Genomic DNA, 242,478 nt, shown 5'->3' on the forward strand with positions numbered 1-242,478 from the left:
GCAGTGCCATGTGGGGTCTTTCTCAGCCACTGTCACCCACCGAGCGTGGCAGGAGAGCCAGCCCAGACACAGTGCGCTGTGTGTTCAATTCCATACGATTGCCAGCTTCTTTCTCACTTGTTTACTGTAATATCAGGCGTGTTTTTATTTATCTAATTTTATATTCAGTTATAACCATAGTAGGTTAGCTAATATATGACAGGTGTCATCCCTGGTGCTGCAGTGGAACTTCTCCTTTCTCTTGGATAACATAATGCTGTGAGTCTGTCTCCCCTCTCCTTGCAGATGCACAGTCTTCTTCCTCTTTTTTTAGGACTGTTACAGATTTCTCTAATTCACAATTGAAATCAGGTGTTTGTTCAGCCTAGGGGAGACTTTTAAAATATTGAAACAAAGAGTAACTTTCTCACACTGTCTGGCTGTGAGCGTGTTGGGATGGAACTTGTCACCCCGCAGTTGGGTGTCTGTATACTGTATAAAATAGGTGTAAACTTCACTTGGCTTAGCCCTGGAGGTGCAGCCTCCCCTTTCGTGCTCTGAGCAGCACGGGGCAGGCGGGCTCTGCCCTGCCAGGTGGCGGGAGGGGGCCAGGGGGGCCCTGTCCAGAGGCTTCAGCACCTTTGGGCGCAACAGGGGGGCAGGAGGGAGGGACCCTGGAAAGCTCTAGGAAAGGTGGGGGCTGTAGCTTCTTACTCTAGTGGAGTTTTTACACCATGCTGTAACATTTGAACTTTCACAAGAGATGTAATAATTTTGATAATAAAAATACTTAACTTGAAAACTAGTATTGTGGAATTTCTTACCACCTTGAGTGCTGGTGCCCAGGACATAAGGTGAGGGGGTGAGGGCCAAATCCTTGCAGGAGCAGCCTTGCAAATCTGCCTTTTGCCACGTGAAGCTAGGAGCTGCTGTGGGAGCTTGTGTTCCTGAGGAAATTCCCTGAGCTTCTGGCTGGGGTTGTGAAATTTTTCACTCTGCTGCTGCTGTTCTTCTTGCTCAAGTTCATCTGGGGAGGAGATGGATGTGGAGGATGTCCTCTGCACCACTGCACCTGCTTTAAAACCTGTTTTCTGGTGTGCCAGAACCTGGTATCTAGGGTTTTCATACTGCTTGCCTTTTCCTTAGGAAGCCTGACATGGGCTGATCCTGGCGTGGGGCTGCTAGGTGTGTCTGCAAGTGCTGGTTTGAGGTGCCCATGGCTTCTGGTCTTCAACCGCCCTCACTGTGAGAATGTTCCCCCTGACACTGTGGGACAGCATCTGTCATGGTTCATTCTGTCCGTTTGCATCCCCACAAAGAGTGGCTCCATCTCCACGGCTCTTTCCCTGAAAGCAACTGTGGGTAGCAGCAACCCGGCTCTTCTTAGCGTCTTCTGCCATCTGCAGGGCTCACCTGGGCTGTGAGCATGCCCCACCCTGGGGGAGCAGACCTGGCCAAAGCTCTCTGCAAGTCCCAGAGCTCCCCATGCTGCCCTCAGAGACTGGAATGCTCTCCCCACTCCCCTACTAAAGCATGCCACTAGACTGACCAGCCATGTAGTTTTTTTCCATCAAGACACTGGAATTTGATGAATTTCAGGAGGTTCCTGTCAGTCTGTTGTTAGTGAGCTGACAGACCACTTGTGCAGTGTGGACAGGCAGAAGGGACTGGTTCAAAGGCTCCTAGGGATGGATAGGATCCCTGCCCCACCCCCTGCTTTGACCCTTTCCAGAGCCCCTCTTTGTGTGCCAGCCCATGTGGATGGAGGCTCAGCTCCACAGGCTGCAGGGTGGGATCCCCACCACAGTTCAAGGAACTCATAGGGGCTTCTTTGGTCTTCTTGCAGATCACCTTCTTTGGTGATGGTCAGGAAGAACCCATCCCAACCCTCCCCACAACACAGGGCTCCGAGCTGGTCTGGTTTGAATTATATTTTTCAATAAGGTTTTGTGAAACACTGTATCAAACTTTGTACTAAAATACAGATATATTACAGCTACTGTATTCCTTTCTCCACTGATTTTCTTGGTTTGTTTTTCCAATTCAGCTGGCAACAGCACTCGCAAGCTGGCAAGACCCGGGTGCTGCAGGTTCCTGTTGACCTCATTTTGGGGGGCAGCTGTCAGAGGGATGTGGGCACCGCTGGGCTCATGGCTGGCAGGGGGCACTGGCAGGAGTGCTGGCACCCACTCCATCCCGGGTGGCTTTGGCTCCCAAATGGTGTTTCAGCACAGCTCCACCCTCACCGCCACCCCGCAGGGCCTCAGGGCACCACTTACCTGCTCTAGCCAGCCCCTCGTGCCTGGTGAGGTGCTGAGTCCTGCAGAGCCATTCACTGCCATCCCCCAGCAGCCTCCATGCTCCGTGGCCCCATCCCAGCACCGTGGTCCCACCCTGCTCCCTGCTCCCACTCGCCCTGCTCCCTGGCCTTGCCCAGTGCCTGGGGCCAGCCCTGCCAGGGCCCCCACAAGCCTCTGGAGGCCCTGCCCTGGGCCCTGCCAGCTGCTCGCACTGAGACACAGCCAGTGCTGAGGACTTTATTGCATTGCGAGGGCTATGGTGACCCAAACCCCTGTGGCCAGGGGAGGCCCACACACACACGCTGGTCTGGCCGGCAGAGCCACAGCCAGGTTGAAGCCACCTGTGCCGGAGTGTCGGCTCTCAGGTGCTGTGTGTGGGCCTTGAAGGTCGCCGGACTCAGCGCTGCGCCGGGCAGCGGCCACCGGCTCCCCACACGCCATCACCGCGGGCCAGCGAGCTACAGCCAGGAGGCCGGGTGGGTACAGGAGTGCTCGGGTACACCCGGCCATGCCGTGTGGCAGGGAAAGCCTTGCTGTCACCAGTGGAGATAAAGCACCGTATGGGGATGGGGAGGGAAGGCGTTTGGCAACAGCCCGCGGCCGGCTCGGGGAGGGGTCTTGGCGGGGGGAGTCGTCCTGTGCCCGCCCGGGGGTTTTGCATGTTCAGCTGCTCCCACTTACCAGGGCTTACATTCAACGGCGGCGCGAGTCGGGTGTCCCACGGCCGGCAGCAGCAAGGCCCCTGCGGTCCCCGTGCTGAGGGGAGCGAACAGCAGCCTGCGGCCCTGGCCACGCACCAGGAACCACCGTGTCCTGGGCTGGACTCCCAGGGCGGGGGGAGAGGGGGCTCGAGTCACTTTACCCTGTTTAGAGAATATGAATTTACATGTAAAAGTAGGGGTTGGGCCCCATCCCGGCCACCGGGTCCCCTGGCTGTGGAGACAGGTTCACGGAGCTGTACAAAATGGGAGTGGGGAGGGGTCCGGGACCCGGAGCAGCCGGCACGGGGTGTCACTGGGTGCGCGTTCGGGTGGGAGGCAGCAGGTCAGGAGTCCTGGGGATGTAGAAATCTGTTAAAAACTCCAAGACTGTTTCTTCCTTGAAACAAAACCGCAGCTGGATTCTGTTCTCGGACAAAGCGGGTTTGAGGCATCCTCCCCCAGCGGCGGCCCGCAGGCAGCGGTGGGTACGGAGCTGGCAGGGTGCGTGGGATGGTGGTGCCGGCGTGGACATGGAGGTGGCCGTGGATGCGGCGGGCGGCTGGCGCATCCCTGGCACGGGCGCCGGGGCCCGGAGGGCGGCGCGGGACGCTGTGTGGCCGCTGGCAGCAAATGAAGGGCAGGACAGGGAGGGAGCGCCCAGGCTGCTGGCCATGGGAAGAGGGTCCTGCTGCGGATGGTCAGCCTTATATCCTCTGTGGGGAAAGCACAGCAGTTTGGGGATGGTCTTGGGCAGGTCTTAGTGCACAATCGTGTTACTTGCATGTGCCAGGCATATGCCTGTCCCCATCACTGCCACCCTGTCTCTGCTGCCTCCCTGCCCCATTGCCTCCAACCCTGCTGCCTGCACAGCCAGGGTCATCCCATCCCAATCCCATCCCATCCCAATCCCATCCCATCCCAATCCCATCCCAATCCCATCCCATCCCCACAGACACCCAGCACAGTCACACCCAGAGACACCACAAAGGGACAGGGGACAGGACAGTGACATTCAAGGCTTACCGCAGTGCCAACAAAGTCTGTGGAAACAGAAGAGAAAGAGGTCAGGCAGGGCAGAGGCTCAGCAGCTCCTTCCCACCCTGCCCAGCCTGGTTTGCTTGTAGGTGGCAGTTAAGTCCATGGGACCTTTGCCAGGCTGCCAAAGGGGCCAAGCCCTGCAGGCTGTTCCCACCCAGGATCCCCCCTGTAGCATGGTGCTCACCTTTGCTCTCTGTCTTGAGCTCCTCGTGCAGTAGGTCATTCTGCCGGTTGCCAAGAACAAAGGCCAGGAAGGAAAGGATAAGGGCGTTGAGGATGCCGATGATGGCCAGGATATAAGCCCAGCGTACGGAGCAGTCGCCCAGGGAGTATTTCCCTGTCTTCTCCCCGCACATGTCCCGTATGGTCTCTGCATCCCAGCCATCAGGAAAGATCATGCAGCCCAGCACCAGGCAGAGCGCTGCAAGAAGGAGAGAAGGGGGAAGAATCAGAGACAATGGAGTGGCAATGCTTGGCACTGGGCCCCCCAGTCAGTACATGAGTGCAGCCTGTGTCTGGCGGGGAGCCCACCTTGGCCCCGTGACAGCCGGGCAACATGGCAGGTGACAGCCACCACTGCCTCAGGAGTCCCAGGCACTGCATTTTTGGCTGTCCCAAACCTGGCCCACACACAAATAGGGACTTCAGGCGCTTGGTTTCTACCAGCATTGGCCACAGGATCTGTGGTTGCCTATGGGCTTCCCTCATCACTGCAAGCTCCCTGCATTTGGGCAGGAGCTACCGGTGCACTGTGCGCAGAGATGCTGCCTGTGGAGAGGACTGGAATCCCCAGGAGCTCCCACACCTGACCACCACACAGCCTGCAAGCATCACTCCCAGAGGGGTCACCTTCCCTGCAGGCCTCCACCCAGCACACTCTATGCTGAGCAAGGAGACATCAGAGAACACAGGGATGGAAATGTCAAGACAAAGCCTGTGACTGTCAAGTAAGGAGGTGACTTTTTCTGACTACAACAAGTACAAAAGCTCCTCACCCCCTATCAGCTGGAAAGGCTAAAAATAGTAATGAAAATGGCTGCTGTGCCCTGCAGGTACTTTTGCCCTGAGTTAAGGAAGCACCAAGAGGCATGTGCCCACATCAGTAAGAAGTTCTCTCTCCATCCTTTATAGCAAACACCCTGCAGACAGGTAGCTGGCAGTCTGGCATGAGCTTTCTGCCTGCTGGCATGTGTTTTGAACTGCTCTCCATGGGAAAGAGAAATCCCAGAAGGCAGGGAAGTGCCTGCAGGGCATCACACCAAGAGTAGGTACAGCCCTCACATCACAAATAGCTGCACCCAGGAAAGGACAGGGACTCTGTCGGGACACTGGCACATAATGTCACGCTGCAGCTGCTGCCTGGTCTCTGACTCCTCCACCCACATAGCAAACCCTCTTGGTGAAAGTGTCTTTGTGGACAGTGGCAAGCCCTGCATGCTGATTTACTGCAATGCACAGCCCAGGTACCACCCCAGCACCTCATGGCTGCACAGAGCCAAGCTGGTGTCTCCAGCACATCGTCACCAGGGACTTCCAACCAAGCACAGCCTGTCTGGGGGAGCTCCCTGCTCGCTGGGACTGGGCCAACCCAAAACCATCCCTCTGCAAGGAAACAACCAGCACCAATGGTAATGGTAAATGTGAAGAGCATGGCCTGCTGCTGATCTGGGCGCCTTGGAATAGGATGGCATTAATTCAGCTGAGGGCCTGAATTAAAGGGGATCAGGTGCAGCAGACCTGTGCCAGGGACTGCTCCTGTGAAAGCAGAAATGCTAAGAGGATTTTAGGATTCTCTGAGCTCCCAGTGCAGTGCAGCTGTGAAACAAGCTAAGGTGCTCTGTGGCAATCCCCAGCAAGGGGGTGGGTTTACCCCCATGGCACGGCTCAGGCTGGCACAACCCAGCCTGGAAATGGGCACAGTTTTAAGAGATCTGCTGAAATCACTGAGGGGGAGAAAAGAACCACAGGTATGCAGTGAGGCTGGGAGAAGGCATAGAAAGCAGCAGCTCCAGCTACCTGGGTGAGCAGTAGGCCTCAGCAACAGCCACTCTGGGCCCAAAGAACAGGGCTGTTCCCAAGGTGGTAGGCAAATATGAGTTAAAAAATCAGGTACCAATTTTACCTGCACCAGCAAGTGTTTGGGCAGGCTCCCAGCCTTTGTGCACAGCCCTCAGTCAGTCCTTCACAGGAGCAGAAGAGCAGCCCCTGGGTCTGTCCTTGGACTCTGCAGGCATTGGCATGTCCTCTGCATTTCTGAGCTATTATTCAGGATCCAGGTGGGTCCAGCTGCCCAGGTAACACAGAAGCCTGCCAAGAGCTCACTGCTCTGAAAACACCACAAGTGTGAGAGTCTCCCAGGATATCTGCAGGACCCACCTGCTACCAAACATGGCAGAACAGGCAGCAATGCATGAGACAGTGGATTAACATGCTGGAGAGCCACAGCACTCATGGAGGACATGAGGGATGGGGTTTAAGGCAAAAGTAAGGTGGCTCAAAAAGGTATGAGACGCACTCACGCAGTGGGTTGTCACAGCACAGTCACAGTGGACAGGCAGTGATGGCCACTGCCAAGACACTGCCTGGCTTCAGCCTGTGTCTTCTTGTTGTGATCCCACATGTCACCGTGTGCCTACTCTGTACTGCACCAGGGCAAAGGGAGTCTTTGTCCTGTCCCACCGAGCAGCTGCAGGATCACTGCCCAAGCACTCACAGCCCATTTGACAGAATTAAACAACAAATTTACTGCCAGGCAGAGGCATGTGCCCAAGTCACCACATGTACCCAAATCCCTGTTCCTGAGGGTGACTGGCCTCTTCCCAAAAACCCCTCACTACTCCACAGCTCCCTGGGAAGTGGCTGAGGTGGTGCTGTGCTACTGAAGGCCAGTCCTTTCCTGGTGAAGAGCAGCTCAGTGCCCTCCTCTTCCCATCTGTCCTATGTGTTCCCAGAAGCAAGCCGAGTCTTCTGCTCTGTCACAAGCAATTCCCTTTTCTGCACGTTCCTAGGCCGCCCAATGTCCTGGAAACACCTTCCTGTGCCTGCAGCAAGAAGTGACTTTGAAGAGCAGAGCAAGAAGAAGGAGGGGATCCCCACACAGTCCACAGGCCTCAGCACTGCCCTCTCCAACAGCTCTGAGGGATGTGGGGTCAGGGCTCTGCCTGCCTGTCCTTCTGCCCATAGCACCGTTCTGCCAGCACCTACCTCCAAATGCCCCAAGACCCCTTGCAGACCTGCAAGAAAAGCTTGGGTTTTGTTTAAAGAACAGCCTATTTCTATGCCTTGCAACCACAAGAAAAGCACCAGTGATGACTAGTATGAAGAGCCACTGTAAAAGAGGAAAAAAACCCTAACTCCTGTCCATTTTGCTTTTAATTCCTGTTCTTCTGAGGGTGTGGTGCCAGTCCTCACTGTCAGTGGCTGGCTGGTCTGTCACACCCCACAGCTGCCATCCTTCCTGTAGGCCCTGGGTTCCATCTCCCTCTTCTAGAATTTTCCCAGTTGTAAAGACTGTTTTGAGTGCAGGCATTTCAGTGATCACTGGGACAGGGTGTATGCAGAGGGAAGATGATCCTGCTGGGGCTGGGGCTCTGGCCCCATAGAGCTGGCTTTTCTTGGCTTGGTTTTACAGCTGGTTCATGGATTCTCACTCCTCAGTGCTCCCTTGTCAAGGTTCATTAGAAACAACATGGGCATCTCAAGGGCTTTTGATATCCTCACAAAAGAAATTAATCAAAGGGAATGCAATGTTATGACTCAGGCTGCAACACTGGAGCAAGATTTGAGCAGAAAGAGGAGGCTCCTCCTGGCAGGATAACATCTCCTGGTACAAGGTGCATTTAGCTAATTTGAACTGTCTGAGTAACCTCTATGTTTGCTGAGTATCACTGCCCCAGTCCTGAGCAGCTGTGCCTGCAGAATTAAAATCTGATTTTTAAAATTACTTTTTCCATCTAGTTTAGTCTGCAGGTATAAGTGAAAACTGGCTTTTACTGCTTCTGCCCGCCATGGGTAAAAGGAGCTCATGCCCTGCAGCTAAGATGTGACCTCCCTCAGATCATTACACTTCCACAGAACACACAAATGGGAAGATGTGGGGTAATGGGGGAAAAACCAGCAATCACTGGGTCCAAAAAGGGCTTTTTAAACCTGGCATGGGCACAGCACATCCAAAAACCCTGGGGAACATGGGTTGGGCTGTGCTGTTGGAGACTAGAGTGGCTGCTTCTCACCAGAAAACCTCCTGACAGCTGAGCACCAAAAGGAAAGGAAACAAACACAGTCCCCCTTCTTCCCCCTAAAAACTAAAATCCTTCAAAAATAAATCAACACTAAGGGCAGCATGCTCAGGACGGCGAGCACCAGCCATTTATACAGACACGAGCTCCCTTACGGCGTTTTGCTCCACAGGCTGTTTCTGTGCCAAAAAATCAGCAGGATTCAGAATAGAGTTATGAGTTTGTATGAATCAGAACTGACAGTTACTTTATCTGGAACAACAGTTAAGGGATGTAAGCTCCAGGACACGAGGGCTCCGAGACGCCCGGCTCAGCCTCTCCCTGCGAGTACACAGGCACATTAACAGCCACGACGGGAGAGCTGCGCTGCCGCGCAAACCCCGCGGCTGCTGCTGCTGCGGAGCACACGGCGCTGCACGCATGCAAGGGATGGGCTGCAGCCTGGCTCCTGTCCCCTTTGCAAGACCTGAGTGGTAGGGGAAGAAGAGGGAAATCTTCAGGAAAGCTTTTTTGGGGGTCCAGAAGACAGTAATTCAGCAAATGCTGAGGGTTTTTGCAGTCTTGTCATTTTTGCTGCAAGGTCAGCAGGTGGAAGTGGTTCATATACGGGCAATATTTCTCCCTTTGACAGAGAAAGGGCTTGAGGACAAACTGCAGAGTCACGGGATAGTTAAGGTTGGAAGGGTCCTCTGGAGATCATTTAGTTCAACCCTCTTGCCAAGGGTCATCTAGAGCAGGTGATACAGGAACATGTCTAGATGGGTTTTGAATGACTCCAGAGACAAGAGACTCCACAACCTCCCTGGGCAGTCTCATGCTCAGCAGCTGTCCCAGTTACACCCTAAGCCAGTTTGCAGCAGTGGTATCTACCTCATATTTTATCATTAAGAATGTCAATGAATGACTTTTATATCCATGAAAACAATATTTTGAAACCTCAAAGTCTCTGAAAGGACTTGGATCTCCAGCAAGTCACAGTCAGGAAGATGAGCCTGTCCTGATGTGGTTCAGCAGAGCCACTTATTGCTGCCGAACCAGGGAGAGTTTTGGGGCTGTAGCACTCACTCAGGCCAGATCCTGCTTTCCCTTGGGACTAAGGCCACACCATCACACAGCTCCACCATGCTCAGCCCAGCAGCTGGGAACAATTCCTTCGCTACTCCTCTCCACGGATATACTAAAACCATTCAATGCAAGGGGTCCCCACTCAGATGGTGGCAAACACAGCTGAGGGTGATGAAGCCCTGCTCAGGGATCTGCCCCTGTTCTCAGGCCTTGGAAGGGCCCTCCAAGAGGAGAGTGTAGCTCTGAAGAGAGTCTCCCAAAGGAGGAAAGAGCTCAGATGGATATGTATTACCACATTCTCCATCAGACAAGGTGGCTGGACGTGGCACAATCAATGCCAAAATGCCACTGATAAGGACAAAGCTCAGCACAAAGGCCAAGAGCACAGCCCCAGGTGGGAAGATACCCCATGTGTTGTGTATCCCTAAGGGAGGGAGTGTGAAGGTCTCACCACACTGACTGCTGGACCTGGAGCACAGGGAAACACCTTAAAATGTGGCCAGTCAGTTCCTCCATGCAAGCAGGATAATGTGCTCAGCTGGTTTCCTCTTTTGCCACTCAACAGACTCTAAGTACAGAATCAAAGACAACTCTGGCTGCTCTGGAAACAGCCCTGGATCCGCTTGGGGTAATCATCCTGATGGGAGGCACATGGATGCAGTGTCACACAGAGGTGGCTGGGCTGTCTTGCAAGGGCATTAATGCTGGGCACCAGGACAACTTTGCTCAAAGCTCTGACTTAACTCACAGGGTGACTGTGTCTTATGCTACAGCAGAGTACTGGGGAATCAAAGGAAATCCTGAGGCTCCTGGGCAGCCTGGTGCTTGTATTCCTATGCTCTAATTTCCTGCAGACAAATCCCAAGGGGGATCGCCCTCACAGCCCATTTCTCTTCAAGTAAGCATCATCCCATGGAACTTTCTGAAGGTGCTCCTCCACTAATTTGGAGTATTGGGGTGGCATCAGGTGCTGTCAGTCATACAGTTGTTGACATGCTCATGTTAAGGGCCCATCTCTGGTTTTATAATAGAAGGATTTAGCAAAATCTCCAGTTTTGCGTTACTGGGATTTTGAACAGGGCAGATGGCCACGTTTCTATTTGTGATAAAGCAGAGTCTTTCCTCTTAATTAGACCCAGTTTCCTCCTAGGGGGGCAGTGGCTTTTGAGCTGGAGCTTTCTGTCAAGCTCTAATTAAACCCTGCCTTGATTGTTGTCCACTAATTAGACATTGATGATTTAAAGTTGGTTGGTTTTTTGGGTTTTTTTGAAAGAGATTCTGAATTCTGCATCCTCCTCCCCCACATTCCTGCACTTGTCTTTTATCCTCTGAAGAGTCCATCCATGCCCACAATCAGCAGCCCTTTACTCTGCACCAGCCATACCACAGGGATGGGGTGGGGACACCTCTGCCCCATCTCTCTGCCCATCACCTGCCTCACCTGGTTTTCACCAGTGAGACCAAGAGACTTTGGGCCTCACAGTTGCTTCTGCTGTAGTAGTGCAAGTCCTTCTTTAGCTAAACCCTCACTGAGTAAGGATCAATGTCCTTTCCTTCCCTGCTACTCCAAGCATTTCTTGGAGTATTCTCTCTGCTCTGGCAGAATCCGCCAACTTCCCAGACTGGTCGAATCTCTGAAGTTTGCCATCATGATGTACCAGAGCCTGCATCAGGCTATGTCCCTGCCCTACCCATAAGATATGGCCTGTGGTGTTCTCTCCATAGGTCATGGCAGCTCCTTCTCCATGCACAAGGTAACACATCCACCTGTGGCTGCCTCAGCTGTGCCCAGGGAAGTTCAGCCCTGCCTGACCCCTGCCAGACAAGACTCTTGCTGGGACACACCACACCACCACGTCTGCACCCAGGCCCTCTCTGACAGGAACATCAGCCTGTACTGTAGGACAGCAGCTCTCTCACGCTGTCCTCTCTCAGGGCAGGGTGGAGAGCCAGTCTCTATTAATGCTGCCTTGGACTTTCCCCAACAGAGAAGCCATGGAGCCCTGCTGCTCTGGGAGAGCTCCAAGCCAACCTGGGCTGGCTGGGGCCAGAAGAGCCAGCCCATGGCCCCACTGAGCTGAGCACCCAGGGTTCTTGCAAGTGCAGTTGTAAGCAACATGTGTAATTACAAGGTGCAAAGTGTGACCAAGGACAAGCCCCAAGGCAAGGCAAAGGGTACCCAGAGGTGACAACATCAAAGTGCCGTCATGGCCACCCAAACCTGAGCCAGTACAGGACAGGAGGCACTAGGGAGAAGACCCAGGGCTGCCTCCAGTGCAGTGCTCTCTGCCACACAGCTCCCTGTGCAGCAGTAGCAGCTGGGCACTCCAAGCCACTTGATTAAGCTGCTGACAATCAGTAGGATTTGGGCTCTGAGCTTGCTTTAAACTGATAAATCTTCAGGACAGGGAAAATTAAAGATGAGGGAATTTCCTGATAAGCCAAGGCAGCTCCAGGTCTGACTGTGGTCCTGATCTGGGTGAGGGGAGGTCAGGCTCTCCAGCCCAAGCCAGCTGCAAGAGAAAGAGCTGGGCTAGCTGAAAGGTCCTCACACAGAGAAGCTGTATCCTTCCACATCAAGGATTGGGGCCCTTCTAACAGAGGGGATGAATGGGGTCCTTTCATTAGGAGTAAGAGTCATTGTAGGTCCTTCCAGTGGAAGTTTTAGGTATGCAGTAGAGGGTAAGTATTTGTCCATACTTGTCCACACCTGGTAAAACTGAGCAGAGAAGGAAGCAAAGAGTCTTGCTACCAATGGAAGTTCAACATCATTCCTCGGGATCTTTGTCCCAAAAGGACAGACTCTGTGTGAGGACACCTTGGAAGTCTGAGCATAATGGGATACTTGGAATCCTTATCAATATAGGCATCAGGTCCCCTTTTGGGGAAAGATTTGGGTTATTGTACAGTGTCACTTTGAGGAGTGAGTCTGTGAGGGTTTTGGGGTACATCTACAGTGGGGTTTCATTTGTGGAGGGAGCTAAGGAGAATCTATAGGCAGGGTCACTTTTGGAGGGGGTTAATTACTAGGCTTGAGTGGTCATGTCTGGGGAGACATCACGGTAAATGTATGGTATTCCTTTGTGTGAAGCACTGGAGAGAGGTGGGAGAGGCCTGTCCTCACAGCCCTTTCATGATGCAGGAGAAAGGGGGCCTGGATACAATTTGTCTTTAAGGGGCAGCTGAAGGGTGCTTTTACAGGGATGGGGGATCCATCCATGGGCTTCTTCCAGTGGTGGGGTCCCTTTGGGGGCTGAGTGTTCTCCTAAAGTGCGTATCTCTTGGAGACAACCCCATGTCTCTGGGGTTGACAAGGAGACTAGTCCCTGATGTGGAGTGTGCTGGGGTGTCTGAATCCCCAGGGATTCAGGGAGCTGATCCAGTGTGTCCTAGGCCAACTTGCACTTAGTCCTTGCCTCTGTGCAACAGTCCCAATTGAAGGGCATCCCAATGCTGGTCCTCGACTGGGGTGCACTGAGGTACCCCAAGACTGGTCCCTAGCCCAGGATGTCCTGAAGTGCTCCAGACTATCCAGGCATCCCAGGGTCAGTGCCTGCTCTGGGGTCGCTTGAGGTGGGTCCCTGATCCAGCTCTCCCTCCAGCTGTGTCCCAGGGAGCCTCATGTTTCCCTGGCGTCAGGCCTTGCCTGGGGAATCCCAGGTTCCAGTGCCCCAAGCAGATGCCACCATTCCTAGTGCCAATGCCTGGTCTGGATGTCCCAGGAAGCACTGGAGTGTCCTGAGGACATTTCTTAGCTGAGAAGACCCATGGCCCTACAGTGCTTGTACCTGTCCAGCTTCCTTGAGCAATCTCAATGTTCCCTATGGCCAACCTCTGCCTGGGGAGACCCAGGTGCCAGTGCCTAGAGCCAGCACCTGTTTGTGGTGCTCTGTCAGTGCCAGTGCCTGACCCGTTTGTCCTAGCAAGTCCTGGGACGTCCTAGGGCCAGCTCCTGGCTGGGATGCCCTATGAATGCACGGCACCTGTACCCAGCGCAGCTTTCCTGAGCAGCCCTTGTGTTCCTTGTGGCCAGGGCATACCAGGGAGCCCTCGGAGCCAGTGTCCCCAGCTGGTGCCCATTCCTGCACATCTATCAGTGCTAGCACCTGGCCTGGGTGTCCCAAGAAACTGTAGGGCTGGATCCTGGCCCTGCAGTGCTTGGACTCACCCCAGCTTCCTTGAGCAGCCTTGGTGTTCCCTGTAGCCAGGGATCCCACTACCACTGCCGGGGGCTCCCGGAGTGCCGCACGCTCAGCGCTGCCCACATTCTCCCCACCCGCCTCCCGCCGCCAGGCCCGGGGCAGGCCGGTGTTCCCGGTGCCGGTGGCTCCCGGTGCCGGTGTGTACCTGCCAGCAGCTGCATCCAGGCGCAGATCTTGTAGACGGTGGCGGTGTTGCAGAAGAAGAACAGGGCGAAGCAGGTGATGCAGCCCAGCGTCAGCACCATGGAGAGCAGCACGAAGAACGCGGCCGCCTGAAAGGCGCCTGAGGGGATGGTGCTGAAGTCGGTGAAGGAGCCGCGGCACGACAGCTCCCGGCCCGCCAGCCCGCTGCCCACGCAGTAGTGGAACAGCCCGAAGTACCCGGGCTTGGGCGTGTTAACGCTGTCGCCGACCCAGTAGGGCTGGATGAAGACCACCACGTTGATGATGGCGAAGCAGATGGTGAAGATGGCCCAGAGCACGCCGATGGCGCGCGAGTTCCGCACGTAGTTGTCATGGTACAGCTTGGAGGCTTCCTGCGAGGGCAGCATCCTGCCGGCCGCCGCTGCCGGAGGGCGGGAGGGGCCGGGGCGGCGGGGAGCCCGCCCGGGGTCGGCGGGGCGGGGGGGCCGCGGCCTAAGAGCGCCCGCGGGCTGCCGGGCCCTGCGACACCCGCGCCGCCATCTTGGCTGCCGCCTCTGCGCCCCGCGCGCTCCCGCCGCGCGCGCGCGGCCGTGCGCCCCCCCGCCACTGCGGAGCCGAGCCCGGCCGAGCCCAGTCCAGTCCCGTCCAGCCTAGCCCAGCCGAGCCCGAGCCGAACCGAGACCCTCCAAGCGCGCCCTCCGGGGATCGGACCACTCCGCCTTCGGCTCGGCCGGGCTCGGGTCGCCTTGCGACGGACTCGTCTCGGTTCGGCTCGGATCCACTCGGCTTGGCTCGGGTCGGATCCCCGGGCCCATTCCTCCCCCCTGATCCGGCAGGACCGTTCCCCGGGACCGACCCCGCCCGGGGCAGCCCCAGGGCATGGCTACAATAAATGCTGGAAGGTCCCCGCGTGGGTGCCTTTGGCCGGAGTGCGCCCGCAGGGAGAGCGTCCGTCCTGCCGCACTCTTCAGGAGTCCGGGGAAGGCCCGCGGGTCGCCGGCGTAGCCCCCCAGACGGGCAGGAGACCTTCCCCACCCTCTTGGCGGGGATGGAGCAAGTACGTTGTGGCTGCTCCCGCTCTGGGGGAACAGTAGACACAAAACCTCTGACTGACCGAGGCCAGGTACACGGCTGTGCCAGGTCAGATGTGGTGACAGGGCTGGGGTACACAACGTGCGTCAGGCTGGGTGTGGTGGATGACTGGGCTGGGGTGAACGGCTATGCCAGTAGTGTCACACAAGCTATCAGCACTTGGATGCCAGCAGGTGCCCTTGTGAAATCCTGTCACCGCCTCGTCAGGCCCGCACCGGTCCCAAACTCAGCAGAGACCGACCGTGTCGGGCCAGTTTCATTCTCAGGCAGCGAGATGCACTGCGTTAGCTGCAGCCGAACTCGGCTGTCATTAAATGCTTATACAGATTCACAGCTGATTTGAAAAGTAGACAAATGCAAACAAAAAACACATTGTGTTCCCCTGCAAGAGCCAAGGAGCCGCCCTTCTCCGGCTGGGCACGGGCAGTGCCCGTCACCCTCAGCACGCACAGCCCGAGCTGGCTCCGTGACACTGCCCGGGCACACGAGCCAGTGCCGCCTTCAGCCGTATTCCGGGCAGCTACACCGCTCACCCCGCAGCTCCTCTGCCACAGGCTCAGTGCATGCGACCACACTCCGAGAGAGGCTTCTTTAATTAAAACCCGCCTCGGGATTCTTTCTTTAGGGCAGCGCCCTGGGCACGCTGGCCAGCGCCACGGTCGGACCCACTCGGCGAGGCCTGACAGCGTTTGCCGCGTCCCTCTGCGGGTCTTAACGCGAGGCCGGAGCAGAGCCCGGTTCCCCCGGAGCGGGGCTGGGTACCCCGGGGCGGAGCGCGGCGCGCCCCGATGACGCCGGGAGCTGGCGGAAGGGGCGCGTCGCGGACGGGCGGAAGCGGCGGGCGGGACGATGGGCCCGAGGCGGCGGTGAGCGGCGCGGGCATGGCGACGGCGGCGGCCCGCGGCTGCCCCCCGGCGGGCTCCGGGGACCGCGCCCTGGCCGAGCTGCTGCTGGAGTTCTCCCGGGTACAGTACCGCGCCAAGGACGGCGGCGGTGCCGCCGCTGCCAAGGTGAGGGCACCGGGGCTCGGGGGGCTCGGGGGACGCGGGGAGCGGCGCGGCGGGCATTGAGCGATGGCTCTGCGCAGGTGGAGCGGATCGAGCGGCGGTGCCTGGAGCTCTTCGGCCGCGATTATCGCTACAGCGTGATCCCCAACGTGCACGGCGAGATCTGCGCCCACTACCCGCGGCACATCGTCCTTCTGGAGCGCGACGCCGGTGCCAGCCGTGACTCGTAAGGCCCCCGGTTCCCGTGTCTCGTCCCGTGCAGCTGACGCCCAGCGGAGTTGCTGTCTCGGGAGCTTCCGCGCCCGGCGCTCCGAGGCTCCCGCCGGCCGGGGAAGCCCTGCGGGCTGCGCTGCTCTAATTATAGCCGGTGGTGTCAGCCGCTGCCGGGACTCCCCTCGCTGCCTGCCGGGGCTGCCGAGCTCCCGTGGGGCTCCTCCCAGGGTGCTTGGGCCGCCTTGGTGAAAGCTGCCAAGCTGAGCCTGTTACTCGAAGGGTGTGAAGGAAACGGGGTGGGTGCTCCGGGGCAGCGCCAGCTCCGCTGCATGTGACCCTGGAGTAAACCTGAACACAGCCTTGGTTCCTGGTGATTGTTGTGTTGCAACTCGCCCGAAGGCTCAAGGTTGGGAGCAAGCCTGTGTGATGCTTTCACTGTCTTGATGAAGCACATGTGTTCTTGCAGCAAGGCCTCTGATGTGGGAAATTTTGGTCTGCAAATCTTGTGGCAGGGGATCTGATGGGGCTAGGCAGACAAGACAGTCTAGACAAATACTTCTGTCATTCCAGACAAGGTTCCAGGTTATTTTGTCTCTCCCCACCATGTTGAACAGGTCAATGGGCGCTGAGGTTTAGTGAGCTAACGGGAAATGCGTGTTCAGTTTGGTGCACGTCTGAGCCAACACATCTCTGGACTTTGACCCACAGGCTCAGGATCACATTGATCTCATTTCTGGCTGAGTATGAGCTGCTCCTTCCAGCTCCAACCACAGCCTCTCACTTTTACTTTTATCTTTCAACAAAACGTAATGCAGTTTTGCAGTCTTGACTGTGTGTCCATGACAAGAGTAATGTGTTCAAAAGGAGAGTCAACAAGTCCTTCTCACATGTCCAGCTGCTTTGCCTGAGGAAGGAAAACCATCAGCTGCCGTGCTTGGCATGTAGGCTGGGTGCTGTAGGAGGGGGTCTTTGGAAACCAGCCACAACTGACTACCAGGTGGTAGAATTTCTGACTAACAGTTGGATGAGATTAGAAAAGATTAAACTCCTTGCTGCAAAAAACAGGAAACTGAAGTTTGAAGCTGTTAAATGTAACTAGACAAGCTTTAGGGAAGGGAAACCAAATACTTCTGCTTTTCCTGCTCTTGCAAGAGGAAAGTATGCTTAATTTTTCTGACAAGTATTCAAAATGAGTACTTACACTTGGTGCCCCATTTTCTTCTGTGACATTTGCAAGCCAGCAGTGGCAATTAACTGTATTTATACTGATTCTTGGCAAGTTTTGATTTACTGTCCCAAAGAGAGTCACAAAAAGAGACCGCATTTCATCATCACTCTCCTGATTTCAGGGTGTTGATTTTTGTAAAAGCCTCCAAGTGATTTTTAGACAAATGAAGGTTTTAGTTTAATCATTTTACTCCTGTGGAATAATTACGAAATAGAGACATTTGCATGTCTTGTGTTATGGAAGGCAAGAACCTCTTCAGTGAGCAGGACACTCCATCTAGGATCGAGTCTCTGCCTCTTGTGGAACCACAGAATGGCTTGAGAGTTGGAAGGGGCTTTAAAGATCGTCCAATTCCAATTTGACCTTGAACACTTCTGGTTTTATCTTTGTAATGTTTGTAATCAGCTGGTAAGATCTACTTGAAGCTTCACACCTCCGAGAATACTGAGGTGCTTTGGAAGCAGTTTTCACATCTACAAACTCTCTTCTGCACCATCATTTCTGCCAGCTGCTTCTGGAGCCTTGTGGGAAAACAGCAAAAAATGGGTATTTTTAACCTAAGTCAGTTAATTCTGTAGCTGGGCAGCTGGGGGAAGAAAGGACATTGCTTGATCAAAGTTTGCTAACAGTACTTTCAAAACCGGGCAGGTGCAGGAGGAATTCTGTGTATTTTGAACCTTTTTCTGTAGATTTTACTTCTATTTATGCTGCATTTAATCACTAGTTCCTGTAAAAGCATTACACCTGTTCTTTAGAGTATCTTTCCCCTTGATGGCTTAATCCATCCATGTCCCCAGTGGGGTGCTGGGCTTCCTGCTCACTCCATGTCCTGCTCACTCCATGTCCTGGGTTCCTGCCAAGCTGCTCAGTCTCATTCCCAAGTGCTACAGAAACCTCTCCAGGGATGTGCAGTGAGTGCAACCTGTTGCCTTGTCTCAGCTCCCAGAGAGGTGTTTCTCTTAAAATTTCTGATCTTTCAGGTATTTCATTTTTGCCGACTCTCATCTTCTGGACTTGGAAACAGTGCCGTGGAGCTATTTTGGTAACACCGTATTTAAGTTCTTGTTCCCTCCGTATTTGCTTTTGCAAAGGAAATGTAAAGGGAGCTGGAGCAGAGTGCAGGGTATGATATATCTCTTAATTGCATGCATTTGTTTAAAAAGAGCCTCACAACCAAATCTATGTATCAGAATCTTTTGAGTTTCAAAGTAGTTTGGTGTTTGGAATTACACACAGAGGCATCTCTTCTCACACTTGCCCACATTTTCCTGCCTTTCCAATTAGCACCCTCACGTTCATGTTGTTTAAAGAAGATTAGCTTGGGTTTTTGTTCTTTAAATTCTGATATATGTCAAAGGTCTTTGGAGCTGGACAGCAGAATATTGTATATGCAGGAAAACATGAAAAAAATTTAAACCACCACTATGAATTCTTGAATTCTGAGAACTAAATCATTCTTTAAAAAAAATAAAAATGATTTGAAAGTCTTGTTTTCTGTTTCACTACTTCCACTGGCACTACCTTGTATAATATTTTCCATAAACAGATCTATTTGCATTTTTATAATAGATTTTTTTTTTAATCCTTCCCAGAATGTCAGCTGCTAGTGCATTGCTCCACACTCTCAGTGATTCTGAAGTTTAGCAACTTTCATTACCTTCCATCGTAATGATATTAGTTTGTTCTTAGGCCAGGGTTGTTCTTTGCATTTGAGTTCTCCTCCTCCTCCTTTGCACTCTTCTTCACCCTGATGCACATATTGCTGTGCATCTGCTCATCTTCATCTGCCCTTCCCATCAGACCCTGGTGGTTTCACTTGCAGTATAGACTGTCCCTTGGCCATCCTACTCATCTTCCTGTGCCTTTTTGGGCAGGGGTGGGTCACTAGAATCAGGTGCTTTATCTCAGCTGAGAGCCTATGCTCTGCACTGTAATGCTGGTACTTCTACATCTCTCTAGAGAATTTCCCTTGATCTTATTTTTCCCGTTTTTCAGATTTACCATGTTGAGAATGTATTAACATCCAGAGATCAGGCAGTTCATCTGGCTCTTCTACTGTGCTCCACTATTGGAAAGGGCTGACTGGAAGTTCTTGTTAATCACACCCAAGTGCATAGCCATGCAGTTTTGTATGTCCAGACTTCACCTGGTTTCTAATATATCACTCTGGATGCTTCTCCAATTCCAACTCTAGTTCTTTCTGCATTGACAGTTCCTCGTGGAGGTCTGTGTAGTTCAGAAGTGATTTGGATTCCTGTCAGATGTGGGCTGATACTTGGACAAACTGGAGTAATTTTAACAGGTTTCCAAAATGTCTCCTGTATGAAGCACAATTCTATTTTAACTTCAACAAGAAAACCAAACAAAATGTAGTTCTGCAGATGCAGCTGACAGTAATCTAAGTACCCTGCTCAACCCACTAGCTGATTTAGTTGTTTAATTACCTGACAACACAAATGCTTGAGGATCATGGAGTGTTCAAGATTTGATTTTCTATTATATTTCTTTTTTGTCGTGCAAAACTATCACTGATAGCTAATTCACTGTGATGGTAGTGCTCAGCTGCTTATGAATGGAAAGGTGATAGGGAGGAAAACAGAACATGTATTTTTGTAGAGACTGGCTGTCCTTCCTTAGTAATCCACGTGTTAAGTCTGTGGCAGACTCTACTGATGGTGCACATATTGCCAGTTCCTGATGGTGCTGTTATGTACTGTGCATTGGTCTTTCAAAATAAAGAAAAGGAGTCAGAAAAGTGTCCAAATGTGTCTTACAGTAGCAGAAGCAATTCTCAAAGAAGTGCTTTCATGCTTACTAACTTCAGAGCTGACTTCTAGGGAAAGGGATGGGATTGCAGCCCACGGTGTCTGTGGTGGCTTTGCTGAAAGATGTGTGAGAAGACGCTCTATGTACTGACCTGAATCTCTGCCCACTAGGTATGAGAGCACTGTGCAGGTTGGCAAACTGCAGGACCTCATCAACCGGAGTAAGATGGCCAGGTGTAGAGGACGCTTTGTTTGCCCAGTCATTCTGTACAAGGGAAAGGTAAAGCTTCATGGGTTACTTGTCTTTACTGAGAAAATTACCTTTCTCTCTGCCATTTGAACTGTGCAGACATATTTTCAGTCATTTGTCACTTTTCCAAGTGGTATAAAAATCTGTGTGTAGCTACAAGCAGACAGCCTGTAGTAGCAGGTAGCATTTGCTGTCTACGCTGCATAAGTTGTCTCCGGGCACGTCAGGCTGTTCTCCCCCACCAAGTCATGAGCCTTGCATCAAAGATCTAACCTTTTTTTTCCCTCCTGTAGATGTCTCTTCTGAAATCCTTAAGATATTTGGCATTTCAGAGGGGAAAGATAATTATTGTCCCTGTTTGTCCCTTGCTCTTCCCAGCAGCTCCCTTTGAGTAACTTTCCTCTCTCCAGAGAAGTTTCCTTTGTCTGTTCCCTTGGGAGGCAAGATTGCATAAATGGTCTTATGAATGTGTAGGCTTGTCTGCAAGGGGATCTGTAAGAAAGTGAAATTAGATTCATTTTTATGTGAATTACTTAAACTGTGTTGAAGCCCTGTAGGAATAGTCTCATTTAGAATTTAAGTAGCTTAATTCAGTTTTCTTAGTTGAATTTAGAAACACTGTATGAATAGCAAAATCATACCTGTGACAATTTTAATCTAGCTTGACTGAAGCCATCATGGACTGCATCTGCTGACCTTTTTCTGCAGAAGTGAACTGCCCAGAGTTGTCTTGGGGCCATCCATAATCTCATCCAGAGGAATGTGGAAATAAGGCTCAAGCAGGGCATTAACAGAGCATGTGTTGCTAACTTGGCAGGAACTGTCTACCTTAATGCATTGAAATGGAAATGGAAATGAAAATATGATTTAAAAACCAGCTACAGATAAAAGCACTTGGGAGTTTTCCTTGTTTAGAGAGCTCAATCCAGGGACCAGGGTTGCAGGGCAGACAGCTGAGAGATGATAACTGTAGGTGCCAACCCTTTCTATGTAACCTGACAGCAAATAGGCATGATAAGGGAAGGACTCCTGCAGCCTGTGTGATTAATGCAAAAATCTTCCTCCAGCATATTTGCAGATCAGCCACACTGGCCGGCTGGGGTGAGCTCTATGGGCGCACTGGCTACAACTATATCTTCTCTGGTGAGTGAGGAGCTATTTATCACTGTCTGCATGGTAAGGCTGGTCAGTGCTGGGACAGGGACCTGCACATGAGGCCAAGCTCTTCCCAAGACCAGCAAGAGCTCTAGCATGGGCTGCTGATATCAGGCTTAGCATAACAGAGCAAAGACTGAAGCCTCGTGTCTGGTTTCCAAGCACTGTGCTACAGGACAGTGCCACAGCTCAGTGACGAAAGAACTTGAGGCTGAAGAGTGAGCTACAGGAAACATGTAGGCAAATAAAAGCATCACAAAGGATTCAGGGTACCAATTCCCAGACACTGGGGATGGGAATAGTGGAGGAAAAAGGATTAGAACTTGCTGTTGCTTGACTAATCATTGGGAATCAATGCTGCTAATAGTGAGATATACGGGACTCCAGGGAAAGCACTTCAAGGGAGTAGTGAGTGTCTGTAGTGTAGGAGCTGAAGCTTGGCTTAAAAAACCACTGCATACCATTTTTGAGGTGTCCTCTGTCAGTCATGGGTTTGACCTGCCCAGGTACTTTGCAATGACAAGGAAAGAGTGGGCTACATTAGAAAACAAGATTTTCAGGAAGAGGAAATGTGGGGAACCACATTTAGGTGTGAAGAGAAGGCACCAAACCATGGCCTTTTTGTTTGTGTACATACCTTGTCAGATTGGGGATCAAGTTGGTTTACAAAAGCTTCAATTCTTAATGCCTTTCTTGTAGGAGGTTCTGATGATGCTTGGGCAGATACAGAAGACATTTCCGAGGAAGACTCTGCATTTAGGTTTGTATGCATCATTGGGATGAGGAAAAGGGAGTTTGGACATAAGCTGTCTGGCTCAGCCACTCAGTTCTGCTCTTTTCTAGTTTGGATTTTGGACCTAGGCTTAAGACTCATCACCAGGCTCAGGGGCTTACTTTCCTTGCTTTTGGAAAAGAGTCTTGAGTATTAATGGCTGGCTGAACCTAGTGTAGCTGAAGCCTGATAATCTGTTGCCAGAGGGAAAGGCTGGAGAAAGGAATATGTAGAGCCATTAAAAAAGGTATTTGAAGGGCATAGCTGTGTTTACTTCATCAAAAAGTACATCTCCAGGCTGTAGAAGTTGTATTGTATATTATGTATTTGTTGCAGAAAGGAATTAGATGTGGGAAGAGACCATGAGCACAGAGCTTGCAGAGTCTGACTCAGACCTGTAGAGTGCTGCTTATGGCTAGAAGTGGTTCAGGGAGGAACTGTGGCTTAGCTGGGAAGAATCAGACTCAACTTGGTCAGTCTTCCATGCTCACCTTGCTTGTCTCGTTCTGTCTTGCAGAAATGCAGATTCCCAGCTGTTTGACAAGGTCAGAGGACACGACATCAAGCTGCTTCGATACCTATCTGTCCGATACATCTGTGACCTGATGGTGGAAAACAAGAAGGTGAAATTTGGCTTGAAGTGAGTCTGGGTTCATTTGTTTCTGTGCAGGCTTTGGTTTGCAGCTAGTGTAGCCCTTACATGTGAATTGCTGTCAGGCGTGCACTCAGCATCCTGGAGGCAATCCCTGGAAGAATTCCGCAGCAGGATAGGTTACTTGATGCAGTAAAGAAAACCCCAAGGTTTTAGGCCACAGAAAACTGTATCAATGGGCAACATAGCTGCTTGCATCTGTCTTCTGCAGTCTAAATGGCTTTTCCCCTGTAGAGCTTATAATAAGGAGACAGTCACCCCTTCAGAAGGGAGACAGCAAAGGAGCCCTCTGTGCATAGGAACCGAGGGAGATGTTTCTTGTATTTATCTCAGAGAAAAGCTTTAGTGATTTTGGGCTGTACCTATTTATGTGGATGTGTTGAGTAAGTTCTGCCTCTGCTCACAACTGAGTCAAGTGCAGGGAGATGCAGCAGGTAGGCTTTTGGGTGCTGATGTCTGTGTGAAAAACACTCTGTAAATATCTGCTGTTCATCTCTTGTCCTGTGCAGTGTGACGTCTTCTGAGAAGGTGGACAAAGCTCAACGTTACGCTGATTTCACACTTCTCTCCATCCCATATCCAGGTACAGGAATGATGTCCAAAGGGATTCACAAGGGACAGGTGACAATCCATTTCTGGGGACTGGGAAATAACTCTGTGTGTGTTTATGTAAATGACTGTGACTTGCTGATTGCTTCCTGTGTTCCTGCTGGAGAAAAACTTCTTTAAAGTGAGAACAGTGCAATGAACCTGGATGCTCTGGCAGTGTGAGTTAGCATTAGGCATTCTTTGAGGTGGCAAAATAATTTCTCAGCAGTCCTTATTAATTCAAGCACGTAGGAAAAGTCCCAGAGATGGAGCTGATTAAGATGGCCTTTGACATCTCTGCAACTCCAAACTACTACTTGATGCAAATTATATATCTTGTTCTCTGTTATGTAAAAACCCAATTCTTAAGGGTAATTTCTAGTCTAGTGTTTCAGAGCTCCACTGTAAGAAATCCTCAGTGCTTGCAGAATAGTTCACCTGAGCCTGCAGTGTACGACAGAGGCAGCCCTTTGCAGCCTGTCTCCCTGGCTATATCCATCCCTGTGCCTAGCAACCGCTGCTGGGTCACTTGCACTCTTACAGATGAACTGAATATTCCTGCCTGCCTGCTGATGTCAGGCTTGGCGACAGGATCAGATGCGAGGCTGCTGTGCTTGAGGTCTGTCTGCAGACTCTTCTTTCTCCCTATTGCACAAAGAAAGGAAGAGGAGAAAAAAACAAAACCCAGCAAAACTCTGGTGGATGATCCATACCCAGACTTTTTGACTGCTAGTTGTTACTCTTAAACATTTTTTTTAAAGGTGTATTTCCTTTTATACAGAAATTAGTGACAATTCAGAGAAGCTGTATGAAGATTTCTATCGAGTTTGCCATGCAGGTTGCTAAAGTGTACAGAAATAAGAGTATTACTGGTTTCTGTAGTACATAGCACAGGTATATGTTGCTGCTACATGCATCACCAGACTTGGAACATGAGAAAGACTGTGTACATAGGTCTTCTGTAGGGCTGTAAGGAATGAGGAAGTGACTCTATAGAGTTAAGCTGTAGAGTTGTTTCTCCATGGGGATCTGCATATGGTAAGCAATCTTATTCAGTGATGGTCCTTCCTCTTCTGCCCTCTGGGACAGCTGCTTTCTTTTAGCAGCTCTTCATTGCCACGCTAGAGATAAACCTTATGAAACTGCAAATACTCCCTGCAGATGTTGCCTGATTTCAGCAGTGCTGTTCCATGGGGGAATGTTGTCATTCTGTTAAATCTAAGGCATACACATCTAAGGATCAGCAACCTCTCTAGTGACTGGCCAAATACCATGATACATTCTTATTGATGTTTCCAGGGTTGCACTGAAAGAATTTCTGTTTCATAATTTGTTTCTGAAGTTATTCTGAGATCCTGTCGCCTTAGGTGAGCAAGGCAGTGTCCAAACAGTCATAGAATTGTTTTGGTCGGAAAATACCTTTAAGATCATTGAGTCCAACTGTCAACTCAGCACTGCCCAGTCCCCCACTAAACCATGTCCTTAAGTGCCACATCTACCTGTCCTTTAAATACCTCCAGGGCTGGTGACTCTACTCCTTGCTGAGGGTGCAGTTGTTCCCCTCATCCAGATCATCAGTAAAGGTATTAAATAGGCCTGGCCCCAGTACAGACACCAGCTGGATGTAACTCCATTCACCTCCACTCTTTGGGCTCAGCCATCGAGACAGATTTTACCAAGGAAAGAGTAAGAACTGCCTGGAGTGAAAGACTTGAGTTAAAATGGGGTATCTGTAGAAGCTTTTAGTGTTTGTGGATGACAACACTTATGCCATAATCCCCCATTCTTTGCATGAAGTCGTTGTTTAATTGGAGTTAAATCTCAACTGACAGACTGTGTCCTGACTGTATATTTGAGGATTAGTCCTATCCTTGCACAAAGATTCTTCACTTGTTTTTTTTTTTTTCCATTGAAGTTGCTTGTGACTTGTGGGGTGGGAATCTCTCTCCATGTCCTGTGCCTGGCCCAGGGGTGTCTGGGTGGTGTGGGCACTGTGGCACTGCTGAGGTGTACACAGCACACTGGGAGAGGTGCTTTGTGTAGCCTGCAGGCAGCCGCAGTGCTAATGGGGCTGCTCAGCTGTGACTAAGTGACTGCAGCTTGCAGCTGAGACTTCAAATAGTTGTTTGAGAAGACCTGAGCCAAAGGACGCACTTCAGGAGGGGAAGCCTTGGGGGACAGCTTTAAAGTGGTTACATGGTTACTCCTTCCTTCAGATGGGGTAAATCCTATGTTTGAAAGAGCAGACTTAAATGTAAGAGAAATCACAGCCACCTCTGACAGCCCTTTCTTGTTACCTGCAGCAGATGCCCTGTGAAAGTTGGCTTTCCCTGGGGCTCTGCCAACACCTTTTGGTGGTTCCTTCTCACTCAGCATGTCAAGCTGATGCCTTAGATCTGTGCAAAAGTCCATGGCCCTGCAAAACATAGCTCTTTGGTGAAACCTTTTGTTCGGGAAAAAATTAAATCAGTCCCTCAAGCTCCCCATTTGCTGTATTTGGAGTTTGCCCTTTGCTGTGTGAGTGTCTGTACTGCTAAGTGCCCTGGGCTGTTGTTGCTGGAGGCCGTGCTGCACAGTGTACTGAGGATTGCTGCTCTTCTCTTCCCACAGGCAGCAGTTTTGATTGGTTTGGATTTCTGAAGCCTGGGGCTGCCAGCACTCCCAGTCCCACAGGGCACTTCACTTGTTAGATACCAGTTAGCTGAATCCTTGTTCATTATCTCCTTTTCTTTCAGGCTGTGAATTTTTTAAGGACTACAAAGACCGGGATTATACAGCTGAAGGTCTCATATTTAACTGGAAACAGGTACATAGATGTTACAAAATGGAGAGCCATGTGTTTTAGTGGGCTTAAGTCTTGCCTCCCAGTTCCTCAGTGATGGTGTGTGTGTCATGTGCCTATTTCTGATCACAAGGAGGAAATCAACAGGACAAACAAAACAGATAGGGAAGGTACTAAATTATTGATTATAAAATTCATATGTGAAATAGATGAATCATTGTCCTGAAGTGTAGGATGCTTGACCTCTCATGGAAAGTATGGATTGCTTCCAGTGTTGAATTCTGACCTCATTGATAGCCTTGGTTCTCAGTTCTTTCTTCATATTCTGTCTCCAGCTGAGGGGTGGTTGGGTGGGGCAGTCTTACAGATATTCAGAGACTAACATGCCCAATTACTTTAACTGTTGGGAACACATAAGAACTCCTCTTGTCCATTAGTCCTTCCAAGAGTCTGAGTTTATTCTTACATCGTCATGATTTTGCATCCAAAGATGCTTTGCTGAGATGTTTTCTTCTCATGCACCATTTGGCATTTTTTGTTTTGTTTTTTTTTCTGGAACTCACTCTCTTCAAGTCATGGCTTTTCTCTGACCAACTGTGTTTGGTTTTTTTACAGGACTATGTAGATGCTCCATTAAGTATCCCAGTCTCTCTGACCCAACCTCTGAATATTGATTGGAGCGAGTACCAGGTGAGCAAAGTGGATGTCTCTGTGGGATGTATTCAGGGATGTATTCAGGAAGGATCAGGAGAGATTTGAAGTCTTACTTTCTCCTACTGCTGTAATCTGGCTCATTTCATAGCATCCCAGTGGGGGCGAGGCTGCTTGGCAGTTCAGAACAGCAGTGGAAATCCTGTACCCAAAAGCTCCATGGCTTGCTGTGCCCTCAGGCAGCTGCCTGTAAACTCAAACCTTATTCTGTAGCTTTTGAAAATTTGCAATCCATCAGGGAGATAGGTTGCTAACAAAGGGAAGGAACAAGACAGGAAACAGAAAGTAGTATTACCTGTTCACAGTCTGGGCCTGCCCTGGGCAGACTGCCTTGGCTGTGGGAAATCTTGACAAAGGTCAACCTTCTCCTCTGTGAGCAGAGCCAAGGGACTGGGCATCTTCTTCATGGGTGTGGAAGGTGCCTTCTTATGGGAGAGGAGTGGAGAATCATAACTGACCATGGCAGGTTTCCACTCCTTATTATGGACAGCCTGGCAAACAGTAATTGAACTCTTCTGTTTGCTCCAGCTTCAAAGTCTACCTTTGCTCACACCAGGGAGTATCACCTTATACTACTGATTAGTATGTTCCATTTCACACATCAGTGGGTCTACCAGGTTTTGGTGGGACTGACTGTGCTGAAGCATGTCATGTTACTGTGCCCTGTGGCTGGAAGCACCACAGAATGAGTAGAGCTCCCTGTTTGTTGTCAGTGATGTAAGTACTGTTTAAGTGCCAGCATATGCAGAATCACAGAAAAGTTGAAGCAGAACTAATAGAACTACAGCTTGTGTATGGCTAGAAACTCGTTCACTAGAATACTGAGCAGTCAGTATTTTAAAAAGGATATTAAAAATTGAAAAGAGTGTAATAAATAGATGCAGAAATTATTTGAGGTCCAGAGAACATGTTTCACTCAAAACTGAAGTTCTCAGTCTGTTTAGCTAATCACTAACATGATGGAGGGTTGACTTGATTAATGTGTAAGTACATTTGTAGGGAGAAAATAGTAATTCTAAAGCACTCTTCGATCTGGGGAAGAAGAAGAGCTGCATAGGAAGCAATATCTGCATCTGAAATCAGACCTTCAGATAAGGAAAATCAGTCTTGCATGTTATTTTTGAGGATAATCTGCTGGAACATGCTGCCAAAGGAGTAATGAGCTGTCACCCCTATTTGAGATACTTCTCTGGGCAAAGATGTTGCCAAGTGCAAGCTTCAGGCTGTACGTGGGGCAACTGAAGAAAACTTGCTTGTTTGTGATACAGAGAGATCAGACTGGATAATTGGATGATGCCTTCTAAAATAAGCAGAAGATGGATTGAATTGGGCAGATAAAAGGTTTTGTAATTATGTGTTTTTCTGCTGCAGGCTGACTGTGTTCCCCGTTTTCCTACTGTTTTGTGTCTCGGCAGGCTTCATGGCTGAGCAATATGTTCTTTGTCTGACACTAGGCTTCAGTGTGGTTACACACAGATGTGCACACATGCAAGCACACGGCGAGGGTTCTGTTGTTTGTGGTCACATGTCACTTGTATCACTAACACTTCTGCGTGAAATGTGTCCCACTCTGCTTTTTCCTTGCCAGTGCTATCTTATTTCCCTTGAGCTAGTTCTGATTCTGATCAAACCACTGAAATTCTCTGAACCTGCTTGTGACACGATGGTCAAGTGACAAGCTTGGGCTTGTTCTGATGTCCTGTAGTACTGGAGTTCTCTGAGTTCAGAGCCCTTCTGTAGTTCTACTGCTACTTGGGAGTTACTGAAGAAGTCCAGTGCCTGTCTGGAGGCTGGTTGAGGGTCAGCCCTCTGCCAGCAGCCTGCTGGGGACATTTTCAAGGACCACAGAGTTTGAGCAAAGTGCTTGGGTTGTGGGAACAGGCTGCTGGCCTTGGCCTGCACATCCCATCGTGCTGCTGGCGTTGCACACATGGCTGGAATGTGGCTCAACCACTTGGAAAAGTGCACATGTGCAGAACTGGGTCAGTGCCCTGCAGGTGTTTGCTGCCTCTCTGAGCTGCCTTTCTTGGAGCTTTGGAGCTGCAAGCCAGGAGGACAGTAGAGATGGCCTTTTATTGTTTTATTTGCCTACCTGGTACCTTGTCCTAGAGTGCCTTTTGCAGAGGATGGGGAGATTGATACAAAGGGAAAGTCTGTCACTTTGAGGAATGGCCATGTGGTTATTTCTGCTTTGCTGCTGTTCTGGATAGAGCAACTCTGAACTGCAGAGCAGCCTTTTGCTGTGGGCAGACCCTTACCATCAACATTCCTCTTTCTGCAGAGCTGGGACCTCGTACAACAGACACAGAACTACCTGAAGCTACTGATCTCCATTATCAATAGTGATGGTAAGGCAAACTCCTTGCTCCCAGCAGTGTAACTGGAGCAGTCCGTCCCTGTCCCTGGAAGAACAGCTGATGGTGTTAGTGTGACTGTGGATCAACTCTCAATACAGAAGTCACTTTTAATTCTCTCCCTTCAAAACAGGGTGATGGTCCTACCATCTCAGAAATCCAGCTGTCCTCTTAGAGAGGGACTTACTAATTCTGTGAAAACCCTTTCTTCCTGAACACGAAGGGATATCTGAAAACTTAGCCTATTGTTTTACTACTTTAAACCTGAAGAGAAGGAACATTGTGTCTTTGCTTTTTGACTCATGCTCTTGTTTTGCTGGTTACCTGTGTTTTGTCTCCTCAACAGAGGTACCTGTTTAAGAGCCCCTTCCACCCTCTTTCATCAAGAACACCCCAACTCTTTGAAGAGTGTCTGTTGCCCTGTGTGGTCTCATTCCCTCTGGGCACTGTGACCTAGTACTGATGGATGGAGCCATGGCTGGCTCTGACAGCATGGCCAACTATACTCTTCTGCAGTACCTGTGGGTTTTCTGTAGGGTGTAGGATTTGTGCCTTTTGTGTGCTCATTGTGCAGCAGGAAAGTTAGTGAGACTGAAAAAATGTTCAGTTGGTGCTGTTTTCTCACCATTGTAGGAATAGATTGTGATAGTGGGTTACAGCTGGGTAGGTGTATGTTCAGGGTAGTAAAGTGATGTTCATATCTAATCACTATATGTCCTGAGCAGCTGTCAGGACCAGGACAGCACATCAGCTGGTGCTGCTGACAACCCAGGACACTCTGAGCAATTTGTTGGCTGCTGTATTTAAGACAGAATGTTCTGGCTGAGTTCTGCTCTTGAGCCTGGGCTGTGGGTACAGAGAGTAGCTTGTCTCTACAGATTTGCCATAAAAAAAAGTCATTGCTCTCATTGCAATATCCCTTTTTTTCCTTCTCCTTCCTACCTCTGGAACAGATGACAGCGGGCTCCTGGTGCACTGTATATCCGGCTGGGATCGAACGCCTCTCTTCATCTCCTTATTGCGCCTCTCCTTATGGGCTGTGAGTACCTGGCTGACCTCCTCTGTTTCTGGGGCTGATTGCTTGGAGGGTGACTGACTATCACCCAGAAGTGGTGGTGGAGCTGTTAATGTTCCTAACATTCCTTTGGAGGTGCTGTCACAGGCACGTAGAGGAAGATGGGCACAGAGGAAGACTGTGACGGTTTTCAGCAGATCATGAATTCCCAAGTTTTAGTCCCCAGGGCTGCTGCCTGAAGGTTGTGTCATTTGCTTTGCAGGATGGGCTGATCCACACATCCCTGGAGCCATCTGAGATTCTCTACCTGACAGTGGCCTATGACTGGTTTCTCTTTGGGTAGGCATGATAAGTTTTACTTGCATGTGCATCCCTGTGCAACAGGGGAGAAGCCTTGAGGGGTCATCTTTGATGTTTGTTCACAGCCAAGGGCTGATGTTTGAGCAGCTCCCAGTGAGCTGGGACAAGAAGGGTTGGTACCTTTTTCTTACCTAAGGGCTCAGGTATCTGGCTGTTCTTGACAGCTTGTACTCTTCTGCTGATTCTGGCATGTGACTGAGCTTCATTTGCTCTCTTTCCAGGCACATGTTAGTCGATCGACTCAGTAAAGGAGAAGAGGTGAGTGTTGAGTCTGGGGCACTGGCTGAACACTGCTTTGTGTTCTCAGGATATCTGTTTATGGTTGTAGCAGCATTCACTGCCTACTCCTGGTAGTATCAGTGGTGTGGCTGGGCTCTAAAAAGATTGTTCAGGTGCTGGAAATACGAGGTAAGAGCCTTGCCCTGTCACTTTGTGATGCATAAGTTGTGGAGTTACTTCTCTCTCAGGCTGCAGTTTTGTTGGGGGGTGTCACTCCTGCCAGTTTCTCTCCTGTGCCATTAGTGTTCAGACCCCACATCAAAGGGTGCTAGGACTTGCTGTTCAGCTCAGCAGTGAAAAGGATGCTTAAGGTGTGTGACTCCTTGAAAATAAAGCTGGATAGTCTTGTGTGCTTGTCCTGAGTGCCAGCCCTCCTGCCTGGGTGCTGCAGCTGCATGTGGCTTGCATGTGAACACAGGCTCATGGAGCAGCTTGTGCTGGTTCCAGTGTGTGAATTTGGTGGGATGTGCTTTTGGGTGCACATATGGGTCTGGGATGCACTTAAAATTAGTGGAAGTAATTATCTTCAAAATCTTTCATTGTTTAACAGCAAAAGATTGCTCTGACTATAGTTGCAGTATAGTGCAGTATAATTTCTGAATAGAAAAGAGGTGGGGTGTGTTGCTAACCCTGTTGCTATTCCCCTGCTCCTCAAACTCTCACCTTACTAAGGAATCTTCTGCCTTCAAACAGCAGAGACAGGACCCTGGCCTATTTTTCATCTTTCAGGGGAACAGAATCCCCTGAAAGATTTAGTGTCATTCCTCCTATTCATACGTTTCCTGGAGTAGTACTGGCTCAAGCCTGAAAGCTTTGCTCTGGTGCTTGCTTGGTCATGGGTGGAGTCAGTAGCTGCAGCAGGAGAAGGGGTGCCTGGCTGCTTCTGGCACTCCCTGCTCCCCAGTTCTCCTAGGAGAAGGGCACAGCTCTGCATAGGGTGGGTGAGGTGGCAGAAGCACAGTGGGGTGAGTGATGCAGAGCAGACTGGGGTGTGGCAGGGCACAATTTTGGGGCCACAAAATGTAGATACCTCATACTTCCAGATGTGGTACTGGTCTGCTGCTGAGGTGGAGCATGTGGCTCTAACCATGCAAGTCCTGCTGGGTTTGCTGCTTACCTGGGTGTATTAGCAGCTGCTGCCATCTCTGTTCCATTCTGCACCAATGGCATAAGTACCTGCTGTGGGCTTGCAGCGTGTGTACATGAAAAGGAGACTTCTCTTTCCCCTTCCTTTCTGGGCCTCCCTTTGGTAGGGAGCAGGGGGGAAGTTTATATGGAAGAGAAGGCCCAGGATGGGATGGTGGCAGCCCATGGCACACTGGAGGCTGGTAGCTGCAGATTTTTTGTTATCTCCTTCCTGCCAGCACCTCTTCACCAAGATAAGAGGCTGCATGGAGCCTCGGGTTCATTCCTGAACCGCTCTTCTCTTTCCCTTTGCTCAGATTTTCTTTTTCTGCTTCAATTTTCTGAAGCACATCACCTCTGAGGAGTTCTCTGCTCTGAAGTCACAGAGGTAAGGAGCCTGTGCTTGCTGCTGCATGGGCTACAGAGCCAGGGAGCTTGTTAGTGCTGCTTCTTTGGGGAGATGGAAGCCCTGGTGTCCTGGCCCAGTTTTCTTTAATTTATTCTGCACTCTGAAGGCTGCAAAACGGGGCCGAGGCTGGTGAGGTGCTACGTTGTGCTCTGAAAAACTGTCCATGCTGAAATGTGCTCTCTGCTTAACAACCGTCCGTGGCTGCTTTAGCACGGATAAACCCAGAGATGTGTGCCCTGGCTCAAGCAGGCTGCACAGCAAGCTCCATCAGGCACTGGTGGGGACAGAGGGGTGGCTGGTTTTTAATGGACTGCCCAGCATAAACCCTTCTTAATTCAGGAGGGACAGGAAGAAGCAAAGCCCACTGTAGATACCCTGAATAAGCACATCATGTGCAGTGTTGGCTGTTACCACCTTCTCAAAGCACAGGGAGTTTGGGTTGGGACTGTTAGGATGTGCACACTGGCCCATCCTCTCCCCTCTGCCTGTGCATAGTTAATTCCCCGCTACTCTGATCTGCTGTGTGTTACAGGGACCTGGCTATGGCCAGCCTCCACACTGCCTTGAAGTGTGCCTGAGGTAACTTTGTCTTTCCTTCCCCAGAAGGAAGAGTTTGCCACCTGGCTTCACCCTGGAAGAGATCTGCATGCTCAGTGAGTGCTGCTGTCAAGCATCAGTGCCCCTGGGTGCTGCTAATGGTTCATTGCTTGTGAGCTCGGGTTCCCAGCTTCAGGATGACCCCCAAATGGATGTGCTGCCTGTGGGGCCTTGCAAGAGCCCAGGGCACAGGGAAGTGTATTGCTTAAAGGGAGAGAAAGAAATCGAGCTGGTCTTCAGGTAGCTCTGTTTTCTTCTCTCTAGAGCAGAAAGACCGAGGCAGTACCACAAGCCTGAGCAGTGACTTTTCCCTGGGTATGGAAAGTTCCCCTGGAGCAGCTGGGAGCTTTACCTATGAAGCAGTGGAGCTGATGCCAGCAGGAGCACAGGCTCAAGCAGCATGGTGAGGAGATAACCACTTAGTGGGCTGAACAAAAGGGGCTGGCTCTGGGCCTGATAGAAAAAATATTTCTGAAGTGTCTTGCCCTCCAGCTCTGCTCTCTGTAGCATGGATTCCTTACACTGGGGGGAGGAATTTGGTTGTCAGAAGCTTTGCTGCAGCTTGTACTCCAGAGCTTCTGCACCAAAAATTTGAGGCCACCCCCTGTGAAAAGGCTGTCAGGCTTCTGCAGGGATGCTCTTAAGTTTGTTCATAGATGAGAGTAAAGCACATTTGTTTCATTTTCACCAGTTTCACTGTTAAACTTCATCCACAAAGGATTTCATTACTTTTAAAAGATAGTTCCAAGCTACCAGAAAAATTACATTTGACAGCAGCCTCCCCAGGGAAAAGTGGAGATGGTTTAGCTGCCCTAAAATGAAGCTTAATCAGAGTTCAGGAAAGGCACTATACACGGGGAGTGTCTGCAGTTAGTGGGAGTTGGGCTGGGTGGCCAAGAATTCCCTGTAAATTTTAGGCCCTCTACCAGCATGGGGCATGTGAACTGAAAGCAGGTTCCTGCCCGCAACACTGCTCAGAGACATTTCCAGGGGAGAATACAGAGTTTTCAGACTGCCTCTTAGTAGAGGGTCACACAGGACTTGCCTGGGGATGCAGGTGGCTGTCTGGAAGTAGGGAAGGTGTCTGGCAACTCCGCTGCTCTGGGACAGGTGTTGGACTTACTTGTGGAGTTTCTGGTGCTGTTTGGGGATTTCAGAGTCTTGCTGTAGGGTTGCCCCTCTCAGTTTAATTTTTCTCTCCTCTCCCTCAGCACATATGAAGAAGCTATTTTATATTGCAATTATTTTAAATTAAATCTGGGTTGTGCTGGAGGCATTTTAAATCCTCTGGGATGGAGCTTGCAGCCATGCTAGTGGCAGCAGCCTTTCTAAAGCACATTGTATATTCAATTTAAAGTGCTGAGAAGGGAAAGGAGAATATCCCTGCAGAATCACAAAATGGAGATGGAGAGTCCCAAACTCTTAGCCAATTGAGCAACACAGAGTCCTCTAACATACAGAGCCTACCTATCCACATCAAAGCAACTGCATCAAATAGAGAACAACTTCTCACTTGAAGGGCTGCAGGATAGTAAAATTGAAGCATTTATGTTGCTCTGAGTGCTCAGGACACACAGACTGCTGCACAGAACCTATGTGTGCTTTTTACAAGATGTGAAATGACCAGAGCATGCTGGAGAAGATAGCTGCACTTGTGTGGATCAGGGCTTGATTTTGCAGTGTGTTTCCAAGCTCTGGGTTGCTTTTGTTTCTGTGGGAGACATCAGGCTGTGTTGGGGCTAGCAGCTGCTGCACAGGGATGGGTTGGGCCATGCTGGGGGACATGAGCCTGGGAAAGGGGAAGGTTGTGAGCCTTGCCATGAGTGCTCAGTGAGGAGACTGGTCACGGATGTTTTACTGCAGGCTGTTGTGGCTCTGTAGTCTGGAGAATACATAGGACTTGCTAGCTGAACTGGGCTGTGCATAGCATGAGCGGATGTACTTTGTTGTGTAGCCCTGAAAACAGGTGACCTCACAGTCTCTGTGCAGGGAGAGGCATTTGATTTTTAGCTATTCAGACCTGTTTCTGCAGGCTGTACTTGGAGATGTTGGCAGCTATGATAACATGAGATGAATAAAGCTTAAGAGAGGCTGTGGTGTGATGTTTGAGGGTGGACACCCTTCAAGAAATGAAGAGAGGATATCGCACTATACAATGAGCCTGTCTTTAGCTGCACTTGCTGACAGTGCTTGAGATCTCAAAGCTGAGATGCTTTTCCATGTTTTAGGAGGAATAACATCTTTTCCCCTTGAGTTTGTTTGCTTCATAATTTTTCTTTTTTACTTTTATACATAGGGAGGTCTGTCCAATTCAGTGGGGTTTCGGAAGGGGAGAAATTCTTGGGACTCTTCCAGGGAAAAAACAAAACCAAACAACATAAGAAGGAAAATCTTCTGAACATGGAGCAGCAGTGATGTGAATTAGTCCCAAATGCATACTTGTTTGGCATGTAGTTCGATGGTACCATGAGCTAAGGCCTGATGCAGCAATGGACAGTGAATCATGACTGAGTCTGAATGTGCTAGCTAGGAAAGAAGCCAGAGCAGTTTGAGCTGTCAGCACAGACAGAGAGAGAACTGAAGTGTACGTACACCGGGAGTGGCTGTCAGCTGTAAGCACATGGTCAGAAGTGTGGTCAGTGGTGCCCAAAGGGAACTGCTAAAAGGGAAAATAACATTGGTGGTGTGTCTCCGTCGCCCTCGGTGCGCACGAACGCCCACCTGGGCTGATAAGCGCTGTGGAGTTGGAGCAGATTGAAATGGTCTTTCCCCGCTGGGAGGCCCCTTGCTCAAGGCATTTTTGCTGCTAGACTAAACAAAGCAATCGCTGTGTGTGTGTGGGCTGATGCATTCTCCCGTCTCTGATTTCCAGGTCACGTGGATGGTGATCTATAAAAGAATGGGCTAAGATGGGTTGAGCTCAGTGTACCCCCTCCCTGAGCATTTACCCGTGACTCATGGTTCCTTGGGAAGGAGGAGGGCGGGTTCAGTGGAAACAAGAGCTTGTAGCTGCTGGGCTAAACTCCAGGCTGTGGTGGAAAGGCTTCCTAGTTGGAGTACATAGAAAAGTCAGCTTTCTCACCCACGTCCTTTACCCCTCAGGAGGAAGAGCTGTGCATCGTCACCACAAGCCGTGCTCTGGAGCAGAGCACAGCAGTCTGAAGACAGGCTGCCTTCCACGGGGATGGTTGAAGTCAAGTCCTCCAGCTCCTCCTCATCAACCCATTCTGATAACTTCCTGAGGATTGGAAGCAGCCCACTAGAAGTGCCCAGATCCAGGTGAGATGGGGCAGAGCAGGGCATTTCTCAGCAAAATGAGTGTCTGGTAAAGGGAGTGCAGGGCTGCACTTGCGTGGCTTTGGAAACACTGGAGCACCTGTGCTTGTATCTACGAACAAACCTTGGGAGGCCTGTTCTGCTCTAGTCTGACCTTGTCTGAAGTGCTGGCCATTAAACACAGGCTCTCCTGACTGAGCCCCTAGAGGAGCGAGGAACTGTGCTGATAACAGCCAGCTGTCTTATGCCTGTCCTCAGCGCATGCCTCAACTCTGAGCTCTGGTATCTCTGCATCCTGCATGCTCACAGCTCACAGCACTTTCTCTGTCTAACGCATCCAGCAGGGTTTGAAATAGCTGTGGTGTTTGGGGAAGGAAGTTTTTCAAACCAAGCAGACCTCACTCTACATCTATCCTGTCCCCCTTTTCACCTGATGACCCTCCTGATAACGCAGGTTGGAAAAAACTGGGTGCTGCTGGCAAGCAGAGGTAGGAATCTGCTGGGGGCAAGCTGCAAGCACCGTGCCAGCACAAAGGATTCTGCCGAGAAGGCTGTGTGTTCCTGCTGGGGAATGGGGACCCTGGACCTGAGCCTAACCTCACACCATAACAAAGGCACCCTTCTGGAGTCTGACGCGGCGATAGGGCAGAGTCTAGCACTGAGCTGGCCTAGGGAAGAAAGAACAGAGCCTGTGGAGCAAACACCATGTGTTTAGGCCAACATGGAATAAAGAGACTCTGAGATAAGAGGTTGCTATTAACAGTGTCAAATGCTTGTGTAGCCTCTGCAGGTTTTCTGATGAGTCTTTTTCTAGTGATTCTGAGTCAGCCACCAGCCAAATCTGAGTACTCTCTCATCATATGGAAAATAAAATAACAAACAAGTAAAGCATTGAAAATTTATAAGACTTTCTTAACAAGTGTCTCTCAGTTCCAGAGAAAAATCCCAGTGTCTGACAGTTTTCATAAATGATGCTAACTGTTCTCCCCAGGGAAAGACATCAATAGGAGGGGTTTGAATTGTTGCTGGGGCCCACCTCTGAATTTTCTGTAAGATGAAAAGAATCTCCCAAGAAGAGAAGAAAATACTGGAAAGAAAACAGCTTGTCTTGGGAGCTGCTTTGTTCACAATGGTAGTGCCGCAATTCCTGTGTGTGGTCCTGTGCCATTCCCAAGACCTGACAGGCTGTTCAGTGCTTGCTGGTAGCAGCCTTGCAGCAGTGCTCAGGAAGAAGCAGCTTGTAATGCTTCAGCCAGAGTGCCCTGGAAAGAGGAGAAACACGAGTGTAGGGAGAAGAGTACCATAGTGAGGGTTAGGGTTGCCTTATCAGACACTGTCATGGGTTGCAGTTTCTGGGTTCTAAGCATGGTATGTTTTCTCCTGGAAGAAGTTCTGTCATTCCACTTGGCCTTTAGTCTCTCTGCTTCAACTGTGATAGTCTGAATTGGTCTGGTAAATAACACAGTACCTTCAGCCACCATTTTCTACCCTGAAGGAAACAATGGGTCCCATTTTGGCGGAGGACTGTGATGGAAGGAAGAGGTAAATTCTGTCTCTTTGCCTCCTGAAAAATTGTACTGAGATGGAAAAGCAGGAGCACAGAGACTGATCAGGATGCCAAAAATACCTTTATTCCTGCAGTGATGCTGGCAGGTCAACATCCAAGGCTCTTGAGATGAAGAAACCACTGTACTTGATTTTCCAGTCCTCTGTTCGTGTGGCCATAGCAACAAAACACTTTCCTCAACTGCTGCTGCAGTGGTTAAAATGGTTGCTTGTAAAATGCCAGCAGGTATCCTTCAGGTAGTTCAGGCCAACAGCCCAGTCCAGGTGCTGGTATGCAGGGGAGCTCTGGAGAGAGCAGAAAGGCAAAGACTGGGCCTGGGAGGGGGGAACTGGGCTGTCCTAAAAGAAGGGGTCACAAATGCCCAGTCAGACATTAGAAGCCAAGCCCCTATCCTGGCCAGGCAATGTCAACAGGCTGCTGCTGTCACATTAGCAGCCCATCTTGTGAATCTTGCTCTGATCCAGGGGTCCTGGGTACCTGTAAATCCCAGAATAGTTCTTGTTAGGCAAAACACTACAAAGGCAATTCCTGTCAGTCTTTCTAGCTTATTCCAATATGATGGTAAGATCACATCTGCGGAGGACAAACACACAGGAGGATATTGCATAGACTATTTGCAGAGTAGGACAAGGTGCTGCTTGTTCTACAGAGAGCTCTGAATATGGCAGTGTGCCTCAAATTGAACCCCTTACACGTGACGGGGTTGCAGTTTGCAAACCTTTTCCTGTATTTGCATTTGACACTAGCAGTCTTAAGCATCCCATGACACTGCAAAAAAATTCTGTGTCTGTGTCAGGGATTTAGTGTGTGTCTACATAGCACTAATGTGGATTAGCAGCTGGATAATCTTTGGTTGAATGTGCTTTTACTAAGTCAATTAAGCAAAACCCAAAGTACTGTGATCTAGAGAGCTGAGATCTGGAGGAGTTAAAATGCAGAGGATCTGCTTTGACCAGCGGTCACAGATGGCTCAGCTGTGGGTCAGGAGGGAGCACAGTGAGAGCAGAATGGGACAGAGAAGCTGCTGCCCCATTGCTTTGGGTGTTTTGTTGGTAGTGAAAAGACAATGTGTGCACTGTGTCTTGTTCCTTCTCGCTCGGAAGGTGTATGTGCAACGTGACAGCTTGGGGTAGTAACCACAGCAGGAGAGGAATTGTTTACAGGAATTGTTTTCTGTAATTATTGCACGACCATGCCACAAAATGGGCTTGCTGGCTGGCACATGACTATGTGCTGCAATCAGAAATGGTGCTCACAGAGAACAGGCTGCTCGGGCACTATCCCAGCCTGTAGATAACTGTCTGGGATTCAGCCAGGGCTCACCGTTCTTGGCAGGGTGCCATACTCCTTGCCAACATTTCCCACGCAAAGGTGGGAAGGGCTGCCCTTTACTCCAGGTGGCCACCAGTCTGTCTGTACATACAGAACCTACTTAATGCTTCGGTTTGAGGCAAGAGCATATGCTGGCAAATGAGCTGCTTCCCAAATAGTTCTAGGTGTGTGGAAATACGTCAGGTGAGCGGGGGCAGCACGGGGCAGGATGGGAGCCTAGCTGTTGGCACTTGGCACTCATCTCAGTTACGTATTAAGAAAGGGAAGGATCCCTGACTGTTGCTCTGCCTCCAGTATTGACTCTTCTCTGGCAGGCAAGTGAGTGTCCATGTGCTCTGAAATATTCTGTCTTGTACAGCATGTTGCATGAGAAGCATTGACCTAATTAAAAGGAACCATTCCAGGTTAGGAGCTGCCAGTTTATGGGCTGCAAGAGGTCCCTTCTTGTGTGAAGGAACAGCTTGCAGCTCATCTCTGTTTTGCTAATCTAATTTAGTTAATCTTGCACTTTTGAGGGAGTTTCTTCCCACTCGTGGACCCGAAGAGGTGGGTGTGTGAAGCTCACTTGGATTCTTTTTCTGTCTGCCATTAGATGTCTGTGGCAGAGACAGCGACTTGAAGACTGGCTGTATTTCATCTCCTCTAACCATGTCAGCTTTGCTGTTGTTGTCCGGCTGCTTCCCAAGACTCGGTGCTGCCCTCACTCCTAGCCAGCCTCTGGCATAGCTGTCATATACTGCAGGCATGCTGTTCTTACAGACTTGGGAACTTGTTCTGGTGCCCCAGCAGTTCCAGCTCATTCCAAGGGCCTCACTGAAGCTCTTTTGCGGCCTCTGCAATAAGACTTTACAAGAAGTATTCAGGGTAGAAATTACAGGAAGACTTTCACCTCTAGCACTGACTGGATTGCATTGGGTTGCAGTCACCCCAGACATCTAGTCTTGGTCTCAAGCCAGGCTCAACTTTTGAGACACTCTGCTGCCGTTGCAGTGCGAACACAAAATTTCCCATGCTGTGTCTTCCCAGGCTTGGCCCCTGCTGTCTCTTGGGGCTGTTCAAGATACTTATTGATTGTGGCATTTCCTCAGGACCCTCCCTTGAGAAGGCCTTGGGGATAGAGGGGAAGGTCTGCCACAATATCTTAGCTCTGCTGACTAGGCTCACATCTTTGGGCCAGGAAAGAAATTACCTAGACTTATTGCAGAGTCAGTCTTTATTCAATTAATCAACAAGTGTTCTGGTGCCTGGAGGCAAGACACAGAATTGACTGCCTTGAACTCCTAGACCCCAGTGTTGTTCATTAGATGAAATCTTACTAAGTTTGCACAGCTGCTTGACAGGGTTGGAGACCCCAGGAAGGGCTGCAGGACTAGAGAGTCACCAAGTCAGTCTTGCAGGAGATACACAGTGCTGTTATCAGCCTGTCCATGGCAGAATTCAAGAGATGACTTGATCTGCCTCCAAGAGGTGGTGTAAGATCAGTCTAATCTTAGCTGACAGCCATGGAAGGTGACCAGCAGCTGGAAGCTGGGGCCACACACCCAAAGCAAAAAACAGTTTTATGTTCATCTTCTTTAGCACAGACTTATCTGATTAGTGTGGTTGATGATACTGGGCAGAGGGACATTTTTGCTGTCCTTGGTGCCCTGGATCATGGCTTGCCATGTGGGCAGAGTCTCCTGACCAGGTTTCAGATACTACTCTCCCTTTGCAAGAGCTGCAGAACTCTGCTCTCAGAACTCTTAACCTGGAGATCCTGCTGTAGTCTAAGCCCTCCTCTGCCATTCATGCTTGCCCTCTCCAAGGGCACAAACCTGTCCTCTGTTCAGCAACTCATTACTTTTTCTGGCAGAATCCTGTCTCTGCCTACTTTCAGCCCAAGCCTATTGCCTACAGATCTCTTTACTCCTTTAGCTCCGTTTCTTGTCACCATGTGTGACACTTGTTTTTCCTGTCTGGCTGTGCTGTGCCCTCAGGGAGGTGACATCTTCTTCTTCACTCTGCACTGAAGCAGCATTCCTCCATGCTTCTCCCTGGTATCCTGCACTATTCCCACTGTGCTTCCATCATGGCACTGTGCTGTGGGCCCAAACACTCTGCCTGCTCTCCTTCACACTGACTCCCTCTACTTTATCTTCCAAAGTCATGGAGAGGAGATGTCACTGAACAGCTGCTCCCCTTCCCTTACAAATTCCCTGGAAGGTTATCCCTGTCTGATCTCCTGGAGATCTTTCTAACAGTATATGCTTTGCTTTTGCTTTCAGTGAAGTGCCCTAATTCTTACTTTGGCATTACGTACCCCAGGAAAAGCAGCATTTTGCAAGAGAGGGTTCTCCCAATATTCTGACCCTCACTCCTCAGTTCATTAAGCAGCCAAAGAGCAAGATCTGTGTGAGACAGTGAAGCTCTGCTCTTCCTGATTTCTGCTGTCATGTCCTTTCAGAGCCTGAGTATTACCTCCAAACTGTAGCTGTGATGGGAAGCTGATATACAGGGAATTGTGTGACTCCCTTTTTGCACAGCCAGCTCAGGACCACATTTCACACTGCTCAAACTTGGCTGTATCGATCAGATTAATCAAATGGCAGGCCTGGAATTAGATTGAGATTGCAAATAGGTTTCCTGCTGTGCATCTCTTCCCACCCTTGCCTTCCAGTCTAGCTGAGGTCCTTCTTGCTGTGGGAGAGCCTGTCTTTCTGGCTGTTCTCTTGGTCCCTTGGGGAGCAGCTGCAGTGCGCCACTGCTATTCTTAGCTGTGAAGACAGCGTGCAAGTACCTGGCCCAGCAGAGCTGGAGCTGAGGCATTGCTCTCTGCCCAGCAGAACTCAGATAAATTATCCAGATCTTGGTAGTGTGTAATTGAGCAGCTCTGCCACAGGCTGTGCTTCCAGCTATGTAGACTCTGCTGTGCAGCAAGGCTTAATAATTGCTTGCTCCCTTGGAAGCCAACAGCTCTGGGTTTGTCTCAAGTGATTGTGTCCTCTTCTCTGAGATTTTGGAGGGACTCCTCCAGTTCCCTTACCATGTTTCATGCTTCTTTCCTGGTGGGAGATTGTGTACATCAAACAATTATCCTTCCTTGGCTATTTAGCCTGTCCTAAAGATGTTTTGTCACCTCATTTCTGGCACAGCCCTTTCTTTACCAGAGAAATGAAGAGATGTTCAGGTGCTGGGGGTAGGTGTCCTGGGTACATCTTGAGCATTGGCTCTGTTCAGATCTGGTGGTAACGGCTCAGGAGTGATCTGCTTTCTAACTGCTGCCAGGACAATGATCTGTAAGTCTTTCCCAGCACTAACCAAGTCACAGCCTTGACTTGCCCTGCTGCCCTGGGATGTGCTAACAGCTACAACAAGCAACAGGGGAATGTCCCTTGTACAGCACAGCTTTCACGGTGAAGGATTCAGGGCAGGATATGCTGTTCCATCTCACTAATGGGTTTCTCAGTTCTGCATGGCCATCTGCTTCATGCTGGCTCTCTCCTGTCCAGCTCCTGGTGTGCTCCTGCTGCTTTGTTGGCCTCAGACAGCTTGGCTCTCCCTTCACTTTCAAAGGAAAGACTTGGTCTGGAGCCCAGCCCGAGCTGCATGTTGCACCCTGGTCCCTGAGTGTCAACAGTGCTGGCACAGGCGCTGCTGGCCGTCAGCCCGGCAGGTCCCTGGCAGTAGCGCCAGCAGAAAGCGTGTGCTGAATGATCTGACTGATCGCACCGTCTCCCTCTCTCTCTGCCCCAGATCGGCGGACCATTCTCTGCCCGGATCTTCCGTTTCCACAGACTTTGGCAGCTGGCAGATGGTGACAGGGTGTGGCAGTATTCGGGAGCAGGCAATCCTGAGCGCAGACGCCTCACTCCCTTGCAGCTTCCCGGATGAGTTCTCTAGCACTTGCCTGTAAGTGTCTCAAATGCAGGATCTCTCCTTGGGTCTCTTGGCTGCCTGCAAGCACTGCAACTTTATCACTCTGGCATTTTTGGAGAAGCCTGGGAGCCTATAACAAACTGTTCCATCTTCTCTGCCTCGATGTTTTCTATCCACAAACTCAGTTCTTTGCTTATGGTGAACGTGGAAAGAAAATGGCACTTTCTCCGCCTAATGACAGGGAGCTCTTTACTTTCTGTAGGAAGAAGAGGTTTTTCTCTCTTCCTCAAAGATGCTGAATTTGAGCATGATTGAGTGCAGTTGAGGATTCATGTTTGTCAGGACAGGACTGGTAACCCAGTTTTCTTGCTTTTTGATTTTGCTCATCTTCATCTCACCACTGGGGTCAGATCCTTGCTGGAGTAAGAGAAGGATTTTCCTTCTGTAACCCAAATTTTGTCTGGCCTTGTGCAGCATCATTTGTAGGTGCTGTGCCTGGCCAGTGTAGAGCCACAGAAACCTTGTGTCCTGCCACATCCTGCCATGTGAAATGGCTGGGAGGCAAATGTTCCTCCCCAAATAGAAATCCACCTCTGGAAGCTTGAAAGACTGGAGATGTGCTTTAATTGCTGTTAGAGGAGAACCTTGGTTTGTGCCTTCAGGCTGCAAACTACCATCAAGAAACTGAAATGGCAGATCAGGGCTGCTGCTGCCAGATGCTTGGTCCCTTACTGAGATCTGAGTACGTGCTTTGGAGGCAGAGGGCAAACAACATGAAAACCTGTGTGTCCTGTGAGACAGGCTGCCTGCCCTGGCTCTGTATCTCGTGTGGGTGCATGCTGTGCTGCTGAACAGAGCAGAGCAGCTGCCTTCAAGTTACAGTGAAGCTACAAGATCCATGAATTGACAGATCAAAACATTGCAAGAGATGTCGGACATGGCCTGGCCAGGATTTGTTCTTCTCCTTTCCTGAGGACACACTGACCTGCTCCTGCAGTAGTTTGGAGATGGGCAAGGGAGAAGGGATGAAGGATGGGCATCTGAATAGTGACTGCTTTACTGTGTCCTGTGTCCTGAGCCTGGCTGTGCTTGGTCACTGCTAATCACCAGCAAGTTGTTGCTGCCCTTGGAGTTGGATCCAATGTCAGAATAGGGAATTCAGTAGAGAAACATGAATCGAAGTTGATAGGCTTATGCCGTTTGGAGAGTGACTGCTTGGGGCAGTGGATTCAAAAAGAAGAGAACAGTGGTGGTGCTTCTCCTGTGGGTGCTCTGCCCTGTTCAGCTATTCACTAAAGCTGTGTTGCTTGAGGGCTGGGGACTGCACAACTGAAGGTGCTGGGACCAGGCACTGCATTGAAAGGATGAAGAGTTCCCAGCGGTGTTGCGTTGAGCTTAACCCAGAACCTCCACCCTCTCTCTGCTCTGCATCAGCCCTGTTTGCTCAGGACTCCATTGTGGTTTTATCCCAGTTTTTGCAGCCCGAGACAGTATGATTTTTTTTTTTCTTTTAATTCCATTTACGTTCCCACTTTGCATCTTCACTGGCAGCAGCTCGATGAAGGTATGCTTTTCACAGCCTACTTCTTGTGCTTGTGTGGGGCTTGTCAGGGCTTACTTTGAGCTGGGGCTTTGACAGCCTCCTCTCATCCCGCACCCCAAGCTGCAGGCAAGCGGGCAGGCTGTAGGAAGTGTAGCGGGGCAGAGTGCCGTGGATTTGGCAAGGAAGCACGACCTGCCTCCGCGGTGAGCAGTTCAGGGTGAAATGCTGCAGCCAGTCTGCAGGGCTTGGTGTGGAGCAGTGGCTGGCTGCTTGACCCTGTGCCTTGGAGTGTCTCACTCCATGAAACAAACTGAAAAACCCAAATACAAAATCTGCCCTGTAAAGAGGTGTGAGAGCCACAAGACATGGGACCTAACTGCTGCACGCCCTCGCTTACCTCTGCGCGTGACATCTGAGATCGCTGAACTTGGGTGCAAGTAAGTCCTGCCTTCATGGAGTTTATTTTAAATTCTAACAGGTTTGCGAGTTCCATGTCCTAATTAGGTTGCCAAAAAGCATCACTAATGTGTTTAGATATGTTGTTGCCTTTTTTTGCCCTCTGGCTTCTCTTTATTATCAGACACAGTAAACAGCGGCCTGGTTGGCTGCCTCGGCATCGCTTGCTGTTTATAGGCCTCCCACCATATCCTCTTGCTGCTGTTTCCGGACCGAAGCTGTTGGCTGTGGGTGGTTAACACTTCCATTCAGATGAGCTGTGCCAATTTATAGCCAGCCCAGGCGCTGGAAGATTAAAGAGAATTTTTTATGGGGAAGGTTTGCACTGTGCCCTTGGAGTGACCTTTGAGGAATGTCTTAATCTCTCTGGGAACCACTGGCATGTCGCAGAGGCACCACAGCAAGGATCATTTTAGGCTGGAGAGCTTGGAACAGCTGCCTCTGGGCCCCAGTTTTGCTTTCCCCTTGCTCCCTCAGCTGAAGTCTCGCCTTCCTTCTGCTGTTTTCCCCCTGCCCCTAACCAGGTGCGTGGATCAGCAGGAGAGGAGAGCAGGTCCCATGGGACGTCATGGCCTACTCTGCTCCTGTTTGCTGAGAACAGCCATGCTGGGGAACAGAAGTAAAGCGCTGCTCAGCTCTCTTCTTCCTGTGGCTGGAGTGTTCCTTGGGGCTTTTGTCACCTTGTCTGCTCCCTCTCATCCCCCCTTCCACAGAGCTGTCTGTGCTGGCACAAACACAAGAGGCTGGGTCTGGTGGAAGTGAGGGATGGTTGCAAATAGGTTGGAAGCAGCTGTCTGGGCACAGCACATGTGGACAGGCATCATCTGTGTGAGGAGGGGAGGGAGCTGGCACAGGGACTGATGTCAGCACCCACTTGGCCAAAGCACCACCTTGTTTATGAACTGAAGCGTTATGAGCACCATGGTGGTGGGAGAAACAGGGGACAGTGGGATGGATGTATGAAGGAAGAAACCCTGTGGGGAGCAGGAGACTGAGGCTGCAAGTGTCTCCGTGGGTTGGGTTGGATGAGGAGGCAGTGGCACCAGCTGCCACCAGCTCTGTGGACAGCCCTTTTGGGGCTTGCACTGCCTTATCCACTGCAGCCTATTGAGCACCACAGAACCTGTGTTAGGAGTGAGAACTGGGGTGTGAAGAGGGATGGCTGCAGTCACTGACCTCCCCTTCTCTCTCCTAGACTGGTGTCAGCGAGTGACCGTGAGTCCCGTCTGGAGGAAGTGCGTTCTGCCTTTCTGGCAAGCTACAGCCGGACCATTGGCCTAAAGGCCGTGCCCCCCAGCCCCTCAGGGGCCATCGGTGGCCTCCTCGAGCAGTTCGTGCGGGGCGTGGGACTGAGAGGCAGCAGCACCCTCTGAACACGGCGTTCCCAGACCACTGCCTGGAAAACGGGCTGGCGCATCCCCCAGCAGTCCTGGGACCCTCTTGGTGCGGGCACCTGCTGCACCCAGCGCCTGCCGCCAGCCCCCTCTGCTGGGGCTGGGGGGTGCGGGGTCTTCGGCGAGTCTCTGCAGTAAATGACCCGAGCTGTGCCCTCTCCTGCCTCCTCTCTGGGCTGCGTGCGGGGGGCGGCGCGGGGGAGCCGCTCACTATAAATAGCCCGGCCCACTCTTCGCGAGCGTCGGCACCGAAAATAACACCGAGCCGAACCCGGGAGGAAGCCCCCGGCGGGGCGGGATTGGGACTGAGCCCCCTCTTTCCCTGACTGGGAATCGCGGGCGGGACGTTCCTGGTGGAGCTGAGCCACAAGAGCCGAACCCCCTGGTGCCCGGGTTGGTGCCCCCGCTGCCGGCAGGGAAGGGCCGTCGTGCTCGAGATGTGCTGAGCCGTGCCTGTGCCGAGCCGAGCCGCGCCGTGCCCGTGCCGTACCCGCCCCCGGGCGCGCCTCCTCGGCGGCGCGGGAGGAGGCGGCGCGGAGCATCGGCGGCGCCCGGGCGGGGATGGCGGCTCCGGGAGCTCTGGAGCCGGCGGCCGGCAGCGTGCCGGGCACCAAGGTGGAGCTCACCGTGTCCTGCCGGTGAGCCGGGAGCTGGGCGAGGGAGCCGGGAGGGCGGCGGCTAGTCCGTGGACACGGGTGGGTGCGAAACGCACCGGGATGCGCTGCGGGGCTGCTCGCCGCGTCCCGCTGCCCGCCGCTCAGCCCCTCGCTCGAGGCGTTGTGAGCTGCGCGTCCTCCTCTCTCCCCGGGTAGCTCTCGGTGCCAGGGCGTATGCCCAGCGTCCCTCTGCCCTGCTGCTACCCGTCCCGTCCCCTTCCTGGGGTCCCATGGGATGCTGTCACTGGGCACGGCTGCGTGAAGCGACCCGATGCTCTCACCCGGGGCTGGGGCGCGGGACGGCCGCTCGCGGGGCGATGTTGGTGGGAGGTGGGTGATGCCGGCGGGGCGCGGGGTGCCGGCGCTGATGCGAGCGGCTGCCCGGCTCGGCGAGCTCGGTGCAAGGCGACGGGACCGGGAACGTGGCAGCTGGATGGGGACTGCGGGAGAGGGGCTGCTCTGTGCCCCAGCTTCTGGCCAGGGTCCGCCGGTCAAGCGGCGGCGGATGAGCCGGTCTGCCGGCTGCTAAATATAGCTCATTGGAGGCACCGCTGCTCGCGGCCGGGGGTCCCGCTCCCAGGGACAGGCACCAGCGTCCTGCTGGAGGGTGGCATCCCCCTGCCGTGGGTCCTGTGGCACGGAGCGCCCCGACCGGGATGGGTACCTCCAGCACATCCCTGAGCTATGCAAACTCTGGGCCGGGCCGGGGGCTGTCGTGCCCTCTCCCCGCGGCTGAGCCCTGGCCCCCGCTGCCGGCTTGCCGGACACCCGGCAGAGGGACTATGGGGCCGCGGGACCGGGCAGCTCCAGGCAGGAACCGAGGGTCACACCTGGAGATAACCCAGGACAGGGGCAGCCTTCGGCTTCGCAGCCCCAGGACCCAGACCAGGGAGGGATCTCTCCTCTGCGTGCTGAAGCCAGGGGAGCTGGCTTAGCCCCGCAGCCCCCGGCCCTGCCCCAGCCCACCCTGTGCTGCCACCCCGGGGGTGCGGGAAGTATCCCAGCAGAGCCGGTAACATCCCCCGGCACTTTCCGGTGTCACACCGCGCACAGGACGACGATCAATCGCTCTGCCGGTAGGTGTGTCGGGGGATGCCCACTGGCTGCTCAGCCCCTGCTCCAAGTGTCTCCTTTCTTCTCACTTCTACACCCTGCCATTAGCCAAGCTCCTGCTGCCGGGGCCCGGTGGGCACTCAGCCGGAGCCGGCGGCATCGGGGAAGGTTTCATCCTGTAAATGGGTTCCCTGTCATGTTCAATCATCATCAGCGCTGGAGACGCTGCTCACCGCTCGCCCTGCTGCCCCACCGAGCCTTGCAGAGGGAGCCAGCCTGTCTCCTTGGGAGTGCAGATGCTCTTATCCATGGGTGCCGGCAATGGTCTTCTGGCATGGTGCTGGCCTGAGATCAGGGGGATGGACATGGGGACCCGTTGCTGGGCAGGTGGGTGGCACTCAGGGTGGCTCACGGCTGGCTCTTCCCCTAGGAACCTGCTGGACATGGACACTTTCTCCAAATCCGACCCAGGTGGGTGGCAGAGCCGGGCAGGGGGCATGGCATGGCATGGCACAGACATGGTACGGCACGGCAGCCTGGCTCTGCTCCTCTCTCCGCAGTGGTGGTCCTCTATGTGCAGGTCTCAGGGAGCAGCGAGTGGAAGGAGGTGAGCGTGGCCCCCTCTCCTGGCTAATCCCCGGCTCGGTTAAACGGGCCCATATGGCCACCCGTGTCCACGCTAATGATCCCTCCCCGTCCACGCTAATGATCCGGCCCCGCCAGCAGCGCTAATCCCCCACCGGGATTAGCGCCGAGGCCGCTGCGATGGGGACGGGTCCTGGGGGGGGCCACCCTCACCCCTCTCCCTCCAGTTCGGACGCACCGAGGTGATCGACAACACCCTGAACCCCGACTTTGTCCGCAAGTTTGTCCTCGACTACTACTTCGAGGAGAAGCAAAACCTCCGCTTCGATGTGTGAGTAGGGTGGCCAGGGAAGGGCTTGGCCCCGCTGAGGGTGGAACAAAGCACCGAGTCACTAATAAATAAGGATAATAAATAAGAATAGGTGTTGAATAGCCCAGATGGGTGGGGAAGTGGGGCTGTGTGCTGGAGCATCCCTGCAGGCACCAGCTCAGGGCTCTGCTCTCCCACACCAGCTACAACGTGGACTCCAAGAGCTGCTCCGCTTTAAAGCAGGTGAGCACAGCCTGTGCCGGGGGGACTCGGTGTGACACCATGGTGGGACACCCCGAGGCTGTGCCCTGTGTGGGTGCTGTCTGGGGGGGATAAGTGCCCCTTGGAAGGCTCTAACCTGCTCTTCATCTCTCTGTGCCCCATGGGGACTGGCAGAAGGTAGGTGCCTGCCACACAACAGCCCCTGCTCTGCCCTGGGAACCCAGCCCTCATGGGAGTGCCTGGTGGGGCAGGATGGGGCCAGGACACTCTATAAGGTTGGATTTTGAGGAGTAGGATGGGTCTAGGGTGGCCCAAGGGGTCCAGGACAGGTCAGGGTATGTAGGGCAGTTTGAGGGGGGACACAGGATGTGTCCAGGGATGTGGGCTGGCCCTGGGGGCACAGTATGAGTGTAAGGCACATGGAGTGGGTACCTGGGGTAGTCCTAGGGATGCACAATGGGTCCTGGACTGCGAGGTAGCTCTTGGGTCACAGTGTAGGTTCAGGAAACTTGGGGTGACCCAGAGCCAAGTTTGTGGCAGGTCGGATTGCATGGTGCATTGGGAGAGAAAGTGGTGGGTGGGGGTGGTGGGGGACTGGAGCAACAGCCCTCCAGAGTCTCACAATGCTTTGTTTGGGGGACAGGACTTCCTGGGTCAGGCATTTGTGGCACTGGGAGAAGTGATTGGGTCCCAGCGGGGACGCCTGGAGAGACCCCTAACGTGAGTAACACCGTGTGGTGAGGTGAGGTGGGAGGGTCCCACACTGTGTCTCCACCACTGCCCCACTGGATCTCTCCCTGCATGTCCTATATTGGGCATACTGCCAAGCACCACCAGCTGTGGGACAGAAGCCCCAAATCACCTTCTTGCCCCTGAACTGTCCTCCTTGTCCCCAAGCTGACCATGTGCCTCTGGTTCCAGGGGTGTCCCAGGGAAGCGGTGTGGGACCATCCTGCTGCTGGCTGAGGAGCTGAGCAACTGCCGGGTGAGTACCTGTGTACCGGCTGCAGTGTGGAGAGGGCTGCATGGTCCCTCAGTACAGAAGCTGTTGGTGCCAGGGGTGAGGAAGTGGCTGGCAGTGACAGTCCCTGTCCCCAGGACATCGTCACGATGCAGCTGTGCGCCAACAAGCTGGATAAGAAGGACTTTTTTGGAAAATCCGATCCTTTCCTCGTCTTCTATCGTAGCAATGAGGATGGCACGTGAGCACAGGGACCCAGTGGGGCAGAACGGGGTGCCAGCGTCACCAGATGGCATGGCCCAACCCTGGCCTGTCCCCTCAGCTTTACAATCTGCCATAAGACAGAGGTGGTGAAGAACACACTCAACCCGGTGTGGCAGCCCTTCACCATCCCCGTGCGCGCCCTCTGCAACGGCGACTATGACCGGTAAGGAATGGGGACAGGGACAGGGGCAGCCATGGGGCTAGAGCAGGGTATGAGGAGTTCTTTGTGGACTTGGCCCTGCAGTGTCAGGCAGCTCAGAATTGGGTCCTGATTGGGTTTTTTCTCTTTTGCAACCCAAATTACATAAAGGCATCCCCCCTCCTTTCCAGGGCCCCCACCGTGACCCAAATTTCCCGCTCCCTCCTGGCAGAGCCACAGGCTGGGCAGGCAGGGCGGTTCTGCTGGAAGCTGGTGGGCAGGGTGCTCACTGTGGGTTGGGCTGCGAGTCTGGGTGTCCCCAAATCAGGGGCTGGAGGGGCTGTGCCAGCCTGGCTGGTGGCTCACCCACTATGTGCTTTCACTTTCAGGACGGTGAAGATAGATGTGTACGACTGGGACCGGGATGGGAGGTAAGGCAAGGGACATCAGGGTGCTGCTGAAGATTCTCATGGCACCTCTCACCCAGGTGCCTGGCCATACTGACCCTGTGTTCCTGCAGCCACGACTTCATTGGGGAATTTGCCACCAGCTACCGGGAGCTCTCTCGAGCACAGAGTCAGTTCACAGTGTATGAGGTAGGGTGGTGGGTCAGGGTGAGGGCAGGGTGCACTCCATGCTGAGACTGACCCACCGCTTTGCCTTCAGGTGCTGAATCCCAGAAAGAAATGCAAGAAGAAGAAATATGTGAATTCTGGCACTGTGAGTGGAGCTGGGGAGTTCCTGGGCCTCCTGCCTTCCAAGGGCTGGTGCTGCTCCACCTGCTGTGTGTGCCAGGTTGGGGGGGCTCCAGACCTGATCCCCTGCACCCACAGGTGACACTGCTCTCCTTCTCCGTTGAGTCTGAGTTCACCTTTGTTGACTACATACGGGGCGGGTGAGTGGGGGGCCGGGAGCCCCCCGGCTCCTCAAGATCCCACATGGCTGGGGGTCTTGGGGCAAGGACAGTGGTGACAATGAAGGTTCAGCCAAGAAGTGACAAGGGGGCAGTGGGGCTGGGAAGTAGATGCAGAGCGGTGGCATGGGGCTGTGGGGTGCTGGCTGGGGAAGGGGCACCCAGGCAATGAGTCTGGGCAGGGAAACACCGGCACTTGGGGATCTGGAAGATGGTATCCCTGTGCCATGGGGCCGGCAGCCTCCTTCACTCTCCCCCTAAAGGACACAGCTGAATTTCACTGTTGCCATTGACTTCACGGCCTCCAATGGTGAGTGAACCTGGTGTCTGGGGGGTCCCCATCACCGTGGGGCTGGCCATGGGTGGGTGCGATGGGCACTGTGCTGCAGGGTTGCCATCACAGCCCACCTCGCTGCACTACGTGAGCCCCTACCAGCTGAGCGCCTATGCCCTGGCACTGAAGGCAGTGGGGGAAATCATCCAGGACTACGACAGTGACAAGCTCTTCCCTGCCTACGGCTTTGGTGCCAAAGTCCCACCTGACGGCAAGATCTCTCACCAGTTTCCTCTGGTGCGCCCTCCCTGTGGGACAAGGCTAAGAGTGAACCCAGACCTCCTGGCTGTGGGGCAGAGCTGGTCTTGGGGTGCCCACGGCAGCTTGGTGGCAGCTTGGTGGGGAGGGGAAGCACCCTGGCCACATTCTGCCCCAGCATCCTACAGCCTGGGGGACACCAGGAGCTGTAGTCCCCCTCCAAGTGTTCATCTCTGTCCCCCAGAACAACAATGTGGAGAACCCCAGCTGTGCTGGCATTGAAGGCGTGCTGGAGTCCTACCTCCAAAGCCTGCGCACCGTCCAGCTCTATGGTCCTACCAACTTTGCTCCTGTCATCAACCAGGTGGCTGGGTGAGCACTGGGGCACTGTCCCCTTTGCCATCCCCAAATGCCATCTGTCCTACAGCAGGGTTGACTGGCCCACACCAGTGGGGTGTTTGAGGGACCCCATCCCTTTTCCCCATAGGACAGCCGCCCAGGTGACTGATGGCTCACAGTACCACGTCCTCCTCATCATCACTGACGGTGTCATCTCTGACATGCTGCAAACCAAGGAAGCCATTGTCACCGTGAGTGCACCCTTGTTGCTCTGAGTTCACCTCACATGGGCACTATCCTGGCTGACACCCTGCCTCTGCTCCACAGGCTTCCTCCCTGCCCATGTCCATCATCATCGTGGGAGTAGGTCCAGCTGAGTTTGAGGGTGAGTTGGGACTTGGGGACACCAGGGAAGAGGGATGGAAACATCGTCCCTTTCTCTGGGACGCCAAAGGCATCCAAAGGGCTGGTGTTTCCATCCCCGGTGTTCACCCCACCGAGGCTTGGTGACACCAGCTGTCACCCTCAGCCATGGAGGAGCTGGATGGCGATGAGGTACGGTTGTCTTCCCGGGGACGGTATGCTGAGAGGGACATTGTACAGGTAACTCTGGCATTGAATCCAGACCTGCCATGGGTGGGAGATGCTCAGTCCCCCTTGCTGAACCCCACAGCAATAGAGTTGTTTCCAACCTGACTGCAAACTTCTTGCCCTCAAAGTTTGTGCCATTTCGGGATTACGTGGATGACTCAGGCAACCAGGTGCTGAGCATGGCCCGCCTGGCCAAGGATGTGCTGGCTGAGATCCCTGAGCAGCTTCTTTCTTACATGAAGACCCGTGACATCAAGCCTCGCCGGGCAGGTCCCGAGTAGCTCTTCCATGAGCCATGGGACTGGCTGGTGAGGCAAGGATATATCACCTTTTTTCTGCCAGTGGCCAGGGCTTAACTATGGAGATGTGGCCCCATTAGGGAGATAATCAGCTGCTATGGTTGGTCAAAACAGGGCTGACACCCGCTTCTGGCAGTGAGACCACAGGGCTGGACATCCTCGGCTGCCTCTTCCTCCTGCCAGATGTCCTGCAGCAAGGCGGGACTGTCCCTCGGCAGTGGCAGTGCGGGCAGGGCCAGCGCCGGGGAGGACACGGTGTGTGCGTGTGTGTGTCCCGGGAGAGCAGCCTGGCGTCTGCCCCAGGGGAAGGCTGACCCTGAGTGCCTGCCGGGGGTCTCAGCCCCGCTGCTCCTTGGGGCAGCGGCCTCGCCCTGCTCCTGCCTGCGCCCCATTCCTGCCTGTACCCCGCTCCTGCCTGTGCCGTCTCCTCCGGCTCTGCTAACCCGGGCTGGCCGGCCTGCCTCATGCCTGCCCCACGGCCGGGGCTCCCAACACCGCGGGGTGCCGGGGCGGAGGGCAGGCGGGTCTCTACTGCGTTACCGACTGTAAATAAACTACTCAACCGGGTCTGCTGCCGTGCTGGGGCAGGGGGAGCGGGGAGACCGAGGAGGACGGGAGGACCGCTGGGGCGGGGGAGGTCAGGGGGCCGAAGGTACCGGGGGGGTGGGTGTAGCCGGGAGGGGGGGAACCTGGAGGACCTTGGAAATTGGGGTGACCTGGGGGATCGAGGGGTCCAGAGGGAGCGGGAGGACCGAAGGGGTGAGGGGGGCGAGGGGGGCCGGCTTGGGGCGGGGCGGGCGGTGGCAGCGGGGTCTGTGATTCGAGGCGGCAGATTCGCCACCGCCATCGCCGCGCGACCCGGCCCGGCCCCGCCGCTCCCACGTGGCCTCCCCGCCCCGTCGTCGCCGCCGCCGCCGCGTTTCCCGTCCCGTCCGTCCTTGCTGCCGCCGCCGCCGCCCGGTGCTGCTGCCCGGGGTGCCGTGGCGAAAGTGCGGTTGCTAAGGGCGGCGCGGCGCTTTACCCAGCGGCCGCCCCGCGCCAGGCGCCGCCGCAGCTCCATTGTTGGGGCCGGCCCGGGCCCGCCGCCGCCGCCGCCGCCGCCCATGGAGCCGCCCGCCCGTTGAGCGCGGCCCCGCGCCGGGGAGCGCCGCCGCAGGGAGGGAGCGGGCAGCGGGGAGCCAGGGCAGGGCGGCCGGGGCCCGGGGAGGGGGCGGCGGGGCGGGGGGCCCGGCCCGGCCCGGCCTGGGCCCCCGCGGCCCCGCCATGGGTGTAGACTTCGACGTGAAGACCTTCTGCCACAACCTGCGGGCCACCAAGCCGCCCTACGAGTGCCCGGTGGGCACCTGCCGCAAGATCTACAAGAGCTACAGCGGGATCGAGTACCACCTGTACCACTATGACCACGACAACCCGCCCCTGCCCCAGCACACCCCCCTGCGCAAGCACAAGAAGAAGGGGCGCCAGGCCCGTGCCGCCAACAAGCAGTCGCCCAGCCCCTCCGAGACCTCCCAGTCGCCCGGCCGAGAGGTGATGACCTACGCCCAGGCCCAGCGCATGGTGGAGGTGGACCTGCATGGCCGCGTCCACCGCATCAGCATCTTCGATAATCTCGACGTGGTGTCCGAGGACGAGGATGTTCCCGAGGAGGTGCCCGAGAATGGGAGCAATAAGGAGAACACGGAGACGCAGAGCGTCCCGCCCAAATCTGGGAAGCACAAGAACAAGGAGAAGCGCAAGGACTCCAACCACCATCACCACAACGCCTCGGCCAGCACTACCCCCAAGCTGCCCGAGGTGGTGTACCGAGAGCTGGAGCAGGACACCCCTGACGCCCCGCCTCGTCCCACCTCGTACTACAGGTATTGTCCGTGGCTGGGTGCAAGGAGACTCCTAGGCTCATGCCCTGGGTTTGGAGGTGGAATTGGCCCCACTCTGTTCAAGCGGCTTTGCCAGTGGCTCCTGGAAATGGTCTCTGTCTGCCTCTCCCAGGTCTCATAGAACTGGCTATTCCGTGGCTTCAGGCTCCTGGGGCTCTGCCTGGTGTCACATCACAGTTCTGAGGGGGTCTGTGCATCAGCAGAGCTCTAAGTTGCTGCTTAGGTCATTGCCATCAGTTTGATTGCTGCATTCTTTCTATGCTGTAAAAGCACATAAAATGAAAACAAAACCCAAATGTGGCCTTTTGCCTCTCATTCTGCTCTTTGGAGGTGTGCTAGGATATTTTCATATATCCTTCAGCACCAAGGTGTACTGTAGGATCTGTCTGTTTGTGGGCACAATTCTCAAGTGTTATCCTACAGTACTCTGTGGGAGATTTGGTGGATGCAGTGGCCCCAGTTAATACCTGAGGCAGGAGTTAACAGAGCCCCCTAACCAGAATTAACGAAACATGATGCCTCTGTGCATGGTTATCGTGTCTTGATCATGAGGCTGCTGCCTCCAGAGCACTGGCACTTGCTGGGTGGCACATGCAGGCCCCCTCCTTGCACTGATGAGTCTCCAAGGCCTAACCTTGCTCCTTAGACCTTGTTTTGTCTCCAAGCTGCTGTGCCGCTGTGCTAGTCAGGGTGCAGCAGCACCTCCTGCTTCTACACATTCCTGCCTTGTTCTTGTTTCTTTATTTTGACTTATGGCTCAGCTGGAGCATTTGAGCATTCCCTCAGTCACAGACAAATCTTGGAGTTGGGGCTCAGCAGCTCCAGCTGTGTCAGACATGCCCTTACTTTCCCATGCTGTCTTTCCAGGTACATTGAGAAGTCGGCAGAGGAGCTGGATGAGGAAGTGGAGTACGACATGGATGAGGAGGATTACATCTGGCTGGACATCATGAATGAGAGGCGGAAGAATGAAGGTGTGAGTCCTATTCCCCAGGAGATCTTTGAGTACCTGATGGACCGGCTAGAGAAGGAGTCCTACTTCGAGAGCCACAACAAGGGGGACCCAAACGCCTTGGTGGATGAGGATGCAGTCTGCTGCATCTGCAACGACGGGGAGTGTCAGAACAGCAATGTCATCCTCTTCTGCGACATGTGCAACCTGGCTGTGCACCAGGAGTGCTATGGGGTGCCCTACATCCCTGAGGGACAGTGGCTCTGCAGACGGTGCCTGCAGTCACCTTCACGCGCTGTGGACTGCGCCCTCTGCCCAAACAAGGGGGGGGCCTTCAAGCAGACGGACGATGGGCGCTGGGCGCATGTGGTCTGTGCCCTCTGGATCCCGGAGGTGTGCTTTGCCAACACCGTCTTCCTGGAGCCCATCGACAGCATTGAGCACATCCCACCTGCACGCTGGAAGCTGACCTGTTACATTTGCAAGCAGCGTGGCTCTGGGGCTTGCATCCAGTGTCACAAAGCCAATTGCTACACTGCCTTCCATGTCACCTGTGCCCAGCAGGCCGGGCTGTACATGAAGATGGAGCCCGTCCGAGAGACGGGTGCTAACGGTACCTCCTTCAGTGTGCGCAAAACTGCCTACTGCGACATCCACACGCCACCAGGTTCTGTGCGCAGGCTTCCTGCCCTCTCCCACAGTGAGGGGGAAGAGGAGGATGAGGAGGAAGAGGAGGAGGGGAAGGGCTGGAGTTCTGAGAAAGTCAAAAAAGCAAAGGCCAAGTCTAGGATCAAGATGAAGAAGGCACGGAAGATCCTGGCGGAGAAACGAGCTGCAGCACCTGTGGTTTCCGTGCCCTGCATCCCTCCCCACAGGTACAACCTGCCACTGTCCCTGGAGTGGGGAGAAATTTCTCCTTTCCTCCGTGCTTTGTGTCCTGCTTTCCATATGGGCATTGTCCTAGTCTCCTTAGCTTTTTGCACAGTTACTTCTCACTTTGTTGCCACAGAGGGCTGTGGTGGTTTCCTCTGGGAATCCTGCAGAGAGGCAGGGCCATGCACTGCCCTGCAAAGGTGTCTGGGCCTTCAGCAGGGCAGGAAATAGCTGCTGTTAGTTTAACAGTAGAGAATGAACTTGGCCGGATGCATCAGGAAGCAGCTGGAGGTTCCCAGCACTCCTTTCCTGTTGTGCTGACCTCAGGCACCCGGAGTAAACAAAGCGGGGAGGAGGGAGCTGCTCTTCTTTCTGCCGAGGTCTGTTTTCTCCTGAGGCTGTGTCAGGCAAAAGACAGAAGTATGGGAGTGATTCAGGGCTGGGAAACAGGCTTATCCCAGAGTTATTTTGGCTCTGGAGCAGAGAGGTCTGGGATCCCTATGCTCTGCTGAGCAGAGCTCATCCATCCCAGCCGCCATGTACTCCTTGCTGGGCTTCCTCAGTGCTCTCTGCCAGGCACAGCAGCAGCTGCTCCTTCTCAGCACTGCGTGTTGGATCAGGGCCTGCAGCCACGGGTGCTGAGAGCTGTCTTTCAGCTTCAGAGGAGGGGTGGCTGGAGAGCACCAGGACTCCTGCCTGCCGAGGTGTTGTGGTCCTAAGGCTGATTCTCCAGCACGAGGCCTCCCTAGGGGTTGTGTTTCTGTCACATTCCAAACCTGTGGTTTCATGGGAAGGTGCAAACACCCTGTAGTTACAGTTGAAACTGCATTGTTCCTTGCTCTTGCTAGATTGTTGTGCTAGTGTGCACATCCCAAAACAAGAGCATCTAAGAGCCTTGCCAGAATTTGTCAGTGTAATTTATAACTCTGGGTGTCCTCAGCAGCATGTAAAAGCACATAAAGGCATCCTAGAATGTTTTTGGATCTCATTGTCACTCTAGTGCAGCAGGCACTAGAAGCACAGGTTGGGCATGGAACCGTTTGCCTTTGTGGTGGTAAACCACCAATCCTGAGCTGCTGAGCTGTCCTCCTTCCTGTGGCATGAGCTGTGCTGGGGTTGTGATCACAGGACTGAGGGTCTGTCAATACCCTCAGACCCTCAAGGCTTATCTCCTGTGCAGTTGGAAAGGAGCACACGGAAGCCGTGGGCTATGCTCTCTGGGCAGCATTCTGGTGACTTGGGGAGGCAGGTCTGCCACAAGGCTGCTGGCCTTTTGCCACGGTCTGCTTGTGTTCCAAACTTATGTTTTTGCTCACTCAGGGCTTGTTCCATCACAAGAGTGTCTTTTCTTATGTGTGGACATGTTGGCAGGCAGTTTGTAGGGTCTTGCTGCTATTGCACTCACAGCAAAAGCCACTGAGCTAGAAGCTGTTAACCTCTCCCCAGGCCTTCCTGTTGGGATTAATTCTTCTTCAGGTGCTGTTGCCAGAATGCCACGTCTTCCTGTGGGAGCTATGCTTGGCCAGTGATGGCATATGAGGCTGCTGTTCCCAGTCTCTTCAGCTGAGGCTGATGCAGGTTGGGTCATCCCCTGAGAAGAGCTGTCCCCAGGAGATGGGGAGATGCTGAGGGTTCATCCCTTTGTCTCTCTACTAGCAGGGCATCTCTGTCCAACTCTGCTGAACAAGGCTGTCCCAACTGCTCCAGACTATCTGCTGTTGTAGGAAGTAAGCAATCCCTTTTGTGGTGTTTTGGGCTGTTTAGGATAGTCTTGGATGGCACCTCTGTTTTACTCATGCCTCCTGCTCCTTTGTCATGCTTTGCCAGAGTTAGAGTTTCTCTGGTAACATTTGGCCAGACCCTGTGTCACAGCAAGTGGCCCTCAGCCAGGTAAATAATGGTTTTGGGGTAATAGCACCATAACACTTTTGTCTCAGGGACCGTGGGAGCTGTTACAGGTCCAGCCCCCAGTGTGGCTGTCTTGCACCCCAACTCGCCCCAGGCTTTGCCCAAAAGTTGACAGGAAGTAGAAAGGAAAAGTGTGTTACAGAGAGGCAAGGCTGCACATTTCCTGGCATCCTCTGTTGTGCCAACCCTGTGTGCCTTGGTGTTACACAAACTCCTGCCACAGAAAAGGATGTTCTCTGCCTGAGGAGCTTCTCAGCTGCTCTCGGGTGGCCTTGCTGCTACATGTCCCTAGCCAGGGCTTCTGCAGCAGCCAGGCTTGTCTCATTGATGGACTCTGTGGTTCCTCTCCTTTCCTCAGGCTCAGTAAGATTACAAACCGTTTAACCATCCAGAGGAAGAGCCAGTTCATGCAGAGGCTGCATAGCTACTGGACTCTGAAGAGACAGTCCCGCAATGGTGTCCCCCTGCTCCGCCGCCTTCAGACACACTTGCAGTCACAGAGAAATTGCGACCAGGTAAGGGCTGCTTCTTGGGGGGCTGCAGGGAACCCTGGCTGTGTGCGTGCTTCCTGCGCCTTTGTAGCTGTGGGCTCAGAACCTTTGCTGCATGTGATGCCTGCAGGTGCAGAATGGGGGTCAGGGGTATGAGCTTTCAGATGAGGAAAGGGCAGTCCCAGCTGCTTTTGCTGTTTCACCTTCTCCTCCGCTCTCAGTGTTCAGAGAATTGCCAGGCAGTGACGCCACTGGCAGCCTGCCACAAGAAGGGAATCCTGCCCTCTCGGGCTGCCACACTGAAGGATAGTTTCTCTCTTGTGCCTACATTTAGCCAGTAGTGGTGGCAAACCTGTCAGAAATGGCCCTAATATGAGGCTGCTGTGTCAGGCAGTGTTGAGAGAGATGGGCAGGGATCTCCAGAAACAGTCTGGAATGAACCAAGGCCTCGCTTCCAGTTTCTGATAGTGCTCCAGGAGTGCTCCCTCTGGGTGCTGCTTCCAGCCCACAGTCACCATTTTACAGATGTGAAGTCTGGTGCCAGAGAGGAAATTTCTTCTTCTGGCTCCCCATCTGAGCTGTAAATCTTTCTTTCTGAGCCATTTGATGACTATGACTGGGCAGGGATTTCTCCTGCCTCTGTCCGCTCCTACTATTTTTGCTGGAGAAGAGTTGAGACTGCTTCTGCTCAGTTTTGGCTATGGCAGGATAAAAGCCTGCCAAATTTTTTTGGTGCTCCAGAAATGAAAGCAACCAGAGCTATGTTCCCTTCTTGACTTGCTGCACTTTGTCAGAGCTGTGAGCAGCAGCATAGACATCTTGGGCAACTGCAGGCAGTCAGTTGGGTCATGTTAGGAGGAATATTTCCAGAGGCTCAGGATGTGCGCCTTCTGACATCCTAAGAGCTTGGTGACCAAGGTGCAGGTATTTAGCTCTCACCAGAGGAGAGACTGATCCTGAATCACCTGCCTAGGTTACAAGAAAGGAGCTGTGACCTTTGCTGCACCAGCAGGTCTGGCATGCTGGTTCCCTTTGCCAGGGAAGAGCACCAGCACAAAGTCAGGAAGGTGGAGATAGGAGCACATCTTCTATCAGCTCATGGTCTCTGATGTTCCCACAGAGAGACACTGAGGATAAGAACTGGGCCCTGAAGGAACAGCTGAAGTCATGGCAGCGCCTGCGCCATGACCTCGAGCGTGCGCGCTTGCTGGTGGAGCTGATACGCAAGCGGGAGAAGCTCAAGAGAGAGACGGTAACAATTGTCCCTCCTTGGGGACCTGCTGGGGTGGGCATCAGCAGGGGCTCCTTAGAGTGCTGTAGGTGTGCCGGGGTCCCCTCGGCTGTGCTGCGTCCTGCTCCAATGGCTCCGAGCAAATGTGGCTGCTCTGCAAGGCACAGGTGGGACACACAGGTGCTGGAGCCAGTGTTACACCTCTCCTCCCCAGAAACAGGGGTGAGGAGTGGTCCCTGTCCCTCAGCAAGGAGAGAGAGGAGTTGCTGTCCTGCAGAACTACACTGCTGCTCCCTGGGGACAGTCCCTACTGCCTGGCTGGGGACAGGGGCTCAGCCCTCCTCTGTTCCTTTGTTTCAGATCAAAGTGCAGCAGGTGGCATTGGAAATGCAACTGACCCCCTTCCTCATCCTCCTCCGCAAGACACTTGAGCAGCTGCAGGAGAAAGACACGGGAAACATCTTCAGTGAGCCGGTCCCTCTGTCTGAGGTAACAGAAATCTACGAAGTAAGAACCCCCTCCCCAGATTTCTACTTCACTCAAACTTGTCCCTTGCTTGTGCCAAGGGCTGCCCAGGGTGTACTCTGGACCAAAAGATCCCTGAGTATCCTAGTCCTGGCTCATGCATCCCAGCACCACTCACTCACCTGAGGGGGGTGTGCAGCAGTGCCCCTCCTGAGTGAGCCAAATGCAGAACAGCTGAGCTGGTGACAGTTGGGGCACAGCACTTGGCTCTTCCTCTACATGTGTTACTGGTGACACCCCAGGATCTGTGAGCAGTTGGGGATTCCCACTGGGAAAGGCAAAGTGCCAGCCCTTAGCAGTTGGCATGCTCTTACCTGTCCTTTTGTGAAGGCCTCGCTAGATGACTGAGCACAGCACAGGGATGGATTTGACCCTTAGACTGTCACTGCTACCAGGCAGGGGAGATAATTCCTGAGACTATCACTGAGTCCCTGCCTGGGAACATGGCGAAAGTCCACATGGTCTCTGCAAGGTTCTGGCAGCAGGTCAGCATGGAGGCATCTTAGCAGATGGGGAGGAAGGCTGAACCATCTCACCTGCAGCCAGTGCTGCCACCTGGACGGCTCTGTTTTACCTTTCCGTGCTCACACTCACCCCTGAGGCTGCACTTGCAGCTCCCTCTCCAGGGAATAACATGTAGCATACTGGATCCCAGCTGCCTGCAGGCAGGAGTTGAGGACAGGATGCTGGCATGTGTGCTGGAGCCGTAAAAATGCTTCGGAGTGCATTTCCGCTCTAACAGGTTGAGCACAGCACATGGGCTTCCTAGTCCGGAGGCGTTGCTGTTCCTCAAGCTGCAAAAGCAGACGGCATTCCCCGATGTGCATTTGGGCAGAGCACAGGGAGTGATACCTGATTCCTCTAACAACTGTTTTCTTGGAGCAGGTACTGCTAACTGTGGCTCCTGGGCTCTTAACTCTAGCTCTTTCCTCATGCAGGTCCCAGACTACCTGGATCACATCAAGAAGCCAATGGATTTTCAGACAATGAAACAAAATCTAGAAGCCTATCGCTATCTGAATTTTGATGACTTTGAGGAGGATTTCAACCTGATTATTAACAACTGTTTGAAATACAATGCCAAAGACACAATCTTCTACCGGGCAGCCATCCGTCTGCGGGAGCAGGGAGGTGCTGTGCTCCGGCAGGCTCGCCGGCAGGCAGAGAAGATGGGCATTGACTTTGAGACAGGCATGCACTTCCCCCACTGTGTAACAGTGGAAGAGGCTCAGATCCAAGACATTGAGGATGGTGGGTACTTGTTCCCTGTCCTGGGGTATGAGGGCTACTCAGAGGTAAAGCCTGGGCAGAATGAAGGCACCAGAGAGTCTGATCTGCTTCCTCTGGGAAGTTAAGTTGAATGCTGGGCTGTGTGTCCCCCCTCCCTGGAGAGCTGGTGGTTTTGCTGGCCAGGTACTTATCAGCCCCGTTAGGTTGGTTCTAGGCAGTGGTTTGTCTGTGTGTCTTTTCTTCCCTGTTGCATCCTTGTTCCAGACAATGCGAACCCTGGTATTTTCCACACTGCTGATCAGCCTCCAGTAGTTTTCTCCAGTAGTCCCAGTTGGCCAACTTCCCACAGGGCTACTTCTCTTGGTCTTTTAGGGTAACTTCTCTAAAGGGTTCACAGGTGTTTGGTGCCATGTCATCTTCTCCCCTGCAGGGAACCTTGATTGCCTCATGCCCTTTCAGGTAGAGGAGCTCCAATGAGTTCCCGATTTCTTTCATCCATCTGCTCCTCTTTGTTTCCCCAGAAGACGTGCGGCTGCTGCTCTCGGAGAATCAGAAGCACCTGCCCTTGGAGGAGCAGCTAAAGATCCTGCTGGAGCGGCTGGATGAGGTCAATGCTGGCAAGCAGAGCATAGGACGGTCCCGTCGGGCCAAGATGATCAAGAAGGAGATCACAGTCCTACGGCGGAAGCTCGCACACCCGCGGGACCTGGGCCGGGATGGTCTGGAGCGTCACAGCTCTTCTGCCAGGGGAGTCCTGCAGTCCCACAACCCCTGTGAGAAGGACCTGCAGACAGACAGTGCTGCAGAGGAGAGCAGCAGCCAGGAGACTGGCAAAGGTAATGCTCCCTCCAGAACTGCCAGTCTGGCGAGCCATGGAGAGCTGCTTCTGGACAGGCATGGATGCTGACAGTTCTAATTGTGTGATACCGGGCATGAGGTAGATTGTTTCCTCCTGATGGGACCTGTCAGCTTGGCCATTTGTCTGGATTCTAGGGGCATTACAGAGCAGGCTGCCTTCAGTGTCCTTTCCTGACAGAGGGCATGGGAGGAAGTTGCAGCAGCAGTGACTACTGAGCTCCAAATGCTCTCCCAGGGCTGAGAGTCAAAACAGGCCAGCTGCCAGCTCCCTAGATGGAGATGCTGAGCTGGGCTCTGTGGGGAGCACAGCAAAAGCTCCAGGCAGAGCTACCGTGGGTCACCTCTGCATCCCAGTCCTGTCCCCTAATCACTGGGGAAAGCAGGTTCTTCCTGCATTGAGGGAAGATCTTCTGAGATAATGTTCCCCAGAAACAAAGGTGTTTTGTGACATCACTGCCATGCAGTCCCTGCCATCAGGGCTGCAGCTGACACTTTCTCCCTCTTCCAGGTTTGGGTCCTAATTCTTCTTCTACTCCAGCACATGAAGTTGGCAGGAGGACCTCTGTGCTCTTCTCCAAGAAGAACCCTAAAACTGCAGGCCCTCCAAAACGTCCAGGACGCCCCCCGAAGAATCGAGACAGCCAGATCACTCCTGGGCATGGGAGCAGCCCCATTGGGCCCCCTCAGCTGCCAATAATGGGGTCCTCCCAGCGACAGAGGAAGAGAGGGCGAAGCCCACGCCCCAGCTCCAGCTCGGATAGTGACAGTGACAAGTCCACAGAGGACGCTACCATGGGTGAGTGCAGCTGGGCAGCTGTGGTCCCACTGGCAGCACGTGGCAAGCTCTCTGCAGTGGTAATGCTCTTTGTTGGGGTGTTTTTCAGACCTGCCAGCCAACGGTTTCAGCAGTGGGAATCAGCCTGTGAAGAAGAGCTTCCTGGTGTACCGCAATGATTGCAATCTTCCCCGGAGCAGCTCCGACTCGGAGTCCAGCAGCAGCAGCAGCAGCAGCGCTGCTTCAGACCGCACGAGGTACTGCCTGTGGCCCAGCTCTGCTGACAGCTGTGCTGCCCAGGGTGGCAGTGGGCAGCTCTCAGCCTTGAGTTTCTGGTCGAGCACCCCGTTTGGTGGTCCCCATCTTGTTCATCGTGCAGCTCAGCTGCTAATCCCTAGAAGTCTGTGGGCTTTGTGCCTTTTTTAATGCAAAATCTAAAGGTGTAAGTGTTCAGCAAAGGGCTAATAGGAAGCATGAGCTAGAGAACTTCGAATTGGTACAATGGCTGCTCTGTCATTGACCCTTCCAGCAGCCAGCACCAGCAGGTTCCTGCCTGCGTGTCTAATTTGGACCAGGGAATTTCTTCTGGTTCTCCCAAGTGGAACTGAGTGAGAGTCTGCACCCTGGCAGAAGCACCATCCCGCCTTTCTGCTTGGTACCCCTGCCAAGTCCTTCCTGGTGCTAAGGCCAGCAGTTGTAGGCCACAAGCCCTGGTGTCCAAACAGCCTAGCCCTCTGGAAAACAGTTTCTGGAAGCTTAACGTGACTCTTACTGATGGCTTTGCTCCCTGTCTCCACAGCACAACGCCCTCCAAGCAGGGCAGAGGGAAACCCTCCTTCTCCCGAGTGAACTTCCCAGAGGACAGCAGTGAGGACACATCAGGGACGGAGAACGAGTCCTACTCCGTGGGCACGGGACGAGGTGTGGGGCACGGCAGTAAGTACTATGGCTGTGCAGCCGTGTGCCTGGCTGGCACCATCACCTGGGGGGACACAGCTGACTCCCCTCTCCTCCTGTACAGTGGTGCGTAAGGGCATGGGGCGTGGCACAGGGTGGCTGTCTGAGGATGAGGATTCTTCCCTGGATGCCCTGGACCTGGTGTGGGCTAAGTGCCGGGGTTACCCCTCCTACCCGGCGTTGGTGAGTACTGCCTGTCATCGGGGTCTCCTGAAATCCATGTCCCCTCCCTGCAGACTGCCTCTTGCGGTCCCTGTTCTCTCAGCCCTCCCCTGCTCTTTCTGCAGATCATTGATCCCAAGATGCCGCGGGAAGGCATGTTCCACCATGGTGTCCCCATCCCCGTGCCCCCCTTGGAGGTGCTGAAGCTGGGGGAGCAGATGACTCAGGAAGCACGCGAGCACCTCTACCTTGTCCTCTTCTTTGACAACAAGCGCACTTGGTAAGCCAGGGCGCCGAGGGTTTTGGGGGGGGGTCCCCAGAGACGATTGTAACCCTCAAACGAGGTGGCCCCCCGCTCTCCGCAGGCAGTGGTTGCCCCGGACAAAGCTGGTGCCTCTGGGAGTGAACCAGGACCTGGACAAAGAGAAGATGCTGGAGGGCCGCAAGTCCAACATCCGCAAGTCGGTGCAGATCGCCTACCACCGCGCCATGCAGCACCGCAACAAGGTGCAGGGCGAGCAGAGCAGCGACTCCAGCGAGAGCGACTGAGCCGGTGCCGCCGGCCGCTCCCCCGCCGAATCTCAGGGCAAACGGGGCTCGGTGACCCCCACGCCGTGCAGCTGGCCTGCACCCACGGGGGGCCGGGGGACCGGGAGGGGTGGGGCCGGTCCCCCGTTCCCCCCCCACTCTCCCATTCCCGGTGCCCGCTCCCCCCAGCCCGCCGCTCCCCGGGATGCCGTTCTGGCCGCCGCAGTGCCCCAGAGCGGCCCCCGCGCCCCGCACCCCCGTGCTGCCCCCCACTCCTGGGCCCAGCCCCTGGCCGGCCCCGCGCTCGGACGTTGTTTGTATTTATTTTGAAGGAAGAAAAATCTATTGATTCTTAGAAAATAAACCTCCGCTGCGGAGCCGCGGCCGCTGCGGGCGGGGAGGGAGCGGGAGCGGGAGCGGGGTGGAAATGTGCGGCGGCGCGGGCCCGCTTCCGGCTGCGAGCGGAAGCTGGGGCGGGGAGCGGCGGGCGCTCCGCCCGCCCGGGTTTTTCTATGGTGGGGAGTGTGGGGCCGGGCGAGGAGGTGCGGGGCTGGGGGCACGGGCTGGGGGGCTGGGGGGAGGTGTGGGGCCGGGCCGGGGCTGGGGGGCAGCGCTGGGCGCTGCCTTGACCCCGCGGGCAGGGGCGCGCAGTTGTCTCCCGACCCCCATGAAGCTGCGGGACGCCCCGTCCGCCTGCCCGTCCCTGTGGCGCTGCCTGCCGTGTCCCCCGGCCGAACTGCGCCTGGACCTGGTGCTCTCCTCGGGACAGAGCTTTCGGTGAGCCAGCTCGGGAGTCCCCCGGCCCAGTCCGGCGCGTTCGAGCCGGCCCCGACGCCCCCGTGTGCGGCAGGTGGTGGGAGAGCAGCCCGGGGGCCTGGACGGGTGTGCTGGGGGGCCGCGTCTGGACGCTACGGCAGGACGGGGATCGGCTCTGGTACACGGTGTACGGCCAGGAGGATGAGCAGGAGGAGGAGCGGGATGGGTGCCCCGCCAAAGCAGGGAGGCTGGACGCCGCAGAGACGGACCGGATCCTGCGCGACTACTTCCAGCTGGACGTGGAGCTGTCAGCCCTGTACCGTGGCTGGGGGGCGGCCGACCCCCTGTTCCGCAAGGTGGCCAGTGACTTCCCAGGTGAGGCGGCCCCAGGGGGCCGTAAGGGATGGCCATAGCACCTGTCCGGCGTCCCCTCACCGCATCCTGCCTGCAGGGGTGCGTGTGTTGCGGCAGGACCCCGTCGAGTGCCTCTTCTCCTTCATCTGCACGTCCAACAACCACATTTCCCGCATTACTGCCATGATCGAGCGCCTCTGCCAGGCCTTCGGCCGCCGCCTCTGCTGCCTCGATTCCCGGCCCTTCCATGCCTTCCCATCCCTCTCGGCACTCACAGGTCCACCACCACCACCCCGCTGCTGTCGCTCCAGCTCATCTTGCCGTGCACCCACTCACGTCCCTCTGCTGTGCCCCCACAGGCGCTGATGCCGAGGCCCGGCTTAGGGCGCTGGGCTTTGGGTACCGGGCCAAGTTTGTCAGTGGGAGTGCTCGAGCCATCGCTGAGGGGCTCGGCCCCGAGGGGCTGTGCCAGCTCCGCACCGCGCCCTATGCCGAGGCCAGGAGGGTGCTGTGTGCCCTGCCTGGTGTAGGTGCCAAGGTGGGTGGCGGGATGGGGGTGGGACAGGGAGCAGTGAGCAGCACTGGGGACTGACTGTGTGCTGCTGGTGGCAGGTGGCCGACTGTGTGTGCCTGTTGTCCCTGGACAAGGCAGAGGCGGTGCCGGTGGACACCCATGTCTGGCACATCGCACGGCAGCGCTACGGCGTGGCGCTGGGCGGCAAGAGCCTCACCCCCCGGGCCTACCAAGAGATCGGTGAGAGCAGGGCTGCATCCTGCCGTGGGACCCTTGGGGATGGTGGATGGTGGATGGAAGTGTACCCCCACACTGGCGTTCACCCTCTCTCCACAGGCGACTTCTTCCGGGGGCTGTGGGGCCCTCGTGCCGGCTGGGCACAGGCAGTGAGTACCCCAGTTCCTGGCACCCTTACCCCCCCACCCCAGCCATACCCACCCCATTATCTCCCCACTCCAGGTCCTGTTCTGTGCCGACCTCCGCAAAGGCCAGAAGTCAGCCGGCAGCCAGCGTCAGCCTTGGGAGAGCTGAGGCTGGGACAGCCATGGGGGTGGGCCCCTCTAGGGACACCCCAAAAGGGAACAGTGACTTGAGTGGGACACTGCACCTGCTGCCAGCCTGGCATGGAGGGGTGTGGGCAGCTGCCTGTCACCTTTCCACTGTGTGCCTGGGGGAAGCCGCTGCCCTGGGCAGTGAAGCTGGGGCGGGGTCAGGGCTGTGTCCAGCTCCCTCAGTGCAGAGCTGAGCCAAGCACCTTTGGCCTCTTGCCTTTATTACAAGCAATAAAATAGAAACATCCATTTGGAAAATTGTTCTTGAACATGCTGGGGTTTGGGGGTGTGGGACAGTGCCAGGCCAGGTGTGGAGGGAGGGAAGGGGTATGGGAAGGGGCCCGGGACAAAGCCCCAAGCTGGGGGGGCTCTGTGGTGTGCTTCTGCCCTGATGCAGAACTCTGCCGTGAGGCTGCACTGGGGGCATATCCTCACATATCCAGGACAAGCTGAGCAGGGTGCCTCCACACTATCTCCCCTGCTCCTGCACTGCAGAGCCCCCCCACCCTACACGGTGCCCACGGAGGGCTGGTCCCCCCTGGAGGCAGTTCTTTGGGGCCATGCTCAGTCTGGTGGGAGACGCTGAGCTCTGCTTGTGGGTGGGCGCCCACACTCTGACCCTGCAGGGAGGAACAGGGTGAGATCCTGGTGGCAGCCCTGAGGGGTGTGGGATAGGGACAGGGGGTTTGGGGCTCACCATTGCTGGTCCCCCCAAGCAACCGTTCACCGGGGCTGGTGGGAGTCGTCTGCCCAGGGACATCCTGGCTGGTTCCCAGCTGCAGTTTTCTCATGTGTCTCACCACCGCCGTGGCATTGAAAGCTTGCTACTGACCCCACAGTGTCCGTCAGCTGGTATGGAGTGCCTGAGGGGCTGCTGCACCCCCTAACACCCACCAGCACCCACACTCACCTTCCACTTGCTCTTTGCAAAATTCTTCTTGATCTGCTCACTCACTGACTGGTGGATGTTCTTGTCCAGGGCTGTGTCCCCAGCGATCCTAGAGCAATGCAGAATTCAGCAGGGGCCCCCCTACCCCACGGCTGCTATGGGGTGAGCTGGAGAGGGGGGCAGACAGCAAAAGTCTCCCCATTACCAGGGATGCTGCAGGGCTTGCTCGCAGGTGAATCGCTTGCCAGGGTCCTTCTCCATCAGGTGCTGGATAAAGTCCTTGGCTGGGACAGAGCATGGAGCAGCTCTGAGCGCCTTTGTCCACCATTCCTCTGGGTACTATGAAGCTACACCAGGCTCAAAGGCCCCACTGCCCTGGTGCTCCCAGCTCACCTGAGTCCGAGATATCATCCCAGTAGGGTGAGTCAAACTCGTACTCGGCCCGCAGGATCTGCTCGAAGAGCTTGGCATCGTTTTCATCATAGAAAGGGGGGTAACCACAGAGCCTAGGGGGGCAGTGGGGAGGGGGCTGCTGGTCCCAGGCAGCCCCAAGGTGCCAGGCCCCCAGGAGGGGAAAGGAGTGGGAAGGGGGATACATACAGGATGTAGGCAATGACTCCGATGGACCAGCAATCCACTGCTTTGCTGTAGGGTTTCTGTGCCAGCACCTCAGGGGCTGGGGGGAGGGCAGCGGTGAGGTGGAAGCCCAACGTGTGGGGGAATCCCAACCCCATACCTAGGGTGGTGGCAGGCGCTCACCCACATAGCCAGGAGTGCCACAGGCTGTGGACATGACACTGCCACAGCCCTCAATCTTTGACAGCCCAAAGTCGCTGATCATGATCTTGGAGTCCTCATCCATGCTGTAATAGAGCAGGTTCTCGGGCTGCGAGGAAGGTAGAGGGAGGAGTGACACTGGGGTCTCCTCCCGCCACCGCCATGACAGTGCTGTGTGTGTCCCCCCTCAACTGCTCACCTTCAGGTCACGGTGGACGATACCCATGTCATGCAGGTATTTGACGGCATCGAGGATCTGTCGGATCAGGGCACTGGCATCCCGCTCAGTGTAGAAGCCCTTCTCCACAATGCGGTCAAAGAGTTCTCCCCCTGAGACCCTGCAGGGATGGGCAGCACCCGTCAGCATGGCCCCCCCACCCCTCTGGAGCCCCCCAACGTCACTCACAGCTGCATGATGAGGTAGAGGTGGGTGCCACTCTCGTAGATGTCGTCCAAGGCCACGATGTTGGGGTGCTTGATTCTGCAGGGGGAGGCACAGACAGGTGGTGAGAGGGCACCAGGCTGCCCCCACAGCAGCCCCCAGGGGACAGGGAGCAGCCAGGCTCCATGCCACATGTCATCACGTGCTGCTGGCTATTTTGGGCACTGGCAATAACATGCAGTAAGGAGCGCTGGCAGTGGGGGGCTGTGCTGGGTGTGTGGGGGGGCCTAGAGTGAAACCACCACCCTGGCGCTGGGACAGCCCCTACTTGTGGAGGACGGCAATCTCGTTCTCAATGCTGGTCTCCTTTCCCTCCAGTGCCTTCTTGGCAATGCACTTGATGGCCACGAGCTTCCGCGTCGCCTTCTCCTCTGCCAGGACCACCTCGGAGAAGGCCCCCCTGGGGGGGGTGAGGGATAAGCAGGGCACGGGGGCCACCAGCCGGAGCTGCCGATGCCGCCATGCCATGATTGTCATGGCGACAGGCAGAAAGTCCAGCTATTTATAGGAGAAAAGCAAGCAGGAGTGGCCTGCTGGGATGGCCAGACAGGGACCCTGCCAGCGATAGGATGCCTGGCACCGTCCGCCCTCCCAGTGTGGCTGCACCATCCCCATATCAGGCAGGATAAGGCTGTGGTGCTGCCGAGGTTCGAGCTGAGTTTGGGCTGAGCCCCCATGTGGGTTGCAGTAGCCCTCTGCTGTGCCACCCTGTAGCAGCCAGGGCCACCCAGGAGCCAACCAGAACCCTTGGCAGTGCCCAGGTGGGGAAGAGACAGGAGTGACAGGCAGTGTGTTTCGCTGCACTGGGCCCTAAGCCTTGACGTAATTAACCTGCTAATCCAGCCTAAGAGCCTTACGGTGCCGTGGGCACCACCAGGAACCCCTCTGCCAGCCAGGGGACCACCCTCAGGTACCCACAGCACAGGGAACCAGCCAGTGCCAGAGGGAGGTAGCACCTGCGCCCCATAGCATGTCCCTTCATATGCAAGTCCCACCTTGGGCCAGGATTTGAGCTGGTTCCACATGACAGGTCACTGCCACATGGCAAAGCCTGAGGGGCCAGACCCGTCACTAGGAGTGGGCTGTCACTGGCGTGTCACCCCAGTCCGCAACTCACGTGCCCAGGACATCTCGGAAATCATAGATCCGCTGAATATCCTCGATCCTCTTCTTCCAGCTGGGTCCATCCTGCCCCAGCGGCATGGTGCCCTGTGGGGCCACGCACTCCCACCTGTGACACGAGTGGGGGACAGGTTGTCAGCGTGCTGGGATGGCACGGGGACACACGGGGGACAGGATGCTACGGGGAGGTGGTTGTCATCGTGGGGTGATGGGAACAAGCTGTGTCGACGCAGGAGTTTTGGCAGGAGATTGCCCCAGTGGGGAAACATGCTGGGACCCTCCCGATGCCCGCCCATGGGGCGGGTGCGGGGCGGGCAGGCAGCAGGAGGGCTCCAGACACACGCGTAGGTGCATGGGGGGGTCCCCACCGCCATTCCCCACGCTCCCCAGCCGGCACAGCCGCACCGGGCGGGACACGCGTGGGAACAGAGCTGCGTGGCGCAGGTGATGCGCAGCTCCACCGCCGCTACTCAGTGTCACGCCTGGGCACGACCTCCGCGCGTGGGCACACCGCCCCCGCCCCGCCCCGCCCTTACCGACGGCCCCGGCCCCGGGCCCCGCGGCGGAGCAGCGGCGACTCCTCCCGGCGCGGCGCCGCCGGACAGCGCTGACGTCACGGTGAGGGGCGGGCAAGCGCGCGGCAGCTGCCAATGGGAGGGGGCGGTTTGGCCGCGGTGGGAAGGGGGGGACACGCGTGACCGCGGGCGCGCGTGGACACGCGGGAAAGGCGCGGGGAGAGCGCCAGGAGCGGCGCGGCATCACCCGCACGCTACCCCGTGCATCTGTTGGGAGGATGCGAGGGCGTTCCTTGGGTAGACGCGAGTGGGGGACACGCGTGGAGCTGCAGGACAGCCCCAGCCCCGCCACTCCTCGTACCTCTCTCCAGACTGAGCCCAGCACCGGCAGAACCCACCCCCACAGCCGGGCAGCGCTGTCCCCCGTGACGTCCCCAACTGTCACCACACCATCACCTGCACACGGCTGCCTTTATTGCCCGTGCTCACGGCAATAGAAACCACCGGTACACGGACAGCTCGGCCACCCACCCACCGGGCCCGCCACCCCTCCAGCCCCTTCCCCTCCCCACCCCCTCAAATCCACCCGTGGGGGCTGGGTCTCCCCCTGCCCCGCATCACAGAGAAGGATAGGGGACCGTGAGAACCGCACCATAACATGTGGCCCCTGCAGCGACCTGGCTGATGTCACCCGAATAACAGGGGAGCGCAGGGAGGACACGGGAGTGGAAGCCACCACCCGGGGTGGGGGTGTTGAAGGGAGGGCCCTCCACAACTCCACGCGGTGCCCAGCTTCGGTCAGTGAAAGCCCCAGACAGGGAGGGGACAGCAGCTGGGCTCCTTTATCAGAGCAGGGAGGCTGAGCAGACTCAAGGCATGGGGGAGGTCGTGCCGGTTCCATCCCGTGGTGGTAGGGCTCAGGCAGAGCAGCACCCTGCAGGTGAGGTCCACACAGAGTGGGGGTCCTTGGTCCCTGCTACCCATCCAGCAGCTTGAGGATGCTCTCCCGCTCCTTCAGGGTCTTCCAGGCCTGGTCCTTCTCCTTTTTGGTGGGTGTGCGCTTCTTCTGCCGGGCAGCCATGATCTTGCGGAATGCATCCATCACCTCATTGTCAGCCATGCGGACACGCTGCCGCAGCTCCTGCCGGTGCAGTTCCTCCTTGGCCAGCCTGGGGGGCACAGGAGGGTGTCAGGTCCTGCTGGGCAGCCCCCTGCCCGCACCCATCCCTGCCCGCTCGCTCTCACCGCAGCAGCTCATGCTTCTTGGTGCGGTTGTGTGCACTGAGTGCCTTCAGCTCTGCCTGCCTCTTGCGTAACTCAGCCAACACCTCGTCCTCTGAGTCCTCAGCTGGACGGTCCTCTGACTCCAGCAGGCCCTGGGCCACCAGCTCCTCCTTGATGCGCCCCTCCAGTGACTTGGTGTGGGGGACACTGCCAGGGTGGAGAGTGGCTGCTGTCCACCACACACTCTTTGCTCCCTGGGACTCACAGTGGCAGGGAGCCAGCAGCGTGTTCGGTGCACGCAGGGGCAGCGCTGAGCTCTGGGCCCACCTCAGCTGCTCACCTGAAGGGCTTGTTCTGGCTGCGGGGAGATGTGCCAGCACCGTCAGCTCCTGAGTCCTTGCCAGTGATCTCGGGGATTGGGGAGTCCTCAACAGGGGAGATGATGTTCTCCTAGCAAAGGGAGCACGAGGGAAGGGTTACGGTGCTGGGTCTTGGCAGCAATGCCCCATAGTGACAGGCCACCATGGCATGGGGTCATTGGAGCCCCTCACCTCCACAAGGGCCTGCAGGAGACGTTGTGTCAGGGGACCAAAGGGACACCCATCCTCCGGCTGCTCATGCTGGGCTTCGGACTTCTTCAGGAGAGCATCAACATCTAGGAGGAAGCAGAAAATGGGACAAAGCACCCCCAAAGGCAGAGACATGAGCAGTGGGGCGGGGCAACTTCAACCTTTCTTGGGCGTGGCTGCACTGGGCACAAGCACCCCCAGCCCTTCTGGGCAAAGGCAGGGGTGGGATTAAGGTACCTTTAGTGTCCAGCTCAGTCAGTGGCCCCAGAACACCTTTCTTCTTGTCAGCAGCAGCTGCTGCCCGGGCCCCATCCTTCTGCTCCTCCAGCAGGTCCTCTTGTGCCCAGCGCTGGGAGTAATGCTTCCCCAGAGGTGGAATCTGCAAGAGTAAGGCTCAGCACAGCTCCTGGAGCCTCTGCCTTGCCTCTCACCTCCCCGGTGCCACAGCAGCATCCCAGGCAGGAACAGTCACTGTGAAGTGCCAGAGGGGATGGGGAGAGAGGGCAGAAGAAGGGCTTAGGAGCTTTTCACCTTGTAATGCTCAGCCTCATCCTCCGGTGGCTTGAGCAGCTCTTCCAGGACTCTGACCTCCTCGTTGGTGAGATCAGCACAGTACGGCTCCACCGATGCCCAGAACCTGCAAGGATGTACAAACTGTGAGAGGGAGCTGCAGGGGAACATGTGGAAGGTGACACATGTCCCCTTTCCCCCTGTGGCCCCTCTTCTCTCACGCTAGAGGCAGCCCTTGTGCCACGTGCTCCAAGGAAGGAGAAGGATGATCCCAATACTTCCCAACACCCACACACCTATTTGGAGCATCATTTTTGGGGATGCGGGGCACATCAATGGGATCATCCTGGAACTCATATTCCTGGATCTTGGGCTGCAGGTTCTTGGACTTGGGCCGGCCAGGCCCAGGCCCAGTCCCATGGCCCCCTTTGCCCTCCAGCTTCTGCTTCTTGGGCTTCCCATGTTTTACAGATGTGCCCACATCATGGTCCTTGTTCAGCTTCAGGAACCGCCGGTCACCCTTCTTATCCTGCCAGTCTGTCAGAATCTGGAAGAGAGTGATGTACCATAAGGTCCTGTGCCCAGTGCTGGGCAGGGGCAGATCAGAGGCAGCCCCTGGTAGGAAGGAGCCAGACAGAGAGTCTGTCCCTGACCCAATGTGGCCCCAGCACCTGTGTCTCAGCCTCCAGGACGCGAAGGCGGCGGCTGGCAGAGGACAGCAGCGTTTCCAGCTCCAGCTGCAGCGTGTCCAGCTCCTCGATGCCGATGCCATCGTCCTCCGAGCGGGCCAGCACGGCCGTGTACCGGGGGCACACTTTCACATGGTCCACCGACTTGAAGTCATGGAACTGCAGCGGGCAGTCCTTCAGCTCGCTCATGGCGGTGGGGACCGGGCACCAAGTGGACTCTGGGGGACCGACGGGCGCACGGGGGAGCCGGGGACAGGGGAAGCCGGGAGGGAAGGGAGTGGAGTGGGGGGCTACGGAGGGTCGGGGGGCATCGGGGCTCTGTGGAACCCGGGGTGGGGGATCACCGGGCCGCTGAGGGAACAAGGCGGGGGGGATCACCGAGGCGGCGAGGAAGCCGGTGGGGGGATCACCGAGGGGAACCGGGGGGAGATCACCGGGTGGCTGCGGGGACAAGGCGGGGGCGGCCCCGGGGCGCAGCGGAGGCCGCGGGGCCGGGCCTGGGCCGGGCGCCCCTTCCGGCCCCGCGGGCGCCCCGCCCCGCGCTCCCCATTGGCTGCGCCGCGCCCCGCGCCGCCGCTCATTGGCCCAGCCCGCCCTCCATCTCCCTGCCCTAATATGGAAGCGCTGACAGGCCCGTACCAAGCGCCGCAAGGCGCGGGGGGAGCCGCGCGAAGTCTCGCCGCCGCCACCCGGCTCCGTGCCGCGGGGGGGCCAGGCCGCAGGGCGGGAGCTTCCCGCCGCCTCCCCTCCCTCCCGCCGCAGTGGGAGGTGCCGCGCATCCCGGAAGAGGTGATCAGCCACTTCCGCCTGCCCAGACCGGAGCGCCGCTGCCACCATGGTAGGGCGGGGGGCTCGCTGTGAGGGGCGGTGGCAGCGGGGAGGCTGGGGAGGGTCGGAACCGGGGCCGGCGGAGTGAGCGGGGCTGAGGGGACGGCGGGTTGCTGGTCGGGGGCTGGGGCAAAGGGCGAGACCCGACCCCCGGGCGCCGTTCGGGGGTCTGACGCCGCCGCCGTGTCCCCGCAGACTGCCACGCTGCGCCCGTACCTGAACGCGGTGCGCGCCACGCTGCAGGCCGCGCTGTGCCTGGAGAACTTCTCCTCGCAAGTGGTGGAGCGGCACAACAAGCCCGAGGTGGAAGTCAGGTATGGAGGCGGGAGGAGACACCACGGGAGCCCTGCGGAGCCCTGGTTGCCCGCCCTGGGGGCTGCTGGCCCGTTCTTGCCGTGCATTGAGCACCCCGCAGCCCTTAGGCACGGGGCCGGTGGCGGCAGGGAGCCGGGGAGCTGCGGGGAGGAGGAAGGGGATCTAGCTTGAGACTGAGGGAGTATCTGCTCTGAGGAGGAACATCTTCGGAACGCAGGAGCGTGCTGTAGCAAAGCCCCCACATCCCCATGATCCCTGCGGCTCCCCTGCCCTGTTTTCCACCAGTAAATGCTTCCTTTTGAGTCACTCCTGCCCTCCCTCTGCTCGCAGGAGCAGCAAAGAGCTGCTGTTACAGCCGGTGATCATCAGCAGGAATGAGAAGGAGAAGGTCCTCATCGAGGGCTCCATTAACTCTGTGCGCGTCAGCATCGCGGTGAAGCAGGTGAGGGGGGGTTTGGGCAGGGGGCTGGCAGCTCAGCCTGTGGGGAAGCCTCACTTCCCTTTTCTCTCTCCAGGCTGATGAGATCGAGAAGATCTTATGCCACAAATTCATGCGCTTTATGATGATGAGGGCTGAGAACTTCTTTATCCTGCGCAGGAAGCCCGTGGAGGTGAGGAGACAGGGAGAGGACAAAGCAACTCCTGGCTGCACTCCTGGCACTGGGAGGGTGTCCAGTGCAGAACTGGGATGTGAGTTTGCATGGCCAGCAGTTTGGGTGCTAAACCCTCTGGTGCTTCTCTCTTGTGCAGGGTTATGACATCAGCTTCTTGATTACAAACTTCCACACGGAGCAGATGTACAAGCACAAGTTGGTGGACTTTGTCATTCACTTCATGGAAGAGATTGACAAGGAAATCAGTGAGATGAAACTCTCTGTCAATGCGAGGGCCCGCATCGTGGCAGAGGAGTTCCTTAAGAATGTGAGACTCTGAAATGGGAGGAGGGGTCTCTGATTTGGGGAGCGGGGTGTGAGGTCAAAGCCAGTGTGGTCCTTGTGGCCAGAGCCCCCCTGTCCCATTAGTAAGGACTGGCTGACATCCTGCCCGAGGAACTTCTTGGAGACAGGGAGAAGAGGACGCCAAAGGCACTTGCATCCCATTTGCTCATGAAGTGCCAGCTTTTGAGACCCCCAGAGCTTGCTCAGTGGCAGCAGCAGCCTTGGGTGGATGAGACACTTTTGGTGGGTGCTGAGATGGATGTGCAGTGCCTGGGGAGGCAGAGTATGGATCCCTGTGAGCAGTGGCCACACTCAGCCTCCATCCCAGGTGCCAGGAGGGTGGTGAGTGTTCTCAGACTGCTCAAGCAGGGACTAACAGCAGTGTGTTTTCTCTCCAGTTTTAGGCCGTGGTGCAGGACCCCGTGGCTCCCCTGTGCTTGTGCCCACCGGGCACTGTGCCTGTGCCTGCTCCCGTTTCTCGAGGACCGCTGGGTGGGGCCGGGCCCTGCCTGCCCCTCTCTGGGCTGGGCGGGAGCAGCCCCCGCTTGCGGCAGCGCGGCCCCAGCCGCTGCCCCTGTCTCGTCTTGTTTTTTAAACAGTCTTGTTTGCTGTATCCGCCGCCTCCGTCTCCTCCCTCCCGCCGCTCTGGGCCACACCAGGGGATGGGGGGGAGGGCATTGTGGCCCTGGGGGGCAGATGATGGAATGGGAGTAGGACATGGAACTGTATGGGCACAGTGTGGCAACAGCAAACAGTGGTGTCAGCCCTGATGGTGAGGAGCTGCGGAGGGTGTCAGGAGAGTATTAAAGGACTTGAAGACAGCCTGGGAGCAGCAAGAGGCTTGGGGTGTGGGGCACAAAAGGATTTTGGGCAGGGTGTGAGGTTTGGCTGGCTGTGGGCATGTTTGTGTCCCCCCTTCTGTGCGGTGGAGCCCTTGTGGTGGCTGGAGCTGGGGGCTGTGACATCACAGTGGTGCTGGGGTTGGCAGAGCCACATCCTGCATTCTGACATTTGTGCTACTGGGGTTTAGAGCCCGTGTCCTGTGCTGGACTCCGACTTTAGTCCCCAGCAGGACAGGGGAATAGAACAACCAGATTGGCACAGAGAGGAAGAGCCACCCACAGCTCCCCTCGCTCTCAATCTACCATGGGACAATGTGACACTGAGAGCAGCACTCCAGGCACACCCCGCCCCAGACAGGGATGGCACTTGAGCAGGGTACACTCCAGCCACCCCACGGCCCAGCAGGCTGGGGACAAGGGCACAGTGTGGCATCCTGGGACTGTGAGATGCAGCTGGGACATTGGCACAAGGCTCAGCAGGTCAGAGACTGCCCTTTCAAGGGCCCGAGGTTTGGTCAGTCAGAGGAAGGCAGGTCAGTGTTTTCTACCTCTCCAGGGCCGTGGCAGTCCCTGTGGGACTGGGGACAGTGGGCTCAGACAAGGCTGTCCTCACAGGGCACTCAGCAGCCACCACCAGACACCAGGTTGGCCACCAGCACTTGCTTAACCTTGAGCAGCTCAAAAAGGCCAAGCTGCATGTGGAGATGGCCATTAAGGTGAGGGACCTGATTTTACACCCTTCAAATGCCACTTGTTCCATTTATGGCATTTCTGGCTCAGGAGGGCTGAGCCAGAGGAACCAGGACTGTGACAGGCCGAGCCCACTGGTCTCTGCACAGGAGAAGAAGATCTTCACAGTACAGGGCCCCTACCCCATCATCCGGCGCCTGATGCGAGCCCGGGGCTGGGTGGAGAGGAAGGTCCCCAGCACGGGCAGACGGATGGTGAAGCATCGTGGTGACCAAGACAAGCAGCGGCAGGAGACAGGGCCAAGTAATGGTGGTGGTGGGCAGGAAGAGGCACTGCTGAACCCAGGTGGGGGGGCACAGCCTTTTGTGGGGACCAAACACCCCCTGCACTACCCATGGCGACCCACTGAGGAGGAGGAAGAGAAGGAGGAAGAGCAGTGTGATGAGGACCCCAACGGCATCCATGACCTCATGGTTAGCAGAGGGCTGGGGCTGAGCTCTGCCACTGCCCCCAGCACCCTTCCCCTGGGACCCCAAGCATGTGTGCACAGCCTTGGACATAGGGTGAGGGTGGGATGGGGGCTCTGTGTCCCACCTGGGTTTACTTCCTCCACCAGTCCTACCTGGTGCGGGACCAGTTGCCAAACTTCATCTGGACCAACTACCTTGAGGCCACTGACCATCAGCTGCTGCAGCACGACAACGTGGTGAACCACTATGCCCGGGTGGACGCATTCACCACCAAGGTGGGAGGCTGGAGTCCCTGGGGAGGGGGATAAGGTCCAGTAGGAACTGACAACCTCCTCTAAACAGGAGGGGCTGTGCCTCAGCCTACAAAACTTGCCGTGGATTGAGCAAGCTGACCCCAACACCTTCTTCCCCCGGTGCTACCGGCTGGGGAACGTGGATGAACTGGAAACTTTCATTGGTGAGCTGAAGGCTGTTGCCCTCCTGTCCCTCCTTGTGCTCCCACTGCTCCAATGTCCTGTGCAGGACTGGCTAGGGATGATGCCTCCCTCTTGCAGAGGATTTCCGCCTGACAGCAGCACGAAGCCTGCTCAAATTGGCCCTGGAGGAGGCTGGGGACAGGCCAGTGGGGACCGAGCAGGTCCCAAACAATGCCAAGGGGGCAGGTGAGTACATGGAGGGGACATCACCTGGGGGTGATGGCAGAGAGTAGCTAGAGACAACTGATGCCTGAGCTTGGAAGCACAGCCACTGCTCATGGTTGTGGCCTGGGATCCCCCACTCCCTCCTACTTGCCCACCTTATGGGTGCTCTGTGCCCCACCCCATCCTCATGCACCCAAAGCTACCCATGTCACAGAGAGGCTCTGGCCCCAAGGCTGGCATATGAGTCATGTCTCTCACCCCAAGCATTCCACAGCATGGCCAGCCTCCCCCCTGTACCCTGAGCTGGTGGAGGAAGCCCTGGAGATCTGTAGGCAGCACCTGGGCGTTCTGCAGCACCAGGACATCGACAGGAACACCCCGTCCCCCTGCAGGACATGCATTGACTGGGACCGCTTCCTGCAGGAATACTACCACGTGGCACAGTGAGTGCTGAGTGGGATGGGGGGCACCATGGCAGGGCTGATGCCGACGTCCTCTTCCTCCCCACAGCAAGGGGGCAGGGCTGGTACTGACCCAGCAGCAGCGGAAGCAATGCCAGAACCTGCTGTGGCACCTGGCACAGCAGCTGCCCCAGCTTGACATGGAGGGCAAGCTTAACGTCTGGATCCTCAAGCCTGGTGCTGAATCCCAAGGCAGGGGTAAGGCTGGGGGAAGCAGGGAGCACACAGAAGCTTCCCATTTAGGAGGGATCCCACAATCACTGTGTTCCCCAGGCATCGTCTGCACAACGCAGCTGGAGGAGGTGCTGCAGCTGGCACGGAGCTGCATGGCACCCTCGGTTCAGGTGGGCAGATGGGTGGTGCAGAAGTATGTGGAGCGGCTGTTGACCATCTTTGGCACCAAATTCGACATCCGTCAATGGTTTGTTGTGACTGACTGGAAGCCACTGACTGTCTGGTTCTACCGAGACTGCTACCTGCGCTTCTGCTCCCAGCCCTTCTCCCTGTGTCACCTGGAGCGGTGAGTGCCCCCCACCCCAGCTCCCCACACCCCAGCACCCTGGCACCCTCTGACCCAGCCACACTTTCCCTGCCCCAGTGCCAGGCACCTCTGCAACGTCTCTGTCCAGAAGTGGTACAAGACATCACCAGACCAGGACCCCCGTGTGCCCCCTGACAGGATCTGGTCCAACGAGCAGTTCCAGAAATACCTGGCACAGCTGGGGCAGGCAGATGCTTGGCACCAGATGCTGGTGCCTGGCATGAAGGCAGCGATCCTGAACACGCTGCGCAGCGCCCAGCACCAGGTGCGCTTCCGCAAGGGCAGCTTCGAGCTCTATGGGGCTGACTTTATTGTCGGGGAGGACTTCCAGCCCTGGCTGCTGGAGATCAACTCCTCCCCTACCATGAGCCCCTCCTCGGCGGTGACCCGACGGCTCTGTGCCAACGTCCAGCGGGACACGCTGCGCCTCGTGCTTGACCGCAAGGACAACCCCACCTGTCCCATTGGAGCGTTTGAGCTCATCTACAAGGAGGTAGGCTGAGGGTATGGGGGGCAGACACCCCCCAGGCACCCTGAGCCCCCCACTCCCTGCTGTCTCCCTGCAGGCAGCTGTGCCCAAGCCTCTGTCAACATGTGTGAAGCTGATGGTCAAAGGCTGTTCCCTGAAGAAGCTCCAGCCAGCACAGCAGCAGGACCAGAACAAGCCCCCCACCACTGTGGCCACTGCCCTCCATCACCCTGTGTCCCCAGGGGCCAGTGCCACCCATGTACCCAAGAAAGCACAGCATCAATTCCTCACCATGGTGCCTTGTGTCCCCAAGCTCCTCCTGTCACCAGGGGTCAGAACCACCAAGGCTCCCCAGAGAACATGGCATCGCTCTCCTACTATGATGCCCACTGCCTCCAAGCGGTCTGTGTTGCCAGGGGGCAGAACCACCGAGGTGACCCAGTCCAGAGCAGCAACAAAGAAGCTGCCGCCTCTGGAGCAACGGAACCACTGCTCTTCCTCCAGCTCTGACCCCCCAGCACCACCAAAGCCTCAGGTCTCCTCTGCTGAGAGCCAGGGTCTGCCATGGCTCAGTTGCTTGCCTGGGCAGCCCCAGGCTGCACAGCCCCGGATCAATGGCTGTCCCATTAATTGGGTGCCTGTGCCACCACCCCGGGGAACCCCCAGCAACCCCTGGCCATCCCAGGGTTGTGCACGCTCCTTCCGTCCTGCCAAGCCCCAGCAACAACCTCCGTCTGCACAGAGCACCAAGACCCTGTGCCTGGAGCAGAAGCACACGGCAACTCCCACTGGGATGCGGAAGACTTGGAACACTAAGACACCCCCAGGAGTGGACAGAGCTCCACCTGTCCTTTGTTAGGCCAAAACTGCAGCACTTCTCATCCCAAAGAGTTCCCACTGCTGTGTCGTGGTACCCACCTCCTCCCTCATGTGTGCTTTAAAATAATTCTGTGATAAGGAGTCTGTCTCAGACCTTCCATGCATGAGAGCTGTGGGGAGAGCTAGGACTGCCCCTGGAATGGGGCTGTGGGTGGGAACTGGGGCTGCCAGGACAGAGAGCAGGCAGGAAAAGCTGCCTCTGCTTCTGCCTGTGGTTGCCCCTGCCAGACAGCTGCGGTGGGTGATGACAGTGCTGCATTCTAGCACTTGGAACCAGGGCAGACAGAGAGTGGTGGCAGGGCTGGTGCCCCCACCAATGCCAGACGGACAGCCCGGAAAAACGCATCCTCTGTGTGCCAAGAAAAGAACTGAGTGTTGAGCCACCCAGGCAGCAGGGGGGGATTTTAATGGGGTGGAAGAGAGCAGAAGGGTGGAGTGGGTGTCCCCCTGCAGCATTAGGGCTCCTAGTGTTCAGGCAGCCCCAGGCAACGCAGAGTGTGCAGAAAGTAGGGTGGAGGGGGGGCACAGACGGGGCCCTCAGGCAGCACTAGCTCCTGTAGGTGGATGTGGAGTGGGAGGTGATAGAGCTGCTGTGGAGAAAGCCCCAGCTGGGACACCAACTCCTCATCCAGCACCTGCAATGTGAGTGGGCAGCTCAGTGGGATTGCTGAGGGCTGTGCTGAATGCCCCAGCCAGCATCCACCCTGGCCATGTACCTGTGTGCGGGTCGGGGCAGTCTCGGGGGTCAGAAAGAAGGGCATTCCCAGCACCCTGCCCACGTGGGAAGAGTACTTATGGTCACCCAGGGCCGGGCACAGCAGCAGCGTCAGGTGCACCTGGAGCTGTTCTGGGAAGGCTGGGGAGGAACAGGGAGAAGGTGAGATTGCAGGGGTCAGGAAGCATGGCTGGGGTGATGGAGATGTTGGGGGGCCACTCACCTGTCCTGGGCTGGAGCTGGAGGAGAGCACAGCCCCCCACAGCGCTCAGCACACGGTAGCGTGTCAGGGTGTTCTTCACATCCTTCCTGGCCAGGCTGCGGCGTCCTGGGGCTGGCACTGGCACCACCTGCAGAGCACAGTCCTCAGCACTCCCTGGGGTATCATCCCCCATGCCCCCAGCCCAACGGCACCCCCTTACCATGGCTTTGTCCCCCTGCTGCTGCCAGCACAGCCCAGTGCAGATCTCACCCTCCACCTCCGCCGGGACTCCCACGGTGACGGCACTGCAGGGTAAGGTGGTGAGAAGGGGACAGGACCCCCGTGCCAGCATGGCAGTGTCCCAAGGACTCACCGATATGTGGCAGGGTACTGGCCTCTCAAGCGAGCATTGGTGAAGAACTGTTGCAGCTTCTTAGTGGTGTGGTAGCAGCTGGACAGGAGGACAAGGCCAGAATACTCCCTGTAGGACACGGGTGCTTGAGACCTGGTGGGCGAAAGGCAGTCCCAGCTCCACCCTAGGACCACCAGCCTGGACCCTCCTACCATACCTGGCAGGAGCCTTCACCACATGGAGCTCAGCAGCGAGGCCCAGGTGTCGTCTCAGTGCCGGCAGCAGCGCATCCAGGCTCAGGTCCCCAGGGCGCCCTGAGGAGATGCTGGTGGGTCAGCACCCACTGAGCCCCCCATGCAGCTACCCCTGCAGACCCCCCATTGCTGTCCTGTACTCACCCAGAATGGGGAGGCCCGGGGGCTTGTTCAGCGCCAGCAGGGCTCCTAATGAGGGGAAGTCTGGTCAGCGGGTACCTCCTTTACTGTCTCCCTTGCCCCCATTCTCCCCCGTCACAGGTACCTTCCCGGTGCACCACGGAGCCCTCCAACAGCCTCAGCGTCTCCTTGGGGCCCAGCAGCCGCCTCCACCTGCAGGGGATGGGGTGAGCAGGCAGACACAGGGGGGACTTCCCTCAGCCACCTACCCTGCACGCCACTCCGCGTGTCCATAAATCTCACCCACCACTGCCTGCCCTCCTCCCCACGCGTCTCTGCACCCTCATGCTTCCCCAGCCCCTCTGTGCTCACACACCTGCAACCGCACAGGTATGTCCCCATTCCCACAGCCCCAATCTCATAACCTCTCTGTACCCCCGGGTACAATGGGCTGCCACCAGCCCCCACGCGTGTGCATCTCCAGGTGCCACCACACCCCTGGGCGGGCACCCCACGTACGCCCACCCTCTCCGCACACATAAACGCACCCCATGTTTTCACCCCTCCGCCCCCGCGCGCCCCCGCGCCCCGCTGACCCCGCGGCGCGCGCTCCCGGTCCCGGGCGCGCCAGCGCTCGCGCGGCGGCGGCGGCGCTCCCGATGGCCGCCATGGCGGCAGCGCCGCGCCTGCGCCGAGCGGTTCCCCCCGGCATCCGGAGCCGGCGGCCGCGGCCATAGAGCAGCGGAAGCGCGGGCAGAGGGTCCCGCCCGCAGGTGCGGCACGGCGGGGAGCGGCGGGCCGGGGGTGTCACCCGCGGAGGGGGTCACCCCGCGGATGTCCCGGAGGGCCGGGCGGTCACGGGGAGGGAGCCCCGGGGCTGTCGCTGTGGGAGGGAGGCCCGGGGGGCTTGTGCCGGGGCGCTTGTGCCGGGGCTGCGCTGGGGAGGCGGGCAGGGAGGGCGGCCCCGTGTGACGCTGTGTATCCCCAGGACAGCACCATGGCCTCCCGCGGGGGTCCCCGCGCCGCCGGCACCGACGGCAGCGACTTCCAGCACCGGGAGCGCGTGGCCTCGCACTACCAGATGAGGTAGGTGTCCCCTTTCCCGGGGTTCCGGGGGGGACACGCGACCCCAGCAGGCCCTGATGGCCCCACACTCTCTCCCCAGCGTGACCCTCAAGTCGGAGATCAAGAAGCTGATCTACACGCATGTGGTCATCTGGCTGCTGCTCCTGGCCCAGATGGTCGTGGGGCACCTCAAGCTGCTGCCCCACGACCAGGTGGCCATGCCCTACCAGTGGGAGTATCCCTACCTGCTCAGCATCCTGCCCTCCCTCCTGGGCCTTCTGTCCTTCCCCCGCAACAACATCAGCTACCTGGTACTCTCCATGATCAGCACCGGCCTCTTCTCCATGGCTCCCCTCATCTACGGGGCCATGGAGATGTTCCCCATGGCACAGCAGCTGTACCGCCACGGCAAAGCTTACCGCTTCATCTTCGGCTTCTCAGCCGTCTCTGTCATGTACCTGGTGGTGGTGGTGGCCGCGCAGGTGCATGGCTGGCAACTCTACTACAGCAAGAAGCTGCTGGACTCCTGGTTCACTAGCACGCAGGAGAAGAAGAAGAAATGAGTGGGGATAGGTGGGCTCCGTGAGGTGCTGAAGCTCTGCAGTTCAGTCCTGTGGGGCAGCGCTGGCGCGGCTCCGGTGGGTGGGGATCCTCGGGGACCACGGGGTGGGTGTCTGAGACACGCCACGGCCCCGGGCTCTCACGCAAGGGGGAGATCCCCCGAGGGCTGGGGCCGTGGAGGGTCCCTGGGGTGCGTGCCCTTTTCCTCCGCGTGTTGTTCTATGGAAATAAAGCACCGTCCGCTCTCCCACGCGAGTCTGCGCCCAGGAAGCGCCGCCTGGCAGCGGGGGGCGGGGGGCGGCGGGGCCGCACGTGCCGGTGGAGGAATGCGGCGGGGCCGGCCCGGGGCGGGGCGGGGAGTGGCGGCGCTCGGCCATGGGGCGCCCGGTGCTGCTCGCCGCTGCCGCCGCGCTGCTGCTGCTGCTGCTGCTGCTACCGCTACCGCCCGGGACCGGGGCCGCCGTGACCCGCCTCCGGGTCTCCGCCAACTTCGTGAGCGCTGGGGAAGGGAGGTGGCCGGGGAAGGTGGGGGGCGGGCGGCGCCGCGCTCATCCCCGTCTCTTTGCTTGCAGGAATGCCGGGCCACCGGTGAGTAGCGGCGGGGCAGGGCTGTCAGTGCGGGGCTGCTCCTGCCCGGCTCCAGAGCGCGGCGGCACGGTGGGGCTTCCCTTGCCCGCGGCTACTGGGTCCTGGAGTATGGGGGCCGGGGGGAGGGAGGGTGCTCCCGGTTTCCGGGGTACGGGGTTCCCCGCTTCCGAGGGCTCCCGATCCCCGAAACTTCCTGACTTCCTGGCCTCTGGGGCTCCCCGCTTCCAAAGAGTCCGGATCCCCGGGGTTCCCTGTTTCCGAAGACTCCTGATCCCCAGAGATTCCCACTTCCGAGGGCTCCGAATCACGGAGGCTCCCGGTTTGCCAGGACTCCCCGGGGCACCTCCTTTCGGAATACACTTCCCCGGGGTTCTCCCCCTTCCAAGCACTCCCAGTCTCCGGGGCTCCTGCTGCCTGTGGGACCCCCGGCGCACGGCCGTCTCCCGTCTGCTCTCCCCCTGCAGCCGACAGGACGCTGAACCGCCCCCGCTGCCGCCGCCCTTCCCGCCCAGGGCGGCCGCTGGAGCCGCCCGCCCTGTCGCTGAGCCGTGCCCGGCTGTGCCTGCCCGCGCAGCCCTGCCAGCCCTGCCTGCGGGTGCGCCTGGCCCTCCCCACCTCAGGTACGGGCGTGGGTGGCGGGGCCGGGCCTCCCCGCGGCAGGGGACACACACCCCGTCCCCCCACCCATGTCAGCACCCCACGTCGGTTTCTCGCAGAGCTCGGCGGTGTCCGGGGACTGCAGCTCACCTTCCTGGAGCTGAGCTCCAACCGGGCTGGCTGGCTGCAGGTTTGGCAGCGACGCCGGGTGTTGGGCAGCTCAGCGGTGAGTCTGCGGTGGGCGGTGGAGCCGGGGGACACCGAGGCCCGGAGTACCCCCACTGACCCCCTGTTTCCTGCAGTGGCAGGTGCAGTTCGACTGCTTCCCGGCAGAGAGCGGGCAGCAAGTCCTCGTCTCCCTTCGCACCATCCCAGATCGGGGTTTCGCCCTAAGCTGCAGCCATCTGGTCACCGAGGAGCCACCTGGTGAGACTGAAGGGGTTGGGAGGTGTCCTGGGGGGACGCCGGTACCAGCTGTAACCCCCTGCCTGCTCAGCAGGGCCTGTCTTTACCCATGCTTGGGTCCCTGAGGTGCAGGCCATTGAGGTATGGGTGCCCGCGGGTCCCGCCCTCATGGTGCGGCTGTGCCACCAGCTGGCCCTGGAGTGTGAGGAGCTGCCCCGGCCCTTCCACCAGCAGGTAACGGCTCTGCCCCCCGACACCCCCGTCCCAGACTGGGGGACACAATCACTAACAGCTGATGCTTCCTCCATGTTGTAGGTGCTGGTGCCAGGAGGCCACCATATCTCACTGCGGTATGAATTCCTGGTGCCCTGCCTGTGCATTGAGGTGGGTTGCCCTCCCTTACGGCCACCAGAACCCATTCGTCTGCCCTCATATGAGGGGTGGGGGCATATCCTGCCCTGACCATCCTGCTGTGCTGCCCTAGGCCTCCTACTCCCACCATGACAGCCTAAGGAGCAAACAGTGCCCGTTCCATGACCGACCAGATGCCTGTGAGTGCCTGGTGCCTGTGGGGAGGGGAGATGAGTTCCAGGGGTGTCCCTTGGTGTCTCACCATCCCACTGATGTGGTGCCCCACAGATGGTCCTGAGCTGTGGTCCTCAGTGCGCTTCCACGACTACAGCACCAGCAGCAAGGACCAGATGGCGATGGAGCTGAATGCCACCTGCCCCCTGCACCCACAGGCCACCCTCTGCTGGAGGGAGGCACCAGATGAGGCTGCACCCTGTCATGACATCCCCAATTCCACAGCCAGTAAGGATGGGCAGGTGAGGCCTCCTGATCTTGAGGTGTCACAGGATGTGGGACCGTGCCACTGGCTGGGGCATCCACTGGATCTCAGGGTCCCTATAGGGCAGTGGGTGGGCACCAGGGTGCCTGTGGGCTGTGTGGGTCAGAGATGGTAACTGTGGTACACTCTCCATTTGTTCCAGGTGTACATATTGGACAAGGTGGACGTGCACCCCCAGCTCTGCTTCCGAGTAAGCCCCTGTGGGTGGGTGGGTGGGCACCATCTTGGAAGCGGCTGGGGGGCTGTGGTGGGTGAGTGCAGCTCACCCTGCCTTTTCTTGATCCCACCTCCCCTCAGTTCTCCTACAAGAATAGCAGCCATGTGGAGTGTCCCCACCAGCCAGGTGAGATCTATGGGCAAGGGCAGCCCTGGGCTAAGCACAGTCCTGCCCTGGGGCCTCTTGCACCCCTCACCCCATTGGGCATCCTGCAACGTCGCTTCTCTTTCTGGTGGCCGCAGAGACTGCCTGGAATGTTTCAGTGAGTGTGTGGGGGCTCCAGCTACGCCTGCACCTTACCTCCCGCATCCCTGCAGCCTTCAGCGCAGCCCTGTGCCAGCGCCGGGGTGGGCAGTGTGAACCTGAGGCCCCACTCTACACTGTCACACAGGTGAGTGGTGCAGGGCTGGGGGGGACGCGGTAGGGACAGACCCACACAGACCCTGCTCTTGTGCTTTGCAGCCAGAGGGCTCTGCTCCAGGGGAGTTGGCGCTGCTGCTGCCAGTGCAGATCCTGGGCAGCTGCGTGCTGGTAAGGTGACTCTTGTGCTGTCATCTGTGCTATGGGAGACCCAACACGGTCCCCCTCTTACCCAACCCCTTCCCCAGGTGTGGCGCTCGGATGTGCATTTTGCTCGGAAGCAGCTGCTCTGTCCCGATGGTGAGAGGGGGTCCCGGAGGGGAATCGGGGGGGAGTGGAAATGGGCAGACATCCCCTTTACTGCCCCTCTCCCAGTCTCCCGCAGGCACTTTGGGCTGCTGGGGCTGGTACTGGCACTGGGACTGGTGGTGACTGTGCTACTCCTCAACTGCCGTGGTGCCTGGAGGCCAGATGATGGTGAGGAGCACCCAAGGGGGCTGCAGGAGGGACGGCAAAAGGGGCTGGAGTGCCAGGGGGTGCCAGTTCCTGGGCTGCAGGGGGTCCCAGGGTGGTGGATGGCAGATGCTGTTGGATGCCGGGGTGTCCCCAGGGGATGCCAGTAGGACACAGAGCTGAGTTGTCACTGCTGTCCTCTCCATCCTGCAGGTGTCCCTGGCGGGCGCCCTGTACTGCTGCTGTACTCGCCAGACTCAGAGGAGCACCTGGGGCTGGTGTGTGCCCTGGCCGAGCGGCTGCGTGCAGGGCTGGGCTGCGATGTGCGCCTGGACCTGTGGGAAACGGGTGGCTTGGGTCAGGCGGGCGCCCTGCCCTGGCTCTACGCCCAGCGGGGCCGCGTGGGCCGCCAGCGTGGCACCGTCCTCCTCCTCTGGAGCCAGGGCAGTGCCCGGCTCTTTCATCGGTGGCAGGTCGGGATGGCCGACGGGACGCCTGGGGATGCCCATGACATTTTTGGGGCAGCCATGGCATGCCTGCATGGGGAGCTGGGGGCGGCGGGCCGGGGCGGCGGGTGGGTCCTGGCATACTTCAGCCGGCTCTGCAGCCCCCACGATGTCCCCCGACCCCTTCGGCCCCTGCCCACCTACCGCCTGCCCCGACAGCTGCCCGGTCTGCTGGGTGCCCTGCGGGGCAGCCCCCCGGCCCCTCGCCGCTGCCGTCGGGACAGGGTGGGGGGCCTCTTGCATCGGCTGCTGGAGGTGGGGACTGGGGAGGGCAGCCCCCCGCCCCGGCCTCCCGGGGCAGCTTCTGGCACCTGAGTGTCCAGGCTGGGCGTGGCTGCAGGGAGAGCAGGGCTGGGCCCGGCTCCTTGGTGAACGCAGGGCTTCTGCCAGGAAAAAGCAGGGCTCAGGTGAGCCCGGGTGTGCCCACTGCGGCGGCAGGAGGGGTACCCATGGGTGCCCCGGGAAGCGGCTGTGGGGGTCCAAGCAGGACTGGCCTCAGTCATGGAGTGTGCTGCTGAGGCCGAAGCGAGCGATCCAGCTGGTCATGTGTGGCCGGGAGTGGAGATGCTGTCCTGAGCAGGGGCAGCTTTATTCCCATACCTGCTCCAGAGGAGAGCCCATAAAAGCCCCTTTGGATGCCACAGCCAAGCGAGGGGTTCGGATGGTGCAGGAAGAAGCTGAGAGATGGGGACGCTCCCTGCCCTGCCCAGGCACAGGTGGCTGGAGGGGCAGGTGCTGGGCACAGCCTAGCCCTGCTCTTTGCCTTGCCATTGCCAGCAGGACTTGGTCCGGGATGGAAGCAATAAAGGTGTCATTCCACCTTGCCCTGTTGTCTCTCTGCTGTACCGGGGGGATTGGTTGGTGCCCTGCAGGGTCGGGGGCTGCCCAGTGCTCCTCTGCAGCACGGAGGGGCAAGAGGACGCACCCGGCTGCGCACAGCCTGCACCGGCACGGCTGCCACACCATGTCCCACAGCCGCAGCGGCTGTCCGGGGCAGCCTGGCACCGTGCCCGTGCCATGGAGCCAGCTCGTCTCTGTGGGGCCCCAAGCCCTCCAAGGGTGCCGGGGCACTGAGCCCTGCGTGTTCGGTGCGGGAACAGGAGGCCCCACCCCAGGGCGGTTGCTGACGCCACGCCAGGACCCGGGTGTCCGGGATCAGAGCAGGAAGCGGGAGCCGGCGGCGGCGGCGGGGCCCGTGGAGCCAGGAGAGAGGCTGTTGGGAAGTAGCCAGCGTGGGGCCGGGGCACCCCAAAGTCCCGGCCCCACCATGAACGCCCTGGGACAGCTCCTGCTGGTGCTGGTGGTGGGATCGGCGGGTGGCCGTGGGGACCCTCGCGACACCCTGGCCTGCTCCCAGGTGGGTTGGTGTCAGCAGCGCACAGGCCTGGGGCACCTGGCACCACCACCGGCCTCACCCCTGCCTCCCCCAGGGCCTCACCTGCCGCCTCTTGGGTAAGTGCCATCACCGTGCCATGGCCCCCACCCCATCCAGTCCCATGGGGACTTCACCCCCATGCTGTCCTCTCTGTCTCCCCAGACACCGATGTGCTGTGCGGGACAGAGCCCCCGGGGCCCAGGCACGGGCTGGCCCTGGCTCGTCTGCGGCTGGAGCCGGCACTGCGCTGCACCGAGCCCATGGCCTGTGTGCCCTGCCTGGAGGCACGAGTGCGCCTGGCCTTGCCACCTGCCACCAGCACCGCCACCGAGTCGCGCCTCTCCGTGCAGCCAGGCACCTCTGGGACAGAGGATAGCGGTGATGGGGGACAGTGGTCACCAGTGACTGGGGTCGCCTCGTCCCAGCCCAACGTTACTGGGCTGCTGCTCCTCTCTGGGCACGCATACACCTCATCCCGCTGCGTGGCCGTGGAGGTCTGGGCATCCTCGGGCCCCACGCTGCGCGGCCAAACCGTGGTACGTAGATGTGGGGCACTGGGGCTGGGTATCCCAACAGTGTCAGTCCCTGGCCACTGGGGATGTGGGCACTGGCATCAGCACATCTCTGTGGCATGGGGGTCCCGTTCCTGTGCCCTAGAGAGGTGGGTGCTGGCAGTGCCGGTGCCTCACCGCAGTCGGGTGGTGGTTTTCCTGCCCAGGGTTGGGTGATCTTCCGGTGCTTCGAGGCGCCGCTGGGCTCCAAACTCCACATCTCAGCATACATGAACTCATGGGGCCGGCAGAGGCTGAGCCAGCAGCAGCAGGTGCCAGGTGAGCCCCGGTAGGTCCCCTGCAGTGGACCCAGCCCCCCTGCCAACTAATTCACTGTTCCCACAGACTGTTCGTGGCCTGCAGCACAGGCTGCTGTCCCCCAGTGCCAAGGTAAGTGCTGGTGTCACCCTGCCTCGGTTTGCATCCCCTGGGGAGAGCTGGGCACTGGATAACAGGGGTGAGAGTGACCCTGGGGGTGCCGTGCTCTGTGCCATGGTGCTGAGTGGGCAGTGCCAGGAGCTGGGTGACCTGAGCTGCCTCTGATACAGTGCCCAGGCTGCGGGTCTCCCCGGGGCAGAAGGAGGTGGTTGTGGAGGTGCAGGGGGCTGCAGTAGGGCACAGCTACACACTCCGGCTCTACCACAACCGTAGCCATGGCAGCAGTGGGCCGGGGCGTGCAGTGACCACGGTGAGTATGCACCCTGTTCCCTGATCCCCCACTCTGTCTGTTCTCCAGTCACTGCCCTCCTCCCCATTCCCGAGAAGCCGTGTCTGTGTTATAGGCAGTGTGCTGAGAGAGGGTCCCCTGGGGGCTCATCTCCCTGGGTGACCCTGCTGATGGCGATTTGCCATGGGGTGACCCACATCTGGTTGCTGGTAGCGGAGCAGTCCCATGAACTTTGTCCTGCCTGCCGATGAGGTGCTGCCCTGCCTCTGCCTGCAGGTGGGCATCCGATCAGGCACCACGGGGGTGACAGGATGACACTAAAGAGGGGCTCCAAGCTCCATGTATCTTCCTCTGGCATTCCAAGGGCGACAGCCAGGTCACAGTCACAGCATGGATATTTTTCTTGTCTCTCTCCCCACTCCCAGGTCTGGCTGGAAACCCAGGACCCACTACGGGCCACCCTGTGCCCCTTCTCTCATGGTACCTTCACTCTGAGGCTGGGGGGGCTGGGACACCGTGGGACCTGAGGGGACAGCACAGAGAATGACGCCCCCGTTCTGGTGCTGCTTCAGATGCCGAGGCCTGGGAGCGACTGTGGGCGCAGAGCCGGCTGGTCCTGCACGTTGAGGGGCAGGTGCTGACCTGCTCCCTCTCAGCCCCCTGCGACCTCCTGGCTGAGCTGGTGCCCTGCTGGCAGCCAGTGCCCTCCGGGCCCTGCCAACCCCTCCCTGGCCTGCAGCAGCCTGCTGGGGGGCAGGTGAGTGGGGCTTTGTGGGGCACTGGGGGCTTTGTGAAGGATGGTGGTGACAGTTACGGAGCATCCCTTCCACTCATAGGGACCCCAGGAGTTTGGAGGGCTGCGGCCACACCCCAACCTCTGCGTGCAGGTAGGACAGCGCTCTGCCCCACGGGTGCCCCACGGGCAGCTCTACATCACCCCCAGGCACTATTAATCCACTCTCTGGGGCAGGTGTGGAGCAGTGGGCAGGTCCGGCTGACCCAGTGCCTGCGGGACCGTGAGTACTGCTGGTGTGGGAGGGTAGAGGCAGCCTGTGGGTCCAGCTGGGGGGGGAGCCCTCCTTGGCTTCCCCTCACCACCTACCCAGCCCCCTGGCACATTCCTAGGAGCGCTGCCCGGCCGCCCTGATGACCTCCTGCTGCTGGAACATGGGAATACCTCACTGTGTGCCGTAGAGCGGGGTGCCTGCACACCCCTTGCCAGCTTCACCAGCACGGTAAAGAGGAAAGGACCCCCATGTCCTGGCAGCAGTGGCCCTGGTGGCACAGGGACCCCTGTGTCCAGCAGTGCTGTCTGATGTGCTGTGTTGTTGCAGGGAGCAGGGCACCCTGGGCTGCTGGAGCAGGAGCTGCAGCAGGATGTGGCAGTAGGACAGTGCCAGCAGGTCAGTGTGAGCAGCCAGCGGGCAGTGGGCAGGGACTGGGCAGTGTCTGACATGTCCCTGTGTCTCCCACAGCTGTGGCACCCACTGAACAGCACTGGGGTTGCACTCTGGGCCTGTCCCCTGCAGAAGTGTGAGTATTGACAGCCACAGTGGGGAAGAGGAGGGATAATAGAGGGTTGAGGGAGGGGACCCCCTGTGGAACCACAGGAAACCTCTGCTGGGTGCTGGGGGCCCTTGGTGGATGCAGATTCTGCCCTGCAGATCTGCGTACCCACTGGGCACTGGTGTGGATGGGGGTGCTGTTGGGGGCCACCTGTCTCCTGCTGCTGCTCTTGGTGAAGAAGGAGGACATGAAAGGTGAGTGGTGCACTTCTGGGGGCTGTGCCTGGCCTGGGACCCCTTCTGGGACCTCACTGCCTCTCCTCCCCGCAGGATGGCTGAAATCCCTGAGGGCTGGCTATGGCTCCAGGGGTGAGTGTGGGCAGCCTGTGCCTATCCCAGAGTGGGGCCTCAGGGCGAGTGGCCAGCCTATGGCTATCCCAGAGGGGTCTGATGACAGAGTGAGGGGGTCTCCCACCTGGATTAGTTCATGTTTGCCTGCCTGACAGGTGTGTAGGGGTTTAGGGAACTGAGAAGAGGGATTGCAACCTGCCTCCCACTGTGTCTGTCCCTTAGGGTAGGTAAAGGGTTCAGGAAGGGGACTGGGTGACTCACGTCAGTGAGGTCTCAGCTGCTTCCCATTGTGGCTGTTCTTTAGCTTGGGTCCAGGGGGTGCTGCAAAGCTTGGGCAACAGAGGCAGGAGATGGTCTCCCCCATCATGGGTGCTTCCCAACATGCCTCCCACCATAGGGTGGGTACAGGGTGCATAGAGGGATACAGACACTAATGATTGCCTCCTTCAGGTCCACTGCACGGCCGGCGGGCACTGCTGGTGCACGCAGCAGAGCCGGTGGCAGAGCGGGCAGCATGTGCCTTGATGGCAGCTCTGCACTCACTGGGGCTGACAGTGGTGGCAGCGCCGGGGGGTGGCAGCGGGGTAGCGGCTTTGGGGCCACTGCCCTGGCTGCACGCCCAGCACCACCGGGCACTGCGTGACAGTAACACCATCATCCTGCTCCTCTCTCCGGCAGCCGTGGCTGCTGCACACCAGTGGGACACCGGGGCCAGGGTTGTGCCAGAGTCCGGGGCCGCTGAGAGCAGCCTTGGGCCCCGGCACAACCCTGGCCCTGATGATGTCCCCACTGTGGCGCCCTGCGAGGTGTTTGCGGCGGCTCTGTCCTGTGCCATGCCAGTGCTGGCGGCGGCCAGTGCTGGTGGGCACTATGTGGTGGCCCGGCTGGAGACCTCGGTGCCAGCAGTGCCCCCAGCACTGCGGGCAGCCCCTGCCTTCGCACTGCCCAGCGAGATGGAGGCGTTCTTGCAGGCACTGGCAGGACCAGCTCGGCAGAGGGGCCGGTGGCTAGAGCCATATGTGGCGGTGGTGGCTGAGGCTCTGCAGCGAGCAGTAGGGGAATAAAGGGGTGACAGTACTTTTGCTGAGTGTGAGTCCAGCTCTGAGTCCAGCAGGGACTGGGATGGGTTGGGAAGGAGTGATGGGGTGGACTGGGATGGTGTGGAGGGGGATGATGGGGAGGTATAGGGGGGGACAGGAAGGGGGCTGGGCTGTTTGGGGTGTGAAGGGGAAGGGGGTTTGGTTGGTTGGAGGGTGGATGTGGAACTGAACCAGTTTAGGGGTATGAATGGGAACTGGGCAAATTTGGGTGGTAATGGGGAACTGGACAAGCTCACTGGGGGATGATTGCCAACTGGGACAATTCGGGGGAAAGTGTGAAAAGAAATTGGACCAGTTTAGGGTGAGATGAGGGGGAACTGGGCAAATTTGGGTACAGTGAGAGGGAACTGGACCAGGTTGGCGGGGGGGGAAGGAAGGTGAACCGGCCTGGTTTGGCCGGGGGTGGGGGTGGATGTTTGAGGGCCCCGCCCAGACCAGGCGGGGACCGGGCCGGTGCGCTCCGGACCACCGGCCTCGTTGCGTGCGGGGTCATCGACTGCAGCCCATCGGCGCTACCCCCGCCCGGGCTTTTGCCCGCGGCCCCTTTAAGGCGCGGGTGGGCGGGCCCAGGGCGCGGCGCGGATTGGCTGGGAGCGGGGGGCCGGCGGCGGCGGCGCGCGGCCATTGGCGGGGGCGGCGGGCGCTGAGTCAGCGGGCGTGGCCCACGTGGTGCGGGCGGGGCGGGCGGACGATGGGGCCGCTGCCGCTGCTGCCGCGGTCGCCCCGGCGCAGGGGGCCCGGGCTGGGGGGAGCCCTCCTGGGGGCCGCCCTCCTCGGGGGGGTCCTGCTGGCGGCTCACGCCGACCCCGACCCCCACCGAGACGGGGCTGAGCCGTGCCGAGCCTGCCGCGGCCTCACCGACAGCTTCATCAGGGTGCGGGGCGGGGGGGCACAGGAATGATGGAGGCCGCGGCGAGGGGGCGCGCGGGGGGTAATGGCATCGAGGGGTGTGGGGTGACACAGCCGCTGCTTCGGGGGGGAGCTGGGGGCAGTGACGGGAGGGGCCCGCGGGTGGCACACAGGGGGCACACGGCCTGGAGGTGACAGTGAGCAGGGACGAAGGGGGTCCTGGGTGGGGTGATGCGGTTGGGGGGCCCAGAGGCATCACAGGCCGGGGGGTAAGGGTGGTGACCGGGCCCAGTAGAGGGGTGTCTTGGGCGGGACAGTGGTGAAGTGGAGGCACTCCTGCAGCATTCCCAGGGGCGCAGTGATTGGGCTCTGGGGAGGGAAGAGGGTGGCAAGTCCCTGGAAGTGATGTGTTTCATGGAACCCTACGGATAGAGGGGTTATTGGGGGGGTCCTATGCCTGCACTGCCACTCCCCCATGCACCCAGGGCCTGGAGCGGACAGAGCATGAGGGCTTTGGTGGGGGTAACACAGCCTGGGAGGAGGAGAAGCTGTCCAAGTACCAGCACAGGTAAGTGTGTGAGGGGCTGGGGGGGCCCAGCTGCTCCAGAAGTAATATCCCACACTGACTTGGGTCTCTGCAGTGAGACCCGTCTGCTGGAGGTGCTGGAGGGTGTCTGTGCCCCCTCGGACTTCACCTGCCACCAACTGCTGGAGCGGAGTGAGGAGCACGTGGAGCAGTGGTGGTTCCATGAGTGAGTCTGGGGACAGGCACAGGGGGATGACAGGGGATGGCAGGGGGCTGAATGCTCTATCTCCCCTTCCCCAGGCGGCAGCAGCACCCTGACTTTTTCCAATGGCTGTGTGTGGACAGACTGATGCTTTGCTGTCCACCCGGCACCTACGGCCCGGACTGCCGGTGTGAGTAACTGTGGGATGAGCAGGGTGCTGGTAGGGCTGGAGGGGCCCCCCTGGCTGCTGCCCACTGCCCCAGCTGCCAGCTGGCTGGTCTCTCCTCATGCAGCCTGTGCCGGTGGGCCCCGACAGCCCTGCAGCGGCAACGGGCGATGCGACGGTGACGGCACACGCCGCGGCACCGGCCTCTGCGTCTGCAGCCCGGGCTACGGTGGCCCCTTCTGTGCCGAGTGTGGTGACGGCTACTATGAGGCCTCGCGGAACAAGAGCCACCTCGTGTGTGCTGGTAGGTGGGGGCTCTACCAGTGCTGCCCAGGCAGTAGGTACAGGCAGCTGCCCCCTGCCTGTGTCCACGTTGCCCTCCCTGCCCACAGAGTGCTACCAGGCATGCGGGCGCTGCACAGGGCCCGAGGACTCCAGCTGCCTTCGCTGCAAGAGGGGCTGGGTGCTGCATGAGCACCGCTGCATCGGTGAGTGAAGGCCAGGGATGAGCTCAGGGCTGTGGGGGCTGCGTCCCCAGAGCAAAGGCTCAGCGGGGCCGTTCCCATCTCTCCTGCAGACATAGATGAGTGTGGCACGGAGATGGCGCATTGCCGAGCCAACCAGTACTGCGTCAACACAGAGGGCTCCTACGAGTGCCGAGGTCAGGGGGAGGTGGGGAGTTTTTGTGCAGGTGGCTCTTCCCTACTTGGGGCCAACCCTGGCTAGGCTGGGAAGGAGCTCCAGCAGCAACCCTGTCTCCTTTCCCTGAGGCAGACTGCTCCACGGCTTGCATTGGCTGCATGGGTGCCGGGCCGGCTCGCTGCAAGAAATGCAACAAGGGCTACTGGCGGGATGGAGCCAAGTGCCTGGGTGAGTGCCTCCCATGGACTGGGGGGGCCATACTTCCCCCTCTTCACTGCCCAAGCCCTGCCTGAGCCCTGCTTCCCCTCCAGACGTGGATGAGTGTGCCAGTGCCGAGGAGCCAGTGTGCACAGGGGTGCAGGAGGTGTGTGAGAACACAGAGGGCAGCTACCGCTGTGTCTGTGCCCAAGGCCACATCCGCCGTGACGGGCAGTGCGTTGAGGACAAGCCCCCTGGTATGGCTTAATGCAGCACAGGGGGACATGGGCATTGGGCAGGGGGTGTGCGACATAGTGGGGGGTTCTTGTTGGTCACCTGTGCCCTCCCACGAGTATTGTCCGTGCAGATGCCCCAGAGAAGGGCTTCTTTGATGACGTGACTGATGACGAGGTGGTGGTGCTGCAGCAGATGTTCTTTGGTGTGATGATCTGTGCCCTTGCCACTCTGGCTGCCAAGGGTGACATGGTCTTCACCGCCATCTTCATCGGCGCCGTGGCCGCCATGGCCGGCTACTGGCTCTCTGACCGCAGTGACCGTGTCCTCGATGGCTTCATGAAGGGCAGATAGCTCTGGAACTGCTGGGTGCAAGTGGAGGGGCAGGCTCAGCTTGGGGTGCAGGGCCTCCCCCAAGCAGGACTGGCTGCCAAGGCCACATCCTGCACATGATGCTGTGCCCTGCATGCGTCCCCCAGCCCCCCTTTAGCATAGGATCTTGTTTTCCCTGTCCCTGCAGAATGAGCCAGGAGTACCTGATCCTGGGGGCTCCCACACAGCCTCCTCTGGCTGGGAGGGGTGATATCAGGCAGTGCAGCATCCTGTGGGGGGCACAGCATGCTGCCCCCAGTTCCTCGTGCTCTGGAGGAGAGGCCTGGCATTGTGACAGGTGAGGGGGTGGAGGGGCAGGTGAGGGAGGGAACCTGCTATCTGCCCCAAGGCTGGGGCTCCTGGCCCTGTAAGACTCCCCTCCCATGAGGCCATTCCCTGTGGGAGAGTGGGGGGCTGGGTCCCCCCATGCCCTGAGCTGTGTGGCTGGGAGAGCTCCCCCCCATCCCTGGGCAGAGCCCATCTCCCCTCCCAGGCTGGGGTGCCAGGGGCCCCTAGCCACTGGCAGGGTGCTGTGCCAGTGAGGAGGCCCTGCGGGATGCATGAGTGTGGCTGTTGCATTTGTCCGTGGTTTGTTTGTCGGGGTGTGCCCATCTGTCTGTGTGTCCATATCTCAGGAAATAAAGCTCTGCACACCCAGCTTGGCTGCTCAGGGTGGGAACTGGCGGGGATTGGGGGTGCTGCTGCCCACCACCGCTTTCACATGCCAAAAGGACTGTCTCCTCCCAGCATAAACTCTTTATTTCTCTCGTTTGGCACAAATGGAACCACCCCTGCCCGGCCCTACAGGGGTGTAGGATCAGACCCCTGCACCCTCACACTGGGCTCATTGTCCTCCTGCACCCCAGTCTCTGCCTGTCCCGGGCTCAGAGCTCAATGGTGTCACTGGAGAGGCTGCGGGAGTCCACCGCCTTGCCAAGGGCTGGGGAGGCGTGGGGACCCTCGCGCTCCCAGCCGGGTGCTCCAGCGGGCACCAGGAGAGGGGCACGGCTGGGCGCCTCGTCCAGGGGCAGGCTGTCGGGTGAGGACAGCCCATGACGCCAGGGGTTCCAGCTGATCTTCAGTGAGCTGCTCTCCAGCGAGCTGGCTGAGGCGGTGACGGTGACAGTGACGGTGCCGGGGGGCTGGCGGGGGCCGGGCAGCTCCGTGAGCGAGCTGCAGCGCACCATGCGCCCCAAACTGGGGGTCTTGTCAGGGGCTGGAGAGCCGTGCAGTGAGGAGCCGGAACCGCGTCGGGGCCGGCTGAAGAGGCCGTCGTGCAGGAGGTGGCGGCGGCAGAGCGCTTGGTCGATGCTGCGGCGCAGGTCGATGGGGGACGGCGGGCGGAAGATCAACTCTCCCAGGGAGGGGGACGAGCCCTGCTCAAATGCAGCGCAGGAGCGGGCGGCCAACATGTTGGGGCACTTGGGGCTGAGCCCCGGCATCCCGGTACCAGCTGCCCAGACCTCGTTGCTGTCCTTCAGAGCCCGCAGGGGCAGCTGCTCCGCCGGGTTGCGGATGAGGTTCTTGGAGATGTCGTTGGCGGGTGTTCGCTCCACACCGGTGCCACCGGTGCTGCTACCGGCCCAGTCGTAGCAGTTGTTGGGGTATTCGGGTGCTTCAGCTTTGCGGCCGGCGCAGAAGTACCGCAGTGCCTTGGCCCAGCAAGAGTGGCCGGCGGGGCTCCGGCGGCGGCACCGGCGGCACACAGGCTCGGCGGCGGCCGCCAGCAGCGCCACGGCCGTGCCCACCTCGCCGATCCGCAGCCAGAGCTGTGCCGCCCAGCCGGGCCGGGAGAAGCGCCCGTGGGGCCCCAGGACCCCTCGCAGCCACGCAGCGCTATAGAGCTGCAGCCCGCAGAGCGGCAGCCCCGCCACCGCTGCCGCCAGGAGCGCCCGCGCCCCCGGCTGCGGCCCCGGCCCCTCGCAGGGCGCCCGCAGCACCCGCCAGCACCCCCAGAGCCCCCCCAGCAGCAGCAGAGGCCCGGCCAGGCAGCAGCCCAGCGCCTGCAGCCCCAGCGCGGCGGTGAGGCCCAGCCGAGGCGGCAGCAGGTCGGCGGCCCCCATCACCGCACTCTGCAGGGCAGCAAGAGTCCCCAGCGCCGGCAGCCCCCGCAGCCGGGATGGCAGCAGCTGGAGCTGGGCCAGGCGCTGCAGCCGCTGGAGCAGGAGGGCAAAGGCGGCGAGCAGCAGGGGGAAAGGGGCTGTGTTGAGCAGCAGCAGGGCTGGAGTGTGCAGACGGCCCCGTGCCCCATAGGGATCCAGCAGCAGGAAGGTGGCCCGCAGCAGGCAGGCGGCCAACAGCAGCCCCTGGGCTCCCACAACGTGGGGAAGGTGTGCGGGCCGCAGGATGGCTGTCCCCGCCAACACGGCCAGGCAGCCCAGCGCCAGCAGCAGGAAGACGGCAGCCAATCCATAGACATGGGCCTCCCAGGAGAAGCCCAGCTGCTGCTGCAGCTCGGCCCAGCGCAGCCCGGTCGCGTTGGCACCCGGCGCCGGGGGGGCACGGCTGGACTGTGGCTGCGGCGATGATGGATCTCGGGGGACTGGCTGAGGCGTTATCCCTGCCCGTCGCCACGTGGCGGAGGGGGTCGCAGTGCTGGTCGCTGGGGTCTGCGTCCCTGGCGTGTCTGCAGGTAGGAAGGAGGAAGGAGGTCAGGGGGAAGTGGGGGGCTTAGTGGCACTCGGCCCACACCTGCACTCCACCCTGGGGTGCATCAGCTGTGGCACCCCAGCACTGACCGGGGGTATGGCCTGTGCTGGCTCGGGCTATGCCCACCGGCGCATCCCGGGGCTCTCTGTCAGGACGCGCAGTGCAAGGGGTGGCACATCCTCGGTCACGTCCCCCGCCCCCTTGGGGAAACCCCCACCCACCGAGCATTTAGTGCTAATCCCGGCTGGCAGGAGTAGATTAGGGCCGTTGTCAGGTGGCAATCCTGATTGAAGGTGTCACTGTGTCCCGGATGGGCAGCCCAAGATAGCTGCCATCCCCCCGCAGCCCCGACGCCCCAGGGATGGGCTCCCGCAGCATCTGCAGAACGGATGAGCTTGGACGCCGCCCTGTATCACCTGGATGCCTTGTCCCGAGCGTCCCCGTGGTGGGATGTGCCGTTGGCTGTGGGGTCGTCTTGGTGTCATTCGGGACGCTCACAGGGCCCACGGCGCCCCGGACCTGCTGCGGGGAGCCGACGTCCTCCTCGGGCAGCAACCCTGCAAGAGAGAGCAGAGCAGGGCGCTGATACCTGCGGGGGCTTGGACCCCGCCGAGGGATCCCCCCGCACTGCGCTGGCTCCTACCTCTGCTCGGGGTACTGGGGGTGGCCGTGCTGGAGACGGGGGATGGCGCAGGGCCGGTGCTGAGGACAGGCCCTGCGGCGGGCTGGGGTCCCCGCTGCCCCGTAGTCCCAGGGTCCGTGCGTGGGGCTGCATCCCCAGGGGTGGTGGTGGCGGCGCTGAGTGGGGCCCTCCGGGTGCTGCGCTGGTGGGGCGGGAGCACTCGAGTCCAGGGCTCGGCAAGCCCCCAGGACGGGGCTGTGTGGCGCAGCCGTGGGGCAGAGCTGGACAGGGCCGGGGAGGGGCTGGGGGGCCCTCCCGTGTCCCCCCAGCTGCCCACCGGCTGCGCAGAGCCAGGGCTGGCATGGGGACCCCAGGTTGGCCCCGCGTCTGTAGAATTGGACACAGGGGCTGTGCCCAGTGGGACCGACTGGCTGCTGGCTGAAGTGAGTTGTGCATCCTGAGAAAGGCCCGGGGCGGCTGTGTGGCCCTCCATCGCTGTGTGGGCATCTGCTGTCCTCATCCCCGCTGCCAGCCTGGCGTCCGGGTCAATGGCAGATACGGTTGGCTGAGGGTTGGGTCTGCCGACTCTCTTGGAGACACCTTGCCTGGACAAGGACAGGTCCTGCCCTGCCCAGGGTGACTCTGGAGAGTCTGCCTCTCTGTCCGTGGACACCTCAGAGCCTGCTGTCCCCAGTGCAGAGCTGTGGGGCAGGGAGCTGTCCTGGCCTTCAGCCTCGTGCCCTGGCCAGGCAGCAAATGGCTCGTCTGCCACAGCCGGGACTGTGCTGCCATCCCTCCAGACCTTGGTATCAGCTTCTGTCACAGTGGTTTCCATCTCCAGGGGTGCCCTAGTGCCATCCCCCGCCTGCAGCGGTGGGGACCAGTGCACGGGGTGCTTGACCCCCCAGCGCTCACTCCTTGGGGCCCCGGCACCGCTCGGCTCCCCCGATGCCTCCCAGGTGGGGGATGGGCCTGGCCATTGCTGTCCCCAGGCAGGGCTGTGCAAGGGGTCCCCACCTAAGGACAGCCCTGCCGGCAGCACCCCCTGGGTCTTGGCAGGGACTCCGGTGGCCAGGAGCATCCCCCAGGTGACAAGCTGTGCTGCAGTCATGGTGAGGACCGAGTCGACCCTGTGGGGGTGGGAGTCTGGTGAGCTAGGATCCACTGCAGCTACTCAGGTAAGTCGTGCAACTGGCCACGAGGCTGCTGTGCCACTGGCCAGGGAGAGAGACAGTGGCTTGGCTGTCCCTTCCCGGCTAGCCCTGGGCTCTGTTCCCAGCCGTACCCACCCCCAGAGGCCCCATTCCCAGTCTTCTCTTTCCCGGTGTCTCCTGGTGTTCCTCATCTCGGTATCTCCGGTGTGGGTGGTCCTTGGCGCTTAGTGGTCCCGACCCCCAGTATCCACGCTGTCCCTGTCCTAGTGCTCCATCCCCAGTGCCCTCTCCTCGGTGCTCAATCCCGGCGTCCCGCCCGGTGTCACCTCCCCGGTTCTCCATCCCCAGTGTCCTCGCCCCATGTCCCCGCTGCCGGCGGCCCCGCTCCGCCGCGCACCGTTCACCTTGGCGCGTCCCGGCCGCATCCCGGCGGGGATGCTCGGCCCGGTGCCCCGCGCTGCCGCCGCACACACGGCTCAGACCCGCCGGGCCGGGAACGGGGCCGGGACCGCCAGGGTGCTGCGGCGGTGGCCCCGCGGCGCGGTGCGGGTTACCGGCGGGGCTGCGCAGCGGAGTCGGGCCGCGACTGGTGCGGGGCCACAGCGGGGACAGTGCGGCCGCCGCATCCCGCCGACCCCGCCCGCAGCGCGCCGGGCCGGCTCCGCCGCTCGGTGCCCGGTGCGCGGTGCGCGGGCCGCGGTGCCCCCTCCCGCCGCCCGCCGCAGCAGTGGCGGCCCCAGTACTGGTGCCCCGGGAGCCGCAGTCCCCCGCGCTGACCTGCCGGTGCCGGTGCCGGTGCAGGCGGGCCGGGCTCTGCGGCGGAGCGGGCGGCGGCGGCGGCGGCAGCCGGTCACGCGCCGCCCCGAGCCGCGGGCACCCGCGCGGGAGCCCGCCCGCACCGGGAGGGGGGGCGCGGGGCACGGCCGAGGCCGCCGCCGGGACGGGATCCGCGGGGCCGGGCACGGGGGCGGGCGGGTCCGGGGGGCTCAGCTGGGGTAGACTCCCGGGGACGGGATCCCCGTGGCGCAGATCCTCCGGGACGTGGACTCCGGAGGGGCGCCAGGGCAGGTTCTCGGGGGCCAGGACACGGCGGGGCGGCGGAGGGGGGATGCCGCTCGCGGGGCAGTCAGGACTGCCCGGAGCGAGCAGCGCGGTACCAGCGGGCTGTGTCCGAGGCTGGTCCCGCGGCCCCCAGGGGTAGGAGGGGGGAGGGGGCAGTCGGACCCACTAACAGGGTCCCGAGGAAGGTCTGGGGGGCCTCTACCCCACACCTGCCCCACGCTTGTCTCCCAGCTGCCCGACACGGATATGCAGCACCCTGGTAGCCAGTGGGCTGTGGGACCCTGCCAAGGTTCAGGTAATCAGTTAATCTACTTAATTGTCCGGCTGGAGAACTGCCCACCCTGCCAGGGCTTGAGCTGGCAATGGTACGGCCATGGCGTCAAAAAGTCACATCAGCTTAGGACCATGTCTTGCATGGTGACACCTGCACTCCAGCTCCCTGCCTGCACCTCAGCAGTGCTTGAGCCGCCGAAGCCTCGGTGAAGTCCTGCCACACCATCGCTCTTCTCTCGTCAGGCCAGCAGGGACATGTGACACCTCAGGTCCCCATGGCAGCACCTGTGTGCTGGCAGTAGCACACAGTGCCCCATGCCTGCTCCCTGCCACCTCTCCATTCTCGGGGCAATGTGTTCACCACCAGTGCATGAGGCATTTCTGGTCCCTAATCCACACTCTTCTGTGGGGTCAGGGGGCTGTGGCAGCCAGTTGAGCACAGGGTCCAAGAATCTGGGCAATGCCGGCACCCTGGGCCCCAGAAAGCAGGCGGGGCAGGCAGCTAGTCTGAGGATTAGTGCTGGGGAGGCCGCACAAGGGGAGAGTGCAAAGTGATCCTGCACCACACCACGCACTGCCAGCACTGGGCACCACCACGGCTGGATGGTCTCATGCTGAGGAAGGTGCAGCTGCAGTGCTGAGTGTGCAGTGGGATTATGGGAAGAGAGCAGGATCTAAAGCACCTTTAGCACAAGGCAGGAGCACAGCAGCCACCTCCACATCCTCGGTGCTGTCAGAGGTTTCCTCCTCTGCCAAGTGACTCACTGGCAGATGAAATGCTGAGCCCTCTACTCTGTGCTGCTGCAGCAGCCACCTGCCTGCCGCTGCTCAGCTGGGGATGCTGGGTGGAGGATACAGCCAGTTCTCTCAACCCCTGTGCCTGTGGCCACCTGGGTGTCACAGGCTTTTGATCACTGTTTTCCTCATTCTCCTGGGTTCTCCCCCAAGAAAGCTCCAAAACTCCAGGTTCAGAGTTTCAGAGAAAGTTGCCCTGATTAAATGCCCTGACAGACTGGAACGCAACTTATCTTTTTTTCCTGACCACTGTATGTGTTTTATGGTTCTGCCCTGTGCCCTCCACACTTCTTCTTGGCTGTGCTTGCAACCACTCCCTGGTTGAAAGGTGGGGCAAGACCCCTACAAACATCGGTACTGGTAGCTCCATGGAGGCAAAGGCCAGGAGAAACCACGCTTACCTGGGGTATGGCTGATCCAGCAAGGAGCCAGTGACAGTGAGCTGGGAGTACAGGCTGGGAGGCAGGACCAGCTCCACCAGGGTGCAAGCAGAGTGTCTGGGAAATCTGCTGCCATACAGCATGCATGCTTCCATTTTTATCCAGCAAGGCTGGGAGAGGAGCTGCCATCGTCACAGCCATATTGGGTCAAATGCTCTTGTTGGCAGCTAAAACCCTGGAGGACCCTGAGTGGAAATAGGCAGGGGGACTGTGGGGACCAGGGTGGCACCCTGGGGCTTCATCCCATTCACCAGGGAAGTTTTCCTATGCAGGGGGAGGCATTGCCGGCTGCTCTTGCTGTTACACCTCCATCTCCAGGGATTTTGTTTTGCACTGTGTTCCAATGTGTGCGTGTGGCAAGGAGCTGCAGGGATCCCCAGGGTGGCCCTGCATTGCACCCCACGGCACTGAGGCTCCATCTCGGCTTGCCAAGGAGCCAGTCCCTGCTCTGCCTCTGCACAGGGGCTTGCAGCAGACACCTCCAGAGGTCCCTCCAAGCTCAGCCATGTGCTGCCAAGCTCTCTGCATCCAGACCAGGGGCTGCACAGAGACCTGCACCCGTCCTTGCCAATCCCAAAGTGCACAGGGTGGCAAGCCCACCAAGCAGGTTTTGCCCAGTGAAGGCCGTGCTGGGGCTGCTGGGGAGGCAGGTACACAAGGGCAATGTGAAACAAAACAAACAGCCATTGCTGCTGGCAGCCATCACCAATCACCTCTGCTGACAGGGGTGTCCCGAGGCTCTGGAGGCTCCCCATCTCTGACTACCACCCTCCACTTTCTCCTTGTTGATTAACATCACTGGACCAATGTTAAATCAGAAGGGTGAAGGTTTCCGTCTTTAAACACTAGAGAGGAGCTAAAAAAAGGATCCTCCCAGTTCCACAATCCAGGGAAGTTAAACAGCTAAAGAGCAGCTGCCTGTTCTCCTGCTGGAATAGAGAGGACTCTGTCTCTCCCCACCAAAAAAACCAACAACATAGAGACACTGGGCTTTGGTGAACGTGAGTTTATTAAAGCCAGAAAAAGGGATCCCAGCAATTTTCCTTGGAATGACAAAGCTGGATAATTCGATTTGTGGCAATACGGTTTCGTCAACACCAAAATGTTTCTTTTGCTGGTAATATTTCAGATCAAAAATCAAACGTGACACAAATGCCCGAAGCAGTGGGAGCTGCCCACAGTCACAGCTGGGTACCCTGAAAAGAGTTACTCTGTGAGAATTGGGACTGTCTAACATCTTATCTGCTGGATCTACCTGTCCTATCTTTGGTCTCTCAGAACCACTGCCCTTGAAAAGGGTATGTTGGAGAATTACTTAATCAGCCAAGAGATACAAAAGACAAATAAAGTAGAAACAAAATAATGTCCTGGAATCTCTGAAACCGAGGAATTTAAGCCTGTAAGGAGAAGAGATACAATAGTGGATGATCCTGAGATTCTGGGGTTTGGTTTTCCTCAGTTAAACCTGTCCCTGCCCAAAGTTCACAAACAACTTCTGAGACAAATCTGAACCTGACGGAAATCAACTAGAACAACACTACTCTACTAAAATCCTGAACTTTCACAGAACAAACCAACACAAATACTACAAGTAAGAAGCAGAGTGAAGCCTCTGGCCACAGAGATAGCATTATATAGACCTAGCTGAAGAGTTTCCAATAGATCTCAAATCTGACTGAGCTGACCCTCTGCTCTGCCAGCCCTCTCCTCCGTGGGAATGTCAGGTACTTCATTGCTGTGTAAATGCTAAGGTAACTCAAGCCCATGGCATCTCTGCTGGGAGCAGGGAAGTAAAGCAATACAAATCCTTCAGCTTTCCAAGCCAGGGAAGAGCCCTGCTTAGACCCCACATAGTCCCTTACAATACCTCAAACTGGGCAATAGCATTTTCAAGCATCCAGTCAGAGTCTTGCCTCTGACTAAGCAGGTAACACACTTAGAGGAATAAACTGCAACTGAAATGTTCATCCTGCACTAAGGGCTCCAAGCATGAAACAAACCCCTTCAATCAGAAGAATCACAATCAAACAGTAAAGAGCAACAGTCTGTGTTCTGCTGAGCCAGTGGATTGACAGGATGCGGTTTCTTGGAGCTTGAGGGGCTTTGGAGGCTGAAGCAGCTCATTTGCTTTACACCCTTTGTGCTACACAGGGAAACTACATCATCCTCAGGAGAGGAATTCAAGAGATACCTTTTTACACTGGAAACATTAATTGTATTTTTAGTTTCAGGACTTCTCTTTCTTCTGCTTGCAAGTTGTTGCAGGCTTTTATCAGAGCGTGGCACTGGTGAGAAACTCTTTGTAAGCCCCAGCTGAGCACTATTGAGGATCTGCTGATGAGGAGCTGCAAAAACCAGGTCAGAGTTTTCTGAATTGAGATCAACCAAGTATCTGGGAAGGGATTTTTTTCTGCAGCTTTCCAAGTCAATAATCCCATTTGCCTTCCTCTGCTTCAGCCCACCGTCAGCACATCCAGAGTGTTCGCCTTTCCTCTTAGTGGAGCAGGTTTTCTTTCTCCCTATTTCTTTTTTCCAGGACATCCTTCCTGGACTCTGTTTTGTTTTGTTCCCTACAGCTGCCTTCTCCACCTTGTGGTCTGTGAACCAGTTGCCGTGTCTTTGCCTAGGTGTAGCTTTCTGTGCAGAATGGTGGCAAACTTGTGGCTGCTGCTGCTGTGATGGTCTCAGGGGTTTAAACCCCCGAGTGTCTCTCCTGAATGCCTTCCTCAGTGGGGTTGGTAGAGGCACTTCCAGTGGTACAGCATTTTGTTTCTTCTGACTATTCCCCAAAAAGTGTCTGCCAGCCCAGCACATGCAAGGATGGTCAGCACAGCTCTGTGTCTCCAAACTACATTTCACCTCCTGATGAAAGGTGTTATCTCTGCCACAGGCTGCTGTAGCAATGGGGCTGGCTTTGTCTCCTGAGGCTGAGTTTAGGTTAGATGTGCTATCTCCAGTGACCTGGTTCCTTCCAGGAGAGTCTTCCTGTTGCTGCCCCGCTGTCACACAGGGGAAATGAGACCAGCCTGAGCAGCTGCAAACTCCCCTGCCTGGGCAGCATGGCATGTGTGTGTGCTCCTTACTTAGGACACAGTGCTGGCACAGCTCAGGGTAGGTCTGGAAAGACTTATCTATCATTTGAGGGGGCAGGCTGGCACTAGACACAAGTGTATGCTGCTCAGCTGAGCTATTACATAGCTTTGGGAAGCCAAGGTCTTTATACACTTCCAGGAGCTGGTTTTTCAGCTGGGCTGGCAGTGACTCCACACTTTCCTTCAGCAGTTGGATACTGGATTTCATATCCAAAATCTCCATATCTTTCTGGGGAAGCAGAAGGCAAAGCAGAAACAGTAAAAAACACACAAAAAAGCACAATAGTAAGAAAGTTTTAGGTATCATGTGTCAGTTTGTTATTGACCCAAAGATTAGCAATTGTATCTTCCTGTGTAATAGATATCCTCAAAGTATCCCACAAAGGTGAGAGGTTTGGGACTGGAGATCCCCCTAACCCACTGTGTGCCCCCTCTCCTAGGAACACTGCCTTGTCACATGCTGGTGTGATACATCCTTGTCAAAAGCAATTCCTGCAGCAGGGCCTTTGGAGAAATCAGACCTGATCAGGAGGCCTTTGACAGTTCATTCTTGTATCTCTCACATCCACTTGTTTTCTTTTCATGTCTTTTTTCCTCTCCCTGGCAGAAGGGACAAGGTGCTGTGCTTCTGCGAGGTGCTTTCCCCTCACAGACATGCACTGCACCATCACCTCCAGCAAAGGCATGTGTCAGGTGAGGAAGCAGTGAGTGCTCCATCACAGCCTGCCACAACAAGGCACTGTTGGCTTCTTCTCTTACTGGTGGGGGTTTCATCAGAGCTTACAGCACTGTTAGCCAGTGCTTGGGTAAGCCTCTGTCAGTGTCTGGCCTAGAATTAGCATTTTAATATATCTTTCCTCTTTCATTATAACAGGAGCAGTCTGCTTTATAATCCACCATTCAAAGGGAATTTAATATTCGGTCAGTATTTTGAAGAAGCAGGAGAGATTCAGAATGAGGATTCAGAATAAAAGATTAATTTCTTCACTTACGGCTGCAAGTCTCCTCTCCATCTCCAGCAGTGCCTGCTCCATTTGACTTTTATCTGTCAAAGCTTTCAGCATCAAGCTAGAGTGACTTTGAAGAGCATCTTCCACTAAACAGGGAAATCAATAAAAAACACATTTGGTCTTTCATTTGTAAATGTGAATAAACTGCCATCAGTACTATTGCTAATTTCTGCATGGCTTGGCATGAATCACCATATGAATTCTCCTGCTGTGATCTCCCCAAACCCTGAGCAATGAGCAATGGGGTGGATTTTTAATGCGAGACACTTGAAATTTATAAGATGCTGCACATAGGCCAAACCTCATTTACTGCCCTCTGGTAATGTGGCAGCTGGAGAAGAGAGGCTGTGCAAAGCTGCAGAATTTTGTAGGCTGAATGCAGGGAAGGCTGAGGCTTGGTTGTCTGCCAGGTGCACAACAGGCATAGCCAAGGCAGGGGGACCCCAGTATAGCTGATCCACCCCTGCATAAACAACAGTCTCATGCAACCAGGTGATGGTAAATGGGGCTTGAGCAGGATAGAGGTGTAAGAGGTTAATGGCTAAAAAGGGCAACCAGAGAAACTGTGTCAAAAATGCACAGAAGGCTGAAAACTGAAGGAAAATTGCTGGAAGGAATAGATGGAAGTTATGAAGGAGTGTGCAAAGAATTGGAATTTCCATTTTCTGGTCATGGGAAAAGATGGGGTCAGAAACCACCTGAATCAGGCAACCGTGCACAGCACTTGGTAGTGGGAGCCCCAGCAGAGTCTTGTGGAGGCACAGGCTCCCTGGGAGGGTTTCAAATTGGAGCAAGTTGCTCTTGGGTTCAGTCAGCCTTGTTGAAAAACTGATAAAACAGGGTTTGTGTTATATGATTGGATAAGAATATAACTCCCCCATACAGCTTCAATTACTCTAATAGGAACCACTGCTGCGCCTAATACACTACAGGATGGGAACACAGTTTGCAGTGTGTGTGGAGATTGGAGATGAAAAATCTTTAGCAGTCTTGTGGAAGTCTACTTTAAAATTGTAAATTAGGACAGAGAGAAAGAGCTGAGAAAGAGCAGAGGGAAAGAGCTAAACATGTCTGGTCTTTCCTATGAAGGGTGCAGGAAGGTGTGTACAGATGGTGTGGAATGTTGGCTGGTCGTCATAAAGCAGGATCCAAAGCACTCTTGCTAAAGTAAAGCACTGCCAAACCAATGGGCCAGGATAACTGAAAGCCTGGAGTGCTGGAGCACTGCATTCCTGATAAAAATCAGAATAAAGCCTACATTTCAACAAGTTGCTACAAGAGCTCTGCAATTAATGAATCTTCTTTTGATACAGGTCCAAGGTGTTTGATTGACTTTGAGGTCAGAGGAGCCATCTGCAGCTGTTCCTGCTCACCAGTGTTTATCTCAGCTCCTCAGTGAGCACCTCTTGCCCCACAGTGCTGTGCTCACAGGCTGCAGAACTGCAGGGCACTGGGGATCCCTTCTCCTCCTGCTCAGCTATTTTCATTAAGCTTCCAGGGACTTAATTATCTCAGTGAGCTGTGCCCTTCTGTCAAACTGTCAATGGAATTTGTTAGAGCTAAAAACTATTAGCAGCAGGCAGAAAGTGATTGTACAGGCTTTGTTTCTGTGAAAAAAAAAAACCAGGGATGTTTTAAAATTTTGAGAAGGAAGAAAGGAAAAAAATCTGAGCAGTTATGGGCTTAGTAATTTGTTCTCATATGGTGGAAGGTTTTAGAGCAGACTTTGAGGAGAAAAGTACTCAAAGATATGGAGAGAAATTGAATAAGAACAAGATTTTATAAAAGGTGGATTGTGATTTAATGCACTAAGGCAAGGCAGGTGACTTCTTTGACAAAGACAACACAGTGGCCATTCTGTAGATTCAAACAAAGCTTTTCAGTAGAAGTTGTCATGTAATACAAAAAGGAAAAAAAATAAGGGTAAACTTAAAAAGCAAGCTTCAATTAAAGGGAAAACATCAGCTCTTGAGCTGAGTGGCATGAGGGGACAAGGCAGCCCAGAAAGAAGCTCACCAAGGCCTTCTCATGAGCCAAACAGGCTTAAAATCTGCTTTAGTCACCTTGGTACAAAAGCCAAAGGGCATTCAGTTAATTAGCAAGTAACATAAGGATGCAAATGCCAGCAGCAGAAGCTACAGGTGAGACAGGGCAGTGTGGTGCATGGTAGTGCACCAGCTCTGGATGACAGAACTGCTATGCACCCCAGGGTGTCTGGAAGCCCACACACCTTCCCAGCTGTCTATGTGCAAGGAAAGAAAGAGACTGAAGTAAGACATGGGCAGAGAAAAGCTACAAGTTAATTAAGTGCTTACATGGTAATCTCCTCTTATGAAAGGAGATTGAAAGTGTTTGTCTCATTCAGCCACGCAAAGCAGAGGTGTGGGGTGGCACGGGGCTGGAGGTGCCGCTCAGGGATGAACACAAGGAATGGCACCTCCTCGCACCAGGAATTCCCTATGCCCAGATGTGTTTTTAACTTTGCCTCCTCTGAAGGAGTCCTGCTTGGGCACAGTACACACAGCTGTCATCTGGGAGAAGGAACCCTGCAGTTCCCTCATCCATGCATCATCTTCACATACATTGAATTAAAACCACCTCCTGGACTTGAACTCAAGGAGAATTTCTCCATTATTTCAGGATGCACATCACCACATGGCTTTGCCTTGTTCTCTGTTGTAGCTTGGCTGATTTCTGAGAATTATTTGCACATATTTCAAAAAATATGCTGTTGCAGACAATTTGGTTGTTGTTTTTAATCTTCTAGTGTTTTGCTCTGACAGATTTAGACTGTTTTAGAAACCTGGAAATCTATAACTTGAAGAATGGGTTTGTAACGGGGGAGTGAATATTTGAGTGGGCCTTCTAGACTTTTCATCTCCCTGGTTAGACACAAAGGCTACCTGAAATCTGAGAGCAGGTTTTGGGGAGTCTGCCAACCTACAAAAAGAAGGAAAGCAGCAGTGACTAAAGGAAGAAACTCCTTTCATGTCACTTTATCATCTTCCATGTCTACATAGTGAAGATACAGAAAGGGCAGCATCTCCAAACTTACCTTATCTTGCTGCTCTTCCCCATACGTTTAATTTTAGCTCAGAATTATTTTTAAAACTTTCTGGTTACCCTAGTCTGTCTATTCTTCTTCAACATAGTATCCTCAGTCTAAAAATAGTCCTGCATCCACTGGGCTTGTGATCTGCACATACATTTGACTCAGCACAGCATGCTGCCGGCAAGCAACCAGCAGCCAGCCTTTTGAAAGCGTTTCATTTGTACGTGTGGGAGTGTTCTGCAGAAAAAACCCTCAGTACAGAGGAGGGGCACTCTCCTTCCCTCCCTGCTTCCATACCCAGAGGAGTGTTCAGACTTGTCAAACACTAATAAACAAGGTAAAAATAAGTGTTAATAAAGGCTTACCAAAAAAAACAGGCCTTGAGATGGCCAAATTAGATCAGATCAAGGCCCCTGTTAAGTCAAGTCTCTTGTCTTTGAATATGATCAAGAAAGGCTGCATCAGAGGTTTTCTTCAAAAAAATCCTGCAGCAGATAGTTATTGAATAACTTGATCACAGACAGAAAACCTTTACTCAGTTAATGGGTGACTTATGCACAGACTTGTGCCTCTCTTGAGGTAATTTTAACAAAGCAGTTTTTTTACAATCTGAGTCGCTGTGTTTTGATTTGCTGTACCCTTGTCTTCGGATGCTACTGTTTACAATAATAACATTTGGAATATGAAATCTGGCATGAGATAAAAGGCTGAAGGATCTCAGGGTAGGGCTGCCACCCTGTGCTGCAGAGAGTTCCCTGCAAATCAGCCTGTACCTAGGTGCAGCTGCACTCCAGCAGCTGAAAACTAAAGCCTAAGCAGTCAAGGGAGAGAGCACCAGCCTCTCAGCCTAGGAATATTAAACAGCAACTGCTTCTGATGTCTCTCTATCATCATCTATGCAGCTCATCCTGAGATTGGCACTAACAGCACAGAAGCTTTAAATAACACTTTGGAAGGAAGTTGGTTCCCCCACATCCAGATTCAGTAGGGGAAATTGGAGGTGCTATAAACCTGGTGAGGCATGGGCAGGGAAGACAGCTCTGGAGCTCAGCAGAGCACTGCATGTTCTCCCTGGGCAGCCATGGAGCTGTGCCAGAGGGTGAGACAGTTGGGCTGTCATGGCTGCATCATGCTCAGATATTCTCCAAGCAGTCAGATGGCAGGTTTGTGCTAGCTTAGCCTGGGTTCCGTTCCACAAGACATCAGATAGCACTTGCACCAGGGGACGGTGGGATGTGCTGTCCCTGACCTCAACCTGTGCTACAGCACACGGTGCTCCAAGCCCTGAATTGTGACAATGAGGGGTTTCAGTATCTACTGGAACATCCACACTTCCTCTAACCATCCATACTGAGGTGTTTTGGAGTCTGGTTAAGTATCTCAACCTCAATAGCTTTGTTAGTCACTGCGTGGCTACTTAGCAGCTACATGGAAAAACATTTTTAAAATAAGTTTCAAAGTTTTTGACTTTTCAATCCATACAGGACATAAAGGAGTCTGTATTGGGTGTCCCAGTCTGGACCATACAGTTCAAGGTAAACAAGCTCAAATCCCATCATATTAAACACAGCCATTTCCCCTGCAAACTTTGCCAGCAGCTGCTGGGCCTGGGGAGTCTGGAAGCAAGTCATGTTTGCAAACCGCTCACCGGGCACCAGATCTTGTCAGAGAACTGCATCACTTCATACCTCTGTAAGTGACATATTGCACATTACTTTGTCACCCTTTGTCAGAGGATTGCTGTGGCATGATGGCTGGGAGGATGCTGCTCATGTGCACTGCAGACAAGGTGTTGTGGAGGATTCGGCTGTTCTGAGCTGTCACAGCTGGATCTACCAGATGCTTGAACAGCAAAGCAGTGCAGAGAGGGCTGACTGGTGAGAATTGGTATTTGTATAAAAAATAGAAGGCTTTGATAGAAATGTGGGTATATAAATTAAAATGTGAAAAATATGGAAAGAAATGAGCTACGGGAGTAGAAACCAGAAGGAAAGAGCAAATAATGAATGGGCAAGTCAACCGGAGAAATTGTATGTATATAAGGTGGAAGAACTGAAACCACAGGGTCTGTCTGCCTCTTTACATCCCTGTGCACTGCACATCGAAATGTGAGCAAGGCACAGAGCACCTGTGCCACTGTGGAAGCTGCTCAGCCAAACCTTGTCTCATCTCCAGTGCCAGACACAGCTCTATCCAATGTGTGCAAGCACATATGGACACTCAAAAGAGAACATTTAAAAAAATCTTGCTGCACAGACCATGCCAGCCCAACAGCATTTGGAAATGCTTTGGAAATACATTTTGAAAAATATTTTCTGTTTTGCTCTTGCCTGGTGGCTATGCAGACTATGCCAAATGTGCTTCCTCCCCACTGCTAAAAATGCAGCCTGTGATACTCGTTATAAGCTTTTAATGAAGACAGACTTGATTTCAAGTTCCACCTTCCTTTGCTTTTCAGAACTGTTGGAATGTCCTGGTGCACTAGTTCTCTTCATCTTCTGCACTTCTCTCCTACCTGTGAAATCCTCCACTGCCAATGATTTAACATGTCTCTGCCATGTCACCCACATCCCAAGGTACTATATAATCATTCACTGGCATTCAGAATTTTATTAGCTCTGAATTTAGCTCTTCATCACCTGTGTTTTGGAATTTTATACCAGTTTTTCAAGGGAATTGCCTCTTTTCAAGGCACTAGCATAGGTATCTATTTAGTGGGAACTTAATTATCCATCACTGTGATATCAGTCAAATGACAGTGTTTATCTGCAATTAACCAGTGATAGATGAACCTCCCAGAAGTATAAAAAGAACAACATTGTGCAGCATGTGATGATTTTCATTATATATTCAACATTCTGCAGCATGATGCATTACAGAAAGTGCCAATTTTTCTTTTCAATTGCTTTGAAAATCTAGCAGCATGCACCTCTGGGAGGCTTCTCATTTCATTCAAGGCACATTTATTTAAAATGGATATGGAAAGGAGACAGGACAGCTGAGTAAATGGTATGGAATGAAGAGGGAGAGTCATGAACAATAGATTTGATTTTCAGTGCCATGACAACAATTTCTGTACATGAGGTATGCGAAATTAGGCAAAGTCCTGCTGCAGAGTGGACAAGTTGAGGCACTGAAGTAATTAGGAGATGGGAAAATGTGTAATAGGGAATTTGCTGTGCTGGCCAAAGCAGACAGATTCTTGTTTACATTAGGGTCCCACTAAGAGCACTTGCCAAGCACAGCAAAGGAGTGTTCTTAGTAGAATGAGATTGGTATTTCAAATGTACAGTCTATCATGGCCTCCAGTACAATGCATCATCTCTTTTTGCCTGAGAGGGCTCTGTTGATTTAAAACTATCTGTCAAGGATGTGCTTTGTGGAAGCCACATTTTGCCACACAGTGAATTCTATTATGCTTTTGTGAAGGTCTGCTGCCTTCATCTCACAAGATACAACTCACTTCACATTTCTTGTGTATATTGAAAATGGCCTCTTGTTCTTGTACAGAGCAGAGCAAGCTCTGCGCAGTTCTGACAGGGTGTTGATAAAGCATCACACCAGCATTAAAAATTAATGTACTCTCAAAGGCTCAGATCTAAGCTAAATTAGAAACAATTTCTTGAAGCACTTTCCCTCAGTAAAGAGTCCTGTGATTAGCCACTTCAGAGACAGAGTTATTCAAAAGTATTTTACATTATTAGCTTTTCTGGAGGTCACCCCTTTATCATGGCAATAGTGTGCTTCACTATGTGCTTCTCATTCAAGAAATGAGCAATACTCCTTTTGTTTACATACAAAACTTAATCACCTGAAGCACAGGGAAGCAATGGAAGACTTCAAACTAACATGAAAATCTGAGAAAGCCCTAAAAACTGAAACTGGATACTCAGGGTATAAATATCTAAATAATTTTTACCATGTATTCCATTAGTACTCCAGATAGTCTAAAAATGATTGCACTCCAGGCAAAACACAAAAACAGAGGTGTGTTTACCTATTTGAGCGCAGTGTCTAACCGTGCAACACCTAAGTGCAAGAGAGCAGAGAAAGGGAAAAAATTAGAGAGTAGGAACGGAAAACCTGAGAAGTCCATACCATGGATAAGTCTTATTTTTTCTCCTCCCTTAGGGAGAACAGCTGTGAGTGGCATGACTTTCCCCTTTCACCTCAGCCTCCAGACAGCACACTGATATTTGGCAGTTTGACTGTGCCCTCTGCTGTTAACAGGAACACAGGAAGGACTTACATGACTTGGAAAGGGTTTCTTGGCAAACCAAACTGGATTTGAGTTTGGAATCAAGCATTTCTTCAAACTTTTCAAAGCACACTTTCAGCTGCAAAAACAAAGGCAAATGGGAAAATTAAAACATTGCCTTTTCTTTGTTTGCAAAATCACAGCCCCAGATACCACAGAACAATGACTGCAACTCATGAAATGGAACAGCCTGAAAATGGTTGTTTATCTGTCACTTGAAACAATTTGTACAGCTGGCTGCTGGTTGCAACCCCAAAGAAGATCTGGGATGGCTCGAAAGGCTCATGAAATCTGAACAGATTTTTAAAAAGAGATACTGATCTGTAAAATAAGATAAGTAATAACTAATAAAATTAATTATTGAAGTGCTGGGGGAGAGACCTTCACCTTCCGACCACAATGACTAATCCTGATGAGACTGCTTTCTTCAGGCAGAAGGGAAAAAGAACTGGTATTTGCAAGCTGTCACTACAGCTTGTTTTGCTCCAGAGACCCAGAGAAATTCCACCACTGGCTCTGAGGCAAGTCTCTAAAGACCTTGACCCTAAGGTCACAAATGTAATGGTATATAGAAAAAACTTGTAATTGTTGGTTCAAAGTATTTGAGTGCTTAAGACACATAATGTAATATTTTAGATATCAGCATGGTAAAGGAGAGAAAGTGAACACTGAATGATCTGCAGTCTTTCTAACTCTTCATTATTTTACATTCTGAATTTTAAGTAACTTACCTCTTGAAGCCTGTCTTTGATGCTGGAAATAAAGGAGCTTAGGGTTTCACTAAAATGGAAAAAAACCAACAAGTATGAACCAGAAATGTAATTTACCAAAGTGTTCAAAAATTGAAAAGATCACTGTAAAAATAAGACAGGAAACACTGCAAGGCATGCTGTAGTATGAAATGTTAGCATGGAAACATGATTACTTCAGGAGGCATAACCCTTTGAAGTCACCTCAGTTGTTTTAGGAAAACATTGACTCTGTAACATAAAATAGAAAAATATACATATACCCTCATGTCCATATATGTCATACATATGAAGTTATGGGGTTTTTACTCTCAGATTTTTGGCTTCTCTCTCAGATTTTTAGTTGGCATTTGCACAACTGGCCATTAGCTGCTGGGGTGTGATCACCATGTTATTGCTTCAGAAGGACCCAGCCTGTGTAGTGACCTGCCAGTTGCTGCAATACATGGGTATTGTGTTTGGACTAAAATAACTGGGAAAAACATGGGAAAAGCTTCAGCATCAACAAAGCCCAGGCCACGAAGAACAAACACTGCAAATCCTTTTCTCCTGAGATTATGCCTGTGGTTTCTGTTATCTATCCTTTTAAATTGAGCCAGAGTATCAGGAACTAGGCTACATTCATGATTAACCTGCCACACCAAAATGCATGGATGGTTGCTAAGCAAAGTGGCAATCTTTTCCTCTCTGAAGATTTGGGTCATTTTAAGTCAATCATTAGAGTGATCTAAATTACAACAGCCAAAAATACAGAGAGGCCAGGGAGAATCTAGTTATGAGAATTAGGGAGTGCTTCTGAAATCTCTCTAGCCTTATGGAAAGGAAGATACTAATTTTCTTAGTCAAACTTGTGGGGGATACAAATGGATAAATTATACACTTGTCTTTGCAAAGATAATATAGTTATTTCTAAAAACAGGCTTCTAACCTGGGAGGAAGTCTGGAGTACAGGAAGTAGCATATAGAAAAGCATTTAAAGAAAAAATAAATAATAATTATAAGTGATGCCTAAATATTTAAAACTACTTTCTCATTTCATTACAAAAATCTTCCTGTAATAGGCAATAGAGAATAAAATTTTGTCTTATCAGAAACATAGTGCCCATTGAAAAGGCAAGAGAGATACATAGCCAGATTTGATCAAAGGCTTTTAATAAAAACACACTTCACTTTGGATGTTACATTACAAGATGTACAGTGCTAAGAATTATTTATAGGTGCACTGAGGAGTTTGCCATATTTCATTTTTGAGCTTCAAATTGCTGGCTTGTTCCTTAAAGTCCTTCATGACCTACAGGTACATGTAATTCTTGACATCTGACAAAGAGTAAATTACATTAGCAAATAACACTTGTCTGTTACAAAAAAAACCCAAAACATAAAAATCTTGTATGGAAATAAAATTCTAGAGATGTGTGCAGGTTTATAAAGATGTAATCTGCACACAAGTGTGTTTGGCAATCCCCTCATCTGGCCCAAATGTGAAGGCCATCCTCAGAGTCCCTTTTATCAGTCCCCACATAGCCTATAAAATTTTGAGAAATAAGGGTTTTAGCAGAGAATCGATACAGAAAAAAGAAACAATGCTGATTAGATAAAGAACGACAGAAGTAAATTCAGGTTAGAGTTTTGCTGTTCCATGGGTCTTAAAACTGAATATGTTACATAAATTGCAAATAAACCCTATTCTCTTACCTTGCGACTCTTCCCAATTAGAAATTATTCAAAATCTTAAAAATACTTTTCTTGGAGAAAAGATTTGTAAGAGGGGAAGAAGGAGCTTCAGGGAGTGATAACCACCAGAAGAGAAAGAATTTACTGTGGATGTCTACATACCGGTCATATTTATCCTTTATTTTGTTCTTATTCACTTCAAAATTTTCCAAGACATTTTTCACTCTTCCTGTACCAAAATTAAGAGAACCTTTTTCTCTTGTTTCTTCATCAAATAACTGTGGTTTTGTCTGATATTTGGTAAAAATACTGGGCTCGCTCTGTGACACAAACCAAAGAAAAATGTTGAAGTACAAAAATAATCAGAACATTGATTAGAAGAAACAATTTGTTTATCCAGTGCTTTGCAGACTGACATCACAGTGATTTGACATGTCAGATTAGATTGGATGAGGAGATTAAGAATTTTTTGAGATTATGCCTCATTTAGTGTGCCTAGTTAGATCAACTTCCTGTGGAACTGGGATCCAGCTCAAATTCCTCCAGACACAGGCTTTTCTCTCATCTTGAAGATTTTCAGTTTGCTACAATTATAAGGCATGCAGGTTTTTTTTTCCCTTCTATGTCCAAGACAGAGACTATAAATGAATTTCAGTGTTCCTGGAGTTGTGGAAAAGTTCAAGTTGTCAGTAGAATCTCTCTGTGCAGGGATCTAAAAAAAATCCTATTGAATTTCCTGATGGATGACATCATTTTGCTGCCAACTAGCAACATTGACAGACTGTAGATGAGTTTTTCACATGCTTCAATACACATTTTAGAACAAGAAATTTAATATTAATATGAAAGCATCATTCTACAAAATTTCCAGACACTGTGTGACCAAAATGGAAATGCCTTTTCCTTAAGACATAAGAAAATGTAAACTCCATTTATTTTTTTTCATTGTGAAAAGTGCATTTCCTGTTTTGTGTCTGATGAAAACAGCTCCTAGGCAAAACGCATAGGACAGCAGATAGCATCTGGAACTGAAGGACAGCCCAGGGCCCCCAAGCTGGCACCACTGCTCTTTCCTAATCTTTGCTCCAGGTGTCTTTATTCAGATCTGGTTCTCTCTGTTAGCAATGCAGGAAGTATTTTAGTGGTGGCTGGTAACATCAGAAACCATGAGCTGTAGGAGGAACATTGTGAGCATAGAAATTCATCATCCCTATCCAAAAACATCCAAGCATCTACCATAACAACAATGCAGCAAGGTCATTGTCAGTGCAGGGAAACAAACACCGAGTAGCTCTGTCATTCTTGCGGAAAGCTAAGGAAGTGAAATACATAGTTTTTGAAAGAAAATAGATGCAATATTCTAACTTGGTTAGGTAGGTGGTCTAAAGACATTACATTGAGAATAATTTCATATTATCTTAGTAAATTTAAAAAATGTGATTGAAGAAAATAATACCCATCTCAATAATAATTTATAGCAATCTGTTATAAATACCACATTTGTCTGACCAGGCTGCTACTTTGTCTTGTCACAGTAAATACATGTATGTAGGAAGAAGATAACTTGATTTCAGCAGTTACTGACATTTGCAAATGTTACCACATGATTTCAGCATTTTCCATTAACTTTGAATGGTGGCTGTGTGCCTGCACAGCACTGACTGAGAGCAAGACTCACATCCTGGGAGTTCTGCTGTCCCAGCTGCGTGCCCAGCTCCAGTGGTGCTGCTGCCGACTGCACATTCTCCGGGCAGAACTGGGAGCCAAAGAGGAGCTGAGAATCACTCAGACTCGAGTAGTCACTGGCAGTGCTGCTCCGCATGGAAAACTTATTAGGCCTGAAATGGTGCAGAGAGGGATGTGAATAAGTCTGGAGCAATTAAAAACACAAACAAAATTCCCTACATGGCCTGCTTGAACTGCTTGGTCATGGCCCACACCAACATGTTAATTTTTACTCTCTGCTTGGAAGGTGCTGTTCCTATAATGCCATAAGGTAGAATTATAAGATAAACTAGACAGGTTATCTTAAACTAGCACATCCACACAAACAGAGTGTGGTAGTTTCACATTCACCTTATAGGAGCGAAGGTTTTTCTCCAGCATGTCCTGCAGACAGAAGACCAAACCCAAAACAGCTCATCCTACCTGCCTTGTCAATCAGTCTTAGTTAAAGAGACACCTTGGGCTCCTAGCAAGTGCTGGGTCTCTCCCTTTCAGCTACTCTGAGTAACAATTTCTGTTGTAGCTCAGGTGTTGATTCAGTGAATTGGAAGGCAGTTCCAAGAGAATAAAGCTTTCTGACTAATAGTTGACATTTCTTGGGCATTTGTTCCCCAGATGCCTTAAGTCTGACACAGTAGAACAACAAATAAATAGAGATAGCATATGGCTGGATGAACTGATACAAATTGTTGGAAGTATTTCAAACATATTAATATGCTTCTTCAAAAAAAAACATGCTTCTTTCCCTTGAGTGTTACTCAGATAAATATTTTCTAGATACCCTTGATTTTCTGCTGTGTTGCTCTGATTCTACTCCTCTTCAGAAACACTCTTATACTCTTCTCCTGCTTTATGGACTAGGATTGTGGCACAGGACCAGCTTCCCTCAGACAAGGGTTTCCCTGCACAGCTGCATTGCTTCTCATTGTGTTGGAGGTTGGCTTCAGTATTTGGTTAGCAAAAATACATACAAAAGACTTCTTTCATTTTTCACAAAGAATTGCAGAATGGTTTGGGTTAAAAGGGACCTTAAAGATCACCTTGTTCCAACCCTCTTGCCATGGGCAGGGACACCTTCCACTGTACCACATTACACAAAGTGCCATCCCTTCCAGCCTTGAACATTTTCAGAGATGAGGCATCTACAGCTTCTCTTGGCAACCTGTGCCAGTGCCTTATCACCCTCACAGGAAAGTATTTTGTCATAACAATCAATCTAAATCTACTCTCTTTCAGTCTAAATGATCACTATTCCATTGCTCCACATCCACAGGGTCTGGCAGAGTGTTTAGCCTAGGATCAAACACAAAAAAAGCTGTGCTGGGTTTATATTCTCAGTTCTTGTTTTTTTTGACCTACCAAGATGGAGAGATGTGTTGCTGCCTTTGAAGCTGAAAACTAGAGACCAAAATAAATGAAAATAACTAATGAAAATTTTGTGCAAGGTTTTTCTTCCATATCAAATGATACAAGTAAAGGAGAAAGAATTGGAGAATAACTCATGTGTATAACAAGAGATAATCACCCCAACATTTATTAGCTGTGACGTGTTTGGTTAATCCTTAGTTTTGGAAAGAGCCCAAACATCATAGACACAACAGGGAAAGGATTTAGCAACAGTACTTCAACTGCTCAGTTTCCATTATATAGTAGTGTCACTGACAGTATCATATTAATACTTTTGGCTTTAAGCTCACTGAGTACACCAAGCTGCAGGCAAAAATAGATCAGGTATGGGTTTCTGGATTCTCAAAAAGCCTGATAAGTCTGTCTGAATTCAAACCTTCTCCCTTAATCCCTCTCTGGACCCCAAATCTGCTAAGAAAAAAATCTGAATACAATTTTACTTGCACAGCTTCTTGTTTCCATCTTAGCTAGGCTTTGTAAAAAAAAATAAAATAAAATTTCTTAATCTACATGCAGTATGTGGGGGAGATGTGAGCACATGGGCTGCCATGACCACACACACAGGCACAGCCCCTGCCTGCAATGTGAGTAGCACATCTCCTGCACCAGTTTTCTAAATCCTCCTGTCTTCCAGACAAAAAAAAGCTCCCTCTTAGTTTGAGGAAGGGTTTTTATAATCTATAGATGCTTTACAGTCTTGACGAACCCCCTTTGAAAGTGTCCAGTACAATTGGTGAATATCACACCCCACAATATGCTCGTTTTCTCAGATGCTTCATGTTATTTAATTCCTGAAGCCCAAGATTCTTATAACAAAGATTTTATGAGGAGTATTGAGCTGAGAGGACTTTATGAGCCAAGGGACTTCCTAGGCTTACTCTGCACTACAACCAAAGACAGCTGTTGGCTGCTCTGGAGCCCAGTTTTTCTGTCTTAAGTCCACTACCTCAGCAGTTGGTTTAGGAATGATAGCACTTTGGAAAATTAGAGGGGGAGGTGAAACAGATGTGTCTTTTGAATACACTCATTCCCCCGAGCAATGGATTTCTTTCTCCCTTGCTTAACACTGCTGGCAATTAATTTACTAAGAAGACCATCTGGGCTAGCCATCAGCCTGGCCATGCTTGGCCCAGGCCTGTCCCTGACAGAGAGATCAGACAACCTTGATCACATGTGGGATTAGATCCGTGATCAGGCAACTCCAGCTCTTCTAACCACCTGACAATTCCCTTCAGAATGCCTGAGGTGCAGGGATGCATGTTCTGTCCTAAATATAAACCCTTTCCCATAAACATCGAGGAAACATCCCAGGTATGCAATCCCATTTAGCAGTCCCTCCTAAGTGAGGAGTGCAATAGTTTACCTCAGGAGAACTTCTGGCTTTCTGCTAACATGAGCCATGCCCCAAATCGTCAGTGTGTGTTGGTGCCCATAACATTCCGTTGGTACTGGCATTAGCATATGCATCCAAAGTGAAACCAACTTTAGATATGTAAAACAAGCTCTTGACAGCTCCAAAAAAATGGTTAATCATCCTCTGCTGACTGATGGTGAAATGATTTAATTTTCCTACCTAACTTACTGCAAGGTATTGCAATATTGGCATCTCCAACCCTTTCTCGTGATATGAGCGTGATCTATGCAGTGTTCTGCATATCTGAGGGGTCATCTAGATCTTCCCAGTATCTGTTTCCTTGTTGTCAGTGGAAATTCCCCCTTTAGAGGAGGAGTTAGAACTTTCAGGAACTTCTTTCATTTTCCTAATTTTTCTGATTTCCACTCCAGATACTTTAGCACAATCACATGCAAACATTCACCTGTCATTCAAAGGTTCTGCCTTACCTCAAAACAAATATGGCATGCAATAAATACCCTCTTCTTATGTTTCCTAGATGTTCTAGGGACATTGACAAACTAAAGTTTCATAACTGTAAATTGCCATAGGCCTCATCAATCTTTTTTTAAAAACTGATAGTCGTATTCTGTTGTTTTGATCCATCCTAATGTGCCAACACCAAGGTTTAAGAGTTATTTGAAAAAGCAAACTGAAACTTCTACAATTTGCAACGTAACATTTATCTGCAGTGCTGCTATAAGTGATTTTCTCTCATTCTGTCATCCCCACTGAACCTGTGCCAACATCCCTCTTCTTCTCAAGCACTGTGGGTGAAGCTCACTTACACCTTTCTGACACATTTCTTCAAAGTGCAGTAAAGCCCCTTTCCCAAAGAAGAGATCTTTCTCTCCTAGTAGCAGTGTCTTGAGTAGGATCAGTGCCATAGTCTCTCTTCTCCTGGTTCCCCTCCAGAAAATCTCACAGCCCTTTCTGCTTCTCCTCATTTAGGGACCAGGGGTGAATCACAACAAATCCAATTTAAATTCTGGGAGCTGCCATTCACCTGCTCTTCCTCCTGGCTATAGCCTGTATCTATAGGAACTGTCTCTAGCTCTGCTATACTGCTCTCATCCTCACTGTCAGCTGCCTGCCAATGTGCTCAGCAAATGAGCAAGGATCAGCCTTGGCTTTGGGTGCAGGGGAGCTGGAGGAGTTTAAATCAAGGAGTTTAAGCTGCTATTGCAGCCTCCAGCCATTTGCCACATCTTCACTGGAAACAGTCACAGCAGAAAATTATTCTTCTGCTTCCTGGCCTCTGGAATGGCGTGACCTGCTTGCTGCAAATAATTTGCACCACATCCTAAAAGGAATTTCTACAAACAGATTCTGGCACCAGCCCTAATGCATTAACCACAATGAAATCCCTCTCAGTTATTCAGCTCAAACACTGCCTCCAGTTTCCAGATTTCAGGTTTGAAACCCTTCTGGTCTTATTTTAATTTCTCAAGGTCATTTTTACTTTCTATTACTTTTTCCATTATTCATTCAGCTGTGATTCAATGCTACCCAGATATCCTTACCTTGGAATCTATGGTAGTATTTTGTCCTGAGCTGGTTGCCAGTTACAACAGAGCCTTTGCTTTAAGAAGAGATTGGGATTTCTGCAGAGTACTCCTGTTTGCTCCCACAAAATGCATCCCCAACCATATTAAAAGTTATGCGTCTGGAGACAGGGATCTTTTTTGCCACACCCCTCTCTAGCCTGAAGCTATGTTCCAGCCTGCACTCATAGCCCCGGTTTCTCATTCCTGTGAGGCTCTGGAAATTTACAGCTGCTCTCCTGGTCTTTGTCCTGGCTGTCTCCTTCATTTTCTGCTTATTCTCGAACCTTAATACAACTTTCAAACTACGTGACCTTGTGATGTGGGATGGAATTTCATGGGATAATGGATTGAATTAGTTTTTTAAACTTGGAAGTTATTCTCAACAGCAGAAATAAACCACAGAGAGTAGTGGCCCAAGCAGGCCTTTACTTCAAGCATCCATTTGGAATGCCTCTTTAATATTTTCATAATTTCTTGGCCTTACTCTCTGACAGGCTTTCTGCTTCTGATATCTTTGGAAGCCAGTATATGAGTAGCTTTTATGCATTTAGCAAGTTATCTCCTTTGTCATGGTACAAGCAATTTCTTATAACTTCAATTTCAAATCTAAATAATCAAGTCCAAATAATCTTTCTGCCTCAGGCAAACATTTAACCCTTTGGGCTGTACAGTTTAATTTATTTTTTAATGAGGTTTCTTATTACTATTCCAGAGTATTTTTTCTTTCAATTAACAGTAGTGGATTTTTTGGCTTCTGCTGCTCCTGCAGAGATACTGACTTCATTTCCCTACTGCCACTCTCATGGTAGCACTACAAGAGTAAATAGCCTGAACAGGGATCTTGTGCTCAGTTCAGGACCAAGGAAAAATGTGTCTCTTCCCCTGGGAGCTCCCTGGCCAAGGCAGGTATTGATGGTGTCTGAAAATGTACTTTCAGCATTACACCCCTGTGATGCTTATCCAGTCAATCAAAGGCCGATTGAAGCATCACTGCTTTTGTGTCTGCTGTTCTTGCATCCTCTGTGATCTCCCTCTGCCAGCCCTCCTGGCTGGGCAGGAGGCAGCACCACTCTAATGTGGCACTTTCTCTAATGAAGGCTGGCATTTCAATCCATAAAAACCGTGTCCTTTGTCAATACACTTCAACTGAGCCTATGTTTTCCCAGTATAGCTGTCATGTGCCCCCCTTCCACCCTCCAAAATAGCTGGCACCTTGATATTATTGTCCAACCTGATAATCTTCCCTCTGCTTCATTTCTAGTATCTCTATTATGTCAATATTCATATATAAAACCAGGTGGAACAGGGGTTCTGGTTCCCCACACCCTATTTCTCAGAGAAATTTCTCAGAGAATACTTCTGCAGAGAAGTGCTGTTGTGTCTGACAATTAACAAATAAAACCCTGAGCATTTCTGGGCTTGTGCAGAGCTGTGGCTGTGAGGGTAATGCATCACTGGAGCTCTGCATTTCCTGGGGACCTGGTGGCAGCTGCTCTCAGAAGTAACACCCTGACTCAAACTTGCAAAGAACTCACAGAGTGAGTCATACACTGCCTAGATTATACGCTGATTTTATGTTTCATTTTTAAAGCTCCCTGAAAGAGTTTTCTGGGGATTAAACAGCATACCCTGCTGTGGTGGGAAAGGTTTCTAGTAATAGAAGTGAGCCAGGGAAAAGTAATCAACACTTTTTCCCCCTGTTTCAAATACACACACACATGTTCCTGTGGGAAAATTTTCTTTCCTTTAGAAAAAGTTAATTGTCCACAGAAAATTTTCTCCCCCTTCTTACCTCCACCAAAAACCCAGCTGCATTTCCAGTAACATTTTATGCCCTATTTGACCCTTTTGAACTCACTTGTAAAAAATGTGGAATGCTGAGGAGTGGGTGTTAAAATCTTGCCTATATTTTCTTCCTGCATTAGTAAATGAGTTAAAAGGGAAGATGTTGTAGGTGATAGACTACTTTGGAGGAGGAAGAAATTCAAGTGACCCCTTTCCAAACAGGCATCTGTACTTCTTCCACTCATTTCCCTTCCTATGGCACAACTCCACATAATTATTTATTTAAAAAATAAAATAATAATATTACATATCTTGTATGTAATATAAAAATGCAATTATCTATTTTATATATAATTTTATGTCTTTTTCATATATTCTCTAAATTTCCCCTTCTCAGTCTCTGACCGGAAGGAAAGTCACAGGTTTTCAAACTCAGAAAACTAAAAGATCCTTCAAAAAACAAATAAAATAAATCCACAAGTACCAAGAAGACAATAGAGTTAAGCAATGCTCAATTATAAAGACAAAACTGTGACAGTTACAAATATGTTTTTCCCTGAATTGGCTCCCCTTTGCCCCCTGCATCTGTGCAAAATTCAGTTAATTCATATCTATATGACAAGCATTTTTATAATGGGCAAGAAAATGACTACTATGTTTTCATTATCATCCATCATTGTGGTAACATCTGGCCAAAGAGATAGTATGACTAAAACTGTGAATTTGAACAAGTTAGTTATGTAAGTGGGTTATTTAACTAACAGAAGATCAGAATACCAAATTCATCAATTTGCTTTTCTGGAGTCAAACAGGGGATGAGTCCCACTGCCTTTTTTAGCCATGTGATACAAAGGATGCTCTGAAATACAAACTGCAGCTTGTCTTACATATTTGCCCTCCAGATGTTTACATCTGAATATTTGTTGTTTCACTGTAGATTGTAGATGTGGGGGTTTCTAGCTGCTCTTTGGCTTCTGCTGGGAAAAAACAAGCCATGTGTATAAATGCAGGATATGGAATAATTTTTGAGTTACATAATGTGCAGTAATATTGCACATCACGATTCATTCTATCTGCCCTCTGAACAGGCAAGAGGAGCACTTCACTTATCTAATGAGATGAGGACAGCTCACAGGGCTTCCCCAAATACACCCTGAATGGACAAGGGTACAGATTCCAGCCTATGCTGATTTTTAGATTCCCACCAATGGTAGTTCTATGGCAGTGCTGGAAGGCTGGGAGCATAAGCAGGATCCCAGGGGAGGCTAATGAATTCCCATTAGATTTCCCTAATTAGCCACAGAGGAGTTCTGGACAATGTTTCATCTCACTGCCATCACCCTTGCCAGGTGTTTGGTTTTATACCCCATCCCCTCTCCATCTCCCCACACTCATGCTCACCCGAGGGCTGTCGGTGTGCTCAGCATCTCCTTGATGTTCCAGACGTTGAAGTTCATGTTGTTGTCAGGGCTGACACCCTGGCAGGGAGCCCCCAAACCACACCATGGCCCTGCCCCTCATGGCCTCTCCCCACCAGCAGCAGCCATGGTGACACAGTGCCCTGCAGGGAGGAGGGAGATGGAAGGAGATGACCAGCCCCACTCAGGGCAGAGTCACCTGTGTCCTGTGGCTGTGGGGGCAGCCCAGGGGCACACGGCCTTGCAGGCCCAGGGCAGGCCTGGGATGCAGCCGCCCACCAGGCCTGCCCACCTGTGGGGCCTGAGGGGCCTCAGTGCCCTGGGGCAGCCCCTGGGTCTCACCCCAGGGCTGGGGATTCCTGGGTCTCACCCCAGGGCTGGGGATTCCTGGGTCTCACCCCAGGGCTGGGGGTCCCTGGGATCAATCTAGGCCTGAGGGTCCTTGGGGTCACCCCAAACTGGGAGTTCCTGGATCACACTCTGAGGCTTGAGAGGCCTGGGCGCCCTATGAGGGTTCCTGGGTCTCACCCCAGGGCTGGGGGTTCCTGGGATCAGTTTGGGGTTGAGGGTCCCTGGATTTCACCTCAAGGCCAGAGGCCCCTGGACCTTAGCCTGAGGCTTGAGATACCTCGAGGTCCTATGGGGGTCCCTGGGGTCACCCTAGGACTGAGTGTCCCAGGCTCCTTCCCTGGAGCTGAGAGTCCCTGTGGTCACTCAGTGCTGAGAGTCCCAGTGATCACCTCAGTGCTGAGAGTCCCAGTGGTCACCTCAGTGCTGAGAGTCCCAGTGGTCACCTCAGTGCTGAGAGTCCCAGTGGTCACCTCAGTGCTGAGAGTCCCAGTGGTCACTCAGTGCTGAGAGTCCCAGTGGTCACCTCAGTGCTGAGGGTCCCTGGATCTCACCCTGAGGCTGGGGGATCTCTGGATCTCATCCCATGGCCATGAAGACAGGATCAGCCCCAGCTCCAGTCACTCTGCAAGCCAGCCACTGCCCCCCACCTGGAAGCACAGCCCCGGGCACAGGGGCTCATCACAGGACACTGGGAGGAAGAAAAAGCTGAAAGCTTGGAACCTGGCACACTGAGGGATACTCCCATGGGAGCATATCACCCATTTCCTTCATTTCCAGAGGCTGTGTGGTCTCTCATGTAAATACCTCTGGCAGAAATGCAGAAGGATTTAATTTCATCCATCAGAAGTATGACAAAAATAACTACCATCTAAACATTCCCCAGAGAAACATTCTCAAATATGGTTTTACTGGATTTTTTGCCTTGTGGTTCTGTAACCCCCATGTTTAGGAATGTAAAACAGGCATGCCTGCTTGCCTATTTTTTCCTCCTTTAATTCAAAACTATTTCAGTACTAGTTAAAATGTTTGTTTCCTGGCTCTGAAGATACTCCTTAAGCACTAAACCACTGCAGAAATAAGGTTGACATAAATTCATGGATAGATCAGGGGAGTTACTTACATTCCCCTTTATTCTCTTTTGCCTTTAGTATTAAAGGCAGCCCAGAGCTCAGGGATGTCAAAATAATGGCTTTTTTGATGTATATATCTGGTTTCCTAATCAAATCCTATGTAGATAAAGCTTTCACTTTAGATAAAAAGATAAAATTCTGGCCTTTTACCCGTAAAAAACTTATTGGAGTGATTTCACTGCATTGCGTTGCTTGACATTACATCACTAGAGTTGGTTTAAATAGCTTGGATTAATCAAGGCAGCTTGATACATCCCAGCTAAATGAGAAGACTCTGATGGGTTCATTTTCTAGGACCAGAGCAGAGAGTTGCAGCCTGGACTTCAGGGATGGGGTAGTGGCTGGGCTGTCCAAGGCAGCCGTGGGCTGGAAGGCAAACCTTCCTCCAGAGTGCCTAGCTGATGGAAATGTTGATGTTTATCGTGATTTTTAAGTAAATAAAAGCCTTGTTCTGCTCCTGAACTGCCTACAGCTCTGTTGTACAGGCCAGTATGTGGCACTGCTGCCAAGAGCCTTGCTGTGCATCCAGACCCTATATGGCCCTGCATCATAAACAGTGATTTTCCACTATTTTATTGCTCACGATTGAGAAGTTGGCCCAGATCTCCCTGCAGAAGAGACTGTAGAGTCCTGTACCCATTTGCAGTACTTCCACTGCCATTAGAAAAGGAATTGCTGGTGCTGTGTGCACTGGTGATAAGGCTCGACATGTTATTTTAGGTACTTAGAAAGAGCTGTTCCTATTTCTGATGTGGCTGGAGCCTTCTGGTATCAGCGTCTAGCAAGTTTGTGGAATATGATAAATGAGATTTTTGTATTTCCATCTCTCCTGACAACGGAAAGAAATTTCTATACGGAAACACATTTTTTTAATTATAGGTCTGACAGCTACCTCCATTTCCATCTCCCCCGTCCATAACAAGCTCTGGGGAGATTAACTACGTTGCCAGGCGCTGGCTCAATAGCTCTCCTTATATCTGAAATAACATTCTGGGCTTCTAGCATTAGGGAGGGTAGCCAGATACCTGTAGTCTTTCCTTTAGTAAAAATTAGCAGAAACTTCCAGGAGATAGACAGCAGTATACTTGGTACATACCTCAACTTTTTTAACTTCACAGCACATTTCATTAGAAATTCATAGGAGCTCTTCAGTTAATAACATGTCAGTCTGCAAAAGTGGTCAGGACCCTCATCTCTCCATTCCTGAGATGTCCTCTAACATTTTCCTGGTAACTTTTCTCCCCTCATTCAAATGGAATTCTGGTCTTGTGCTCAAAAGCAGAGATAGAAAAGAGTGAGAAATCCACACTTAATGAGAGGTCACAGATTCCCGTTCCACTCAGGTGGAGAAGCCAAGCCAAAAGGCACTCTTGTGAGTCAGTGAGCCAGGAAAGTGTATACAAGAGGCAAAGTGCTGCTGATAGAGGGGCAAACCCCTCTGGGGCAGGGATCATCAGCCTCACTGCTGGAAACACCTCCCGAGCTCCAGCTTCCCCCTCCAGCATCCTCCAGCTCTTGCAGCTGCCACCACCTTGAATTTGGAAAAGTAGCCTTGGGCACCCCATCAGCAGCAGGGAGCTTGTGAAGTTGGCACATAGGGATGTCAATTTGCCAGTGACTCAGCATCTTGATTTATCCCATTCATGCGATGCTCCTGCGGGAAAAGCTTATTAATCAGGCTTCTGTTTTCAATGCAGCTCCGTGATTTAGAGTCCCCCATGACTAAAGTTTTAGCAGGAGTGGAATTATTACCTGCATTGGTGGCTTCTGGAAAGAGCTGTCAGGGTGGGGAGATGTACCAAAGTGGCAGCAAGGGGTCTATCACTTTCCAGGACCCTGAGAAGGACAAGCCCACCAGGGTTTGAGCACAGGCCAGGGAGTACTGTGAAATACTCACAGAAAGCTGGAGCACATTGTGCTCAGAGGAGGTGTCCCTCTGTCCAGCCCCCAACAACAGCACAAACCACTGACCTCCCTGGCTGCCAGCGCATCCTTCCAGCTCTAATTTGGGGCTCACTGTTGATGCTGGCTCTGGCACAACGGTGGTTTCTATGGAAACTTCAGAGGCAGATGCAGGAATGCTTCCAGCTGAGGTACCACCAGCCTAGGTATCCCAAGTTGTTCCTCCCAAATCACAGGCAAACACTCATGCAGCACATCAGGATGGACCCTGCAGTTACTGTACCAGGTGGGCACCAGAGGCAATGGAGCAGCAGCAACAAAAAGTCTTCTTTTATTAATTTTTTAATGTTCTTTTATTAATAATTTCCAACTTTTCCCATGCTGTGATGCCCCCAGGACATGGCACAGCCTGCCCCAGCAGTGTGTCAGATGTTGCCGCACTCTGATGGGATTCGGGCTCCTGTCTCTGCAGCCTTGCAGCCCACCCAAGGCTCAAGCTGGCTGTCTTCTCTGAAAGGTCAGGCATCTGTATGTGATATTTACCTGGACTTGTGAGATCTTTCTAATGTACCAATGAAAGATCAAATCCCACACCTGCTTTCTGCTTTGGGTGTGGGACTGTGTGGAGCCAAGAGCAGCAAGGCTCAGGTGAGCCCATAGCAGTGGGTAATTCAAGTGTCATCTCCCCTTGATCTTGCAGTGCACCCCTAAACACCACCCACAGACACCACCAGTACAAAGCTTGCATTCCCTTCCTTGTTGCCAGTAAGCAGGACTGCAGTGCTCCTGCCTACAGAAGCTGGACCCAGCTGGACTCAGCTCTCCCCCACACCAGCTATGGTCCATCCTTTGAGATGCGGCTGTGGTGCTGGATAGGTCCCACAAGCCCTGACATTAGGCATCTCTTATTTCTTCTCAGCATCTTGGCAGCCCTCAACATTCCCTTCCTCTCTCAAATTTTGGGTCCCTTCAAAAAAGTCCCTCTCCTGCTGCTGCCTTCACCCCTCACAGCCTCTTCACCCACATGAGGCCAAGCAGGAACAAGGCTGTGCCAAGACAGGACAGCCACTGCTTAGCTCCACCTCTCCAAACAGGGACTGGATCTCTACATTACATTGCTCTGCTCACCCTGAAGGTGGGGAGAACTAGAGTTACCCCTGCTCCACAGTATGGGGTCACTGAATTCTGCCTTGGGAGGGATTTTCCTGACAGGCTGCAGCATGTGTCTGCCTGGAGTAGGATAACCAGAGAAGACATGACTCCAGTGGGATAAAATTCCACATGATTCATTTATTTGAGGCGCTACATCACCTCCCAGGCACTGAGCTACAGGGCACCTCTGTGCTACATGAGACATCGACTGGGTCTACGACGACACAGCACTCACTGCTACACACACGGCACGGATACGCCGTGGCACAGATGGGGCCGGACAGGGCAGTGAGGCCAGCGGCAGTCCTGCCACCGCTGCTCCCTCCACACTGCTGGCGATGGCCATCCCACCAGGCAGGAGCTTGCCCTGGGCTTCATTGCCACAGCGCTGCAGGAGTTGGGAGTTCCCAAAACCTCAGCTGCTCTGGTGCCTGGCATCATGGAACAGAGGTTTTTTGGAGCCAGGTCACCCTGGGTGAACACATGGGTGCTCACACACCCTGTCCCTGTCTTCAGGCACTTGGTGCTTGGCCAGGGCTGGTCCGTGGGGTCCCACTCAGGGCACATCACGCAGGCACAGAGCCTCGACAGCGCCACTGGGACCCTGGGCCACACCGCCGATGATGAAGAGCAGGCTGGGCGCTGGACAGCTGGAGCAGGAGCAGCGGCCAGTGGGCATGGGGGGCAGCAGCTCCCACTTCTTCTGCGAGAGGCTGAACCCTTCCACTGAGTCCAGTGGGCAGGACTGGTTCCCTGTGGAAGACACAACAACATCAGTCACTCCAGGCTTTGCCTTTCCCCCTCCACAACCCTTTGATGCCTCAACAGGAGCCCTGAGCTGCACAGGCTTTGAGAGCCCAGAGGCAGTTAGTGGGGGCACAAAAGGATTAGCAGAGTCCCCATAGGGATGGCTGCTGGCACTAATGCCACACCTGCGGGCTCTGCCCCCTCAAACACTCCTCACTCTCCCCATGCCAGGATTCTGCAGGGATAAGGGAGGGCAGCTCCAGCTGCGGCAGGACTCAGGAGCAATACCATGCTGCAGGGAAGCAGCCAACAACATTCCCTATTCCCACAGCAATCCTGGGGGTCTGGCAGCCCTCACTGCAGGGCTGAAGGTGCTGTGGCTGGCACCAGGCTCCCCAGGCAGCCTTTCCCGCTGTATCCCCTCTGCTGAGTGACGGCACTAACCTTTCCCCAGATCTCTCGGGAGAGGGACGCAGCACTGCAACCCTGCACAGCGGAGCTGAGCCACCATTGGCTGTGTGAGCCCAGCATGCTGCACATGAGCTGGGAAAAGCCTGACTGGGGGGTGAAAGGGGCAAGGGGCACAGTGGGTCAGCCAGTGGGACAGGGCAGTAGGGTCTCCCCAGCACTTGTGAGGGCAGGGAGAGATGTTGCTGCAGACAGTGTTGCAGTTACCCCCTGGCTTTGCACAGCCGACCTCCCTGCTGCCCTGCAGATCACTGGTGTGCCACAATGAATGGGGATGGGAACATGGCCACACGCCTACCCCGAGCATTACCAAGGCCACCCACGGCCACCACTCTTCCTCCCAAGCACCCAGCCACGAAGTCGGCTCTCTTCTCTTTCATACGGATGGTGCGGCTTGGCTTTCTCCACACACCTGGGTATAAGAGAGTGAGCATCACTCACTGAGGTTTCCCCTTCTACCAAGGCCAGAACATCCCCAGGTTAATCACTCCCTGGGACCAGGGAGCACAGGGCAGGATTTACCATGGGTGCAAGGGGCTGATGTTCAGAGCCCAGATAATCATGTCCCTCAGGCACAGACACCCATTCCCAACCCACAGAGTCATCCTGGACCCACAGAAGATGCTCCCACCTCACCCAGAGACATGGAGCTCACCCTGCGCAGGATCAAACATCTCCACGGTGTTGACAAAATGGGGACGGGAATAGAAGTTGTGGGGCCCTGGCTGCTGCAGCCCACCCAGGCTGAAGACAACCCCATCAGCCATGGCACAGGCAGCGAAGGCGCGGCGGCTGGGCACACTGGGGTAGCGTGTCCAGCTCCTTGTCTCCAGGTCAAAGGCCTCGAAAGCGGTGACAGGCAGCTTGCCTTGCCGGCCTCCTATGCACAGAGGAGACGTAGCTGCCAGTGTCCCAACCTGGCACTACTGGTGTGCTCAGCAAGCAGGATGGGGCCCACTGGCTGCAGTGCTGGGCAGCATGGAGCCACCCTGGGGTGCACCAGGTCATTCTCTGGCCTGGGAACAGAGGAAGGAGAGGGCAGAGGCACAGGGGATGCTTGGTTTGCCCCAGCAGCACCTACCCAGGACGAAGATCTTGTTTCCCTGCAGGAAGGCAGAGGCCCCATAACACGGGGTGGGCATGGAGGGTAGGGGCTGCCAATGGTCCTTTGCTGGCTCATAGACACGGACCAGTGCCTGGGGGGAGGTGTCCGCACCCATTCCCCCCAGCGCGTAGACAGCCCCATCTGGAAAAGAGGCAGCAGTGAGGCAGGGGGATCTGTGGGCAGCACTGAAGGGCTGGGAGTCCCCCCATGCCCTCCAGGGCAGGCAGCATGGGTATTGCTGAGCCCTACAGCCAGACACTGCTCCAAGGCAGCCAGGGGACAATTAGTACAGTCAGGCCTGAGCCTGGCAATGCCCTGACCGCACTGGGACCCTCTCACCCCCCTCTCCATCCCATCCATCAGGCACAGAGAAGAGCACAAGGCCATCCTCTCTAATTATTCTCGGCAGTATCATCTCCCTGGAGACACCATGGCAACACAGCCATACTGCCAAATCCTGCTCTTGCCTCCAGTGCGGCCGGCACCCCTGCCCGCTCCCACTGCTGTCCTGACATCTCCTCTGCCCTGCCCACCACACTGCAGCCTGGTCCATGCCACAGCATCCCTGTGCAGGGTGCAGACATGGGTACTACATACAGGGACCAATCCTGGCTCCTGGCATCCTGCGTTGTGCCAAGACTCCAAGGATACTCAGCAAACTTTGGGCAAGAGTCACAACGTGTTCCTATCCCTCACCTCTCTGCACAGCTGAGATGCCCATGGAGGGCTGAGCCAATGCAGCCTTCTTCTCCCACTTGCCCTCATCCACGTGGTAGACCTCAACAGAGGCAAGTGGGCTCTGTGCCGCATCCACACCGCCCACCACCAAGATCTGCTTGCCCAGGGCAAGGGCGGCAGCGCCAGCCCGCGGCGTCGGCAGTGGTGGGAGCGTGGTCCAGCGCTGGGCTGGGACGTCGAGCACCTCAGCAGTTCCCAGGGCTCGCCCGCCGCCCCCGCAGCCGCCCAGCACGAAGAGCTGCCCGTCGCGGTGCGCGGCGCTGCAGTACACGCGCCGCGTGGGCATAGCGGGGAAGGTGGCCCACGCGAAGGCGCCCGCGCCCGCCGCCATGGGCCAGCTCAGCCGCCCCGGGGGTCTCCGGGCTCTGGCCCTGCCGTGCCGCCCATCCGGCCCGGCTCGCCACTGGTCCGGCCCACGGCCTCCTGCAGGGAGAGCATCCGAGTCAGCGCCCAGGCACCCACCGCACCCCCAGTCCCAGCTAGCCAGCTCCCCTTGGCGGTGCGACAGCTCCGCACTGCATTCCAGGGCTGCCTGCCGACCCCCTCTGGGCTCCCGATTGCGCCCCACGGCTCCCTGTCCGCCCCCTCCGGGCTCCCACTCCTTCGGGCTCTCTGCCCGCACGTACCGGTGCTCTTGCTTCCCGAGGTTCCCGCACCCCGGGCTCCCGCTACCCGGTGCTGCTGGTACACAGCCCCACTCACTGGGACTCTCGCCCGCCCGAGGCTCCCTTATCCGCATCCCCGGGGTCCGTACCCCGCAGAGGCTTCCCCTTCACAATCCAGACCCCGCCAGGTTCCTGCTCAGCGCACCGACCTTACCCCCGGCGCTGCCCGCACTCCCGCCCGCAGCCGGCGCACTGCCCCGCAGCCCGCACCCACAGGGCTCCCGCCCACAGCTCGCAGGCACCGGAGTCCCCCGGGCTCCCGCCGCAACGCCCGCGCCCCCAGCGCTCCCCGGACTCCCGCCCGCAACCCCGGACAGCCGCTCCGCCGTGCCCGGACTGCCCGCTCCGCTCCGCACCACCGCCGGGAGCGGGACAGGGGCAGGGACCGGGACCAGAACCGCGCTCACCTCTTCGCCTGCTCCGCCGTTCTCCCCGCCGCTCCGCGCCTCCGCCCGCCCCGGGCCCGCCCGCTGCCGGTGGGGGCGGCGCCGCGTCCTCCCCGGCCCCCCTGCCGTGCCCCGCTCCCCTCCGGCCGGCCCTCCCGGTGCCACCGGCCCGCCGTGCCCCTGCCGCGTTCACCTGGCCGGGAAGGAACCGTCGCAGAGAGAGGGGCTGGAGAGACCCTGGCTCTGCCCTCCCTTGCTGCACACTGCCGGTGCCAGAGCCACACAGTGCTGGGCTCAAGGAGTCGGGAACCCACCGTCCTATCCTGGAGAGAACCCCTATGCCGTCACCACTGCAGGGACAGAACATGAGCTCAGCCCTATTCTGAGTACGACCTTGCTGGGGTCTCTCAGCAGCGTCAGGAAAGGTGCACATGGGTCTAAAACCCTCCACCAACACTTTTGTCCCCACTTGGCTGAGCCAGGCAAATGAACACGCTGGGAAAGGCGCTTCCCACCCACCAGCACAGGCAGAGCCAAGGGCAGGCAGGAAACTCACACAGAAACGATGGAAAAAGATTTGCTTTAAAAACAGACAGAAGTGACAAGGCATCCGCCGAGAACACCGCACCACAAATGCCACCTGGGGATGCTGCTGATAACACTGCACTCATCCTGGCACCTGCTTTGCACCAGCCATCACTGCAGGAGCGGGAAGCGAGATGCAAACACTGCGAGGCTGCCTGCATCACAGTGTGGTGGAAGGGACCTGCCTGGCAACTGCTGGGGTATGGTGAGCCCCAGCCCTCAGGCAGAAACGGGCACCACGGGCAATGCTGCCAAAGAATGGAAAACCATTTCCTCCAAGAATCCCATCACATAAGCTCCCAGGACACTTGTGTTTGCTCATGGAAGCTCCTGATAGGACTGAACACCCACATTGCACATTGGAGAGGTAACAGCTTGAAGCAGGAGCCCGCCTGGGACTTTGCCTGCATGCAGCAGGAAGCGGGTGGTGTCACAGTCTGGAGCCACTCTGCCCCATGAGGTGGTATCACTGTCCATCCCACTGCTGGCTTGGGGTGTCCTTCTTCATGCAGGCCAGGTAGCGGTCGTAGTTCTCCTCACACCTCCTCACGCAGTGCAGGAAATAGTCCTCATCAGCAATGGCCTCCAGCAGATTGGTTTGCACCAGACAAATGTTGTACAGCTCCGAGGTGGGCACGCTCCTGGGACTGCTGCTGCCCTGCTCCGAGAACACCTGCAGAGAGAGCAGAGCCTGGCAGCAATGTACATGCCCCATGGTGTGCCCTGCCCTCCCCTCGGCCAGGTGCCTCCATGCTGGCTGTGTGCTGGGGACAGAGGGCAGGGTGATCCTATCTCCACTGCAACAGCAGAAGGTGAAGTTTCTTGAGATTTTCCCCTTTCCCAGAAAGTGCCTTTGACTCTGAACCAGCATGTCACACATGTGCCTGGTGTTTCCTTAAGGAAACAGGCCACACCATGCATCTGGAAGAAAACAACTCTGTGGAGCAGCTGAGTCCAGGCAAACATCTGCCGATAGCTTTTCCTTTAGCTACCACAGGACAGAACACGGCCTTCACCTTCTGATCTTCACCATGGCCTGCTTAAAGCCACCTGGCAATCTGTTTCACTCCTAGTGCTGCTCTGTCACCATCACTTACATGGGGACAGCCCTGCAGAGCTGGTGGTGCAAGAGGAGGGAAGAATGGCATTCCACCTACTGATCCTGGCTGCAGGACAGCAAGGTCCCAGCAGTGACGATGAGCCCTGCCGGGAAGATGCTTGGCTGCTGCCCAGACTCCCATGATGTCTGCTGCTACTATAACTAGATCCTACCTGTATGATCCAGCGTGGGAGCAGCCCCAGGGCTGGCTGCATGGCTGCCATGAGATTAGCAGAGCAGCCTGACCGACCAGCTGCACAGGCTACCAATGCCAAAGGAGGAACTCCTTGATCAGACAGATAGCCTGAGGCTGAAACGCAGCAAGTGGAGCTGTGTGAGCCACGCTCCAGCTGCTGCAAATCTGTATGCAGCAGCCATTGCAGAGGCTCCTCTCAACCAGGCATGGCACAGACCAAAGCCACCTATTCCTGACAAGTCTGTCCAGGCAGTAACAATTCCTGCAACCAGCTACAAAGGTGCAAGTTGTGAGAGCTTGTATGGAAGGGAATATCCAATGAGCATCCCACCCCTTGCCATCCCCAGGCAAACACTGCAGACAATTCACTGGCTGCTGCGTTTTCCCCCTGCACTGTCTCCATATGGATGGAAACAGGCAGGGGTTGAGGCTTGCTCACGGACTTGCAGCTCTTGTTTGAGCACTGACAGCTGTCCAATGGCCAGTCACAGTTCTGTCTGCATAAACATTCTGTTGGCCAAGTGTGTTCCCCACAAACACTGCCCTTTCATTCAGATGGGTGACAGGGCTGGCAGCCCTGATACCATTGCTGCTGCCTCCAGGCATGGGGCTGACTCAGTGGGGAGCAGAGGCAGCCAGCACCTGCTGTGCATTGCTGATAGCTGATCTCACCCTCCCTGTGCATCGCTGCCACTGACACTGGTGGCACAGGATGTAGTGATACCAGGGCTATGCCTTGACCTCCCTTTGCAGCCTCATGCAAAGGGGACAAAATACATCTGGGCTTGCAGGGACACCCTTAGTGCAGGCTGCTGGGCCTTCAGCCACCTACCTGGGGGTGAACAATGGTGTCTCCATCATCCAGCCGGATGTTGTCATCAATGAAGATGTGGTGAATGTCAGGATCATGAGGGTCTATCCACAGGGGCTTCCCACCCTGGGAAGAGAACTGATTTCTGGCCCACCTGAAACAGTAAGCAGGAGAAGAAACAGTCAGGGGAGGGAGACGGTAACAGCTCCTGGATAATGGCAGACTACTGCAGGCCCAGGGCACCCTCTGAGCCAGGGATGCAGGACAGAGGATGTCCTGTCCTGCTGCCCAAGGCCTCCTGGGAATGAGGCATTTTGCATCAACGTGACAAATCAGGGAGTCTTTGGAGAAAAGCAGGAGGTACACCAGGGGATGGGGACCTCAGGTAAAGCGTGAGAGTCCCATCAGGCTGCCCACAGGCAATATGGGGACTGCCTAACTGATAGGGACCCCAACAACAAGGCTTCAAAACTACGAGCTATCCCACAAACTAAGAGAATCGCAGGAAAGAAGATAATGCCCAATCTACTTCCTTGATGACCTCTTTTCTCACCAGTCAAAGTGGTCTTGGAAGCCTCCAATTCCCTCAAAGGAGCTGAAATAGTTGTAAAGCTTTCTTCTGTCTTCCCGTGTGGCCAGACGTTCTGCACCCCGTGTTAGCACCACCTCTCGCTTGCTGCAGCGTATCTGGCCAGGGGTAAGGTCCACAGGGAGCTGCAGGACCACAGAAAATGGGGAAGGAAAAGTTTCCAAAGCAGACAGGTTATTTCACACACTGGCAGAACAAACAGCAGGGTGGAGACTCCCCACCACCACAGTGTGGGAAGATGGTGCTGGGAAGATGACAAGAGGAGGCATGGATTCAAACAAAAATCATTCCCTCCCCAGGGATGGAAAGGAATGACCTCCTAGCTGCACATTGCCCCCATTTCAATCTCTGTTATCTGGAAACACTCCAAAGAATAACTAAAGCATCTTCTAAAGCTCATTCAGAGTGCTCCTGCCCAGTGTGCTGCCAGTGGGAGGAAACTGCAGCTTCGATCGGCTCTGGGCAGGGAGCCCTGCTCTGCTGCAGCAGCCCCTCCTTGGGAGAAGACATGCTCTGTCCAACACGGGATCCTCCAAGAGGAGACCATTCCACATAGGATCTGCACACACATGCTTCCCCACAGCTAACAGCTCCATCCAGAGAACTCGATGCTTTTAAAAGCAGTCTGGCCAAGCAGTTGGAGAGCAGTTTGACGTGGGGGGGGCTCCGTGAGACCATCTGGCTGCCCTTCCCCATCACGACGGACCCTCAGGGCGCCACTCACCGCCACGTCCCGCAGGGCGGGGAACTGGGGGTGCTGCCCGTCCAGAGCGCTGCTGACGGCCTGCAGGACGCGGGGCAGGTCGGTGCCGAAGGTCCTGAAGACAATGGCGAAGGCCCTGCCATCGCGGTGCAGCGTGTCCAGGAGGTGGAAGAAGGAGGGCAGGATCAGGTGGTAGCGTTTGCCAGGCTCCCCTGGCACTGACAAGGCGTCCTGCGGCCGGCCCGGCCACTCCAGCAGCCGCAGGTGGCGGGCGTGGAGGTCGCGGAAGTGCCGGCCCGGGCCGGCCTCGGTGAACGCGGGGTCCCGGCCGTGGCGGCTGTAGTAGCTGAGGGCGCCGGGGCACGGGGGCCGCAGGGACGGGCGGTCGCTCACCCACTCCCACTCGCCTAGAAGAGAGGAACGTGCTCAGCCCCCGCCACCGCCACACCGCGTCCCCCGCACCCCGGCCCCGGCGCTCACCGGCGGCCCCTGCGCGGCCCCAGGTGACGGTGCTGAGAAAGGTGTTGAGCGCCGCTCGCGGAGCCTGCCCCGTCACCGTGTCCGCCACCACCACCGTGTTGTTGAGGTCCACGTGCAGAACCAGGCGCCGCCGTCGCCCGGCCCCGCCGCTCATCGCCCCGACACCGACCCCGTTACCTGGTGACGGCGCCGCTTCCGCCCGCTCCGCTTCCGCCGGCGGCGCCCCCTGCCGGCCCGGGGACGACCCGCGCCGCCGTTGCCACGGACACGGCGGGGGCGGGGCGGGGCGGGGCGGGAGGCGTGACCGAATCCGCTCCGTGACTGTGGGCGTGGCCGTGGCCCGCGGAAAGGGACCGGAAGGGGAAGCGGGCGGCGCTTCCGGCGCCCCGCGGGCGGCCATGTTGGAGCGGCGGGCGCGGCGCAGCGGCGGGCGCGGGTCTGGCGGCAGCCGGTAGGTTGGGGCCGGCGGGCCCGGGTCCCACGCCGGCTCCCGGGCGAGGGCGCTGCCGAGCCGCCCGCTGCGGCGGCCTTGGTGCGCTGGAGGCGGAGCCGTGGCGCTGAGGGCCCCGCCCCGGCCCCCGCCCCCCCGGTCTCGGGAGCCGGCGCGGGCCAAGCGCGGGTGCCGCACCCCCTGTCTGCACCAATCACCTCCCGTAGCCCCGCAGGGAGAGCCCAGGCGGCCTATCCAGCCCGGGGTCCCTCCGTCCGGCGGGCCGAGCCTTGGGGAGGGTGCAGCGGGAGCGAGGGACGGGCGCTCGGGAAGGGCCATCGCCTGCGCCGAGGGACGGGCCAAAAGGAAAGGCTGAGCGAGGACCTGGCGGCCACGTCGAGCCCTCCTTGGGACTGCGCACCGGCCTCCAGCTCTACAGGCTGCTCCAGCCCCGCATCTCGGCCCTGTCGGCAGCCGCTTCTCTCTGCGGTGCACTCGGAGAGCCCTTTCCGTGCTCGGACAGCCGGGCCTCTAAACCGTGCCAGCATCGCCCTTCCGGTGCTGTGCTTGCACCGTGCCGGGAGTGCTGTGCTCCCGTAGCCCCCCGGCCCCCCAGTAGTGTGTCACTTGAGGGAACCTGCTGTCGGGAGGACAGGCTGTCCGGGGGTGCGTCTGCTCGTGGCTGCCTTTCCTCCAATACAGCTGGTACTGCACCAAACAGGACCAAGTGGATGGATGCCGGAAAGTCCTGTCCCCATGAAATTACACAGCCAGAACATCCACCATTTCAGATGTCCCAGCTGCTCCTGGGCTTGCTGCAGCCTGAAGATGATCCATTTTGCAGCCTGTTGAGCACATGCCGTTACTTGTGCTTCTTCGTTGGTCTCTGCCTCACTACTAGACCAGAATTAACATTACACCCTCTCTGGTGTTCCTGTGCCTGGCACTGCTTGGTCACTTTGCAGGTGGTTACTCTCACTGCTGGCTGGTGACGCTGGCTGGGGCTCTTGTGGGAATCGCTTCCCTGCCTGCCTCCCCTCCTTCGTGGGAGATCCCCCGCCTGCCTCTGAACAACTGCATTATCCTCCTCCAAATCCCTCTTTGGCCATGACGTCTGCAGAGCACTTGACTGAGATTAGTCTGTCATGTGGAGGTTCTTAGTCCCCCACTGACCTGTGCTTTCTCTTCTGTGGCTGCTCTTGGCTTGTGTCTCTTCCCTGCTTGTGCAGCTGGTGGCAGCACGGGCTCTGCTCCTAGGCTGTGGTGAGACCAGAGTTCTGGGGGGAACATGGGACATGAGTAGTTCCTTGTTCTGTCTGCTCAGGCGCTAACTTCTCCATCACAGCTTCCTTGTGTGTGCACTGCCCTCTCCAAAACTCTGACACCTCTGGCATTTCCCTGAGCGGGCAAAATGAATCTTTGTTATTACTTTGAGAAGTATCAATAAAACTAAAGATTTTATGCCATGTTGGTCTAGCACCCAGCTGTGGAGCTGTGAGGCCACCAGGATCAGAGTTTTCCTGGGTGCATCCTAAATTCCTGCCTGGACTGCCTATTTTTTTGTTGAAAGCAATAATTGATGCTTTTATGCTGGGCAGGCAGCTGCGCAGTGTCCTGAGCGTGATCCCAGTGTTGTCCCTCAGGCCTTTGTACACTTGGCCCTGGTGATGTGTGTTTCCTTCATACCGCCCTGCTTGAATTTCCTGCTTCCTCCTCACTTGGCAGCAAGTGTCCTTGGATCAACACCAGTTTGCTGTGACAGCAAGTTGTGGACCGTTGTTCAAACAAGGGAACAGCAAGGAGCAGTGCTGCCTTGCCACAGCATTCAGCATCAATGAAGCACAACTGGAACGGCCTCCTGCCCTGCTGCCAGGTCTCCAGGAGGAAGCTGTGGCTTTGGCAGGGACTCAGAATCAATTTTTGAGCAGCATCAGTTAAGCTGAGAAATTGAAGGTGGTGCTGGGATGCCGTTGAAGTGCTAGGCATTTCGTGGTGTTGAGATGGCTCGATGGTGTGTACAGGGGAAGGGTTCAATTTTTCCCAGGGAAAATGAGATCTGGTTATCCAAAGCTAGGGTGGGTCAAGCTCAAACTGAAAATGAGCTGCAGATTTTGCTGATTTAGTTGTTGGAGTCCTTCATCCTGGGGTGGATTGGATGGGATTTCCTGAAATCTTTGTTTAGGTTGGAGGATATTTTTGTGAGACATGTTTTAGTTTTATTTCAGAGATAAATGAGTGACAGGATTTTCTTGATGATGCTTCTATCTTGGCTTGACCCAATGCGACCATCCATGCCTGGGCTTAATGGTTTCAGGTCCCATACTAGAAACTTGGGTAATTTCAGTTGCTGTAAGCTAACTGTCTTCTTTCTCCTTTTGAGGTGTCAAGGGTTGTTTTTCCAGTAATTTGGACCTTTTTGAAGCACCTGCTTGCCTAATGCCATGAATATTGCAGTGAACAATGAGGAAGAAAAAGCTGTCCATTCCTGGTCAAGAATTTCCTCTGCAGGACAGAAAGTGCTGGAGGAAGCCCTCCGAGTCTTCAACCCGATGTCCAAGGACCTTTCAGACACAGAGACCCAGCTGGTAGCCTTCATCCAAGGCCTGAAGGAGGAGGGCTACCAGCCCACAATTCTGAGGAGTAAGGATGTGTACGGGTATAGCTCGTGCACGGCAGTCACACCGAGTCAGACAGAAGACACACAGTGCAACTGTGCCAGCACCACTGAGCCCGCTCAGAGTCCAGCCAGGAACTCAGTGGCAAAAGTGGCCCCTTTGCCCACCAGCATTCCAGTGAGGTCTTTGAAAGTCTCCAGTCAACCAGTGTCCAAAGGGGATTCCACAAATCTCCTCTTGAGCTCCTTGAAGCAGACAGGATCTGGCACATCCAAGGCAGCGGCAGTGGGCTTCCCTACAAGCATGTATCCTGACGTGTATCCAGCTATGAGACTCTCGGTGGTCCTGGAAGCCCTGGTGCCACTGAAAACCGCAACATCCTGTTTGGAGTCCAAGTACACACAAGGGCGTCTTGGGATCTCTCCCTCAGACCTTAAACTCCTTAAGACTTCAAGTCCACCCAGGCAGTTTTCTTCAGGCAAGAGCACTAAAATAACCGAAGGCAAGGGGTACAAGCATTTGGTAAAGAAAGCACCAGATTCTGCCACGTGTGCTTTAAACCTTCTGAAGGGACCAAAGGGTGGAGTGCTGCAGGAGAGCAATGCCTGCAAAGCCTCTGGAGTTCTCAACGGGAGAGTCACAGGCAGCTCATCCCAGGACTGCACCACAGCACCACAGCCCAAGACCTTGAAAATCAAAAATAAGGAAGCTCTGGTGGGAAAAACATGGAAGGACCGCAGCACTTACCAGGAGAGCACTGGGCAGAAGAAGAGAAGAGCTACAGAGGCAAAAGAAGCACCACAGAGGAAAAAAGCAAATACCATTCCTGTCCGAAAGAAAAGTCGACAGGCTCAGAGCACTTTGAACCTGCTGAAATTCCGGACCATCAAGGTGGGCAACTCTTCCTCCGATGATGAAGTGAGGAGGAGAGCACAGAAGATTCTTAGGGTCAACCTGTCCCCTGTGATCCAAATTCAGCCCTTGTCCCATTCTCATAGTGTCCCCTGAGTTTCTTCACTTTATCACGTTTTTTTGTAAGTAAGTAAATATAAGCCTGGCACCAGAGCACAGAGAGGTTTAGGAGTGACTCTGTGTCTCTGATGCCAATATGCCAACTAACCTGCAGACAGAGCCGCCCACTCTTGTGCTGTTCCTGCCTGTCTGCCACTGCTGTGCAGAACTGGCTGCAGAAATCCAGAACCCTGTTTGGGAATGTGGGACCATCACTCCAGCCAGCATCAAGCTAAGCAGGCCAGAGAGCTCACTTCCCACCACGCTCCCCTGAACGTGGCAGGCTGTGCTCTTGTGCAGGGGAGGACACAGGACTTTCTCATTACATTGATGCACTGTGATATTGCTCTTTTTCAAGCTGTACATTTACTGGTTTTATTTTGATCAAATTTTATAACTTTATTATCTCTATATCTATATATCCATATATGTGCATATGGCCCAGGAACTGTGGGAAGATGCACTTCCTCCATCCCTTTGGGACTGGGTTTGATAGCTTTTGTTCCTCCTTCCCTTCAGCTAGTCTTTTGTTGAAAGGTGCCAGGATTCCTTTGTGGTTCAGTGTTGTGACAGTCTGTCCTGGGCTCCCTTGAGCAGCTCAGAGGCAGCAGTGTTGTAGCCACTTGTTTGTCTCCGGAATGCCAAACAATTTGGAGAATTACCAGCTGGTAGTTTTAATCCTGTTTTCGGTATTACCTCTGCATAACAGTGGGGGAGTGTCACAGGGCTGCAAGTCTGTCTGACGTCTTTAGGGGCCTCCTCCCTTTGTGGGTAGCAGAAGTTTTGAACTCATGGTAGGGATTTGCCTCCAAAGAGGATTCCTCCTCAGCACCTAGCATTACTCTGTTCTCCTATACCCCAGGTGCAGCTATGGATCATGAACTGTGACTGTTAGAGCCAAAGGGCTGGAATTGTTATCAGGAACTGTGTAGTGTCCTGCCCACCACGTAACTGCTTTGCTGTTGCTGAGTGTTCCAGGAGCAGATTCCAGGTGCTGGTAGAGAAGACTGTTGGTTTTGGCTGGAGTTAAACCATAACAGAGACACAGGCTGTGTTTGAATGTATTTGCTACATCCTGCCAGTCCCAGAGCTCAGTGGGACACTTGAGCTTGAGTTAAAGTAGAAAAGTGAAAAATTTGGGAGGACATATACCAGTACTTAAACAGAGAGTCACTTTCTATGGTTTGTGGAGATGAAGCAGTAGAAGGGAAGATGGGCACTATATTGTGGTGGGTAGCAGCCTTGCTGTGCTATCAGGGATGTGTGAGAAGGTGTGTGGCAGGTGTGAGAGTTCTGTGTGGAGGGAGTGCAGGCTCTGCCATCCCCAGGAGGCACTGCAGAACTGCTGCAGATAGCTGCTGTCACCTCCCTGCACCATGGGCATGCTGTGGGATGGGAACACGGCTCTGTGCTCTCTGCGCTCCACAGAGAGGGATCTACTAAACCCAAGAGAAACACCTCGTAGGAGCAGTTAGTGCTGCTACTGTCACCTGGAAGGGACAACCTGGTGTCCTGGGGAAAGGAAGAGGCATTGTGCTGGGCACGGGCCTGGCTCCGTATACTGCTGTATGCTCAGATCTCTGCAGCAGTAGTGTAATCCACTCATTCTCTCACCAGCTCAAAATGCCAGTTGTCTGACCTAGTAATCTCTGTGGACTTTGGCTGAAGGGATGGGTTCCCCAGCTGGGAGTCCCAGATCCTTACATTTAAGCCCCACCCCCCAAGTACCTGGTTGGATTTCAGTGGTTTATGGAAGGGGTCAATGTCTGATCCCCAGGGCAGAAAGGAAAACTGTGGTATGGAGAGAAGAGAGGAGGTTCATGACAGGGTGAGAGGGCAGGGAAGTTGAGCATTCTGAGGTGCATCTGGGTTCTCTTCTCACTCACATAGGGCAGGGTGGAGGTTCTCTTTCACTGAGTAACCTAGTTTAGTGGAAAGTGTCCCTGCCCATGGCAGGTTGGTTGGAACAAGATGATTATTAAGGTCCCTTCCAATCCAAACCTTTCTGTGATTTTATGATTCAGGGTATGATTGCAAGCTCTGAACCCCACACTTGGGTTCTGAGTTGCTGTCAGAGATCATAACTTGCAGCGTTTAAGACTGACCTGTGAATGCCGCTGCTTGGCTGCCAAGGAGGAAGAAATATTTTCTTCTGCTTCTGTGTTTTAAAATGCCCTGGCAGAGGGTTCCCTGTCCTGACCTGATGCTGGATGAGCAGGGACTCTCCATCACTGTCAGCTGGCCAAAAATTGCTTTGTTCCTTTTGTTCCCACTCCTTCAGACCTTTCTCATTCCCACGCTCTCAAATGCCAGGTCTTGAAGTCCTGCACTGGTGTTTCTCTTTTGGGCTGTTTCCCAATGAGGGCTCTGAACTCCTGCCTGTGGTATTGCTGTCAGGCTGCTCAGCAGCTTCCCCTGTTCCCAAACCCTTATAAGGGCACTGAGAGCTGTCTTTGGAGCCTCCTAATGCAGCACAGACATCCCAGCTGAACACTTGGCCTCCGCTGGGAAAAACAACGTGCATTGACAAGGCTGAATCCAGGTCAAGGTCGCTTTTCCACCAGCCTGAGTGGGAAGCTGAGCACCTGAGGCCAACTTACCAGGCCACATCCCTCCTCATCGCTGTGTGTCATCCCCCAGCTGCACTGCTGTCTGCCTCCCCACTCTTTTCCATTACCTCTTTTCTTTCACAGCTTGGGTCTCTGCCAGTCAAGGACTTGACTTGTACTGTTGCTTAACACATCCAGCACAGCATCCAGCCTTAGTGCTGCCATGCATTTCCCAGCACTGAGCTAAGTTCTGTGCATGCTTGGTGATGACAGCTTGCCCTGTGTCCTTCCCAGGCCACCAGCAAAAGGTTTTCTGCTCTCCACTGGGAGAGACAAGCTTTGGAAATGCCTCTGTGTCACTGAGACTCCTGCCAGGAAAGTGAGCATAGCTGTATGCTCAGGGACTTGCTCATCACCAGTCCTATCTCTGTCGGCTCTCCTGTGCATCTCTAACAGACCACAGGGCCCTGAGCAACAGGGCAGTGCTGGACCTCTATTCTCTGCCCTCCAGTTGACTCTTCTTCCTCTTGCAGGTGCTATGGGAGCTTGACTGAAAGGGTTGCAGGTAACAACAGAGGGGCTTTACAGCCTCTGTGCCAATGCCAGCAACTGCTGCCCATCAGCCAATACTGGCAGAGGGGGTGCCTCAGTCTGGCACAGGTTGGCTCCACTGTCCTTTGACTCATGCCCAGGTGTGGCTGCTCCTGGTGTCCTGGGCATGTAACACTGATGTGCACGAGGCTGCAGAGGGGCTCTGTGTGGATGCTGCTCTCTGCTGTTAGGGAAGATGAACAGTTTGATCAAACCAGAGCTACCTAAGACCTGATCTAAGCAAAGGTCTCCCCCATATGTCCCTTCCATCCTGTGTTATTCTCTGGCATCTGAGTAACACTTCCAGGGATCTGTGCAACGGTAACTGGCAGAGCCCATAGAAATGCATTGCCCAGAGCACTGTGGTCTCTGCTGAGCATGTGGTATGCACCTTGTTCAGACCTGTTTCTGTATTAGTCACTTTGAATTCATCCAAGTGCCTAACCTGGCCTGTGTTGTTCTGGGCACTGTGACAGCCGAGAGCTTTGGAGACTCTCCTAGGAATGCTTTTAACGCATGGATTCGTGCCACTGTCACTTCTAGAAACAATTCAACTAGTGGTCAAAGGGCTGTTCTTCCCACTGATTTTTTGGAAATAATTTCTCCTTTTATTCAGCTGCCAAGAAGCAGTTTATGCTTCCCCTCCACCAGACAAGGTTCTTGAGCTTCCTGCATGCTTCAGATGTCCGTCAGCAAGGTCCATGGGGAGAGTAGTTTGTCCAGCAGGCAGCTGAAGGGGAAGCTGACATCAGATACCAGTTGAAATCACAATGTTAATTGGTAGAAATGTTCTGAAGTTCATGTCCACTGTGATCACATTTCACCATCTGCCACTGCTTATGGCTGTAGAAGTTTCTCCTCAGCCTCTTCCCTGCAAGCCGTGTAGTGTGTTGCTGCTGCTGCTGCTTCTAAATTATTTGCATCCCTCCTGAGCCAGCTGCTGTAGCAATCCTTGTACAGAATTTCTTAAGCACTTTTTTGCAAAATAAGAAGGATTATTTTGTTACTCCTGCTTGGCAGCCCACAAGTGGTATTTCAGTGTGTGGAGATGTGCTCCCTGGAGTGCTCACCTCACTGGACAGCTCTCAGACCAGTTCATACTAACAGTGCTGGGGTTCCCCCCATTGCCTGGTGCTTCCTTGCATGGAGTTCAGCCAGTTGCCCACTGAGAGCATGGCAGGGGAATCTGCAGCAGGACAGCACAGATTGGTGATGGCTGCTCATGTGGCTCCATGGTCCTGCTCCCCACCTGCCCATGTTTTGCAGCCTGTCCTCCAGGTCCCCCTGGTGTACCAGGAGCACTTCACCCCAGCTCCGGCTGTGGCAAGAGGGGCTGGGAGGCTCTGGGTTTTGGAATTGAGCACAGAGTTTGTGCCCTTTTAATTGTGACTTGTACTGTGTTCATGGCCAGAACTTGCCAGCATGTTCAGCCATCCCAGCAGTTCTTCCCCTTTGGATCCAAGTTCCCTGCCCTGTCTAGGAGCTGGGCCTTTGGCCATGGCTCAAGGGATCCCTGGGTAGGGAGAGCAGGTTTGTCTTTCAGCTCCAGCTGGGCAGTGTGACTTGAGCTGGGCAGCTTCCCAGGCAAGAAGGCAGGTTTCGGTGGGAGAATCCTTTTTTTGGCCACGGTTGACAGGGTTGGTGCCGAGCTGTGGAGCACCGGCTGCTCAGCCAGGATGGCTGGTTTGTGTGGAAGTGACAGTTTCTTTTTCACCCCTCAAAATGGCACTGGCCTCTTTGCTCCTATGCTCAGATGGGGATGGCCTTCCAGGAGCTGAGATGGCCCATGGAGATGACAGCCATTTTGGGGTATCTGGCACCTTCCTGATGATGCTGCAGCCCTCAGCTTTGCCATCTGGGTGGGCTGGTGCAGTCTGTGGTGGGCACAGCAGGGCAGGATGCTCCTGAGCCATCACATTTGGGACTCCACTAGAGAGCACCATGCTAGGGTTTCCCTCTCCTTGCAGCCTGTTTTGCCTGGAGCTGGGTGTTATTAGGAGGGTACCAGGTGCTTCAGAGGAATCTTGTCGCAGAAGACATGAGAGGCCAGGATGACCTTTGTCACCAGGTCATCCCTGAGTGTGGAATGAAGCTTGTCTGTAGGTGTGACACTGCTGGATCTTGCAGGTTGGCCAGCAGCTGTTTGTTCCAAAGCCGTGGTGCTGAGGCCAGACCCCTCCCTTTGCTTAGGAACACCAAGGAAGTCTGGTGAAAAAGTGAGAAGCTGGGAGTAGGGAAAGATAAAGATGCCAGCAGCATCTGGACAGCCAGCAGCCTGCAGCTTCTGTGTCTGCTGCAGATGTGCAAACAGAGGAGCTGAGGCTCTGGCATTCCGCAGCACTGTCTTCCCTCCATCCCTGCCTGGCCACAGAGCTTCCTCTGCCCTGCCTGGCAGCAGTACACAGGCACTGGTGGTGCAGGTGAGCGGGAGTCTTTTTGGAGGGGGCACCCCCCCAACCCTTCATTTCCATCCTTCATCAGTCTCACAATCTGGCGCTGCTCACATGGCCTCCAAAATACCTTCCCCAGGGAGTCCCTTAAAGGCCTTATTACCCTCTGGGGCTCTCTCCTTATTGTCTTAATTAGCCCTTTCTGTTCCTGTGTTCCTGTGGCTACAGGCAGCCCCTGTGAGTGTCTGGTGATTCCCACAGACACAGTCAGGCACATGCTGCTGTTTTAAAAGAGGTGCTGCAAAGCTACCCCCAGAAGTACCTCCCCTCCTGCCCCTGCTCTGCTGCACTGCCCAGGCCTAGGTTGGGACAAAATAAGCATGGGTGGGTGTTTATGGTGGGGAAGGCACCATATGATGCCCTCCCTCCTCCTGGGTCCTGGTGCAGCACTTTTGAAGAGTAGCATTTCCTGAGCAGAGGCATGGCAGCTGCTCTGAGTGACACAGGGGCTCTGGGTGGGCACTGCCCGGCCGCTTGTGCTACTCTCTGCCAACCAGCATCTCCATGAGAGCCGTCTCCACGCCACGGCATGACCAACCTGCTCCGGCTGAGACCAGAGCCACGGGCTCCGCTGTGGCATTCCCTGGTGTTTGGGCATCCCAAGCAACTTCTGGGGAGCAGCAACTGCAATTCGTAGGAGGGCGAGTAACAAACTTTGTATGATGATTTTACAAATGACCATCTTGTTCTTGAGTGAACTTTTTACCATTTCATTTGTTTGTGTAGAATGTTTCTGAAGTTCTAATAATATTTAATGTTAATATGAAGCTGGGCTGTTCCACACTTCACGTTGTATATTTTGGAATGGCATTGTTTAGTGAAAAGACAGCGTTAGTATTATTCCACTCTTTGGAAGGGAATGGGACAAAAAACAGACTGTCTTTTTTCTTAAATGAAGTGAACTTTTTGTTATGAAGTCCTAGCAGGTGTCCAGCCCTTCAGTAAAATGGTGCTCAGAACCACCCAATGTGTCCAGCTTTTCTTTGGGCTATGACAGACTGCTCCTCCCTGGGCTCCTGCTCCCAGCTCTGTGTCAGCTCCATGGAATGGTGTCTCCCGTGTGCCCAGCGGCTGCATGCTGCATAGGGCACGCTCAGCTGCAGACCACACCCCCAGCTCTTCTCCCCAGTTCTCCCAGGGAAGTTTTGCATTACTCAAACTCCATTAAGGATTGCCTGGTTTGGGGTAGGAAATACCCCGGATGTGTGTCAGTGGTGCTGAACCGGGATAAATCCGCATTCCTGGTTAGTTCCTAGAAACATGCACACTGGGCTGGCAGGTGCTGTGCCAGCCCCAGCCTGCCTGCCCACCCTCCGGCTTCTCTCGGAATCTGCCCACTCTGCATCCGGGACCCTCTGGCCGGCTAATTCAACAGAAGCACCATTGTTCCACGGTTTGTGATCTGGATCCAGTTTGTGCCACAGGGCTGTCAGTGCGCTGACCCAGCACTAATGGTGGTGGGACCGTGGCCCTGGGCAGACAGCAGCTCCGCTGCCGTGCTGGAGCTCATTCCTCGAGAAGGGATGTGGTTAAGTAATTCTTTGCTCACTAAGGATGTTCGGGCTGCCTGCTGTGCACACGGAAGTCGGTCCAAGCAGGGCTGGCCAGGAGTGAGAGGCTGCCCCTGCAGCTCAGGGGCTCTGCCGAGCATGGGAGGGGGGGCCTCTGTGCTGCTGCAGGAGTGCCCCAATCGCTGCTGAAAGGTGCTGGGGGAGCAAGGCTGTGGGCGCCCGAGGAAGCGGGGGATGCTCAGCAGCATTGAAACGCTGGTGACAGAGGGGAGAGCTGCTGGCAGATCTTCAGCCAATGGAGCTGCCCCCGGACAGGCCATCTCTCCAGGCAAGCCCAGACCACCCCCACGCTTTCAGCTCTGGGACAGACAAGGGGATTGCAGCTTGGCATGGGAAGTCAGAGCAGCCTTCAGGGAGGTGCCTGGACATGGGCTCTCTCGTTCCTCACATCCCACTGAGGATCCCTTCCTCCCACTTTGCTTTTCAAGGCCAGAGATCCTGTTACAGTTGCCTTTATCAGGCCTCTTTGGATCTCCTTGGAGCAGATAAGGTTTGCTTGGCAAGATCCCTTGACATAGACACCCTGGCCAGTGCTAATAGCACTTTGTCAGCTCATCTCGTGTCAGCTCTCCCGGCTCAGAAGGTGGTGGTGGTGCCTGACCACCAGCCTGCACTGCTGGAGCCTTGCCGGGCACAGCCTGGCCCCTCCTTCAGGCTTCCAAGTGCCTTGCGTGGCTATGGGGAGCTGGTAGGGCACTGCCCACAGCATCTCTTGTCCTGCTGAGGTGCCTGGCTGTCTCAGGGTGTCCCTGGGGGTGTGGGTTTTGGCATCCCTATGGCCGAGAGCTGCTTCTTTGTCTGCCTGTGACCTTGCTTGGCGGCGGGCAGCCAGAGCATGGCCTTGGTGTGGAGAGCACATGGTTCCTCTTCCTTCCTTCAGCCTCGGCTAATAAAAGGCACTATCCCTGCGTGACAGTGAGGTCTCTGTGGAACCTGGCCCTGGTGCACAGCCGTGCTCCCTGCAGGGCTCCAGAGCTGCTGGCTGAGCACCTAGCCCAGCCAGTCCAGAGGATCCCAGGCAGCACCGACCAGCACAGGGTGAGTGGTGCATGGTGGTGTCCACAGTGCCAGCACTGGCCTTAACAGGATCCATCTGGCATGGGCACTGGGGTAGTGCAGTGCAGGGCTCTCGGTACCGCTGCTAGAGATGTGCCCTGAGGAGGCACAGACGGGCCTGTGCAGTGCAGGGCGAGTCCCAGCCAGGCTGCCTGTCTCAGCGGCCCCACGTGCTGCACAACCGGGCACAGCAGCCGTGTGGGAATGCTGTGCCTTCTCCCGACTAGCCTAGACACAGGACACTGCTGTGTCACACGTGGGCCACCGCCAGCGTGTACCTTCCTCTGCCTCACCTTGGCTGAAGCTCGGTGCGGGCAGGTCCCTCCCCTCGCCTGGCACGGCTGCCGGAGGAGGAGACAGGCACCGGCCGCCCTCCTCCAGGAACAGCAGCTGAGCCCAGCCCGAGCCCAGCCCGAGCCCAGCGGGCCTCCGACTCCGCAGCCCACCCGGGCCACCAGACACCTGCCCAGCACCCGAGGCTCCCACGGGCACAGGTAGGAGCCGGTGTGCCGTAGGGGAGACCCTGGGCACGGCACAGCTCTGAGGCATGGCACAGCTCTTGGCACACGGCACAGCCCCATGGCACGGGCTGGGTGCTGGCAACTGGCATGAGGCAGAACACAAGGAAGGGGCTGCGGGGTGCCTTAGCAGTGACAGGCTGGGTACCCCCACCCCTGCCGTGCGTTTCCTATCGCTGACGTGTGCCGGACTTTGCCCAGGGAGCTGTGGCAGTGGGGAGGTACAGGTACCTTGGGAGGGACGTTCCCATCCGGCAGCATTGTGGCCGTACCCGGGTGAGCTCCTGGTGGAGCAGATGCCCTGCACGGCTCCACCCTGCAGCGGAGCCGTGCTGGTGCCTTCGCCGTGGGACATCGCCAGATGGGGCAAAGAATGGTGCAGTGACCCCTGTGTGGCTGCACCCGCCGGTTCCTGGAGCATCAGCACCCATCGCACCATGCCGCCCCCACGCCTCACTGCCAGTGGCAGCAGGCACGTTCCTGCCGCGCCGTGTCGGGAGCCCAGGGAACGCGGTGCCTCTGGCTCGCCAGCCCACGAGGCGCCCTTTTGTTTGCCGGCGGGGCCCACCGTGCCGCCCGGGGGCCGGGGCGTGCCCGGGCTGCCGACGCCTGGCCGGCCTGGCCTCCGCGGGCGGGCGGGCGGCGGGGGCCTCCAGGCAGAAGGAATCGGCAGTGACATTCCCGTAGCCTGGAGACCGCCGTCCCTTTCAGCGGGCAGCCCATTTGAATAAGAATCGTACACGGGGAAGGGGGGCCACCGGCCGCCATCCCATCGCTGCCCTTGCCCCAGCTCATTTCTGCGCGCCCAGCCCAGGGGCAGCGGGTCCCACGCCGCCCTCGCCCCTGGCCTTGGTCCCGCCGGACGCCGCAGGACGCCAGGTACAGGGGGTTCGCGGGGCTCGGGGACCCTCGTGCCAGCACGTGGCTCTGCACCACCTTGCCTATCGTCCTGGCAAGGCTTCGAGCCGGGCGGGTGCCAGGACAGAGTCGCGGCTCCCCCCGCCGCCCCCGAGCCCCCCTGCCCTAGGCTGGCTCCGTGCGGGGGACAGGAGAGATGTGTTTGGGTAGAGCCAGGACCAGGCTTTGATCCAGCACTTTCGAGGCTGGGAGCGGGAAGTACCGAGAGAGAAGGAAACACAAAAGGCTCCTCCAACCTAAATTTAACAGCGGGACCCCGGCCAGAGTCAGGGACGCCCTTGCCCAGCCGGCTCCGGCATTCCTGGCTCCCTTCCCATGCTGGCCCTGGCCCGGTGCTGGTACCCCCCAGGGGCACTAGCGACCCCCAAAAGGATAGATCCCTTCTGAGCCAGGCAGGATGGGGCATGGCACAGTTTGTACCAGCTCTGGTGGGGCGTAGCATGGCTGTGTGCCTGGGTGTGTGTGTGACAGTCCCCCAGAGCTGCTCAGGTGGGCACTGCATGTCATCTCAGAGGACTTTCAGACCCAACTGCCCCTGATTCCTCGTGTTGTCCCGGAAAGCACCATCATGCCAGTGCTGGGGGGTGCATCCTGGACTGCACGGTCATGCTAGAGGCAGGAGAGGACACCAGCTGCCCTGCACCCCATGCCATACCCTGCACCCTACTGCAGTACCATCTCCGTGTTCCACCAGGCAGATCCCGTGGTTGCCCATGGACCTCTTGGCACTTGTTCTCCTCCTGGGTAAGCGTTGGCCTTGGGGGCACGCTGCATACCCACAGTGCTGGGAGCTGTGGTGGTTCAGGGACCCCAGTCTGGGTGGAGGGTGCTGGGCAGCAGAGGTGGTGGCAATGGCGGCGTTCCCTGCCTGGCAGCAACAAAACCCAGCAGGGAATCCAGGCTGCACTAAGCCCTGTCGGGATTAGCAAGCGCCTGACCTGGCTCCTGACTCCCCCCCCGGCACTTGTCGGCACCCTGGGGCTGCCCGGGCCCCCAGGAGCACAGGCAGCCCAGCCCCCCATTCACCCTGCTCCCTGCCCCTGGTCACGCGGCCGCTGCGCTGCTGCCAGCACCTTTCCGGATCATGGAGCTTCGTGCTGCATCAGTGGGTCGGGATGCAGGGATGGGACGGGATGGGACAGCTGGGGGTGGGGTAGGTGCGTGGGGGAGTAGGGGTGGCCAGGTGCCCGAGCGCAGCCCCCAGCCCATGCCCTCATGCTCTCTGCAGTGGGGGGACTGGTGGCAGGAGGTGCCCAGGCACCTGACCTGAACCATGGCTGCGCCCGCGGCAGCTGCTACCCAGCCACTGGGAACCTGCTGGTGGGGCGAGCCACCCGCCTGAGTGCCACCTCCACCTGTGGGCTGGATGGGCCCCAAGAGTACTGCATCGTCAGCCACCTCCAGGTGAGCCCACCCAGCCCCAGAATGGCTCCTGCATAGACCCACAGAGCCAGGCACTGGTGCAGCCTCTAGTCACCTATTCCTGATGATGCCACTCCCTGGCACAGGACTCGGAGAAATGTTTCACCTGTGACTCACGTGACCCATCCCTGCCTGAGAGCCACCGCATAGAGAATGTCATCTACCTAAGCAGCCCCCATGACCAACGGACCTGGTGGCAGTCAGAGAATGGTGAGGTGGCAGTGGGGTTGCCCCATGTGCATGTGCTGTAGGGTTGCGTGGCCATGGGGGTCTCCCCTAGCCTTTGGCATCTCTGTCTCTGTCTCCCAGGTGTGGAGCATGTCAGCATCCGCCTGGATCTGGAGGGCGAGTTCCACTTCACCCACCTCATCATGAAGTTTAAAGTGGGTCCTGGCACATGGATGCCTAGGATGGGATGGAATGGGATGGGACAGGATGGATCCAGAGGGGCTGTGGGTCTGGCCACCATCCCATCTGGGTGTCCTGCAGACCTTCCGCCCTGCGGCCATGCTGGTGGAGCGCTCAGCCGACTTTGGGCGCACCTGGAAGGTGTACCGCTACTTTGCCTACAACTGCTCCAAGCTCTTCCCTGGAATCCCCAACCACCCTTCAGGGCTCGTGGATGAAGTGCTGTGTGACCAGCGCTACTCTGAGATCGAGCCCTCCAGCCATGGGGAGGTGCGTGGGGATAGGGCAGTGCAGAGTGGGGCCAGGGGTCTGGGTGGAATGGGATCACCCATTCCTTCCTTCTCACAGGTCATCTTCAAAGTGCTGGACCCCTCCATCCCTGTGGCAGATCCCTATAGCCCAGACATCCAGAGTATGTGGCTGGGGTGTGGGGGATGCGGGGCTGGCTGATGTCGGGGCAGGTGCTAACAGTGACACACCCCCAGACCTGCTTCGTGTCACCAACCTGCGGGTGAACCTCACCAAGCTGCACACGCTGGGGGACAACCTGCTGGACTCACGGCGGGAGGTGCTGCACAAGTACTACTACGCTGTGGATGAGCTGGTGCTGCGCGGGAGCTGCTTCTGCCACGGCCACGCTGCCCACTGTGCCCCAGCACCGGGTGCCCCGACACCCTCTGTCCCCGGCATGGTGAGACACACACACACCAGCACAGCACGGTGCCCAGTGGGACCCAGCAGCCACACTGAGCTGGTTGCTCCCCCAGGTCCATGGGCGCTGTGTCTGCGAGCACCACACGCAGGGGCTGAACTGCGAGCGCTGTGAGGACTTCTACCACGACCTGCCCTGGCGCCCGGCCGAGGGCTCCAGCACCAACGCCTGTCGCCGTGAGTGCCAGGGCTGTCAGGCTGTCCTGTGCCAGGGGTTTTGGGGTGCTGCAGGCTGTACTTTGGGGAGGTTTGGGGTTGTGGTGCTGCATATCAGAGTAAGGGGAATCCAGGCAGGGGAGGTTCGGCACTGGGGCTGCTGCCTGCCAGATGTGGGCTGTGGTGCCACATGCCGTGCCATGGTGCTGTCCCTGCAGGCTGTGACTGCAACGAGCACTCACGGCGGTGCCACTTTGACATGGCCGTGTTCCTGGCCACGGGGAACACCAGTGGGGCTGTGTGTGATGGCTGCCAGCACAACACCATGGGCCGCCACTGCCACCTCTGCAAGCCTTTCTACTACCGGCACCCTCGCTCTGACATCCGGTCCCCCACTGCCTGTGCCCGTGAGTGTCCTGGGACCCCAGCCTCATGGCTTGTCTCAACCCTATGGCTCCCAGTGCCACCTTCCCCAGCCTCACAGCTCCTGGTGCCAGCAGCCAGAACTCCTCATGATCCCTTCTCTTGGCAGCGTGTGATTGTGACCCGGCAGGCTCACTGGATGGAGGTGCCTGCGACGGGCACACGGACGTGGCGCTGGGCATGATTGCGGGGCAGTGCCGCTGCAAGGAGAATGTGGCCGGTCCCCGCTGTGACCGCTGCCGGCACGGCGCCTATGGCCTCAGTCACGGCGACCCACAGGGCTGCCAGCGTGAGCTGGGAGCCAGGGATGGCATGGGAGAAGGGATGGGGATGGGAATGGGGGGATGATGGAGGGGTAGGGATGAAGGGATGAACTTAGAGGGATGGGGAATGAAGGGATGTTGATGGAGGAATGGGGATGGGATGGACGAGGATGGAGGTAGAGGTATGGTGATGGAGGGATGAGGATGGAAAGATCTGGGATAGAGGGATGGAGATGGAAGGATGTAGGATAGAGGGATGTGGCATGGTTGTATGGAAATGGATGGAGGGACGGGAAAGGAAGGGATGAAGATGGATGGATATGGAATGGGGAAGAAGGGCCATGAAGCATGTAGGCTGTGGTCCCACTGGCACCCTCTCACATGTGCATGTGTGGGGGCAGCATGCAGGTGTGACCCACGGGGTACGGTGGCAGGCAGCTCCCCGTGTGACCCCATCAGTGGGGACTGCTACTGCAAACGCTTCGTGGCTGGGCGCTCCTGCAGCCAGTGTGTGGTGAGTGCCCCAGCCTGCCCCACACCATGCCTGTGGGCCTGACTGTCCCCAGCCCCATGGCAACCCCCAGGGCTGGGTTGGCCCTACATGTCCCTTCCTCACTGCAGCCTGAATTCTGGGGTCTGAGCTACGACTTGGGGGGCTGCCGGCCCTGCGCCTGTGACTTCGGGGGAGCCTACAACAACCGGTGGGGCCCAGCACAGCACCTGGAGGGGCACGGGTGGGGGTCACACATGGGGGGAGGGAGGGATGGGAACAAGGCTGGGGAGATACAGGAGCTGGGATGGAGGGAGAAAGAGAGGGATCTCTATCCGCAGAGGTGGAGGGATAGGGATAGAGATGGAAGTAGGGATGGATGAAGACACAGACAGATAGAAGGACAGATGAAGGGACAGGACGGTCACCCCCAGGTGCTCCATGGAGGATGGGGCGTGTCCCTGCCGTCCCCACATCATGGGGCGGCAGTGTGACCAGGTACAACCCGGCTTCTTCTGTGCCCCCCTCGACTACTACACCTATGAGGCCGAGCAGGCCACTGGCCACGGCCACAGCCACCCTCAGCTCCCGGTGAGTTTCTTTGGGGGTCCCTGTGCTTGTGCATGGCTGACAATGTGCACCATGCTGCATGCATAGCTGCCGCTGTGCTCTATGCATGGCTGTTACCCTGTCCTGCATGTGGCTGCTACCATGTCCTGTGCATGGCTGTCCCTGTGCTTGGCCACTGTCCCCTGACCCCGTCCCTGCAGGGTGCCATTCGGGCGGAGGTTCCCCAGGACTGCCTGGAGTATGACACGAGGGAGCCGGCAGGGCGGAAGGGACGCTCACGGCATCAGCACAACCCCCCCCGTGCTCCCCAGCCCCCTGTCCCCTTGCGCCGCAGCCGCCAGCAGCCCCCCAAGGTGAGCCCTGGGGTGGTAGGAGTAGGCACAGTGAGGCACTGCAGGGCAGGAGTGGCTGGGGGTAGAACCAGGGCCAAACTGTGCCGATGCCCTGCCCAGCCGGATGTGGAGGAGGTGGTGCGGGACAGTGCCGGGCGCATGGTGACGTGGACGGGCTTGGGGTTTGCCCGGGTGCGGGACGGGGCTGGCCTGACCTTCCGTGTGGACAACGTGCCCTACCCCATGGACTACGAGCTGCTGCTGCGCTATGAGCCCGAGGTGAGCACAGCCACAACCATGGCCACGGCATGTATGGCACAGCACAGCCCTGACACTGCCTTACCTGTCGCCACAGTCAGCCGAGGACTGGGAGGCCGTGGTCAGTGTCAGCTCCCGTGTGCTGCCCACCAGCTCTCGCTGTGGGAACCTGCTGCCCTCCGAGCAGATGTACCGCCAGAGTCTGCCCCACAGCCAGAGGTGCAATGGGAAGGGCTGGGGATGGGAGCAAGGGAGGTGGTTGGGTTCTGCTGCTATCATTTTGCAGTCTCCATGGCCCTGCTGTGCCCATGCCCCAACACCTGACTCTACAGGTATGTGCTGCTCTCCCGGCCCTTCTGCTTCGAGCCCAGCACCCCTTATGAGGTGACCATGCGGCTTCAGCGGGCTGGTGTCACCCAGCGCCACCCTGGTGCCTTCATCCTCATCGACTCGGTGAGGGGGTCACACTGCACCTTGCGCCTGAGGCTTGGCGGATCATGGGCAGGGATGGGAAACCACAGTGGGAAGTGATCCCCCTCTGGGGATGTACGTGGCATCAGGATGGGGATGGGGATGAGTTGGGATGAGATAGGGTGAGATGGAGATGGGGATGAGATGAGGATGGGGATGAGGAAGAGATGAGGATGGAGATGAATGGGAATGGGAATGGGAATGGGAATGGGAATGGGAATGGGAATGGGAATGGGAATGAGAATGGGAATGGGAATGGGGAAGGAGAAGCAGATGTTGATGGGGAAGGGCATATCAATGAGACTGGGGACTTAGATTTGGGGTTGGCATAGGAATGTCACAATGGAAGGGGATAAAGAAGCTTTTGGGGATGGCAGTTTATATGGGAATATCAATGGGGTTGCGGATGTCAGTGGAGCTGGGGCTATTGAGGGAGCTGGGGTAATTGACCACAGCAGCACTGGGACTGTCCTGGAGCACATGGATCCAGCTTAGTGGTAGGTCCCACCATGGAGGCTGTCTATGCAACCCAACCCCATCTCCTCTTCTCTTCCCACAGCTGGTGCTCCTGCCGCAGGTGTCAGAGTTACCAGGGTTCCATGGGGCAGAGGCAGCAGCGCGCCAGGAGGAGCTGGAGCGGTACCAGTGCCTGGAGGTGTTTCGCATGGCCCCCCCTCATCCCCTGGCCCAGGCCTGTGCCCGCCTGGTCTGCAGCGTCTCAGCCCTGATGCACGGCGGGGCACTGCGTGAGTGGGGAGCCTGCAGGGATGGGACCCATGAGTGGGCAGGGGTGGAGCCCTGCCCGGGCCAGTGGGTCAGTATATGCCCATGGCATGGTGGGCAGAAGAGCAGTGGCAGGGTGTGGGCAGCTGCGGGCAGCTGCAGACCAGGCATCCCTGGCCCCATGCTGGTCCTGCTCCTGCAGCCTGCCAGTGCGACCCACAGGGCTCCCGCAGCAGCGAGTGCCAGGTACAGGGCGGGCAGTGTGAGTGCAAGCCCCACGTCATCGGCCGACGCTGTGACCACTGTGCCCCAGGCAGCTACGGCTTCGGGCCCCTGGGATGCAGCCGTGAGTAGTGGGATCTTCATCTGCCGGGAGCCGCTGTCTCTCCTGTCTGTCTGTCCAGCCATTAGCACCTCCTTCATTGCCCTGTTCACTTGTCTGTCTGTCCATTTGTCTGTGCATGTGTCCATCTCAGCCCTGCTGTCATGTAGCCCATAGGTTCAGTCACAGTTATCCATCCATCCATCCATCCATCCATCCATCCATCCATCCATCCATCCATCCATCCATCCATCCACATGAGCCTCCTGTGAGCATTGTGCTGTCCTGCACTCACTCCTCTGTTTGTCCACCCATTTCCTTGTGGACCTGTGCGTCCACATGAGCCCTTCTCTGCCACAGCCCATGGAGTGGGCATATTCTGGGTGCGGGTTCCCTGCCTGTCTGTCTGTCTGTCCATCCTTTTGTCCCTAAATCCATGTGCCTGACCTGAGTTGTGCCATCCTACAGCCTGCACCTGCTCCCCAGAGGGCTCAGTGTCCCAGCTGTGCGACCAGGTGAGCGGGCAGTGCCGGTGCCAGCCTGGCACCGTGGGCCGGCAGTGTGACCAGTGCCAGCCCAGCCACTGGGGCTTCCCTGCCTGCCGGCCCTGCCAGTGCAATGGGCACGCTGAGGAGTGCGACCCTCGGACGGGCACCTGTCTGCACTGCCGTGACCATACGAGCGGACGGCATTGTGAGAGGTGAGCCAGCTCCAGGAGGAGGGGATGGCGTGGCATGGCGTGGCATGGTGTAGGATGAGATATGATGGTATGAGATATGTTGGTATGGTGGGATGGGTTGAGGTGCGGTGGCATGGATATGATGGGATAGTGTAGAATAGGAGGGTATGGCATGGTGTGGGATGGGATAAGTATAATTGGATGGAATGGGATGGGATGGAAAAAATTGGTTAGGATAGGGTGAGATATGATGGTATGGGACATGATGGAATGTGATGGGATGGTGGGATGGTATATGATGGATGGGAAGGACCCATTTGGATTGTTGTCCTTTCAGGTGCCAGGATGGTTACTATGGGAACCCTGTGCTGGGCTCGGGGCAGCAGTGCCGGCCCTGCCCCTGCCCCGGCTACCCTGGCACACGGAATTACCATGGGAGCGCCTGCCATGCCGATGCTGAGACACACCACATCGTCTGCCTCTGTGCCCCTGGATATGCAGGTGAGGGGCAGACCGAGCACAGTGCAGCAGGGTTCCCCCTGCACTGGGACTGCGGGACACCAGCACCTACAGCTGCCCTCTCTGCAGGGCCCCGCTGTGACCGCTGCTCCCCTGGTTACTTTGGGTCTCCGGAGATGGAGGGGGGGATGTGCCGGCCCTGCCAGTGCAACAACAACATCGATGCCAGCGACCCAGAGGGCTGCGACCCCCGCACGGGCCAGTGCCTGCGCTGCCTGTACCACACCGCTGGGCCACGCTGTGCCCAGTGTCAGCCTGGCTACTACGGCAATGCCCTGCAGCGCAGCTGCCGGCGTGAGTGGGGCGGGGGACTCTGTGGGGCTGGGGCTGCACGGGGGTTTGGGATGGGGGGTTTGAAGTGAGCCAAGGGCTCAGGGTAGGGATGAGCTGTGAGGCTGTGGTTGGTTGTGAGGTGATTTGGGTTGGGTTGAGGAGAATTTTGGGGTGTTGTGGGGCTAGGGTTCAGCCAGGAGAGATTTGGGGCTGTTAGAAGGGGCATGGGGCTGTGCCTGTGTTGGGGCTGGGCAGGGAACAGGGGTCGGGGTTGGTGGGGGTGTTAAGATCAAGGGTGTTTGGGCTGTGCAGGTGTTTGAGGCCAGGAAGACTGGGGGGCACTGGGGTCAGGCGGATTTGGGGTGCTGGGACCAGCAGCACACTCCCTTTGCGGGGGTATGGGCTGAGCCCTACGTGGCCACCCACCCTCCTGCAGGATGTGTCTGTGACCCACGGGGTACACTGGCCTCCCATTGCACCGATGGCACCTGCGATTGTGACCATGGCACAGGAGCCTGTGCCTGCCGCCCCAACGTCGTGGGCAAGAGTTGTGATCGCTGTGCACCCCACTTCTGGAGGCTGGGGGGCCCAGGGGGCTGTGAGCCCTGTGGCTGCCACCCCACACATGCCCTGCACCCTGCCTGTGACACAGTGAGTCCCCTGGCACCCTGGTATGGCTTCTGTGCCCTCCTGGGGCCCAGTGAGCTGCACAGTGAGGATGGCACTGTCGCTGCAGGTGACAGGGCAGTGCCAGTGCCGGCCTGGCTTCGGGGGTCGTGTCTGTTCCCAGTGCCAGGAGCACCACTGGGGAGACCCCGAGCAGGAGTGCCGAGGTGGGAGCACATCCCAGGGACTGGGGGAGCAGGGGGGACAGGGGATGTGTGGGACTCTGGGTGCATGGTGAGACTCTAGGGAAATGGGGGCCCTGGGGACATGGTGGGAGACTCTGAACGTGGGATGCTAAGGAGACAGTGAAACACTGGGGACACAGGGGACTCAGGAGATCTTGGGAATGTGGTGGGACACTGTGGGCATGGCGGACCTTGGGGAAACGGTGGGATGCTGGGGACATGGTGGAACACTGAGGACATGGTGTGTCTCTGGGGACGTGCAGGACTCAGGGGACCCAAAGTACTTGGTGGAAATGTGGGGACTAGAAGATGCTGGGGATAGATTGGGTTCTGGAGACACGGGAGAATATGGTGGGATACTGGGATATGGTGGCAGTCTGGGGGCATGGGGCTCCATGGGAAGGCTGGGACACACTGCCAACTGTCTCTGCAGCCTGTGAGTGTGAGCCGCTGGGTGCTGAGAGCCCACAGTGCGAGCAGGACAACGGGCAGTGCCGGTGCCGCCTGGGATTTGGGGGGCTGCGCTGTGACCGCTGCCAGCGGGGCTACCAGGAGCCCTTTCCCCGCTGCTCTCCCTGCCACCCTTGCTTTGGGCGCTGGGACCTGGCCGTGGGCAGCCTGCAAGAAGGACTGCAGCGCCTTGGGGCACAGGTGCAGGCCCTGAGGGAGGGGGGTTCCGCACTCCCACTCAGCCCCCGTCGCCTGCGGGAGCTGGAGGAGGCTCTGGGGCATGTGGAACGGCTGCTGGGAGAGGGGGACAGCCCTGGTGGTCCCCTCCTCGATGGACTGCCCAGGCAGCTGGGTGGCACCAGGCAAGTGTGCATGTAGGGCTGGGGTGGAGGGACCCCCTCTTGTCCCCTCTGAAAGTTTGAAGCCCCTCTCCCTACCCAAAGGATGGAGCTGGACAACTTCTGGAAGCACCTTCAAGAGTTGGAGCAGCATCTAGGTCAGCTGGCGCAGACGGATATGCAGCACCATGACCGGCTAGCTGAGCTGAGCCGTGAGCTGGGAGGTCTCAACCGAACCACCTCCCACCTTCAAATCCTCCTCAGCACTGTAGCAGCAGCTGGGTTCAGCGGTAAGAGCAACCAGCAAGGTCTGGGTTTGGTGGCAGCCATCCTGGGCAAACCCTGACACCCGCACCTGCAGAGTCTTACCGCAGCATCCTGGCATCGATGGAGACCTCGCGGCAGGCAGAGGTGGTGGCCAATGGCACAGCTGGCGAGCTAAGTAGCGCGCAGATGACACAGCGGGCAACAGAGCGTGCTTTGCGGCAGCGGAGCGATACTTTCCGCCGTGGCACAGCCGCAGCCCGGAAATCCTTGCGGGAGACACAGAAACGGGTGATGGGACTCAGCATTGCCAGGATCAATGAGAAGGTAAGAGCAGGACTGGCAGAAGGGGTGCGGCCGTCACCCCCCATGTAATGCTGAGCTGCCATTTCCACCATTGGCGTCATCACAGATTTGTGGGGCACCCGGAGACCGGAGCTGCAAGCACGCGTCTTGCGGAGGAGCCTTGTGCCGAGACAGTGCGGGGACAAGGCATTGCGGTGGCACTGGGTGTGCAGGGGTACTGCCTATCTCAGCTCGAGCCCTGAGCAGTGCCCACAATGCCTCACAGCAGCTGGAGGTGGCATTAGGGCAGCTGGGTGTTGTGACACAGAAGGTAGGAGTGGTTGCTCCGTGGCACTTTCTGGGGTTCCCTTGTGTCACCTTTGAATGTCCTGTTTGTGCCATTTCCATGCCACTTTGCATGACCCCCTTCAATGTCCTGATTTTTCCCTTTCCATGCCCCCAGGTATGTCAACTCTGCATGCATCTCTTACGCCCATTCAGAGATGCCCTTTGTGCCACCTGTGTGGACCCTTGGGCCATTGCTGTACTCTCTGTCCCCTGGTACCCCCCTTGCATGCTCCTTTGCAGGCTTACATCTTGTCCCCTCGTACCCCCTGCTCACCCCGAATGCCCCTGGCCAGGGCTGTCCTGTGCCCCCTGCTCAGCCAGGTGCCCCTCAGATGCAGGAGGTGCAGGAGCTGGCACGGGGGGCACGCAGCTGGGCAGAGGAGGCACTGGGGCGCTCTCAGGCCGCTCGCAGCCATGCAGAGAAGGCGACGGCCCAGCTGAGGGACTTTATCCGCCGAATCAAGGCCTTCTTGGCAGGTAGTGCCAGCACTGGGTGGGCACATGGGCATGGCAGGACCCAGCGAGTCCACCCTGAACCCACCCTGCTCCCCTGTCCCTGCAGAGGAGGGAGCTGACCCAGGCAGCATTGAGCTGGTGGCCCGGCAGGTGCTGAACATCTCCCTGCCCAGCAGCCCCAGACAGATCCAGGAGCTGCTCTTGGAGATGCGGGAGAGCATTGGCCAGCTGGAGGGGGTGGACGCAGTTCTCAACAGCACAGCGGAGGGGCTGGCTGTGGCACGGGATCTGCTGGCACAGGGACAGGAGGCCAGGCAAGTGGTGGGGGCATGCTGGCTGGGGCAGGCGGGTGTTAGGGTCAGTCCCCCTGCACTGGCAGGGGCTGGAGCTGCCTGTGCTGCTGCAGGGAGCGAGCAGAAGGCATAAGGGATGAGCTGGCAGGGACACAGCAGGCACTGGAGGTGGCACGGACACAAGCGAGGACAGCGGGGAGCACCCTGCAGAGCGCCAGGGGTGCCATCCAGGTGGCTGAGAACAGAGCCAGGCAGGTGAGGAGCATGTGCTTGGGGAGTGGAGCTGGTACCTCTGGGCATAATGGGATCAGTGCTGTGGAGAGCGAGACTGAGGCCTTGGTCACATTATGGGCAGGGAGGCTTGCACTGGGGAAATGTGGTTGGCACTGGGCAGGTGTCAGGGCAGTGGGGCTGGCACCATGGGCATGGTGGTGCTGTGCCTGCTGCAGCCTGTGTCCACACCTGCCAGGCGGAGCGCAGGCTGCGGGTGCTGGACAGGAAGGAGTCGCAGGCGCAGAGGCGGCTGCGGGAACTGGCACAGCGCATCACCGCCCTGCAGGAGCACAGCCGGGATGCTCGCCACATGGCCCAGCAAGCCAAGGATGGGGCACAGCGTGCCACCACCACCTCGGGGACACTTAGCCAGGTGACCTCCATCCCTACCTAGTTATGCATGGCACCAAGCAGGTACTGGGTGCTGCGGATGCTCAGCCTCACCGTGTCCTTGTGCTGCCAGGACCTGGCACAGGTAACACAGCGTTATGTGGTGCTGAAGAACCGGGTGGGCATGCTGGACAGCGTGTCTGGTGGGGCCCTGCAGCGCCTGTCACAGCTGATGGCAGAGGCCCAAGACCTCCTGGATAAAGCCAGCAACAGCAAGAGGAAGCTGGAAGGTGAGGGGGAGCACATGGTGGTACATTTTCTGCCACCTCCCCATACATCTCCCTGTGTCCCCCTGGGCCCACCCCACCGGGTGTCCCGATGGTGGTATGGGACGTGGTGAGAGGCTGCCCTGTGACCGTGTTGCCCGTCCCACAGACCTGGAGCAGCGCTTTGGGGCCAATGAAAGGACGATGGCGGCAAAGGTGACACGACTCCAAGCTTTGGAGCAGCAAGTCACCGGGCTGTTGCTGGACATCCGGGAGAGGGCCAACGCTTACGCCACTTGCTAGGGACCACTGGCGGGACCGGGGGCCGGTCCTGCCCCGCCGCCCCGCAGGTCCCCGAGCCCGGGAGTCCCGTCCACTCTGCAGGTGCCTTTAGTGCGGGCGCGCCTGCAAATAAAACCCTAAACTGTGTGTGCTTGTGTCCGATGCCTTCTGCCTAGCCTGCTCCTGCCTCCTCCCGCCTCTCTCGGCCGGCCCGCTCCCCCGCTCCGGCCGGGATCCGCCCCGCGCTTTCCGCGCAGCCCCGAGCGCTGCGCCTGCCGCCAGTTCGGAGGGGCCGGGAGGGACCGGGAAGGGGACGGGGAAGGGACTGGGAACGGGAACGAGAAGGGGAACCGGTGGTTCGGGACGGGACGGGACGGGACCGTCGGGCACCTGCCGAGCGCCCCCTTTGCGCCCCTTTCCGTCCCGTCGCGCCCCGTCGCGCCCCGCGATGCGGAGCCCGGCGAAGCGGAGCCCCGCCGTCCTCCTGCTGCTGCCGCTGCTGGCCGGTGAGTCCGCGCCCCCCGCCGCAGCGGGGCCGGGGGGCGCCGGGGTCCGGCCCGGCCCCGCCGTCCTGTTTCCGGGCGGTCGCGGAAGGGGCCCCGGGCGCGGCGGGGGGAGCCCCGGCCCCCCTCCGCCCCGCAGCGCCCTCAGCCACCCGCCGCTCCGCAGGGCTGGGGGTGGCCCTGGCCCCCGATTCCCCCCAGGGCTGTGCCCGCGGCAGCTGCTACCCGGCCACCGGGGACTTGCTGGTGGGGCGAGCAGCCCGCCTAAGTGCCACCTCCACCTGCGGGCTGCGCCGGCCCCAGCCCTACTGCATCGTCAGCCACCTCCAGGTGAGGGGGACGGGACCTGTGGGGACCGGACGAGGATGAGGAGCACGGGACAGGGTTGGGGACACACATTACTGAGCTTCCCAACTCTCAGGAGGAGAAAAAGTGCTTCATCTGCGACTCGCGGCGGCCCTACGATGCCCGCACCAACACCAAAAGCCACCGCATCGAGAATGTGGTCACCAGCTTTGCCCCCCGCCCCAAGAAAGCCTGGTGGCAGTCGGAGAATGGTGAGCAATGGGTGGGGGTGGTGGGGCATCCTGTCCTGTCCCGGGGGGCTCTCCTTCCCTTCCTCCCACACTGAGGAAGTGTGACTCAGCCTGTGGCCGCGGCCGCGCCCCTGGACCACTGCCGGGTGGAGGGACGAGCCCCCGGGACCTGTGAGCGGGTGCTTCCACTTGTCATCCCCAGGTGTGGAGCACGTCAGCATCCAGCTGGACCTGGAGGCTGAGTTCCACTTCACCCATCTGATCATGACCTTCAAGGTGGGTCCCAGCATGTGGGACGGGACAGGATGTAACATGCCCTCAGGGACTGTGGGGCTAGCCCCTATCCTACCTGGGTGTCTCACAGACATTCCGCCCCGCGGCCATGCTGGTGGAGCGCTCAGCCGACTTTGGGCACACCTGGAAAGTGTATCGCTACTTCGCCTACGACTGCGCTGCCTCTTTTCCCCACATCCCCCATGGGCCCCCACGCCACATTGATGATGTCGTCTGCGAGTCTCGCTACTCTGACATCGAGCCCTCCACTGAGGGGGAGGTGAGGCCCTAGCAGTGTCCCAGGAGAGTCAGGGGATCCCCTGCACTGCTCTCATCACCTTGCTATCCCTTCCAGGTCATCTACCGGGTGCTGGACCCTGCCATCCCCATCCGGGACCCCTACAGCCCTGCCATCCAAAGTGAGTTGCCAGCCATCTGGGCTCCTGCTTGGCTGCTCTATTTTGGGCGTAGCTATTTTGGCTGCTCTCTCCCTGCTCTGGGCCCTACACAGGGGTCAGGACCTGATCCAGCCTCCTCAGGGTCTTGGACTCCTCTGCACCCTTCCTTATGAGAGCAGCTAAAGGTCAGGCTGCATTGGGTTAAATGGAGGAGGATGGCTGTGCCATGGCTGAGTCCAACACCACCTGTGGTTTGTGACAGGGAGTCAGGCTGGGCACAGGGCACAGTGGGTTAATCACTCAAGGCTAAATTTAGACTGGGAGCAGGAGGGGAAGAATCTGCAGGGCAGGGCCGCTGGGAAACTGCAGTTCTGGGGAAGCCATCCTGTCTTCCCAGGGCCTCCCGGCTGCATCCACCAGGCACAGCCATCTCCTGGGCAGAGCCCCCAGTGGTGAATGCCCCGAGACATATAAAGGTGCTGTGCCAAGGGTGTTGTTCTGCACTGGTGGGGTCCCAGCCTGCCCCTGCTGTGGGAGTGCAGAGCCCAGCCCACGCACAGCCAGATTTTACACAACTACGTGTGTGAGAGCTGAACCCCTACAGCTACGTACAGCCCAGCCTGGCCATGTGCAAACACGTGCCTCTGAGCCAAACCTTGCACAGCGCTGGGCCAATACTGTGCGACATAGAAAACCACAGCAGACCAGCCTGATACCGTGCAGCCCTAATGGACGCCCCATGCTGTGCACAGCCCATCCCAGCTATGCCCAGCTTCTCTGAACCACCCACAGCCTCCTGTGCCATGCACAGCCCAGCCCACCTGTGCCTGGCAGAGGTGAGCTGTGCATAGACATGCCCAGCCACCCTGTGCCAACTGGGGTCTCTCCCTGCCCTAGACCTGTTGCGTGTCACCAACCTGCGTGTGAACCTCACCAAGCTGCACACGCTGGGGGACAACCTGCTGGACTCACGACGGGAGATCCGGGAGAAGTACTACTACGCGCTCTACGAGCTGGTGATGCGCGGGAACTGCTTCTGCTACGGGCACGCTTCTGAGTGTGCCCCGCTCAGCGGGGCCCCCGCCACCACCGATGGCATGGTAGGGCAAGCCAGGACTGTGTGCCCTGCTGGAGCTAGGTAGCTGTGCCACCTAGTCCCACACTCCTCACCATGGCATCCTGGCAGGTGCACGGGCGCTGTGTCTGCAAACATCACACGCAGGGGCTGAACTGCGAGCGCTGTGAGGACTTCTACCAAGACCTGCCCTGGCGCCCGGCCGAGGGCTCCAGCACCAACGCCTGTCGCCGTGAGTGCCCTTGCTGGCACCAGCCCCTGGCACGGTGAACCTGGTGCCAGAGTTGTCAGGCTGTGCTTTGCCAGGGGTTTTGGGGCACTGTACAGTGGAATGTGGTTTGGTGGTGACTGACACTGTGCAGACTGGCTGGGGGTTTTGGGGTGCTGCAGGCTGTACTTTGGGGAGGTTTGGGGTTGTGGTGCTGCATATCAGAGTAAGGGGAATCCAGGCAGGGGAGGTTTGGCACTGGGGCTGCTGCCTGCCAGATGTGGGCTGTGGTGCCGCATGCCATGCCATGGTGCTGTCCCTGCAGGCTGTGACTGCAACGAGCACTCACGGCGGTGCCACTTTGACATGGCCGTGTTCCTGGCCACGGGGAACACCAGTGGGGCTGTGTGTGATGGCTGCCAGCACAACACCATGGGCCGTCGCTGTCACCTCTGCAAGCCCTTTTACTACAAGGACCCCACCAAGGACCTGCGGGACCCTGCGGTGTGCCGAGGTCAGTGCGGGACAGGCTGTGCAGGGTGGTGTTTTGGTGGTCACAGTGCTGACCCTGCCTGTCTCTCCAGCCTGCGACTGTGACCCTGAGGGTTCTCTGGATGGTGGGCTGTGCGACAGTGCTGATGACCCAGCCAGGGGCCTGATTGCGGGGCAGTGCCGCTGCAAGGAGCATGTGGCTGGTCCCCGCTGCGACCGCTGCAAACCCGGCTTCTTCGGCCTCAGCACCAACAACCCGCAAGGCTGCCGGAGTAGGTACCAGGGTGGCACCTACTGGGGTCAGGCATGTGGTTTGGCATTGCTGAAAACTGCTGGCTCTCCATGCAGGGTGCCACTGTGACCCCCGTGGCACGGTGGCTGATGGCAGTCGGTGTGACCCTGTCAGTGGGGAGTGCTTCTGCAAGCAGCTGGTGACCGGGCGCAGCTGCAGCCAGTGCCTGGTGAGTGGGGCTGTGCCACAGCCCATGCACAGTGCTCAGAACTATAGTACACAGATGGTTGCTCTCTAACACCCTTGCCCTCTGCAGCCCGAGCACTGGGGACTGAGCCATGACCTGCCAGGCTGCCGGCCCTGTGACTGCGATGTGGGAGGTGCTCGCAACAACCTGTGAGTCTTTGTGGGGATGCAGAGGGCAAGGGACACCCCTCCTGGCATCAGGGCTGATGGTGCTGCTGGGGTACCAGGTGTGCCATGGGGACAGGGCAGTGCCAGTGCCGCAGCCATGTGATAGGACGACAGTGTGAACAGGTGGAGACTGGTTTCTACCGCATCAACCTGGATCATTACACCTATGAGGCGGAGGATGCACGGCTGCATCAGGTAAGGAATGAAGGTGTCCCTGGGGAGGACATCAAGCAGAGCAGGGCAGTGTGTGCCCCTTTGCAGGGTCTCCAAACCAGCAGGCAGTGGTCTGCTCCCTACTCAGGGCAGAGCAGTTCCTGCTGGCCAAGGCGATTTTTAGCGTCCCATCTCAAAACACCTGCTTCCACCAGGGCTCAGTGGTGGAGCGTGAGCCCCCACCAGATCATCCAGCTTCCTGGACAGGGACAGGCTTTGCCCGCATGTTGGAAGGTGGCTGGGTGGAGTTTCACGTGAGTGATGTGCCTTTCTCCACCGAGTATGATGTCGTCATCCGCTATGAGCCCCAGGTGAGCACCAGATAGTGAAGCCAGCAGTGTGATATATTGCCAGATTGGGAGGTAGTGGTGGGGCGTTCCAGATGGTGAGGCTTTTTTGACACTGCCCCTTCTCGGCTGCTAGCACCCAGAGGCTTGGCAGGAGGTGGGGCTGAAGGTGCTGCGCCCCAGCCCCATCTCTGCCAGCAGCCCTTGTGGAAACACCATCCCTGCTGATGACCAGCTTTCCACCAGCCTCCCATCCGGTGCCAGGTAAGCACCTCAGTAGGGCTGGGCAGTGCTGGGGCTCACTGGGGGCACATGGCTGCCCTTGCTGTTTTACCCCCATCCAGGTACGTGGTGCTGTCCCAGCCCATCTGTCTGGAGCAGGGTGTCTCCTACAAACTCCGCCTGGAACTGGGCTGTGCTGCTGCTCATCAGGATCCCACTGCCAGTGTGCTCATCGATTCGGTGAGGGGCAGATGGGCAGTGGGATGGGGGACAGCAGCCCTTCAAGGGGGATAGGATGCAGCCATAGAGAACACAGGGTGAGAGGGACATGACATTCCACTGACTTTGCCCTGCAGCTGGTGCTCCTGCCCCGTTACTCCTCACTGGAGATGTTCATTGCGGGCGACCCCAGCTCCATGGAGCGCCGGGAGACCTTTGAGCGGTACCACTGTGCCCAGCCCTTCTACGCTGCAGGGCCCTCACCCGTGGCCGAGCCGTGCTCCAGCCTCCTGCACAGTCTCTCAGCCATCCTGCATGATGGGGCACTGCGTGAGTACAGCCCCACACCATGTCCTGCACCCTGTGCCACAGCAGCTGACACTGATCCTGCTCTTTGCCTGCAGCCTGCCTCTGCGATCCCCAGGGCTCGCTCAGTGCCGAGTGCCAGCCCCAGGGCGGGCAGTGCCAGTGCAAACCCAATGTCATGGGACGGCGCTGTCACCGGTGTTCACCAGGAACCTTTGGCTTTGGGCCTGGCGGGTGCCGACGTGAGTGCCAGTGGGAGAGAAGCCTGGGCATCCTGTGGCTGGGGGTGTGGGAAGGGATGCTCTCTACAGTTCGGGGGCAGACACTGGGTGCTGTGCTTTTCAGCATGCCAGTGCAGCCGTGAGGGTTCAGTGAGCACCATCTGCGACAGCACCACAGGGCAGTGCCCCTGCCGTGAGGGCACCCATGGCCCACGTTGTGACCGCTGCCAGCCCGGCCACTGGGGCTTCCCTGCCTGCCGGCCCTGCCAGTGCAATGGGCATGCTGAGAACTGTGACCCTCGGACAGGCAGCTGCCTGCGCTGCCGTGACCACACAGATGGTGAAAGATGCCAGAGGTAGGTGGGGTGAATGCCCGGACTGGGGCAGGGTGCTGCCAGCAGCCTCAGCTCCTGCTGACCTCCTGCCCGCAGGTGTGCAGCTGGACACTTTGGGAACCCAGCGCTTGGCTCTGGGCAGCACTGCCGGCCCTGCCCCTGTCCTGAGGGGCCCAGCACCCCCCGCCACTTTGCTGCCTCCTGCTACCAAGACAACCGTTCCCAGCAGGTTGTCTGCCGTTGCAGCCCTGGGTACACAGGTGAGTACCTGCCACAGCACACTCAGTGCCTTCTCGGGTGCCCTGTCCCCGGGCACTGCCCAGTGCTCTGTGTCAGCAGGTTCCCGCTGTGATGAGTGTGCCCCTGGGTACTATGGGGACCCTCTGCAGGGCGGGCGCTGCCTGCCCTGCCAGTGCCACGATAACATCGATGTGACGGACCCAGAGGCGTGTGACCGGCGCACAGGGCAGTGCCTGCGCTGCCTCTACAACACAGCAGGGCCCCACTGTGCTGAGTGCCAGCCTGGCTTCTATGGAGATGCCACACGACACAGCTGCAGGCGTGAGTACCCACTGCCATGCCAAGACAGACTTGCCTCCAGGGCCTGATATGTCTTGGGGACCATGTGCACCCATGGCTGCCCCTGCTTGTGCACAGTGCTGTGGAGTCCTTGCCCTGGAACAGGGTTGTCTCTTCTGCTCAGGCCCAGAACTATGGTCCAGTCCCTGTCCCCATGTCCAACTTATTCCATCCCATCTATATCCTATTCTTATGCCCATTCTTGTCCCCATTGCTGTCCCATCCCCACTGCCATCCATCTGTCCTCATCCTGTCCTTATTCCAGCTCTGTCCTGACCCTGGTCCCATCTCCATCCCATCCCCAGCAGCAGTCCTCATGCTGCTCCCATTCCACCTCCATCCAGTCTCCACCCCATCCTTGCCCAGTCTCTGTCTCCATCCTGCTTCCACCCTCATCTGTCATCATCCCTCTCCTGCTCTGTCCCCACAAGAACTCCCACAACATCTCCATCCCAGTCTCATCCCCATCCTTGTTCTTATTCCCTCATCTCTATCGCTGCTCAGTGCTTCTCGGTTCCAGGTTGCTCCTGCAACCCCCTGGGCACTGACGCCAGCACCTGTGGGCCCCAGCAGTGCCACTGTGACAGACACAGCGGGCAGTGCCACTGCCTGCCCAATGTGGAGGGCCAGAGCTGTGACCGCTGCAGCCCCAACTTCTGGAACCTGGCCAGTGGGCAAGGCTGCCAGCCTTGCGCCTGCCACCCCCAGCACTCCCTGACACCCACCTGCAACCAGGTGAGACACAACAGGGAGAGGGGCTGGGGGGATGGGATGGTGGTGGGGGTGTGCTGCAGCAGTGCCAGCCTTGCCCATGCCATGTCTGTCAGTTCACAGGGCAGTGCTCCTGCCGGCCAGGCTTTGGGGGCCGGACTTGCACCGACTGCCAGGAGCACCACTGGGGTGACCCACGGCAGCAGTGCCGAGGTGAGAACTGGTGCCAGCGGGGGGACCACAGTGGGCCCTGTGGTGCCCTAACACTACTCTCCCTGCAGCCTGCGACTGTGACCCCCGTGGCATAGCCAGTGCCCAGTGCCACCGCAGCAGTGGCCACTGTGACTGCCAGCCTGGCATCTCTGGAGTCCGCTGTGACCAGTGTGCCCGGGGCTTTTCTGGTACCTTCCCTGCCTGCCAGCCCTGCCACCCCTGCTTCGGGGACTGGGACCGTGTGGTACAGGATCTGGCCGCCCGTACCCGAGCGCTGGCACAGCGGGCCAGCCTCCTGCAGCACACCGGGGCTGCTGGTGCCTTCGAGGGCACCTTCCGGCAGCTGGAGGAAAACCTGGCCACTGTACGTGATGTGGTGGCCACCCGCAACACCACTGCTGCTACCGCTGCCCACTTGACACACACCATGGAGGGGCTGCGGTGAGCACTTGGCACAGGGCACGGTTCCCAGGGTAGCCATGGGGGCAGCTTTTCACGCCCTTCCCTTGCAGGCGGCAGATCGAGGAGGCAACTGAGAGGCTGACACGGGTGGAAGGGGAGCTGACAGCTGCTCAGGATGCCAACTTTAATGCCAGCCATGTGCTGAACACGGTGGACCGGGGTGCCCGCGCCCTCAACCACAGCCTGCGGGACTTGGAACAGCAGCTACACACTCTCAAGACCTCCAATTTCCTTGGTGAGCCACACCACAGAGCCAGCCCAGGGTGGTCAGGCCATGGCCAGGGGTCTGACAGTGTCCCTGTCCCCGCAGGTGCCTATGACAGTATTCGTCAGTCGTATGAGGAGTCGCGGGAGGCCGAGCGCCAGGCGGACGCCTCCACCCGTGCCGTGCCCAGCCCTGTCAGCATCTCAGCGGACACTCGTCACCGCACTGAGCAGCTCCTGGCCAGCCACCGGGATGACTTCAATCGCCACAATGCGGCCAGCCGGAGGGCACTGATGGACCTGGCAGCAAGGACATCGGCGCTGAGCCTGCACCCACTCAACGAGAAGGTGGGACGTAGGGAGGGGACTGGGGAACGGCACCCAGAGCTGCCCTGATCCCATGCTGCCTTGCAGGTCTGCGGTGTGGCGGGTGATGTTCCCTGTGCCGAGAGCCCTTGTGGGGGTGCCGGCTGCCGGGATGAGGATGGGCGACGACGCTGTGGCGGTTTGAGCTGTGGTGGAGCCGTGTCCAAGGCTGACAGTGCTCTGGACCGGGCACGCCATGCCCAGGAGGAGCTGCGTCAGGCTGCCAGTGACATGGCCCAGCTATCCCACAAGGTGTGTGGTACATGGGTGCTGGTGGGATCCGGTGGCAGAGCCACACTCTGCAGCCCTTGGGGCTGGCACTAAGGGTCTCTGCCCACTCTCAGGTGGCAGAGGCCAAGGGGAAGGCAGACGAGGCCCGATTGCGAGCACAGGCAGCCCTGGACAAGGCAAACCAGACCAGGGCCCGTGTGGAGAGCTCCAACAAGGAGCTGAGGGAGCTAATCAGCCATGTCAAGGCCTTCCTGAGCCGTGAGTGCCGGCATGCCGGGAGGGCTGGCCACCCCTGCCCAGGGCTTTGTGGCTCTGCACCTGCACCACACTGCACTGACCCTGCACGGCGCCGCACTGAATTGTCCCAACACTGCATGTGGGCTGTGCCACCCCTGCCCCCATGCTGCATTGCATGGCCCCTGCCCTGCCCCAACCATCCTGTGCCATCCAGCCATCTCTGCCCCCCTGCCCTGTCCCACGTTCCCCTCTGCCCTTTGCTCTGCCTGCCCCCTCCACCCCGGAGTGCTGTAGGGAACACACTGACTGCTTCCACCTGCAGAGGAGGGGGCTGATCCTGAGAGCATTGAGGTGGTAGCCAGTCGGGTACTGGAGTTGTCACTCCCCGCTGCACCGGACCAGATCCACCGCCTGGCCGAGGAGATCAAGACACGGGTGCGCAGCCTGGCCAGCGTGGATGCCATCCTGGAGCAGACAGCCGGTGATGTGCATCAGGCTGGGCAGCTGCTGCAGGATGCTCAGCGGGCCAGGTGAGCCCAGGGACATGAAGACGCAATCCCTGCAGGGACCCCCAGCCCAGGCTATGCTGAGGCCTTTCTGTCTGGCCGCAGGTCACGGGCAGAGGGAGTGCGGGGCACAGCCGAGGCAGTGCGGCAGGCTCTGGAGGAGGCGCGGCAAGCCCAGGGCATGGCCGAGCAGGCACTGCAGCAAGCTGCTGGTGACATCCAGCACAGTGAGAGAGCCCTTAGCATGGTAAGAGCCCCATCCCTATGACCATGGGACCCCATCTCCACCATGTGGTCAGTGCAACGACACCAAACTCCCATGCCACCAATCCCCAGATGCAGACCCAGACAGGTAATGCAGAGCAGCAGCTGGCAGATGCTATGGAGCAGATTGGGATCCTGGACAGGCAGACCGATGCCCTGAAGGTGAAACGTGCAAACAACAGCCTGGCAGCTACACGTGCCCAGGAGGCAGCCAGCAGTGCGCGGGACCGGGCCGGTGAGGCTAAGCAGGTGGGTGATCAGGGGCCACCAGTGTGGCAGCAGTGCTACCCCAACGATCCCGCTGACCAGCCCCACTGCCCAGCAGATGCTGGAGGGACGACTTCGGGACCGGTACCGGACAGCACAGGAGCTGGTGGAGCACCGGGCGCAGGGCGCACAGCAGGCGGGCAGCCGGGCACAGCAGTTACGGGAGGAAGCTGCAGGGCTGCTGCAGGATGCCCAGGGCAAGCTGCAGCGGCTGCGAGGTGAGGCCGGAGGGGGGATGCTGGGGCGGTAGTGGGGGCAGTGGTGGGGAGCAGGGTTGACTCATGTTCTCCCTGTCCCTGCAGCACTGGAGGAGGAGTACGAGCGGAACGAGCGGGTGTTGGATGCCAAAGCAGCCCAGCTGGGCGGGCTGGAGGCCAGAATGAGGGAGGTGCTGGCCACCATCAACCAACAGGTCCAGATCTACAACACCTGCCAGTGATCCCCCGGAGGGGCCTGGACCCCCCTGGAGCGCCCAGCCGCCTGCTGCCCACCCTCTGCCTGCCCCCGCAGCGGGAGGCGGGGTGGGGGCTGCAGGGTACCCCCGTGTGAATAAAGTTACAGAGCAAGACCGCCTCACCTCTGCCCCGTGCCGTGGGCCGTCCGCCCCGGGAGCCCACAGCGGCTTCCCCCGGGGTGGGAGCTGGCCGCCACCGGGCGTGGGGCAACAGCGGGGTTTGGGGTCGAGCGGTGGGGCGGGAATCGGCAGCGGGGCTGGGGCGCATAGCACACCCCACAGACCAGCCCGGCACTCCCACGGATCAAAGCCGGGTCCCCCACGAGCAGACCCGGAGTCCCCGCGGGCAGAACCGGGCCACCCCCGCTCCCGTTGCCGCGGGAACGCGCCGGCACCGCCCCCCTTCCTGTGTCACGTGACGCGCGCCCCCTGCTCCAGTGTCACGTGGGCGTGCCTGCCGGCTCCCGGAAGTGCGTCACGGGCTCGGGCCTGTCTCCGTTGTCGGCCCGCTCGGAACTTCGGCGCGGCACAAACAGACCGGAGCGGCGGGCGGGGCCGTGAGTGCGGGGAGGGCCGGGCCGGCCGGGCCGGGGCGGCGGCGGGGCCCGGGGGCGGCGAGCGGCGCCTGGGCCAGCGCGGGGTGAGGGCCGCGGCGGCGGGCAGGGCCCGGGGGCGGCGGGAGGCCGGGATGCGGCCCGTGGGCACGGGAGCCGGGGCAGCGGAGAGCGAGGCAGGCGGCGGATGGCGGTGGCGGCGGCCTGGGACGGGCCCGAGCGGAGAGAACGTGCGGAGCGGCAGGAGCTGGGGCCGCGGGGGCTGAGAGCGGGGCTCGGCAGGACGGGCCGAGCGCGGCAGCCCCGGGCAGGAGCCGGCGCGGTGACCTCGTGCTCTGCCTGCCGGGGCCGTTCACACAAACACCGTTCAAACAAACACCCTTCACACAAACACCCTTCACAGCCCCTTTCCCCTCTCTCGGTGCCTGGGGCCGGGCAGCAGCGCCCGGCAGGCCAGGGGCCGCCGGCTGCTGTCTGGACCCTCTCATCACTGTCCCTGCCCATGGCCGGCGGGTTGGAACTAGATGATCTTCAATGTTTCCTTCCAGCGCAAACCGTTCTATGATTCAATGATCGTACCCACAGTGAGGGACTTGGGCCTGCCGGGTTCCCCACTCAGCAGAGGGCTCACTGCTGTCACGATGCGCTGGGGGCACATGGCTTGTGATTTCCACATAGGTTGGAAACATTTTGTGTGACAGTGCTGGCTTGAGTAGCTGCCCCAGGGGAGGGACTCTCTGCTTTCTCTGGCTCCACCCGTGTGTCAGGCATGAAACTCAAGTAAAAGTCAAGCTTGAGCCTTGGGATTTCTGGTCCCTTAGGGGAACAAGAAACAGAAGGCGACGAAAGTATTTGTGTGCACGAGGGATGTGTTTCTGTTGGCTGTGTTTAGTACATAGAAGATCCAAAAGCCCATGGAAAGATGATGCTGTTGGGATAGCCAACCTTCTCTGCAGCTACCCCTGTAAAGGCCCTTGGGCATTGATGGGGAGTGCTGTGGACAAGAATCAAGGAGCTCGTCCTGCTTGGTGCTAACCCTGCCCCAGACACAGAGCACAAATTGCATCTCATTGAGCACCTTTTGCTGTCCTTCCTGGTCTGGTGCTGCTGTGGGGGGGAGTGGCCCTTCTCCTTGGCCTCTTGCTCCCTTGCTTCTGGCTAGTCAAAACATTTGCAGTCTCAGCATGAGCTGGGTTGGGAAACTGCTTGGGGGGAAGACACACATAGGAGAAAGCCGTGACTGCCATCTGGATCTGGTGCACACCACAGCACAGAGGCAGGAAGAGCAGAGGACAGGGAGGCACATCTGTTCCCAGCAGCAGCATGGCTAGGCTTCCCTGGCTCTGGGGATTGAGTAAGCTTTTGTAGGAGTGCCCAGCTCATCAGGTGCTTCCCAGAGGTTCACCTGGCATCTAGCCAGAGCAGCCTTTCGCCATCTCTCCCCTGCAGTGACTCCTACTGTGCCAAAAGGAGTGGCGCCAAAACCACTGTGCACCCAGGGGCTGAACATGCTGCCTGTATGTGTGTTTCCTGGTGGCAGAAAGGCACCTGTTTGCCTACTCTAATCCCTGAGTAACCTTTGCTTTGCCTTCACTCCTCCAAAACCTTGAGGTACCTGCAGCAGCCTCAGGCTGCCATCAGTCTGGCAGCTGAAATGGGCAGAGCTCCAGCCCCCTTGGTTCCTGCCTGCCGTGAGGGATAACTATCGGCAAAACACCCGAGGGAGCTGAGCCCTCAGTGAGGCATGAGAGCAGCGGGCTTCTGGAGGAGTGACAAGCAGGCACGCAATCCTGTCTCTCTTCCTCACCCCTTCTTGGGTAGAGGCCTGTCCTTTCTCAGCCCTCCAGGACCCTTCTCAGAGCTTGCTTTCACCCTGCCTAGCAGTTACCCTCTGCCATCTCTTTGGAGGTGCAGGAAGGAGGTGACAGAACCTCACCTGACCCTGCATGAAGCAGTCACTTCTTCTTGAGTCCCATTTCTCCTGGGGTTTTCACCCTAGAGGCAAAAGAAATAGAACAAAAAATGCTTTCCCATGTTTGCTGAGCCCAGGTGATCTTCTTCAGCACCAGGAAGTATCTGTAATCAACCTGTTTGGGTGTTGATGGGGACTGGAGCTGAGTGACAGCATGCAGCTGTCATCAGAGATGTAGCCTGGTGAATCACTGCCACTTTCCCTGCTGTGGGGGCCATTCCCTTTCACTCTAGACCCACATCCTGGAGAGACCCAGTGTGTGCAGCAGCATGGGGATGATGCTGCTGCCCTCCCACACTGTTTCAAGCTCTTTGGGATTGATGCTGGACCCTGTTCAGTCTCCACGTCACTTGGGCCTGTCCACCATGGGTGGCAGGAGCTGTCTGTGCCAGGCAGTGGGGCTGAACTCAGCTTTCCACTTGGCTTCAGTGGCTCTTGGTGGTGAGGGTAGGTTGGCCTGAAGAGAAGTGGTTTGGATGCAACACTTGTCATGGGGCTTGCTTTGGCAGAGCTGAGGCCAAGACCAGGCTGCTTTGCTCTCTGACGATTCTCTGTTTGTGGCTATAGCTCCACATTTGTGACTACTTGTTGGCCTGAACGTTTCTAGAACACAAATGACCTGGCAACATGGGGCCAGCAGCACAGAACTGGCAGTGTCCTTCCTCTGTCAGAGGAACCTTGGAGGTGCCTCTTGCCACTGGCCATGCCCATGCATGGCAAGGCGTCTGTGCTTGGTACATGGGTGAAGGCAGAACTGGGTGTTCCCGAGGGACAGCTTGCCTCCTGCTGAGGGAGAGGCAGGCTCAGTGGAGCTGGGCTAGGCCAAGGTGCTGTTGGGCTTGGCTCCATGTCCTCAGATGAGAGCCAGGCCGTGGGATGTGTGTGAAACAGTGCATGGGAGCTGTGGCAGGCAGCTGGCACCTGGGGGTGGGCAGGATCTGTACGGCTGGGCCCATTTCCCTGCTGCAAACCCCCACGGGCTGGTGAGCACTGCCAGGGTCAGGGTGTGCAGCCAGGGCAGTGAGGGAGGAAACCCTCCCAGCTCTCTGCTCTCACTGCCTCCATGGAGACACCTCCAGTGGGACTGTTTTCAGTGGGTTGTTTCAGCTCTGCTCTCTCAAAGCCCTGAACACTATAGAGTCACACTAATGAGTGCAACAGACCCCTGGGCCAGCAGCTCCCTAAGCCTGTGGGGGAGCTGGCTTTGTAGGGAGGGCATGTCTGAGGGGGCAGGGGTGAGCAATTTACATGCCCTGCTCAGCCTACTCTCTTCCTGGGGCACAGGGAGCAGAGGTGTCCTGTTTCCAGGCCAGACCCCGCTGACGCTGTCTGTAAACTGGCTGGGAGATAAATATTCAAGGTTCAGTCATGCTGGTTAAGCTCCCAGCTAGTGGGTGAAGGGGGCGGAACTCTCCTTTTGCCAGGGAGCTCTGCTTCCATCTGTCATAGGAGACTGTCCCAGGCCTGCTTCCTTCTTAGGGTGTTACTGGCTCCTATTCTGGCGCTGTTACACAGGACACTGTTTGACTGAAATAGCTGTTGCTCCAAGCTGTGTGACAGGCTCCTCCAGTTGACTCTGGAGGCTCAGTTTTGCAGTTCCAGGTCTCATGTCCTTGCCCTTGGCTGTGTCTCTGGGTGTTGTTAGTGCCAGCAGCTCCTCTGGGCCAGTGTTGCTATAGTGGGAGCCATGAGCATGACACTTGCTTTCCAGGTTTTTAATGTGTGCCACATACTGAAGACCCCTGGTTGTATGTTGGGAGCTCTGACAAGCCTATGCTTTTGGCAGTAAGCATTGTAGCAGCTGTGATGAGGTAGGTTTCCTCACTGAGTGCTGCATGGGGCTTCCCATAAACACCATGGTGAAGGTCACGTAAGGGTACTGACCCTGAGGCAAAGAGCAGATTCTGCTGCTGTTGGGCCTTTTTCACCTCCTGCTATGCTTGCTCTTTCCTCTCTTTAGGCCATTACTTCCTTGCCAGAGAGTTTGACCACAGAGAGTCGCCAAGATAGCTGGGCCAGGAAGAAAACGTCGCACCCCTGACCCAGACTCCATTACTGACCCCGGCGGGCTGTTTGTGTCCTCCAAACGGCTGAAAATGTCCAGCAGCACAAATGCCCCTGGCCAGAGGAGAGTGTCTCGGGGCTTGGATGATGCCACCAATAAGAAGAAGCAGAAGGATCGAGCCAATCAGGAAAGCAAGGAAGGTGAGAGCCCCTCAGCATCACTGTGGCGAGCAGGCCTGTGATGTCTCGGCTCCACAGCCTGGGAGCCTCTCAGCCATCTGCTGCAGGATAAGCAGATTTGACTAATCACTTCCTGCAGCTTATGGTAACCCGTGTGATGTGGGATCTTCTTTGACACAGTGTCCTCCCTGGACCTGTAACCTCCTTCCTTTGGGTGCTACTTAGCCCCAGCAATGTTAGAAAGTCTGGGCCTGTGGCCTTGTTAGCTAAAGTCTGGAGCTGGCCTTGGTGTTTGTTTCTAGACTCTGCTTTGGACTGGGTGTGGACCGCCCCAATCCAGCGAGAGTGGAACTGAAACCTGTGGGTGCTCTTGCAGCTGGAGGCAGTGCTGCTTCTTTCACATCGGTTTGCTGAGGCCAGGTGTTGTGAGGCAGTGACTAGGTGTGCAAGGCCTGCGGGTGGGGCTGGTGCTTTAGCTTCTGAGTCAGGGCAAGGTGTGGTTCAGGTGAAGTAGTTGCTGTAGAATAATTCCTTCTGTAACTACCATGTATCCTTTGACAAAAATGATGCTTCAGGTGCAGGGAATGCCTGCGGGCAGTATGCCTGCAAGAGTTTCTGTGGCTCTGGAAAGCTGTTTGATTTCCGTGCCTGCTCTGTTATGATTATTGTAACCTCAAAATCACAGGGTGTTTTATAGGCCAAGGTAATTGAGTGCTTGGCAAGGTCTGTGCCAGAGCAGCCGGGTGCTGTCTCCAATGCAAAATCCCACAGTGCAGAGCACAGCGCTGTGCTTTCTCTCTCATAGGAGGAGTATGCAGGGGCCTCCTTGAGGGCAGCCATGCTGCCCCTCTCCCCTCTGTGAGAGGTGGTGAGGGGTTGTAGATCATCCAGGCAGTACCACTACTATGCTTCTCACACTGCTAGCCTCACCAGCACCTTTGCACCAGTGGCTGTGGTGGTCAGCAGAAGTTTCCTACTGTTTTGTAGCCAATCAAGGGAGGCAGTGACAGCCCTCCAAGTCTGCTGGAGTGGAGTCTGCTAGCAACAGCTTCTGTTGCCACTATTTCTCTGCTCCAGGAGAAAGTGCTGCCAGAGTTCACTGTCCTGTGGGGGTAGAACAGGCCTGGAAACACTTCTGGCTGTTGGAGGTAATTCTGTGGGGAGCAGGGATTAGGTGTCAAGTCAGTTTGATTCCCCACCCTGATTTGGAAGGAGATTTTCAGATGTGGATGTTGGCAGCTTGTGCAGGAGTGGAAATGTTAAAGTGCAGCTGGGCCACGTGGTTCTCTGGTTACAGCAGAATTGGTTTGAGCATGACCAAACACCAGGTTCTTTCTGTCAGATCAAGATAGGACTCCTCTATATGGCTGGGGGCTGGGACCTGGTGTACCAAGCTGGGCCATACAGCCTGCGTGCTGTAAGCTCACAATGAGATGTGCCTCAAAAAAGCACTGCCTACATGGTGCAGTGTTGTTGTGTTGCTCCCATTGTGGTGGGATATGGTGGTTTGGCCATAGCTGCTGTTCTGGGGCTGACTTGCTGCAGTGCCGCAGGCAGGACTCTGGCGAAGGAGAGTGAGAAAGCAGAAGAGGGAGATGAGCAACACAAGCAGGATGAAAGGCCTGGACACAGATTCAGGGTAGAAGGAGGTGATGTGTGAAATTTTGGGCATCAGCTTGCTGGCCTATGTTGTGAGGTGACAGAATGACAGACCTGCCCTGCGCTCTGCTTCTCTGCCCACCAGTGTCTCGCCCTGAGCTCAAGCAGGCTGAGACTGCCGAGGAGGAGGACTCAGAGGAGGGTAAGTTGAGGTGTGTGCCAGCTGTCAGTGCATGGCCATGGAGTGCCTTTGCCAAGGGATCTGAAGCTCTCACCTTGTTGTCCAGTGCTCTGGCATTGAGCAGAGCTAACCTGAGCACTCCCTTGCCTCAGTGTCTATCTTAACAGTATGTGGCCTTTCCAGGGGTGGAGAAGGGCTGTCTGCAAGGAAAATGCCCTGGATATGTGGCAGCATACTGCTTGCAACTCAGGTGTCATGGTGCCACTGAGCACAACCGTGGGACACCTGCTCTGCTTCTTTCTGAGCAGCACATTATGCTGGGCTGGGAACATCCTGAGCTGTGTCACCTTGTGGGCAGCATTGACTGGTTTCTGTCTCAGTCCAGGCCTGCTTTGAGGACAGAATAGGATGTCCTCGTGCCCCATAGGTAGAACAAACCTGATTGAAATCAAGGTGATCTAAATCACTTTTTTGCCTTGAAGACTTCAGCGCACCACAAGACCACACCCAGAGCCTGGCAGGCGCACGATGGAAGCTCTGCCTGCACCAGAGTATCACTGCTGCACTCTTTTCTCATCCGTTACAGCGTACTTGCCCGGCTTGCTGGCCTGTCTATGTTTCAGCCATGCTAGCCACGTTCACCTGGCAGGAGTACAGTGCTTTGATGGTTGCAGCTGGGCTGCTTGGTTTGCATATGCAAAAGGGAAGTGGCAATTTCTGATTGTGGTCAGAGTCCACTTAAATCCCCCAGAGTAATTCTGTGGCTTCCTCGTTCCTTGGGAAAGCAGTAATTGCTTTGTCCTTGGCAGGAGCCACTCCTTCTTCCCAGCTGCCACTGCTGCGTGTGGCCATGCCAAGAGCAGCGCTGCCTTTCTGATCTCTCTGGTTCCCACCGGGATTCTTCTGCCCTGCTGCAACACGTGCTCTTGTTTGTGGCCTATCTGATGAGGGCAGGTCCCATTTTAATTGTCATGATCTGTGTTCCCTGCGCTGACCTCCTTAACTGCGTGTGTGTTCAGGCTTGCGTTCCCCAGCCAAGGAGTGGGCACTTCAGGCTCATTCCCCAGCAAGTGGGTAACACTTCCCTCCCTTTTCCTAGAGCTGCTGCTGGACTGGAAGCAGAATGCCGATGAGATCATTATCAAGTTGAACTTGGGCAGTGGAGCTCTGAAGGTGGAGGATGTACATGCTGATTTCACCGACACAGACTGTGTGGTCAAACTACCAGGTATGGAAATGGAGCAACTGCTACAAGCATTTCTCCATCTGGACTTGGCACAGCTCTGGGCCAAGCACGGGTTGCTGCAGGCAGACATCAAACTTTTCCCTCAGAGGCAATGCCTTGCTCTCAGCTGGCACACGCTCAGGCAGCAGGCAGAGCTGATAGGAGAGCATTGTAGAACTGGGGAGGGCAGGAGCTGGCCTCTGTGCCAAGTGAACAAGTGCCCACTGCCGCGCCAGTGTGTCTCTGTCCCCTGCTTGCTGGGATGGCCGAGTGAGTCCTGGGTATCCTTTGGAAAAGTGACTGTGCCCCTGAGGGCAGGGAGGCCCAGGGCCTTCCCGCTGGGAAGGAGGCCAGCCAGATGTACAAAGCAAGTTCAGGGAAGCTGGCTGGAGCCCTGGAAGGCTTCTGGGGTATGGTGGCAGCCTGCCTGCAGCCTTCTTGGCTCTGAATGAGTGCTTCCTTCATCCTGGGGGCAGGTGAAAAGGGGCTGTGGGTTAGGTGACAGCTGCCTGGAGCACTGCCTGAGGTACTGGTTCCCCTCTGCTTTACAGACGGGCGCCAGTGGAGCTGTCAGTTCTATGAGGAGATTGAGGGCTCCTGCAGCAAGATACAGTGCAAGAAGGGCAACTTTCTACAGCTTGTGCTTCAGAAGAAAATCCCACTCCATACTTGGTCTTCACTTCTGGTAAGGAGGGAATGATCTGTCTTTTAAGGGAGCTTGTGGAGCCCTGGGGAGCTGGGATGAGCTCTGAGCTCCCTGCTTTTGAGCTGTCCAGGGAGCAATGTGGGGCACATCCTTCATCCACATGCTGCATGAGCCATCTGCCACTCTCCCAGGGACTCTCACACCTGTTTCTGCCTGCCATGCATTTCCAGGTTCTGGAGTAGAGTCCTGGTGCAGTCTGGGAAGGGGGAGTGAGGGTGAGGGATTGATAGGGAGCCTGAAAGATGCTGCTACCTGAATACCTTCCCACCACGCTGCATTGCTTTTTACAGAAGAAAAGGAAAGATGGATCCAAAGAACTGGCCAAAGGGTCTGCGTGCTGGGAGAATGGGAAGGAGAAGGCTGCTTCTGCAGAGTTGACCCCTGAAGAGCCAAGGGTTGAAGGCACAGAGCCACCAAGATCCCGGCGGGAGCCCTCCAACCCCAAGCGTGCTCCAGGAAGAAGCGAGGCCCTGGGAGGGAAAAGCCCAGCCAGCCCAGGGACACAGAGTGGCCCCAGCGCCAAGCGGGCAGTATACCTCAAAGTGGCTCCCACTGAAGAGGAGCCAAATGCCAGAGTCACTGGGAACACAGAACCCGGCAAAGGGCACAGTGGGAGGGCCGGCAGCCGCCGCAATGGCAGAGCCAGCCAGGTTGATGCACCTGTGGCCCTTGCAGACCTCGCACTGCCACTCGAGAAGGTACTTGGGGACCTGGCTGCACAGGGTACCCCTGCTTCCTCTGCCCTCTGCAGGGGATGCAGAACACATCCTTGCCAATGAGGATGAGGCAGGCTTTGGGATGCTGAGGCCTGACAGGAGGACCTGTGGTGGAGGAGAGGGTGAAGTGAGGATCCTGCTATTGCTGTGCTGTGGTGCTAATGGGGCTAAGCTGGCATGGAATGTGTGGGGGAAGCAGGTGGTATGGAGCTGTGCCTGACCGTCTGGCAGGAGCCACAGTGGGTGGGCCAGGGCAGCTCAGGGGTGACAGTGTCTGTGTTTCACTGTGTCTTTCTGTATTGAAAGGCTGTGGTTTTGGCCAAAGAGACTGTTCCCGTGGAGATACCACCTCTCGCAGCTACCACGGAGGTGTTTCCCCACCGTGTTGCCACCTGTGTTGAGAAGAGAGTCCTGCAGCCAGGCAGCCCTACTGAGGCCTTGCGGAGCCGGGACTGCCTGCCTATCCTTGGAGAGAGCTCTAAGGTCATCCCAGTGGCCACCCCACCAATGGGCAGAGATGGTGAGAAGAGGGACTGGTCCAAGGACGATGTGGCTCTGGAGGCAGCAGCTGATGGTGAGTGGCTAGAGCCCATGAAGTGAGCCTGGTCAGGAAAGTCCATCTGCTCAGGACCTTTCCTGGGTCAGCTTGCAGCCTCAGCATGCATGGAAGATAACCTCTCTCTCCGTGGCTTTCCTTACTCAGAGCCAGAGCCTTTTGTAAGCCTGACCTTTGTCAAGAATGACTCATACGAGAAGGGCAATGATCTGGTGGTAGTGCATGTCTATGTGAAGGAGATCCACAAGGAGACATCCAAGGTGTTGTTCCGGGAGCAAGACTTCACACTAGTGTTCCAGACGAGGTACAAGTTTTCCTCAGGATGATGCCAGGCCGCTGCAGATCTCTTGATTGCGGCTGGGCTACTTGTTTGTTCACCTCTGCTCACTCCCAATTTCTCTGCAGTGATGCGAACTTCCTTCGTCTCCATCCTGGCTGTGGGCCCCACACAGTGTTCCGGTGGCAGGTGAAGCTCAGGTATGACTCCATGTCCTTCTAACCCACACCAGGACAAAGGAAGTGAAAATGCGAGCTGGGGCAGGAACCAGTCCCAGTTGGCGGTTCTGTGTGGGGAATGCTCGTGTCTGCATCTGGAGATTTCACTTAGATCATGCTACACTAGTGCCCTGAACCTGGTCTGCCTTGGCTGTGTGCTTCCTTGCAGGGGAGGAAATCCCAGTGTCTCCTTGCCTGCAGTTCACCCCAGGCTGTTGTAGAGCTCTTGGGGACAGAGACCAGCCTGTGTACCCTTTGGATGGGATGTGCAGCAGGAGGGTTCCAAGCAGAATGCATCTGTCAGAAAAGGGGCGCTCAGTGTGGCCAGGCTTGAGGGTTTCCATCCTGCTTTGCCTGGGCTACCTCAGGATCAGTGCTAGGAGGGGTCCCTACTGCCTGAAGGCCATGGGTCTGCCATGCAAAGGCTTTGGCATATCTGAGGCTGCTGCAGGGTCTGGGGCCCCTCTGACTTGCTGTGTGCCTTGCAGGAACCTTATTGAGCCGGACCAGTGCACTTACAACTTCACTGTATCTCGCATTGATGTCTGCCTGAAGAAACGTCAGAGCCAGCGCTGGGGGGGGCTGGAGGCTCCAGCCACACGAGGTCTGCACCCTGCCTTCGTGTCCTGCCTGCCTGCTGCACTGCAGTGGGGCATGGGCCCTCCTCACCACTACCAGCTGCCAGCTGGGGCTGGATCCTCTGGCATGGAATGGTGGGGAAAGAGAGGGGCTGAGTGGGTGCAGGTAGGAGGGATGTGAGGCAGGGTGTGAGCCAAGCGGTAGGGGAAAGGCACTGCTGTTTCCCTTGCGCACTGGGGAAGAGGGGTAGGAGAGAGCCTGTGTGCAAGTGTGGACTGAGCAGTTCAGCCCCACTGTGGGCAGCGCATGGTGCTGCTAACCACAGGCCCACCCTTCCCCCTTTTTAAGGTGCAGTGGGTGGTGCAAAGGTTGCCATGCCTACAGGCCCTACCCCTCTGGATAAGAACCCTCCGGGCAGTAACCAGCACCCCCTCTCCAGCAAGGAAGAGGCCCGAACCAGTGACAAAGAGAAGCCGCGTGTGGAAGATGGGGCTCTGGATGGCGTGGCAGCCCGTACAGCTCCAGAGCACTTGGCAGTGAAGCAAGAGCCACACATTCCTTCGGTGAGTGTAGCCACAATGGATCTGACCTGGATAGGGAAAAGAGGGACACCTCATCAGTGTCACTCTGGAGACTGTCAAAGTATTCCTTTGAAGGAGGAGGCGGTGTCCCTCAGTCATAGTTGGCAGAATTAGGGGCAGCTGTTGGCGTGTCTGTCACAGTCCATGATAGAGATGGTGTGATGGCTCCAGCCCTCTCAGGGGGTTTTTTTTGGGCTTTCGAGTTCCTCTGGTGTTCCCAAAGAGACTCCCTGAGTGTCACACCCTCACACCTGCTTCTGCTTTGGCAGCCCAAACCAACATGTATGGTGCCACCAATGACACACAGTCCGGTGAGTGCCGAAAGCGTGGAGGAGGATGAGGATGAGGATGAGAAGAAGAAGGTCTGCCTGCCTGGCTTCACGGGGCTGGTGAACCTGGGCAACACTTGCTTCATGAACAGTGTCATCCAGTCCCTGTCCAACACCCGGGAGCTGCGTGACTACTTCCACGGTAAGCCCGCACTGGGAGCCCAAGCAGGGCTTGGCCACTCAGATGATGAAGACAGCAGCCACCCTGAGCTTCTGCATTTCTTACAGATCGGTCCTTTGAGTCAGAAATCAACTATAACAACCCGCTGGGTACAGGTGGACGCCTGGCCATCGGCTTTGCCATGCTGCTCAGAGCACTGTGGAAGGGTACACACCATGCCTTCCAGCCCTCTAAACTAAAGGTAGGACCCCTGGCACTGGTGCTCAGCAGGAGCTGCTGTGGGTCCCCAGCATTCCTCTGTGGGCACCTGGCTGTCCTCCAGGTGCCACAGAGAGCTGTGAGTGTGGGTGGGTGCAGCCAGTGTTTGTGCATTGGGCAGGCAGTGCTGCCAGAGGTCTGCTGACCAGCCCTGACTACTGTGCTCCCCACAGGCAATTGTGGCCAGCAAGGCCAGCCAGTTCACTGGCTATGCCCAGCATGATGCTCAGGAGTTCATGGCCTTCCTGCTTGATGGCCTGCACGAGGACCTCAACCGCATCCAGAACAAGCCCTACACAGAGACTGTTGATTCAGATGGGAGGCCTGATGAGGTGAGGGTGTTCCTCCCCCAGAGTCAATGGGAGAGCAGCCTGGGTGGTTTAGTGAGGTGCTAAGCCCTTTCTTCCTGCAGGTGGTAGCTGAGGAGGCTTGGCAACGACACAAGATGAGAAACGACTCGTTCATAGTAGACCTCTTCCAGGGCCAGTACAAATCCAAGCTTGTGTGCCCGGTGTGCTCCAAGGTAGGGCAGCCCTGGAGGTTCTGTCCCTGTCCTAGTTGTGCAGAAGTAGACTCCTGACCCTCAGAGAGCACAGATCACAGGGCGAGGCTGGATCTTGGGTCCACTGGATCTGCTACTCATCCACAAGCACTTCGCACAGCTGAGTGTTTTTGTTATCTGCAGGTGTCTATTACCTTTGACCCCTTCCTGTACCTCCCCGTGCCCCTCCCACAGAAGCAAAAGGTGCTGACTGTCTACTATTTTGCAAAGGAGCCACACAAGAAACCCATCAAGGTAAAGGATACCTTCTACCCTGGGGAGGAAGCCTAAGAAGGCTCCTGGAAGTGCCCCAGGCAGCTGGTCATGTGCCAACAGGCTAAGCCCTGTGTTAAGTAAGGGTATGCCTTAGTGTGGTGTGACTAATGTGGCACTTTCTTGGTGGCAGTTCCTTGTGAGTATCAGCAAGGAGAACTCCAGTGCCATGGAGGTGCTTGACTCAGTGGCCCACAGCGTGCGTGTGAAACCAGAGAACCTGCGCCTGGCAGAGGTGAGAGTGCTGGACAGATACCTGCTCCAGGTCCTACCAGCACAGTAGGGCCTTGTGAGGTGGTGAGCTGAGCACAGCATCCTTGAGCTGCTGCTCTTCCCACAGCTCACTCTGGCTCTCTGAGGAGAGGACACATAGAGCAGTCCTCACACAAGCCACTGCTTTCCTGGCAGGTGATCAAGAATCACTTCCACCGCGTGTTCCTGCCGTCTAACTCACTAGACACAGTCTCGCCAACGGACCTGCTGCTTTGCTTTGAGGTGCTGTCCCCAGAGCTGGCCAAGGAGCGTGTGGTGGAGCTTCAAGTCCAGCAGGTAAGAAGGCATATTGGGACTACTGGGAGGAATGCAGGAAGGCTGAGCCATAAGTGGAACTGAGCAGGAGGGGCAGAACTGCACACAAGGGCGGTTGGCTACAGTGAGCATGGATGTCTACCGAGGCTGCCTTGTCCTGCCCAGGTGCCCTTCCCTGTCCAATGGGTCCTTTCTCCTGCAGCGTCCGCAGGTGCCCAGTGGCCCTGTTGCCAAGTGTGCAGCCTGCCAGAAGAAGCAGCTGCCAGAGGATGAGAAGCTCAAGCGCTGCACGAGGTGCTATCGAGTCGGTTACTGCAATGTGTGAGTTGGCTTGGTGCCTGGCAGGGAGGGAGGGTCTCCTGCTGTGAAGGGCTGAATGGGAGAGCTCTGCCTGCTGGGAGAAGGTGGGATGGGACTGCCCTTTTGGATGGAGCCTGTTGAACTCCTGGTGTTCCCCTTGTCCCCAGCACACCCCTCTGGCCTTGCACTGCTCCTTTCCAGGCTGTTCAAGGATGCTGGGTTCAGCAGGGGCTGTATGTGTTACAGGGCATGTCAGAAAACACACTGGCCAGACCACAAGGCTTTGTGCCGTCCCGAAAACATCGGTTTCCCCTTCCTCATCAGTGTGCCCGAGTCCCGCCTCACCTACGCCCGCCTGGCCCAGCTGCTGGAGGGCTATGCAAGGTAAGTGTCCAGGGAAGGAGGGTGCTTCTGCCCCAGAGCCGAACTCAGCCCCGTGTCTGGCCAGCTCTAACTCCCACCTCCATGCCCAGGTACTCGGTCAGCGTGTTCCAGCCTCCATTCCAGTTAGGCCGGATGTCGCCGGAGCAGGGGCTGCAGCCTCTGCACTCAGACAAGCTGGAGCCCCTGGCCAAGAGCAGCTGTGCAGCAGTCACCTCTGCCCCTGAGCTGGGAGATGGGGACAGGGTTTCCAGCCTCCCGCAGGAGCCCCCACTCTCGCCAGCTGTGCCTGAACTGCAGCCAGAGATGGGGGATACTACCACTGTTCGGAGCAAGGTCCTGACAGCCAGGAGTTCCCTGCTGAGCTTGGATTCGGGGTTCTCTGAGCACATGGAGTCGCAGGGTGACAGCTGTTGTGAGAAGGAGCCGTCCTATGAGAGGGCCCTCAAGCCAGAAGGTAAGAGGTGCTGAAGTGCTGGCTGTGTCTGTGCCAGGAGCTCAGGCAGTTCTCCCTTCTTGGGGTCACCTCCCAGCACAGCATCTCTTCTCTCCTTGTGAGTTTGGTTGGAGACTCTTGGGAACATAGATGAGGCCCTGGGAGCTTTGTTTTGGCACTGTTGCCTCACCTGAAATGCCTACCTACCCACGCTCTGCCCTGCCCTGCAAAGCCCAGGGTGTAGAGCAGAGACCTGATGAGGAGAGAGGCTGGAGTGCTGCGTTGTTGTGGGAGAGGTGGGAAGGCAGGGGCTGGCAGAAGTCCTGTGGGAGCAAGGCAGAGCTGGTGCAGGCTGAGCCCCTGGGGGCTGTGATCAAAGCACTTCCCTCGCTCTGACTCAGCTGCATGGGACCAGCCTCTCGCGCTCGGCTGCCTGGCTGTCACGTTTCCAGACACTCGTCTCAGGATGGCAGCAATGTGCAGTGAAGGGGCAAGGCAGGCAGAGGAGCACAGCTTGCCAGGGGCAGGCGCCTGCTAAAAATAGTCAAGGACACGGGCACGTGGTTGTGTCCCTTCAAGGCCGTAGCATGTGAGGTGGGGGTGGGGGCGCCGCAAATTCTCGGCCCCTACGCAGGGCAGACAGGCAGTGCCACCACAAATCTGTCTCTGCCTATTCACAGCTGCCATCCCTGGGTACCAACACACTCCAGACTCACTGAGTGCCCGTGCCACACAGTTCTACATCACTAAGATCGACACTGCCAACCGAGAGCACAAGCTGGAAGACAAAGGTGAGCCAGAGCCCTGTAAAGCACTAACTTTGTATCTTACAGCCTCTGGCAGGGTAGTGGCCAGGGTGGCAGAGGCTGCCTGGAACAAGATGAGCTTAGGTGTCCACACTGGACAGTAAAAGCTGCATCTGACAGGGGAGGGAAGGGCTCTGCTGCACAGAACCTCTGTCTAGAAGAAGCTCTTGTTGGGCATTACATTCCTGCTTCCCTCAGCAAATAGGCCAATTCTCAGAGGGTCTGTGATCTCTGGGTCATCTCTTTGTTTGAATGGGATACCCACACCAAGTGCTGGTTGTGATGGTGCTGCTGATGAGAGGGCTGTGCCGGTGTTATGCTTTGCAGGCTGAGGGGCTCTGCTGCCCCAGCATGATGAACCTGGCCAGGGGGCACCTGTCCCTTTCTGGCTGCACTTTTTGATCTCTGTATCTAACTGGGATGGGCAAGATTGCTCCAGCAAGGTGGCGTGGTCCAGCCTGGTGGGGTAGGTGTGTGAGGTCTGTGCCCCTTCACAGGTGACACCCCCCTGGATCTGACAGATGACTGCTCCCTTGCCCTGGTGTGGAAGAACAATGAGCGCCTCAAGGAATTCGTGTTGGTAGAATCCAAGGAGTTGGAGTGTGTGGAGGATCCAGGCTCAGCCAGTGAAGCAGCCCGGGCTGGCCACTTCACCCTGGAGCAGTGCCTCAATCTCTTCACGAAGCCTGAAGTTCTGGCCCCAGAGGAAGCGTGGTGAGGAAGGCAGCAGGGTGGGTTCCAGCCAACGGGCCCAGACAGCAGCAGGGGTTTCCCAGGAGCTGCCCGGGCCTGCATGCTGTTTCTTCTGGCAGCCAGGAATGATGATGGGCTGGCCTTCCCTGTGCACTGGGAAGGGCTAAGCCAGCAGGGAGCAAAGCTAGTGCTGTAGTGGCCTGCCCTTGACAGAAGGGGCTGAGCCCTCCCACATACCCTCTGCCAGCTCTGCATGTGGGGACCCTGGGGCTGAGCTGGGCTGCAAGGACTGAGGTTCTCCCGTGCCGGTAACGAACACACTCTTCCCACAGGTACTGCCCCAAGTGCAAGCAGCACCGCGAGGCTTCCAAGCAGCTGATGCTGTGGCGGCTGCCCAATGTCCTCATTATCCAGCTCAAGCGCTTCTCCTTCCGCAGCTTTATTTGGAGGGACAAGATCAATGACATGGTGGACTTTCCTGTCCGGTGAGAGCCTGGGGGACAATGTGCCTGGGTTGGCACTGCCTGTGCTGACCTGCAGCCCAGCCTGCATAACACTGATCACCCTTGACAGTCACTGTGTCTCTCCACAGGAGCCTGGACCTGAGCAAATTCTGCATTGGTCGGAAGGGTGAGCAGCAGCTGCCTATGTATGACCTGTATGCTGTGATCAACCACTATGGAGGTATGATCGGAGGGCACTACACAGCATACGCCCGCCTGCCCAACGACAAGAACAGCCAGCGCAGCGACGTGGGTGAGCATCTGTCACCCTTGCCACCCCTCTGCTCCTGCAGCCATGACTCGTCTCCTTGCTTAACCCTTCCTCCTTCTCAGGCTGGCGGCTCTTTGATGACAGCACAGTCACCACCGTGGATGAGAGCCAAGTGGTGACCAGATATGCGTATGTCCTCTTCTATCGCCGGAGGAACTCTCCTGTGGAGAGACCCCTGCCAGGGCATCCCTCAGACCACCGCACCGAGCGCACCCCCTCTGCTGAAGCTGCTGCCAGCCAGGTGAGCACTTGCGTCCCTTTCAGCACTGTTGAAGCCACAGAGCCTTGAAATGTGTTCAGGGACCCACATGCAGGGCCCTGCCCGTCTTTGCCTGGTGCAGTTGTAGTGCAGTGCCTGTACCCCTTTGATACCAAAGAGCTTGCGCCAGCTGGGCATTGGAGCCTGTGTTACCTTGTTCTCACTGAGGGTTTGGGACAGTCCCTGTCCTGAGGGATCACAGGAATGCTGGTTTTCATCATCATTGTGGAAGTGCTGGTGGGGAGCAGTGGAAGAAGGGGCACAGCCTCATTGGGGTCTGCATTGGAGGAGGGGTTGTGAGCAATGCAGTAGGATCTCGTTGTGCCAGGGATCAGTAAGAACTTGCCCACAGGAGCCATTTTCAAGGCAGGGTGGGGGACACTTTCTGCTGGGCCCCAACTCAGGGCCAAGCCAAGTGCAAAAAAGGTAAATGCCAGTGCTGAGCCAGAGGCCTGGCAGCCTTCACAGGGTGCTGTAGAAAAACCTGCCAGAGCGAGCTCTGTTGCTGGGTGGCCTGGGAGGGAGGGACTGGGGATGGGCCAGACAGCAGGGTGATTTCAGAATGCAGTGGTAAGAAATGGCTACACTGATATTCTTGTGAAAGTCAGGAATGCCGAGGCTGGTGTCCGCCTGATCAGACCCCCTGCACCATTGTGCTGCAGATGTTCCCTCCATGCTCAGCACCTCTGTGGGCTCACAGAGTCTGAGGACAATGCTCACTTCATCTCCAGCATGACCGCACATGTGTGCCCTGAGGGGCCCTTATGGCCTGGCCTCCCTGCCCCTCTGGCTCATCCTCCCCTTGGCCCAGTGCTGGTTAGGCATCCCAGCTCTGCCCTCTTGCCTGGGGACAGAAGCTGTCTGTCTGTAAGGCCAGGAGGGCTGTCTGGTATGTTAGTGTCTGCCTGCCTGGGTTGTTCCTGCCCTATGTGCGTGTCCTGGAGCAGCTCCACTCACTGGGGGCAGCCTGAGCAATCAGAAAGTTGCGCTGCTTTTCGCACACTGGTGGCGAGAGCCTTCAGGGACCAAACTGGCACTGTGGCTCACTGTATGCCCCATGGCGCTGGGGTTCATCAGGTTGCTCTGTGGCACTGGGGCTCATTGGGCCCCTGGCAGCACCGGTTTCCCTGCAGTAATGGGATACATTGGATCCCAGTGGGGCTCAGCAGGTCCCCAAGCACTCTGGACCACCTGCACCCTCCCTGGCACTGGGTGCCCTCCAGAGATCTGCTCCCTGACTGGCTGCTCTGCATGATCACCACCATGAAGGGCCAAGCTGTGGTTGGCTGCCTATGGAAAATCCTTCTGGAACTTGGGCTACGATTGGTTGTCAGAGCATTCCTACCCACCAAAGTGGAGCTGTGACTGGCTGTACTGGCACTGTGCCTCCTGCTCCTGCTGCACCAGCTGGCTCTGGATTGGCTGTCATTTGAAAGATCCTGTTGGGATCACAGAAGCTGTTTTGTGATTGGCTGCTGCCTGCTCCCTTGCCTCCTGGACCCACCAATGCAAGTCCATCTGCTCCATCGGGATCCAGCTGCTGGCTTCACTCCCTGCAGTCCCGTGAAGACCCTGCCCGGCAGCTGCCCATGCTCCCTCCCACAGAGCCACCCACCGGAGCCCCACACACCAGAGACCCTGAAGAGCTTCGGGGGCGGGTGCGACCGTGATGGTGCTGCATGGGGAGGCGGGCTGGCTGGGCACGGGGCTGGGCTTGCAGGCAGCCGCCTGCCCCAGGGGATGGCAAGGGGTGTTACCCATTGTGTTCTCCAAGTGCTGACGCAGGTTTCCACATCGCAGGCTTCTCTGATCTGGCAGGAACTGGAGGCTGAAGAACAAGAGCTGCAGCTTGAGGCACCCCAAAGGCCTGCAAGAAGCTCCTGGAGGCCCTGTGGGCAGAAGCGGAATCCGAGCACCCCCCAGCACCCAGATGAAGGCTGCGTCAGATACTTTGTCCTGGCCACCACGGCCGCAATTGTGGCTCTCTTCCTGAACGTCTTCTACCCGCTCATTTACCAGCCCGGCTGGAGATAGGCCCAGGCGTGTGGCCAGCTGCAGGAGCAGGGCCGCCAGGGCACGCGCCGTCCTAGGACGCTATGAGACGAAGACATGAGGCAGCAGGACAGAAAACGCTGGGAAAGACTCGCCAAGGGAAACATGGGGCTGTTGGCTCCTGCCTGTCTGCTCTGGTATCTCCTGTGCCAGCTGGCAGGCCTGTGTGGCCAGCCTGCTACCTTGCCAAGGCACAGCCCAGAACCAGAAGCTCTTTTGCCCTTCCTTGCTGCCCACTGGGAGCGGGGCAGACGTCAAGGCTACCTGCTGCTCAAGAAGGGACATTGCTGCTGCAGTGAAGCTGGGGCCTGAGAGCCCCATGGACACATCAGCCATCTCTGCTTGGCTCCCAAGAAGGAAGTGTGGAGACCTGCTGGGAGGCTGCAGCAAGGGCAGGATGCCCTGACACGGGCCCTGGCTGGCCACCTCTCTCAGCTGTGCTGCTGCAGGAGCCTTGAGCTTCCCTAGAGCTGGGACTACCCATGGTCCTTGGCCAGCCCAGTCTGCCCTGCTAGCCTTCTGCTGAGCCTTCTGGTGCCAGCTGCCTGTGTGCCTGTGTGTGCCATGCTCCTGTGCTGGGGCTGGACAGGCTTGTTGCCAAGGGCTTGTGAGCTTCCCTGCTCCAGTCCCAGACAGCTGCTGTGGAGCCTGGCAATCCAGACTGGGGTGCCCATGGTGAGCATTCATCTCTGGTCACTGGCCTGATTCTGCGTCACTGCCTCCCACCAGTCTGTGGGACTGTGTGCTGAGAGCAGCTGGGGGAGTTGGTCTCAGGGCAGTGTGGTGCAGCACCTCATTTGCGAGGGCACCAGCTACCCATGCTGTGGGAGAGGCTTGGAATCAGGCAGCACAGGTATGACTGTGGTGCATTAATAAAGCCAGGTTTTCCAAAGAAATGCAGCATTCCTGTCCTGTGTGCTGGGACTCCCACACAGAGGCGAGGACTCCACACTGAGGTCACTTGAGGCCACTCTGTGACCCAGCTGGCACCAGGACCATCCCTTGGGCTTTGCTGGGTGCCTGGTGCATGCTGTGTGGCAGCAGGCTCAGGGGAGAGCTCTGCCTGCCCATGCCATGGGGCACAGGCTGGGCTCCAGTCCCAGCTGTGGAGTGGTAGCCTTGTGGGACACGTGCAAGGCGTGGGGAGCCCGGCAGGGCCAGGAGCAGGCAGTCCCCTGAGGCTGGGGCACAGGCTGCAGTTCCAACGGTGTCTGACATTGAGACGTGTTGCCCTTGGCTGTGTGTGGCTCAGACAGCTCTGGCATATTTGGGTGTGAGAGGTGACTTCAGAGCCCTGTGACTTTCTTTTCCGTCTCCACTGCTGTTCTGCTGGCAGTGCCCTCAGCTGGCTTGGGAGGGATGCTTGGCAGCGAAGGGGTTCATCTGTGTTTTAGGCTGGCATCTGAGCTGGACTCCCCCTACCTCTGTCCCACACCCTGCCTCCACGTGCTGAGGTTTACTCCCCTCCCAAGCAGGTCCCAGCTGGGGAGCCCGGCAGGGCTGTGCCGTGGTCATGAGGTGCCTGTCCTGGAACAGTTGCCTCATTGTCTACAGCCCTGGGTCTCAGCAGCTTCCCCCGCTCACCCACAGTGCTGGCCTCGTGGGTCTGAGTCAGTGCCCGGCGCCGGTGGGCTGACCTCTGCTCCAACTGGTGCTGGCACCCCAGGGGTGGTTGGGGCCCACAAGCTGCTGCCTGCACCTGCCTGTCCTCACCGGTGGTGGGTGGCCAGCAGTGAGGCCTGACAAGGTGCTCTCAGCCCTGGAAATCCCCTCTGGCCCTACTCTGTTCCTCAGACCTCTGGCAGGCACTGGCAGCCTGCCCGAGGCCCATCACTGCCGCCCGTGCTGGGCTGCAGGGCTCTGCTCCGACCGCCAGTGGCTGAGCAGCCCTGGGGCAGGAGTGTGCCGCGGCCTGGCTCTCCTGCTGGGCCGGAGGGGCTGCCTCCTGAGGCCCTGGGCCTGCATCCCTTTGCCCTGCCTGGGGTTTGCTCTCTAAGCCCAGGGGCTGCACATTGTGCATGTGGGGCTGTGGCCCCCCTGGGCACCCCTCCAGCCCTCCGGGAGCAGGGAGGGAGATGGGTGGGCAGGGTGCAAGTCTCCCTCTCATGCTCACCTTCTGCTTGCAGGGACTGCCCCCAGTGCCGTTCGGATCTGGCCTGGCCCCCGAAGGAGCCCCGCCGCTGGCTGCGGAAGGCCTCCCCGAGCGTTTCGCCAGCCCCGCCGAGCGCCCAGCCCCCTCCTACAGCAGCATGGAAGAAGTCGACTAGGGTGTCGTGGGGGGCCTGGCCTGGGGGTTTGGGCCAGGCCGGGCACTGGGGGGTGGGGGGATGGGGGGAATCAGGGTTTGTCCTGCGCTCATTAAACTCTCTGAACTCCACTCACCTCTGCTGCCTGCTATCCTTTGGGACCCTCTGCCCCCCTTGTGAGCCAGGGCATCATGTCCCCAGTGTGCTGTTGGGACTCCCAGAACCCTGCTGCCCCAGGTGCCCTTGTGCCCCAGTGTTCCCTGGTGTGACTTGGTGCTCGCTGTCCCCTAAATCCACAGCAGCGGGGGGGGAATACAGGGTCCCCTGGTGCCTGCTGCCTCTCCCTGTGCTCTGCTGCTGGCTGCACCCTGTTGTCTCGTGTCCCCCGGTGCAAATCTTGCTGCTTTAGTGCTTCGTGTCTTCTCCTGTGCCCTTGTGCTGGTGGGGCGAGACGTGCAAGTCCCAGAGTTCTAGTGCCTGTTGTGCGCTGAAGCGCCTCGTCTCCCGCTGCCTGTCTTGTCGCCTGCTGTCCCTAGCGCTCCGCACCCTGGGGTCCCTGGGTGCGTCCTGCTGCCTTGTGTCCCTTGTGCCCGGTATTCCCCGTTGCCAACGCCGTCCCCCGCTGTCCGTAGTGCCCGGAATCCCGCGGGGTGTGCCTTGTCCCCCCGTGCACCCCGCCTCGCCCCGGGGCCGGTGCCAGTGCGTCGGGACTGCAAGTCCCGTCAAGCCGCGGGCGGGTGGCGCGGCCAATGGGGCTCGGGGGGCGGTGCGGCCGGTCGCTGCCTCCGCCGCCGCCCGGTGCCGCGGCGCAGAGAGCCCCGGAGCGGCCGCGCGGCGCCGGCCCCGCAGCCCGGCTCTGAGCCGCCCGCCCGGCCCGGCCCGCCCCGCCGCGCCCCGCCGCCCTCAATGAGGTTCTTCCGACTCACCTTCAAGTGCTTCGTGGATTGCTTCTGAGGCCCCCTCGGCCACGGAGCCGCCCCCGACCCGCCCCCGCTCCCCGGCCCCCCGCGACATGCCCCCCGTCCCCACCGACACGGCCGCCCCACAGCCGCCCGACGCCCCGCGACGCGACGCCGCCGCCGCCACAGCCGCGGCCGCCGCTGCCCCCGCGGGCTCCGGTAAGCGGGGAGCGCCGGGGAGGGATGAGCTTGGGGAGGGGGAGAGGGGGGCCCACGGCCACGCGCGACCGCGGCGCGCCCCCTCCCGCCGCCGCGGGGTGAGTCACCGCTCTGCATTGTGACGTCACGCGCCGGCCTGACATCTGACGTCACGCCCCTACGCGCGGAGAGGGGCGCGTGGGGGGGGAGGTGCTTCCCCCCCCCCCTCCGCGCCCCCACGGGCGCGCGTGACGGCGGCGTGGGCATCCCCACTCCCCCCGTCTCGGCAGAAGGCCCCGGCGGGGCGGAGGGCGCAGAGCCCCCCACGGCGGGTGAGGAGCGAACAGTGACGGCACCACTGGTGCGACCCCCTGGTCCCCCCAAAGAGGCCGCCCCCCAACGGGAAACATGGACCCGGCAGATGGATTTCATCATGTCCTGCGTGGGCTTCGCCGTGGGGCTGGGCAACGTCTGGCGCTTCCCCTACCTGTGCTACAAGAACGGCGGAGGTGAGCCTCGTGCTCGCCCCACGCCGCGGGGGAGAGCCCCGCGGCGCGGGGGGCACCCTCTTCCCGCCCCAGAGTGTGTGCCTGGGGGTCACCCCACGCTGGGTCAGCTCGCCCTGCGCCTTCGAGGGCATCGTGAACCAGCCCGCGGGGGTCCGGAGTCACTCACGGGGCGAAGGGTCGTGGGAGCCCCCCACTACTTGCCCCTGCTGACCTACATCGCGGCAAGGGGAGGACGCGGAGGCGCCTTTGCCATTCGCTGCGTCCGGGCGGGCGGCGCGGGGAAGGGGGGGAACAAAAGGGGGGGCCGGGGGGACGGCGGCGGCTGAGCCGGCCCCCTGCCCCCGGCCCCAGGCGTCTTCCTCATCCCCTACCTGCTCATCGTCTTCGTGGGTGGCATCCCCATCTTCTTCTTGGAGGTGGCCCTGGGACAGTTTATGAAGCAGGGGGGCATCGCCGCCTGGAACATCGCCCCCCTCTTCAAGGGTAATGCCGCGCCCTGCCTGCACCCTTTCCATGGCCCCTGCACCCTGCCCAGGGCCCCCGGCACCCTGCCTGCACCCTGACTGTGCCTTGGCTGCCCGCAGCCTGCTGGGGCTGGCAGCACCCTGCCCACGCCCTGCCTGCTCCCCTGCACCTTGCCCGTGTCCCACTGCCGCCCTGTGCCGCGGCCAAGGATGGCAGCTGCCTGCACCTGTGCCCCATGGCACCCTGTGCTGCCCTGCCTGCCCCTGTGGCTCCCTGCCTGCATGCTGCTGGATCCCAGGCAGCTGCTGGATCCCCACCTCAGAGGTATCTTGCCGGCTCCCTCCTGGTTCTGTGCCATGCTGCCAGCTGTCCCCACCCTGTCCTGTCCTGCCTGGTGCTGCCAGCTTCCCTGTCCCATTCCCACCAGCTCTTCCCTGACTTGTCCAGGGTTGCCAGCTTTCCCTGTCCTGTTGCAGTCAGTTCTCCTCTGTCCTCCCCCATCGGTACAACACCCCACATCCCACTCCGTGCTGTCTGCCAGATGCCTGCGGGTGCCTGCGGGCTCTGATCTTCCTCGTGCTACAGGTTTAGGCCTGGCCTCTATGGTGATCGTCTTCTTCTGCAACTCCTACTACATCATGATCTTAGTGTGGGGGCTCTTTTATCTGGTGCATTCACTGACGGACACCCTGCCCTGGGCCACCTGTGGCCACTCCTGGAACACAGAGCAGTGCACGGAGCTCTTCAACCCAGACCTGTGCCACAATGTCAGCACTAATGCCACTGCCAGCACTTGGACCTCTAACTTCAACTGCACCGACATGACCAACAAGCGCTCACCCGTCATTGAGTTTTGGGAGTGAGTATGGGAACCAGGAGGATGTTGTGTGGGGCTGGGGGTGTCATGCTGATACTCAGCACAGCCCCACTCTGCAGGAACAAGGTGCTGCGTCTCTCTGGGGGCCTCAGCGAGCCAGGGGAGATGAACTGGCAGATGATCCTCTGCTTGGTTACCACCTGGGTCGTTGTCTACTTCTGCATCTGGAAGGGTGTCAAGTCGACTGGGAAGGTAATACTGGCAGAGGGAACATGCATCAGGGCCACTGGCATGAGCGAATGGGACTGCAACACACGGCACTGCTGGCTCCTGCTCTTCTGTGCCACAGCCCACAGGGGTGGGAGGCCCGTGTCCCACATCTGTCCAGGAGGTGCTACCAGCTGCTGGGGACATTCCCAGGCTCTGGTCCTGCTGGGACACCTGTGGCACGTGACAGAGAGACCTGGCCTGGGGGGTCTCATGGCCACCCACTGCTCTTCAGATCGTCTACTTCACGGCACTCTTCCCGTATGTGGTCCTCATCCTGCTGCTGGTCCACGGAGTAACACTGCCTGGCGCGCTGGGTGGCATCATCTACTACCTGAAACCTGACTGGTCCAAGCTGGTTGAGGCACAGGTGAGGGCAGTGGGGAGAGCAGCAGGAAGTTGGGTGCTACACACCCCCCTGGCACCCCCATCACCACCTGACACCCTCCCTCACACATCCAGGTCTGGATTGATGCTGGCACCCAGGTCTTCTTCTCCTACGCCATTGGGCTGGGCGCCCTGACCGCACTGGGCAGCTACAACCGCTTCCACAACAACTGCTACAGGTAAGGCTGTGCCAGCTGCAGGCAGTCCCCATGGTGTGTCCCAGTGACCCCATGGTGTGTCCCCCAGTGCCCCCCAGCACTTCCTTGGATGCTGTGCCCACAGGGATGCCTACATCCTGGCTGTGATTAACAGCTGCACCAGCTTCTTTGCCGGCTTCGTTGTCTTCTCTGTGCTCGGCTTCATGGCCTCTGAGCAAGGCGTGGACATCTCCAAGGTGGCCGAGTCTGGTGAGTGATGGACGGTGGGTGCCAACTGTGTTTTCTGTGTCACACCTTGAGTGGCATCTCTGACCCCAGTCTCCTGCAGGTCCTGGGCTGGCTTTCATCGCCTACCCCAAAGCTGTGACGCTGATGCCCTTGTCCCCCCTGTGGGCCACTCTCTTTTTCATCATGCTCCTCGTGCTGGGGCTGGACAGCCAGGTGCTGTGGCAACCAGGGAGATGGGGAACAGGGAGCGGATGGGTGGCATGTCCTTACTGAGCCCTGCTTTGTGCCACAGTTTGTCGGTGTCGAGGGTTTCATCACGGGCATCCTGGACCTGTTTCCCCAGCCGGGGGCTGGCTCGCTGCGCCGTGAGCTCACCGCTGCGTTCTGCTGTATCATCTGCTGCCTCATTGACCTCTCCATGGTCACACAGGTGGGGAAGGCAGCAGGGTCACTGCCGGCTAGCCCCACACTGGCCACCTGCGCCCGTTCCTGGGGCATCACCTCCCATGAGGTCCCACTGTGGGATGGGAGCTCACTGGGGCTGTTGCTCTCACGTCAGTGGAGCTGCCCACGTCGTGGGGGTTTCTGTGGCATAGGGGTGCTGTTGGGAGCAGGGTGCCCATGGCATGCAGGGTGCCAGGAGGGGTATCGGTGCTGGCAAGGCTATGGCTGCCAGTGTGGCGGCATGCGGGGCAGCCAGCACAATGCTGGTGACACGGGCACCTTCCTGGCAGGGCGGCATGTACGTATTCCAGCTCTTTGACAACTACTCGGCCAGCGGGATCACGCTGCTGTGGCAGGCTTTCTGGGAGTGCGTGGTCATTGCCTGGGTCTATGGTGAGGCAAGGGGGACACGGGGAGGGGGACGCAGGGGGGACACATGTGCCCCAGCTGACGCACCCCTCCCTGCAGGTGCCGACCGCTTCATGGACGATGTGGCTCGTATGATCGGCTACCGACCCCTGCCCGTCATGAAGTGGTGCTGGGCTGTGGTGACACCGCTGGTCTGCGTGGTGAGCAAGGCCAGCGCGCGTGGGGACACGCGTGTGCCACCGCCCCGGGCTGTGCCACGGGCACTGAGCGCCCCCCGGCGGCCGCTCTGGGCACACGCGGGTCACGACCGTGCGGCGAATGCACAACTCGGGGGCTACGGCGGTGACACGCGTCTGGGGTGGGGACCGCCAGCTCCCTGCCCCGCGGGACCTCACTTCCCTCTCTCCACCCAGGGCATCTTCGTGTTCCACGTGGTGAACTACAAGCCGCTGACATACAATAAGACATATGTGTACCCGTGGTGGGGGGAAGCCATCGGCTGGGTCCTGGCACTCTCCTCCATGCTCTGCATCCCCTGCACTGTTATCTACAAGCTCCTGCGCTGCAAAGGCTCCTTGCGCGAGGTGAGGGCAGTGCGGTGGGATCACTCCTGCCTCTGTCCCCACCCCATTCTCAGCCGTGATTGTCCCACTCTTAGTCCTGTCCCCAGCCCAATCCCGGCCCTATTGAAATTCCACCATCCACGTTGCCATCTCAGTCCCATCCATCACTAGATCTCATCCCTGTTTTTATTGCTGTCTGATTCACATTCAAATGCCACCACTGTCCACATTGCCATCACAGTCCCATCCACAGGAAGGTCCCATCTCTGTTTTCATCTGTCTCATTCCTATACAAATCATGTGCCTGTCCTCGTTGTCTCACTCCCACCCAAATTCCATTCCTGTTCCCATCACTGTCTCATTCCCAATCTTACCTGATTCCCACTGATGCTTACATCACTGTCTCAGTCCTATCCCTATTGCAGCTAAATCCTGTGCACGTTCCCATCACTGTCTCCTTGCGATTTCTGTCTGTCTTTCGATCTCATTTAGTCCTTTTCCCATCCTTGTCTCACCCCGATCCAAGTCTTGTTCCTGTCTTCATTGCTCTCATTCCTATCAGATTTCCATCCCCACTGCTGTCTCATTCCCAGCCTCACCCAAACCCCATCCTTGCTGACATCACTGTCTTAATCCTGTCAGTGTCTCAGTCCCGTCCCTGTCCCCATGCAATCTGTGTCCCTTTCTCAATCCCATTTCAATCTCTTCCCTGTCCCAGTCTCACCTCCACCCGCATCGAAATCCTATCCCTTTCCTATCCCTGTGCATTGCGGGGAATTCACCAACCTGGGTCCAGGCAGTCCCAGTGTCCCTGGGTGCTGACACGATGTCCCCACAGCGCTGGCAGCTCCTGACCACTCCAATCTGGGGCCAACACCACCTGGAGTACCTGACGCCAGAGGCAGAAGCCAAGCTGCTGGCCCCAGAGCCCCCCAAGGAGAAGGCGACGCTCTTCGAGACTGTGATCTGAGCGTGGGGAGGGTCGCGCTGCTCCCGCCTGCCATAGCAATAATGCCAGCACCGCCTCCCACCCACGCTGCCCCGTGCCCCCCGCGCCGCCCTGGCCGCCGGCCTCGCTGCAGGGGGGTGAACACAGCGAGGTGGGGGGTGCTGGGGGCCACGGAGCCAGGGCAGCCGCGGGGCACAGGAGGGGTCCCCGGCGCGGGGGAGCGTGGCGGCCCGGGGGGAAGGCAGGGAGGCCGCCGGCTGGGGGAGTGAGTGGGACAGCCCTTCCCTGGCCCCTGCCCGCGGCCCCCATGGCCCCCCACTCACTAACTGCTTCCCGTAGCGTTTGTCTGGTGTAACCCCAACCGCCCCGACATCTGGCAATAAACTGGGAGACCCTGGCAGTCCTGGCACTGCAGGCAGGGGAAGCGGGGCACTAGCAGCGGACAACTGAGGGGCGAGGTGTGGGGTGGCACGCTGGCCTTTGGGGGATGGAGGTTTGAAGAGAATAGGCTTCAAGAATCCAGGGACACTTGGGTTCCTCTCTTGGGTGACTTGAGGGGAACAGGCTGTTGAAGCAATGGGGTCTCCATCCTTCTCCATCACAGGATGTGAGTGCCCACAGGCTGTACCAAACCCCTGTGAATCTAGGGGACCCTGTGCAGCCAGGGCTGACCTTGCTTATCAGCCCCAAGAAGCAAATTATAGCTCAGAGGCTTTTGAGGTCCTGACTGTCCCCAAGGGGTGGGTCAGGATCCAGCTGTACCCCACTGGGAGCTTTTCATATCAGCTTTGTGGCTCTCCACTCCGTGCACTGTGCCTTGGGAACGGTCCTGGGCTGCTGAGGGCTGTGTGGACAAGTGGATGGGCATGTAGCCAGAAGAAGTCAAAGGCTTAGTGTGCCCCAGAACCCGTGAGCTGCCTGAGCCCTGTCTCAGTGGGATGCCAGCTAGGGAGTGCACGTGCCCTGTGCCCCACACCAGTAGCTCTAGGAATGCCAGCTCCAGTTTGTGCCATGGGAACCTGCATGGAGCCTGGAGGAAACCACCAGCATGCTGTGCTTGGAGTGGCTGCCTTCCAATGCATTGATTTGATGTCAGTGTCCTGCTGTGCCCAGCATCCCATCCCAGCAGTGCCTTGGCACCCTGTGAAGTGACAAAGGGGGAAGAAGTGTCCCCGTCTGCCCCAGCCATCCTCAGAGACAGAGCTGGAGCAGTTCCACCATGCCAGGTGTTCATATCCAACTGCTGGGATCATCAGGAGGCTTTTGTTTTGGGGTGCCCCACCACGATAACCTTTCACCCTAGTGGGGTGAGCCAGCAGTTCCTGCCCCACCGGCAATGCACGCTGTAATTAGCAGGGGCAGGGCGGAAGCATCACTGATAATTGGCAGTGACTCTTCAGCACAGTCTCACCTGCCTGGGGCACGGCAGGACTTTCCGGCAGGGCTGGTCTGTGGGACCGGCTGGCATCTCGGTGTGTCGACTGCCGTGTGGGGCCTGCCTGGCTCCCCAGCACTAAAGTGGGGACACGGTTGGGTGCAGAGTGTGGGGGCGAGCACTGTCATCGCCTTCGCTTCGTGACGCAGCACTCCCTGGTCCCACCAGCCCTTCCTAAAAGGCACAGCTGCGGGGTGTTGCCAGCACAGACGGTGAGAGCACGGGGACCAGGCGGAGGTGGGAAAAGGCAGAGGGCAAGGGCTAAAGGGGTGCCGAGGTTTGCCTTTGCTGGCTGGGCTTTTCTCACGGGTCTCCTGTAGCACCTACGTGACCCCACAGGAGGGGACGTGCCCCACGTTGTGCCCTCACAGGGGCAGGCACCCACAGCACCATGAACCGCATCACGGTGTACGAGCGTGCCAACTTTGAGGGGCTGAGCCGTGAGTTCACATGCGACGTACCTGACCTGCATGAGCTGGATTTTGGGAACTGCATCGCCTCTCTGAAGGTGGAGGGGCAGCCATGGATTGCCTACACGGACCCCAAATATGAGGGGGAGTCGTACGTCTTCGAGGAGGGCGAGTACGCCTCTGTGGATCGGCCCAACAGCTTCTCGGCACTGCGCCTCGTGCACCATGACCTGGGGGACCCCCAGATCACCCTCTACGAGCACCCTAACTTCCAAGGCGCCTGCAAGGTGGTGACAGAGGAGACCAACTTGGCATATGGGTACTTCAACGACCGGGTGGCCTCCCACATGGTGCAGCGAGGCGTCTGGCTGCTCTACCAGCATCCCGGCCGGGGCGGCTGGCACTGCCTGGCATGGCCCGGCGAGCATCTCGCTGACTACAAACTGGAGCTGAACTTTCAGTCTCGGCTGTCCCACCTGCGCCCGCTACGGCCCGGGCGGCCCCTGGTCTCAGCACGTCTCCTTTGGGAACAGAAGCGGGTGGAGGAGGAGCGGGAGGTACTGGTGGATGAGATTGAGGGGGTGAACGAGACAGAGTCGGAGCAGGCGCTGGCAGCCAGCAGCAGTCGGGAGTACGGCACCACACTCTGGCAGAGTTTCCACTTCAGCAATGCCACCAGCCTCAAAGCCGGGCTCTCCTTCACACTGACCGTGGAAGCCTCCAACATCTTTACGGTGCAGAAAGGGCGCAGCGAAACCAGCATTCGCCGGCAGCGCGTGGAGGTGCAGCTGCCGGCGAAGATCCCCCCACGCACAGCGCTCAGCATCCAAGTCCTTCGGAAGGAGGTGACGCTCTCCGTCCCGGTCCTGCTCACCATCACCCAGAACGAGAATGTCCGCACGGAGATGGGCGAGTACCGCAGCGTCTCAGGTACCAACATCAGTGCCCGCTATAGCTTAAAGCCATTGCCAGCTACGGGCAGGGAGCAGGCAGCCACCAAGGGGACAGACACAGTGCCTGGCACCAGGATGGAACTATAGCTCCGTGCCGGTGCTAAGCAATGGCTGTCCCCTTCGCGGTGTGAGACTCACAGTGACACCAGCGTTGACTCCAGCACCCACCCATGGAGGAGCCAGGACCTGCCTTGTCTGGTTGTGTCCGGTGGCTCTGGCTGGCAGGACCTGCCAGTGCCTCTTCCCACCCAGTATTTCCAATAAACCCCCTTCTCCAACCACTTGAATCTGCTGCTACTCGGGCTGAGGTGGGAGTAGGATGGATGTGACACTGGGCTAGGGGGGCACTGAGCTAAGAGAAGATGTCAGGCTGGGGAGGGGTGGATATCGGGCTGGGGCGGCGACTCCCGGGCTGAGGCAGAAAATGTGAGGTTGTGGAGGACACCGGGCTGGAGGGGGACATCAGGCTGGAGGGGCACCGGGCCGGAAGAGCTAGAGAATATCAGGCTGGGGAAGCTGGCGGAGCAAAGGGGAGAGATGGGAGCTGGGGGTACCAGACTGAACAAGACATCAGACCTGGCGGGGGGCAGGAGGACACTGGTCTCAGGCAGCCAAAGTTCCACGGGTCTGGGGAAACCTGGGGACACTGGGATGAGGGATGTACTAGGGCAGCGAGGGGGGCTGGGGAGGAGGGAAGAGGACGGACAGTTTGCTGGCGGGGCCAAGGGACCACGCACGACCCGGGGGAGCCGGGGACACCGAGCCGGCCTGGCTCCGCATAAAACGTGCCGAGGCCGCCCCCGCGACCCGCTCTCCACCCCAAGACCTTGGGCACGTGGGTCCCCGCGGGCCCTTCGCAGGGCCCGTGCCCGGGGCTGTCGGGGCAAGCGGAGATACAGAGGGCACACCGGAGGTGCGGGCGCCGGCCGCGGAGCACAAAGCGCCGGGAGACGGGAACACCGGGGGCGGGATCTGACACGTGCTCCGCCCCCGGACCCACCTCCAGCCCCGCCCCCCACGTGGCCGCCGCCGCCGCCGGTCTCTTTAAATGATGCAACCGCCCGCGCGCTGAGCCCGCCTCCCGCGCGCCCATTGGCCCGACCGGCGCCAGTGCCCCCCTCCCATTGGCCGGGACGGAGCGCTCTCACTGCCGGTTGGCTGGGCACGGAGCCGTCCCCGGGCGGCGGCGGCAGCATGGCGGCGGCGGCGGCGGCGACGATGGCGGCGGAGGAGGCGGAGGAGGCGCTGGGGCTGTTCACCGGGATCGGCCTCAGCGAGGCCAAGGCGCGCGAGACGCTACGCAACGGGACACTCAGCGCGCTGCTGCGCCGGGCTGTGCTGCAGGTGCGTCCGCCGCGGGCCCGCACCTTGGTCCCCGGTTCTCGATCCCCAGTAGTCCGTCACTCCGATGGCAACTCGGGACCCGGCCACCCTGGGAACTCGCTACCCCGGTACCGGTGTCACCGCCGGGACCCGGTACCCGGATCCCCGGTGTCACCCGGGTACATTGGCACAGTGGTCCCACTGTCACCCCCTCGACCCCAGCCTTCCCGGGACCCCCCGGTTTCGCCTCCTCCCGATCCCGCCGAGCGGCCTCGGCCCTTGGCACTCCCCTGTCCCGCTCCGGTGCCCGGTGCCGCCGGTTCGCCGGGGCTCGGGTCCAGGTCCTGCCCTGACGCTCCCCCGGGCGGCGACAGGCTCGGAGCGCGCTGGGCCCGGCGCTGGACAAGGCCACCGGGACACTGCTGTACAACACGGCCGCCCGCCTCAAGGACCCGAAGCACCTCGGCTTCCTCGTCGGCTACATCGCTCGCAGGGAGATCCTCACCGACCTGCAGCTCAGCGGTACCGTGCGGCCCCAGCCCCGCTTGGCCCCGGCTCCGGTCCCGGGGCCCCGCTCTTCATCTCTGCTCTGTCCCAAGCTGCCCTGGAGTACGTGAGGAGCCACCCTTTGGAGCCCCTAGACGTGGCAGACTTTGAACGGGCTTGTGGTGTGGGGGTCTGCATCACCCCTGAGCAGATCGAGGAAGCGGTGAGTGGGGCTGCCACCCTGTGGAGACAGCACAGGGGACGTTGGACTGGCTCCTGCTGTGCTCCTGCCTGCCTTGCTCACCCTGGTGTCCCTGTGCTGCTCACAGGTGGAGGCTGTGATCAGCAAGCACCGAGCAGAGCTTCTGGCAGAGCGCTACCACTTCAACATGGGGCTGCTGATGGGTGAGTAGTGACACAAGGGCAGCCCCTGCCTGGTGCTGGTGGCTGTCACATCCCTGTGCCTGACTGCCAGTGCCACTCTCTGCTCCCCTAAATACTGAGAGCCAGCTCTTTGCCATGGGGAGAAGCCATCCTGCCAGATCCCCGGCACAAGCAGGGCCATAGCATTCAGCAACAGGGACAGCCCTGAGGCAAAGGGTGTGGCATTCTGCATCGGTAGCCAGGCTGAAGCTTCCCCGGGCTTGGGCCCTGCCCCTTGCCCACGGGGTGCCCTGTCTGCAGGGGAGGCACGGAACCAGCTGCGGTGGGCAGACGGAAAGACCATCAAGAACGAGGTGGACCTGCAGGTAGGTGCGAGGTTACTGCATCAGGTGCTGCTGTGGTCCCCTGGGTGTGCTGTGTGCTGTGACTGGTGTGGGACCTGTCAGCCAGTCCCCTATAGGGCCCACTGCTGGGGAAAGCCTGCCCCACCGAGGTGCAGGCAGGGTGAGTGGAGTGGTGGCTGGACAGGACGCTTCCAGGCCTTAGGACACAGGGAGCCTTTTTGACTCCTGACTCTGTCACTCTTCTCCAGGTGCTACATTTGCTTGGACCAAAGACAGAAGCTGACCTGGAAAAGAAGCCAAAGGTAAGGAGAAGGGGAGGCTGGAGACTTGGATGGTATTTTCTTGCAAAGTGTCCAGGCAAGGTCCCAAGTACCTGCTCTGGGCTGAGCTGCCACCATGGGTAGAGGTCTGAGGGAGCACTGGGGAGAGTAGGCTGGGCCAGGAGGGGAAGGTATATGCCGCAGCTGGGCACTCAGGATGCTGTGCTGGTCTCTGCAGGTGGCAAAGGCCCGTGCGGCCCCAGCAGAGAAACAGAAGGTGGCTGTCATGGAGAACGGTAAGAGACCATCCTTTTCCCCAGCCCTTTGGTTCCTGCTGGGCCTGCTTCTGAGCTGGGCCCTGGGAGCTGTGATCAGGGAGCTCAGCCCCATCTTCCTGCAGGTGACATGGGCACAGAGACACAGTCGCTGCTGGAGCAGTTGCGGGGAGAAGCCCTGAAGTTCCATAAGCCAGGTGAGTGTGAGGAGCTGCTGCCATATGTGAGGCCACTCCACTGTCTCTGTGCCTGGTCCCAGCTCTCCATGCTCCAGAGGACTGGACAGGTCCTGTGTCCTTTCTCCCTGGCTGCTGGGCTTGGCAGTGCTGCAGCCCTGAGCATCCTCTGCCTGCAGGAGAGAACTACAAGACCGTGGGCTACGTGATGACGCCCAACACAATGGCCCTGCTGAAACAGCACCTGGCAATCACGGGTGGGCAGGTGAGGCCGTGTCCCACAGCCCAGTGGTTTCGTGTGAAAGTGACACAGTTCAGGTGGGTGGGGAACAAGCAGCTCACAGAGGGCAAGGCCAGAGGCAGCACCCACACAGCACGGGGTGCTCTGCGAGATTGCCAGGGGCTCATGTCAATGTCACTGCTGTCAGGGAATGTAAAAGTCTCCTGCTGAAGGACAGAGATGTCCCCTTTGCCTCTTCAGGTACGGACACGCTTCCCTCCTGAGCCTAATGGGATCTTGCACATTGGCCATGCCAAGGCCATTAACTTCAACTTTGGCTATGCCAAGGTAAAAAGCACCAAGCCACCTCTGCTTTTCCCTGCTGCTTTGCTGCTGGCCTGGCCCTGTGGTCCCTCAGGGAGCAACTGCTCACTATCTCTTCATCCCCAGGCCAATGGTGGTGTGTGCTTCTTGCGCTATGATGACACCAACCCCGAGAAGGAGGAGGAGAAGTACTTTACAGCCATCCGGGAGATGGTGGAGTGGTTGGGTATGGCTTGGGATGAGGAGGGGAGGATCAAGCCAGGTGCCAGGGACACCTCTGCATTCAGGTTTTGCTGCTGGGCCTTTGGGCCCTCCAACCTGTTCCATTTCACCCATCCCCACAGGCTACCAGCCTTATGCAGTGACACATGCATCAGATTACTTTGACCAGCTCTACACCTGGGCCCTGGAGCTCATCTGCAGGTGAGCATGTGGGGCAGGAGAAATGTGCCTGGGTGGTATTGATGTCCTACACTGTGGCCAGAGCTCCCCCTTGCCCAGGGGATGGGTCACTCATGTCTGGTGATCACATTTCCCTTCTGCAGGGGTCAGGCATATGTCTGCCATCAGAAGGTTGAGGAGATCAAGGGCCACAACCCACCCCCCTCACCGTGGCGGGACCGGCCTGTGGAGGAGTCGCTCCTGCTCTTTGAGGTACTCCTGGCTGGGGCAAGTGCTGCATGCCTATGGGCACTGGATCTGTGGCTCAGCTGACAGCTTTCTTCCTCTCCACAGGACATGAGAAAGGGCAAGTTTGGGGAGGGGGAAGCCACACTGAGGATGAAGCTGGTGATGGAGGATGGGAAAATGGATCCTGTTGCCTACCGTGTCAAGTTCACTCCACACCACCGCACTGGGGACAAGTGGTAGGGAGGGCCTGCTGTGTCCTGGCACATCCCCTGGGGATGGGGCTGGATTTTCTGGGAGTGAGGAGGTGTCAGGAGTGGAGCAGCACGGTGCTCTGCCCTGAGCTGACTGTGTCTGTTCCTTGCAGGTGCATCTATCCCACGTATGACTACACACACTGTCTCTGCGACTCCATCGAGCACATCACACACTCCCTCTGCACCAAGGAGTTCCAGGCCAGGTGAGCACCATTCATATCATGGCCCAGGTCTGAGCAAGACCTGGGAGCAGCATCTGGTGGCTGCCACAGTGCTGGGGGACAGCATGTCCATGGGCTGAGCTGGGCTGTGCCTGTACCTCCCTTGCAGGCGCTCCTCCTACTTCTGGCTGTGCAATGCTCTGGATGTTTACTGCCCTGTGCAGTGGGAATATGGACGGCTGAACCTGCTCTACACTGTCGTCTCCAAGAGAAAGATCATCCGCCTGGTGGAGACAGGTGCTGTGAGGTAGGTGCAGGACCAGCTACCATGATGGGACTCATCCAGAGCATGCCTGGTTGTCACACCAGTCTTTTCTCAGGGACTGGGATGACCCGCGTCTCTTCACACTGACAGCCCTGCGCCGGCGAGGCTTCCCTCCCGAGGCCATCAACAACTTTTGTGCACGGGTAGGCTTCAGATAGCATGGGACAGGGACAGGCTGCATCCCCTGGCCTGCATGGTCACAGCACCCTGTTCCCCAGGTTGGTGTGACAGTTGCCCAGGCGACAATGGAGCCGCACCTGCTGGAGGCTTGTGCACGTGAGGTGCTGAATGAGCAGGCCCCCCGTGCCATGGCTGTCTTGGAGCCCCTCAAGGTCACCATCACCAACTTCCCTGCTCCGAAGGTGAGACTGCCATGGGCTGTTGTGGGAGTGGGATTCCTTGAGATCAGCATTCACACCTTCTTTTGCCCCAGGCACTGGAGGTTCTTGTGCCCAACTTTCCAGCTGATGAGAGCCGTGGTTTTCACAAAGTGCCCTTCCACCAGACCCTCTACATTGAGGAGACAGACTTCAGGGAGGTAAGCCAGGCCAACTCTTGGAGCTATAGCTTGTGCAGCAGAAGCCTAGCAGCACTGAAAGTGGTGTTGGTGCTGCAAACAGAGGTCACAGGTGGGTGTTGAGCACTTGACTGTGACTCCCAAATGGGCCAGCAGCTCTGATGGGCACTGGGCAGATTCTGCCAATGTTGCTCAACCTGGCCTGTCTGTGGGAACGTCCCACAGCAACATGGAAGTTCAAACAGCCCTGAGATCACTGATCCCTGGGATGGCAGGAGTAGGGGCAGAGAGGCGTGCTGGAGGGGGAACCTGCTGCCCATGCTGGGACCCCTCATGCAGCTGTGAACTCTCTTACAGGAGGCAGACAAGGGCTACAAGCGCCTGGCCCCCGGTCAGCCGGTGGGGCTGCGCCACACTGGTTATGTCATCACCGTCCAGAATGTCATCAAGGTGCGTGGCTGTGGGTACTAGTGACATGAGGTCGGGCTGTGGAATGTTAGGACATGACCATGCCCCAGTAGGGAAGAGCAGCAATGGTCATCTAAGGCTGGATGCTCTGGTCACAGTGAGGGCTCAGGTGCCTGTGTGGCTGCTCTCTGCCTGCCCTGTGCCTCACAGTGGAGAACAAGGTGTCCCTGAGCTGTGGGGCTGGGGGTTCAGCCCCAGGCCTGCCATATGGGATAAGACTGCTGCCTGACAGCTTAGCTCATCTCCTCTCCCTCAGGATGTCAGTGGGCGTGTCATTGAGCTGGAGGTGACCTGCACCAAGTCGGATGTGGCAGAAAAGCCCAAAGCTTTCATTCACTGGGTGTCGGTGCCACTGGCCTGTGAAGTGCGGCTCTATGAGCGACTGTGAGTATCTGGCTGCCAACTGAGGCCAGCACAAGCTCAGCAGTGCTGGAGCAGCAACACAGCTGTACAGCAGCAGGCCCTGCTGGAGTTTGTCCAGATCTTTGGTGGGGAAGGTGATGCTCTGGGGTCCCATGAGTGGCACCATGTCCCCTCATTTGGCAGCTTTGGGATAAGACTCTTATCTCATGACAGGTTTTTGCACAAAAATCCTGAGGATCCATCGGAGGTACCTGGTGGCTTTCTGAGTGACCTCAACCCTGTGAGTAGTGGCAGCTGAGGTTATGGGTCTGGGGGGAAAGTGGGGACCTCCTGCACCCAGTCCTGAGGCACCCACTTCCATGTACACCCTACGTCTCTTGGGGCAAGGCCTTATTGTGTCTCAGGGGGAAGAGGAGCTGGGGGAAACTGGGCTGTGGAGAGGACAGAAGGGTAGGGGTGCTAGCTGAGCTGTTCCCCCTGCCAGGACTCCCTGCGTGTGGTGCACAATGCCCTGGTCGACAGCTCTGTCCACTCTGCTCGACCCTTTGACAAGTTCCAGTTTGAGCGCCTGGGCTACTTCTCCGTGGATCCCGACAGTGAGGAGGGGAAGGTGAGCCCTGTGCGATGGGGGCAGTGAGGCAGCCTGCACACACTGCTGTGAGCACCCCCTGCCTGCAATGGGGCTCTGAGCAGACCCTCTGTTTCTCCCCAGATGGTCTTCAACCGCACAGTGACACTCAAGGAGGATCCTGGCAAGGCCTGAGGGACCCGCTGCTTCTACACCACCGTGGTGTTGCTTCCTTGGGGGTCCTTGCACACCCCCAGTGCCACCGTGCCTTGGTGCAGTCCCCTGGGGTGCCCCCCAGCATCGCCTCAATAAACAGAGATCCCAGCCCTGTCCCTGCCTCCTGTTGTGCTGTCTTGGGGTGCTGGGGTGGGGATGGTCTCCTGTCTGCCCCCCCGATGATCCTTGGGTTGGCAGGGTGTGTGTGTGGGGTATCTCCCTTGTTCTGGGGCACAGAGTCTGCTCCTATCTGCTGTATAGCACTGATGAGACCCCACAGGAGCTGCACCTCCCCCAACCCGCACCATAAGGTTGGACTGGGGTCGAGGGTGTTGGGGTGGAATGGAGAAGTGTCTCGGGGGGGTGCAGGATGGGGTGCAGGCAGGGCACAGGGGGTGCAGGCAGGGTGTGCACACTGTGTACAAACACCGCCGGAGCGCCCTCCCCCCTTAAGGTGGACTCGAGCGGGGTGGTCCCTGCTCGGCCCCGGGCTGGGGGTCAGAGAGGTGTCCCCGCGGAACTGGCATGAACCCCATCCCCTGAGCCCCGTGCCCCTGTCCCTGGGCCTGAAGCAAGTGGAGGGAGACCCTGCCCAGCCCCACGAGCCACCTTAAGCGGGGCCGGGGCTGGGGAGGCCGCGCCGAGCACATGGGCACGTTAAAGCAGACTCGGCACGGTCCCATGGCGCGGGGCATCCTCCGTCTCCATGGGGACACTCCGCTCCGCGGTGCCGCCCGGGGCACGACGCAGCCCCTCCGGTGCAGGCCGCGCAGGCCTCAGCCGTTCCCGGGGAGCCCCTGCACCGAGGTCTGGCCCCACACGGGCGCGACTCGAAGCTTCATCCCAGGTGCTGTGTGGGGATGGGGGCCGGGCTGCACCCGCATGCCCCGAAGGAGCGGGGCGGCCGCGTGGAGCCCCCTCGACCGGCGTCGCCACACGGCCACGCGGTGCTGGTGGCGTCCCGGGTATCCCGAGTGCCGAGGGTCTGTCCCTGTCCCTCCGTGTCGCCACCGCGTTCTGTGTGTCACCGCGGCCGCACGCCCCCCCACCTCCCCCCCCCACAGGGCGCCCCCCAGCGGCCGCACCCTCCCCGCACCTCGCCGTGGCCAGGCCCCTTTAAGGCGCGGGGCGGGCGTAGGAGCTGAGCTCTCGCGGGACTTGGGAGCCGCGCTCTCGCGAGGCTAGAGCAGCGCGGTGATTGGCTGCAAGGGGTTGAATGTAAGATGGCGCCCAGGGAGCTGTGAGGGGAAAAGACTCGGGGCCGAGGCGGCGGCGGCGACAGGGCCGGGGTGAGGCGGGGCCGGGTCACGCCGCGTCGCAGCCGGGCCTGCGGGCCGGGGTAGTGCGCGGCGGCGGCGGGGCTGGGTGGGGCCTCCCTTCGGGCGCGGGCGGAGGAGGCGGCGGTTCCGGGGGCGGCGCGGGCCCGGCGGGGAGGGGGAGGGGGCGGCCCCGCCTGCCGCGCGCGCGCTTTCCCGGCCCGCGCGGGCGCGCCCCTTGCTCTTGCCCCTCAGGCCCCGGGCGCGTCCCCGTCGCCCGCCCCCCCCCCCGCCGCCTCGGGCAGCGAGGCACCGGAAGGCGCGGCCTGTGCGCGGCCCTCGGTGGCCCCGTCCTCGCGGAGCCCCCGACATGGCTCCTGCCGGGGGGGCGGGGGAGGCGGTGTCACGGCGCCGCCTGCGGGCCCGGCCCGGCCGCCCCGCCGACAAACAAAGGCGGCGGGAGCGGCTGGGGCAGTGCCGGGTCCCCGCGGGCGGGGGAAGCCCCATGGGTTCCGCGTCCCCGCTCGGGCAGGACAGAGGCTGAGCTGCGGCCGACGGTCTCAGGGCCAAATACGGAGCTTCGTCTCGTCTTGGCTGGGTGGCCGAGCGGTCCGTAGCGTTCCCGGCTGTCTCTCGGGGCAGCACCGGGAACACCTGCGGGGGGGAGCGCGGAGGGGCTTCTGGATACGGTCACTGCTGCTGCTGCCTTGTTCTAAGTTCTGTGTGCCAGTAACTCCGGTGTTACCCACCGTGCCGCGCCAGTCGCCGCACGTCGCTCTGTGACAGATGTGCTAACACAGTCGTTCTCAGTACCACCAGGCTGAGGGATACGATGGTTAGAAATTGGGCATCTTGCAATTCCTCAGTAGGAGCTGCTGGCTGCGTGGATGATCATATCTTTGTTTCCTGATTTTTATTTTTTTTTTCTTAATGGAATACATATTAAAAATAAAATGACTTAATAAAGAAAGAGGAACTGGGGATGGAAAGGGCTTCTTTGTTCTGTCTTCTCCAGAACGTTACAAGTCTAAGAGCTCAGGACAAGAGCAGCAGAAATACATGCAACATGGTGACTGGTGAGTCCAGATTGTCCACATGCTGCAAGTTGTGTGTGTGTTTTCAGTAACCTCAGTCTAAGTTTTATCAACTAACCGTATGTGCTCATAATCTTCAAAGAATTTCTTGAACTTACTTCCTGAAAAAAATGCAGTTATGCTGCACAGAGAGGAGTTGCCTTCCTTTATTTGAGAAACTTATTGCCTAGATGCTCTTTTTTTTAATTTTAAAATACAATATTTAAAACATGCAGCTGAGATCCAGTGAGGGTGGGCATTTGCTGTTTCCAGTGTATGTCTCTGAGATAAATGGAATGCAAAAGTTAGTGTGCTTTAATAACTAACAGTAAAAGTGGTGAGTACAGCAGCAAGCTGTGTGTGTTGCCCTACAAAAGCCTGTTGAATGCACCCTAGAGCCTTACAGAGGTTTTCTGCCATAAATGCAGGTTGGTTTAGTTTTAATAAGTAAAATTCCTGGGGGTGCAGCATTACATTCCTGAATCTTTCTCTGAACCTGGTACCTCTACTGCTATGTAGGGTCTTGTGAAGTGCAGTTTTGGTTGGTTCAGTGCTTCTAGTTAAATAATCCCAAGCAACCTTAAAACTGATATGAACAATACAGGGAGACACTGTTACCTACAGGGTCTGTAACTGCAGCTGTAGAGAAAACCCAGGGAGGATCTTGCTGCTCTTTTAGGGCAGGAACAGATCCTCATGGCATGGTGGGGCTCTGGTCCATGCCTGGCACTTGGCATACTGCAGGGGCTCAGCTTAGTGGCTCTTAGTATAGTAACTTTAAGAAAATGTAAAGGAATTTTTTTTCCCATGGTAGAAGAAATTAAAGAGATTTCTTCTGACAGCTTGTGCAAGAGGAAGATTTACTAATAGGGGAAGACTGGCCTAGTAGGCTCTTGATTTTGATGCTAACAAGAACTAATTGAAATGGATCAACTGAGCAGGGTTAAGGATTTGTATTTAAGATATTAGTGGTTGCTTTGTTCTGCTTCCTGGTGGTCAGAAGAGGTCGGTGATGGTTTGGTGGCGGACCTCTGCTGCTTATGCTTCTGGGGTCGCTTATGTGGGAGAATGATACAGCTTGTGAAAGAAAGGTTGGTGTTTCAAAAGTAGAAGTGAGGACTAACTGCTGCCATTGGAAACAACGGCCCTGCTGACTTCCTTACTCTCTCCTTTGACAAGATTAACAGAAGGTGGATAGCTATTCCCTGAGTTGTTACAACATAATAAAAACCAGAGCAGGAGCAGGAAGGGAACACCTGGGAGAGGTGAGTCCATCCAATTCAACAGCAGCTGCTGGCTGTCAAAAAACATCTGTGGCATTCATGTCTGGGATCCCAGCATGGCATCCTTGAGGCTTATTCTTCAGAAGAGTCTTCCCTCTCAAAGCTGTATCTGCATCTCAGGGTGGACATGGAAAAGAATGATGCTCTTCTGAAAACCTCGCTGTAGTATTGAAGTCAAATACTTGAAAGTTCCAAGAAGAAGACTGGGACAAGTTCATTGCTCACAGTTTATTTTCCAGCCTCAGAGTATATAACGGAGCATCATGCAGTTAAGATGCGAAACACATTTCAGTGTGCCTGCTGTAGGTCTTGTCTGAGTCCCTGTGGATGCATTAACATCATTGTTCTTCCCTTGGATTCACCATGGCCATATGGTCACCTGGGAAGGGGTTAGTAATGTGTGCTGTAAAGGTGTAGGGTGAGTAGTCTTACTGGGTCTATCCCCCAGAGTGGGCTTGAAAATGTCAGATTGGTGTCTCTGAAATAATGTTTTTTCTGTCCAGATGTGGGCTCTACAGGAGCTTCTATATGCTGGTATTTGCAGAACTGTTGGATTTGCTATGTGAACACTATTATCCTGTGCTTTTTACTAAACATGCTGCATATTTTAAGAATATCTTCTATGGAAGTCTCGTACAACAACAAATGTGTCTTAAAGACTTCAGATACCATAGATAGAGCACAGGTTGCCTCACGTGGATTCCCCTTACCTTTGATAATATTTTTTTTTCTCTGTGAGCCTAGTCCAGTGCACTAGCCATGAACCTCCATGTAAACAAAACTGTATGTTTGGACTGCTGTCATGTAACAGTGAAGAGGGGTTAGCATTTGCTTCAGCTCTCCCAGGATTTGGTGATAACTGGCACTGGACTTGTGCAGTGTGCTTGAGTGCCAGTGAAAGCCTAGAATTTTCACACAGACTTTTGCAGTCCTATGTTCAAACATAACCCTGTCTCAGTTCTACTTTGTTAAATCATGCTGAAAGGATACATAAAGCTGTGGTTTTTACCTGTTCTCTTTAGACCTACAGTCATAATGTACATAGTGATGTCTGTCTGTTTTTCTTCCTTTATGCAGCTTGATCTAGTACTGCTGAATCACTTCTTCTAGTCCTGATCTTGTGTTGTTTCACATCTTTTCACGATGGTCTCAATATCTGGTGATGCTATAGCTCAAATGTGTTTATGCTCTGTCAAGGCTAATTAGTACCTTAGAAACAACCAGTATACTCACTGCAAAAACAATTTGTGGGTTTAAACAAGATAAGTCAATAAGAGAAGAATGTTATCAGAGTATACCCTAGAGCTGTCTGATGTTCTCAGGTGGAGTCATCTTTGGTGGTGGTGGTTTTTTTTCTTTGCTTTCACTTCCGCCCTGATCATCTTAACTTCTTTTTCTGTCTTTCTTTTGTCTTCACACATAGCATGTTTCATGTTAACCTCTTCCTATATTAAAAGGAGATCAAGAACTGATGCTGCAGTTGCCTTTGTCATTTCCAGAGCTCTGCTTCTCCATGTGTGTAGTTCCCAGTTTGAGGAAATACCTCAATTCCAGCGCTCTCCTTTTGCTTGCTCTGTTCAAATCGATGAGGCTGTCCTAGTCCTAATAGCAATGAGCTGAATGCTGCATCTGTTGCTCTTGTGCTTCCCATTAGCTGCCTAGAATAGAACTGCACGGCCTGATAGAACACACTGCTCAGTTTCCCACCTCTGCGGCTGCAAAGCAGGGCCGCAGATATTGATTTCTGAGCCTCTCTCGCTAACAGTGCATGCTGCAAACAAATGGAATGTACGACTGGATTTGTCTGGTACAGGACTTGCCTCGTCTGGGTTCAGTATAGAGCTAGGAGAGTTTACATGGCAGTGAGCTCTGGGAGGAGGAGTCCTCACACCTGGGTATCATTCAGACTCTCCTGAGCTGCCAAGGATTAATCTGAGAAGTGTAGTAGCACAAGATGCCTCATAAAACTAAAGCATCTGTCTTGGGCATCTGGCTGTGCATGTTTGCCAGTTTTCATACAGTACTTGGTATGAGAGATTAGTTACTGGAGTTAAGAATGTCCTTGCATCAAGGGAGTGCTGTATTTAAGACTTTTACTTTCTCTTTCTTTAAGGAACCCTGAGGACCTTGCAATATGAATAATTCTCTGGAGAACACCATTTCCTTTGAAGAATACATCCGTGTGAAGGCGCGAACTATCCCCCAGCACAGGATGAAGGAGTTTCTAGACTCCCTTGCTTCCAAAGGGCCAGAAGCCCTCCAGGAGTTTCAGCAGACAGCCACTACCACAATGGTGTATCAGCAGGGTGGCAACTGCATTTACACGGACAGCACAGAGGTGGCTGGGTCTTTGCTTGAACTTGCTTGTCCTGTGACAACCAGTATCCAGCAACAAACTCAGCCAGAGCAGCAGATACAGGTTCAGCAACCCCAGCAAGTCCAGGTAAGCATCTGAAATAATCTCTGAATGTCTATATGAATTGCTAAGTGATGGAGTGGTGTTCAGAGCTGCTGTCTAACCTTAAGCCTCAGACAAGTACTTAAGAGGCAGGACAAATTAACTTTATATAGAACAGCAATATTTCCCTTTTATTTAAGGAATTTGTTAGTAAATTGTCTCTCATGACTGTGCCGCCCTCGAGCCCTGCTGTAGGAGGAGCCACGTACATAGCAGTGGAGTGGTGTCACCTATTGGAGAAATGGTCGACAGTTCTGGCATGTACACAACTCCTGAAGCCTTGTGCTCTGAAGCTGCTATAAATACCAACCCCTTCTGACTGTCTGATTGTTCAGGGTGGCTGTGGGATGGAGCTTGCCATAAGGATTATTTTTTTCTTAATAAAATCAATAATCTTTAAATACTTAAACATTCTAAAAGTCGTTCTTGAACTGACTTTTAAGTGAGGGAGAAATGCAAGAGAGTCAGCTTTAGCGTATGAACCAGGGGAAGATACATTTCAGGAAAGGAATTCTAAAGCATGCATATGCATCAAGGTAGATTATCCGTTTGCACAGTGGAAAGAGTTATCTTTTTTTTTTTTAAAAAGGAGATATTACATTATATATTTTATTAGGTTTTAAGTAAGCAAATCCATTATCAGAGGAAAAAAAACAAATCAATTTTGTAACTTAGGAAACTGCTTTTGTCCTCAGATATATTTTGTAATTTGAAGAGTTCATGGGTTGCAGGGCATTTACTAAGGTTTTTCTATATATCTCTAAACAGCTGAGCTCTGGCTATAGCTGTCATTCTGATATTCTTGAGATATGAATCTTTCTGGTTTCTGTAGCAGAATGTAAAACTGCGAGCTCTTTTTTTTTTTTTTTTAACTATAAGTGAGGTTATGGAGTCACAAATGACTGGAGATAAGGTAGTGTGTACTAGCTGCAGTGCAGTAGACTTGTGCCAACAGCTCACTTGCATGTTTTTATCCCACAAAGACAAACTTACCTCCTTCACTGGTAACTTGTCTCCAGTTACTCTCTATTGAGTAAATGAATGCTTAACCGGGACTTCTGTAACCTGTTGGCCTACAGTAACTTGTGTTGAAAGGCTTTTGAAGAACAAAAACCTGAAGTCTTTCAGGCATGACTTCGATCTCTGCATGAGCTATTAAAGCTGATCAAGAATAGGTTTTTTCCAGCTAGTATGTTTTCTGGAAGAAGTTTTGCTTTTCAGTAGAAGAGCTAGGAGGGTTGGCTTTTGAGGGCTTAATCCTTGAAAATGTGGAAAGCCCCCAGATCAATTGTAAAAGCCAAAAGAATTTTTTTTTTTTTTCTTCTATCATTTTTTTCCTTCTGCTGCCTCCTTTCAGAACTACCCAATGTTCAGGCTTGACCCTTGCAAGTCTTTAGTTACAGAGATGGGGAGGGAGGTCATATATCATATGCTTCAGAGAAAAATAATCTGGCCTTGTAAATAAATATAGAGTTGCTGCCAGAAACAAGTTCTTGATTTTTGAATGGAATGACCTGTACCCTGCATATTAAAAGCTTCATGAAAATTAAGATTTCAGCAACTTTCCTAAAGAATGTTGTCTACTCTCGTCTTGTTTTTGATGTGCCTCTGCTTCTAGATACCTGCTGTCCTATCTGTACGGGTCATCATTACTATTTGTATTGCCTACCCTGCTGCTCACTTTAGGTGACACAATTGGTACTAGATGTGGCTGCAGCTTTTGTGTATCAAGCAGTGCAGCTGAACTCAGGTGTATTTGAGCAGCTAGCTCAGAATTACCTTAGTTTTTCTGCAAGAATAGGGTGGAGAAGAATATCTTTACCCCTTTGCATGAGTGTTTTTCTGTCTTTCAGGATTTCTTATTGAGACATAATTTATGTTAAACCCATGATTGAGTGTTCACTTATCTCTGTACTGTCACTGTGGCAGCAGTGGCAGAGCACATCTTCTGGATAAAGCTGGATTTTGTTGTGACTCTGGGGAGTGACAGTGTTCCACCATAGCCGTGCACCCAGTCCAGCTGGCTCCCTGTGCTAAAATATTGCTTGTGTTGTATTATGATGAATTTTGGTCATCTGCCGAAGCCTCTTAGCTTTTGATTAAACTTGTCATCCTGGTACTTGACTTGGTAATCTGTTTAGTTCTTGCTAATCCAATTTCAAATCAGTGGAAGACCCTTTGATAACTATGCTTATGTCTGGCAGTGTGACAGTGGTGCTGAAGGTGACTAACAGTATGACCAGTCAGATGACCTCACAGTTGCAAGTGCTGATGATCTTACGATCATAGAGATAGACAGTGCTCAGGTTTCATCCTGGATTTTACTTGCTGCGAACAACTAAAGAACAGTGTGACTGCTTGTTGCTTTTATTTATTCTGGCAAAATAAATTTTTTCTTTGAAGAAGTTGTCACCTTGAGGTTTTCTTGCCCAAGCGGTTCAGCAAAGTCTTAGCATATGTTTATTTTACAGGATGAGTAGATGCAACTGTTGGGTTATGTACACCGGTCATTGCTACAGTTAAAAGTGTCCTGGAGCTCCTTCCGTGCCCAGTATCACAGGGGTGCCATAAGTGACCTTCAGAAGGAGTTTAGTATGCCAAGTTATCGGACTTTGTTGTGCATCAGGGAGCGGCGAGGAAAGTCTGTGTTTTGCTCCAGTCAAGTAAAGTTTTATCAGCTCTGCTTTTGGTGAGATTGTTGCTTGTTGGGCCTGTGCATTGAGGCCATCGAATTGTTGGTGCCAGTGAGGTGTTTAGTGCTAGCTTGCTTCCCAAATATGGTACTTTTGCAGAGGTCAGTGAACCTCTTGTGCCCCTTACACAAGAAGCTTTAACTGAAAGAATATCAGAGAACAGAAAGTATCTTTGCTTATGGTGTGTGTGGAGAAAATCTTCAGCTTTTTATGAACAGTCTGATGTCTGGGTGAAAAGATTTTCTTGGGCATGGCTTGAGGGGAGGTTGCTACATGTGAGCGAGATCACAGAACTGTATGGGGAATGGTTAAATACCTGTGTAAGGTATCTTTCAGTTAATACTTGTGCCTTTCTAATTGCTTAATTCCTTATGTGTTTACTGTTCAGTCTATTCTGTGACTTCAGACTTTTATAAGAAGCTAGACATTATTAATGACAGAAGGTAGGGAAAGATGCCCTTAAATAGCACAGAAAAAAGTCTTATCTCTGGCTCTGCACAGAATACATCCTTTCTTTGCTTCTGATGCATGTACCTTCCTCTTGCCTCTGTACTGGTTTTGAAGTTTAGCTTGGAGGTAGAGTTCCTATTTGCTTACATTTGAAAAACATGCCAGTACGATTTTAGGGTAGCAGCAGGTATTAATTAGTGTTTGCTAGGGCTGAGTGGGACACTTGGAAGTGTGGTTATAGTCAAGAGTGGTATTTTTGAGGTAGCATCTACTTGTATATGGAAGTAAGCTTCTACTGGAGAGGTAAGCTGCTTTTCCTTGGTTCATGTGTTTTAACTGTCTTAGACCTAAATCCCTCCCTAGTGTACAGCTTGACAGCATAATCTTGATAGTGTAACTGTTTAAACACACCCAAGGCCTAATTTAGCTGATGGAATTCTCTCTCTGATGTTGATGAATGAGCAGAGGAAAAACCTGGAGTGAGAGTCAGTCTGGCAGTTGTTCTGAAAAGCTGACTTCTGCCCTTCCCATAGATCTTGTTTACTTAGATAGGAAAGGACTTCCGGTAAAATAGTTAAATAACAAGTTCTGACATTTCCTGCTACTTCATTGATCAGTCTTTTCTCTTACTCTTCACTTACATACCTGTTTTGTACTTGCATGTTCACTTCCTGGTGTAACTTTAGAAGGAACGCTTTGTAACAGTGTTAGTTTTTAGTGCTGGGCTTGCTTTTGCTTAGGACTGTTAAAGGAACTGTATTTTAAGTCTTCTGTCCTTAAATAGGGCTAAAAAACCTGAGATTACTCTTCTCATGCTCTCACTAATTTTTTTCCCAAGTATTTGACTTTGTGGGGGAGGTTTGAGATGCATCTGCTTTACTCCTGGGGGCATACTTCTTGCAGCAAGTTGGCCACCTGCCCCCTCTTATCTCTTGTAGGTTTGGAGCCTGTAATTTGGGGTTCCCTCCAGATGAAACTAAGCTGTAAGATGCAGTCCAGTGTTTTGATGATGTCAAGCTTGGCTGGTGGGCAAGACTAGAACTACGTTTGAAATAGTCTTCTGGAAGGTTTAGTGTGGACGTGTTAGTGCATCTCCAGTCTTGCTCTGGAGATCTGCTCTTGGTGTATACTGCTGTTTGCTGGTTTACATACAGCTTCAGAAACCAAAATCTCTTTGTGAAGAGATGCATTTAAGAGCCTGTCAGGTACTCTGGGACATATCAAAAAAATCAGGCAAGAGGTGCTATATGTGCTCATTTAGAGTTAGGTTTTAGGAAATATTAGATAACCCAGTCAGTCTGCAGATGAAAGAATTGACAAGCAAAGAAAATCTCAGTTGTTTCAGAACTGCAGTTCTGAAACAACTAAATCTGATTCCTTTTTGGGCAGAGAATCCACACAGGGCAGACATGTTATGACTCCTACTTGAAAGTTTGTCTATCAACCATTAGGGAAAAAAGTTTTGGCAACTAGGCTTCAGATGTTCTCATGGTCCTGGGGTTACTTATTTACTCTTTGCATGTGCTCAGTTTAGGACAGAATACGTTTTTGGGCTTGATGTGACAGAAGATTTCCTTTAAGGGAATTTGGTTCTGCCCTCCTGTTAAAATAAAGGGCTGGTTTCTGATGCTTTTGATTTTCTAGGCAGCTAGTACTTGATCCAGCTTCCAGCTACTTTATGGTGAAAAGGCATTTCTCTGTGTCATGGTAGCCTGCTGGGAGGTCATTCTTTCATGCTGTTGGATCCAGACCTTTGGCAATAAATAGTATTTCAGTACTGGTAACTTGGCATTTTCCTTTCTTGCACCAATAACCCAGGAATTGCCAGCATAACTTGTTTTTGCTTTGATCTTCAGCATAAAGTGAAGATTTAAAGTCCTCCCTGTTGGTCTTGGCCTGTAAATTTAAAACATTCCCCTTTGTACAGAGTCTTGTATAAAGTCATCTGCTGCTGTTTAGTGTAATTCTTTGTCTAATTTGCTATCTGAGGAAAAAAAGGACAATGAGGTCAATATAAGAAGCCTCTGGTCTCAGACCAGGTTAAAGCCTGTAAATCCGAAATGGATGCTTCTAGCACTCTCGGATACAACCTGCTTGAAAGTAGGGAGGGATCCCACTGCAGTATACAGTTATTAAAAATGGATATGTAAATTCACGGGGGATGTTTAATGTGTGGCAGGTAGAGCTCTGATATGCCTTTAAATAGGACCATTCTGTAGTCAGAAGCATGATGTCTGCAGTTTGGAACATGGAGACCTTCAAGTGATTCTGGAGTTTGACTTCATATTGTTTGGGCCTGGACTCATTCTTTGGGTGTTAGCAATAACAGGATGGACTCTAAAGCAGTAGCAAGACATCCCTGTCGTAGGAGTTAGGGTTTAGTACTGAGATAGTTTCGAAGGGCCTCAGGCCATGGCTGCTCATCTGTTTAAAGTGGGGGAAATTGCCACTGACTTCCTGTAGGCTCAGGCTCCAAAATGGTTAATGGTTCAAAGGTGTGCTAGGGGAGGTTTAGAGCAGACATTGGGAAGCATTTCTTTACCAAGAGAGTAGTCAAACATTGGAACAGGCTTCTGAGAGGTGGTTGGTGCCCCAAGGCTGTTGTTATTTGAGGGGCATTTGGGCAGTGCTGTGAATGACGTGCTGTAGCTTATGGTCAGCCCTGAAGTGGTCAGGCAGTTGGACTGGATGATCAGTGGAGGTCCCCTCAAACTGAAACCATCTGTTTACAAGACCAGAAGGGAGCAAATGCTGTCTTGTTCTGTTTGTTTTATACCGTGCCTCTTGCCAACAATGTCTCTTAAACCAATTCCATTACCTTTCTAGTTATGCTTATATGATAAAATAGTTTCAGCACAGGAGGAGACTTTGAATTCTTTTACTGCTAGCAAAAGAAAAAAGTCTTTCCTTTATATAGGTTACAGCGCTCACAGGAACTGTAATGTAAAATTTTGTGTGGAAAGAAGGTGGGGGTACTTTTAAAGTGCTCTCAGTCAACCTGTGCAAATTCTGAAAACACTACAGAAGTACAGGACAAATGACACATTTACCTCTTAACATAATTTTGAATCCTAGCAGATAAAGCAAATGTTTCTTGTCTGAAACTGAAAATATCAGTGCAATAAAGCATGCAGTTTGTTCAATCTTTGGCCTTTGCCTTGCAGGTAATCTTTTGAACAAGGACTTAAATTAATAGTAAGGACCATATTAGTTATTCTTAAAGTGAAATGTTTTGGAGAATTTTTGCCTTAGGGGTGTGATTGCAACTGGCTTTCTTAAACTGAACCCTTCCTTACCTGGGGTCCATGTTTGGGCCTCTTTGCCTAAGGCAGTACTCATGCTCCAGAGTAGAACGATATTAGATTGAACGGAGGAAACATCCCATAGGTGAGTTCATCTTTTTCAATTGACTGCCTGATCAAATCACGCATTGATGCAGCTTTTTAACTGTCATGCTGACAAAAGGTCACATGCTTCTCGTTACCTTGCAGGAAGTTACTACAGAGTCACCACGTCATCTGGATTACAGTACACTCCACAGAGTTCCCAGAAGGAACTATACCCTGTTCTTCCTGGAAATAAATTAATTCTTAACAGGAGGTGACTTATAAATCTGGCCTGCCAGTGGGGCATTTTGGTGCCCCAGTTTTTTCCTTAGCAATTCTTAATTGGGAGTAAATAAGTCCTTAACATTTTTCAAAACTTCTTGGCAGTGGTCTCACTGGGAAATGAGTTTCTGTGCACAGCAGGCCTGCACTGTAGTTCTTTTTGGTGTTGTCAGGCTGGCTAGTCTGCTGTCTCTCTGCAAATGCTGCATTAGCCTGGCTCCAGGAAGTGAGGTAGAAAAAAAATGAGAGAATTGTGAGTAGGAAGTCTTGCAACTAAATAAGTTGCTGTGTTGGCTCCAGAAAGAGGTGTTAAGTAATTAATTCCCTCAAGATAAGGTGTTAATAAAGCCTGGAGAAACAGATGATCATGAGTACCTGGGATATTGCTTCTAGAACAAGGCAAATGTAACAGGTTGTCTGTGTAAATGTGAGAAAAAGTGGAGAAGTGTCTGGACAAGGCATGTGAAGCTATTGAGACCTGAAATTTGTGCTGGGGGCTACCTTTGCTGGCTTTCAGTGTGCTGCTGGACTTCTGCTAGATATTGTGGCAGACCTTGGACAAATGAGCATTAATAGGAGAGAGTGTGATTTTTATTTTTTTTTTTTCCTCTAAAAGAAAAGAAACTGGTTTGGAATCAAGTCAACAGATTTTGTCTGTGTTATTCAGCACTGTCTAAGTGCATGAGCTAGAAAATACAACTGAGTAGTTTGGACAATAAATGGTATTAAATGGAATAACTAAATAATGAAAAAAGGGTTGTTTTAATTAACATTGCCAAAGAGGTTTTTCTAGAGTTTAAAAAATCATGCTGCAGCATAGGTCATTAATGCATGACAAAAATTGAGGGTGAACTTGCCATATTCTGTGTTGACACCTGCTTGAGTAGTGTTACTATTAATGATAGGTTTCAAAGTAATATTCCTGTGCTTTATGAGGAAAGAGTCAAGTGCTGGTTTCGACTTACCCATATTTCTTGTTGCCTGTCACCAGCAAGTGATCCTGTGGCCATCTTGGGACTGGGGTGGGCAGCAGTAAAACAATCTTTGGAGCATGGTAAGAATAAGGCAAGCTCCTGTGATTGTAATGTGAATGACCCTAAAGTCTTGGTATTGTGAGACCTGTGCTAAAGTAACATTTTAGCAATGCAAATAGCTTTGAAAACTCTTGGATTCCAAGAATGGTATCTGTTGGCTTGAGCCCATAGAGCTTTGAGGGTGGAGATGTGACTCATGTGCTGGGAGTCCTGTGCAGTGCTGAGCAAACAGATTTACTACATCACTGTTATCAACCAGGCACTTCTAGAATAACTTGGTTTCATTTTCCTGAAATATTTACTAATGGATTAATACATGTAATCAAAAGTGAGCGTAGAAGACCCGGATCACAGATCTTGAGTAACAGACCATCTCTGCTGAATCACTGACATTTGCTGGTCTCTAACTAGTGGCTTGGTGTCGTTGCAGGTTCAGGTTCAGGTCCAGCAGTCACCGCAGCAGGTGTCCGCCCAGCAGCTCTCTCCACAGCTCTCTGTCCATCAGGCTTCGGAGCAGCCAATACAGGTCCAAGTGCAGATCCAAGGCCAGGCACAGCAGCAGGCATCCCAGACAATACAGAGTCAGTCTCTTCAGAGCCCCAGCCCATCGCAGCTGCAGGCAGCTCAGATCCAAGTGCAGCACGTGCAGACTGCCCAACAGATCCAGGCTGCAGAGCTACAGGAGGAACACATACAACACCAGCAGATCCAGGCCCAGCTTGTGGCAGGACAGGCCATTACTGGTGGCCAGCAGATCCAGATCCAGACAGTTGGTGCACTGTCACCCCCACCTTCTCAACAAGGCTCCCCACGAGAGGGAGAGAGGCGGATCAGCTCTGCGAGTGTCCTTCAGCCAGTGAAGAAACGTAAAGTGGATATGCCTATTACTGTATCGTATGCTATTTCAGGGCAGCCAGTTGCCACAGTGCTGGCCATCCCTCAGGGCCAGCAGCAAAGTTATGTCTCTTTAAGGCCAGACTTGTTAACAGTGGACAGTGCCCACCTGTACAGTGCCACTGGGACCATTACTAGCCCCACTGGAGAGACGTGGACCATCCCTGTTTACTCTGCTCAACCACGTGGTGACCTTCAGCAGCAAAACATAACCCACATTGCCATCCCTCAGGAGGCCTATAATGCCGTCCACGTCAGTGGCTCACCCACAACACTGGCTACAGTGAAGCTGGAAGATGACAAGGATAAGATGGTGGGAAGTACTTCGGTAGTGAAGAACTCTCATGAGGAAGTGGTGCAGACTCTTGCTAATTCGATCTTTCCAGCACAGTTTATGAATGGCAACATCCACATTCCAGTGGCAGTGCAGGCTGTGGCAGGGACATACCAGAATACAGCACAGACAGTGCACATATGGGACCCACAGCAGCAACAGCCGCAGCCCACACCCCAAGAGCAGGGGCAGCAGCAGCAGCTACAAGTCACTTGCTCTGTAAGTTAAAACTGTCTCTTGGTCTCAGTTTGTGATTAACAGCTTACAAATGTTGTGGAGAAAGAGCATGCCGACAGACAGCTGGTGTCTGGGAAGCAGAGATGCATCTGTCCCAGAAGCCTGAATGTGACACAGGGCACTTGACTCCTCATGAGTATAAGACTTTAATGTGATAATGTTGGTACATAGTTACAGGATTCAAAACTTTCCAAAAGAAAGTAGTCTTGATCTTAGTGTTAAAAATTAATATATACATACTGATTGCCAGACTCTTTATAGTGGGTATTCTGAGATCTGCAGTATTTTCCTGAGCTGTTCTAGAGGTTGCAGTAGACAGGCAGGGATAATTGCAGCTAAATAAGGTGTGCTAATATGTACTAGTCATTACTTTGTGTTATGTTGCACATGGAGTCCACAGCAGATTCAGTGCCTGGCTAAAGTATTGAAATCTGACTAGTTGTAAGCAAACTTTCTGCATCAAGTGTACTTTAGTGTACATAAGGTATTTAAAATAACATACCCTAAATACATACAAATACATATGCAATTCCAGGAGGGATGTACTCTCTCTCTCTCTCTCTCTAGGGGGGGCAATAAAGCTGCAAGAGGTGAACACCACACTTTTGGGAGTTGACTTTCTCAAAACTGTGAAACTGAGAAGGAATTTGCCTGCCTGCCCTGTGCTGTCCTCTGGCATTGTGCTTCTAGGGGATCTGGGCAAGTTGCAGCAATTTTGCTCTATTTGTGAAAAATATGTTTGTTAAGAAGCATCTGCCAGTTCAGCAGATTTATGTCAGCCTATGTCCAGCCTTCACACTGGACAAGGTGTCTGTGAGGTCAGGGCAGAAGACTATCCCTTGGATTGGGCTGATGGAGGGAGTTGGCTTTGGAAAGCTTTCAGCTCTCTGGAGAGTAATGTGGCAGAACTCTGGAGGAAAGCAGAGGCTCAGTCCTGGCTCCTACAAAGACAAGGTGTCAGTTCACCCTTGGACTCTTTTTAAGACAGAGTGAGGCTTAGTTTCACAACTTTGTCACCATCTGCCTCGATTAAAGCTGGATCTTTTCAGTCAGTCTCTCTGCAGCTGTGCTACAGCTACAGGGGCTGATAAGCAAAAAGCTAGTAAGAGCTGATGCAGAGAATAAAAAACCAACCAAAGGCAGTTGGAAGGCTCCAGTCTAAGACTCTTGCAGACTTTGCTTCTTAAGCTGTTGGTTTTTTTATACTAAATAAGGTACAGGTACTAATAGTCTCTATGCTTCTTAGGAAGGAAAAAAGCAAAACTGTTTTGATATTAGACTTGCTATTTCTGTAACATTCAGGGTGAGAGTGAGAGTTTGACTAAGGTCTGCAAAGGTGTTAATTGAGGTAGCGTTGAGAGTTTGTGGCATGGAATTAAGAACCTGTAGTGAAGAATGCAGAGTGAGTGCAGCTGAAGGGCTTGCTGCAGGTTTTAGATTGGTGCTATTGGTTGCCTGACAAATAAGTTTCAGTTTGAGATCAGAATTCTTGGTGACCTAAGATCCTACTGCAAAGTAAATTTTCAAAGGGTCTGGAGATGCTTTAGGTCTATAATAAGTCATGCAGTCACTTTTCACACAATAGTAGCTAGTCTCCATTAGTAGTATTTGGTATTTTGAGAACAGGGCATCAAAACATCAATTCAATTTCAATGCAGTATTCTAGTCTTACTGCTTTACACCTTTTACAAGTGAATTAATCATCATTGATAAGAACAGAATATATTTATTCTGTGTACCTGTTATGTACTTTTTAAAGAAGGGAGTCTGGATAGGGATGGATGCCAGTGGTGTATGGCATGTGATTGTACCCAGGACCTTCTGCAGGGCAGTCTAGGTGTGCAGCAGCAGTGGTGAGTAAAGCTGGTGGCACCTTCCTGTTCAGGGGGTCATGGTCTCTGTGGGCTGCTCTTGTAGTGACACAGACTTCAGTCATGAGTCAGAGTGACAAGTGAGCTGAAGATAGATCTGTCCATTCAAACTGAAAGAGTTTTTGGAGTGTAGAATATTCTTTTGTGAGCACCAATTCAGGTTGGACAGCAAAAGTTGCGTTCCTCGGATTAATTTCTTGTTGGGAGTGTTGCAGAAGGTTGGTATCCTGGGGCTACAGGTATTGTGGGATTCTTGTTTTTTGACCAGCTGTCGCATACTGAAGTGTATATGTAAACTGAAATGTTTTCTTTCATAGGCTCAAACTGTTCAGGTTGCTGAAGTTGAACCACAGCCACAGCCACAGACTTCACCTGAACTTCTACTTCCAAACTCTCTGAAGCCAGAAGAAGGTCTTGAAGTGTGGAAAAGCTGGGCACAGACCAAGAATGCAGAGCTGGAAAAAGAAGCTCAAAATAGACTAGCACCCATTGGAAGTAAGTGTATTGACAGCATGGCCTTTGTTTCCTTTCAAGTAGAGTTAGGAATTACTAAAATGTTAAGTGCTTACTGCTCTGGAAAACTCTTTTGTTTAATCAGTGGTTGTTCCGAAATTTAAATTTTAATTTACTCTGCAGTAGTAATAATTGTGTATTCTCACTGCCACAGGACATGTATTAGCTAGCTCTGTGCTGAGCCCCCTTGAGCACCTGGGCTGATAGCAATAGAAAAGGGCACTGCATGACTGTGGTGCACAGACAAACTGTCTGGCCAAGCTGGTAGAACAGTGATGGAGCTGTTGTTTTCCTGTTGCTGCAGGGCAGCATTTCACTGGGGACATGGTAAAAGAAGGCAATAGAAGTGTATTTGGTTGGATAGAGGATCTTTCTATCAAACTCTTGCCTGTTTTATCTTCTACTGTTTCTGACAGCCTAAGATCTGGATTTATTTCAACTTACTTTACTATACTGGGAGAATGAGGTAATGCTGGACCTGCCAGATAGAATGGAGATGTGGGAAATCTTTTCTGAAATGTTAGGAAATAATATGGCTTTATGACTTACATAATATAGCTTTGTTTTGTTTTTCCAGGGCGTCAGCTGCTGAGGTTCCAGGAAGATCTCATCTCTTCTGCTGTGGCTGAGCTGAATTATGGTCTGTGCTTAATGACACGAGAAGCTCGGAATGGTGATGGTGAACCCTATGATCCAGATGTGCTCTACTATATCTTCCTGTGTATTCAGAAGGTAGGATGGGACAGCTCTATGTGCTGCAGAACTGTCCATGTTGTCAGCATGTGTAGGGGGACTCTTGAGTATAAAAATAGAGACTGTGGCTTCTATTAAGCAATCCAACAATTTTATATGAAAAAGTCTCTGCTTAAAAAACCTTGAAAACATCAGATGATTTGCCTGTCCTTAGTGCAAGCAATGCTTTCATCTATGAGTTAAGTTTGTGAGTAACTGAGTTCAGTATCACAGTGAAAATACTAAATCCATTTAGCTTTTTTTGGTGGGGAGAGAAGGGTTGGATGATGTTTGAAGAAGTTGTCGGTGTCAAGACTTAAATTAAGACTTAAAAAGACTTAAAGACTTAAAGCTTCTAGTTGAAGCTTTAACAGGCAAGGACTTAGCTTTATGTGCTATGGGAAGTATGAGCTTTCTGGAAGAGCTGCAGGAACAGAGCTAAACTTGGACAGGGAAATTGAGCATCCTTGTTGTTAACCTGAAAAAGTAGTGTCCTGTAGTCATGTGAAATAACTTGAAGTGAATACACCTGAAATAAAAGGTGAAATCCAATCACCTTTACCTTTGTAAATGTTTTTTTCTTTTTCTATCATGGCATTCCCATGGTAGTAATGGAGATTACCTACCCTGTATTTACCTTGGTGCAAGAGTCCTCACTCTTCAAGTAAACTGTATTAGTCTCCAGTGCTATGATGTAAAATGGTTGACTGAGGATGTGGGCCCTTAGAATGAGATCTGATCTGAGGAACACACTTGCTTCCACTGTACTGGCCTGTGTTGTGAATCTCTTACAGTATCTCTTTGAAAATGGTCGAGTTGATGACATCTTCTCGGATCTCTACTATATTCGGTTCACTGAATGGCTGCATGAAGTTCTTAAGGACATACAGCCCCGTGTTTCACCTCTTGGTAAGGGCTATAGTTTAAAAACTGTAAAACTTTCCAGAGCTTGGAATGTTTAAACTGAACCTACAGCATGAGTGTAGTCTGAATTGCAACCCTTTTGAAGTATGTAACATCCCTAGGCTAGCTAATGCTGGTCAGGGAGAAGAACGTTGTGTTTGCAGTGAATGCTGGGGTTAATGCAGTTGTCAGGCTCTAACCCTGATTGTTATATAGCATTATTTGTCTGTCACTTGTCACCAACCAGAAGGCACATTGTGGGGACTTTGTAATGTCATGGAACTGGCTTATTTGGCAGCCAGCTGATCCTTGATTTGAATCAGGTTTCTGCATCTGAAGTGGTACCTGCCTCTAATATGTATTGATTCTTTGGGAGATAATACAGCACTATCATAGTGCCATGTAGCCAGATGGATACTGTCTGCAGGACCAACTGAGTGTCAAAGGAAAAACAGTGTGAGATTAAAGTCTCCAGTGCTGCACTCAATTGCAGCTCAACCTCATGTTTAGGAGATCATGGCAACAGGGGTGGGGGGAGCAGTTCCAGAAGAGACAGATTTTGACAGAGAACTGTATGAGAACTAGATAAGAATTGCATTTTCAGAGCTTGGAAACTTGGTTTCTCATTGCTTTATTTCCTTTGATATATTTGGACATCAGTGAAGAAATTACTGCTTATGTTCAGAAAAGCAGCTGATGTTACAGGCTAGGTGGCTAAGTAGTACCATGAATTTTGGAATTCTTTTGTTTTCAGTCTGGCTGTTTGAACAGTGCTTTGACATTCCATAAGCCCCAGAGTTCATAATGCTGTCTGTTTTCCTGTTTATTTGTGTATTTGGAGTGTAGTATTTTTCTTCTACACAAAGGGGAAAAAAATCTGGGAATCAAAGGATTACTCATGTGTCCAAGGACATCACTTGGCACTATGTGCTGACTGAAGCTGTGCACAGGGCCAAGAACTGATTTGTTACACTGGCCTGCCTGCTCTCACATATTATTGGATTAAAAGCATCTGCATTGGAGTTGAGCCAATAATTAAAAGCTGTTTAAGAGCATATTCTTTTCTCTGTGGGCTGGGATATATGTTGCACATACATACTCTCCACAACTAGAGGTTGATGGATATGTACAAGTGTTTCCTAATTGTACCTGCTATTTAAAAAGTTATTTGCAGAGCTCTGAATCTGGACATTAGTGAGAATCTCCTCTTCCTTCTTCTGTTAAGATATATATGCTCTGCAGTACTTACAGACTGTAAAATGCTGCCTGTGTTCATGCTGTGTGTGTCCCCTGGCATGATGCTGACTTCTGATCATTGCAGGTTATATCCTCTCCAGTCATGTAACAGAAGAGATGCTGTGGGAGTGTAAGCAACTTGGAGCTCACTCCCCTTCCACCTTGCTCACTACACTGATGTTTTTTAACACAAAGTAAGTACTCAGGTCTTAGGAAATCTTGGGCAATTAAAGAACTTCAGATACCTTAACAGGATTGGTGTGTAAACTGCTGCCCTGTGTAGGGCAAAATCATGAGTTTCAGATGGTTGCATACAGAGCCCACTTGTAGCTTCATCAGACAAAGAAGATGCAGTATAACAAGGAAGTGAGCTAGCAGAGGGCTGACTGAACCTGTGGCTTTTGGATGTTTTGCTGCTGGAACAGTCCTTAGCCCAGTGGTTGGTTTGGGCTTCAGCCTGCTCATGATGACTAAAGATAACTACCTTGCTGTTGTGACTATGTCCCTTGCCTCTGAATGTGCTCTGTTCTGTTCTTGCTGCTCAGATACTTCCTGTTGAAAACAGTAGACCAGCACATGAAGCTGGCCTTCTCCAAGGTGCTGAGGCAGACCAAGAAGAACCCTTCTAATCCCAAGGATAAAAGCACGAGTATCCGCTATATGAAGGCTCCAGGCATGCACCAGACAGGACAGAAAGGTAGTGTCTAGGAGGTTTCTTTGGGAATATTTTACTTACTTGGGCTTGAAGAAGTGGATGAACCTGGAGATGTTTGCAGGTAGGGAATCAAGGCTCTGCCAGTTACCTGTAGCCTGGCAGTATGTGTTTTCCATACATTCTATCCAAGACAGGATAGTACCTTCTAATCATAACCCTGGGGACATACCTTACCTGAGGTGTGTGGGACTCGTCAAGAACTAAGGATAATTTTTTTTTTGTTACTTTTGTTTTGTTTTTTTATGGGCAAAGAGGCTGTTGGGTGTAAGTGCTTATGAAGAGATGGAGAAAATTCTTTGGGAGGGCTTCTCTTACCTTGATTCATGTGAACTCATACATAATTCCTATGTAAGTACAATCTACCCTCTTAAAAGCACAGGATGCAACTGAGGCTTTGCAGTCTCAGTAGTGAGATTTCCCTCATTTTGTGCCCTGGTAGAGGAAAATTGGAAAGAAGGATATGGATGGGTTGTGATCTTCAATAGTCTTAGGATAAAGCAAGCTCTGGGTAATGCTTAAAGCATTTATAGCCAGGTACCTCTGCCCTGGAACACCCATATGTCTGACCAGTTCTTGTACGGTGACAAGGTGCTGCAGTGTTGAGGCTCTATGGTACTGCTCAGTGTGCTGTGCTTACACAGTGTCTGACAGATTTCTGGGGTGCTGGTTTGTAGTTACAGATGACATGTATGCAGAGCAGACTGAGAATCCAGAGAACCCCCTGAGGTGTCCGATAAAGCTGTATGACTTCTACCTCTTCAAATGGTGAGAGCTCTTTTCTGTATGTATGGTGCTTGTCTTCTGTGACTGGGGAGCTGCACCCTGTGCCTGGCCTAGTTTTCAGCACTGTGTGATATTGCTGGCAATTTCTGTATTTCCATAAATTTACTTAAATGGAGAGGGATGTTGATGTGAGAGAGTGGGATTAACTCTGGTGGCATGTAAATTAAGTTTTTGGGGTATTTAAGAGACAAATCCTGACTTGTGAACTGGCTGCTCTTAATCTTGGACATTTGCTGTGTTGGCATGAACTTGTTCTTCTGCTTGTGAGTTGCAAGTCGTCTGGAAGCATCCACTACTGAAGGATTAGGGTCCTATTCAAACCAGCTTCTGAACAAAAATAAGGACTTGCTATGGAGATTGGAGGGTGCCACAAAGGACTCATCTCTAAATTATGATGATTCTGAAATTTAATATAATGGTTCATCTGCACAGATGGATCTGCAAGTAGCCTGAATGTGAGAATACCCCATCCTTTCTTCACTCTGGAAGACCCCTAAAGCTGTGTGTGTTATGCTTACCAGTGTGAAATAGAAACTACTTTCTTGTAGTCCTCACCATGGCTTTTTAACCTTGGCATGTCCTAAAACTTTGGGATGAATGTTTCCCCTGGATGTATCTCTGTACCTTCATGTGTCATCAGCCAGATGTTCACTGTCAGGATTTGTGAAGCCTGGGGTGAGGACAGTGGTGGTGTCTCTCTTCCAGGATATTTTGTTAGTCTGGTTATTTCTGATCTTCCTCACACAGCCCCCAGAGTGTGAAAGGCCGGAATGACACATTTTACTTGACACCGGAGCCAGTGGTGGCCCCCAACAGCCCTATCTGGTATTCCATCCAGCCGATCAGCAGAGAGCAGATGGAGCAGATGCTCACCCGGATCCTGGTGATACGAGAGATTCAGGAAGCTCTTGCCGTGGCTAATGCCAGCACCATGCACTAAGGCATCCTTCGTGGCTCAGATGGGGTGGGGCAGGGTGATGGGGGAGGGACAAGCAAAGAGAAATTGTACAGACTTTTACACTAAAGGAGATGCCTAAGTTTTTGGTTTTTTATTGGTGTAGTTATGAAGCCCTTTTAGGCTTCTTCTCTTTAAAAGAATCTAAAGGAAAACCTACCCATTGTGTATCCTACCCAACACACCAAACTGTTGGAACCATTGGAGGCTGCATATCCCCTGCGAGCTGGGAGCTATGGAAAGCTGCTGGTTGACTCTGGGTTTTTTTATGATGTAGAAAACATGAACTACAGGATGGGCCTGGTTGGCTGGGGCCTCTGTCTCCTTGGAGCACGTGCAGCCTAGAGGGCACAGAATGATGGATGGACCTGCTCAGCCAGTGGAGGAGAGGCAGGCATCTTTTCTTGTGCTTGGACGTTAATTTGCTGTTATCTTGGAAGAAAGAGGAGAGAGTGAACTGCAATTATGATTTATACAAAAAAACAAACAAACAAACCAACAATTTCTATTCAGACCTTTAAGTGACATTTTTAGATGTTAAAAGTACAAACTTTACCACACTCTTCTTTTTTGGCCTAACATTGAGGCCTTAAACCTTGAGGCTTCTGTGCCTGATGGAATTCTTGTAACATACACTTGTGTATCATATAAAGATACCACCCTGTTTCTCTTATGTATTCTTACTCTAGTTGTTTATTAAGAATGACGAGCACGTCTTTTCAACATGCCATTGAACAATGTGTCTTTATTTGGGGAAGAGTGAGCTGTGAGGGTGGGGGGGTCATTATACAAAGATCAGTATGCAAACTGGTTGTTTTCATGCTTTCCAGCTCAACTCTGCTGGATTTCTTTCACCCCTACAACTTATGAAGGTAGAAGGGCATACACTTCTGTTGAAGGACCTGAATGTCTGCTTGCTGATGGAAGCTCAGTGCCAGGCTAGGAACATGGGATTTGTGAGACCAGATCAGACTGTCCTAATGTTCTGTGGCTTTACTCCATGGCAGATCCCGTTCTCTCCACCTTTTTAAATGCATCACAACAGCGGCATGATGGAGGGGTAGTGGAGGGAAAAGGCCTTCCAGGAGCAGCATATGGCTTACTCCTGCCATTTAACAGCCTTTTCACAGTTTTTAACACAGCTGTGTAGCTTTTGGCATTGTTCATGATCATAATCCCCAGCTCTGTAGCCTTGCCTTGCTGCATCTTAAATGGTTGCTGTATTTTATATCATTAACAAATAGTCTGCTCTTTTGAAGCCAGCAAGTAGCCAGCTGTGCTTGAAATGGGAGATCACTTGCCAGGTTTGTTACTTGTGCCATCAGCTTCTTGGATGCAGAGAAATTACTCTGCTTCTTGAACTTGTCTTCCCTGCTTCTCCACCTCATGTCCCTTCCCTGTTCCAAAATACACAAATATTTAAATGTATATTGCAGTAAAAGAACTTAAACTTGTGTACAGGCAAGCAACTTCCCTGAAGCCTCTGTTGTCCAGCACCTGTCTGTATAAGAGAGAAGGAAGGTGTGCCCTCTCTGTTGGTTGTGCAGAATGTAAATTGATAAAGAGTAGCCAGTGTTCCCTGTCTTTGTGCTTGTGAGCAGTGTTGAGGTGTGCAGCTTAGAGATACTTCCCAAGCCCCTGATGCTTCATATTGACATTGGTGTTCCTGAGGAAGCAGGTGTGCTTGAGCTAGCTGTCAGTATGAGCAGTTTGTTCCCTCTACAGGACTCTGTGCTCAAGTGTGTTGCAGAGAGGTGAAGTAGCAATGCACTGTTGTTTTGTTTCAGACTCTTAGCTCAGTGTCTGCCCTCAGACCTAGGCCAGAGGAAAACAGCCCCAGATCAGTGCCCTGATCCTAGTGGGTAAGCTGGGAAGATGGTGGGTGTAGTGCTGGTAGCAGGTACTGTGACCTTAGTTTGTCTGCTGGGAGCCAGCAGTTGCCCCCTTGTAGGGTGGCTCTTGGGATCACTAGTACTGCTTCAGCTGTCAGAAGCCTCTACTCCTTTAACCATATCGTAGTGACTGGCATGTCCATCTTTGGCCCTATTTAAGTCTTTGAGGACATGGTTGGGGCAGGCTCCCACTATTCCAAGCAGTTGCATGTGCCTGCTGCACAGGGTATGCCCAACAAGCATGCACAGAGTGGTTTTCCCTTCCTTTTGTGCAGTTTGTCCCATCATCAGAGCAGAGTTGGAAACCCTGCTGCCTTGGCTATCTCCATCAGAAATACAGTGGATATTAAAAAATCTGCCCGATACACACTGTACTAGTTGCTTTACTGGGCAGCCTTGAGAGCCACCTCTAAACACTAAAAATTAACAGAAGCTGCAATACTTGACAGAACTTGAGGGCAGTTGCAGTTTGGGGACAAACTGGAACTTCAGCTGAGCTTTCTGGGGAAACAAAATTCCATGTTACCTTAAAATTCTAGATTGCGCACTTTCCGTACTACTCTTAACTGCAAGATGATCTCAAGTCTTTGTAGGGGGAAGAGTTCTCCTTGGAGGATATTGGTTAACAATAGGGAAACTAGGCACATGGTGAGCTGTGGAGATCTGATGATTGATTTTGTCCTGATGGACTGGAGTGTTTCCATTCCTTTCTCATTGTCTGCATGTACAGAGGAGAGGATCTGCTGATGCAGAAGTGGACTGCTGCACTGTTCTGTACTGTCTCATCAGAATGTCCACTGTGTTAACTTCATTTCCTATTTTTAGAGACAATCGATATACTGTGACTTAAGGATTCTTTTCCTGGATCTGGCTTCTAGTCTGTCTCTCTGGAGCTAGTTTAAAAGGTACAGTATTTCTAGAATATAAATACTATGTTCTTTGATAGTAAAGAACATGATCTGCTCCCTTGTAGGGGCTTGTAGGAAGATGTGCACAGAGTAGCACAGAAGAGTGCTGTGGCTTAGGGTTGCTGTCCACATTCTGGGAAATGTTCCCAGTCAAACATGTAAAATAGCTTTTTAACACTTTCCTATAACCAGCTTAACTGCTGCTTAAAGGGCATTCCCCCTTGGCTGTGAGAGTGCCAAACTGCTTGTACTGCTCTTATATGCGTGTATATATTGACAGGAACTCTCCGTGCCCTATGCCTTGTATGAGACAGGCTGAAAATGCATCGATCTCTAAATAAATAGAGCTGAGAAGTCAAGCTAGAGACCGTGTGTTGTTGATTTTGAACTGTGCCCATCTTGTCACTGTGGTATGAAAGGAACCATAGAAAGCAGAGACTGACTGTTGTAAAGCACCTCACATTCTGACATGAGACTCCTGTATTGTCCAAGCTCTTGACATTTAAGTGTTGCTTTCTTTAAGAAACTTGTAGCCTCTTACACGTGTCCACAGCACCATTAGATTTTCATTTGCTTTCAAGAGGTCAAGTATTTCCTCTTAAGTGGTAATGGCTGAAGCAGCAGACAGCAGACTAGAGAGTGGCTCTTCACTCCTGTCTAGAGCAGTGTATAAAGGGTATGGTCTGAGAACTTCATAGGGCTCTCATCTTTTGGCTGCCTCACCCCTAGAGGTCTGGACTTCAGAGGGGTCACAAGGTCTGGTAGTTCCAGAAGTGTTCTGCCTTGGACAATACAAAAATACTTAATCTGATCTCTGAGTAAGAATCCTCTTCTGCACTGTTGCTGCTAGAGCAGAAATTAAGACTTGTTCTCAGCTGCATCAGGGCTACTGTCTGCCTTGGCATACATAGAAGGGATGAGGCCTAGAATACTCCTATGCTGTGATAAGAGCAGATCCAGAAATGGTAGAAAAGAGCCCCCTGAGTGTACAGGGGGTGGAGGACTGCTGGTACTGTAGTTGCTCGTCCTCTTGCTGGACTGAGTGCTGCTGGACACTGAATGGCTGTGCAGCTGTCCAGCCAAACCATATTCTTACATGAATTTAATACTGACGTGGAGTTAGTGCTTGGACTCCTAAATCACTGTTAAAGTGGGATATCAACTGTCTTCCACCCTATATGGGGCTTTTCTCCCCATCTTATTGCTGGAGCTGCTCCTCTCAAACATTACAGGGAATGCACCTTATCCTGATGATTCAGCCTCTCCTGTTTCATTGGTGCCAATGTTTCAGAAAGAGCCCTTCTCCGCTTATACCTCTTCCTACCTTAAGGAACATCTCAATTCTTCCAGAAGTCTTGCTGACATGCTGCCCCCAAATCTCTGAAGCGATTGCTGTGTCCCTGCTTGTCGCTTTCCTTTGCCGCGTGGCTGATGCTCTGTTCTTAGCACTGCAGTCATGTTCCCTGTAACCTTGTGCATGGCAGCCGTGTTTGCCTGCTTCTCCTTTCTCG

At 55.5% G+C, this 242,478-nt stretch overlaps 26 protein-coding genes across 56 annotated transcripts; 18 read left to right on the plus strand and 8 right to left on the minus strand.

The window, feature by feature from the left end:
• Positions 1-1,897: 1,897 nt before the first annotated feature.
• On the minus strand, positions 1,898-14,237 carry LHFPL4 (LHFPL tetraspan subfamily member 4). The gene is made up of 4 exons (XM_058844665.1): positions 13,669-14,237; positions 4,203-4,439; positions 4,004-4,020; positions 1,898-3,693 (listed from the first exon to the last, which is right to left on the minus strand). The coding sequence occupies exons 1-4, from the start codon at positions 14,072-14,074 to the stop codon at positions 3,685-3,687; spliced, it is 669 nt and encodes a 222-aa protein (XP_058700648.1). The 5' UTR covers positions 14,075-14,237; the 3' UTR covers positions 1,898-3,684.
• A 1,295-nt stretch (positions 14,238-15,532) lies between these two features.
• MTMR14 (myotubularin related protein 14) lies at positions 15,533-46,597 on the plus strand. 2 transcript variants are annotated; one of them, XM_058844659.1, is made up of 19 exons: positions 15,533-15,769; positions 15,847-15,992; positions 20,144-20,252; positions 21,290-21,365; positions 22,077-22,137; positions 22,667-22,789; positions 23,311-23,384; positions 26,125-26,195; positions 26,787-26,861; positions 29,164-29,230; positions 30,190-30,275; positions 30,514-30,590; positions 30,833-30,869; positions 32,333-32,403; positions 33,028-33,077; positions 33,286-33,424; positions 36,124-36,300; positions 42,929-43,084; positions 46,246-46,597. In XM_058844659.1, the coding sequence occupies exons 1-19, from the start codon at positions 15,548-15,550 to the stop codon at positions 46,421-46,423; spliced, it is 1,995 nt and encodes a 664-aa protein (XP_058700642.1). In that variant the 5' UTR covers positions 15,533-15,547; the 3' UTR covers positions 46,424-46,597. The 2 variants fall into 2 exon arrangements, with proteins under 2 accessions (XP_058700642.1, XP_058700643.1); XM_058844660.1 differs by lacking the exon at positions 42,929-43,084.
• Positions 46,598-46,731: 134 nt separating this feature from the next.
• Positions 46,732-53,869, plus strand: CPNE9 (copine family member 9). Of its 4 annotated transcripts, XM_058844664.1 has the most exons (21): positions 46,732-47,082; positions 48,584-48,624; positions 48,714-48,760; positions 48,966-49,069; positions 49,252-49,291; positions 49,445-49,447; positions 49,914-49,990; positions 50,192-50,255; positions 50,369-50,472; positions 50,554-50,658; positions 51,024-51,065; positions 51,155-51,230; positions 51,301-51,354; positions 51,468-51,529; positions 51,811-51,857; positions 51,937-52,118; positions 52,324-52,451; positions 52,567-52,669; positions 52,746-52,803; positions 52,948-53,021; positions 53,138-53,869. In XM_058844664.1, exons 1-21 carry the CDS (start codon positions 47,006-47,008, stop codon positions 53,288-53,290), a joined length of 1,641 nt encoding a protein of 546 aa, XP_058700647.1. In that variant the 5' UTR covers positions 46,732-47,005; the 3' UTR covers positions 53,291-53,869. The 4 variants fall into 4 exon arrangements, with proteins under 4 accessions (XP_058700647.1, XP_058700646.1, XP_058700644.1 ...); XM_058844663.1 differs by lacking the exon at positions 49,252-49,291 and having other exon boundaries at positions 46,732-48,624; positions 48,714-49,069; positions 49,292-49,990; positions 53,138-53,317; positions 53,423-53,869; XM_058844661.1 differs by lacking the exon at positions 49,252-49,291 and having other exon boundaries at positions 47,056-47,082; positions 48,714-49,069; positions 49,292-49,990.
• Positions 53,870-54,245: 376 nt separating this feature from the next.
• On the plus strand, positions 54,246-66,056 carry BRPF1 (bromodomain and PHD finger containing 1). 4 transcript variants are annotated; one of them, XM_058845129.1, is made up of 13 exons: positions 54,246-55,167; positions 56,053-57,012; positions 59,277-59,433; positions 60,530-60,661; positions 61,001-61,129; positions 62,104-62,416; positions 62,917-63,231; positions 63,762-64,049; positions 64,138-64,285; positions 64,828-64,949; positions 65,050-65,168; positions 65,273-65,427; positions 65,492-66,056. In XM_058845129.1, exons 1-13 carry the CDS (start codon positions 54,572-54,574, stop codon positions 65,694-65,696), a joined length of 3,639 nt encoding a protein of 1,212 aa, XP_058701112.1. In that variant the 5' UTR covers positions 54,246-54,571; the 3' UTR covers positions 65,697-66,056. The 4 variants fall into 4 exon arrangements, with proteins under 4 accessions (XP_058701112.1, XP_058701111.1, XP_058701114.1 ...); XM_058845128.1 differs by having other exon boundaries at positions 54,247-55,167; positions 64,828-64,964; positions 65,492-66,054; XM_058845131.1 differs by having other exon boundaries at positions 54,250-55,167; positions 62,920-63,231; positions 64,828-64,964; positions 65,513-66,051.
• A 199-nt stretch (positions 66,057-66,255) lies between these two features.
• On the plus strand, positions 66,256-68,095 carry OGG1 (8-oxoguanine DNA glycosylase). 2 transcript variants are annotated; one of them, XM_058845140.1, is made up of 7 exons: positions 66,256-66,452; positions 66,526-66,806; positions 66,883-67,062; positions 67,145-67,323; positions 67,398-67,539; positions 67,636-67,685; positions 67,759-68,082. In XM_058845140.1, exons 1-7 carry the CDS (start codon positions 66,343-66,345, stop codon positions 67,828-67,830), a joined length of 1,014 nt encoding a protein of 337 aa, XP_058701123.1. In that variant the 5' UTR covers positions 66,256-66,342; the 3' UTR covers positions 67,831-68,082. The 2 variants fall into 2 exon arrangements, with proteins under 2 accessions (XP_058701123.1, XP_058701124.1); XM_058845141.1 differs by lacking the exon at positions 66,883-67,062 and having other exon boundaries at positions 67,759-68,095.
• CAMK1 (calcium/calmodulin dependent protein kinase I) lies at positions 68,055-71,712 on the minus strand. The gene is made up of 12 exons (XM_058845139.1): positions 71,617-71,712; positions 71,076-71,189; positions 70,227-70,358; positions 69,923-69,997; positions 69,716-69,854; positions 69,499-69,625; positions 69,340-69,415; positions 69,133-69,245; positions 68,945-69,023; positions 68,761-68,848; positions 68,548-68,674; positions 68,055-68,470 (listed from the first exon to the last, which is right to left on the minus strand). Exons 2-12 carry the CDS (start codon positions 71,159-71,161, stop codon positions 68,415-68,417), a joined length of 1,098 nt encoding a protein of 365 aa, XP_058701122.1. The 5' UTR covers positions 71,162-71,189; positions 71,617-71,712; the 3' UTR covers positions 68,055-68,414.
• Positions 71,713-72,162: 450 nt separating this feature from the next.
• TADA3 (transcriptional adaptor 3) lies at positions 72,163-74,926 on the minus strand. The gene is made up of 8 exons (XM_058845138.1): positions 74,570-74,926; positions 74,195-74,445; positions 73,920-74,025; positions 73,626-73,767; positions 73,371-73,474; positions 73,160-73,269; positions 72,841-73,026; positions 72,163-72,764 (listed from the first exon to the last, which is right to left on the minus strand). Exons 1-8 carry the CDS (start codon positions 74,774-74,776, stop codon positions 72,572-72,574), a joined length of 1,299 nt encoding a protein of 432 aa, XP_058701121.1. The 5' UTR covers positions 74,777-74,926; the 3' UTR covers positions 72,163-72,571.
• A 363-nt stretch (positions 74,927-75,289) lies between these two features.
• Positions 75,290-77,281, plus strand: ARPC4 (actin related protein 2/3 complex subunit 4). Its single transcript, XM_058845147.1, has 6 exons — positions 75,290-75,425; positions 75,611-75,729; positions 76,061-76,172; positions 76,246-76,341; positions 76,481-76,651; positions 77,067-77,281. Exons 1-6 carry the CDS (start codon positions 75,423-75,425, stop codon positions 77,070-77,072), a joined length of 507 nt encoding a protein of 168 aa, XP_058701130.1. The 5' UTR covers positions 75,290-75,422; the 3' UTR covers positions 77,073-77,281.
• A 145-nt stretch (positions 77,282-77,426) lies between these two features.
• TTLL3 (tubulin tyrosine ligase like 3) lies at positions 77,427-81,891 on the plus strand. 2 transcript variants are annotated; one of them, XM_058845134.1, is made up of 11 exons: positions 77,427-77,990; positions 78,067-78,226; positions 78,350-78,673; positions 78,817-78,945; positions 79,013-79,127; positions 79,225-79,332; positions 79,586-79,754; positions 79,822-79,970; positions 80,046-80,292; positions 80,371-80,806; positions 80,880-81,891. In XM_058845134.1, the coding sequence occupies exons 1-11, from the start codon at positions 77,815-77,817 to the stop codon at positions 81,639-81,641; spliced, it is 2,775 nt and encodes a 924-aa protein (XP_058701117.1). In that variant the 5' UTR covers positions 77,427-77,814; the 3' UTR covers positions 81,642-81,891. The 2 variants fall into 2 exon arrangements, with proteins under 2 accessions (XP_058701117.1, XP_058701115.1); XM_058845132.1 differs by having other exon boundaries at positions 78,067-78,673.
• A 139-nt stretch (positions 81,892-82,030) lies between these two features.
• RPUSD3 (RNA pseudouridine synthase D3) lies at positions 82,031-84,030 on the minus strand. 2 transcript variants are annotated; one of them, XM_058845144.1, is made up of 9 exons: positions 83,901-84,030; positions 83,450-83,517; positions 83,329-83,373; positions 83,148-83,244; positions 82,952-83,029; positions 82,799-82,883; positions 82,600-82,726; positions 82,378-82,517; positions 82,031-82,296 (listed from the first exon to the last, which is right to left on the minus strand). In XM_058845144.1, the coding sequence occupies exons 1-9, from the start codon at positions 84,014-84,016 to the stop codon at positions 82,126-82,128; spliced, it is 927 nt and encodes a 308-aa protein (XP_058701127.1). In that variant the 5' UTR covers positions 84,017-84,030; the 3' UTR covers positions 82,031-82,125. The 2 variants fall into 2 exon arrangements, with proteins under 2 accessions (XP_058701127.1, XP_058701126.1); XM_058845143.1 differs by having other exon boundaries at positions 82,952-83,059.
• On the plus strand, positions 83,940-85,180 carry JAGN1 (jagunal homolog 1). Its single transcript, XM_058845145.1, has 3 exons — positions 83,940-84,077; positions 84,293-84,390; positions 84,470-85,180. Exons 2-3 carry the CDS (start codon positions 84,302-84,304, stop codon positions 84,930-84,932), a joined length of 552 nt encoding a protein of 183 aa, XP_058701128.1. The 5' UTR covers positions 83,940-84,077; positions 84,293-84,301; the 3' UTR covers positions 84,933-85,180.
• A 42-nt stretch (positions 85,181-85,222) lies between these two features.
• IL17RE (interleukin 17 receptor E) lies at positions 85,223-89,371 on the plus strand. Of its 3 annotated transcripts, none has more exons than XM_058845135.1 (16): positions 85,223-85,422; positions 85,503-85,518; positions 85,983-86,138; positions 86,235-86,341; positions 86,418-86,541; positions 86,612-86,754; positions 86,836-86,904; positions 87,005-87,071; positions 87,160-87,347; positions 87,513-87,560; positions 87,668-87,713; positions 87,830-87,978; positions 88,050-88,118; positions 88,196-88,247; positions 88,323-88,424; positions 88,614-89,371. In XM_058845135.1, exons 1-16 carry the CDS (start codon positions 85,306-85,308, stop codon positions 89,219-89,221), a joined length of 2,061 nt encoding a protein of 686 aa, XP_058701118.1. In that variant the 5' UTR covers positions 85,223-85,305; the 3' UTR covers positions 89,222-89,371. The 3 variants fall into 3 exon arrangements, with proteins under 3 accessions (XP_058701118.1, XP_058701119.1, XP_058701120.1); XM_058845136.1 differs by having other exon boundaries at positions 86,615-86,754; XM_058845137.1 differs by lacking the exons at positions 85,503-85,518; positions 85,983-86,138; positions 86,235-86,341.
• A 499-nt stretch (positions 89,372-89,870) lies between these two features.
• On the plus strand, positions 89,871-94,454 carry IL17RC (interleukin 17 receptor C). Its single transcript, XM_058844584.1, has 16 exons — positions 89,871-90,121; positions 90,192-90,358; positions 90,444-90,817; positions 91,000-91,111; positions 91,178-91,222; positions 91,381-91,520; positions 91,713-91,775; positions 91,925-91,979; positions 92,072-92,256; positions 92,336-92,386; positions 92,470-92,515; positions 92,625-92,734; positions 92,834-92,902; positions 92,975-93,032; positions 93,164-93,373; positions 93,806-94,454. The coding sequence occupies exons 1-16, from the start codon at positions 89,871-89,873 to the stop codon at positions 94,417-94,419; spliced, it is 2,550 nt and encodes an 849-aa protein (XP_058700567.1). The 3' UTR covers positions 94,420-94,454.
• A 663-nt stretch (positions 94,455-95,117) lies between these two features.
• CRELD1 (cysteine rich with EGF like domains 1) lies at positions 95,118-97,943 on the plus strand. Of its 2 annotated transcripts, none has more exons than XM_058845098.1 (10): positions 95,118-95,329; positions 95,790-95,872; positions 95,946-96,056; positions 96,131-96,222; positions 96,326-96,502; positions 96,591-96,686; positions 96,776-96,859; positions 96,973-97,068; positions 97,152-97,295; positions 97,406-97,943. In XM_058845098.1, the coding sequence occupies exons 1-10, from the start codon at positions 95,147-95,149 to the stop codon at positions 97,624-97,626; spliced, it is 1,287 nt and encodes a 428-aa protein (XP_058701081.1). In that variant the 5' UTR covers positions 95,118-95,146; the 3' UTR covers positions 97,627-97,943. The 2 variants fall into 2 exon arrangements, with proteins under 2 accessions (XP_058701081.1, XP_058701082.1); XM_058845099.1 differs by having other exon boundaries at positions 97,793-97,943.
• Positions 97,944-98,439: 496 nt separating this feature from the next.
• PRRT3 (proline rich transmembrane protein 3) lies at positions 98,440-103,506 on the minus strand. Its single transcript, XM_058844586.1, has 6 exons — positions 103,501-103,506; positions 103,227-103,296; positions 102,847-103,054; positions 100,937-102,045; positions 100,710-100,850; positions 98,440-100,270 (listed from the first exon to the last, which is right to left on the minus strand). Exons 1-6 carry the CDS (start codon positions 103,504-103,506, stop codon positions 98,529-98,531), a joined length of 3,276 nt encoding a protein of 1,091 aa, XP_058700569.1. The 3' UTR covers positions 98,440-98,528.
• IHO1 (interactor of HORMAD1 1) lies at positions 103,080-127,788 on the minus strand. The gene is made up of 7 exons (XM_058845097.1): positions 127,733-127,788; positions 120,153-120,312; positions 118,637-118,794; positions 116,783-116,831; positions 116,043-116,130; positions 108,724-108,827; positions 103,080-107,960 (listed from the first exon to the last, which is right to left on the minus strand). The coding sequence occupies exons 1-7, from the start codon at positions 127,786-127,788 to the stop codon at positions 106,644-106,646; spliced, it is 1,932 nt and encodes a 643-aa protein (XP_058701080.1). The 3' UTR covers positions 103,080-106,643.
• A 4,614-nt stretch (positions 127,789-132,402) lies between these two features.
• Positions 132,403-137,003, minus strand: KLHDC8B (kelch domain containing 8B). Of its 2 annotated transcripts, none has more exons than XM_058845222.1 (6): positions 136,415-137,003; positions 135,301-135,765; positions 134,581-134,745; positions 134,155-134,379; positions 133,810-133,911; positions 132,403-133,037 (listed from the first exon to the last, which is right to left on the minus strand). In XM_058845222.1, exons 1-6 carry the CDS (start codon positions 137,001-137,003, stop codon positions 132,841-132,843), a joined length of 1,743 nt encoding a protein of 580 aa, XP_058701205.1. In that variant the 3' UTR covers positions 132,403-132,840. The 2 variants fall into 2 exon arrangements, with proteins under 2 accessions (XP_058701205.1, XP_058701203.1); XM_058845220.1 differs by having other exon boundaries at positions 133,798-133,911.
• On the minus strand, positions 136,959-141,027 carry LOC131582265 (uncharacterized). Its single transcript, XM_058845223.1, has 5 exons — positions 140,857-141,027; positions 140,398-140,783; positions 139,638-139,798; positions 139,106-139,238; positions 136,959-137,651 (listed from the first exon to the last, which is right to left on the minus strand). Exons 1-5 carry the CDS (start codon positions 141,008-141,010, stop codon positions 137,445-137,447), a joined length of 1,041 nt encoding a protein of 346 aa, XP_058701206.1. The 5' UTR covers positions 141,011-141,027; the 3' UTR covers positions 136,959-137,444.
• A 188-nt stretch (positions 141,028-141,215) lies between these two features.
• CCDC71 (coiled-coil domain containing 71) lies at positions 141,216-151,464 on the plus strand. Its single transcript, XM_058845320.1, has 2 exons — positions 141,216-141,307; positions 143,667-151,464. The coding sequence occupies exon 2, from the start codon at positions 143,728-143,730 to the stop codon at positions 144,907-144,909; it is 1,182 nt and encodes a 393-aa protein (XP_058701303.1). The 5' UTR covers positions 141,216-141,307; positions 143,667-143,727; the 3' UTR covers positions 144,910-151,464.
• Positions 151,465-153,501: 2,037 nt separating this feature from the next.
• LOC131582307 (laminin subunit beta-2-like) lies at positions 153,502-167,204 on the plus strand. 4 transcript variants are annotated; one of them, XM_058845314.1, is made up of 35 exons: positions 153,502-153,623; positions 155,260-155,309; positions 155,794-155,969; positions 156,074-156,197; positions 156,297-156,370; positions 156,477-156,665; positions 156,744-156,807; positions 156,881-157,086; positions 157,163-157,283; positions 157,481-157,669; positions 157,795-157,974; positions 158,350-158,462; positions 158,570-158,649; positions 158,873-159,029; positions 159,209-159,361; positions 159,461-159,619; positions 159,696-159,817; positions 159,931-160,051; positions 160,629-160,815; positions 160,995-161,138; positions 161,583-161,814; positions 162,131-162,294; positions 162,382-162,606; positions 163,022-163,236; positions 163,322-163,418; positions 163,870-164,248; positions 164,330-164,514; positions 164,586-164,815; positions 164,901-165,104; positions 165,454-165,598; positions 165,684-165,895; positions 165,988-166,125; positions 166,340-166,516; positions 166,607-166,763; positions 166,909-167,204. In XM_058845314.1, exons 2-35 carry the CDS (start codon positions 155,279-155,281, stop codon positions 167,040-167,042), a joined length of 5,484 nt encoding a protein of 1,827 aa, XP_058701297.1. In that variant the 5' UTR covers positions 153,502-153,623; positions 155,260-155,278; the 3' UTR covers positions 167,043-167,204. The 4 variants fall into 4 exon arrangements, with proteins under 4 accessions (XP_058701297.1, XP_058701298.1, XP_058701299.1 ...); XM_058845315.1 differs by having other exon boundaries at positions 153,513-153,623; positions 155,264-155,309; XM_058845316.1 differs by lacking the exon at positions 153,502-153,623 and adding an exon at positions 154,398-154,526 and having other exon boundaries at positions 155,264-155,309.
• A 125-nt stretch (positions 167,205-167,329) lies between these two features.
• Positions 167,330-177,563, plus strand: LOC131582308 (laminin subunit beta-2-like). The gene is made up of 33 exons (XM_058845319.1): positions 167,330-167,527; positions 167,691-167,854; positions 167,946-168,081; positions 168,263-168,336; positions 168,425-168,613; positions 168,689-168,752; positions 169,629-169,831; positions 169,918-170,038; positions 170,340-170,528; positions 170,599-170,778; positions 170,855-170,967; positions 171,055-171,134; positions 171,212-171,347; positions 171,521-171,676; positions 171,789-171,916; positions 171,997-172,114; positions 172,231-172,423; positions 172,498-172,641; positions 172,745-172,976; positions 173,052-173,215; positions 173,295-173,516; positions 174,055-174,269; positions 174,362-174,458; positions 174,527-174,899; positions 174,971-175,155; positions 175,231-175,472; positions 175,539-175,742; positions 175,835-175,979; positions 176,281-176,488; positions 176,570-176,711; positions 176,801-176,977; positions 177,054-177,213; positions 177,298-177,563. Exons 1-33 carry the CDS (start codon positions 167,470-167,472, stop codon positions 177,432-177,434), a joined length of 5,349 nt encoding a protein of 1,782 aa, XP_058701302.1. The 5' UTR covers positions 167,330-167,469; the 3' UTR covers positions 177,435-177,563.
• Positions 177,564-177,905: 342 nt separating this feature from the next.
• On the plus strand, positions 177,906-198,851 carry USP19 (ubiquitin specific peptidase 19). Of its 10 annotated transcripts, none has more exons than XR_009278238.1 (29): positions 177,906-178,006; positions 181,687-181,786; positions 181,936-182,180; positions 183,904-183,960; positions 185,039-185,167; positions 185,716-185,849; positions 186,161-186,568; positions 186,893-187,160; positions 187,290-187,446; positions 187,548-187,619; positions 188,126-188,241; positions 188,565-188,779; positions 189,067-189,268; positions 189,355-189,488; positions 189,679-189,837; positions 189,918-190,028; positions 190,191-190,301; positions 190,453-190,554; positions 190,728-190,868; positions 191,050-191,168; positions 191,394-191,531; positions 191,621-191,985; positions 192,645-192,755; positions 193,268-193,484; positions 193,796-193,948; positions 194,056-194,219; positions 194,300-194,478; positions 196,297-197,223; positions 198,675-198,812. XR_009278238.1 is itself a non-coding variant. In XM_058844693.1 (27 exons), exons 2-27 carry the CDS (start codon positions 182,072-182,074, stop codon positions 198,813-198,815), a joined length of 4,212 nt encoding a protein of 1,403 aa, XP_058700676.1. In that variant the 5' UTR covers positions 178,164-181,786; positions 181,936-182,071; the 3' UTR covers positions 198,816-198,851. The 10 variants fall into 10 exon arrangements, 2 of the variants coding, with proteins under 2 accessions (XP_058700676.1, XP_058700678.1); XR_009278239.1 differs by lacking the exon at positions 177,906-178,006 and adding an exon at positions 178,073-178,089; XR_009278237.1 differs by lacking the exon at positions 181,687-181,786.
• A 911-nt stretch (positions 198,852-199,762) lies between these two features.
• SLC6A8 (solute carrier family 6 member 8) lies at positions 199,763-205,447 on the plus strand. 3 transcript variants are annotated; one of them, XM_058844862.1, is made up of 14 exons: positions 199,763-199,912; positions 200,182-200,400; positions 200,752-200,883; positions 201,451-201,724; positions 201,802-201,934; positions 202,185-202,319; positions 202,412-202,515; positions 202,619-202,743; positions 202,823-202,935; positions 203,015-203,152; positions 203,457-203,559; positions 203,635-203,735; positions 203,949-204,119; positions 204,937-205,447. In XM_058844862.1, exons 1-14 carry the CDS (start codon positions 199,807-199,809, stop codon positions 205,066-205,068), a joined length of 1,986 nt encoding a protein of 661 aa, XP_058700845.1. In that variant the 5' UTR covers positions 199,763-199,806; the 3' UTR covers positions 205,069-205,447. The 3 variants fall into 3 exon arrangements, with proteins under 3 accessions (XP_058700845.1, XP_058700848.1, XP_058700846.1); XM_058844865.1 differs by having other exon boundaries at positions 199,769-199,912; positions 200,278-200,400; XM_058844863.1 differs by having other exon boundaries at positions 199,891-199,912; positions 200,185-200,400.
• A 150-nt stretch (positions 205,448-205,597) lies between these two features.
• LOC131582067 (epidermal differentiation-specific protein-like) lies at positions 205,598-208,126 on the plus strand. Its single transcript, XM_058844866.1, has one exon. The coding sequence runs from the start codon at positions 206,874-206,876 to the stop codon at positions 207,930-207,932; it is 1,059 nt and encodes a 352-aa protein (XP_058700849.1). The 5' UTR covers positions 205,598-206,873; the 3' UTR covers positions 207,933-208,126.
• Positions 208,127-209,006: 880 nt separating this feature from the next.
• On the plus strand, positions 209,007-215,253 carry QARS1 (glutaminyl-tRNA synthetase 1). Its single transcript, XM_058845255.1, has 24 exons — positions 209,007-209,189; positions 209,543-209,690; positions 209,768-209,877; positions 209,984-210,059; positions 210,339-210,403; positions 210,631-210,684; positions 210,881-210,938; positions 211,043-211,114; positions 211,273-211,358; positions 211,575-211,661; positions 211,764-211,863; positions 211,982-212,060; positions 212,183-212,291; positions 212,373-212,503; positions 212,632-212,724; positions 212,852-212,989; positions 213,063-213,150; positions 213,226-213,369; positions 213,441-213,545; positions 213,882-213,974; positions 214,249-214,376; positions 214,569-214,635; positions 214,840-214,965; positions 215,068-215,253. Exons 1-24 carry the CDS (start codon positions 209,040-209,042, stop codon positions 215,116-215,118), a joined length of 2,358 nt encoding a protein of 785 aa, XP_058701238.1. The 5' UTR covers positions 209,007-209,039; the 3' UTR covers positions 215,119-215,253.
• A 1,078-nt stretch (positions 215,254-216,331) lies between these two features.
• Positions 216,332-238,892, plus strand: QRICH1 (glutamine rich 1). 3 transcript variants are annotated; one of them, XM_058844790.1, is made up of 11 exons: positions 216,332-216,357; positions 217,411-217,471; positions 220,865-221,194; positions 229,425-230,441; positions 232,648-232,825; positions 233,421-233,575; positions 234,370-234,484; positions 235,800-235,908; positions 236,260-236,411; positions 237,104-237,194; positions 237,960-238,892. In XM_058844790.1, the coding sequence occupies exons 3-11, from the start codon at positions 220,886-220,888 to the stop codon at positions 238,150-238,152; spliced, it is 2,319 nt and encodes a 772-aa protein (XP_058700773.1). In that variant the 5' UTR covers positions 216,332-216,357; positions 217,411-217,471; positions 220,865-220,885; the 3' UTR covers positions 238,153-238,892. The 3 variants fall into 3 exon arrangements, with proteins under 3 accessions (XP_058700773.1, XP_058700772.1, XP_058700771.1); XM_058844788.1 differs by having other exon boundaries at positions 216,334-216,428; XM_058844789.1 differs by lacking the exon at positions 217,411-217,471 and having other exon boundaries at positions 216,332-216,428.
• Positions 238,893-242,478: the final 3,586 nt, after the last annotated feature.

Source organism: Poecile atricapillus, chromosome 9 (genome assembly GCF_030490865.1).
Source record: "Poecile atricapillus isolate bPoeAtr1 chromosome 9, bPoeAtr1.hap1, whole genome shotgun sequence".
Classification (NCBI taxonomy): Eukaryota; Metazoa; Chordata; class Aves; order Passeriformes; family Paridae; genus Poecile; species Poecile atricapillus.

Coding starts and splice junctions, on each gene's coding strand:
- LHFPL4 (XM_058844665.1), bottom strand. CDS start 14,074: ATGCTGCCCTCGCAGGAAGCCTCCAAGCTGTACCATGACAACTACGTG. Junction 4,440..13,668: donor CTGGATGCAGCTGCTGGCAG/GTACACACCGGC, acceptor TCCTTCTTGCAG/CGCTCTGCCTGGTGCTGGGC.
- MTMR14 (XM_058844659.1), top strand. CDS start 15,548: ATGACGCCGGGAGCTGGCGGAAGGGGCGCGTCGCGGACGGGCGGAAGC. Junction 15,770..15,846: donor GCGGTGCCGCCGCTGCCAAG/GTGAGGGCACCG, acceptor GGCTCTGCGCAG/GTGGAGCGGATCGAGCGGCG. Junction 33,425..36,123: donor GCACAGGCTCAAGCAGCATG/GTGAGGAGATAA, acceptor TTTACCCCTCAG/GAGGAAGAGCTGTGCATCGT.
- CPNE9 (XM_058844664.1), top strand. CDS start 47,006: ATGGCGGCTCCGGGAGCTCTGGAGCCGGCGGCCGGCAGCGTGCCGGGC. Junction 48,761..48,965: donor GGAGCAGCGAGTGGAAGGAG/GTGAGCGTGGCC, acceptor CTCTCCCTCCAG/TTCGGACGCACCGAGGTGAT. Junction 51,231..51,300: donor GTCAGTTCACAGTGTATGAG/GTAGGGTGGTGG, acceptor CTTTGCCTTCAG/GTGCTGAATCCCAGAAAGAA.
- BRPF1 (XM_058845128.1), top strand. CDS start 54,572: ATGGGTGTAGACTTCGACGTGAAGACCTTCTGCCACAACCTGCGGGCC. Junction 64,286..64,827: donor GCTGCTTCAGACCGCACGAG/GTACTGCCTGTG, acceptor CTGTCTCCACAG/CACAACGCCCTCCAAGCAGG. Junction 65,428..65,491: donor TTTGACAACAAGCGCACTTG/GTAAGCCAGGGC, acceptor CCCTCAAACGAG/GTGGCCCCCCGCTCTCCGCA.
- OGG1 (XM_058845140.1), top strand. CDS start 66,343: ATGAAGCTGCGGGACGCCCCGTCCGCCTGCCCGTCCCTGTGGCGCTGC. Junction 67,063..67,144: donor ATCCCTCTCGGCACTCACAG/GTCCACCACCAC, acceptor GTGCCCCCACAG/GCGCTGATGCCGAGGCCCGG. Junction 67,686..67,758: donor GTGCCGGCTGGGCACAGGCA/GTGAGTACCCCA, acceptor TCCCCACTCCAG/GTCCTGTTCTGTGCCGACCT.
- CAMK1 (XM_058845139.1), bottom strand. CDS start 71,161: ATGCCGCTGGGGCAGGATGGACCCAGCTGGAAGAAGAGGATCGAGGAT. Junction 69,855..69,922: donor CTCTACCTCATCATGCAGCT/GTGAGTGACGTT, acceptor CCATCCCTGCAG/GGTCTCAGGGGGAGAACTCT. Junction 68,675..68,760: donor TTGCAAAGAGCAAGTGGAAG/GTGAGTGTGGGT, acceptor TGGGGTCAGTAG/CAAGCTTTCAATGCCACGGC.
- TADA3 (XM_058845138.1), bottom strand. CDS start 74,776: ATGAGCGAGCTGAAGGACTGCCCGCTGCAGTTCCATGACTTCAAGTCG. Junction 74,026..74,194: donor AAAAATGATGCTCCAAATAG/GTGTGTGGGTGT, acceptor ACATCCTTGCAG/GTTCTGGGCATCGGTGGAGC. Junction 73,768..73,919: donor ATGAGGCTGAGCATTACAAG/GTGAAAAGCTCC, acceptor TTACTCTTGCAG/ATTCCACCTCTGGGGAAGCA.
- ARPC4 (XM_058845147.1), top strand. Junction 76,173..76,245: donor TCAGCATCGCGGTGAAGCAG/GTGAGGGGGGGT, acceptor TTCTCTCTCCAG/GCTGATGAGATCGAGAAGAT. Junction 76,342..76,480: donor TGCGCAGGAAGCCCGTGGAG/GTGAGGAGACAG, acceptor TCTCTTGTGCAG/GGTTATGACATCAGCTTCTT.
- TTLL3 (XM_058845132.1), top strand. CDS start 77,815: ATGGGACAATGTGACACTGAGAGCAGCACTCCAGGCACACCCCGCCCC. Junction 78,674..78,816: donor ACGGCATCCATGACCTCATG/GTTAGCAGAGGG, acceptor TTCCTCCACCAG/TCCTACCTGGTGCGGGACCA. Junction 78,946..79,012: donor TGGACGCATTCACCACCAAG/GTGGGAGGCTGG, acceptor TCCTCTAAACAG/GAGGGGCTGTGCCTCAGCCT.
- RPUSD3 (XM_058845143.1), bottom strand. CDS start 84,016: ATGCCGGGGGGAACCGCTCGGCGCAGGCGCGGCGCTGCCGCCATGGCG. Junction 83,518..83,900: donor CCGGGAGCGCGCGCCGCGGG/GTCAGCGGGGCG, acceptor CATCCCCTGCAG/GTGGAGGCGGCTGCTGGGCC. Junction 83,245..83,328: donor CCCGGGCCTCCCCATTCTGG/GTGAGTACAGGA, acceptor GCATCTCCTCAG/GGCGCCCTGGGGACCTGAGC.
- JAGN1 (XM_058845145.1), top strand. CDS start 84,302: ATGGCCTCCCGCGGGGGTCCCCGCGCCGCCGGCACCGACGGCAGCGAC. Junction 84,391..84,469: donor GCCTCGCACTACCAGATGAG/GTAGGTGTCCCC, acceptor CTCTCTCCCCAG/CGTGACCCTCAAGTCGGAGA.
- IL17RE (XM_058845135.1), top strand. CDS start 85,306: ATGGGGCGCCCGGTGCTGCTCGCCGCTGCCGCCGCGCTGCTGCTGCTG. Junction 86,139..86,234: donor CCTGGCCCTCCCCACCTCAG/GTACGGGCGTGG, acceptor GGTTTCTCGCAG/AGCTCGGCGGTGTCCGGGGA. Junction 87,561..87,667: donor ACCCCCAGCTCTGCTTCCGA/GTAAGCCCCTGT, acceptor ACCTCCCCTCAG/TTCTCCTACAAGAATAGCAG.
- IL17RC (XM_058844584.1), top strand. CDS start 89,871: ATGTCCCACAGCCGCAGCGGCTGTCCGGGGCAGCCTGGCACCGTGCCC. Junction 91,980..92,071: donor CCTGTGCCCCTTCTCTCATG/GTACCTTCACTC, acceptor GTGCTGCTTCAG/ATGCCGAGGCCTGGGAGCGA. Junction 92,735..92,833: donor TTGCCAGCTTCACCAGCACG/GTAAAGAGGAAA, acceptor GTGTTGTTGCAG/GGAGCAGGGCACCCTGGGCT.
- CRELD1 (XM_058845098.1), top strand. CDS start 95,147: ATGGGGCCGCTGCCGCTGCTGCCGCGGTCGCCCCGGCGCAGGGGGCCC. Junction 95,873..95,945: donor CTGTCCAAGTACCAGCACAG/GTAAGTGTGTGA, acceptor GGGTCTCTGCAG/TGAGACCCGTCTGCTGGAGG. Junction 96,687..96,775: donor GCATGAGCACCGCTGCATCG/GTGAGTGAAGGC, acceptor TCTCTCCTGCAG/ACATAGATGAGTGTGGCACG.
- PRRT3 (XM_058844586.1), bottom strand. Junction 102,046..102,846: donor ACCGGCACCGGCACCGGCAG/GTCAGCGCGGGG, acceptor CCACCCCCACAG/GGTCGACTCGGTCCTCACCA. Junction 100,851..100,936: donor CCCCAGTACCCCGAGCAGAG/GTAGGAGCCAGC, acceptor TCTCTCTTGCAG/GGTTGCTGCCCGAGGAGGAC.
- IHO1 (XM_058845097.1), bottom strand. CDS start 127,788: ATGAACTTCAACGTCTGGAACATCAAGGAGATGCTGAGCACACCGACA. Junction 120,313..127,732: donor AGCACACCGACAGCCCTCGG/GTGAGCATGAGT, acceptor GCACCATTTCAG/GCCTAATAAGTTTTCCATGC. Junction 108,828..116,042: donor AGAAACCCTTTCCAAGTCAT/GTAAGTCCTTCC, acceptor TTCCCTGTTTAG/TGGAAGATGCTCTTCAAAGT.
- KLHDC8B (XM_058845220.1), bottom strand. CDS start 137,003: ATGCCTTGTCACTTCTGTCTGTTTTTAAAGCAAATCTTTTTCCATCGT. Junction 134,746..135,300: donor CATCTCAGCTGTGCAGAGAG/GTGAGGGATAGG, acceptor CCTCTTTTCCAG/ATGGGGCTGTCTACGCGCTG. Junction 134,380..134,580: donor AAACAAGATCTTCGTCCTGG/GTAGGTGCTGCT, acceptor CTCTGTGCATAG/GAGGCCGGCAAGGCAAGCTG.
- LOC131582265 (XM_058845223.1), bottom strand. CDS start 141,010: ATGAGCGGCGGGGCCGGGCGACGGCGGCGCCTGGTTCTGCACGTGGAC. Junction 140,784..140,856: donor GGGCCGCGCAGGGGCCGCCG/GTGAGCGCCGGG, acceptor CCTCTCTTCTAG/GCGAGTGGGAGTGGGTGAGC. Junction 139,799..140,397: donor CCGCCCTGCGGGACGTGGCG/GTGAGTGGCGCC, acceptor GTGGTCCTGCAG/CTCCCTGTGGACCTTACCCC.
- CCDC71 (XM_058845320.1), top strand. CDS start 143,728: ATGAATATTGCAGTGAACAATGAGGAAGAAAAAGCTGTCCATTCCTGG.
- LOC131582307 (XM_058845314.1), top strand. CDS start 155,279: ATGGACCTCTTGGCACTTGTTCTCCTCCTGG. Junction 155,310..155,793: donor GGCACTTGTTCTCCTCCTGG/GTAAGCGTTGGC, acceptor TGCTCTCTGCAG/TGGGGGGACTGGTGGCAGGA. Junction 157,284..157,480: donor CAGCACCAACGCCTGTCGCC/GTGAGTGCCAGG, acceptor CTGTCCCTGCAG/GCTGTGACTGCAACGAGCAC.
- LOC131582308 (XM_058845319.1), top strand. CDS start 167,470: ATGCGGAGCCCGGCGAAGCGGAGCCCCGCCGTCCTCCTGCTGCTGCCG. Junction 168,753..169,628: donor CTACAGCCCTGCCATCCAAA/GTGAGTTGCCAG, acceptor TCCCTGCCCTAG/ACCTGTTGCGTGTCACCAAC. Junction 176,489..176,569: donor CAGGATGCTCAGCGGGCCAG/GTGAGCCCAGGG, acceptor GTCTGGCCGCAG/GTCACGGGCAGAGGGAGTGC.
- USP19 (XM_058844693.1), top strand. CDS start 182,072: ATGTCCAGCAGCACAAATGCCCCTGGCCAGAGGAGAGTGTCTCGGGGC. Junction 183,961..185,038: donor GGAGGAGGACTCAGAGGAGG/GTAAGTTGAGGT, acceptor CCCTTTTCCTAG/AGCTGCTGCTGGACTGGAAG. Junction 190,869..191,049: donor TGGAGCTTCAAGTCCAGCAG/GTAAGAAGGCAT, acceptor TTTCTCCTGCAG/CGTCCGCAGGTGCCCAGTGG.
- SLC6A8 (XM_058844862.1), top strand. CDS start 199,807: ATGCCCCCCGTCCCCACCGACACGGCCGCCCCACAGCCGCCCGACGCC. Junction 200,401..200,751: donor GTGCTACAAGAACGGCGGAG/GTGAGCCTCGTG, acceptor CCCCGGCCCCAG/GCGTCTTCCTCATCCCCTAC. Junction 201,725..201,801: donor CCCGTCATTGAGTTTTGGGA/GTGAGTATGGGA, acceptor CCCACTCTGCAG/GAACAAGGTGCTGCGTCTCT.
- LOC131582067 (XM_058844866.1), top strand. CDS start 206,874: ATGAACCGCATCACGGTGTACGAGCGTGCCAACTTTGAGGGGCTGAGC.
- QARS1 (XM_058845255.1), top strand. CDS start 209,040: ATGGCGGCGGCGGCGGCGGCGACGATGGCGGCGGAGGAGGCGGAGGAG. Junction 209,878..209,983: donor CTGAGCAGATCGAGGAAGCG/GTGAGTGGGGCT, acceptor TGCTGCTCACAG/GTGGAGGCTGTGATCAGCAA. Junction 210,404..210,630: donor AGAACGAGGTGGACCTGCAG/GTAGGTGCGAGG, acceptor ACTCTTCTCCAG/GTGCTACATTTGCTTGGACC.
- QRICH1 (XM_058844789.1), top strand. CDS start 220,886: ATGAATAATTCTCTGGAGAACACCATTTCCTTTGAAGAATACATCCGT. Junction 233,576..234,369: donor TCTTCCTGTGTATTCAGAAG/GTAGGATGGGAC, acceptor AATCTCTTACAG/TATCTCTTTGAAAATGGTCG. Junction 234,485..235,799: donor GCCCCGTGTTTCACCTCTTG/GTAAGGGCTATA, acceptor TGATCATTGCAG/GTTATATCCTCTCCAGTCAT.